Source organism: Simochromis diagramma, unplaced genomic scaffold, assembly GCF_900408965.1.
Source record: "Simochromis diagramma unplaced genomic scaffold, fSimDia1.1 OVJJ01000293.1, whole genome shotgun sequence".
Classification (NCBI taxonomy): domain Eukaryota; kingdom Metazoa; phylum Chordata; class Actinopteri; order Cichliformes; family Cichlidae; genus Simochromis; species Simochromis diagramma.
Window position 1 is genome coordinate 24,593,300 of NW_024386801.1, and position 266,517 is coordinate 24,859,816.

Sequence of the window (266,517 nt, forward strand, 5' to 3'; positions counted from 1 at the left end):
GCTGCCTCCTCATGCCATATGCTTTTCCCGGTGGGGCTGTTCTTATATTGTTCTCCTACCACAGAGAGTACATCTTAGATTTTTCAGTGGAGAATATCTGGTTTATTCTTCACTTCTATTCTTTTGGTATACCTCTTCAAGTAGCTAGCCAAGATTTTGAGTCTTTCCTTGTCACTTTCTAAGAACTCAAGTACAGACAGCTTTTTGTACTTCTTAGGCACTCCTTTCTTCATCACACCTTTCTATACTTCCAATAGTTGGCTAACTTGACTTGACTTTGGCCTATAGTCTCCTCCAATGGGGGTCCTGCTCCTTGTGGCTTTTGTTCATCTTACGGCTCAATTCTCGTCTGTGTTTCCTAGTTTTCCTCAACACCTGGCACAGACCTTGTTATACTGAGCAATGTCCAAGCCAGACATCTGACATCAGTTATATATCTCTCGCTCATAGTCTGAGGTAGGCGGGGGCAGGCCTAGGCTTGAGCCCTTACCAGATGCATCACTTATTTGGTATTCATACAAAGTACTACTATTTTGATTTGCTGCAATCAAATTTCCGCAAATTTTACATTTCAAGTAGGATCAGCCAGATGGCTCCCGGCCTCAGTCGGGTGATGGGTCTATGTGGCAGGGTGTGGACTACGATGCTGGTTAAGGGGAGGTGGACGCACCTGAGCGGCATCCGCAATCACGCCTCGCCGGCTTTAAAATCTGTATTGGGTCCAAAGATTGTATTGTTGTTGGTGTGTATGTGTGGCTGCAAGCTGCAGCCAGTGTTGAAACGGATACTGAAAAGTATAAATGTTTTTACATCTAGTTTTTAGCATCACTCTGAGACAGTATGTTTCTAATTTTAGAGATATTGCACAAATGTAAGAAACCAGTACTACATCCTACATGTATTTAATATGCACATTAAAGGACATATCCTGGTCAAAAACGGCTCAAAGATTCCTCAGTGTTGCTGGAGTTCAAGATAATACCATCCAGAGTAAGCATCTTGTTAGATACCATATTTCTGAGATTTTTAGGGCCACGTACAATATATTTATTTCTAATAGAGATCATCCAGATCTGTATATCTTTTTTTCTATATTTTATATTTATATTTTACCACTGGAGTGGGTATGATGACCCGCCCCAGACCACTCCGGGTCGGGGATGAGTTCCTGGCCCAAGTGGAGGAGTTCAAGTATCTCGGGGTTCTTGTTCACGAGTGATGGGAGAAGGGAGCTGGAGATTGACAGACGGATTGGTGCTGCGGACGCTGCACCGGTCCGTCGTGGTGAAGGAAAAGCGTAAAAGTTGAGCGTAAAAAAAGTGAAGCTCTCAATTTACCGGTCGATCTACATCCCTATCCTCACCTATGGTCGAGAGCTGTGGGTAGTGACGGAAAGAACGAGATCGCAGATACAAGCGGCGGAAATGAGCTTCCTCCGAAGGGTGGCTGGTCTCTCCCTTAGAGATAGAGTGAGAAGTTCAGCCATCCGGGAAGGACTCAGAGTAGAGCTGCTGCTCCTCCACATCGAAAGGAGCCAGTTGAGGTGGTTCGGGCATCTGACAAGGATGCCTCCTGGGTGAGGTGTTCCGGGCAGGTCCCACCGGGAGGAGGCCCCAGGGCAGAACCAGGACACGCTGGAGAGATTATATCTCTCGGCTGGCCTGGGAACGCCTTGGTGTTCCCCCGGACAAGCTAGAGGAGGTGGCTGGGGAGAGGGAAGTCTGGGCTTCTCTGCTTAGGCTGATGCCCCTGCGACCGGCCCCGGATTAAGCGGAAGAAGATTGATGGATTTTTTATTTCCTATATTGTTTCTTTTTGCTTTTTTGTGATGAGAGATAAAATGATTTCATTCTCATAACATAAAAAGAAAAGAGAAATCAAATGTATTCAGGAGTTGGAAGAAATCATCAAATCCTTAGAAAAAGCGTATGTGTCCTCCCTGGAACAGGAAATGCTGAACAAAATTTATAAAACAAAACTAGAGTTAAATGAGATTATTTAATAAAACAACTAAAGTCTTAGTACAAAGACTGCACTTGCAAAATCTTTAACATGGTAACGAACCCAGTCAATTTCTAGATAACAAGTTAAAAAAATAAAGAAAAAAGTCGTAACTGGGAACACAGTATATGACCCTGAAAGAATAAACAACACTTTCAGGGACTTCTCTTTCACATACACCATAGATAAACCACTTCAATTTGATGTCTTATATGAATGTTATTTATTTTAACTATGATAATAATAACAACTGTACTGCATTAAAACATTCACAGCAGGTGGGCTATCCAATCTTTAAATGATGACGTTACTATGTTACTACGTTACTACTCTGCATTTATACCATCATGTGGTGGCCTTGCTGGATCCGCTGTCCACCCGCCGTGTGATCCTCCAGGATCCCCCCACCCAAGGGAAATACACCGCTCTCAAGGCGCTGCTGCAGTGCTACTCCCACTCCAATGCAGAGCAGGCCGAGAAACTCCTCTTTCTCTTGGGTCTGGGTGATGGTACCGCTCTTGAGCTCATGGAGAGCATGCTGTCCTTGCTAGGAACGGATGACAGCAGAGCTGGCCTCACCAACTCCCTGCTGCTGGCCGCAAACGATTACCGCTCACTCGCAGAAGAAGTGGATCGCATTCTCCTGGCTACTAGGAGCTTCAGCATCCTGGCAACAGTTCCCGACTCACCGACGGCATCTCCTGCACCCCCACCAATTCTCCGGGGGCCTCAGACTCCTTGATGGTGGCTGGGCCAGAGGTTGGTCTGTGCCTCACCTCTGGTGCCAGTACCCACATCTCAATTTTAAATCGCATGCAGACATTGAGGGTTGTTTGGAGGGGCTCGGGTAGTCTGTGTGTGCCTGTTTGTCTATGTGTCAGGTCTGGTTTTAGGCTCCACCTCTGTCAGAACATCTCAGTTCTGTGGGGGCATATTTCCACCCACCACACTTTCTGCCAGTGGCTGGTGCCCCCACCTGCCAGTGCATTGGTGGTTCTTTGTGAGCGAGGCTGGGTGCTCGGGTGTGTAGTAGCTCACTCTCAGCAGCTGCTTGGTGGGGCCTGGCCTCTCTGGCTCTGTTGGGCCTCCGCTGGGGGTTTGGGGCCCTCGGGTCTCTGTTCTTGGGACCCTGTCTGCTCCGGTAGATCCTGCTCACTGCTGAGGCCCCCTGTGGCTTCTACACCGTGGCCACAGAGGAACCCTCATCCAGGGCTCTCCTCAGCTCTTTTCTAGGCGGGTGTCATGATTGCCCCTATGGTGGTCCTCCTGGGGCTCTCATGCTCTGGGGGGCCTCTGACTGTGTGGAGTCCAGGTCTCCTCCATGACTGCGTCATGTCTTGGGTGGCAGGGCAGTAGCAGTGTACAAAGGTGTACAAACAGGTATTTCAAATGCACACTATCTTGGTTGGCTGGTGCCTTTAAACATATATCATTAATACTGTGTGCTGCTCAGTAACATTTAATATTTATTATTTACTGCTACTTGATGTTTTTTGCTTGTTCTTTTTTCAGTGGGTGGTCAAGAAGATTTTCAGTGTTTTTTCTCTCTCTCCTATCTCTCTTCTTCTCTATTTTCTCTTAACTTTCCCAACTTCTTTTTTTCCATGCCCCAGTCTTGTCTGTTCTGATTCTAATGACTCAAATAAAAAAAAAATCTAATAAAAATCTAAAAAAAATATGACTATCATGTGGACCAGTATAGCAAAAGCCGTAATGGTCTAGAGCTTTATGTCTTAAAGACATTCCTGCAGTTTAACTACTTGGTGTGTGTTATCTGGCTTCATGGATCGATGAAGTTGGGTGTCATCTGCATAGCAGTGGAAATGTATGCTATGCCTTCTGATAATACTGCCTAAGGGTAGCATCTCATGATCCAGTGTGTTTTGGCATTCTGGTGTATTCACTCTCACTCTAAATCTCACCTGCCTGCACTCCTGATTGCCACAACGTACCTCCGCTCTGGACGAGGAAAGAAAAAGGTTGGACATTCTATTCTACTAGTTCCATCACTTAGTCACTGACATGGAGATCCACCCCTCCCTTTAGTCTTGCTTCTTCCTGTAAACCTCCTATACTCACCATAGCAATCTTACTCACCTTCAACCTAAGCTCTGTGAATAACACGTCTTCTCCTGCTGTTCAAGTGCCTCCTGTTCCTGCAAAGTTCTCTCTCCATCATGCTTTTCAATTAATTTTTTTTTTCAATTCAATTTTATTTATATAGCACCAAATCACAACAACAGTTGCTTCAAGGTGCTTTATATTGTACAGTAGATCATACAATAATAGATTCAGAGAAAACCCAACAAACATGCTTTGACCTTAGCGATTCCTGTATTAAATAAAGTTTTGTCTAAAATTGAATAGCTGTCAAGGTTACGGGTGCAGGACTCAAGTGCAGGACTCACTCTGGTTGAAAGTCAAAAAGGTGGTTTATTTACACAAGTGAAATATATACATATATAGAATGCTGGCGGGAAAATGGGGGTCCAGGGCAGCCAGGAAAAGGTCCAGGGTAGGGAAGGTCCAAACTCCTCTTCACACAGCCAGTGAATCACTATTATCCGCAATCCAACCCAGTCCAAGCTCACTCACACTCACACTCATCCACTCAGTATCCACAAGCAAGGGAAACTGGCCAGGGTCCAGGGAAGTCATTCCACAAGGAGAGAAGCTGACGTTAACAAGGAGCACTAGGAAAACACGAGGAAATCACTAGGCGAGCTGTGTTACACTGACGGAGGCTTGCACAATGATCCAGCAAAGAGTCAGACTCCACTGAGGCCTTAAGTACTGCAGGAGTACTCATCGGCGATGGATGGCAGGTGAGTAGAGCTGCACAGGTGAGTACTGAGGCGGGGACCAAAGCCAGAGTCCGCCCTGGCGATGAGGAGCGAAGGAAAAACAACAACAAACAACACTGAAGAAACCTGGGACCATGACAAAAGCTGTATATTGATTCTACTTTTGGGTCCAACATTTGCACACTAACCACTGGCCTTGACAGTATAATGTAAACATGGTCCAAGCATAAAACTTTGTGGAACTCCATAATTAACCTTAGTTTGTGAAAAGGACTTTTTAGGTTTGTCAGCATCACTCTGGGACAGAATGTTTCTAATTGTACAGATGTTGTGCAAATGAAAGAATTGGCCAATAATTACCCGAGACAAATGGATCCAATGATGGCTGTTAAATAATGGTTTAAGTACTGCTAGCCTAGTCCCAGCCAAGTCCTGTGGCATGTAGCCAATTAATAGAGATAGTTTGATCATATATAAAAGTGAAGCATTAATTAATGGTAGGATTTCTTTGAGAAGTCTTGAGGTGGGGTGTAAAAGACACTTTGATGGTTTGGAGGAAGTAATTACTGAAATTAACTCAAAAAGATCAATGAGCACACACAGTTGATTTTCATTTATTATACTTTTTCGTTTAGCAGCAGGACAAAAAATTACTTTGACAAGAAACCGTTCTTCATATAACGTAGTCTTCAGTTCAGCTATTCTCTTTAGAATATAACACACTTTAAAATAAATATCATAAAATACTATTTTATTATTATTATTTTTACAATTCTCCTGAGATTGAAATCAAGTTTAGAAACAAACTAAAGAAAGGAAGGTTTCAACTTGTTCTCAGGACTCAGGACCAGAGATGCAGAGGTAAATAAGAAATGTATTTTATTTACTTATTTATTTTTGTTGTGGGTGGTGGGGGTTCTTTCATAGGACGTTAGAGCCGTGTATCCTAGCAGATTAGGTTTTGTACACACAAATATTTAAATGCAAATCTTTAAAAAAAAAAATGTATGGAACCACTGAGAACCCAGATTTCGAAAGTTTTTGTGACTGACAGAGAAAAAGAATGCTGTAATAATGAAGTAAAATGCAACAAGGTACAATGGCTAAATTTAGTAAGTAAGGAAAAAATGAAAGCATCAGACATGATATAGAAACTGTACCCTGCTTACATTAATTCATGAAACAGAAATTTCATATTTTAGCTACATTATATCCTTTTCTGTGGGTTTTCTTCAAGACATTATCTCGTTGCATTCTGTTTTTTCTTTTCTTTTTTTTCCTTTTTTTTTTAAAAGGATCTCTTATACCGTATAGGAAACACCAGCCATGCTATCACTCCACTTCATATAATCATATAAACGTTTTAGATATAAAAATCTGGGCTTTTCTGTAGAATATGTTGTTAAAATTGGGGAATAATTTTGATATAAACCAGGTTAGCTTTCAGTTTTCAGCTTTGATTCAGTGGGATCCACATTCAGCTGACATGAACAGCAATGGAATTACAGTCATTTTTAACTACATTTTTTTCTTCATCCGTTTTATCAATATTAATAACACTGTAATCACCCATTTATTTGCTTAAATCTGTAGAGTTGGTGAAATAAAGTATTTATTAATAAGAAGTATTTTGAGAATACGGAAAATGTCTGAAATACTTCCTTACTGCACAGGAAAACTGGGTGCACACATCTACAGATGGTATAGTAGGAAGTTATCTTAAAATAACAATTTCACGACTAAAACTCCTAAGAAACTTTTGAGAAGATTCTTTCATTTGTGTCTCTATCAGAGGAATCAGCTGCTCTCTAAGGGAAGGTAGCACTTTGTGAAAGTTTACATACCTTTAAGGGTAGAATTTACAGCTTTAAAGTTGGTTAATTGGTTGATTGCAATGCCCATTTTTAAAAGATGTTCGTTGGTCTGTTTTTTCATTGCAGAATTGGACCCCAGAATGCTCTTTGATAGACCCTCTGTTTTTAAGGCATGTTCAATTGAGGAAAAAATACCTCTAGGATAGGTATTTATGAGTGACCCTTATAAGTTGCTGTGGGTGGGTAAACTAAACTCTGGAAATAATTACAAACTATGTCCCTCTATTGTTCTTGCTGTTTTGGCCTCCTAGAGCCTTTCACAAAGAGTGTTCTTAATAATTTATATTGTTTTGGTGCACCTCATCTCACAATGAAAAGAACCTGCAAGTCGATCCTAGAAGTACGTTCCTGGAAACAGGCTGGTTGAAGCATGAATATCCAGCGTGAATTTGAAACAGCAGCTTTTTGGGAGGGCTAACTATCTTGCAAAATCAAACACGGCTTCAGCCAATATTAAATATGCAGAAAATCTTAAGGAAGATTTTGTTCCTTGGAACATTCCCAGAGTTCAGGTACTAAGGCGGTGAGCAAAATGATGTTATTACTGATATAAATACCCACCAAATCTATAAAAATGTAATTAAAGTCACAAATTTAAGCAACTACAAACTCTGAAACCTGCTGGAGTACAGAGAAGAACAGTTTTGGACAATCGCCTTTTGTCATGAAATCAGTGTCACATTTGGATCACATGATTATGAGCGAGAAAACAGCATTCATGGTGACAAATGTCTGATATGCTATGAATAAAGGGAGTGAAAAATAAGCTAATAAGTTAACCTTTACAGATTTGGACACTGAAATAGTCTCTAAATTCTTTCTTTCTTAAACTATGAATTTTGATTCCTAGGTTTTATTTTTTGGTGGATTTGTTTTTAATGAAACACTAGTCAAATGTGTTTGGACGAACAATGTGAATTTATGGAATAAACATGTTTAAATACAATGCCTTTCTGTATTATTTTGTTTGCAATTGGTCTACCCCCCCCCCCCCCCCAAAATAAAAAACCCCCCAAAAACCAACAAACAAAAACAAAAACAAAAGCTACTGGTTTCATCAAAAGCTGGTGCCTGAAACAATTAGGCAACGCAATTTTTTAGGCAATGCAGGAGTAAAAAGTGCACCTGTTTGGGACTATTTCCTGTGGTGGAAATACACCAAACACATACTTGGTTCCTTGGTATTTATACTTTGAGGGAATTAGCTGATATTAAGAAAAATATAGATGTAACTAGATTTACTTTTGACTATTAAATCTTATTGAACATGAGTCTGCACTGTTTCACTGCTGTCACTTGTCTAGTAATCTCACATCCTGAGTTCTGGCTGAAAAATAATACTGATGACTAATGATGGAATAATTATCCATCATTATAACAAAACAAGTGACTAGTAATTCGAGGATATGAAAGTTAAGTTTCCCCTCAGAGTAACCTCAGACCAGCAAGCTAAGAGAGGCATGGAGCATGTCAGGACCAGGTATCAAGGGGCCACTACGGGGTTTTAAAGGGGTTAGGAGTCCCCCACACACACTTTCTTTCTTTCTTTCTTTCTTTCTTTCTTTCTTTCTTTCTTTCTTTCTTCCTTGACGTTCAAGTTCATAGTCATGGTTTGTGTTGGAGTGTTCAAGGAGAGAGTTTTCCTTTTTTGTTTTTCCTGGATCGCAAATAAAAACGCAAATAACATTTTTGTGACTGGATGTTTAAAAAGTGACTCTGTCAGGTATGCTAAGTGTAAAAGGGGTATTTAGGGAAATTTAATCATGTGTGACAAAATCCTATTTAAATTCAAAGATTTTGTGCAAAAATGTACTTCCTGTCTGTTGTTGTGGTCATAGACACAACAACAGGTCATAGAAGGGATTGTTTACTGATCAGTAGGTAAGTGGCTCAATCCTTGGCTCCTCCAGTAATTTAATCAAAGTATCCTTGACCAAGAAACTGAACTCCTCATGTTGCCCCTGATGCATCCATTGGAGTGTGACTGTATGTAAATGTTAAACAAAGTGCTGCATGAATGTGTGTGTAATTTGGTGAATGAGACTTGTAGCAGAAAGCATTTTGAGTGCTCAACCAGCTCAGGCGCACTCTCACTACTGGTAATGCGCTATTTCCTTGAGTTAAGTGAGCAAGACAGAATGAACATTTTCCGCTCTTCCATCACACGGGCACAGATTTTGTACCAGGAAGCTGTCAGGTTAAAGACAATTTAAATAGATCTGCATACACAAATTCAGCTCTTTTACATTTTACACGTACTAACAACATGCATCAGTGTGTTGTTTCACCTGGCATTACTGCCTACTTCTCTTCAGTTAACCAAAGTTCAACCCGGTACATAAATAAACAACATGATTGGCTATCATGTGTGCCAATCAAAAGAATTCTGTTGTTAAAGATTTAATGGGACACTAACAAATGTTATAATTAAAAGTTGTTGGGGTTTTGCCATGGCTATCCCTCCTCGGACTGCAAAAACAATTATAGATAATATTGATTATTTTGTGAATATGTCACAGTGATGCCATCAGAAGGAGGGATAATCTCATTTTAGACTTTTGCCTTATTATTTATTTATTTAGTCATTGATTTATTTTGCCTCTTTGTTGGGATATTTAATGAAGAATTTGCGAGCAGAAGTGAGTCCAGATGTGGATTCAGGAATAGTTGGAATGATTTTTGGATGGACAGCATTGTGCGTTGCAACATATCTTCACAAATACACATCAAATTGAAATAAGAAAAACTGAGAGAAATCATCTTGATGTAATCTAAAAATGATTAGAAACTTATGCAGATCCAGGAAATCCTCTGGATAATGTAACTCAGTTTAGGCATGTTGTGGGTGGAGGTATGCAGACGCATTGATCTTTTAAGTCACTGGGTTTTGTGAAAAAGTTGTGCTATTTAGCAATTTTACGCAAAATGAAACTGCTCTTAATCACATGACACTAGGCCAACTGTTACAGGGGAATCTGTAGCCATTATATGCCAGGATATGATTGTAATAGAAAAATACTACATAAATTAAATTTGAATGTGATCCAGTTGTTGTTGTTTTTAGCCTTCAGTTAAAGATGGCAAAGTCTTCTTGTTAAATTTGTTAAAACACCTGTAACTTTGAATAAAATCATGTCTGAAATACCTGGCTTTAGTTTTACAACTTTATCATCTGTTGTTATGATTTCTCTGGTGGGGGTGGGGGAGGGGGATTTTGGAAGACATCTATGATGATTTCTACAAATCATAAGTAACTCCTCCCCATATTACATCATTAAATCATGTAGAATTACAAGAAACAACACACAGGACATGATGTCAGTTAAAAACTTTGATCATAGTCAGAAATACATAAAGAACATAGTCATAGTCACAGTTTTAAGGATTCAGGGAGCTTCATTGCTGCTTGAGAGAGAAATCATATAATTGAGTTATATATTTTTTTAAATAATAATTTAAGGTTACAAAAGAACCCTCAAATTATTTAAGTTCTTCAGTAAATGAGCCAATTAGTTAATATTGGTAAGGAAATTATTTAAAGACATTTACTCTTAAGCATCTGTAATTTGAGAACAGAAGGAGCAAAAACCATGATAAAAATGTATTTTAGTTACTTTCCAGTCTCACTTACTGATAAACTGGTGCATTAATTTGGATGAAAAAAGTGCACAAATTCTAAACACATGCATATGGCTGATTTATGAAAAATCTTCCCCTTACCACCTACAGGGCTTCTTAAGTCTAAGGACCAAAGTGTAGCTTATTTTACATGTAGCTTGGCTGAAATGTAATTGTTGAGTATGCATTTTGGTGTGCTGGGGGTTCAGAGTCAGTGTTCAGGTTTTTACATCTGTGGGGGAGACTGTGCGCCGGCTGGGTCATGTAGCTTTCTGACGTGTTTCTTCAGGTCAAAGTTCCTGCAGAAGCCCTTGCCACAGGTTGGGCAGGTGAAGGGTTTCTTATCGTTGTGGGTGTGCATGTGGAAGGTGAGGTTGTACACCTGATGAAATGCCTTGCTGCAGATGGAGCACTTGAACTGCTTCTCGCCACTGTGTGTCAGCTTGTGGTTTTTGTAGTTTCCTGTGTTGAGGCAAAAGGGTGAAACTTAACAAGACATCAAGACATGGAATCTCCTTACAATTCCAAAGAATTTCCATGAGTATGTTTTCTCAGTGGTATCAGCATCACATAATCTGACTGTGAGGAAGTGAAATGGGAACAAAGCAGAAAAAACAAAACACAAAAAACAAGCAATTATACTTTACAGTACAAAAGTTATTAAATTGGTAATTGATGGTTAAAATGGTTTTACTTTTTAAACTAATTAACATTACATTTAGGTTAAAATGAAATAATAATTAATAATGTTCATATATTGATTCATAATTTGTTTTTAATGATCCTCTACAGAAATTGGATCAATGGTTATGGTAAAAATTGCAACTTATTACATAAACTAATTGCATAAGTAAAAATAAATTATAACATACTGATGTAAATCAGTCACTCATACACATATTTTAAGAATTTGTGCACTTTGTTCAATTATTAGTAAATATTATTATTGATGTTATTATTAGTATTTCAATTTTTATCACTGGTAGAAGGGAATAACTACTAACATTTTATCAATTATCAGGATACCTTTTATCAGTGATGAATACATTACTGTATGATATGAGTCCATAGCATGTGGGAAAAAAAGCCCAGCAAATATTTTTCCTTATAATATTTATTTTTAATTTATTTATTTATGTTGCTTATTTTGTTTTGTTTTGTTGTTCTGAGAATTAGAAATCACGCCACATATATGTGTTTTTCGTTTGTGAAAAATACAGTTTTACTCACATTAACAACTAAAATAAGGATCACATGTTCACATTTGAGAAGCAAAATCCATCCAGTATTTGGCATTATTGCTGAAACCCTACTGAATTCTGTGATATTTAAAATAACCAAAAAACAAACATACGTTTTCCTCCTGTTAATATGAACCAGAGGAGTGTTTTCAGAGCAATACATCACCACAATCACCGGCATAACCTTAATATTAAATAAAAACCTGAAATAAAGTACAAGTATTACCGCATTTCTAACAACATAAAAAAAAGGAACATGTACACTTAAAAAAATGACTTTTTGCTCTCAGTGAACACAAAGCAACACTGAAAATAATAAAATACTGAAATGTAAAAAAAATCAAAGGTTTCTTTATTTAAAGAATTAATCACTGGCTGGTATAAACTAAATGTATACAAATTAAGTAAATTTTATTTGACCATATTCCATTTAACATTTTACACAGTACCTATGTAACAGAATTTTATTTAAATGAAAATCTAATTTACATGTACTCAAATTACTTAAAGCATTTAGTCGTAAAAGTTTTCTGTGTGTTTCATGAGGCGATGTATTGGATGTATTAGAGCTGATGTATTAGTAGATGTAAAGCAGTAGCAAAACAACAGTTTGAAGGGAATACATCAGTACAGCACAGTAAAACTGTAAGCATGTAGACAAATATAATGTCACAACTAAGAATGTGCGTTTCTATAGAAGATTTTTTACCACTTCATAACAGCTCAGGATGAATCCAGGGAGCGATTCCTCTTCAATTCTAACTGTTTGTTTTAGCCGTCATAGCAGACTAACCTTTTCTAAAATTACAAGTCCGGCTGATTTCAAGAAAGTAAACTTTGGTAATTGTTATGAATACATAAATACAACACAATCATCAACTACCACTCTAATGGGCCTTGGGCAGCTGCTATGTGTCTGGCAGAGATGCCCCACATGGTTTGAAGGTTTGAAATAGCACCAAATATTTGGCCTTACAACATGTAACAGCTCTGCTACAGGCAGTTACAATGAAACATTTATGTTTCCATAACATATTTTAACAAAACAAACAAAAAAGAAACAGGAAAACAAAATAGTGCTGCTGGACAAGCATCTGTATTATTTTTGTGTCTGTTAAACTCGCATGTCTTGAATATGCTGAATTATGTTCGATTTGCATTAATATATAATAATTATATATAATAAACAGTGTGGAGTCTGTAGCGAACTGTCTTCACGGGAACTTTAAACGGATTTAGCCTCAGACCCGCTGTATTTGTCCATCGCACCCACTTCTGTTACATATCATCACCTTTTGTTTTTGTTGTTTTTTCCCTCTTTATGCCAATGAATTTATCATGTTTTCGCTCTGTGTTGCTTGACCTGTAAGTTCAGTCCAGCTGTATAGTGAGGATGTGGCTCTTCTCTCGGGATCTTTTGCTTTTTAGGATTTAACACCGCTCTAAAATGTAACGGATTCTTGGAATAAAATTTCTAATCAAGATGTTTTGGTTGATATATTAAATGTAATTCTTGAAAAAGGAGAAAAAACAAATAAGAAAATACTGATCCATTTTCTTTTTTTTTTTTTTACCGTCTCACCTTTTTGGTGAAATCCCTTCCCACAGAACTCGCACACGAATGGTTTGTATCCCGCATGGATGCGTGTGTGCGTGTTGAGGGTTGAACTCCTGTTAAAGGCTTTCCCGCACTGGTTACACTTGTGAGGCTTTTCCTGTAAAAAATTACAGGGGGGGGAAATAAGTAACTCAGTGGAAAATGTGCCATAAATAAAAAATAGCACCAAAAAATACACAATAATCTTGCAGAGATGCACAAGGACCTTATACTTTCACAGATAATGTATATAATGTGTAGAATCAAATTCATTAATATAACAGTGCATCAAGATGAATACTTTTTATGCTTAATTTATATTTTAAGCGAAACCAACATAATTAGCGCGTAATTAATTTCCTCTGTGAAAGTGACACCTCACAGGGTAAATAAAACAGAAATCGATTTTTGAGTCTAAACCTGCAATCCGAACGCCACGCTGAAGCCACGCCCACCAAACGCATATTAAATCATATCAGTCATCATGACTGAAAACAATCGAACTGGTAGTTACTTAAATAAATTAATGATCGTATGTCTGCGTACGATTCAGAGGTGAAACATATTAAAGAAAAATAAATCAATAAACAGAATAATAAAGAGTGACCGACTTTATCGCGACCTTTGGTTGACATTTAAACGGTCAATAAAACAGAGAATATAACATTTCAAAACTTACAGAGATCAGCGAAATAATAATCAAACATAACATTTAAAACCATCATTAAAAAACAAAACAAAAAACATTAAAAAAAAAACCCGAGATGAATGACTGAACTCATCCTACCTGAGTGTGGATGATTTTGTGCCGGCACAGCGTGCTGGCCTGTCGGAATCCCTTCCCGCAAACTTTGCACACGAATGGTCGAGCGCCTGTGTGTACGGGCATGTGGCGGGTCAGGTTGTAGTGCGCGTTAAAGACCTGAACAGGAGGGGGGGAAACCCGAGACAAAACAAATAAATAAACAAAAAGCAACACCTTGTCAACAAGAAAAATATAATCATTATTATTTTAATAATAATAATAAAATAATAAAATGTCAGCCGACTACATTGCTCAGTTAAAGGTTAATTATGTGGAAAAAAAGAAGAAGAATGGGTGCCTGTAATTATTAGATTAAGTCTAATTATGTGTAATCTGTTGGGGGTAATTTATTGGACTTGGAATACACGGAATGGGTTCATTGTAACACAATAACAAATCTCTAAAGATGCGCAGCATGAGCCAAAATTTAAATTCCTAAACAACCCACCAAGTAGGCATTACGGTAATTTGGTCCTTTTAAAATGAGTTTTAGAGAAATTATAAATGTTAAATTCGATAAATTCCATCTGTTATTTCAAATAACCACAGCAAACCTCCGTTTTTTCCTTTATTTATGTACTCTGCGCTTCCATTCCGGGACTCCGTTGATTAATTTTGCGAACTAAATGCCGGGTCTGCACACTCTAAAAATTCTATTCGACATATGTATGCATTTTTATTTTAATGCATACATATGTGGAATACTTTTTTGTTTGTTTGTTTTAGTCAGAGTTCTTTTTTTTAAAGTTGTTTAGATCATATAGAGTGACCGAGTGTATCGGACACTATATTATTTATCTAACCCTAAACACATCCATTAAACAAAACGTAACCTTATGTAAAAGGATCGAGTATTTGTAAGTTAAACACTAATAACTAATGAAATCCAACATTTAACTTGCACTAGATTACTTGTTTAAAATATCTTCAAAACCTCCGAATTTTTTCGTGTAAAAAAAAAAAAAAAAAAAAAAAAAAAAAAAAAGAGGGTGAGAGATAACTAACATCAATTCTGAAAATAAATCCATTTTCAGTTTCCTTCTGTGGATAAAGAGTAAATAAATTCAATAATCCGCGCTGACGCTCACCTTACCGCAGACCTCACAGGTAAAAACTTTGGGCTTGCTACCGGGACAGGAGCCGCTGAGCCTGGCGCTTGCCGCTGCAGCTGTCGCAGAGCCCTTGAAAATCTTGTCACTCAGGATCTGGTCCCTCTGCTTTATGTAGTGGATCTGGTTCGGAGATAGATCCTTGAAGGCCTGCACGCCGGAACCCGCGTACCGCTCCGCGGCCTGTTGCATGCCGGTCTTGCTCTTCTCTGCCATGAAGGCTTTATGTCGGGCAGTGAACAGGTACGAGGCCATAGGGTGCAGGTTCACCAGGCCAGCCGGAGGTGGACACGTTCCGGAATCCCCGCTGCAATTCAGGTAGCAAACAGTGCCCATCGTGGGAAAGGAGGACTGGTTTACCACCCTGGGTCTGAAGAGTTTGTACTGCCCGGTGGTTTGGCTGACAGCAGTGTCTTCTTGTTGATTTTTATAGTTTAGCCCAAACCCCAAAAATTCTGCGGGAGCCGGGAGAGAAGACGCGTCTAAGTGGCCCGGATCCAGCCCCGTGATACTGAGCCGGTGTCCCGGCTCATAGCCGAGCGGTACCAGCGGGATCATGCAATGCAGCGAGGACGGATATGCTTCGGGTTTCCCCACTGGAGCGGACTGAAACCAGTTGGGGAGCGGTATTGACTTGGGCTCGGGTGTCCTGGCCATAATCCGGTCGATGGAGAAAGCGAGAGGCTTGCTGCTGCCGCCGGAGGTGAGCATTTCTGAGCCCGCAGGTTGGCTCCCTGAAGCCGTGGGGGAGCCAAGGATCCCTGCTGGGCGGCGGAGAGGACCGTCCATCACCTCCGCATCAACCGGGTTGCGACAACAACAACTAAAGCTGCTGGAAAGAAGATGAGATCGGCGCTGCTCCTCACCGGCACGCAGAAAAGGACATCATCCGCCAGGGATCCCCCAACCCCACCCCCACCAAAACACAGGCCCTGCTTTCCTGGTTGTTGACGACAATCAGGGCGCCCGAGGCTCGTTCGATATCGGTGGGGCAAGAGCCGAGACCTTGCCGATCGTTACCGTCCAAGAAGGAGAGTGGAAAAGTAGATAATTTGCTCAATTCTCCTCTGTCGATTCTCTGCGTTTGTCGCCGCTGGAAGAGGAGGAGGAAAGTGTTCTTTACTTGGCAGGACTCCTGCTCAACTGAAAGGTACTTGGTGAATCCTAGGTCCCCTTGTGGTTTTACGTGACATCTATTTTTTTTAAATCGTGATGAGCCAGACGCGCAGCGGCTGCAGGGTCAGGAACTGTCAGTGTTTTAGATCAGATTTGGACACGTCTTTGGCTCTCAAAACCCAGCCCTTTTACGCACGGTTCAAAGAAGACAGGGACATGTCATGTAGTTGAATTCAAAACAGAAAACAGATCGAGATATTGAGCAGAAAATGGATTTGATGTCATTGATGTCAGTCTGGATGGGTTTAGAAATCAACAACTTTAACTCAAAGCGCCCTTTTTTTTCTTTTACGCACCAGATTTTTAAATCTTAAAAAGCGGTTTGGAAAAAAGCGACTACTCGAGACAAAGAGATGGACAGAAATCTGCAGTGAAAATGCTCACTCTCCCCTATCGAGTCTTATCCTTTTTTCCAGTCACACGAATACAAGCAACTCTTTTATCCACAAAGCACAGAGCCGGTGGGCTGAAGCGCAAATTCCACAGGATGAATGAATGAAACCAATGGCGCACGAACCCACAACAATAGCTCCATCCTGTCAGTGATGGAGGCAGAGAGTGAATGGGCAGGTTCGGAGTGGACTGAGCTGAATTTGCCCTTCAAGGGTTTGAACAAAAGATGAAGAGAAATAAAAGTGACCGTCGAGGGCCCAGGGAGCGACAGCAGAAATTAGAGTGAACACAGTCACATCAGAAAAGAAAAGGTTAACAAGGTATTTGTGTTGGTTGACTATTAGTATAGTACACGCATTTCTTTTTCTTCTTCAGTGTCTCTCAGTTGGCTTAATGTAATAATGTTTTGTTTTGAAGTCAAACTGTTTTAAATAATGAGGGAATTAGATGGAAGTTGAATGTTTGTGTGTTCTTGGACGATGGTTTTTAATGAGTCAGGGGTCACAGAGGCTCAACAAATCAAGTATTCGTTTACACGTAATAAAAGTGTGATAAAATAAATTATGCGCCCATTATTAAAGCAAGAGACATTGCAGTGTTAACGTGAGGCCACGTCTCTCCTCACTTATCTACTAAAGCCTTACAGCACCAGTTTTAATCTGCCCAGCCGAGTTTCGTTGCTTTTATGTCATAGAAGTATTAGACAACTTATCATTTTTAATTGAAGTTATAATAATAATAGTAGTAGTAGTAGTACTATAAGCGTATAATGTTGGGTGTGCGTCACCCCCCCCCCCCCACACTAAATATTCTAAAAATTAGAAATGTTCCCACATTGTTGTATTTTTCACACACACACACACACACACACACACACACACACACACACACACACACACACACTTATACTTACATTAATTACTAAGATCTTCATATCTGAGCGTCAGGCCACGTCTCCTGTCATATACTGAAAGATCACAGCAGCAGTTTTACTCTATTTAGCCAAGTTTTCCTTTTTGCTTCTTTTTGCTAGAAACACCGCAAGACTTATTAATTATATTATAAGTCACGTTCTGAGAGTTATTATCATTTTTATTCCTGTTTTTATTATCATTTTCATTAAGCGACACGTTAAATCACTTCAAAATATTGTGATGTCTGTCAGCTAATTACATTTACGTCTAAATAATTAGCCATAATATTAATAGCAATATTAATAACAATTATTATAAATTATTGTTGTTGTTTCATTGATTTTTTTGCCCATAAAGGCTTCTTATGCCAGAGCCTCTAATACACCACTGTCGTGTTAGCGCCGCATAGACGCTGCTTCTGTGTAAACTGACTTTTCACCACTTCATATTTTGAACTGAACTAATAAACAATACTTTTTAAAAATAATTATGAGTGTCATCATAAGGAGTAGGTTATTCTGCCAACCTACCCTGGATTTTCGCGGTGTTATTTTTCCCCCCTGTTAATTCAGTTCTTACATTTTGTTCTTGAAATATTAATTTCTCTTAACTTTATTTCATACTGCGCAACTAAATGTATTTTTTAAAATAATAACTTTAGAACTTTAGAAGTAGAACTCCAAACCTGTTTACTTGTTTTATTTTATCCTCCTCAAACAGTTACAGGAGAAAGTATTTGTCTTTACCAATTTCTGAACAGAATGCCAATAAAATGAAAGTCAAAGTCTTGTTGATTTAATGGTACTTCTTTTGATTAATCGGTGACAGATTTATTTTGAATATATTTTACGATTTTTTTTTATTTAATACATTTCAAATGAGAACATAATATAAACAAGACCATGAATTTTGCTAAGAATTATCACGATATTAGTGACCTGGAGAATATGTGTCCTATCGTCTGCTGACTCAGATTGTCTTGTTGATTTTTATGTGAGCGATAAATGTTTTGTGAGTTTTTAGTTGTTAGGCATTACTGAGGATTTTATTACAAAAAAGAAATTAATCCTTAGATTTTTATAAAAAACTTTCTGGTCTGTCTGGAAATGACTCAGATCTCCACCATGCTTGTTGTGTTAGTTACCTATTGAATAAAGATGCTACATATCCAACACTGTTTCTCAGATTTTAGATGATTTTCCCTGAAACTGAAAACAAACATTAAATTACACAAACACACACATACCTAACCATAACCTAATTGCAACCCTGACACTAAAACCACATTTTGAGTCTCAAAAACGCCTTCAAACTTGTGGGGACCGGGATTTTGGTCCCCAGGAGGGCTGTTTGTCCCCACAAGTATAGTAAATACCAATTTTTCGTCCCCACGAAGATGTTAATACCCGTCCACACACACACACACACACACACACACACACACACACACACACACACACACACACACACACACACACAAGTCTAAACACCTTCACACTCGTTTTTTTCTTTATTTTTACTACTTTCTACATTGTAGATACAAACCAAAGACATATCAAGATATATGGAATTATGTAGCAAAGAAAATATTGATAAATAACTCTAAATATGTCTGATATGTTAAATTCCGTAAAGTAGCCTCCCCCTGCTTTGTTGACAGCGCTACAAACCCTTGGCCTTCTCTCAGTAAGCTTCATGATGTAGTCAGCTGAAATGGTTTCACTTCACAGGTGTGACTTGTCAGCGTTCATTTGTGGAATTTCTTGGCTTCTCAGTTGTGTTGTGTAAAAGTCAGGATGGTCCACAGCTGACAGCCCCATTTAACAACTGTTAGAATTTAGCTGAATGGTTCTTCCCATAATATAAGTAAAGAGAAATGAAAATCCATCATTACTTTAAGAACTGAAGATCAGTCAAAATTGCTGCAACTTTGAATGTGTCCCCAAGTGCAGTTGCAAAAACCATCAAGCGCTACAACGAAACTGGCTCATACGAGGACCGCCCCAGTAAAGGAAGACCAAGAGTCATCTCTGCTGCTGAGGATAAATTCACCAGACTCAGAAATCACAAGTCAACAGCACCTCAGATTAGAGCCCGGATAAATGCCACACAGAGTTCCAGGAGCAGACTCATCTCTACATCAACTGTTCAGAGGAGAGTGCACGAATCAGGCCTTTATGGTCAAATAGCTGCTAAGAAACCACTACTAAGCAAAAGCAACAAGCAGAAGAGATTTGTTTGGGCCATTAGACCAGTGGAAATCTGTGCTTTGGTCTGATGAGTCCAAATTTGAGATCTTTGGTTCCACCCGCCATGTTTTTGCAAGAAAGGGTGCACAGATGGTCTTTACATGCATGGTCCCACTGTGAAGCATGGACTTTCTAAAAGTACCATGGGAGGAAGAGCCTTCAGCTGTCAGGCTCCTTTCCTGTGTTCAAAGTTGGTACCATAAAATTTTTATGCAAATTGGAGATAGTCACGTTAGTTTCTGTGTTATTTTGCTAGCTCTTTTCTTTTTGCGACTTGTATTTAGTTTTACTTTCTTTGTTTCATCATCTGTGATTATTTTTAGCTGTTCATGTTTCTGAGGCATTTTCACTCCCAGTGTGTGTGTGTGTGTGTGTGTGGCCACAGTTATCCATATGGATTATTTTAGCTTTCCATCATCTTATTCTACTCACGACTTGCTTTAGTCGTTTACATTCCAAGAGGTAAACTAAAGTTCAGAGGACATATGACCTTGTAATTAATCAACAGGGCAAAGCTTGTAATAGACACACTGGTTCATTGTGTGGATGTTACACTTTGCCTCTTTTAGGTGCGAAATGCACACATGCAGAAGTTGCACACCAGGAGGGGGAGATAATATATTTGAGCAAAAGTGTTGCTGACCAGGAAAGGTATGAAGTACATTCCAGGCTCCTTCTTAGGTAAGATTAAGCTAGATGGCAAGTGAATTTACATGTAAATGTGTTAGTAATGTCTCTTTAAATGCTTGTTTTCATTTTGGCTTGAAATAAAACATTGCCCACTGATGGAACTCAGCTTACTCTAACTTCTGCATGCACGTCCATTTCACCCTCACGTGAGACAAAGCATGACATCCACATGGTTGACCAGCTTGTCTTTTACATGCTTTGCTGTGATGTTGGGTTAAATTAAAAAAAATTAAAAATAAAGATGAGCTGATTTGAAAAGGCTGGTAAAAAAAATGATTTGCCTTTGAAGAATGAAAACATAACTCAATTGAAAGTGAAATACACCCTTCCCTCCTATAACAAATGTATCCAAAAGGCTTTAAACAACAGCCTAACTGGTGTTCCCCTGTCATCATCACAGTAAGTGATGCTAAACAAACCAGAATTCCACATGGATTTTGCATGCAGCCAAACACTCCAAGCTATTAATTGATTTATACTCAGTTTATCAGTCTTTAAGGCTACCATCAAGCTAGTAATAAGATGCCTTTTCAAAACAGAAGGTAACATTTGCCAGATATATACTGTCATTAGTCAGAATGTTTTGTCAGACTTCACCTTTACCAAGAACCAAAGGTTTTCAGTTTGTGTACAAGCTCTGCATTCAGTGCTGTGTGAAGATGTGTCTGGTTCCTCTTGAACGTCTCCAAAAATTTCACAAGATGAGCTATTCCATATTCCACACTCCACATTTGCAAGTCAACAGATGCATCAGGGGAGGCTGGGGCTCTCTGGCTGTCATGGAGTATTTGTTCCCTTTCACTTGTGGCTTTCATGACTCGTAGTTTGTCTGCATAGTCCAGAAATTTCACTATCACAACCCCAGGTGGCAGGAGACCATATCTCAACTTTAGCTCCACTACCAATTCTGCATGCTGATATAATCACCAAGTCCTCATGGAGCCACTTTTTGAAGAAAGTACACCAATCAGCACCTTGCCCTTCCTCCCAGAGAGAGAGCCCAACCAAATATTTGAACAGCAACTCCAGTTTTCCAAGTCATCCATTTTACATTGTAGTATATTTTATGGCAGTAGTTTAGTTTCTCAAAAACATTGATATCACTTTTCTTAGTTCTGGTCATTTTGGTCACTATACCCATTAATCACAAAGTGAACAAAATCATTGAAAATCTTGCAAATTTATTAAAATTAAAAAAACAAAACCATAACATGTACAGTGAGTATTCACAGCTCAACACTTTTTGGAGTACTTTTTACAGCATTTCTTTAGGCTCAAGTGTTTGTTAGTATGACACTACAAGCTTGGCAAACCCATTTTTTAGCAACATGTTCTCCAATTATTCTTTGCAGAACCTCTCAACCTCCATCAGTTTGAAAAGGGAGCCTTAGTGAACAGCAATTTTCAGATCTCTCCAAAGATGTTCAGCTGGATTCAAGTGTGGCTTCTGGGCCAATCAAGAACATTCACAAAGTGGTTCTGAAGCCACTCCTTTGTCATCTTGGCTGTGTGCTTAGGGTACGTTAGGTTCTTCTTTCTCCACAAAGCAATACTGGAGCTCTGTCAAATTCACCATTGGGATCCAACAGGTTCTTGGTCACCTCTCCGGTTTTCTACCCCAATCAGTCAGATTGGCCAGGTAGCCAGCTCTGGGAAGAATTCCTGGTTCTTCTTTTTCCATTTATGGATGATGGAGGCCACTGTATTCATTGGGACCTTCAATGTTCCAGAAAGTTTTTCTCTACCCCTTCCCAGAACAATTCGGTCTCAGAGGTCTACAGACTTGGACTTCATGCAACTTTATAACCTGTCAGATATGAAAATTATGCACTTTCGACTTTGCACTGCAGAGTTCCCACATGTCACACCTCACTTCTGTTTAAAACTCAAAATTGTTTCTCATTTACCCCTTTATTCTTTAATATTTTGTGTTCCATAACTAGTCATATGAATTGTTATCTGGAAAATCCTTCAGTTTTCCATTAATTTTTTTTATCCCTTATATAATCCTTCAAAATCAATAGGACAAAAAAAAAGCCACATTCCCCAAAAATGCTGTATTTGTCCAATTTAAATGACTCTTTTAAAACTACTTCAGTCTGAACAATAAATATTAAATGTTAATTACGTTTTTGCATTTTAACCCTTTAAAGACCAGTATGCTTAAATAGCTACACTACAACAAAATGATTTTGATAAAATACATTTAAGGAGTACATGATTATCCATGCATTTTTATTTTTTCTACAGTGTCAATTTTTTTTTTTTTTTTTTTACAAAAACTGACACTCAAGGACCTAGCAGAAAAATGCCACCTTCCCACAAAGATTTTCCACTTTAAATGACAGTCTTTTAACAGTACTTCAGCCTGAAATATAAATATCAAATATTAATTATAGCTTTTGGATTTGAACCCTTTAAAGAACAGAGACTCCAGGCAGAGGTGGGGCAGAGGCTGCAAATGGACAGGCTGTGGTTTTTGCATGTAAGGTTCACACATGGCGCTGCTAGCTCTTCTCTTTCTATCTGTGCAAAAGTCACACTGCCCTTACATTTGCTGACGAGAGGGGATTGCAGTGGCACGCTGCAGACTTGAATTGATTAGATTTTTTTGACCTGTAAACATTGTCCAAAATGAGCGTCCCTATGCAAGCCTGCCCTCCATGTGTGTCAACATAAGCCGCTGAGTGTTTCCCATGCAGGTTTGTCATGGCCACAGTTTGAGTGTCATCCATCAGCAATAGTGCACAGATTGTGCCATGGTGTGTAGGTTCTGGGATCAAACCTCTGGCTGCTGGGATGTAGCAGTCTTTCTGGGAGAACAAAATATGGAGATGGAAAAGTCCATCCACTCACTGTTTCAACCATCTCCTCTCCACTCTACTCTCACCTTCAGATGAGTCAGAGTTGGACTCCAGCTGATCTGTTTCTACCTCTGAAGCCTCCTTCATATCAGCCTCAGAGTCAAATCAAATCAAATCAAATCACTTTTATTGTCACATCACATGTGCAGGTACATTGGTACAGCACATGTGAGTGAAATTCTTGTGTGCGAGCTTCACAAGCAACAGAGTTGTGCAAAATACAATAATGTAAACAAGCAAAATACAAGAATGGCTACATCTGAAACTAATAAATATATGTACAATATATAATAGTATATGCATTTCTGGATGTGTATACTAAATATTTTTCTACGTGTGTGTGTGTGTGTGTGTGTGTGTGTACACATATTTTACAAATTAAATAGAGTAAACAATAAATAAAATATATAAAATAAATAAAATAAAATATACAGAGTGAGACATGTGCAAAACAGTGGCGTTACTGTACAGTATGGAGTGCATAATGTTAAAGTTCCAGTAGTGAAGCTGAGGTGTCTATGAAGTGTTCAGCAGTCTGATGGCCTGGTGGAAGAAGCTGTCTCTCAGTCTGCTGGTACGGGACCGGATGCTGCAGAACCTCCTTCCTGATGGAAGTAGTCTGAACAGTTTATGGCTGGGGTGACTGGAGTCCTTGATGATCCTCCCCGCTTTCCTCAGGCACCGCTTCCTGTAGATGTCTTGGAGGGAGGGAAGCTCACCTCCAATTATCCGTTCAGAGCACCGCACTACTCGCTGGAGAGCTTTGCAGTTGTTGGCGGTGCTGTTGCCGTACCAGGTGGTGATGCATCCAGTGAGGATGCTCTCAATGGCACAGTGATAGAAGGTCCTGAGGATGCGGGGACTCATGCCGAATCTTTTCAGTCTCCTGAGAAAGAAGAGGCGCTGCTGCGCCTTCTTCACTGTTTTGTTTGTGTGTACTGACCACGTAAGATCCTCAGCCAGGTGTACGCCAAGGAACCGGAAGCTGCTCACTCTCTCCACAGCAGTGCTGCTGATGGTGATGGGGGTGTGTACTTCTCTGCACCTCCGGAAGTCCACTATCAACTCCTTTGTCTTTGCGACGTTGAGGGTGAGATGGTTGTCTTGACACCAGTGGGTCAGGGCGCTGACCTCCTCCCTGTAAGCTGTCTCATCACCATTGGTGATAAGACCCACCACTGTAGTGTCGTCCGCAAACTTCACAATGATGTTGGAGTTGTTAGTGGCTGTGCAGTCGTAGATGTAGAGTGAGTATAGGAGAGGGCTCAGTACACACCCCTGTGGAGCACCAGTGTTCAGTGTGACGGGGGATGAGGTGATGCTGCCCAGTCTGACCACTTGGCGTCTGTCAGACAGGAAGCTAAGGATCCAGCTGCAGAGGGAGCTGCTCAGTCCTAGATCCTGCAGTTTCCTGTCCAGCTTCGAGGGAACGATGGTATTGAATGCTGAGCTGTAATCTACAAACAGCATCCTCACATACGTGTCTCTCTTCTCCAGGTGTGACAGGGCAGTGTGTAGTGTCAGGGCTATGGCATCATCAGTGGACCTGTTGTGGCGGTATGCGAACTGTAGAGGGTCCAGTGAGTCGGGTAGTGCAGAGCAGATGAAGTCCCTGACCAGCTTCTCGAAGCATTTGCTTACGATGGGGGTCAGGGCTACAGGTCGCCAGTCGTTCAATGAGGAGATGGTGGAGGATTTGGGTACAGGGACGATGGTGGCCATTTTGAAGCAGGCTGGGACTACAGACAGAGAGAGGGAAAGGTTGAAGATGTGCGTGAACACTCCAGCCAGCTGAGCCGCGCATGACTTGAGGACGCGGCCGGGAATCCCGTCCGGACCAGTAGCTTTGCGTGCGTTCACCTTCCTGAAGCACCTCCGCACATCCTCCTCAGACACAGTGTGCGCCCTGACGTCATCCGCGGTGCGCACACTGTCCGGTCTCATGGTGTTCGCTGTGTCGAATCTAGCGTAGAATACGTTTAGATCCTCACACAGAGAGGCCGTGGTCTGCGGTGTGCTGGTTTTCCCTCTAAAGTCTGTGATCGTGTTTAGTCCCTGCCACATACTCCGAGGGTTGTCAAACTGTTGCTCTACCCTGTCCCTGTACTCACGTTTGGCTGCTTTGATCGTCTTACGGAGTTGGTAATGTGCGTGTTTGTAGTCCGATGTGTTCGCGGAGGCAAAGGCGGTGCTCCGTGCCGCCAGTGCCGCGCGAACATCTCCGTTAATCCAGGGTTTTTGATTTGGGAAGGATTTAACTGTTCTGGATGGGACGACATCTTCCACGCATTTCCTGATAAATCCGCAGACTGAGTCTGTGTATTCATCAATGTCCCTAGCAGCCACGTGAAACATTTCCCAGTCCGCGTGATCAAAACAGTCCCGCAGTGCAGACTCCGATTGGTCCGTCCAACAGTGCACCGCCCTCCGGGTTGGAGCTTCCTGTTTCAGCTTCTGCCTGTAGGCGGGCAGGAGCAGGATGGAGCGGTGATCTGATTGGCCGAATGGGGCACGGGGGAGGGCTTTGTACGCATCCCGGAAAGAGGTGTAGCAGTGGTCAAGTAGCCGATCTCCACGAGTGTTAAAGTGGATGTGTTGGTGGAGTTTGGGTGAGACTTTCTTCAGGTTTCCCTTATTAAAGTCCCCGGTCGTGATAAACGCTGCCTCTGGGTGTGCGGTTTCCTCGCTGCTGATCGTGCTGTACAGTTCCCTGAGTGCTCGGTCAGTGTCGGCTTGTGGGGGAATGTAAACAGCCGTAATAATCACTGCTGTAAATTCCCTCGGTAGCCAGAATGGCCGGCACTTAATCATCAGGTACTCCAGGTCCGGTGAGCAGAAGGATTTGACTGGGTGCACGTTCGCATAATCACACCAGCTGTTGTTGATCATGAAACACACACCACCGCCTCTGCTTTTCCCAGTAAGATCCTGTGACCTGTCCGCGCGATGCACGGAGAACCCCGGTAGTTGTATTGCGGAGTCCGGTACCTTGTCCGATAGCCAGGTTTCTGTGAGGCAGATCACGCAGCAGTCCCGCATCTCTCGCTGGAATGAGATCCGTGCCCGAAGCTCGCACAGCTTGTTCTCCAGAGACTGCACATTAGCCAGTAATAAACTGGGTAACGGTGGTCTGTTAGTGCGCCGTCTCAGTCGAACCAGAACGCCAGATCTTCTCCCTCTGCGTCGGCGTTTGCGGCCTCCAGGGCCAGAGAACAAAGGCGTCTCAGGTGAGATGAATGGGGGGTCTGCAAACGGAGCGTCCGTGTTGCAAAACTTGAACTCCGGAAAGTTATATCCTCCTCAGAGGAGGATGAGGTGCCATCTTTACACTTATAGTGCATGATTATTTCCAGAGCCTCCTGTGTGCTCTGAAGTCTTGGCATCTCCAAAATGACTGATCCTGCACTACTGCTCATACTTCTAACCATGGCCGCATAAACTACTTAACATAAAGGAATGCATTTGTTGATGGCAAGATAAATGTGGGATCAAAAATTGTATTTACAATATTTTTCAGTTTTTTTTTTTATCCACAGGATAAAAGGTGGCGTAGCTTAGTTTTTGCGTAGCTTAACTATTTTAAGCCAATTTAAAGAACTGATAAAAAAATTATAAAAGAAAATAAAAATCCATATATTCTGGCAAATATTAGCTATATTCACTCAGTACAGCCGAAATAGCATGAAAATAAAAAAAGGAATTAAACAAATTGTCCCCAGGAGTCTCTAAGGTTATTCACAGTTACAGGTTTTACATGTTATCTTACATTTTACGTGTCAATTCAGTCTATTTTTATATATATATTTTGATATTTCATGCATTTAAAAATAACTGGAAAATTTAGCAAAACTTAACAGAAATATACCAGCTTTATTACTTAAGAACTTACAAAACAAACAAGATGGAAACCAGGAACAATTAATCAAATACCAAATACACAAATCATTGAGGGAAAAAAAATGTAAGGGAGGACAAAACAACGAGGACTCAACTGCACACAAGAAAATTTGGGAGGCAACAGCTGGGCAAAACAAGACAGGTGAACCGAATAACTAACGAGAAAAGGGGAAGCAAAACTTAACACAACACGCACAAGACAAGGAACTATCAAAATAAGACTAAGACGTGAACTTCACACAGTGACAGAGATAAACATGGAGACATGACTAACACTATCATACTGAAAGGATTACACCGCGTTCCAAATTATTATGCAAATGATATTTTTCTCTGATTTTCCTGAATAGTCGATTCAAATGGCAGTTGGCATAATATTCGAGTCATCAACCATTAGAGTATAAGTCAAATGTTACTGAACAAACCTCCCAATGAAAACAGTATGTTTTCAAAAATAAAAAACTTAAAATGCACTGTTCAAATTATTACGAACACAGAGTGTCAAAACATTTTATAGGTTATAGAGAATTGAAAATGGCCATTTGTCGAATTTGCAGCATTAGTAGATCAATTTTAGTGAAATCAAAAGCCATTTCAATCAAAAGCATCTTAACAGGCCAAGTTACATATTAACATAGGAACCCTTAATTGATAGCAGTTTCACAATTCTTGCATCCATGGAACTTGTGAGTTTTTGGAAAGTTTCTGCTTGAATGTCTTTGCAGGATGTCAGAATATCCTCCCAGAGCTGCTGTCTGGATGTGAACTGCCTCCCACCCTCATATTGTTTTGTTTGAGGATGCTCCAAAGGTTCTTAAGAGCATTGAAGTCAGGGAAGAATGGGAATCACACCATGAGTTCCTCTCCTTTTATGCTGATAGCAGCCAATGATACAGAGGCATTCCTTGCAGCATGAGATTTTACACTGTCTCGCATGAAGGTGATTTTGTTGCAGAAGGCACAGTTCTTCTCTTTCTACCATGGAAGAAAGTGGTCAGTCAGAAACTCCACATACTTTGCAGAGGTCCTTTTGACACCTTCAGGGACCCTAAAGGAGCCGACCAGCTCTCTCCCTGTGATTCCAGCTCAAAAAAACGACTCCACCCCCTCTTTGCTGACGATGCAGCTTTGTTGGGACATGGTGGCCGTCCACCAACCATCCACCACTGCATCCATCTGGACCATCCAGGGTTGCACGGCACTCATCACTGAACAAGACTGTTTAAAATTAGTCTTCATGTAGTTCTTGGTCCACTGCAGCTGTTTCTGCTTGTGAGCATTGGTTAGGGGTGGCCAAATATAAGGTTTATGCACAACTACAAGTCTCTGGAGGATCCTACACCTTGATGTTCGCAGGGCTCCAGCGGCACCAGCAACTTCAAATATGTGTTTGCTGCTTTGTAATGGCCTTTTAGCAGCTTAATCTGAAGTATTTGTCTGCCAGAAACCTTCCTCATTTATCTGCATGAACCTGTGTGTGCTCTGACTCAGCCACAAATCTCTTAACATTATGGTGATCATGCTTAAATTTTCGTGAAATATCTCTGGTTTTGGTTATGTGTCCAAGGCATTCAACTATTTCATGCTTTTCAGCAGCAGAGAGATCCTTTTTCCTTCCTATATTGCTTGAAAATGGTGGTCTGCTTAATAATGTGGAACATCTTTCTTTAGTGGTTTTTCCTTTAATTGGGCTCACCTGGCAAACTAATGATCACAGGTCTCTGAGATTGATTTCAGTGATCCACAGAGCCCTGAGACACAATTCCATCCATGGGTTTAATTGAAAAACAACTTATTTAATCTTTATGACACTTAAACACAATTTGCATAATAATTTGGAACTCGGTGTAGATACAGAGATGAAGAGCTATGATATAAGTTAGGTCTCAACATCCAAAAGAGAAAATCATGAGCTCACAGTAAAAACTCGAAATATCTTAAACTTCAAACCGCTGGGTAAAAGACCCAGGACTAGGACCGACACAAACATGATCAGAGGGTTAAATTAACTGGCAGATTATTGCAAACATTTGATCTGAAGAATACACTGAAATCAGTATGTAGCAGAGCTTCTGACATGAACTTTAAACATTGAAGCTTGGCTCTTGAAGGATGACTACAAATCACATTTTAAATTGCACAACATAATTTATAAGCATTTAAGCATGGAAATTATTATGTATGATATTGTTTTGTTTTTTAAACAGGAATTGGCTCATTGGTGTGGCAAGGACAATGGAAAGCTACGTTAAATATACAGTTGGAATTTGCTAAAATTCGCAGCTGCCCACATGCACAACCCAAATGCCTTCTGGAGAAAGGTTTATGGCCAGACGAAACAAATAGAGCTATTTGGCCACAATGATATGAACGATAACAGGTATACTTGGAGGAGTAACTGTGAGGCTTTCAAAACTAAATATACTGTATCAACTGTCAAGCATGCTCTGGGGCTAAAGAGTATGATGGCATTGAAGCATGCCATTATTCTGGGGCTATTCTGCTGCCAGTGGTACTGGTACAATGGCACTGGTGCACAAAGCGGATGGAACAAGAAGGACTACCTCAAAATGCTGCAAGATCACCTGGTGGTTGAAACTTGGACACAATTGACCTTCCCAATGATGAAATGACCCCATTTGATCATATTAGTCTTAAGTAGCTTGATCACTTGAGAGTTAATGTTCAATTGTCATTTCAGTGGTCCACTGAAAATAACACTACTGATGAAAACTGGGCTGTGAAATCAGTTTCTTGACCATTAATATACAAATTGCCATAACCATTGATCAACATCCACTGATCAGTTTCAGTCATTATCTAAATGTACTGTTTATAAGGTTGGGGAAAGCTGCATTCAGCTGAGACTGAAGAAGTCACTTAGATGAGTGATGAAATCTTCAACTACAAACGCTACGTCCAGATGAACAGAAACAACTTTTGGGGTTTTCTTTACCTGGATGATGCATCAAGACATCAGTAACTTAAATTTGCTGATGTGAAACCTAAGCAAAGATGAGCTACAGGTGCCTTTGTCAGCATCTACATGTAGCCACACCCCTAAAAATGCATTACTTCAGTACCAGTTGAATGTGTCCATTCACTTACCATGAAGGGAGAAATTAGCTATTAGCTTAGCAATTTTTACACGTGAGTAGAATCATTATAGGTTGTACTGTATAATGCAGCAAATGGCTGAAGGGAATAAATAACTAGCAAACATTTTGTTTTAATCTGGGGTACAGGGCATTTCCAACGTTAGGCTACAGATGTGAGCAAAGACATAATAGAAAGCGCCTCCAGTTGCTAAGCTTTACTATACAAAGTTGCACCAGAGCATGGCTGTATGTCCATAAATCAAACCGCAGAGAATCTGGGAAGCACTGATAGTCACATCTAATGCATTAGTGCGCTCTGTCTATCATTCACACACATTCATACTCTGATGACCAAAATCGGACAGCAACTTGGGGTTGAGTATCTTGCCCAAGGATACTTTGGCATGTAGGCTAGAGCAGCGGTCCCCAACCTTTTTTGCGCCACGGACCGGTTTATGCCCGACAATATTTTCACGGACCGGCCTTTAAGGTGTCGCGGACAAATACAACAAAATAAAACTAGTACCGGTACCGAAAAAAAGAAGATTTATTCATAACACACGTGAAAAGACCCAGGAAAACTGAGTTAACGATAAAAACGATAACAAAATAAAGCTGAAAACCGATAAAAACCCTGAAAACTATACATTTCACACCTGAGCCTCAACTCTCGCGGCCCGGTACCAAACGACTCACGGACCGGTACTGGTCCGAGGCCCGGGGGTTGGGGACCGCTGGGCTAGAGTAGCCAGGGATGGAACCACCATACTTCCAATTGGGTGACTGTACCTCCTTGCCTACAGTCACCCCTATAATGAAGTAAGACTACTCACCTCCTTTGCTACGACTGGTTATTGTGTTGTTAGCTCCATCATGAGGTGGACTGGAAAAAACTCATAGCATCTCATATTGCATATTTGTGTGAATGTGTGTAAACTCTATATTACATATAAACACTATATAGTACAGCTACCTGCAGTGAACTATACCTACCAGGATGGTTTATCAGTAGTGGCTAAAAAGCTCCATAGTTTCAAACTTGGCTATGTAGTGGAAACGGGGGAATCAGTAACCAATTTTTAGCTATAAGGAAATGATAAGCTCTCATTAGGTATGTTTAGCCCTCCCCTCCATATGCCAAATTTGCAAATTATTAATATAGAAAGTTTGGTACGTTATCACCTGGTGTGACTCAAAAGGATTAAAAATTTTGAGATACTTTCCCTCAAACCACCATTGAAAACTCCAGCTGACCTTGAGTCTATTTGTACATCTAATTTTTGACCCATTTGACCCCTTTTGTACCTTATTACATTTCAGAAAAAAATACTGCATCTCACTACATTTACTTTAGATTTATGTCTTTTTATTTACTGATTTCAAGAATTCTAACATATGTGCACATGTTGTGCATCACTATGTTATAGAAATAAATTGTATATAATTGTAAATCAGACAAGAACTGAAACAGTGGAGAAAATACCATGGAGATGTAAAACCAAAACTTGGAGGTTTCTGAATGCCAAGAGCGTCAACAGTTGTTGATGAGCTGTTAGCAAAACAACTACAGCAGAATAGAGCATCTCTCTGGCCAATGCAATCTAGCACTAATTGATAACTTGTCTTTGTTGAAACACCACAGCAATATTTCAGCCACAGTACAAGAAAAAAAAATCTGTTAACTATTCTTTCAGCTTTGTGTGAACTACTTAGTGAAGTGTAGTAGTGTGTCACAGACTGCAATCGAATGTCCATTACAAAGGATGATAATCAAGCAGTAACCGGTTGTGTGCAGATGTGTGTTTAGTCATCCTCTACATCACTGTCTCTCGTGCTGATGCCCCGTAGGCCATCACCTGCCTTGACAGCCACAGTAGCCTCCTCCATCGTCAGCCTGTTGTAGATGGTTTCATAGCTTTTGATGTTCAGTGTGCTGTCTTGGACTCCCTGCAACCTGAAGTCATGATAGGTCTTCTGTTGAGGTGAGAGGAAGATAAAAAGAGAAGGAATAGAAAAAAAAATACAGAAACCATCTCTGGAATGTATTAAGCAGGATAAGGTGTGTGCCATTCACTGTTCGAAAGGACAAAAACAGGAAGACTGAGGCCCAAGGACGTGCAGTCTTTTATGTGCCATACCAGGGCGACAGACGATAGCATGCAAGGAAGAATGTTTGCACCTTACATGAGGGCTATTATAATTCATTGTCTCATTGCTTTCAAGTTAAACTCTGTATATTAGCAACCAATGAAAAGACAAAGAGAGCTGGAAGCAGCAACAGCCCACAGTTGAGCATTTTTTTTCCTTCACGTCTCCCCGCCTCTTCACACTGCTACTTACAAGGACACGTCAATGTCTTTATTATTTCTTCCTTTCCCTTTTTGTCAGATCTGACTCTTTTTGCACAAATAAGCCAGATTCTAAGATGTTCCTTTAATTGAATGGAGCCAGTCTCAGGTGATTCACTCCATTTTTTTTTAAACATTAAAGAAAAGATGGCTTAAAATGTGGAAACTGAACGCAATAGGTCATTTTGAATGACAAACAATCCCTTTTGGAAAAATGGACATCTTTGTCTATCAAATGGTTAGGCTTGGTCTCTCTTACATACTTCACGTTTATTTACCTTAACAATGTTGATGAGTGTTTTCAGCTGATACATGTGCAGCTGCAGGTCCAGTCTATCAGTGAGCCAAACACATATCGCCCTCATGGAGTCAGTGTACCATTGCTGTAAGAAACAAACAAACCAAACAGGACAAAGATAATTATGAGAAGAGAAAACAATAGCTAGGGATAAGTCGAAGGCCCAAACTATCAGCTCTAAATATTTATCAGTTTGGCTGCTTCAACACCGGACAATGACAAAAGTAGATTTTAAATCAATCAATCAGGATGTTTTTGAAATGCAGAAATGCTTTGTTTCAAGGGGGCTAACATAAGCATTGATTTGAGTATTTAGAAATTACAGCCATTTTTCTACAAAGTGCTGATCAACAGAGATTCAAAAGTAATTGAAAAATTTTAAATAAATTGGATCAAAATCGTTTGTTTTCTATGAGTGCATGAAGTCCAGACCTGATGAACAACACAAGTTTTTGTATTTAACAACCAAAACACATACTATATTAGGTTGAGATCAGATGACTACCTCAGTGTTATTGCCTGACTTGATAGGGGTGACTCCATTTCACCCTATCACTAGTATCCTGCTCTGTCACACTAGTCCTCTTCATGTCATTCACTACAACCATCAATCTTCTGTGTGGTTTTCTTCTTCTCCATCTCCTGCTTGGCAGCTCCATATTTAGCATCCTTTGTTCAATATATCCATCATCCCTTTTCTGCAAATGTCCAAACCATCTCAGCCTTACCTTTCGAATTTTGCTCAACCTCAGGCCGTTCCTCTGATGTATTCATTTCTAATCCCTTCTATTCTGACCACTTCCAAGGAAAACCTTGACATTTTCAGCTCTACCACCTCCAGCTCTGTCTCCTAGCTTTTTGTTAGTGTCACCACCATTTTCAAACCACAGATCATAGCAGGTCTCACTACCATCTTGTAAGTCTCCACCTGTTCCACCCTGCCTGGAATCTCCTGTTCATCTCTTGTGTACTGCCCCTTGCTTTGGAAGGTTGACCTCAAATGTTTAAACTCACCTGCCTTCACTATATCGACTCTTTGCATGTTCACCTGTCCAACTATCTCCTTTTTATTCATACACATGTATTCTCCCTTGCTCCTACTGATTTTTATTCCTCTTCTCTCCAGAGAATACCTCCATCTCAGGCACCTCCAGGCTCTCTCTCACCTGCTTTCCACTGAATCGGAATTAGAAATGATTATTCATGCCTTTGTTTCTTCACAATTGAACTATTGTAATTCCTTGTATTTTTTGTAGGTCAATGTACAAACACGCACAGGACTTTATAAAACATGCAACATTTTACAAAGTCACTGCAAACATTGCAAACGTACATGACTTTGCAGCATTAAAATGAATAAACCATGTAAAGATCTGTGTACTGGATTTTGTAGTATGTATAAAGTGACCTTTGACTGCTAGAGCACATTCCTGGAGAAAGCTTTTTCAAGTCTGTTTTTGAAGTCAACAAGGCCAAGAAAATACTCTGAGGAGCATCTTTAAACATTTTTCTTTTCAGTTGCAGCCATACCCCTGAAAAGATACTAATAAAAATTATACTATGTTAATTTAACTACAGATACTCTGAACAAGAACAGTTTATGGTTTTCATACCTGTGTGTTCACCTTCAGATTAGTTTACGTGTTAGCCGTTTGCTTGTTGACAGATCTAAAATGCCTTGCTTTAATTCAGCTGACAACACCACAATGTAAGGTCAAAGGACATGTGCTAACAAAAGTGCAAAACTCAAAGAGGGTAAAACATTTATTTATTCAAAGGCACCAATTTACTGGTGAAGTCCTGAATACAAGGACAGAGTTCAGGGCTCTGCTTTGAACTTCAAAGAGTTGGAAAAAAATCAGGTTCCTTCTTTGTAATGTTCATTAAATGATCTTCCTTCACACCTTCCACCAACAAGCCACAGCTGCAGGAAAATCAAACACACCTTTTCTCACCTAAAGAGCAATCCTCACTTACAGAAACATTCAAAATGCTGCTGGTAAAATGCACACACTGGGTGGCTTTATTCAGTTACCAGTCTTACAAGAATACTTGCGGAAATTGCTGTGACACAGTAATGACCCGTATATTCAGATCTGCTCTGAGAGATCACTGCTGACTTAATTCTATACAATGGCAAGGACTGTAATTACCTTCCCATTTAAGAGAGAAAAACAGTCCAAAGGTTTTTCACACACTTGACAAAAGCCAAAACACATCCATGATTACGCAGCTGTCATGCAAATATTTGATTCATTCTATTGTGAAAGCAACCTGTAACCTCCTACATCCTGGCTCCCAATTATACCAAAGTAATACGTTTTTCACTCAGTCTAAGTAGCTTAGCCTCGAGGAAATGCAACAAAATACAAACTTAAAAATTAGGGTTTTACGTCCAGTCACTGTTCCTGATTTGATTATTTTTCTGCCCAGGCTGCATTAAAGCATTTTCTCTCTTTAAAAGTCTTATCTTTTCATCTGGAAAGTAATCAAACGGTGAAAAATTATATGCTTTTAAAACAAAATTAACTTCTTATCTAATCAAGAATTTTATATTGCAAAAATGAGCTTGCCAAATTGTGCTGCAGTGGAGTAGAAAAGCACTATACGAGAACCAATCGATTTACCACAAGAAGATGGGAGACCTTATCTTTAAATAGTTATTTTTAAAATAATTTATCTTTAAATAATTTTTAAAAATAACTAAGCTGATCAAATGAGAACTAAATTTTGCACTGCTGTATTCATTACTGTTGGACTAGATGATGACGGTTCTTCTTGGGGAGCAGCATTGGTGCTGGTGACACCAACAGACTGAATGAAGGAAGGCTGGCTCTGCGATTGGCTGGAAATTTAAAACTTGTGAAGTTTTTGAAATAACTAATAATCAGGAGTCGGGCTCGGCACTTTAGTTCCAGTGAAATGAACTCTTAAGGATTCAACATACCAAGAACTTTTTGACAATTTCATGTTTCCAACTTTGTGGGAACAGTTTGGATGGCCTCCATCTGTTCTAACATGACTGCGCACCAGTTCACAAAACAATGTTGTAAAGACCATGGATGAGTGAGTTTAACGTGCGAAAACTTGACTGGCCTGAACACCACTTTTGGACAATACCTTTGGGATAAATTAGAGCACAGTCAGGCCTTTTTGTGCAATATCACTTTCTGACCTTACAAGCGCTTCTGGAAGAATGGTCACGTGGGTAGCAAGCTAGGCAAAGATGCTCAGACCTCCGAACCTCCAACCCCCAGCTCCAGCTCTTCCAAGGGGGTACCCAAGGCATTACTGAGGTAACCGAGATTTCTCCAGTAGGTCGAGGGCCTGCCTAGGGTTCTCCTCCATCCCTGAGCCACTTCATCGATAACTATGTTGCCTCCTGGGGGTCCCCAGGAGGCAACATGTCATGGATGTCTCAACCACCTTAACTGGCAGCTGATGATATTTGAATTTGAATGATATTTTTGGTCTCACCATTGAGAGAGGGCCAAAAGTTAGATAAAAAGCATACACACTTTGCTACAGGCTTGTTGCTAGCTAGTTAGCGATGCTACACACCTGTGTTACACTCCTAGTCTATATGTTTGAATGATTCAGCCCTCCTTAGTTTTTGTTATCATATTTAGGACAGATGAAATCAGCTGCACGCTTACACTGAGGCCCAGAGTTACTGCAAATATCAGAATTATCTAGAAATTAAATGTTGTCATTTTTAGATTTTAACATAAGACTCACACTCATGGGAAATAATACACCATTAGCAAAACACAGAATGAAAGAATTACAGATTAAAGTTTTCAGTTGAAAATACAATTGAAGACCTTTTATCTTTAATCAGGTTTTATTTAATGCTGTCGGAGAAAATGTCGTGCCCTCTTCATGCAGCTTACTACATTCAGTTCAGTTTTACTTAGACAGCGCCTAATTACAACAATAGTTGCCTTGTAATTTGGCGAGATGAGCAGCTTTCCTAAACACCAAACTGAGTTACTTTTTTATGCTTCTTTATAGTTACATGGATGTCTGTCTTTTGTGCGACCACATTGCACAATAAGGTAATTTAGTCTTTATACTTGTTCATCATTTAATTTTGGATCAATTTAAAATTTACTCTAATATTAAATACGTATGCAGCATTAAGAGTGGGAATATAGGATGATTTCTCTGTTGTCACAAGGTGGGGTAGAGGTCTGAATCCAAGTGTGCAAGTCCTGTAATCACAAAGAGAAATGAATAATCACAAACTGTCAACTCTAAAGTTTATCCCTCAAAGCTGAAACCTTGTTTTGACGCACCTCGGAATCTTCCCTTACATTTCTTCAGTTTAATTGTTCTATTGATTTGCTGACATCAGCATAACAGTAGAACAATACAATATATTAATTATACAATATAATATTTTACCTTTGACTCGCTGGTACTTTTTAAATTGAGATCAACAAAGATGATGTCGCAGGTTTCCAGTCAGTTTCAGTCGTGCTGCTGCAGGAACACAAACATAACATAGGAGGCATGATCAGCGGTGTTCTGATCAGCTGCCTCAGCACTGGACAACATACATTAATGTTTCATATTATTTCTGTCAAAGGAAGTAAGCTGTGCAGAGTACTGCACATGTAACTTGGTGAACTCAAATTAGAACCTCAATAAGAATAATTCAGATCGCGTTTTAACCAGAGTACTTAAAACAAACTCTGTATCAAATACATAGATAAATGCAAAGAGTCAGTGCTAAAAATTTCATTAATGGAAAAATGAAACAAATTTGGACTTAACATGCCTAATGCTACCATTTGGCATTAGCACATAAATGTTAGATTTGGTTATTTCAATCGTATGGGCTCAAATTGTGGTCATAAATATTTTGTAGTTGTAAATCAAATGCGTTGTTGTGAGAGTTGTGAGTTTTGTAACCTTGTAAACCAAAATACCTGAAAATTTTATGTTTGTGCATCTATAGATGAGAATTTGTGTGTAAAAAAGATTTGTGTTTGTAAAAAATTATTTAGACAAGACACCTTTTTTTTTGTTAAGGTCTGGTTACAGATACAAAGCAAAAACTACGTGTGAAACTCTGCGCTCAAGTTCCCTGGCTGTGTGTGAGTTTGAACTCACAAGTATGAATTTTGACCCAATTTTTCTTCCTTTCAGCTGATTGGTCAATGTCATGTCAATCACAAATTTAACAATCCAATCAGAGAACACATGGGTTTGGCTGTCGGAGGGGTGCTTTACTGAGCATACATTTTTCTGATATTTTGGTTTACAACGTTACAAAACTCAGTTCACAACTACGCATTCTGATTTACAAATACAAAATATTTATGGCCACAATTTGAGCCCATGCAATCCCGTTTCTTTTATTTTGTAGACATCTGCTGTTTTTGACAAACCCGGATATCAGCAAGAACTGATATTACAGGCTGGACACTGAATGCAGTGAGAATATCTTAAATTCTCTCAGTAATTCATCTTCTGTTAAAACTGCATTAAATCCACCATTAATAACGGGTTGCTGAAGTCCACACTTAAAAAACAAATCTGGTGTCACTGTTCTTACAGATGTGGAGAGAGAAACATGCAACTGTTTGCACAAATTCAATAACTGAACACAGCTTTCCCCAACAGCCGACAACGGTCTCAGCTAATTAGCTGTAGCACATTAATTAATGATTAGTTCCCAAAAACATTTAACTTACCAGAAAAGTGCAACGGTGCCTGAGGTTCTTCTGTTGATTAGTCCAGTTTACTGCAAAACATTTTTCGCTGTCAGTTTGAAACAGCCCAGTCCTGGTTTTGGAAAATAAACTGTGGGCCTCCTCTCAGAATCACTACTGTATCTGCGCTTCCCAAACAGAGGCAAGTTTTTCCGTGACTGCTGCTGCCATCCAAGTTGTGATGAACGACTGTACCCCGATTTTACAGCATCGAGTTAATAATTAGAATCAAACTTCTGACAAATGAGACTCCATGGACACAAATTAGCATGAGGAGATGAATTTTTCATTCAGAATTCTCCCTGTAGATATTAATAGTTAACTATGGTACACACTGCTCAAGCCTTTTAATTCAGCGGATTTTTTGTTACTAATATACAATATAATATATAAAAAGGCCCGTGTTTCTGAGCTTGTGAACATCAGATTTTTTTCATAGATTTGTGGTACAAACATGTGATTTATAGAATATGATGCTGAACAAAATTGATTAATTGAATTAATTTTACTTTATGCACAATTTTCCAAAAATACAGTTTTATATGTGCTGACTGCCTTGTAAAAGTCACCGCGTGCTGCTGGTGACTGCTAACATGTTAACACACATCTGCACACCACTGATGTGTGGCTGCTTTGCCTCACAGCTAAATGCATTTGCAATAATTTGCAATTCCTGTTGGCTTATTCTCTACAGCTCAGACTATTTACGCTGTTTTTTCCTCTATTATTCTGGACTAATTAAATTTTAAAAAATGTTGCAAGCATGTGTTTTTTTTAACCTAAATTGTAGCACATCATTCTTCAGTTTAGTTTGCATCACCTCATTTATGTGCGTCTGCTTGTGTCCTTATGCCGTCTCTGACAATTCCTATGTGATTCCTTAAATTTGCTGTCATACTTTTTACACATTCTCTATCCCGCTATTATTTTCTCTTCCTCCTTTTCCTTCACAATCTTTTTTAAATGCTGCAGTTCACATAGTATCCTAATCAGCCTTGTACTCATTATTAACAAATGCTTGAGGATGTTCAAATTACTGCATGACACCCTCTGATTTTCTGCTCCTCCTCCATTCAAGGAAACGTATATTTGAGTGTCTGGGAGGCGAGTTTCTAGAGTGAGTAATCAGCTGCCTGCTGGTTTCCTTGCAAACCGCACTAACCATCATGGAAATTGAGAATGAAGAAGGTCCTTAATTGAGATGATTAGAGGATAAGAGTGAAAACAGATGGAGGGAATAAGCACAGGAAAGATGGGGGAACGAGTAGGTATGCATTAGTCTTGTAAAAATTATGTGAAGAAATGGGTGTATGCTTCTCTGGTGCCAAAAAGATTTGAACATTTGAGATATATTCACGCTTTTGCACAATAAATGTTCCTCGGTTATAAAGTTGTATACTCCTGTATATAAAATGCCAGAGATGTTTTATTTCTGGGTCTATTTTTTGTTTCAATTGTTGAGATCTGCTTTTTTCCTTAACAAATATATGTTATGTTTTCTCACATAAGAATTAAATGATCTAATATTTTGTTTTCTTTCTGAACTGAAACTAATATAAGAAATAAGGGGGAAAGAAAGAATCTCAAACATCTTATTTTGTTTTGAAAGATAAATCTGAGGTTGAATTAAACCTGTTTTGAGATAAATTTCTAACTGTATCCAGGTTTGTCCTTGGTTTGTCAGTTGTTCCCTCCTAAAGTCGAGAACAGAGAACTGTGTGTGTGTGTGTGTGTGATGCACACAGATGCTCCCTGATGAGCACTTGTACACAAAAATACAGATGTTTGCATGCACAAGCAAAAGGGGAAAAAACTGTTAAGTGTGTTTACAGTTCATGTTGATTCCCCATCTTTTCATTTTGGTGTTCTTTGCTTTCATAGCCTTTTTCTTCCTCTTCTTTAAATCCATCAGTGTTGACAAAGCTTTTGTTTAAAAGGTGTGGCAAATGTAAATAAATTTGCCTTTGACTCACAAAGCTCTATATAAACAAGGAAACCGCATACCCATATTGCTGCTGGCAGGAGGTCTGATGCTGCTGTCGAACAAAGGATTTGGTTCTTTGTTTACCCACAAAATGTATGTGCGCACATATATGTGTGTGTGTATGTGAGATACATGTTGAAGGGCTGAGTGGAGAAACCTCAAGGCCCCGCTGTCACCTCCTTCTTGGCGCATGACTGGGTGCTTCTGAGCTCTATTAGACTTACTCTCCTCGACCTCCCTTTTTCAAACACGAACGCGCACACACACACACACAAAATTCAGTCCAGTGCAGATCGAGCCTCAGTCACAACACTCTGAACTCTCGGAGGAGGCGGTGGGTGGCAGAAATCCATCGCTCAGCTTCGTGCCGCTAATGTGTATGAAGGTCTGAACCGCCATGTCTGAGTTGCTGCGTTAACTAATGATGGCGAGCTGAGGCGTGTTTGACAACTTTCTGCTAAAATATTCTTAAAAATCTAAATCCAAGTGGGGGCGGTAGGTTATGAAAACGGACAGCGTGGGATAGAGGGATGATTAGGCGGATGGATAGCTGGGTATGTGAAAGTGTTTTTGGCTCCAGCAGAGCAAGCCAAAAGCTCTTGATGTTTTCTAAGTGATAAACAGGTCAACAGAAGCAGTCAGTGTTTTCGGAACTAAGCAACCTGCTGCTGCTTCGAAAGAGGAGAATCAGTGTGTGCAAACACCTGACTGTGAGCTCTGTTTGTAGAGATTTTATAAGCATTTACTGTATATATAAGATTCCTATGAACAGATCAGATACTATTCAAAATTATTTTTGGTTTGCATGTCTTTATGTGTGCATATTAAATCCATTTTTTGTCTGTAATTAAACATTTTACATAACAACATAAAGCACAGAAAATATCAACCACAAACTGACTTGAAAGATGAGCATAAAATGTTTTGAGAACCACAGAATTAGTGGTCAAATTGGATTCACAGCAGTTACAAGTATTTCTAATGAGTACGTTCCTGTTTAGTCACAGTCAGGTTAGTGAGGCATTATTTAAAACAAACAAACAAAAACTGCTTTCCATTTTTTTCCTCTACAAAGATGCATTTACATTTAGAAAACCAGAAGTAACACATTTATTACATTGCCTCACAAGGCTCGGTACTGGGGCCTGTTTTGTTTACGTGTTTACGTGTGTGTGTGTGTGTGTACACACACACACACACACATATGCATATGCATGCTTGTATACATACATACACTTTTTCTTCCTTTTTTGGAACTAGCCAAATTTACATCTTTACATTGAGGATACATTAATGCACATGTTTTTTGCTCAAAGAATTTGAAAGTTGCAGCTCCTGCCACTGGTAAAATGAAATACGTCACATGTTAATTTTATATCACCAGGGGAAAATTTGTTATTATAATAAACGTGTCATAAATGGTACAAATAGTCAAAGAGTATTGGAGAACAAATATCAAAATATAAAAGTTTTTTTCTGAAAGCTAAGGGTTTAATTCTAAGCCTGTACGTTGCTGCAGACTTGTGTGCGTCTTTATCACACAAACTGAAATGATTAGTTTATGCTGCCTGTTACTGAGCTTGAGGAATCCAGTTTTACTTACTGTGTATCTGCAAACCACAATGACATGTACACAAAGCTGCCTCATTTTTCTGGGACCTCTGTTTGGATGCTGACAGAACTTGGAACGAATAAGATGTTTTCTCGGTGGTACTGGTGATTAAGCGAGCACTTCTGTGTGCCACAGGTGGTAGAGCAGAGTATCAACTGTTTGCAGGTTTTGAAGTTCAATTCTGAATTCTTGACCACAACACTGATTTTGAAGAAGGTTTAACCATCAGAGCACAACACAGCTCCTGAAAGCAGCTTTACGTCCACTGGTGTGAGACTGGGTGAACATGAACATCACACCCACAGGAACAACAACAGACCGAAACAAGCTGGAACCATTTCCCAGTATTCATGTTAATGAAAGAAATTAATCAGGTAAGTGGCGCCATATAGAAACACGTGGTGGCCCAAGGGGGCCCCGGGTGCAGATTAAAATTCTGTCTTTTTTGTACATTTCATACAACCAATTATGGAGTGTGTTAGGAGACTCTTCATTTACAAATAGAACTGGAAATACATCCTGCTGCCATTTTCATAAAATATTTTGCCTCTGGCTCTCCATCTCTGAGCTTTGTCAACAATAAAAAGAGAAAAAGAAGGAGAAACAGTTCTACATTTTTTAACCAGTGGAAATGTTACATCAAAAATTTCTACACTCAAGAGCATAAGGTTTTATTTCCAAAAGTACTGACTTGAAAAATGCATTATTCAGCCTTCTGCAATTTGCCATGGAAAAAAAAGTACTCCACCTATATAAAAAAATTGTCTAGCTCTACAACTGTAGGTGCATAAAGGAATTAAAAAACTGATTCTATAAACAAAGTCTGAGAGTAAATTCAAATCAGCAATTTAGTGACAGCTGAACAGAGAATAAAAGCATTTCCTGCTGATAGAAAGATGGATACTTTATTGATCCCACAAGTGAAATTGTTGAAAGAAATAAAAAATAGATTTTTTAAGATACAAATCCATCACTCTTGACCCTGTTTTTCTTTAGGAATGTACAGAAAGTTAAGAGACAGGCAAAACAGCAGAGGTAAAGCATGTGCTTAAAGAACAGAGACATGAAGCAGAAACATATGTGCAAAGAGCTGAATGGCACACAAAGCCTTTAAAACCTTAAAACATGACAAAGTGCTTGCCCAAAGGGAATGGGCTCAATTTTGGAGAATATTATTGGATATTGACCTTACAATGTAAAGTTTATAGATATTGCTTTCACTATGATTTTGTGCTATATATGCAATTTAAACAAATTTGTAAATGTCAATTTGGGAGTGGTGTTTTTTTGATCGAGAACAAATGCACTTTATTATTGCTGATTTGCTTGAAGCGTTAGCATTCTTGCTGAAACAACTGCTGGCTGTGAAATAGTGAAGAGAATGCTAGACCTAACTTACTATGTCCCCAAGACAGAAAGGCAGTGATTAACTTACATTTATAGTTTAAATGTTTTTACATAATTTTTACATCACATGCAAATAGATCTATGACTGTTGCATCATTTAGCATACTCTTTCAGAAGAGCATTTTGATTTTAAATGAAGAAAAAATAAGAGGATTTGTCTGATCCTGGTAAAAAAAAAGAAAAAGAAAGAAAAACTAACAAAAAAACCACAACAATAAAACTAATTTTTAAAAGAATTTCTTTACATGTACTTACGTGACCAATTTGCTATTTTAGGCTTTTGCACACAGAATTACAGATTAACAAAGAAAGTTATGTATAACAATAAAGTAGGAATATGAACATAATTTCTGGCAAACTGGAAACAGTACTTGCACTTACATCAAATATGGTCTCACTGTAGAGCTCATCACTGACACCATGGTGCAGAATGTCCTGGTTCTGTCGTACAAAACTAGTGTAAGTGTCAGCCAGATCCATCCTTGGTTTCTGCAGGACACAGGACAAAGGCAGGCCTGAGGGCAACTCATGGATGGTAGAGCATGAAAATACAATGTCAAACAATGTTACAAGAAGTATTTTTAGCACAAAGTTGAAACGAGACATAACTGGCATTAAATGTGAATAACTCAAAAAATAATGGTAGACTGCAATCTGCAGATACTCGGCTGGTTGTGCATGATGAGGTCTTCACACATCCTGAAATGTAGAGTGTTTAATGCAGCGAGGTGGAACACACATCCAAACACTATTGTCCGCGTGAAAACAAATAGCAATGCAAGCTAATACTCTTAGTGAATAAACCTTGATGCACTGATCTTTTGATTGTTTGGTCACTTTGGATCCACAGTGCATCCACTTCAATTGTTCCACATTTTGTCACCTTACAGTCTTTTTCTTGTAATGGATTACCGGTAAATTCATTTTTTTTCGACCACAACATTCTTCACACAATACCCATTTCCACTGATCATCTGTCAGATGTTTTTACAACTTTACTGGAATTCCACCAGTAGTAAATTCAGTTGACTGGACATGACTTGGATAGGCACTTATATATTCATATAGGACACCGGGCAATGTAAAGTCTCATCGCTAACAGTGCATGTCAGAGGACAAACCAAGCCATGGAGACCAAGTTACTGTCTGTAGACCATTTTCCAACAAGTCAACAACTCTAAACACACAGCCAAGATAATAAAGGAGTGGGTTCTGGACCACTCTGTGATTGTTCTTGAGTGGCCCCGACAGAGCACAGACTTGAACCCGACTGAACACTTTCCCTTAATTAACTTAATAAATAGCACTACTACATGCATCCCACTGTTCTCCTGGATACTCTGAAAACTAATGGCTAATACAGCTTACTGACGTTCCAGGAATAATATATTTAGATTGTCAAGTTTTCAGTAATACAAATCTGTGCTGCTGTTGACATTAGCAAAGAAGTCTTTCTCTCACATTTAAAACTTCTATACGTCTGTGCCTTTCCAAATGATCGGCTGACACAGTGGACAAACGCAGATGTTCTGGAAACTCTTGCTTGTACTCTTCATTCTGAAGTGAATAAAAAGTGTATGATTTACTAAAATAATTTTCTCTGCAACAATTACAAGCAAAGCCTAACAATTGTTTTCACTCAGGAACTGTTACCTGCTGCTTCTATGATAAAAAGGAAAAAAAATCCTGCCCTGGACATGCTGTCCGGATATATTACACCTGTAATGCCAATAGTAATTGCCTCGACATCTTTCACAGCCATGTTTTCTGAGCTGACGTGCATTAGGCCCAAGAGGAGACTTGTCATTCTGTTTTCTGTGCTGCACAAGAAAACTAGAAACTTTCTGGCTTCACTTAAAGTCAACAGGCAGGTTGGATATGGACTCAATATTTATAATTGTAATATTTCATCAAAGACAGCATAAAAGTCATCAAATCATATCACAAAGTTTCAAGAGCCTCAATATGGACAAAGTCCAGACAAGGTCACACTGTTCTCTCAAATAATTTTAAAATATGCAAAGTTGTGAGGGCCTCCAAGGTTATGCCTGACATTACAATTTAGTGATTTGTCTGCATCGGTCCATGCAAATGAAGCATACATCCCTGTTTTTAAACACACGCGCCCACACAGACACCCGAGCAGCAAAGCTAACATAATTAACTTATTCTTCAAATAGTTGCCTGACAGTAAATTAATTGGCAACTACTTAAATGACAAATTAATTGTTCAAGTGATTTTCCAAAGAGAGAAAAAAAAAATCAAGCAGTCATTAGATTATTGTAGCTTCTCAACTTTGACAGTAACTCTTAGAAGAAGATAATGTGACCTCTCTGGTAAGTTGAATGTCTTCTGGTAAAAACTGTCTCAGCAGTTGTTTCAAAGGTCTATCAGAGAATGACAGACTGGGGTCAGTCAGAGACGATTAGCTGTAATTCAGACCGACTACTGAAGAAGAAAACCTGCAGACACAAGAGGTTAAAGTGGGGTCACATGGCTGCAGGGGGACTGTTGTGTGTGATGAAAAGAAGAGAATGGAGTGTTATAATCATCCTGAAGAAGTTACCCAAGCCCACTGACTGACAACCCTGTCATAATTCTCATAAGGCACTAGAGTGACTGGGGAGGTAAGTGTAAAAGATGATACTCAGATGAGTATCGTCTCTGATGTGTACAAGCAGACACTTTGAGGTCATGCCCATGCTGATGCAAATATATTTTCAAAACTATTTTTGCAACTGTTTCTGTGGTTTTTGTTGATTTCAGTTCAGAAATGCAGTTTTGTCAGATATCACCTGCATCCCCACCTTTACCTTTGATGTGTCTTTTAGCATTGGCTCTCTGATGCACAGTCCCATTTTATGACCCTACATCGTCCCTACTGGAGAGGTGGAGGTGGCAGGAATCATAACAACATCTGGGTAGTTGACTTATTAAAATAAGTTAAATCACTTGAAGTTCTCCTTTTTAACTACATTTTGATACCAGGTTCATTCTTTAGCTCTGATTCTTTCTTGATAATATTTTTTTCTAATAAACTCATTTTTGATACTTTGAAATTCAGAGGCTTGTTTAAGAATATTTGAAATTCTTCTCTGATAGGGTTAAGTTCTTCTTCTGGCACAGTGCAGTATCATCCTAAGACTGAACAATAGCAATGATCTCCAATCTCAGTCTCAAAAACATCTTTTCTATGGTCCCAAAAATTGCTTACGACTTTCAGATTCATAACTTTTGCAAGGCACATGCTATAGTGGATGCATACTGACCAGTATTAACTTGTCACTTATGCTTCTAACTGATGCTGTAATATTTTTTTTATTTTGAATGTCTTCTGGTGATTCATAGTTTATCAGTTCTCCTGTATTAAGTTCCTTCATTTCAGGAAAAAAACATTATTTTTTTACTTACCATGTTTTATTTTCTGCTTTATTTTGATAGTTATTTGTGCCTTGAGTTCAGTTTGACTTCCCCTTGTATCATTTCCCTGATTACTTGCTCCTTTGTTGTTCCCCAGCTGCATTCACTTCCCCTAATTTGTTTTTAAGTAGCTTTAGTATTCTCCCTATCCTCTTTCAGCGCATTTGTTATCTCTTCCCTTTGATGTTTCTGGTCATTTACAGTTTTAAATGGATTGACCCATATTATCAAGATAGCAATAATAATCTAGCAATCCTATTGATGGCGTGGCTGAATATCAGAAGGTTGAGCAGGTCATCTGCATGCCAGATATAGACAAGTGCTCTATGAATGTGTGAATGTTACACAGAAAGCAGTTACACAGAAAAAGGTGCTTGTATTCATGGGTGTGATTAGATGAATGAAGCAAATTGTATAAAGCCTTTGAGTCCTCAGGTGTGGTAGAGAAACACTATATAAACACTATATAAAACCAGTCGATTTAGCAGAACCCTACAGTCAAAAAATGTTCCTAACTTCCAACCATTTGCTTCCGCTTATCCTTTTTAGGGTCGAATGTACACGGGGAGAATGTAAACTCCACACAGAAAGACCCCGGCCTGATGGTGGAATTGAACTCAGGACCTTCTTGCTGTGCGGCAACAGTGCTAACCACCGTGCTGCTGTGCTGTTCCTAACTTTACAAGTGAAATTCCACTGGAGGTAGTGAGTTGGAGATCTCATGACAAGGCCTGGATTTACTGCACGTGTGGTGGTCAGTTCATTTACTAGCACAGATGTTATGTGCAGCAAAGTTCCACAAGCAGGTTGAAATGTTAAAACCAGGAGCAACATCGCTTTGAACTTGAACATACATTCTCTTGAGGTGAACAACAATATCTGTTGATAACAACACATATTAAGGCCAATCAGTGCTGCATACATTGGCGTGAATTGGCTTGATGCCATGACAGGTCACGTTAACTTAGTCTCAGATATCAAACGGCACCTTTAGATATCTTATATCTATGAAAGTGCCATTTGGTACCCGTATGCCTTGGTGGGTCAAAACTGCTTAGACTCATAATAGACCAAAAGCATAATATTCAGGTTGGTCATAAAGTCTGGACTTGAAAGAAAAACAGTCAGGTTCCTATACATCTGTGCACATTTGCCACACAACCACAGATATATGGACAGGTTCAAAGTGTACAAAGTACAGTTCTCCTGTATGAGGTACAACATTTAAGAGTGTGTATGTGAGTCACTGGCTACATGTAAATGCCCCTGGTGTCACTTGAGACATCAATTTTCCCTTACCCTCTCCTCCCCTTAAGGCTTTTCACAGTCATTCACCTCTTTTTCTTTTGTTCTGGCGAGGCGACAAAGCACCATGACAGATCACAGATGTCGGCACAGTTCCAGCCAACAAGATTAGAGATTCTCTCGTGTTGAGCAATAGAAAGGATAGACAGAGAAAAAGGGAAAATGCACATACAAGTAGTTCGTCACTGTTGTCCCGTTCTGCTCTCTCAATCTCCTTTACTGTTTCTTTAGTTTTACCTAAACACTAGTAATCCTCTCTGCATCTAGATAATGGATGTCTGTTAACTTATCAATATTTGACAGCAACAAAAAACATTTTAAAATAAAGATATGTTCCTGTACAGGTACTGATCAGTGCAGGTATAAGTCTAAAGAGAGGAGAGGGAGGAGGTGCCTTTTGTTATCAGGGTAATGGGGCATTAAATTATTAAGTAACTTCACAATGATATCAGTTCCATTTCCTGCCTTGGGTTCATTTAATTTTTTTCCAGGTGGATGTCGTGTATGGCAAAGAAGAAAGTGCTTATGTGAATAGATGAATGAGGCTAGTTGTGTAAGCTTTTTTGAACTATATAACTGTGACCTGACAAAATGTGGAACAAGTGAAGCCCTTTTAATACTTTCCAGATGCACTGCCGCCTTAAGGGCCTGTGGTACATCAGCCATTAATCCGTTCTGATTATTTAAGATTGAAGTCTAAGGAGTTTGAAAAGAAGGTGACTGGACGTTAAGTATTTTGAAGATGTTTCACCTCTCATGCAAGAGGCTTCTACAGTTGTAAAACCAAAAGTTAGAGAGTCCCAGGTATTTAAACCCTAGTGGGGGTTGTCCCTTAGGAGGTTGTCACTGACCCGCTATTACTCATGTGCATCATCACATGAGCCAAGGTGTCAAAAAAAAAAAAAGGCCTGGGTCATTACCACGAGAAGTTTCAAGTGAAAACACTGTGTGACCTTGCCCCACCCACCATGTCAGCTATTGAGGTCACCTGATGTAAGATGTGAGTGGGGGTTTAGGTACCTGAGAAAGGATCTCAAGACTGTATTGTAGGTGGCTGACAGCTGGTGTTGTGAGCCACCACTTCTGTTCAATGATGGTTGTTCATAGTGGAACTAGATGGGCTTATTTACTCCTCTGTCTTCTCAGTCCAAAATGTGAACATTGGCATCCTTGAAAGATTGACTTACAGTGGGGCAAAAAAGTATTTAGTCAGCCACCGATTGTGCAAGTTCCCCCACTTAAAATGATGACAGAGGTCAGTAATTTGCACCAGAGGTACACTTCAACTGTGAGAGACAGAATGTGAAAAAAAAAATCCATGAATCCACATGGTAGGATTTGTAAAGAATTTATTCGTAAATCAGGGTGGAAAATAAGTATTTGGTCAATAACAAAAATACAACTCAATACTTCGTAACATAACCTTTGTTGGCAATAACAGAGGTCAAACGTTTACTATAGGTCTTTACCAGGTTTGCACACACAGTAGCTAGTATTTTGGCCCATTCCTCCATGCAGATCTTCTCGAGAGCAGTGATGTTTTGGGGCTGTCGCCGAGCAACACGGACTTTCAACTCCCGCCACAGATTTTCTATGGGGTTGAGGTCTGGAGACTGGCTAGGCCACTCCAGGACTTTCAAATGCTTCTTACGGAGCCACTCCTTTGTTGCCCGGGCGGTGTGTTTTGGATCATTGTCATGTTGGAAGACCCAGCCTCGTTTCATCTTCAAAGTTCTCACTGATGGAAGGAGGTTTTGGCTCAAAATCTCACGATACATGGCCCCATTCATTCTGTCCTTAACACGGATCAGTCGTCCTGTCCCCTTGGCAGAAAAACAGCCCCATAGCATGATGTTTCCACCCCCATGCTTCACAGTAGGTATGGTGTTCTTGGGATGCAACTCAGTATTCTTCTTCCTCCAAACACGACGAGTTGAGTTTATACCAAAAAGTTCTACTTTGGTTTCATCTGACCACATGACATTCTCCCAATCCTCTGCTGTATCATCCATGTGCTCTCTGGCAAACTTCAGACGGGCCTGGACATGCACTGGCTTCAGCAGCGGAACACGTCTGGCACTGCGGGATTTGATTCCCTGCCGTTGTAGTGTGTTACTGATGGTGACCTTTGTTACTTTGGTCCCAGCTCTCTGCAGGTCATTCACCAGGTCCCCCCGTGTGGTTCTGGGATCTTTGCTCACCGTTCTCATGATCATTTTGACCCCACGGGATGAGATCTTGCGTGGAGCCCCAGATCGAGGGAGATTATCAGTGGTCTTGTATGTCTTCCATTTTCTGATGATTGCTCCCACAGTTGATTTTTTCACACCAAGCTGCTTGCCTATTGTAGATTCACTCTTCCCAGTCTGGTGCAGGTCTACAATACTTTTCCTGGTGTCCTTCGAAAGCTCTTTGGTCTTGGCCATGGCGGAGTTTGGAGTCTGACTGTTTGAGGCTGTGGACAGGTGTCTTTTATACAGATGATGAGTTCAAACAGGTGCCATTCATACAGGTAACGAGTGGGGGACAGAAAAGCTTCTTACAGAAGACGTTACAGGTCTGTGAGAGCCAGAGATTTTCCTTGTTTGAGGTGACCAAATACTTATTTTCCACCCTAATTTACGAATAAATTCTTTACAAATCCTACCATGTGAATTCATGGATTTTTTTTTCACATTCTGTCTCTCACAGTTGAAGTGTACCTCTGGTGCAAATTACTGACCTCTGTCATCATTTTAAGTGGGGGAACTTGCACAATCGGTGGCTGAGTAAATACTTTTTTGCCCCACTGTATATAGCACAGATGTACAACTGCATCTTGTCATGTCAAGGTGGCTCTTCTATACTGTGCCATGCATTTATGGAGTTGCTGGTTTCTCCAGTTAAAAAGGTCTGGGGAAGGACGTTTTATCCTTGGGATCAACCATTTTTTAGGTGTGGCTGAAGCTCTGAGATCCTCTAACAAACCTGCAAGATGAGGAACGACTATGTTGTTATGTTTCTGCCTAGTTGTTGTCTAATCTTCTTTCTTGCGCATCTTTGCAGATTTGATGAAAGCCTGGTTGACATAACTACATGCTTCAAGAGCTTTCTCTGCACGTATGTGTTCCTTTTATTTTCCTTCTTTCCACTTCTGCATGAAGATTGAAGTTTTAATTAATAGTAGGGCTTCTTTGAGTAGTCTTGACAATGACAACAAAAACAACAAATGTAATAATTGTCATAATAAGTAAATTAGATGCTTGGCTGGTAAAGATAAAGATAAAAATATAAAGCAACTTATATGTAATTTTTACAGATCTTATTTTCCATTGCTTAGCTAACATTTCAAGCAATCATATTTACATTAAATGTCGTTAGCCGCAACATCTAACAGGCACCATCCAAAATCATACTTAAATCTCCATTGCTGAGGTAACGTTTAGTTAGTAGACGTTAGCTAACATTTTTTAGGACGCACTTCAGTTGTGAATGCACCATTCAAGTTTTAGCTTATATAGTGATGAGATATAATAAAAACAAGTTTATAAAATTCTGATGATTCAGTTTCCACCACATAGTTATTAACAGTAGTGGAAAACAAAGAGATATAAAATGACAAAAACCCTTACGCTGTGGGATTCTGGAAATCTACAATAGAAACTAAATATAATAAACTATGGTTACAGCTCATCGTTTTTAATAATCCTATAAAAAGGTGCGTTGGTATTAATGAAAAAGTTTACTAAAATTATATTTGGGAAAAGAAATCAGCCATAAATAAACTGACCCACTCACGACAATGAAGTGAAACAAAGGAAAACTAGACAGTGGAAAATGAATGCTTTGTGTATTTGTGACCAGGTGTGAAGTCCAAAAGGCTCCGCCCCCTGCCCTTTATCCCAAAAGAGGCACACATGTCAGGTTACCACTAGACAAAAGACCAGAAGGCCAAGGTAGGGGTTACATTATAATTTCACCAGAAGAAGGAGCTGAGAGGGAAGTAAGCTAGGAACCAGAGAGAATTATAGGATAGAGGGAGATACAGCAGCTTAAGATTGTTCTCCTGTTCTCTCCTTAAAACTATAAATATATAAAAATCTGGAATCAGTGACCTTTCATTGAACTTTTTTTTCTTAATTAAATAGGATTTTAAAAAAAGAATTGTACTCCTTTATGTTTTGTTTTGATCTTTTCAATAATAATAACGTACTGAAGTGTGAAACCCAAACACACTGAACTAACAATTCTCCTCTATCAGTTCAATGCATTGCTTACAAAACTGACTAATATATATATATATATATATATATATATATATATATATATATATATATATATATATATATATATATATATATATTAGGGGTGCAACAATACACAAAATTCACGGTTCGGTTCGGTTCGATACTTTGGTGTAACGGTTCGATATTTTTTCGATACAAAAAAAAATGTTCATGCCTTTTTAATTTGTCATTTATTAAATTTTCACGGCACATTCCGCACCACATCTCTGTGCGTTCATCATTTGTTTGAAGCCAGCTCACCTCCTGCAACTACTCTTCCGAGAATACGTGCTTCTTTTGTGGTTCGGACTCCTTCTGACATTTCTTTGGAGGTGGAGGAACATCACAGTAATTGCTTAAAGGAGCTTGCTTCTTCGACATCTTTAAGAGTTCTAAACAAATGTCTGTCCTCCTCCTGAAAATCTTATGTATGCAAACACCCGTTGCAACTTCATATCTTGTGCCCGTTTTTTTATTTTGACAGCGAATGTGCACCTGCGGACCACTTATGTGCAGCCCTGGTTATTTCGCTTGTCATATTGCAGCCACAGAAATTCTTTTGTCCATGAAACCATAAAGCTGCACTTTCTTTTTGTCATCCCTGACGACCCCATTACCCCACACAAAGTCCTGCAAATGTCCAGGTGCCTTCTTTTGGCGCACCGGTGTTGTGCCAAAAAGTGATTGCCTGCCAAAAAGTGATTTCCAATGTTTCCGTGTATTTTTTATGTGTAATATCTTTACGTATGTTGGTAAATAGACTTCGGTGAACAGCGTTTACAAAGGGGTTATATATAGAATTAAAAGATTATCTGTTTTTTCAAGTATCTTTATAACTCTGTGTTATTGTACTCACATTATAACCAATCCGGTCCTTTTTCCCCACTTACAATATTTTTACAGAACTATTGTAATATTTGCTGCCATTTCTGCTGTCTTACTCTTACAAAAGACATTTTAATGTTAATGAGATTTTTTTAACTGCATAAATAAAGGTTCTATAAAAGTCGCTGCCAAAAACTGATTGCGGCTTCTACCTTGTTACACGAATGTTGTTTGTGGCTCAATATGACTTTGTGTCATCCATGAGGGATGCATTTGACATATGTTTCACATATTATATGCCAACAAGTTACTTATAGCAGTTTAAATACGAGCAATCAGTTTTTGGCAAATACCGGAAATCAGTTTTTGGCAGACAATCAGTTTTTGGCACAACACCCGGCCGGTCACGACCGGCGGGGGAAAAGTCACTCGGGTCAGAACATGGGGTGCCACCATCATCCCACTTCTGACACCAATGTGGCGAGCTCAGACAAGGAGGAGACGGAGTTATCGTTTGGTTTTGCTTCCCGTGAGCTAGCCAGGGAGCACAGCCGTTTATTGACATCTGCAGAAGAACACTGCCGCTAGCTAACTGCTCAGCAACAACAACAACAGCACACAGGGCGCCCTCTGACCCCGGATGGACACGCCGTCGCAGCGAGAGTGCGTCACCCGTCACTATGGCAACATAAACAAAACAAAACTGTACAAACAGAACCCCGAACAGCCCTGACCCGCTACATAGCCCCCACCTAAGGGGTCAGTCGTCCCCGACGACCCCATTACCCCACACAAAGTCCTGCAAATGTCCAGGTGCCTTCTTTTGGCGCACCGGCCGGTCACGACCGGCGGGGGAAAAGTCACTCGGGTCAGAACATGGGGTGCCACCATCATCCCACTTCTGACACCAATGTGGCGAGCTCAGACAAGGAGGAGACGGAGGTATCGTTTGGTCTTGCTTCCCGTGAGCTAGCCAGCGAGCACAGCCGTTTATTGACATCTGCAGAAGAACACTGCCGCTAGCTAACTGCTCAGCAACAACAACAACAGCACACAGGGCGCCCTCTGACCTCGGAAGGACACGCCGTCGCAGCGAGAGTGCGTCACCCGTCACTATGGCAACATAAACAAAACATAACTGTACAAACAGAACCCCGAACAGCCCTGACCCGCTACAATATATATCCTGCTGCTTTTACACACGCACTCACATAACGCTCAGTGATTCTCTGCGCGATCAACCTCTCACATGTTTAAGCTTGCTGTGGGAGATTTCACTTGTCATGTTTGCATAGTAAGCTAACGATTGATAAGACGATGTCAGAGGAGTAAATGTGCAGTCATATTCGTTGTGTTCCCACTAGTGCTGTCAGCGTAAATCTCGTTGAAATGACGTTAACGCCACAACACGGCAAATCTCCGTTAACGAGCTACCACAGATCGCCGGTGCATGGGGCTGGACAGCCAACACGTTAACGAGCTAACTGCGCTAACACACTAGCTCCCACCCATGTAATTGAGCATTGCTGGCACATCCAACATACTGTTTTACTTTAGTCCATGACGCGCTTACCTTCAGGGTCATACATCACATGAAAACCAAAATAGTTCCAAACGCAAGATCTGAATGAGGGTGGGGGAGGTTCAATTTGTGCAGGGCCTGCGCTCAGTGAATCTGCGTTCGACTGCTCCGCCTAGGCTGCACTGTCGAGCGCAGATCCACTGAGCGCTCAACACAGACAGCATCGTCAGACGGAAAGTTGATAAAATAAATTAAAAATGTATTTTGTATTGTTCGATACATATGCGTACCGAACCGAAAGCACTGTATTGAACGGTTCAATATCGATACGAGTATCGTTGCACCCCTAATATATATATATACACACATACATACATATAAAAACTGATCAAGCACACACATCCATACGTATGCAATAATACTAAGTGCAATAATCCTTTCTGTCATCGTTGTATTTTTACTCAGTTGTATATAGTATTTGTATTTGTATTCTATTTTTATCTTATTGTATATTTATTTTATTTTATTCTACTGTATATAGTATTTTATTCTATTCTGTACAGTTGTGTACTGTATTTATTCTTATTGTATTCAAATTTTTGCCTCATAACTTTTGCACTGTCCACTTCCTTACTGTGACAAAACAAATTTCCCACGTGTGGGACTAATAAAGGTTATCTTATCTTATCTTATCTTATATACACACATACATACACACATATATATATACATATACACACATATACACATACATACATATATACATATATATATATATATATATACATATAAGGGGTGCAACGATACACAAAATTCACGGTTCGGTTCGGTTCGATACTTTGGTGTCACGGTTCGATATTTTTCCGATACAAAAAAAAAATGTTCATGCCTTTTTAATTTGTCATTTATTAAACTTATAAATATATATTTTAACTCAAAAGTACAGTTTTTAAATTTAATGTTGCTGAAACAAAAGTAATTAAAAAAATAAATATATCTCAGGGCTCTCAAAATTTCAAAATCCCTGGTAGCCCTTCGGGCAGGGACTAAATTTAAGTAGCCCGAATAAAAAAAGGGAGCAATTTTTTGATTGATGTTTTGTTTCCTTTACAATATTATACTTTAATGTACAATATTGTAACAAAACATTAATCAAAAAATTGTTGAAAAACAAATTACAACATTGTATAAAAATTACAATCATCAACTCAAATACTTGGTTCTAATTGAACAGAAATTTCTATGAACTTGTAAGAACTGTGTAGGACATGAATCAGTCTGTGTCAGATCCTGAATTTGAAATTTCCGCTGAAGTCACGGGTAACAGGCAAGTGGAACCAAGATCTAGGCCATTTGCTTTTTGAAGTTTGCAAAGACTGCTAAATTGTGCCAGTGGTAGTTCACTCTTTGCAACATAGTACGCTGTTTTAAACTGATTTTCAGGTTTATTTTTAGTATGTTATTTGCAATTGGTGTTTGTTCTGGGAAAGATATTGCAGACTGAGCAATAATGCATTTCTTGCATTTCTCATGGGTTCCAATGGGGGCCTTTCTTAAAATGACTGATCCCAGTAACAAAGGCGCTTGTCAACTCAGAAATCGAGGGAAAACCAACAACACACCCGGCAGAACATTATGTTATTTACACGGGTGCACATAAGTGGTCCGCATGTGCGCATTCGCTGTCAAAATAAAAGACGCGCACCAGATAAGAAGTTGCAACGCGCGTTCGCGTCCATATAAAAGGCACTGTTTTTGTCCGCTAGAGTGGGATTTTCACGGCACATTCTGCACCACATCTCTGTGCGTTCATCATTTGTTTGAAGTCAGCTCACCTCCTGCAACCACTTTTCCGAGAATACGCGCTTCTTTTGTGGTTCGGACTCCTTCTGACATTTCTTTGGAGGTGGAGGAAAACCAAAGTAATTGCTTAAAGGAGCTTCTTCGACATCTTTAAGAGTTCTAAACAAATGTCTGTCCTCCTCCAGAAAATCTTATGTACGCAAACACGCGTTGCAACTTCTTATCTTATGTGCGTTTTTTATTTTGACAGCGAATGCGCACCTGCGGACCACTTATGTGCAGCCCTGGTTATTTAGCTCGTCATATTGCAGCCACAGAAATTCTTTTGTCCATGAAACCATAAAGCTGCACTTTCTTTTCGCCTTATAGTCTGATTTGTCATAACTTTTCCGTTTTGTGGTAAGCTTTTCTTTGGCTGTCACTTCTTCACCCTGACCTGTCTTATTTGGCTCAGCAGAACTAAAATATATATCCTGCTGCTTTTACACACACACACACATAACGCTCAGCGATTCTCTGCGCGATCAACCTCTCACATGTTTAAGCTGCGGGAGATTTCACTTGTCATGATGTTTGCGTAGTAAGCTAACGATTGATAAGACGATGTCAGAGGAATTGGTGCGCAAATTATCATCACTCACCAATCAGTGCTGTCGCTCTCTATACACAGTTCGCGCGATTGCAAAGTGAAAGCAAAAAAACAAGCGCAAATTCAAACGCGATTTCAATATGTCACATATTGACAGTGGCTCACCGATGCCAATGACATAATTACCCAGCTACATTTCTGAAAGAATGCAAAAGCATTGACATATATTTTTCCTTCCTACGATAGCCCGATGGGCAGGGCAGAGATAGATTTTGGTAGCCCGACTGGAAAAATCGCTAGCCCCGGGACGTCGGGCTAGCGATTTTGCGAGCCCTGTATCTGATTGAGGAATCACTCATCTTTGGAAAAGAGAGTTTATTACAGAGAAATGTCTCTTTCCAAAATAAAAGCTATACTATCCGCTTCTTCTGGGCTATATTCTCAGCAGCATATTAAACATATAAGGAGAATCATGTGCTAACGGCTGTCTAAATGACTCGGGTAAAGTTTGTAGCATGCTTGTTGTTTTTGTCTGCTTCCACTTGTCTTTGCACTAGGATGCTGTCGGAGTAAATGTGCAGTCATATTCGTTGTGTTCCCACTAGTGCTGTCAGCGTTAATTTCATTGAAATGACGTTAACGCCACAACACGGCAAATCTCCATTAACGAGCTACCGCGGATCGCCCCGTGTGTGGGGCTGGACGGCCAACACGGTAACGAGCTAACTGCGCTAATGCTGGGCAGACACTGTGCGATTTTTTCAGTCGCGCGATTCAGCTCCTGCTCAAACTGCACGATTGACTCGCAGGGGTTAGAAGTTCATAGGTCACGATGCAGGGTCTCACACTATACGACCCGATGCTCTGATGCGACCTGAGTGCTCACACTGTGCGTCCATAAAATGAAGGTTATAACAGAAATTCTGTCGCTCGCTCTCCCTCACTGTCTTTCACTCACACAGACACGCACACCACCACCATCAACTTTGCTAAATTGCTAATGAAAAACATTGACCAGGCAGCTGTGATTGAGCAGCAGTGTCGATCCAACTATTTTCACGGTTGTTGTGGTCGTGATAATTTTGCGAGGCCACATCGAAAAGACTCGGATGAGCTTGCCATAGTTCTACAAATTGTGCCTCCATCGCTTGTGTCCAGATCACAGGCTCCACTGCCGTGCTGTGCCGTCTTTTTCGCTGACATTTGTGTTTGCGCGTGCGCAGTGTGACAAACTGCGGTGACACCCTCACGACGGTCGCGAGGATTTCAAACAGGTTTGAAATCCTCACGACCAAGCGATTGATGATCGGGAGCTGGTCGTGAGGTGTTAATCGCTTCTCGTTACCCCACGTATACTACACGATGCACGACGCACGATGAAGGCCAAAATCGGGCCGATCGCCAAAACGGTCGCACGACTCAAAAATCGGCTCAAAATGGGCCAAAAATTGCACAGTGTAAGCCCAGCATAACACACTAGTTCCCACCCATGTAATTGAGCATTGCGTGGCACATCCGACATACTGTTTTACTTTAGCGCTTACCTTCAGGGTCATACGTCACATGAAAACCAAAATAGTTCCAAACGCCACATCTGAATGAGGATGGGGGAGGTTCAATTTGCCATGTTGCAAGGAGAGCTAAACTTCTGTCTCGCTAGCTTGCCCTGCGCTCAGTGAGTCTGCGTTCGACTACTCCGCCTAGGCTGCACTGTCGAGCGCAGATCCACTGAGCGCTCGACACAGACAGCATCGTCAGAAGGAAAGTTGATAAAATAAATTGAAAATGTTGTATTGTTCGATACATATGCATACCGAACCGAAAGCACTGTATCGAACGGTTCAATATCGATACGAGTATCGTTGCACCCCTTATGAATAAAGACAAACTAAATATTTAGAAAAGAGTGCTTTTCAACAACAGTTTGTTCAGTCACATTCAATGTCTTTTGCATACCTGTCAAAAACCTTTAATTAGAAACTGACACAAGTTAAAAAAAAAAAAAGGAACATAATTAAATTTTTGTTTGATATGTATGAATTTCTTTACTTTTTACTGAATTGAGAAATTGTTTTTAAACTCTTAAGTGTTCTAAAATTTCAATGGATGTTAAAAAAGCTCATTAACAACTTGATAGCCAAATGCTGGTTTGTTATGTAATCTTTGTTTCTGGTATTGCAGACAGAATAAAGACCCTCCTTATCTTTCACATATGTTTGACACTGTGTGGAAAAAAAGTAACATGCAGATGCATTAGGCTCTATGCAAAGAGCAGCCACTTTGCATTTACAGGTTGCTTTATTTTCCAGCCAAAACTTGAATGATCTCAATGTGGATGGAGACACAAATATGTGATGAATGGGCTGAACAATAAAACAGCAGGCAGACAGACTCACAGGGAGTTCCACATATTTCGCAGCAGCTTTCACCTACCAGGGGAGTAGAAAGGGGGGAAAGAGGATGAAGAAAAAGAATGCTGAAGTTCAGCTGTAAAGATCTGGTTTCCAGCAAATAACAGGTTGCCTGGATAAGCAGTGAAATAACAGCACAGCACTCCGTTTCCAGGAACAAAAACATGGCTACTCACTGTGAAAGACAGGACTGAAGAGAAGAATGTCCCTTCATCATATCTTGAGAGCTTGGAGAGGACACCGTTTAAAACAGCAGCAAACTACAGACAGGTGGGAGCACAAAAACACTTCTAAGATTAGGTTTCTAGCTGCTTTCTTGAGTCTAGTGAGGAAAGTTATTATCTAATCTTGTTTCAAGATTCTTGGAATATTTTTAGAAGAACAAAAATTAGCTCCCCCTTTCTGTAAAATGAAACTCACATTTCTTTAACAAAAAAAAAAGCATGAAATTAATTAATCAAAGGAAAAAAGTGTCTAAATACCAAAATCTGGAAAAACAAAACAAACAAACAAAAGCTAGGCTGGGTTTTCAAAGAGTATGGTTTGACCCCTCTCCCTACTAAAATATTTTTGAAAAATATACGAAATAATAAAGCGTAAAAGAGTAAAGGTGAGGTTTACCTTTGACACGAGTGATGTAATAATGTCCTTTAATGCCTCGTCAATCAAAACATCAATTTTGGAGTGGTACTGTTGCTGTAGGGATGAGGGTAGGGGGGACAAAAAGTCACATTATTCATTTGTTATTTTCAGGAAACTGACCAGGCACAGACGTAATACAGACTACCCCTCTGCTCTGATATACAACAGTATTGTCTGTGCTGCAAAAGAAATAAAAACCTACAACAAATCCTCACACATGCACCCCTTCCCAGGACAGCCTAGAAAACCTTCCCATCCGTGTAACGCTGCTGTGTTAAGCAGCTAATAGGGTGCATTATGCAGCTGAATAATATGCCCATCTGTGCTGGAAACCTGACGGAATCTGAAGGATACTTTTTGTGCATCTCCCTACAATTAGAGCAGCCTTGTATTCCTCTAAAGCAGTGCTCTAGCTGAGAGGACCAAAGTCTCACACAAGATTCAATTAATCCACTATTTCATGTCTCGTTTGCCACCCCGTAAAAAAAATAAAAAATAAAAAAAATTTAAAAAAATAAATATATATACATATATATATTTTTTTTTATGGCACCCTTTTCCCTTCAAGGAAGGAGAGAGAAAGAAAAAAATGTAGGGGCTGAGCACTGAATGGTAGCAGCAGCAGGGGGGTTCATCTCTTAGTGACAATGCCCTTTCACTGGCCTTCTAAAGAACACCCAAATTAAAAATTTCAATCAACAAAGCATACAGATCGCTGACAAATTGAGGGTCCAGAGAGGTCATCGCCAATTTTTTTCCCTTCCAAAAGTCTTCAATATGGCAGCTCTCTTTCAGTGCTCTGAATCTTCCTAGCAAATCTTGAGAGCTTTTCTTTTTTTCTTCTTCTTACCTCAATTAACACTACTGCTCCTTCCTTTTTCCTACAATGCCTGCCTTAAAAAAAGCAGAGAGGAGGAGAAGAAATTGTTTGGTCTTTGCCATATGCGACACAAAACTGAAAAGAACAATTATATCTTTTAAAAACATTTATTTGCCTGTTGAGCTGTAACTACTGCTGCTACTTCAGCCTTGCGAATTGGCTGAGATCAGAATTAGGTCACATTTTTAATATGAGCCCCCCCCCCTCTACCCATCCCTCACCATTTAAATGAGCTCAGCAACAGAACAACAGCACATTGATTAGCAATTTCATGGGCTTTGTAAAAGCAAAACTGTTAATCAACCAGAGAAGTCTTTATCAAGGGTGGACTTTTCACAGACTCTGTGTTGCCTTCCAGTCAAACCCCTCACAGTTTTTTCTAAAACGGCAGGATTTGGCACAGAGGGATTTAAGAACGCCCAAACACTTTTCTGGAGATCAGTAGACTCTAAAACTTAAACAGAAAATTGTTGGTTTGGATTCAGTTCAGACTCTCATGGGGCTCATTCACAACCCCTACAAGCAACTCAAAAGGGGCCAGTTCACCTCAAAGGTATCAGATTTGGGCAATCACATAATCATTTGGTAGGTGGTTACCCTCAGGGATACACATTTTCCCCTAGTGGTATGCCAGGGCTAGCATTTAGCATACAGCTGAAGGATGGGTAGACATTCTTCTTCACACTGTTACAAGTTGGAGGTGTATTTTCTTTTAGATGAAAGAAACTAGTTCTTACATGAAGCTGTTTACAACATTCCACCAGTTTTACCGACATACTTTAAAATGGTTTGAATCAATGACTGTAGAAAATCATTGGTTTGTATGGTTAGACCAGGCTTAATTTTGCTAATAGATTAGTCTAATGCAAAATAGACTGTTTAATTTAAAACCAAACCAAAACTCCCATCTTCAGGTTGGCACTCTTTATTAGTCATGCTGAAGAATCCTGACAAATCTTCACATTCACATAACACTCAACATCAAAATATTTTCTAGGAAAAAAGGCTAACGTTAATTCAGTTTTTATAATTAGCTGTTTTAGCCGAGTTTTATAAGTTAGCTAGCGTCAACTCAAACACCAGAAATATCAAATCTCCTGAGTATGAATATCACGTAATGGTAATGGTACTCTTTCCAGGTACTGCAAAGTTGCAGAACATATTTATTCACTGTGCTTCATATGCTTAGAGTTTGCAGATAGCAACATATCTATTAACTGACCATTAACCATCAACTGGACAAAATAAATGGCTCAACTTTACAGGGTTCAAAGGAAGCGAAAATAAACTTCTGTTCATTTTTCATCATTTTATTGATGTTAATTTAGATTTCCTAACAAGGAAATGGGAAGGGCTGGGGAAAGGAAGGTTAATGAGGCGGTGGAGGCACTTACCCACTGTCCGTCAATCTGGTGTTCAAACAATGATGAGAAGGAAACATGGATATGAGGGATGGTGGAGAACATGAGACAGAAAAGAAAAAAAGGACAGTAAGCCAAGATTTTCTTATTTTTAGTTTTTAAATGCATCAATTAATGACTTGCAATATTCAACTCATTCAACACATGTCAAACAGATGATCCATATGACGACACTGAAACTGCTTGTGGCCTTTTCATAACATAATTAACATAACAGCCAGAAAAGTAGGTGTAAATGAACTCCAATCCCATCTTTTAATTCCCAAGTTGGTAATATGGCTTGAAAACTGTTTGCGTGCACTTTAAACCAAACACTCAAAATAATTAAGTAAATTAAGTTTTGTAAACTTTTTTTTTTTAAACAGTCCTAACTTTAACAGTTTAAGTTCATCTAACATTTTCTTCCATTTGAATTAGTTCATCTTATTATTTTTGACCAACTTCAACAATTTTGCATATTAAATACCTACTACTTAAATATTACATTAATTTTACTTAGTTATTTCAATTGTATGGCAGTCATGTTTGGAAGGTTTTGTTTCCTGGGGTCAATTTGCCCCCCAACATAAAATGTAGCAGTCTTTTGTAGCAGTAGCAGCTGGACTGATTCAGATTCTGATAAAAGACCATGGAGTAAAAGTAAGATGTGCTCCTCTTTTATCAGTTGCTCACAGGTTCTTACCCTTCTTACAATGTCCACAAAGTTTAACATTTTTTTCTTGTTTTATTTTCATTCTTTTTTTTACGCTTTTATTACTTTTTGAAACATTACATTTTTTTCATTTTCCAAATTTTATTTTTATCTGGCAGGTAATTTCCTGTCAAATATGGAGGTCTGCCCACTTGTCTGCTTTTGCTTTTGAAACATGAGTGGGTGTGAAGACTCAGTGAAAGCCCAGAAACAACAATCATAAGATAGCTCTGCATTCATCACTGTTGACCACATTGTTTCTGTGACAGTAAGTATTCAAATTTTCTGTAGATTTCTGTTTTTCAATCCATTTTAGCGAGATGTCAGCGAGGCAGCTCTCACTCAGTGGCACCACAGCCACTTCACCATGTATCTGACTGAGTTCACTGCAGTAGCTGAGACAGACTGCTAAGTTTTTAAACTGTAGATAGTATTAAGGAAAAAAAACAACAAATACCTCAGAATAATACTTGTTTTTTTTTCTGTTTTTGATAAAATGCTTTTCATGGTGTAGAGACATTATATGAAAGTAGAATCTTTCAGTTTAACTGGAAGGAGTTAATATAGAATTTAGAAGTAATGAAAAAGGATAGGAATAATTGTTAGGTGAGTGACATCAGCTGGAAAGAGCAAAGAGAGGTTAACCTTTGGTGATAGGACCGTGTACAGAAATCTCAGAACTTTTTTGCAGGAATTTGTTGCTGCACATCTACTCAGTTAAAGCAAAAGATGGCAGCAATCCAGAATTAGTCTTCTTTTGAAAAAACCTTGCAAATTTGTTTGTTCGAGTCTTTGAAAGTCAGAATTCTTGTTTTGTAAAATCAGTCTCTTGCAAAAATAACTAATATTACTAAAACCAAATGCGCTAACTACTTAGGTCAGTCTGATGTACAGGGAGTGCAGAATTATTAGGCAAATGAGTATTTTGTCCACATCATCCTCTTCATGCATGTTGTCTTACTCCAAGCTGTATAGGCTCAAAAGCCTACTACCAATTAAGCATATTAGGTGATGTTCATCTCTGTAATGAGAAGGGGTGTGGTCTAATGACATCAACACCCTATATCAGGTGTGCATAATTATTAGGCAACTTCCTTTCCTTTGGCAAAATGGGTCAAAAGAAGGACTTGACAGGCTCAGAAAAGTCAAAAATAGTGAGATATCTTGCAGAGGGATGCAGCAGTCTCAAAATTGCAAAGCTTCTGAAGCGTGATCATCGAGCAATCAAGCCTTTCATTCAAAATAGTCAACAGGGTCGCAAGAAGCGTGTGGAAAAACCAAGGCACAAAATAACTGCCCATGAACTGAGAAAAGTCAAGCGTGCAGCTGCCAAGATGCCACTTGCCACCAGTTTGGCCATATTTCAGAGCTGCAACATCACTGGAGTGCCCAAAAGCACAAGGTGTGCAATACTCAGAGACATGGCCAAGGTAAGAAAGGCTGAAAGACGACCACCACTGAACAAGACACACAAGCTGAAACGTCAAGACTGGGCCAAGAAATATCTCAAGACTGATTTTTCTAAGGTTTTATGGACTGATGAAATGAGAGTGAGTCTTGATGGGCCAGATGGATGGGCCCGTGGCTGGATTGGTAAAGGGCAGAGAGCTCCAGTCCGACTCAGACGCCAGCAAGGTGGAGGTGGAGTACTGGTTTGGGCTGGTATCATCAAACATGAGCTTGTGGGGCCTTTTCGGGTTGAGGATGGAGTCAAGCTCAACTCCCAGTCCTACTGCCAGTTTCTGGAAGACACCTTCTTCAAGCAGTGGTACAGGAAGAAGTCTGCATCCTTCAAGAAAAACATGATTTTCATGCAGGACAATGCTCCATCACACGCGTCCAAGTACTCCACAGCGTGGCTGGCAAGAAAGGGTATAAAAGAAGAAAAACTAATGACATGGCCACCTTGTTCACCTGATCTGAACCCCATTGAGAACCTGTGGTCCATCATCAAATGTGAGATTTACAAGGAGGGAAAACAGTACACCTCTCTGAACAGTGTCTGGGAGGCTGTGGTTGCTGCTGCACGCAATGTTGATGGTGAACAGATCAAAACACTGACAGAATCCATGGATGGCAGGCTTTTGAGTGTCCTTGCAAAGAAAGGTGGCTATATTGGTCGCTGATTCGTTTTTGTTTTGTTTTTGAATGTCAGAAATGTATATTTGTGAATGTGGAGATGTTATATTGGTTTCAGTGGTAAAAATAAATAATTGAAATGGGTATATATTTGTTTTTTGTTAAGTTGCCTAATAATTATGCACAGTAATAGTCACCTGCACACACAGATATCCCCCTAAAATAGCTAAAACTAAAAACAAACTAAAAACTACTTCCAAAAACATTCAGCTTTGATATTAATGAGTTTTTTGGGTTCATTGAGAACATGGTTGTTGTTCAATAATAAAATTATTCCTCAAAAATACAACTTGCCTAATAATTCTGCACTCCCTGTACAGTTTAGGTTCTTATTCTCACCATAGCAAAGATGCTGGCAGGTCAAAACGTGGAGTACCCCTTACAACTTGTTTGGAGGAAGAAATACTACTGTATGGAGAAGAGCCATAACTATCACCTTATCAATTAATTTTGATCTGACGAAGTGGTTTTGCTATATTGTACCTTTGATCTTTTTTCAGTGTAGGGTTTAAACAGAGCATGCCCAACATGTTCTACTGCAAAACTTGACAGCTGTGTGATTCAACTCATGACTTCATTCAGATCCATTTGTGATTTGTTCTCTAAACAATAACAACAAAAATACAGTTGTAACTAAAATAATAGAGCTTTCAAACATCCTACACAGCAAAAGTTGTTGGGTGAGGCTCAAAGACATAAAGGTATTATGACAATTTGCAGAATAGTCTTTCTCTCGTTCATTCATAATGAGCCTGATGAGCCAGATCTGAGATGGTGCAACGCTGTCATCATTGAAAGTAACTTTGTGGAGGTTTCCCAAGAACTGCTGATGAACTTCTTCAGCAATCTCGGTCCTTTAAGATAAAACTAATTTTCATTTCTATTCTATAGTTTACTTTGAAGCAATTGTTTCATCTTCAAAGTTCTGTTGTCCAACAATATTGACACATTTTATTATGACACTCAATAAAATATTTCAAGTAAGTAATTTTGAGAATTTGCAACAATCCTGAGCCACAAAACTCAACATGACCATGGTATTCAATTTCCTTCAGTCATATTTGCAACCACTCAACGACACAAGTAAAACATGTAAAACCAGTAAGCTGTAGAAAAGTTTTAAAGAATTTCTTCCTCTTAAAAACTTCAGAGAATGTTCTATTTCTTCATCAAGGTTATTTAGTTATTTAGGCAGACTTCAAAATCCTGACAAAACTGACTGAAACATCTGATGTCAAACTGACATTCGCTGTGTTTGGAAACCCAGGATTCAAGGACAATATATAATCAATTTGTCCCTCTCAAGGAACAGAAAATGGTCAGTTAACTTTTTTCACTGAGGTCTCCATTCAATAAATTAAAAGTCTAAGGCTAAATTAATAATAAAACTATTGGAGATGTAATTTTCAGTAGACAATAACATACATTTTGAGAAAATCAGAAGTCAGAATCGATGTTCTTTGTTTCACCACGTTTGGTTCTCTATTACTGTGACGGTCCGTCTGCACTCACTGGTCGACTAGCTCTTCTGTCTTTCCCACCTCTTATCTCTCTCTCTCTCTCCTCTGTCGTGTGTATTTGTGTATTCTGGTTTTGGTACAGAGGCAGGACTCTCCAGGGTATCTCGCCTTCTGTGTCCAGACACCTGGTTTAATCACGCACCTGTACGTCTTGATGCATGCTCAATCATCCAGGTCAGTAAATCTCCAAAAGTTGATTCTGTTCATCTAGACGTAGCGTTTTGTGGGAGAAACGTTTCGTCACTCATCCAAGTGAAGTCCCAGCCCACTGAAGGAACAATGGGCTGGGAGGTCAGTTCCTCATGGCCATTGATCAGTGGTCTTTGATCAGTGGTCTTTGGTCAGTGGTTGTTAATCAATGGTCATGAGAATTTGCATAATTAAGATTAAGGAACTGACATCCCAGCCCATTGTTCCTTCAGTGGGCTGGTTTCAGTCATTATGCAAATGTACTGTTTATAAGATTGGGGAAAAACCTGCAGTCAGCTGAGACTGAAGAAGTCACTTGGACGAGTGACGAAACGTTTCTCCACAAATTGCTACGTCCAGATGAACAGAATCAACTTTTGGAGAGACACGCTCCTGCTCCTGATGTCCTTTCTGTGGTCTCTGCTTAAGGGAGTGGCAGATTTTCAGTCTTACTTGGATTGTTGTCTTGCAACAGTCAGTGCAACCCAGCTCCAAGCCTCGAGTTAATGTTTCCACTAAACTGTGAAAGCGATACTTAGCTGTATATTCCCTCTGCTCAGGTTTACCTGTCATGGAGTGGTGAGAAGTCTTGGCCTGGATTTGCTCAAACTGAGGAAACTCGTTGAACTCTGCAAGTTTGAGAATGCTGTAGGGGGATTTTGTAGATGGTGAGGGTATGGTTGTCTCTCCACACATGGCAAGGGTTGTTGTCAATGACCTCTATCCACCTCCTATGGTCCTCCTTGACCTCTTCGATGCCTGTCCCTTCAAGCTGGCTCTGGCAGTGTTGTCCAGAGAATTGTTCCTCAGCCTGAAGGCTGAGTTTCAAGTTTTGATCAGAGCCTATTCTTCACTTGTCATCCAAAGTTTTCGGTTAAGAAAAACCTGGATGGTTTTGGTCACTGTCACTGAGTGAAGGTCTCCAGGTCCTGCTGTTCAAAGATGGACCAGTTCATCAGATCAAAACAATCCTGTAGCTGGAAAAGAGCATCTTCTTGCCATTTAATGACCCAGGTACTCAGAGGGGTTTGTTTCCTAGAGGGGGTGTAAGAAGTGTAAGGAGGAGAGAGAGAGGTAGTCAGATCGCCCCAGGTGGGGGAGGGGTGTCACTCTGTAGGGCTGCTTGATGTTATTGTACACATCGGCACAGTGTCGTGTTGGTGGAATTTGGGGAGTACAGATTTCAAACGTGTATTGTTAAAGTTCCCAGAAACAATATGGATGCCCTCCGAGTGCTCACTTTGCGGTTTGTTGAGGATGAGTTGGAGATGGTTGAGTGCTGAGCAAATGGTAGCACTGGGGGAGATATAAACAATGGTAATTATGGCTACCATTCGCTCACGAGGTAGATGAAAGGGCCTGCACTGAATGGACATGGCCTCTAAGTCTGGTGAGCAGTGACTGTCTATAATTCTAGTGCTACGGCACCAGTCCTGAAGGACATAAGCACAGAGCCCACTGCCCCGTCCCTTACAAGAGTCTTTGTAGATCGTAGATTTATTTGGGACTTCAGTAATGTTGCCTCGCCTCTAATAAATCTCACCTCAGACAAGGTCTCGTTCCAGTGGAAACCCACAGCTCAGGAATCTTTAGACAGCCTAAGCAATGTTTTGCTGCAGCTCTTTGACAGCCCGATCTGTCAAAACAATTCATCTCAGAGGAAGAAACCCTCTTGCCTCTGTCCTGTGTTATCAGTTCTCAGATCAGCTGAAACACTCAGTTTATTTAAATCCAGGTTGAAGACTCACCTGATCTCAGCTGAATTTGAATAAAACACCAAATCCACACTTTTAAGCTTAAATTTCAAAACTTAAATTTTAACTACTGATTTTATATACTGGTCCTTCCTTTTTACTTTTTTTCCTTTCAATTTTAAATCACGCTTTTTATTTGTTTTTGTTTTTTAATGTCTCTGTAAAGCACTTTGAATCACCTTGTTGTTGAATTGTGCTATATAAATAAACTTGCCTTGCCTAGTATGAAATAATATCTATCTTATAACCTCTGTTCTGGTGGTCATCTTTGGCAAAAGATGTTTGTGAGTATGTCCTTGTTTGATCGGTTTTTGCCCAGAATAAGCCATTGAGCTTGCCACCTGCTGGGCTGTTCAGACTCTTTCTTCCTATGCCTGGCTGCCCATTGTCCCATTATCGCTTTGGATTTCATCACTGGCCTTCCACCCTCATCGGGTAATTCACCATCATTAACTGGTTTTCTAAAGCTGCTAATTTCCTTGCTTTGCCCAAGCTTTTATCCACCCTTGAAACAGCCCAGTTACTTACAGAGCACTTCTTCAGGTTACATGGGATCCTTTCTGAGATTGTCTCCAACTGTGGCCAATAGTGCACCTCACGTGTCAGGAAAGAATTCTGTTCAGCACTCGGAACGCAGGTTAGTCTAGCTGATTTCCACCCACAGACAAATGATCAAACCATGCGTGCCAATCAGGAACTGTAGGCAGTTCTCTACTGCATCGCTTCATCCACCTGAAGTTCACAGCTTCAATGTACGGAATATGCCTATAATTCCTCAATTCCTCTACCACCAAACTTTCATCATTCAAAGCGTCAATCGGTTACCTCATCTCTGCCTTGCGGTCAAAGTTGAACTCTGTCCCCTCTGTGCAGCACCAACTTTGTCGCTGTTGCAGTTTGTGGAGGTTAACCCTCCTGAGAACAAAGGAACAAAACAATCGTCTGACTGATCAACACTACATCCCTGCGCCATCCAACCAATCATGTCAGAAGGTTTGGTTGCAGTGGCTGTAGCTCAGGAGGTAGAGCAGGCCATCTACTGACCGAAAGGTTGGTGGTTTGATCCCTGGCTCCCCCAGTCTGCATGCCAAATATCCTTGGGTAAGATACTAACCCCAAGTTGCTCTGAGTGCTTTAGTGAATGGGTAAATGTGGCATATTGTGTAAAGTGTTCTAGGAGAGGAGAAAAGTGCTTTATAATAATCAGTCCATTAACCATTTACTATGTGTCTGCAAAAAAATCCTGCTTCACACCAAGTCTAGGAAACTTTAAAGGACTTTGAAATAGACACCCTGTCACTTTCCATTTGACACTGGCACGCAAGATGAAGGTACCCTCATGTGTCTCAGCTCACACCTTTCCTGGGACATTCAAAACTTTTCTAATCATTTTAAAAGTGTTACCAATAAATGCACTGTATTTTATCCCTTTGTGTGAGTCCAACCTGTCTCCCTTGATACTATACAAATACCTGATCAAATTATGTTTCCACTCTGCATTTAATCATTAGTTATTCTTAATCTCTGACTTTGTTCCACAGGGTGTCTTTGTCTTGTCTTCCTCCCCTCATGCCTAACCGGTTGCAGCAGATGGCTGCCCCTCCCTGAGCCTGATACTGTCAGCAATTTCTTCCTATTAAAAGGCAGTTTTTCTTTTTCACACTCACCAAAGCGCTTGCTCATAGGGGGTCATCTAATTGTTGTGGTTCTCTCTGTATTGTACGGTTTTTACCTTATACTATTAATGCCCCTTGGGGCAACTGTTGTTGTGATTTGACACTATATAAATAAGACTGAACTGAACAGAAATGAACTTGGATAAAGGAACTCTAATTGCCAACAGGAGACCAAGGCTGTTCATTTTCATGTTTTCTAAATGGATTGTTGGTGTGGAACACAGACGGTATAAAAATTGGACGTACCTACTGTGACCCACTGGTTTGTTAAGTCCTGTTTTGAAGACTCAAGAAGAGTCTTTATGCTGTTGCTATCTTGGTGTTTTGTGAGTGGGGTTTGACTCTGGTTGTTCAACTACAAGCTTATTGGTTAATGGCTTGCTAATCACAACTCATTTACCAATGAGCAAATTCTAGAAAATCCTCCTTTTCTAAATTTAAAATGATTCAAATTTACAGAAACAATAATGAAATGCCCCACATTCTTGCAAATTACTTGAACATGAAAACTTGAAAATATGAAACAGAGTAGCAGTAACAGTCTGAGTAGATGTTATTTACAAAGCTGGTATACAAAGGATGCAGACAGGAATTTATTGTGTGTCTGCTGGAAAAAAAATTACAGGAGATGCTTTTCAACAGCAGAGGGCTGGTGGAAGCTGAAGAATTGAGGAAGCTTAAGGTTAAGAGAACAGTGAGTCTAGCTTTCTGTCAAGATTGCCAACAGCCAAGGGTTTTGCTCTTCATGATGCCAAGGCCCCTGCCTCACACAGACTCCACAGTTATCCATTTAATAGCCTCTGACAGTTTCAAGTGAACATGAATACACCTGAACTTCCCTTTTGCTGGGTGTTTGGTAGAAAACTTTAGTGGCTGATCTGACAATTTGACTCAACCTTTTCAGACTAAAGCCAGAAATAAAAGACTGCTAAGGTTTGTTAAAAGCTCACTCACTTTCACTCTGTAGGGAAAATTGATGGTGAGCTGTGAGGTTGAAATGGAAAAATATAAATAAAGCCATCTAAATAAGTGATTTAATCTGATATTCAAACCAGGACTAAATTTTCCACAGACATTTCTGATTACAATCAGTAAATTTCAGAGTTACTTCTGCAAGTGAGCTGGGACATGGTTAAACTGAGCATCTGAATTAACTCAATTAAATTATCCCACTTAGAACTGTTATAAAGGAAACTATCCACCAAGACCAAAACGACTTTGTAGCAGACTGTAAATATGTTTATGTCTGAGGTAAAATTGGACATTATAACACATGAGTGGATTGGTGACTCACGTTTTGTTAGCTGACTTACTTGTGGCTATTAGAGGAACTTTACTGGCACGTTTACATTAGTTTTTAACACTTGGTTTTGACCTGGCTAGGACACTGTTAGCTATCAAACATGTTTCCAGTTGGCTAGTCAGCCACCGAAACTCACCAGCTAGCCCAACAAAGTCACTAATTTAACATCACATTACACAGGATAAGATAATAAAGCCAACACGCGTTCATTCTGAAACCATGACTTGGTTTCAAAATAAAATCAGCATGACTGGAATTGCAGCCACTACCAAAGTGATTTTTCTGTCACAGCAGGAAAAAACTTTTAACAATCCCATCATTATAATATGTAAGAAAGCGTATTAAAGTGGCAGACTGTTGTTTATTTATTTATTGTTTTTAAAGAAAACCACAGGAGGACACAAAAAGAATTACATTAATAAAATGCAAAATGTTCTTTTAGAGATTTTCTCATATTAACAATATATTCTTATATTATTAAGTGTAATGACAGTAATAACCCCTTTTGTCATTGGCTAATAACTTCAAATGTAAATTTGATCCAACAGAACTACAATTATAAATAGTTTACCTCCTGTTCGCTGTCCAGCACACAGAGTTTGGAGCATTGTTTTTTGGCATCAATCAGCACGTTGAACATGGTGCAAACTGACAGTGGTAGAAGGGAGTCTGTTGACTTACACACTTTCTGCATTTTGGCATCAAATGCAGATTTTGTTCTACAGGACAAAACAGAAAAAAAATGTTTAAACTGTGTTAGTTTTTTCCATTAAGCAGTGACACATGTTTGTGGATGGTTACATTTAGGTAGTGTTTTTATAACTAAAACAATTTAGCCATTTTATGATCGACTGAAGTAAAGCACTTTTCAAAAGAAAAGCTTTTATATTATCAGGTAATAAATTATTTTGGTTATATACATTTAATGCTTTCTTCTATCTTTTTAAATAATCCGATGAACACAGAGAAGGTAGTACTTGAAATTTAGGCCTCATTCACAATTCAATTCAATACAATTCAATTAAGTTCAATTTTATTTATACAGCGCCAAATCACAACAACAGTTGCCTCAAGGTGCTTTATATTGTAAATAAAGACCCTACAATAATACAGAGAAAACCCCAACAATCATGACCCCCTATGAGCAAGCACTTGGCAACAGTGGAAAAGAAAAACTCCCTTTAAACAGGAAGAAATTAGATAGATATGATTCAAACCACATAAAAAGATCATTTATAACCTTCACTAACTTGGTTTCTGTATTCTGATGAGTTGTGAAACCTGACCGAAACTCTTCAAATAAGCCATTCCTCTGCGTTCAGTAACCATTTTACAACTAATCTTTCAAAAATTAAAAAAAAAAAAAAAAAGGCTGGTGATTGGCCTTTAATAAGACAGCTGGGTCAACTGATGGATTTTTTAGTAATGGTTTAATTATTGCCAGCTTGAAGATCTGTTGTACACAGCCCATTAAGAGATAATGGTTGATGATAAATACGATTGAGGCATTAATTAATGACAGTCAAACCACTATATACTGACAACATATGAAATATTTATTTTACATTTATGCAAGAGATGGCCCAGGGTAGAAGTGAAACCAGGATTGTGCAGTAGTCTCTCACCATATCGCTCACTTGCTTAGAGCCCAGTGAGTTACAATAAATAAGTATTGAAAAAAATAAATATCACTGCCAACAGTCGAGTTATGTGCAGGGAAAAATAAGACAAAATGACAGAAAAAACAAAATGTAAATCAAACTTCTTTTTAAGTTGCATGGTTCACATCCCTTTAAAGATCATAAATTTTACTTTCTTTTTCGAAGTTCCATCAAATTCCCATCTTTTTCCACTGAGAATAACACATCTGTTTGTGACTTCATGTTGTCTGACAACATCTTCCTAAATTAAATCTGATCTTTAATATCTGATATTATGTTTTCCATATATATTATATTACCAAAAGTATTCAGTCACCCATCTAAATCATTGAGTTCAGGTGTGCCAATCACTGCCATGGTCACAGGTGTATAAAATTAAGCACCTAGGCATTCAGACTGTCTCTACAAAAAATTGTGAAAGAATGGGTCGCTTTCAGGAGCCATTCCTGTTGATGGTCAAGTACCTCACAAATGTACTTCTGGAAGAATGGTCAAAAATTCCCGTAAACATACTGTTAAACCCTGTGGAAAGTCTTCCTAGAAGAGTTGAAGTTGTTATAACTGCAAAGGGTGGGCCAACGTCATATTAAACCTTATGAATTAGGATGTCACTCAAAATCATATGCATATGAAGGCAGATGCGTGAATATTCTGGTAATATAGCTTATGTCTAAGCAGGTCCTATCATGCATCATGTTTATCTATTTCCTATGAAGTAATAAAAGGTGTTTGTGCAGTCTGACCTTTTGACGCAGGCCTCCATCATGTCACTGGCCATCAGTTTGAGTCTTTGCTCCAGATGCTTTGCAAACTCTGGTTCTGGCCAGTGAAGGTCCATCACAAACATTTGTAGAGTGTTCAGCTTCCAGAACAAATCCTCTGAGGTGGCTGAACCATTGCTGCGTGTAAGATTGAGGGGGGTTAATAACTGAAATGGACTCCAACGACAATGAATACAAGCTCTAACAAGCTTGTAAGTTTTCCACTGGCCCAACAGGTTCTTTTATAATTCACTTTTGTTTTAACAACTCTGTAGTACTGTATTTAGAAAAAGGTGTATGAAGTGCAGGAGACTATGAACAGAGCATGAAGTGGATATCTCAGTGATCTCAGTGGACAGACTGAAAGCCAACTTAACAACGATTATTGGAATAAATTATTTTCAGCATAATGTACCAGATAAACAACTTTAATGAAATACATGTTTTACATCCGCAAACTTAATTTCAGTGATCCACATTTCCTGTTGATGGTCATTCTTAACTTGACTGTATTTTTATTTTATCATTACTTTTAAAAAAGAAATGTTATTGTACTCATAACGTACTAATAGTTATTTATATGCTGAAGAACAACACTTTATTTGTAAATGAGTCTAGCAGAGTAAACTGTGCTTTCTAGACACTTTTAGGACTCAGTGTGTGTAGAGCCTGAATTATTATTTGACAGGAAACACATACACTGGCTAAATAGCGGTAACTGATTAAATATTTCAATCTAACCAAAAACCAAAGTCCAACTTTCTTGGATGGCCTGGTGTAGTTAACTGTTTAAAAAGTTATTTTTATTTGTTAGGTAATTTCATAAGAATTACCTAAGCCTGCAGTTCTCCATTGCATCTAGTGTGTGTGTGTGTGTGTGTGTGTGTGTGTGTGTGTGTGTGTGTGTGTGTGTGTGTGTGTGTGTGTGCGCGCTTATATCTATGGACTCAAATCAGGGTCACAAAGAATCTCCAGCACCAAAGTCAATCCTCAGAGGGAATGGTAGAACTAACCACAAGTCTCAGCTGCCAGACCTCTTTTAAAAAAGCAAAGACGCACATCTGGGATCATTACATCAAAGCAAGCAGATATAGCTGCCAAAAAACCTTAAGTTCAGAAAAGGAATGACCCCTACTTACAGCTCCTGCAGCAACATCAAAACATACACAACACAGTGCTGGAACAGACAAATGTGTGGTACAGACCACTAGTGGATGAAGTCCTTATTCTTTGGGTGATTTCCATGAGTCTTAAAACGGAGACCCTTAGCTATCAAATCTGACCTTGAAACAGATAAGCATGCAGCTACCTTAATACTTACAGTGGGGCAAAAAAGTATTTAGTCAGCCACCGATTGTGCAAGTTCCCCCACTTAAAATGATGACAGAGGTCAGTAATTTGCACCAGAGGTACACTTCAACTGTGAGAGACAGAATGTGAAAAAAAAATCCATGAATTCACATGGTAGGATTTGTAAAGAATTTATTCGTAAATCAGGGTGGAAAATAAGTATTTGGTCACCTCAAACAAGGAAAATCTCTGGCTCTCACAGACCTGTAACGTCTTCTGTAAGAAGCTTTTCTGTCCCCCACTCGTTACCTGTATGAATGGCACCTGTTTGAACTCATCATCTGTATAAAAGACACCTGTCCACAGCCTCAAACAGTCAGACTCCAAACTCCGCCATGGCCAAGACCAAAGAGCTTTCGAAGGACACCAGGAAAAGTATTGTAGACCTGCACCAGACTGGGAAGAGTGAATCTACAATAGGCAAGCAGCTTGGTGTGAAAGAATCAACTGTGGGAGCAATCATCAGAAAATGGAAGACATACAAGACCACTGATAATCTCCCTCGATCTGGGGCTCCACGCAAGATCTCATCCCGTGGGGTCAAAATGATCATGAGAACGGTGAGCAAAGATCCCAGAACCACACGGGGGACCTGGTGAATGACCTGCAGAGAGCTGGGACCAAAGTAACAAAGGTCACCATCAGTAACACACTACAACGGCAGGGAATCAAATCCCGCAGTGCCAGACGTGTTCCGCTGCTGAAGCCAGTGCATGTCCAGGCCCGTCTGAAGTTTGCCAGAGAGCACATGGATGATACAGCAGAGGATTGGGAGAATGTCATGTGGTCAGATGAAACCAAAGTAGAACTTTTTGGTATAAACTCAACTCGTCGTGTTTGGAGGAAGAAGAATACTGAGTTGCATCCCAAGAACACCATACCTACTGTGAAGCATGGGGGTGGAAACATCATGCTATGGGGCTGTTTTTCTGCCAAGGGGACAGGACGACTGATCCGTGTTAAGGACAGAATGAATGGGGCCATGTATCGTGAGATTTTGAGCCAAAACCTCCTTCCATCAGTGAGAACTCTGAAGATGAAACGAGGCTGGGTCTTCCAACATGACAATGATCCAAAACACACCGCCCGGGCAACAAAGGAGTGGCTCCGTAAGAAGCATTTGAAAGTCCTGGAGTGGCCTAGCCAGTCTCCAGACCTCAACCCCATAGAAAATCTGTGGCGGGAGTTGAAAGTCCGTGTTGCTCGGTGACAGCCCCAAAACATCACTGCTCTCGAGAAGATCTGCATGGAGGAATGGGCCAAAATACCAGCTACTGTGTGTGCAAACCTGGTAAAGACCTATAGTAAACGTTTGACCTCTGTTATTGCCAACAAAGGTTATGTTACAAAGTATTGAGTTGTATTTTTGTTATTGACCAAATACTTATTTTCCACCCTGATTTACGAATAAATTCTTTACAAATCCTACCATGTGGATTCATGGATTTTTTTTTTTTCCACATTCTGTCTCTCACAGTTGAAGTGTACCTCTGGTGCAAATTACTGACCTCTGTCATCATTTTAAGTGGGGGAACTTGCACAATCGGTGGCTGACTAAATACTTTTTTGCCCCACTGTACTTAATTCTTAATACAACAGGACAAGTGGACAAAGCAAGGTCCATAAAGACACAGGTGAGTGTGTTTGATGTAGAAAAATCTGACTGGCTTGGCTTTAACCTGAAAGAACACCTTTGGGATGAATTAGAATGTCGACTGTGAGCCAGCCCAAAAATGTGCTACTGGAAGAATGCTCAAAAATTCCCATAAACACTCTCCTAAACCCTGTGGATGGCTTCCCCAGAAGAGTTTAAGCCATTATAACTGCAAAGGGTGGGCCAACATCATATTAAATCCTGTGGAATAAAACTTTTGTTAATGCAGTGGTCCCTCGCTATAATGCGGTTCACCTTTCGCGGTCTCGCTGTTTCACTTATTTTTTTTGAGCAATTTTGCATGCTTTTTTTTTTTCTTACAGCACATTGTGTTCTGCATCCTGATTGGCTGTAGACTATTGTCAATCAATCTTGTGCCGTGTCTCCTGTACAGTACAGAATGCGTTCAGCTTGTCATATTTACATAAATCTTCTATCGCTAGCAGTGTGACTCTGAAGTGCTGTACTGTATGTTTGTAAGTTTTCTCCCCAACAAACACAACAATGTCGACGAAACGTTTTGCACCGTCAAAGGCACCTTTGCACCTTCAAAGTATTATAAAATGAAACCCTTTGGTTTCATTCTATAATACTGGACTTCTTTTTCTACGAAGGTTTGAACTTTGACAGTGTTTAAACAGGAGAGAAAAGTGTGAAAATGTTCATGCCTGTCTGAGAAAAGTGTATAAAGTGTGTCTTGTGGGGTTTAATAGCTTTAAAACATCTATAATAATTGAAAAAATAAAGTTGGCTACTTCGCAGATTTCACCTATCGTGAGTCATTTTTAGAACGCAACTCCCGCGATAAACAAGGGACCACTGTATATCATATGATATCATGTATGCATATCTCATGTAACATGTATCATAAGAGCTTAGCATCTCTGGGTATTCTGCATCTGTTGTGGTTCTTTAATAGGTTCTGCTAGTTTGTGTGTTGATCTGTTCAGCTTCAACACACTGCCAGGCTGAAACAGAGACAGGCGGACACTTCCCGACATTCTCCCCTGTGCACAGGTTGCACAGCAACACATGGTAAATGCTTACTGACATGGAAGTGTTCAGTGCCCAGCTAGACTGGAGTGGGGAGGGTGGAGGATGGAGGAGCAGAGGGAACAAAGGTGACGGGGGTTAAAACGACCACCTCTCACAACCTCACTTTTCTCACTTCGCCTTTAAAAGACTGTTACCTTAACAAGTGGCACACAGGAATACATGCTTTGGGCCGAGTCCGTAGTGCAATTAAATGCTCAGTGGTTATCCCCCTCATGTCTAATTAGTGGTGCTCGTCTCTGACTGTGCTCTGCCATACTCCCTGGGGAACAGAACAATCCCACTCACCAGTCTGTGCTCATTAATGAAGTGCCAGCTTTTTAGTTTCTCTTTTTTTATAGATAGGGGAGGGCCAAGTAAAGTGAGCTAGAGGAAAATTGTGGTCTATGTTGTGGGAAAGACTGGGGGAGTAAGAATGAGGAGCCTTTTTAAGAAACACACCCTCAACCAGTATTTTGAGACCCCCCCACCACGCAATATGTCCACCAATAATGTCAGCTCTAATGCAGACTCTACAGACAGACACACAAATACTTTGCAATAATTAAAGAAAACTAGACTAGACATGCAATTTCACAGATGAAGGTGAACCTACAGTACAACTACAGTCTTAATTCCTCATTTTCTAGTGCTCATGCTGAAGCTTAAACATCATCTTATGTGTAACAACACAGTCAAACACATTCAGTCCATAATATACATAAAAGCAAGAGAAGGTAGTATCTGCAATTAAGGTGAACATTTGCCTCTTTTATTCAATTAAACCACTATTTCCAGGCCACATTTGAAGGGAAGTTTGTTTATTTTAAAAAGAATCATTGTCAATAACGGATTTTTATCTGGAGGTAAATTAGATAAAATAATGGACAAATCATTCACTTCTATTTAGGGATTATAAGTTGCACTTCATTGTTTTTCTAAGCTTAGCAGCTGCATCACTTTTCAAATCATAAATGATGGACATAATCACCATGAGTTTTTCAGATGAAATTACTTGTAGTCCCCCTCTTTTTAAGTCAGGCATGTAGTGCATATATAATGCAAGTCATGGCTTGATTTTTTTTTTTTTTTGCAGTGAATGGCCAAAGGTTATAGGGACAGCTACTTTAAAGATAGTCCTCATATTCTGTATGTTGAAAAAAAATTAAAGTATATTTCTAATAAAATGCCAACTGGAGAACAAATATAATCCAAACTGTAAAATCAGGACAATCATGTTGATTTTCTGCATATTTTGCTACATAATCACTATTAAAAACATTTTTGAGGTAAAGAGAAGCATACAGGTTTTCTCACATAATCTTTTTTCTTAATCTACATCACGTAGATTCATTCCTTGCAGGCTGCAGCAGAAAATTGAAGGTTTGTGTTGTTATTACGCTGATACTTAAAACACTGAGGCATGCACAGTGCAAAGCATAAAGACTCGACACACATGAGGGACCTTTAGCTATATCACTGTAATCTCTCTGAGGGACAGAGTTTTATCTGAAACCACAAACCTCACACTCATGCTGAGCCCAGCTCATTCAGACAAGAAAGAAAAGTACATACTTCTAAAGTTCACTCTCTGAGACGAGGAGTAAATGGCAAAGTTTTTGTGTCTCTGAGGAGAAAGAACACCTGTGTGTCTTGTCACATGGCTACTCTCTGTTGGTCATTGGACAGAATGTAGGTTTGGGACGCTGCAGTTGCTCCACTTTTCTGGTCACAGTCTACAGTCAGCCTTCTATTGCTTTAGTGTGATGATGTCAGGCTCCAACATGAGCATGCTACTATTAGCTTTCAGCTTGTTATCAAAATATTGCTAAAAACAAAAAAGAACGTTAAGAGACTTTCTAAATTTTAAAACCTTTAAAACACAGCTTTCTGACACAAACGATAAAATAAACCATCAGCTATCTTGGTGTGTTCAATTAAAATTAGACAGTGGAGCATTTAACATGGACCTTCTGTACCATCTCCATTTAGAATTTACTAGCATGTTGATTGGCTGTGTTAAACAGCAGCATTATTACATGCTAGCATTCAGCAAAGCAATAGACAAAGCAGACAGCTCACAATTCAAGTCCTGTGACAGAACGTCGACCTGTCCATGGAGTACACCCCACGGCTTTTAAGAGGAAGAGAATGGATGGATAGCAAGTTTTGGATAATTCAGAACTTATGCACACCACTAGTCCAGAGCCTCTGAGATCCCCATCCACCCATCATCAGTGTTGGGCAAGTTACTTTGAAAAAGTAATTAATTATAGTTACTAGTTACTTCTTCAAAAAAGTAACTGAGTTACAATATTCTAAAAGTAATTAATTACTTGAAAAGTAACTATCGCGTTACTTTAAAAAAAACCCAAAACGTTTAACCCTCTGGGGTCCAGGGTATAATTGGCCATTTTTAACTACTTTTGATTTTCCCTCCACATTTTACCTTTAAAAACTATTTACTTTGCCTTGTTTGGTATCATCCTTTTCAGCACAACCTCACGTGTTTGAATTTACAGTTAAGTTTTCATTTTGACATACTGTACTAACACAATTGATCTAAAATCCGACAAAAAACATAAAATCAGAGTAGAAAAAGTCATATTTTTTACTGTAACAACCACAAACATGTTTAATGAATCATATTTCATAACTTTAAATGCAAATATAAATTGTCAATTTAAAATCCTATGCACAAGTTTTGCAAACAAAGTTATTTGCAGCCATTTACCTTTTACCTTGATTTTTTAAATAACCATTTCAAACTATTTACAGAACAATCAGCTGTTCTGCATTCAATAAGATGCCACAAATTATTTGTGCCACTCCAAAAACACAATTTCTGTCCACTATAAAGGAGAACATCACAGCCTGATACCTGCAGGTCTGACAGCAGCAGCATCTCAAAACTCGCTCTCTCTCTTTTCTGCTGTCTTTATCTCTCTCTCACTTCTAAAACTTCCCCTGTTTTTGTTTTTTATTTGTTGCTCATAAGCAGAGAGTGCTCGCTGCGCTGTCCTTAGACAGTAAACATGACGAAACTATTGAGGAAAAAACGCTGCGTATATATTGTTTATCATGACTCTGGTTTTACGGCCTATCAACACAATTTATAAACTGGTATATATCACCTTGTTGCTTTGTCTTGAAGTGGTCATGTGATTGGCTTAGCACGACTACTTTATTCTTCCTCAGTCAAACAGCAGCACTCATGCGATTGTTTTGCCCCCTTAGCTCCAAGTGTTGTGCCAAAAAGTGATCGTGATTACGTCTGCGGGAGCGCGCGCAGCTGCTTAAAGCTGTAGCGTCCAGATTACTTACAGCTACTTCCGTGCAACTGATATAAAATGCGGTAAGCTGAACACAGCTTCAACCGTCTGTTTGTTGAAAAATAGTAACAGACCACGTTTTCTTGTTAGTAACTGTAACGGCGTTGTAACGATAGGAACAGTAATTAGTTAGATTACTCGTTACTGAAAAAAGTAACGGTGTTATTCCCATCACTGCCCATCATACATACGTGTTGCCATACAGCGGCCCCAACCAGGCAGTTGCAAAGAAGATTGGTATCTGCGGAAGCTTAAGGGGGAAGGCTGGCTACTTTATGCAGAAGAAAGCTTGCTAGATTGTCTGTTAATGATCTGCCAGGTCAGAGTAAGTGCAAGGTTCATCAACGGCAAAAAAAGAAAATGTCAAAAGGATATAATAGATGGAGAGAAAGAAGAAACACTGAGTGTAAAAGTAGGCGTCCTTTTCCGCAGCACAAATACAAAGGAAAATCTACCAGAATAGCAGCTACTTGTTTTGTCTGCAACATCTGATGAAATCAAAGAACAATAAAGAGGAGTCACTGCTCACTTCTATTCATGCCATTTTCTTTCACTACAGATGCTTTTTGTCAAAGAGGGCAGTGTGTCCTTGGTGTTTGTGTTCACTTCCATCCTAGCTTATTATTTAGTTTCGATGATGACACATCAACAATCATTATTGCTGATAGCAAACAAGTAAAATGACAATACTTCTTCTTTCATAGGAAAACTGAAGAAAAAATATCATATAGAGCAAAAGCAGAACTCAGATAAAGATCATCCGTCCATGTTTTCATGGATGGATGAATGGGAGAGAAAACAGAGGCTTCTGTTCAAGCTGTTTTCTTTGCCACAGTTCCACCCAGGCAAATTTACGTGTACTCACTCCTTTGCTTTTACTTTAAATGCCATTCTAAAGCTTTTAAATCTGCTATGATTAAAGTGTAAACTGTTTAACAATAATTCAAAGAAGTAATCACAGTATGGAGGAACCATCTCATGTTTATACTCTTTTTATATAATGGCTAATATAACTTAATTTCACAAACTAGGTATACAGAAAGGAATTTGTAGATCACCGGACTTGAGAATCATGAATCCACAGAGAAATAACAGCCTAGAATTTAAATATGAAGTTGATGCTAAATACACATTTAGAAGTCCATGTCTCAAAAGTAAAATCCAAATTTCTGGTTGAAAAAAAAAAAAAAAAAAACACTTTTAGTTTTAAACATTGTAAAAAAGTTGCCTATCAACTGGATCTGCACAAATACTCCGACACCACTGTTTGCAGGAGGTCAGAGGTTCAAGAGAACATTTGCAAGACTGAATGCACGTCACCTTTAAAACACTGTAAAGAACAAAACACATTTGTAGCAAAGAAGCAAAATTTCATGAACACCTGACGAGGGCATGTTAATGTATTAGTGAAATATTTAAGATATTTGTTGTTTGATATTTTCACTTTTCATGTAAAAAGCTCAGTAGGAATATAAACTTTTGCATAATAAAGAAGGAACTCAAGGAGTATTTCATGTTTATAAGCATAGTGACTGATTACATGGGTGAGCCTTACTTGACAGGCTGCCAGGTTTCCTTCTGGAAGCTGCGGTGGATTGATTGAGCAATGGCCAACTCCATTAGATCAATGTATCGTACCACCAGTGGGATGTACAGGTCTTGGAGGTGTTTGTGGAACATCCCATTGCACAAGTGAGCTGTTTGGGGGGGGGATGAGAAAAATGTTATAACTATGTGGACTTTCTGTTCACATTAACAGTCATTAGATGGATTGAGCCTGCAAAGTCTCATTTCAAACTTCAAAATAGTTTTTAGCTTTTTAGCAGGTTTCCAGTCCTCACGACTGAAAATGTGCTCTTCTGGATTAAAGTAAGGAATAAGACCAAACAGAAATGATTAAAGCTTATTCAATAGTCAAATACAAGTTTTCTGGGATAAAAACAAACAAATAAACATTTAAAAAATCCACAAAAATTTAAGCTAAGACTGAGTATTTATTTTGTTTATGGTTGAGATTATTACTTCAGATATAAGAAACGTGATGGATTTTACTTCTGATATTGTTCTCTCTCACACACAGTATGCTACTATTTTTCATTCTTGCCCTTTATTAACTTCGCTTAAATTTCAGTGTAAGCTTTAGTGACACCTAAATTACTACTTATTACGAAACCATTGTAATATGACAAATCCATTCATGCATTGCTTTTCTGGTGTTACAGCAGCCACATCCAGTCTTCATATGGAGACTGGGAGAGTTGTTGGCATTGGGATATTTTAGCCAACAGTGTGGCTCCAACTTTACATTAAGAGTTTTTGTTTTCTTATGTGACATTTCCTAATTGGACAAGCTGATACAGACATTTTACCCAAATTAATATCTATTTGATAAATTCTAAAAGTTTAAATTAAAAAGCTTCACTAAATTCAAATTTATACTCTAGAAGGTCTACACGTCTTTTATCAAATGTCATTGTGTCCACAGGTGTTCCTATTATCACTCCATTATCCCCCATTCAAACTGTAATGGTGGGTTTTGGAAAGACAGATAAATCCCTGCAGACAGTCGACAGTCCACAGTGAGGAGAGACAAAGATAAGGTGTTGGTGAGAAGCAAGCAAGCTGGTCTCCCAGGACTTCATTAGTTTTAATTCCTCTCACTCTGCTCCATCATGATGAACACTAGCCTTTTTGCCCACTAGAGAGTAAAATCCACCTCCCTCACGAAAGCTTGTCACATATGACAATCAAGTGAGCATTTAAATAATCTGCAACCGAGAGATAATACACACGCTGAAGAAAATACTTAGAAATCAGCCGACCAGTGATTATTGCAGAGGATTTGTTGTCCAAAAAAACAATGATGTGAATGATTAAAAACAACAACTGTACATATTATATTTTTGTGAAGCTTTGAGAAAGCGATTCATAAATAAACACTCTTGTCCATCAAATCGTTTTTTCCCCCCTTTTGTTTGTGAGCTGCAGCGTTTTCAGTGATTGGGACTAAAACTAATCAAACCAATCCCTTACCTCTCACTTCAAGCATAATTATCAGAAGGAAGACCTCATTTGTGCAAACAGTGAAAACTATGATTTCGCTCATACTCCATTTCATCTTTTTCTATTGCCTCGTTACACTCCAAATCAAGTTGGCTAATGTTGTGACACTTGGAATAATTATGGTACAAACAGAAGACGGTAATTAGAAAGAATGCAAGATATGAGCCACAGAAAAGAGATTTGTGGTTTCTATGCATAATGAAACACTGAGTCTTTATTCTCAACACCGCCCTTGCGCTGTCTATCTGCCTGCCTGTCTGTTACTGTATTTGAGGTATTTTGGCATCCACCATGTTAAATATTGCATCTTGCCAAATCGCTGCTGGCTTGAAGACAAAGCCCCACAGCTGAGGGAGGGTTTGAAAGGAGAAACACAATGAGCCAATTAGATTTTTCTCCAGCAGTCAAATGAAATATTTACAGTGAAATAAAGTTTATCAAGGAAGAGAATTCAATATTTACAGTGAAGTGCAGTTCATTGCGGTAGAAAATGTTAACAAAATCTCAGGAATAAAAGTGCAACATTTATGTTTGTCATAATTTGAATTCTCCAGGTTCCCCTTTTAGGGAGTTTTCTTTTTCCATTGTTGGGACTTTGACATGAAACCCACATTCACAGAACTTGGGTATTAATAAACTGCCCATTAGCTGCAACTTATTCTTTAGGAATCTTGACAAAGCAAAAAAATTAGAAAGTATTATTAAACTGGATCTGTTCCTCTCATGTCTTGCTCTACTTGTTTGCTCTTAGACGGTGCTCGAGTAGCTTTGCACCAGTCACAGTGCAAAACAACCCTTATTTAACATGCAAAACTAAGTTTGTTGTGAAGAGGGAACTAAGTGCCAATATGAAAACAGCAAATGAAGTATAACAGAGAAGCATCATGCTTTGTTGGTTGCTTTAGATAAATTTACCAATGATTACTAGGTGCTGCTGACACATTCTATCTGCCACCACCACTACCTTTGGAACTTGTTGAAATGTGGGCTGGTTCCCTTAGTGTACCAAGGCAGAACAGGTCTGGCAGCAGCACTGCTTGGTGGAAAACAGGCATTTGACATCATTTCCTGTAATGAGCTTTAGCAATCAGCTCAAAGCAGTCCTGAGCTTTAGAGAAGGCCTTAAAAAATGTGTTCAGAAAAACCAAGACCTACGGTCTGTTCGTAGAAAATTGTTGAAGAGCTGAAATAGTGGGAAGCTATTCCAGGAATCGATCGACTGGACCTGAAGAGCTGCCTCCATGTCGGCTCTGTACAGAGACAGAAACTTCTCAGCATGTTCAGCCATCAACTCTGGCCAACATGAAAAAGCCTGGAACAGATGCAGATGAAACGAAATTATATCAGAAAAACAGATAATGCAATCACAGAGTGTTCTTTTGGTTTTAATACATTGATTTCTGCTCATTTTAGATCAGTTCTTTGTGTCTCTACTCATTCCCAGTAGTATAATAGTGAACCCTGTGACTAGTATTACTAGTGTTACTAGTATCTCCCATTTTGACCTTGGGACTTCCAGGCCAAATTCGGCACAGATGTTTCTATATACTATGCCGGCCACTTGGTTATGGCGTTCCATGTATGCCCGAGCAAGTAGTCGGTCGTGGTCATCTTCCTCATGTACTCGTAGATATTCGTTGTCTCATCCTGGACTGTGATACTACAACTCAATAGTGTCGGGCCTTCTTCCGCTTAGTGCACAGTCTCAGGATACTTGGTGGTTGCAGCTTTCATAGCAGCCTCTTCCTCTACATCCCAGGACTCTGGGCTTGTAGCTTGAAAGATAGAGACCATCCGCAGGGCGAGGGGGGAATTTATTTTATTTTAAAATATGGTTTGTTTATCATGAATTTGTCCACTGGATAAGAACTTTGGTGTGGCTTTCTTTAAATGATTGTTGTTGTTGTTTTTTAAATGCAGAATATTTACAATGCAGTGAAAAGGAGTTGCACAAGAGGATAATATTGAGTGGGAGATCAGCCAGTCAATTATCATTTATATTTTATAAACCTTTTTGACTGTAGCTTTATAGAGTTGCAAAGTAAGCATGAGGTGAAAGTTGAGGAGGATATATGTGGCAAAAAGTAGAGGAAATAATGGAATGGAAATATTATTTATATGTACACTCATACAAAAAGCAAAAGCTACAATGTACATAAACATCTAGAAGAATCAATGTTTATATTCAGAAAACCTCAATGTAGTCTATACTGTAACATCCTTACAAGACTTTAAAATAATATAAAAAGAAAACTCCAACAATCAGATGTCACCCTGTGAGCAAGCACTTTGGCATCAGTGGGAAGGAAAAACAGCCATCTGCCTCGACCGGTTTGGGGTTAAAGTAGGGAGATAGGACAAAGGACATGCTGTGAAAGAGGGCCAGAGATTAATTACTTAAAGGACTGTTGGTAACGTCACATCACTTGATCATCTTTTTGATGTTAAAAATATGACAACAAAATTATTCCCCAAATATAGACAGACAAAAAGGATTCGCATTTTTGTTTTTGTCTGCCAACTTTCCAAGGCTAACCACAATTCTGGTAATAATACATAAACACACACATATTATATATATATACATATACATATATATATACATATACATACATATATACATATACACATATATACATACACATATACATACAAATACATATATATACACATATATATACATACATATACATACACACATACACATACATATACATATATATACGTATGTGTGTATGTGTATATGTGTGTATACGTGTATGTGTGTATACGTGTACATACATACAGTGGGGCAAAAAAGTATTTAGTCAGCCACCGATTGTGCAAGTTCCCCCACTTAAAATGATGACAGAGGTCAGTAATTTGCACCAGAGGTACACTTCAACTGTGAGAGACAGAATGTGAAAAAAAAATCCATGAATCCACATGGTAGGATTTGTAAAGAATTTATTCGTAAATCAGGGTGGAAAATAAGTATTTGGTCAATAACAAAAATACAACTCAATACTTTGTAACATAACCTTTGTTGGCAATAACAGAGGTCAAACGTTTACTATAGGTCTTTACCAGGTTTGCACACACAGTAGCTGGTATTTTGGCCCATTCCTCCATGCAGATCTTCTCGAGAGCAGTGATGTTTTGGGGCTGTCGCCGAGCAACACGGACTTTCAACTCCCGCCACAGATTTTCTATGGGGTTGAGGTCTGGAGACTGGCTAGGCCACTCCAGGACTTTCAAATGCTTCTTACGGAGCCACTCCTTTGTTGCCCGGGCGGTGTGTTTTGGATCATTGTCATGTTGGAAGACCCAGCCTCGTTTCATCTTCAAAGTTCTCACTGATGGAAGGAGGTTTTGGCTCAAAATCTCACGATACATGGCCCCATTCATTCTGTCCTTAACACGGATCAGTCGTCCTGTCCCCTTGGCAGAAAAACAGCCCCATAGCATGATGTTTCCACCCCCATGCTTCACAGTAGGTATGGTGTTCTTGGGATGCAACTCAGTATTCTTCTTCCTCCAAACACGACGAGTTGAGTTTATACCAAAAAGTTCTACTTTGGTTTCATCTGACCACATGACATTCTCCCAATCCTCTGCTGTATCATCCATGTGCTCTCTGGCAAAACTTCAGACGGGCCTGGACATGCACTGGCTTCAGCAGCGGAACACGTCTGGCACTGCGGGATTGATTCCCTGCCGTTGTAGTGTGTTACTGATGGTGACCTTTGTTACTTTGGTCCCAGCTCTCTGCAGGTCATTCACCAGGTCCCCCCGTGTGGTTCTGGGATCTTTGCTCACCGTTCTCATGATCATTTTGACCCCACGGGATGAGATCTTGCGTGGAGCCCCAGATCGAGGGAGATTATCAGTGGTCTTGTATGTCTTCCATTTTCTGATGATTGCTCCCACAGTTGATTTTTTCACACCAAGCTGCTTGCCTATTGTAGATTCACTCTTCCCAGTCTGGTGCAGGTCTACAATACTTTTCCTGGTGTCCTTCGAAAGCTCTTTGGTCTTGGCCATGGCGGAGTTTGGAGTCTGACTGTTTGAGGCTGTGGACAGGTGTCTTTTATACAGATGATGAGTTCAAACAGGTGCCATTCATACAGGTAACGAGTGGGGGCCAGAAAAGCTTCTTACAGAAGACGTTACAGGTCTGTGAGAGCCAGAGATTTTCCTTGTTTGAGGTGACCAAATACTTATTTTCCACCCTAATTTACGAATAAATTCTTTACAAATCCTACCATGTGAATTCATGGATTTTTTTTTCACATTCTGTCTCTCACAGTTGAAGTGTACCTCTGGTGCAAATTACTGACCTCTGTCATCATTTTAAGTGGGGGAACTTGCACAATCGGTGGCTGACTAAATACTTTTTTGCCCCACTGTACGTGTACATACTAGAGATGGCACGATACCACTTTTTTATGTCCGATACCGATACCGATATCATAAATTTGGATATCTGCCGATACCGATATGAATCCGATATAGTGTTTTTTAATCAACAAAACTGTTTTTTTAAATATCTTGCTGCATTTTGTATAAGTTCATACTCAAGTTTAAAACAACAACTACACTAAAGCTATTCTGTTATACCTGTATGCAAAAAAAAATATTTCATAGTTCAGCAATACTGATCAATCTAATAAACTTAAACCTACACCATCCTCCCTATTCTGGTATTTTAAAGAGTACTTAGCGTAAATATTAAGCAACCTAACTAATAGGGTTCCAACTCCCAGCAACAACAAAAATAAATAAATAAAAAATAGGGAACCACCCCTCACGCTCCACCTCATGATGCTTAATCGACGTAATCAACCTTAATTTGATGCAGTGTGATAAAAAATGCACAGAAATCAATTATTTTTCAAGAAATATTAAATAGATTCAACATCTTTCTTCAACAAAATTGCAGACTGCACAGATGGTACCTTCCCAAAGGAAAAAGTACTATAGCTTACTAGGGTATATTAGACTTAATAGTCACTATATACAGTAATTGACTTCTATTCATTTTACATCAAATTAAAACTTTGGGTGTCAGATAATTATTTATTAAAAGCTAGACATTTTAAATGAGAATAAGAAAGAAAAGTATGTCTTTGTGCCCCCTTTTCCCTGTTCATGCCCTATCGGCCCCCCTGGCTAAACTTTGCTAGATCCGCCCCTGCACAGTTACCAGCCGTCAGCTACGTAGAAAAGGATCCTGGTGTAGAAAGTAATATTAAATAAATTCTAACAACAGCTTATCAAGCTTAAACGTGCTGCTGTTGTTCAGCCGCTGGTTTCCTCTTTCTGGTGCAAAGTGGGCCAAAAACAAACAAGAGAGACGGACTCGCGACAGAAAAGCCGATCAGCTGATCATTAAGCAGTTTCATGATTGAAGTAGCAGAAAGAAGAGGCAGTCGCTTGTTAAGCTTAACGCAGGAATGCTTTACAAACATTCAGAGATGGACTTACACACTTGCTTTACTTCTCTCGGAGATAACTTTGTCAGAGATGAAATGCCGGGTTGCTAGCGAAGCTCCAAATGCTATCCAGACCACCGACAGGTCCCGCATGCCACAGCCGCTCTATCACGTGATGCATACTGCTCCGACGTGCTAACGTTCTGAGGTGAGTTACAGCGTGTCGCAAGTTTTGTGAGCTGCTTTCGTAATATTTAATGGATCGGATTACATTTTATATTTTTCTCCGATATCCGATCCAGTAATTTAGGTCAGTATCGGACCGATACCGATACGTAATATCGGATCGGTCCATCTCTAGTACATACATACATGTACATATATACGTATACACACACACTCACACACATACAGATATATATATATATTATTACCAGAATCAACAAGGTCCGCGTCAGGTGTTGAGGAACCAGGGCACCCTGACGAGAAGTGGGCTACTGGAACAAGAAGGCATCGGTGGGCAAGAGACGAAAACAGGGCATTGTTGGAATGCTACTACGCAAGTAACCCTGGCGGAAGGGGTTACATGAATAGGATGAGGGACCTATGGATTCTTCGATACCCAACATCCACAATGACGGTGAAACAACTAGTAGCTCAGTGTTCCAACATTCGAAAGAAGGGACTGCTCTCACAGCTAGAGATTGACGAGGTACAACATAAATGCTACGGCAAGGGGGAGCCAGGACGCCAGGTCAGGGGGGAGATATCATCACCCCCACCCGAGATTGGGTACCAAGCCCCAAGTGCGATAGAAGGATCGTTGAGTGCGAGAGGAACTGACCTGAAAGGATCATGGCCAAGCTTGAAACCTGGATCCCCCGTAGCCGGTTACCAAAATTGCGTGAAGTACCCTCAGAAGGTCTGCTAGATGATGTTAATACAGCACTACGGACGATACCTACAGCCACGATCACCGACACTAACAAGCTGATCTACAATACGGCAGCAGTGATCAGTGAGATGCTTGGCTACAAGTTGAACAGCCACAAGGGGCAGTACCCTCCATGGAGAAGGAGGCTAGAGGCTAAGATCAAGGTAGCACGGAGGGAGGTTAGCCAACTATCGGAGTTGCAGAAAGGCGCGATGAGGAAGGTGCCTAAGAAGTACAGGAAGCTGTCCATACATGAGGCCTTGGAAACTGTCAAGCAACGACTCACAGCCTTGGCCAGCCGATTGAGGAGGTACACCAGAGAGGTAGAAGGCAGGAGAATAAACCAGCTGTTCTCCACAGAACCAGCCAAGGTGTACTCTCAGTGGCAGGGGAACAATAAGAGAACAGCACCACCAAGGCTGGAGACGGAGCAATACTGGAAGAGCATATAGGAGAAGGACGCAACCCATAACGGCAATGCTCAGTGGCTAGTGGATCTGAGGGCAGACCACAGCGACCTCCCCGAACAGGGTCCAGTAACCATCACAGTAGCAGATATCCAAGAAAGGGTCTCCAGTATGAAGAGTTGGACAGCACCAGGCCCTGACATGGTCCACGCCTACTGGCTGAAGAAGCTGACTGCACTCCACGAACGCCTGGCAGCACAAATAAATCAGCTACTAGTTGACGAGAGACACCCGGAATGGCTAACCGAAGGCCGGACAGTCCTGATCCTCAAGGACCCCCAGAAGGAACCGGTCCCCTCCAAATATCGACCAATAACCTGCCTCAGCACCACGTGGAAGCTCCTGTCAGGCATCATAGCGGCTGAGATGAACAGGCACATGGGTCAATACATGAGCGAGGCACAGAAAGGGATGGGCAAGAATACCAGAGGCGCAAAACACCAGCTATTGGCAGACCAAGCAGTCAGCCGAGATTGCAGGACCAGACTGACCAACCTGTGCACTGCCTGGATTGATTACAAGAAGGCCTATGACTCAATGCCCCACACCTGGATCCTGGAATGCCTAGAACTATATAAGATCAACAGGACCCTAAGAGCCTTCATCAGGAACTCAATGGGTATGTGGTGTACAACACTAGAGGCCAACTCCAAGCCCACAGCACAAGTCACCATCAAGTGCGGGATCTACCAAGGAGGTGCTCTGTCCCCACTGCTGTTCTGCATAGGCCTGAACCCCCTCAGTGAGATCATTAACAAGACTGGCTACGGATACCGACTACGGAATGGAGCAGTTGTCAGCCACCTCCTGTACATGGATGACATCAAGCTGTATGCCAAGAGTGAACGAGACATCGATTCACTAATCCACACTACCAGGATATACAGCAATGACATCAGGATGTCATTCGGGCTGGAGAAGTGTAGTCGGATTAGGGCTGCTACAAACGATTATTTTGATAGTCGACTAGTCACCGATTATTTTTGCGATTAGTCGACTAATCAGATCATGCATCCACTGGACGTACAGCTTATTGCTCCAGCATGCATCTGCTCTTATATAACGATCATTAGCTTACAGCTTTAAGTGTTTAAGGTATGTGCTAACTAAAAATAAAGACAAGATGATAGTTTATTAAATTTTAATGAAATTTGCAGATTGTTTCGGTGAAGTTTAATAAACTCCTTGCTATCTAAAATATAACAGGACACCGGAGTATATTCTCGAGCATCTCACACTTCTGATAATCAGTTGTCTGCTTGACGTTTATTCAGCTGTGTAAAAACTATAACTTTAATCTCAGCCAAACCGATTGCAAACCGAGCTAAGATCCTGTGGGACTTCCAGATACAGACGGACAAAATGGTGGTGGCTAACCAACCGGACATAGTGGTGGTAGACAAACAGAAGAAGACGGCCGTAGTGATCGATGTAGCGGTTCCGAATAACAGCAACATCAGAAAGAAGGAACACGAGAAGCTGGAGAAATACCAAGGGCTCAGAGAAGAGCTCGAGAGGATGTGGAGGGTGAAGGTAACGGTGGTCCCCGTGGTAATCGGAGCACTAGGTGCGGTGACTCCCAAGCTAGGCGAGTGGCTCCAGCAGATCCCGGGAATAACATCGGAGATCTCTGTCCAGAAGAGCGCAGTCCTGGGAACAGCTAAGATACTGCGCAGGACCCTCAAGCTCCCAGGCCTCTGGTAGAGGACCCGAGCTTGAAAGATAAAAACCGCCCGCAGGGGCGAGTAGGGTGTATATATATATATATATATATATATATATTAGGGGTGCAACGATATTCGTATCGATATTGAACCGTTCGATACAGTGCTTTCGGTTCGGTACGCATATGTATCGAACAATACAACATTTGTAATTTATTTTATCAATTTTCCTTCTGACGATGCTGTCTGTGTTGAGCGCTCAGTGAATCTGTGTTCGACTACTCCGCCTAGGCTGCACTGTCGAGCGCAGATCCACTGAGCGCTCAACACAGACAGCATAGTCAGAAGGAAGAGCGCAGGGCAAGCTAGCGAGACAGAAGTTAAGCTCTACTTGCAACATTCAGATCTGGCGTTTGGAATTATTTTGGTTTTCATGTGACGTATGACCCTGAAGGTAAGCGAGTCATGGACTAAAGTAAAACAGTATGTTGGATGTGCCATGCAATGCTCAATTACATTGGTGTGAACTAGTGTGTTAGCGCAGTTAGCTCGTTAACGTGTTTGCCGTCTAGCCCCATGCACGGAGCGATCGGCGGTAGCTTGTTAACGGAGATTTGCCGTGTTGTGGCGTTAAGGTCATTTCAACGAGATTAACCTGAAAGCACTAGTGGGAACACAACGAATATGACTGCACATTTACGCCGACATCATCCTAGTGCAAAGACAAGTGGAAGCAGACAAAAAAAAGCAAGCATGCTACTAACTTTAGCCGAGTCAGTTAGACAGCTGTTAGCACATGATTCTCCTTATGCTGCTGAGAATATAGCCCAGAAGAAGCGGATAGTATAGCTTTTATTTTGGAAAGAACCATTTCTCTGTAATAAACTCTCTTTTCCAAAGATGAGTGATTCCTCAATCAGATACAGGGCTTGCAATATCGCTAGCCCGACGTCCCGGAGCTAGCGATTTTTTCAGTCGGGCTACCAAAATCTATCTCTTCCCTGCCCGTCGGGCTATTGTAGGAAAAATATATGTCAATGCTTTTGCATTCTTTCAGAAATGTAGCTGGGTAATTATGTCATTGGCATCGGTGAGCCACTGTCAATATGTGACATATTGAAGTCGCGTTTGAATTTGCGCTTTTTTTTTTTCTTTCACTTTGCAATGTGCGAACTGTGTATAGAGAGCGACAGCACTGATCTGTGAGTGATGATAATTTGTGCACCAATTCCTCTGACATCGTCTTATTAATCGTTAGCTTACTATGCAAACATGACAAGTGAAATCTCCCGCAGCAAGCTTAAACATGTGAGAGGTTGATCGCGCAGAGAATCGCTGAGCTTATGTGAGTGAGCGTGTAAAAGCATTTCAGTTCTGCTGAGCCAAATAAGACAGGTCAGGGTGAAGAAGTGACAGCCAAAGAAAAGCTTACCACAAAACGGAAAAGTTATGACAAATCAGACTATAAGGCAAAAAGAAAGTGCAGCTTTATGGTTTCATGGACAAAAGAATTTCTGTGGCTGCAATATGATGAGCTAAATAACCAGGGCTGCACATAAGTGGTCCGCAGGTGCGCATTCGCTGTCAAAATAAAAAACACGCACATGGGTTAGGGTTAAATTTAAAAACTGTACTTTTGAGTTAAAATATATATTTATAATTTTAATAAATGACAAATTAAAAATGCATGAACATTTTTTTGTATCGAAAAAATATCGAACCGTGACACCAAAGTATCGAACCGAACCGAACCGTGAATTTTGTGTATCGTTGCACCCCTAATATATATATATATATATATATATATATATATATATACACATACATACATACATACATACATACACACACACACATACACACACACACACACACACACACACACACACACACATATATATTTATATATATCATTCAGTCATGCTTCCCTGAATGATTTGATGCCTTTTAGTCTCTTTTTTTCATTTAATTAACAGAATTTATTCACAGGCAACTTGAATGAATACGGTGTCAAGAAATCATTCGACATTAATTGTGGAAGAATTGTCAGCCTGTGTTTTCATTTTGCAGTTTCCAGCATCAAGAAACTGAAAAGGAACATTTGAAATATCGCCTGATTCTCCCCTCAAGGTCACAAATACAAGGCATTACCATGTCAAAGGAGCTTGCAAAGAAAACCGTCTGGACTTCTTTAAGTTGCTTGAAGATGTTTTCAAGCAACTTAAAGAAGTCCAGATGCTTTTCTTTGCAAGCTCCTTTGACTACGATGACCTGGATGACTGAGAACCTTCACAGACATACGGCATTACCATGTCATTTTTTTCTGGTATCTTACATATCTGCCTCATCTTCCTCTGTTGAACAGAAAAACTGACCTCAGCGCATCAGCATATGATTTGAGGCTGGATGCACTTTTCTCTCCAACTTCATGTAGCTATCAACAGCAGAGGTCGACTTAGCGAAACAACCTTTGTTCACTGGACTACTACACAGCCTTGATTCTCTTCAGTTAGCTGAAGAAACCTGTATTAGTGAGTCGTTAAAGTTTTCATAACAGCACCTGTGGGTTTTTTGTTAAAACACTTAATCGCTTTACAAAGAACCAGCAGTCACAGTAGTGACCTTGGCTCACATCTACTTTTAACAGGCCAACTTTACTTTCCTAATTCAGTTTTAGTCATCAAACATTTTAAGAGACATTAGCCCTTTCACACATAGTGGTTACTACAGTGGACAGCTATTCAAAGGCTGTTTTCTTGTATTTGTGTCAGTGTTGATGGTATACTTGCACATAAACCACTACACTGGACAGTGATGTGTCACTCCATACCCTGCCACCCACTGGTCCTTCAATGTTACTATAGATGTATGACATGTCTCATTGTAATTATTTTTTTTATGCCTAAAGATGAATAAAAATACTTAAGAAAACAATCCTGATTGAGGTTGTCATAATTCATGCATGACAGCCCATATGGAAAAGATATATATAAATCTTATAAAGTTTGTATCGGTCTTGTGTGAAGCTTGTATGAAAAGCATACAAAAGTGAAGACAGATATAAGATCCCTTGAAAAATCATATAAATGAAACTTGTATGTTTTGGATACTTCCTAAAACAATATATGAAAGTGGCCACTTTCACGAGTAAATCATATAAGCCTTATATGATTCTCTACATGAAGTAGGCCACATCTGATGCAAGTCTTTTATTAGTTTTTTCTATTTCTTTTCCATATGGGAGGGTTAAACACATGGTAAGTGGATTAAACATAGTTTCTAATAAAATAACTCCACTTCCTGTTTTTGCTAGATACAGGATCTATTCCAGATGCTCAACTGTTTGAGTGGTTTTCTAGCCAAACAAATGCATGCAGGTGAATGTGATCAGAATGATACTAAGGGTATTTTTTGGCACCACAGGAGAAATTGTTATAGTAAGTGATAAGGTCTGTTTGGCAGACTAGGTTGCATTTGTCCCAAAGATACAAGATTTAGGTCAGGGCTTTGCACACGGTAGTTCTTCCACCCAAAACTGGGGAAAACTAGGAAAGTTTTCTTTCTACTTTTAGGCAACACATTTGTGTTGTTATTTTGGGTTTATACTGCTAAACTGATAAAGAGCTGATTCATTCTATGAGTGTGAGGCAGACAGATTTTATAACCAAAGAGTAAAATAAACCAGTAACTTAGGGATACGATCTTATATGAGCCCTGAAAAGGTTAAATGCACTGGTTCTTAAATAGCGCTTTTCTACACTACCGGAGCACTCAAAGCTCTTTATACAACATGCCTCATTCACACAAGCACTTTTTTCTAAGCTTAAGTGTCTGACATTTACACGCATTCATAGTTGGAGCTTTAAGTTGCTCATCACATTATCATCTACTAATATTTTGCTCTGTAAAAGATACAAAAGTTAACTACATGGCAGAGAAAAGTGAACTGTAAACAAAAAGTATTTGCCCGCTTCCTGATTTCTTTTTTGCATTTGTCATATTTCAGATGTTCAAACATATTTTAATATTAGGCAAAGATAACCCAAGCAAATAAAAATGCAGCTTTTAAAAAATGATATTATTTATTAAGGGGGAAAAGTTATCTAACCTACTTGGCTGTAAATGAAAACCTACTTCCAGTATGATATGCAGGAGGATAATGATTCAAAAAATAACAGCAAGTCTGCCTCAGAATGGCTCAACAAACAAACAAACAAACAACAAAAAAATACAAAAGGAAGATTTTAGAGTGACCAAAGTCCAGGTTTAAATCTGACTGAGATGCTTTGGCATGACTTTAAACAAGCCATTCATGTTTGAAAACCCACAAATGTGGGTGAATTAAAACAATTCTGCATTATTATTAAAATACAGTGACACATCTTTCTCATTTCTCTACACTCTGCCGTACAGCACAATGGCCAAATTGCTGCAGTAACTACATTTTGATTATAGTTATGTCTTACATTGTTTAAGTAACCAAAGCATTACTGTGACCTCTGCCCCGAAACCTACGGCCTCACCAAAGACAGTAATTACTTCTTATTTTATCATTTACACACTCAATTTTATAAGAAAAAACTCAGTTTTACCAGAAAAAAAAAGATGTGTAACCAGTAAAGCCAGTAAGTATTTTGTAACCACAGGCCATACTATGAAAACTTTACAGGCTGGTGTAATGATGTACAGTGGAGGGGAGGATAACTACAAACAGCAAACTTGCCTCTTCCCTTCCCATGACAGAATAAAGGAAAGGGAGAAAAAGAAAGGAGCCAAATAAACAATCATGCTAAAACAGTTTTCTGTTATAAAAAAAAAAACAAGTCAAAGTGTTGTTTAAAAACAAGACTGAATTCTACAGCTTGTAAAATCTGTTTTTATATTCATCATATTCAAAATGGACTTTTACGTGATGAAATGCTTCATTCACTGCTTTAGTTTTCTTAGATAATCCCCCCAAACATGTTGAAGAGTCAATCTTTAAACAAAAAGACTCCAGAGAGAAAAAAGCAGCATTAGTAAGAACTGATTTAAACACTAGGTTGTCACTCTGACATCTCTGTATAGAAACAGCAACAACACAAACTAGCAAGGCAGTAAGCATGCCATCCAAAGACACAGCAACTGAGTAAACAATTATTAATTTCTAAATTTAAGCTGTGACAGCTTGCGATGGTCTGAAAAAAAAAAAAAAAGGCCTCTAATTTGTAGTTAACATCACATCTGAAGCATCCACCAGTCGCCATGGCAGCGGCAGAGCATGGCTTGTTAATAATAGTGCAGAAACAGATGCCTGAGTGCCATGCTGCCACTTAGGGCTGATTAAAAACACCACATCTCAACACCTAGGATTGATCAGTTTTACACTGTGGCATAAAATTCCATGTGCATATGGGGTGTGGGCGTTGTTTTCATCGTGCCTCTACTGCAGACGTTAATGCAACGCAGCCATTTGCCATGTCATCTGCCATTTTAACATGAGCTGCCAAACAAGGAAAAGAAAAGAAAAAGGAAGTGCTGTGAAAGTGATCAAGAGACATATGAAATGATCAAGTGACATGTGGCATCTTTGCCACTACCACTGAGATGACGAAAAAACCCTCATAGTTCGAAAAGAGTTTCAGAGTTACGCTTCTGCAGTTTGAAAAGACTTGTTAGCGAGACGTATTCTCACAACACTGAGAACACACAGTTTTGAATACTTTAACATACACTACGTCAGATGCAGTCGGCTTTTAAGATTTGAAGAACTTACTCGTTTCATAACGCTTCTTCACTATATAATGGATAATTCTGGTTGCAGTTTTTTTCCGTTGATATCAGCATCAGTGTGACATCTAAGGCCCTAGAGTGGCACCAATTGATAGTTTTTAGGTCAACCATTTCTTCTTATGCCAATTATTTTATTTATTTACTCAATGATCCAGACTTTAGTTTAGATTTTTGGAATTATCCATTTCTAAATTCCTTAAGCTTAAAACTTTCCTTTTTTGCTAAAGCATATAGTTAGGGCTGGGTCAGGTGACCCTGAATCCTCCCTTAGTTATGCTGCAATAGATGTAGACTGCTGGGGGATTCCCATGATGCACTGAGTGTTTCTTCTTCAGTCACCTTTCTCACTCACTGCGTGTTTATAAACTTTTCTGCATTGAATCGTACTTGTTATTAATCTCTGACTCTCTTCCACAGCATGTCTTAGATCCTGTCGTCCCTCTCTCACCCAAACCAGTCAAAGCAGATGACCGCCTGGTTCTGCTGAAGGTTTCATCCAGGTAAAACCTTCCTTCACACTGTTGCCAAAGTGCTTGCTCATAGGGGGTCATATGATGCTGGGTTTTTCTCTGTATGTATTATTGTAGGGTCTACCTTACAATGTAGAGCCCCTTAGGTGACTGTTGTTTCAATTTGGAGCTGTATAAAAAAATTGAATTGAATTGAATTAAGAAATTTACAATACAATACAATTTTATTTAGGCTGAAGGCTGAAGGCAAGGCTAAATAAATACGTTTTTAATCGAGATTTAAAAGACTGAATTGAATCAGACGCGCGGATAGTTTGAGGAAGATTATTCCAGAGGTAGGGTGCGACAGCGGCGAATGCGCGGTCACCTCTGGTCTTAAGGCGGGATCTAGGTCGCACCAGGAGCATTTGGCCTGCTGATCTAAGCGCTCTCCTAGGGGTATAAAAGCTGAGGAGATCCTTAAGATAGCTGGGCGCGGTGTTACTTATGATTTTAAAAGTGAGCAATAAGATTTTAAAATCAATGCGATGTTTAATGGGGAGCCAGTGCAGGTCGGAGAGAACTGGAGTAATAGACTCAAACCTACCAGTTCCGGTTAAGAGACGCGCAGCAGCGTTTTGAACAAGCTGCAGTTTGTGAATAAGGGCAGAATGGAGACCAGTATAAAGGGAATTACAGTAATCTAATCTTGATGTAACAAAGGCATGGATAAGTTTCTCCAGGTCCTTACGTGGTATGTAGGGCTTGGCCTTAGAGATTAGACGCAATTGATATAAACCAGATTTAACTACAGAGGACACGTGTTTGTCCAGCTTGAAGGAACTGTCCAAGACAAAACCCAAGTTCCTCGCAGTATCAGAAAGGGAGTTAGCAAAGGTTAGCAAATATACTAGTTAGTTCAGCCCGAGGGATGGGAGTATCAAAGATTACAATTTCTGTCTTCTTATCATTTAAAATAAGGAAATTGCTCAGTAGCCAGTTTTTAACTTCACTTTTACAATCAAAGAAGTGTTGCAACGATGACGTGACATCCTCAGCCAGTTCAAAATAGATTTTAATGTCACCCGCGTAAAAATGAAAGGAAATATTGTGTTTATCAAAGATTCGGCCCAAGGGTAACAAGCATAAAGAGAACAGCAAAGGACCCAGCACAGACCCCTGGGGGACACCAGAGGTGACAGGGGCATTGGAGGAGTAGATAGGATTTAAACCAGCTAAGGGCACTGCCCGTGATGCCCACCAGATGCTTAAGCCTCATTAAAAGGACATTATGATCCACCAAATCAAAAGCAGAGGACAAATCAAGCAAAACTAAGACCACAGGGTGCCCTGAGTCAGCAATTGAGAGAAGGTCATTAAAGACTCTCAGTAATGCAGTTTCCATGCTATGGCGTGGCTTAAACCCCAACTGAAATTATTCCCCAATATTATTTGCATCCAAATAAGTTTGGAGTTGGGAGTGAACAATCTTCTCTAGGACTTTAGACAGAAATGGGAGTTTGGAAATAGGACTAAAGTTAGCGAGATCATTCTGATCGAGGAAGCTCCTTTTGAGTATAGTTTGCACTACAGCGTGTTTAAAGGCAGCCGGAACATAGCCCAATAACAATGACAGGTTCATTAGTGATAAAATATAGGGCCCGATAATGTTAAACCCTTCTTTAATAATGCGAGATGGAAGAATGTCATGAACAGCGTTTGCATTTTTCAGATGATCAATTATACCCCTGAGAGTGGGCAGTGAAAGTGGATCAAACTGATTGAGGTTAGTGGAGCATCGTAAAGCTGGGGCCTGACTCATCACAGCGGGGTGCGAGACTCTTAGAGATAAGATTCTCCCTGTAAAATGATTTAAAAATTCTTCACAAAGAGCTAAGGAAGCCAGTCTAGGCATTACAGGACAGGGATTAATCAATGAGTTAAAGGTTTTAAATAAAAAATGTGGATTGTGACTGTTATCTGTAATGACAGCCGACAGGAAACCTGCCTTAGCCAACCTAACAGATTTCTGGAATTCCAGGCGGGTCCTGCGAAGGATGTCAAAAGACACCTGGAGCTTATCTTTTTTCTTTTAAATTTGCATATTTTTGTCACTCAACACATTCTGAGGTGGGAAAAAAGGACCTTCTTTGAAATAAAAGTCAAAAGTCTAGCAGTCTTTTAAATTGCATCTGAAGTCCTAATGTATTAAAGACAGAAAAAAAGGAATAAAATACCTCAGAGTGATGTTCTTCATTCTGTTGCAAGACTTCGATGCAGAGCTCTCCCAGCCTCATCATGTCCTCCAGTCTTTTCTCTGGAGGTACCTGATGTTCCACTATGTGGGAAAATTCCACAGCAAAGAAGCAGAAGCCACTGCAGATTAGTTTTACACTCAAACATGACTACAGAACATTTCAGAGAAGCCTCTGTTGTGTGTACAGTATGTTGGGTTCTGGGTCAAACCCTACTGATCACTAACAAATCTATCATTACGTTATCCATGATCATCTATCATTTACTGTGATCCTGTGTTCTCCCTTCAAGCACCACCCTGAAGTGACATCTTTTGGTAAAAATCAAGCTATAAACTCTCACCCTTGATTTTAGCATATTCAATCAACTGACTATAGTTGATTTGAGCTGCTTGTTCCAGACACCTCTGCACCAGTTTCTTCATATCCTCTGGAGGAACAGGGGTAGTGATGTCTTTCATCAAAACCTGAAAAACACATATCTCATTTAGTTCTTCTTAGAGCTCAAGAGAAGCCCCACTGTATGGCTTGTCAAACCTTCTGTGTGTCAGATGCAGCCAATCAGAATAAAACTGGTGGTCAAACAGTAGGATAGCCTCCTACGATTGGACATAGAGCCATATAAAGTGGGGTGTTGAGCACCAGAGTAAAAATATGACGTGAAAATAAGTTGGATAAAACTTGATTTTAGTCAGGATAAAAGTCAGAATAATTTCTGGGTGCTGTCATGTTGAGCTTTATTTAAATTTCCATGTATCCATCCATTTTACATTATATATAATATATACATTAGGTGAATGTGCAGTAGTAGCATGTATGCAGCAAGCAGGTGAATTCTGCACATTAAGTGAATTAGATTCACTTAATTAATTGACTTACTTGAACAAAGATTTGTTCAAGTAAGACTAGGGTTAGCTTTCTTGCCTTTCTAGCAGCATAAGTCTTCTTCAAGTCTTATTCCCTTGAAAACTGGTCTGTACTTTGTCTGAAGACATTGATAATCACTTGAAACCAAATTGCACAGATAGGTGATTAAACTGATTCTACGACAGCTGATAAAAAAAGGCAACACGCTTTCCTTTTCTATACATGTATGTTACATGTTTCATGAAAAAACTGTGCAGGACATTTGTACAGTGGTGCAAAAAAATGTTTAAGCCCTTCCTGATCTCCTAACTTTTTTTGTATGTTTGTCACGGTTACAGTAAATGTTTCAGATGATTAAAAAAATGTAAATATTAGACAAAGACAACACAAATAAACACAAAAATGGGGGGGGGGGGGGGTTTATTATTAAGTAGAAAAGAAATACACACCTGGATTATGACACATACAAAAAATCGGGGCAAACACTTTTTCACACCACTGTGCTGTATGTTAAAATATGATTTAATCAGAGGCCAATTACCCGTTCCTGAAGGGAGAGCGTGGCCTTTAGGGCCCCATCTGGTCGTCCAAAGGGAAAGCAATACCTGCAGATGCAAAACGTAGGCAGCCACTTAGAAACAATCTCAAGGACAACTTCATAGAAAAAAAAGAGAAGAAGAAGAATAGGAAAATGCGTTCAGTGGCAGAAAACGGTCAGTTGGCAACAGATGGCTGCCTGCTCTTGTCTAATTACACTGATGAAGGAAGCGTTTCTCACCTACAGCTCCATCGGAGTACAGATGAGGCAGTTCATGCAGGTTTTTCGTTGTTAATTGACAAGTGAACAGTACTTAATAAACAAAGGCATGCAGTCACACAGGTCAGCCATTTATTAGACCAAAAAGAAATACAGGCAGATGTTTTGCTTTGCTAACAGAGAAGAAATTATGAAACTCACTAAACTAAACTAATATCACATCGGACTTTGTTTAAAGATTCAATTCATACTTTATGTCACAAGTTCATGATGTTCATTTAAAAGAAAAATCAATCTCCACTAAAGAGCAAAATGCTCAAAAGGCCTGAAATGTCTTTGCTAAATACGTATTTTATCTGCATTGGCAAGGAAGCTTCTGACAGAAAGGAGACATAAGTGGTGATAATGTTTAAATGAGTGAATATGAGATATCTGATTAAAGAGAAAATCGGCAGAATTTTCTATTTTCTATTCTATTTTAGTCAGTATGGGAAAACGAGGATTTTTAAGTGCTATAGTAAAAATTTTATAAACAAAAACCAGGACTATTTATGGTAAATCTTCAAAGTTTCTAAGCATATGTAATGATAACTGTGAAATTGTATCTTTATATATTTAATATTTTTTAACATATTTTTTAAAAGACCAATGAAAATGTTGTGCTTTTATTTTTAATAGTGTAATAGCTTTTGAGGTATTCATGTTCAAACATATCCACAGATTTCAATCTGGGATGGACCATTTTTCAAGAGACTTGAAAAGTATTTGATATTTGAAGCTAAAATTTCACTGAATCCTCTTTGGACCATAAATGTCTATTTTATTTTAAATAGCTTTTTGGCATTTGACTTTAATGAATAGAGACAATAAAGGCAGACAGGAAAGTGGAGGAAGGAGAGGGGAAGACACGCTGCAAAGGGCTGCGGGTCAGACTTGAACCCAGGCCGCTACTTTCTGGCCATGCGGCATATGGCTGCCTGCTCACCCACTGAGCCAAACCGGCGCCCCGACCACAGAGCTTTTACACAAATGGGGGAGGGATGAACAGAATGTTCTAAAACTTGGCTGACAGGGCTGAGATAGAACGACCCTTATATAAATTTAAATGACACAAGGGAAAGAAATTGATGATGTGAAAGATATTTAATTGTTGATGGCACTAGAACAGCACATTTTGCTGTTATGACATCTACTAAGGGAGTTTCAACAGCGTTTCTCTGATTAACCTTCACAATGAGAAATTTTACTGAAGTGATTAAAACATGAGGGTACAAGCATCATGTTATCATCTTTCTGACCCATTCATCCACTCCAACCTCTTCCAATGTTGAAGCACTACAGATGCATGATGTAAGTTCAAATTTCCTTTGTTTTTCTGGTTGAGACAGTAGATATGACAGTGCTAATAAAGGTGAGAGATAGTTTCCAGTCTCAGACATGAAAAGCTCTTTTTCATGTCTGATTTTATTTCATTTCATCATCCAAATATTGTCTAAGCAATCTGTTTTGCTTTCCAAAAAGTATGCACTTAATAAAAAAAAAACAATAACAACAAATAGTAACTATGCATTACTATGTACTGGACCAGACAATATAAGTAAGAGACTGCAGGGATTTTCAGGTTTCACTCAGACAGCCACACTGAAGCCTACTGAGAACTTACACTAAAATTACAGACTGATAAAAGAGACTATTGTGTCAGACTAATTTTCAGTTTGTTAACAAAAAGCTGATATTTTTCAAATAAAATAAACGGTGGTCTGCCTGAAAAATGTGAAACTGGAGGAGTAGGACTGATTATCAGTGATTCAATCTAGGTACGGGGGCAAATTTTATAGTGAAAGGAAGTTAAAAGACATTAACAACTCTGACTTAATCCAAACCAAACTGTGGAAATCCATCTCTTTTCTGGGTGACATTTGCATAATCCCTGCCTTGTCTTGGCCATTGTTTATCAGCATTAGCCTCTTGTTTAGGTGAGTTAGTAATGACTCCTGCTGATCGACCCCCTCTTCCCGGCCCCTCCTGTGTTCTCTGGAGCCAGATGGAGGGCCCTCTCAGACATGAAGGGTTTAAAGAGATGGGTTTCAGTACAGTTAATGGCACAGGTCCATTCAGATGAGTGTTGCTCAAGGTCTTGGGGCTGTCGCTTTCACACCATCCTCACAATGTGCTCAAACAGCAGCGGCATTGCTGAATGGCAGCACGCAGATTCAGGGAGGTCTCATCAGCTGCCATCAATACATGTCTTGCACCTGTTGCATGTTGCCGATGGTGCTAAAAATACCCTGACTGCTTTCATTTATGAGAATGAAGATAATGTTTTTATTTTTGTTTTACAAATTTTGGGCATTTTGTTTTTTGTTTTTGTCAATTTATTTTTAAATGTTTTTTTTTATTAAGTTTTAACACCCCCACCCTCCCACGACAGTCCATCTACATAGTTGGCAAATCCACAATCACAGATTAAGAAAACCACACATTGTAATAAGAATATAAATGATTACGATAGTAATAATAAACAATCCTACTGTGTAGTCCAATTTATGTATGTCTTTTTAAGTTAACCAGTTAGCAACAGCCATCAACTTAACAATCACAGGCATTATTATTTCAACAAGTTCCTCGGAAATAGATGACCTGAACCTAGAAATCAATTTACACTCCCAGAAGCAGTGACAATATGAACAGCACTTAATGTGCAGAGGAGAGAGAGAGCAGTTTATCTTGTGCAAAACAACAGAATGAAGAATCTAACACTGAGTTTCTCTCAGTCTGTTGCATATGAAGGTAGATTTGATCAGGACTATAGCTACCTGCCTGTCATCCCCTACATATTCTTTGCCTAAATCCTTTACCCACTTATGAGGAGAAAGAGAAGGGAGTAGAATACAGAAGGTGCTCCAAGACAAATGTCCAAAGAAGCGTTCCTTTGGAATTCTAAGTTTTGCCTACAACTGTTGGCTCATCTTCAAACAGGTCTCCAAGTACATGAATCCCCCTGTCCCACCATTAATGCTGGTATATAAAATAGGATTGAGCTTTACCACTGGACTTCTATTACGGACATCACAAGTGACCAGACTCCATGGGGAGTGTGGAGAACAACTCCACGAATTAATACATGATTCCTTTTAAAATACGCATGTAGCTAAGACCAAAAACAGCAGGCATGGCAAACCCAGTTGTACAACAGTATTTTAGACATCCATGTCTGTATGTAATTGTAAAAGTCTAAGCCTCTGTTTAGGTTTTTTGCCATCCCGCATAAAATTAGAGACGGCCTTTTCTGTATCCTGAATTTTCTTCTTCGGCAAGTACAGAGGAAGCATCTGCAGAGAGTATAAAATACGAAACAAAGTGGTAATTCATGCCATCATTCAAGGTCTATTTTAACTGCATGCAATAAACTGGAAGAAAATTGAGCTTCCACAGGTCCACATGTTTGGTGATATTTTAATTCCTAAATATGTAAATCCAGATACTGACCGACTGAAGGGAATATTGTTCATTGTCCCCCACATTTCCAGTAGTGTGGCCTGAGATTGACTAAAGTTGACCTTTTAACGAGTTATAGAGCCTAATTCGCTAAAGAGTGTTAGAGTAGCCACAACTGATAATCAAGAGGAGGACAAAAACAAAAGAATATCATCAGTCAGACATTTCTGAGGAGAGAAAAAAAGTCTATTCTAAAGTTATGGAGGGGGACAGACAAGTTGTAAAGAGATTCACATTTCTTGGAGGGAAACATAAAAGTACATACAGGCCCTCCTTAATAGTTATTGTTTTGTCAAGTGTTAAGGAAGGCAGCAATGTAAAAAACTAATTCCCATGCTTTGAGTTATATGATGCCTGCCTAGCTCCTTTGCAATTTACTATGATCCAGATCTGAAAAATGAGTTTCTTAAAATTTGCCATTTCTCTTTCTTAAACAGTGACAGGATATTTTGGCGTTTGACGACATGGTTGATGCCCTTCAGATTAAGTGATAGAATTTTAATATCACTCATATGTATTATTTTTCATGTGATTATGAAATTAGTAATCACACACACAAGAACTGGTGCATAGCACACATGCAGTGTAAAAAAGACTGTCCCTAATAACCCACCCACAACCACAAACTCCAGCATTGAACAGCCCCACAAGACCCCACAAGAACAGAAACAAATAAACACAGAATGGAATTATGACCTCTTGAGCAAGTGAAGCCAAGATCCGTCCCTCCACCATAAAGAGAGAACCATATACCGCCAGCAGGGGTATCCCACTCATGATGTTAGTTCCCCACACACTCCCACACCCTGGCCAATTGGCAGTGTCAATGAATGCAAACCACAGTAAGTCAAGAATTATTTGAGAATAAAAAAAAAAAAGCAACATAAAGAAAAAAGGGAGAGACAAAGAGAAAAACAAAAATAATAAAATTCTTAAAATACTAATGTGTTAGTATGGTCCAACACTGCTTACTCATTTTGTAATGCAGTGCATCTCCAAAGAAAAAGAAAAAAAAAATAAATCGGCATAGCCTGTTCGTATCTCCTTATCACAAACAACTGCAACTGAGTTTCACTCAGAACACTGAAATATATACGGATACTGTATTTCCTCTCTTTATAGGGTGCTCACGCGCCCCGTTAAATTGCCGTCTGGCCCCTCACCTGCGTCAAACAATCTTGGCAATGTAAATCTTGCTTCCTTGAAACGACAGGTCGCCTTTCTCCCTGCCCGCTGATTGCATTCTGCTTTTGTCGCTTACGTTGTGCAGTTTGATGATAATAGATTGTTGTCGTTTTTCATCAGGGGGCCAAGGCTGAGCCCTGTCGATCATAACAGTTCCTTGTTTAGCTTCCAGGCCCAGCATCTTCTGAAACCAGGTTTCAAACAACTAGATTGCCTGTTTTCCTTCTGTGTCTCAAGTTCATTATCAGGATCCGTGACTCTTCCCTCCAACGAGACTGTGCAGCGTATATCATTTACAGTTTCTTATTGGTACTGTTTCGAATTTATATCAGTGCAAGTCAAAAAGCCGCTGGGTCAGCTTTTTGACTTGCACTGACATACCTACAACCATGAGAGAAAATAATGACAAACCTGCATTCATATACTAATGAATAAGGAGTATCAGTGTTTCAATGTGAACTTACTACAGGAAGTGATTGTTACATGTGAAAAATTTATTTGTTCTCAAATGTGATTCATGTATCCAATGTCTGGTGAGTCATATAAAATCTTGTGAAAAAGTATTTCACCCTTACTGATTTCTTTTCTGTTTTATGTTGTATATTTGTCGAACTTACATATTTGAGATCTTCAAATTAATTTTAACATTAGACAAATATTACCCGAATAAATACAAAATGCTAATTAATCATAGTTAATTAATGATTTAATGTAAGTTAACAATGATGAACCACATTATTTTGGGAAAGCTGACTTCAATTTCACAGGCCACACCCCCCCTGAATACTGCTAGACAAGCTAAATCAAGAACTCACTTAAACAGAATCTGTCTGACTAAGTGACTCTAGCTCTTCTGGGAGACACCGTTGGGCACCTAAGCTAGCTGAGAAACATAATCTTGTCTCTATATCACAGGTTCCCCTTTCAATAATGAAACTAATATTTAAACAAGTCGACAAAGTCTAAAATAAAAGATCAACACTGACTTTTGGCAGAAGGACAGAAATCTGAATTTTCTATGTAAATGACATTGATCAGTTCATCCACACAGAAGGTTTTGATTACAATTTTAAATTCCATGACAGAAATTTCATGACCACATAAGTCTTGACACTTTCTAGTTTTAGCTGAAAAAATAAATCTTCAGAAACAAATATACTTCTATTGGTCTTCAATATGAAGGTGTTACATACCTAAAATGTGTGATCTGGTTCTCCAGCAGAGCAATGAGACGACTTCTGATTGCCTCAAACTGCACTTTTTCCTCCATGGTCACTGTGCCTATCCCATCAGGCCTGATGAGAACGAGAGAGAGAGGGGAAAAAAGAGACAGACTCATGTTTACATAATGGTGACAAATTACTGCTTGACGGTGGGAAGCAGCTGGCGTTTTTAGCATGACCAACTGATAATGAATCATGGAGTCTAGATTTCATGTAAAAAGCTACGTTCAGAGTTCGCCACAGTGGGTAGCTCTGCATGCTTGATTTGACATTTGAGTCTTGTGTCTAATGCCCTTCCTGACACAATCTTAAAGGACCTATTACTTGCTAAGCAAATATGTAAACTACTACACTATACATTATAAAACTAAACTTGAAGCTTGAAAGCTAAGCTTGTTGTTTCCCTTCTACAATGTGGTTAGCATTGTGAAAGGGTTTATTTTAATGCAAATCAATATCTTTTCTTAAATATAAATTGGTACTTTTGGTGGCTAACCCTAGCAGTAAGTGAACCACACAATACTAAAAGAAGTCTCCTTAACTCAACTCAGCATGAATCTAAAGTGCTAAAGTGCTTCACAGGTTTAAAAAAAGGAGATGAGGAAGAATAATTTTGCAAAATCTTGCCAACATTAAGACAGTAAAATGTTCAAGATAAAAAAATAAAGCTGAAAATAAATAAAGTAAGCACAATAAGTATCACCATGACTAAGTTGTCTTCCATTTAAAAAAGACAACTATCCATCTACTGTCCTGCAGCCTCAACTTCTGGATGCCAGATGGAGATGGGTGCCAGGTCACCTCAGGTATAAATGATCTCACAGCAGAGGGAAAAAAGCTTTCTCCTGGCAACGCTTCCAAACAGTCGTACTGGCTCAGTGTTTTTCTAATGATACTTTCATGAAATAAATAATGCCACGGTGTAATATTTCATGTGTTGTTGTGTTTCAAGGTTGTAGTTTACAAATAATAATAATAATAATGATAATAATAATATAAACTAATAATAAAATAATAATATATATTGAGACCTTAATTCAAAACCTTAGAATTGAAAGTGGCAGTACTGTGTAAACTGTGGGCTGTATATACTGTACATAATTCTTAGTCTTCATTCTTCATCAAGACTCTCTTAACCTCCTAAGACCCGAACTCTTCCACGGCATGCATGTTTAATTTCTCTTTGATATTTGGGCTGATTGGGGCCCGATGAATGTAAAAACAAAGAATTACCAGATTTTTTTTTTTTACCTTATTTTTGTTTTTAAGAAAATTAAGAGCCACATATGAGGATATTTGTTTAAAATTTTAATAGAACAGTAGCAATATAATGTCCTCGTAAGTGGATCTCAGGCCCTTGTAGAGCAAAATTGAGTATTTTGTTCTAAATAACCCAAAATGTGATGTCCACATATGTGGACACCAGGTCCAAGGAGGTTAAAAAGCAAAAGATTTTTATAACTAAGAACTCTACACAAGCTAAATGCCTGAAACATCAAGAACCGAATAGAAGAAAAATTCAACACCACAGAAAAGAGTCAGGGTGCTTTTTCTCTCCTTGGCTTCTTTTTTCACTCTGGCTTGTTTCACAAACAAACAACAAACTGATCAGTCAGCCAATTTTTCTACGATAACCTCAAAGTTAACCAATCAAACGCTCAGACTTGTCCTGCTCCTCACAATTCATCTGGCTGTCAGCAGGAGAGTTGACAAAAAATGTTTGGTGAATGCTTCATTAATGTTTTTAAAGCCTTCATTCTGTTCTTGCCTTGGTCTGAATAGCAGTTTGTTAAAAAAAAAAGAAAAAAAAAGGGAAAAATGCAATCAGGACCCAGAGCAAGCAGCCTTGACTTTCTGGGCTTTCTCTGTGCCTCTGAAAGAGAAAAGAACCCTCTCTAAACGGCACTTGTGGGCACCGGAGGGAAGAAGCACGGAGGTTGTCTGTTAATGAGTTGTTCTTATAAAAGCTTTCAGTGGTTTAGTCCATGACTGCTGCATGTTGAGTACCAACAACTCTGCTGAGCTCTTCAAGGCACATCATGACTCTCCAAAGTTGAAAATAATAGCATGACAAGAAAGCAACAAAGTCTCAAAGACAGAACTGCGGATACTGAATCATCAAGCATTAACCTCCTGAGAAGCATAAATGTGACAATAATAAATTTACTTTACTTTACTCAGAAAAATGTATTTCTACAGCAGAGTTGTGGAAAGGACAGCAGTGAACACAATGATGGAAGAAAACAAAAGAGAAATGAAACTAAATTATATTTTTATTCTCTGATGTTCAATAGTGCCACCTGCTCTCTTGTAGAAAAAAATATGTTTAATTTAAAAAAGGAAAGAAAATTTAATTCAGTATAACATGAATTATATAAACATAAATATTTCATATAATATAAAATAAGTAAAACTACTTAGCATTACAAATACAGACTTAAATTAATAAAGATGTCAGTAGTTACTTATAAGGGGTTCAAATTAAACACTTAAAAATATTTTTTTTAAACTAAAAAAATTACATAAATTAATTAAATAACTTTTTTCTTTTAAAGCAAAGACATGAAAAGTTAACTAAAATCCGATTCAGTGTTATTCACAGCCTGGGGAAGGTGGAAGTTGCAGAGGTGGTGGTGGATAACAACAGGACGTTGTCATGTATTGTGCGAGAACATCAGCGCCACTCTTCAGCTCCACTCAACTCAATTCAATCAGTAATGAGAAGCAGCTTTCTTTGCACAACAGCACTTGTTAGCACAACTTGTAAACCCTGTTGTTCCCCAAATCTTTCAATTCATTACAACTCCCCCACCACACTGCTCACAACCTTATTTAACAAGCACCAGTTAATCCTGAGGGAACAGAAAGCAGAGCCATTGTGAGGGGGGCGTGTGTGTTCACTCATGTAAAAATTTGCTTTCATGCTGAAGAAGCCAAGGGTCTCATTGCACAAATGAAGATGTGAAGACTGTGATGGGAGCAAGATGCATGATAGAGGGACTGCCTGAGGCTCCAAGCCCCCACAGTTATTGCCAGCTGTTCTGTAATCTGAGTTGTTCATCTTGCTCAAACAATCAATCTGCATCCCAGAGAAAGATGACAGAAAATAAAAATGGCTGTAGAGTTTTGCAGCTCTTGTCTTTTTGTAACAAGACTATATGAATAGTTTGAAGGTCAGGTGGTTTTTTTTATATTGAGTTGCTGTTTTTAACATATTAGACATCTATCTTGGTGCATAATTTGTCAGATTTGACTATAATACACAAAACCTCAGGAGCTGAGCAACAAATCTCAGCACACAGATACATTTTAAGTTCCTAAAGGTTCTCATTTAGATATTATGTTGTCTTCATACTGCCAAAAAGGCAAAACAACCTCTACTATTCTCCATCTGATGTAGCTCAGGAGGTAGCGAAGATCTGCTAACTGGAAGGTTGGTGGTTCGATGCTCGATGATATTTAGGCATACATTTCTGCATGCCTAAATATCATCGGGTAAGACTATGAACCCTGAGTTGCTCACGAATGCTCCCTTTAGAATAAATGTGTGTGAATATTAGCTAGCTCTTAGGTGGTAAGAAAAGTGCTTGTATGAATGGGTGAATGAGACATGTTGTATAAAGCACTTTGAGTGTTCACGTAGAGTAGAAAAGTGCTATGTAAGAAAGAGTCCATTTACCATTTATAAAAGCATCATATCTTTTTTATTTCACAATACTAACATCTAATTTAAAAAGGTTGAATTATGCATGTTAGTTTGCCTGGAAACCAACTTACAATTGGTGGCTTACAGGCAATATTTTACAGGCAAGTCCAATGAATAGCTTAAAATGGTACAAAAGTAAGTGGTGAACTGCCAGAGGTTAAAAAAAAGGTAAGGTTACTCAAAACTGAAAAATATTGTGTATTTCATAATTATACAAAAAAAAAAAACAGCAGCACGAAATGGGTTAACAGTTTAAATCTGTTCTGCACCAATAGAGGTTGATCAAGCCTTGAAAGCTGGTGCTACTAATTCCTACAGGTGTTCCAACTTTTCGGGATTACTTACAACCTGCTCTGTCTGCATAAAAGCAGTGCTGGAACACACTGTGGTACCATACCCATCAGTAAGCCTCAGCTGAACAGCATTGTGCTGCAGAAAGTAGTGTGTTGCTATAAAAATGGCGAGAAAAAGGCAATTAACAATGGAAGAGAGACAGACCATTATAACACTTAAAAATGTAGATCTTTCCTACAGAGAAATTGTGTCAGTGATTCCAGTTTCCCTCAGCATCAAAAAGCACTCAGAAACTACTTGCTCCCAGGCTAGAGCAATATCTACCATTGTTAATTTCTCCAGATCAGACAGGTTTCGTGAAGGGTAGGCATGGTTTTTTCAACCTGCGCAGGTTTTTAACCATATTACACACCAAGTCAACTACAACCCCTGAAATTGCCTTATTACTCGATGCTGAGAAGGCATTTGACCGGGTGGAGTGGGATTATCTGTTTTATACTCTACATAAATTTGGATTTGGCCCTAATTTCATTTCATGGATTCAGTTACTTTACTCCTCACCTTTGGCACGTGTTAGAACAAATTCGTTGTTCTCTTCTTATTTCCCACTTCTCCGTAGTACGAGACAAGGTCGTCCCTTATCCCCTCTTCTTTTTGCATTATCAATTGAACCATTGGCGATTAAACTGCGAGCTGACAGTTGCATTAAGGGCATCTTCAGAGGTGACCAGGAGCACAAAATATCCTTATATGCTGACGACCTCCTGCTGTATATGTCAGAGCCTTTATGCTCTCTTCCCCGTGCTCTTGCCATTTTTGAATGTTTTGGTAATATTTCAGGTTACAAGTTGAACCTGCATAAAAGTGAACTTCTCTGTGTCAACTCTATAGCCAGGAAGATTTCATTTTCAGATTTTCAATTTAACGTTAAATCAGGGTATGGGACCTATCTGGGGGTTAAGGTTACCCACTCATACAAAGGTCTTTATGAAAGAAACTTTGTCCCGCTGCTTAAGAATACTGAGACAGATCTTCAGAGATGGAACAATTTACCACTGTCATTAATTGGCCGCATCAATTCTATCAAAATGAACATACTACCCAAGTTCCTTTATTTATTTCAATGTATCCCATGCTACTTACCCAATAAGTTATTTATAACACTGAATAAGCATATCTCTGCATTTATTTGGAATGGCAAAAGTCCACGAATTCGTAAAGATTTCATGCAGAGGACTAGGCCAATGGGTGGATTAGCCTTGCCAAACTTTCAGTCTTATTATTGGGCAGCAAATATTCGTAATATGCTGTACTGGATGAGTAATTTTACTACAGAGACTCCAGCTTGGCTCCAAATTGAGTCATCCAATTGTGGCAAAATGTGCCTATCAGCTTTGTTGAGTTCAGCTCTCCCATTAAGGGTTACGTTTATAGGTGTATAAACGTAACCCTTTGTTGTATGACTTGCTCAGAATCTGGATGCAATATAGGAAAAGGTTGGGGTTACACTTAATGTCAATTAAAGCACCTATCTGCTCAAATCATATGTTCCCACCCTCCAGGATGGATTCTGCCTTTAAAATATGGGAAAGTAATGGCCTTAGAAATATCAAAGACCTTTTTGTAGATGGGATTTTTGCCTCATTCACGCAGCTCCTGAAGCAGTTTCATGTTCCTCGGCAACATTTTTTCCGCTATCTACAAATTCGCCACTTTGTAAAGAGTCGATTTCCTTCATTTCCGGAACTACCTGAGGAAACTTCTTTGGATAAAATTATTAATATAAACGTTCATAAGAGAGGGGCGATTAAAGAAATCTATGCTATATTATTAGATCTTCAATCTCCTTCTCTCTCCATCCTTAAAGCACAGTGGGAGAGAGACCTTGGGATGACTATAACAGATGACCTCTGGCAATCTTTTCTCCAGAGGGTACACTCTTCTTCGATATGTGCCAGGCATGGGCTCCTTCAATTCAAGGTCCTACACCGATTACATATCTCCAAGGAAAAGTTAGCCAAGTTCTATCCAGGAGCTGACCCTCTGTGTAACAGATGTAAAGCAGAAACAGGTTCGCTGCTTCATACCTTTTGGACATGCCCCAATCTTCATAACTATTGGGTGTCTATATTTAACACTCTGTCAGAGATGTATAACGTTAAATATGATCCTTCTGCTCTAACGGCTATCTTTGGGGTGATACCTCAAGACATCACTTTGCCAAAATACTATTCGAATTCTATTGCCTTTGCTTCACTTATCACAAGGCGCCTTATACTTTTAAGATGGAAGCAGGAAGCTCCTCCCACACATGAACAGTGGCTTGCAGAGCTCATGAGGTTTTTACATTTAGAAAAGATGAGATATACACTGGCAGGTTCAACCACCAAATTTCTTAAGGCATGGCAGCCATTCCTGATGTACATGGAAACATTTAAAATGACCACCTTATCATGACCGGATGCCATATCTCTATATCAGTATCATAGTTAACTGTACAATGAATGTCCCTTATACATTTTATTTTTATATTTGTTTGTTGTTGGGTTGTTGTTTTTTTTGTTTTGTAGGGGTTTCTTTGGTTTGTTTGTTTGTTTTCCTTCTCTATTTCTGTTATTTTTTGGGGTATTGTAAATACTGAACAGCAAACTACTGTATGTTCAATGTTGCTCCATCAACACAGGAGCACCTCAGGGATGTGTCCTCTCGCCACTGCTCTACTCCCTCTACACTTCAGACTGTGTGGCCACCCATGGCTCCAACACCATTGTGAAGTTTGCTGACGACACAGTGGTGTTGGGTGCCATCTCCAACAACGATGAGGCGGCCTACATGGATGAAGTGAAGAATCTGGCATCGTGGTGCCAGGACAACCACCTCCAGCTGAACGTCAGCAAGACCAAGGAGCTGGTGGTGGACTTCAGAAGGGGTCAGCACAGAGACTACAAGCCCATCATCATCAATGGAGCTCCAGTGGAGAGGGTGCAGTCCTTCAAGTATCTTGGTGTCCACATCTCCTCAGACCTGACATGGTCTGCCCACATTCAGGTCCAGACCAAAAAGGCTAGGCAGCGCCTGTATCACCTACGACAACTGAGGAAGTTCAGGGTCTCTCCAAAGATCCTCAGGATTTTCTATACAGGCGCTGTGGAGAGCATCCTCACACAGAACATGACATCGTGGTTTGGGAACAGCTGTGTGAAGGACCAAAAAGCTCTCCAGAGAGTGATCCGTACAGCAGAACGCTGCTGCAGGATTGCTCTCCCCCCGCTTCAGGACACCTACACCAGGAGATGCCGGACTAGAGCAGCGCAGATACTGAAGGACCCGTCCCATCCTGGCAACAAACTGTTCCAACTTCTGCAATCTGGTAGAAGGTTCCGCATCTTCCGGGCAAGGACAGAGAGACTCAAGAGGAGCTTCTATCCCCAAGCCATCCGTGCCCTAAACACACACACCCGCCCTCTCACATCATCTATAATTGACTGAGACAGGACTCTTCCAGACACTAAACCAAGGCACAATGTACATTTCAAATTCCTTTAATTTTAAATATGTTTATATTGTCTCCTGTAAAATAGTCCGATGTCTATTCATATTAATATACAGAATTCACCTGCTTGCTGCTACTACTGCACATTCACCCAGTGTATATACTATATGTCTGTATATATATATTTATTGTTCTTCCTCTACACCCCCCCCCCCCCCCCCCCAATTTTTGCACATGTCGAGGAGCGTGTCAGCCTACATTCACTGTGTGTTATACTTGTATAACTATGCATGTGACAAATAAAGAACCTTGAACCTTGAACCTTTTGTTATTAACATGCTGCTGTGACTGAAAATAAAATTTATAAAAAAAAATAAAAAAGTTTTTTTAAAAAAGCACTCAAAAACTGGGGCAAACTCTGACAGGAAAAGGTCTGGCAGACCCAAAGCCACCACTGAACCAGAGGACAAGTTTCTGTGTGATACGCAGCTCACAGGACAACAGCTTCAAGCACAGCTTAATAGTGGTGGCAGTGAGCAAGTCTCAGTTTCAAAGACAAGACTTTGAGCTGCAGATTTGACAGGATGAGTTGCAGCAATAAAGGCATTGCTAAGATGTCAGAATAAGACAAGAAGGCTTTCCTGGGCCATGAAACACCATCATTGGACTACTGAAGTCTGGAAGAAGGTATTACGGACTGATGAATCAAAATCTGAAATTTTTGGTTCATCACGCAGGACCTTTGTATGCCGCTAAGTAGGCGAGAGGATGGTTCCACAGTGTGTGGCATCAACTCAAACATGGAGGAGGAAGTGTGAAAGTCTGGGGCTGTTTTGCTGGATCCAGGGTCACTGACTTGTACAGAGTGGGAGACTCCCTGAACCAAAATGGCTACCACAGCTTTGCTATACCCTCTGATATGTGCCTAGTTGGTCAGGGGTTCATTCTACAGCAAGATAACAACCCAAAGCATAAGTACATGCTATGCCAGAACTATCTCAGGAAAAAAGAACGAGATAGTGAGCTTGAAAACATGAAGTGGCCAGCACAGTCTCCAGACTTAAACCCATCGAGCTGGTTTGGGGTGAACTGGACAGAACAGTGAAAGCAAAGCAACCTGCAAGTGCCACACATTTATGGGAACTTATGTAAGAGATATGGGAAGAACTTTCTGAAGAATATTTGATGTATATTGTAGAAAGAATGCCATGAGTGTGACCGGTAGTGTATACACACACACACACACACACACACACACACACACACACATATATATTTAAAGATGACCCTGAGGGGATGCATTCTTGACATTAGCATAAAGTAGGTCTAAAATTATCCCCCCCTGGTGGGACAGACCACATACTGTGTGAAAGTTGGCAGTGTAGTGTCCAAGGTGACATGGTTGAAGTCACCTGAGATAGCAACGAAGGCACTCGGGTGCTTAGTCTGTAACCGGGCTATGGCAGAGTGGGTAATGTCACATGCAGCTGTGGGGTTAGGAGAAGGAGGACCATAAACCGCCAACAAGATTACATGAGTAAATCCCAACAGTGCACCGTTCAGTGTCCGGGCAACAAATCTGCTCTTTCATCGTTATGTGAGCAGGGTTATACCACTAGTTATTAACAAGAACGGCAAGCCCTCCTTTCTGCTCACCACTGGCTGCACTGTCCCTGTCGGCCTGAACAGCTGCTCCAGACCTTCTGCAGATGCGTTGTGATCAGGCATATCCAGATGACAGACATGTTTTGTACCTCTTTCTCTGTTTAGGCCTCCGCTATCTCGCTGTCTCCCTCCTTCTCTTCTTCTGTCCTCCACCTCTGCATCCATGGTGTATTTTTCTCCAGATTTCAGCCAGTATATCCATGGTTCTGGCTGGTTAGCTGGCTGGCATCAGGGTGATCAGCTGATCTCTGGAGTAAACAAAGTGTGCAGTGTGTAGCTGCTGCGCCACAGTCCCATTCCTCAATGAAAGTAACAGTTCCACGGTAACAAGGAGAACCAAAACGCGCTCGATCCACAGTTTTGAAAAGAAAGATATTAAAACAAACTCTCTAAAATACTAAGTAAAAAACTAAGAAAAAAAGCAAGAAAAGTAAAAGTAAGGAGAAAAAAACAGGATCAACTGAAAAAACAGGCTGCATGTGAGTTGATCCATGTGTGCTTCTGATTACATAGTAAAGCATAAAATTATTTAAATCAAACTAATTTTTCAGCATCACACAGGATGTTTCTAATTTAAGAGGAAAAAATGGAAGAAAACATTTTAATTTTAGCAGCATTGTGCAGATGACAGAAAGGATTCAATCACAGTCAGTTAACGAGCACACTGAAGGGTATATCCTGGTTACAAATGACTTCAAGATTCCTCACAATGTCATTATATACAGAGGCCAAGGCAATGCCATTCAGAGTAGGTACCTGCTTAGAAACCATGTTTCTAAGACTTTTAGAAACAAGTTTTGTCTGAATTCAGAAAAAAGGAAATCAGAGGTCACCAGACCTTTAGTACTACTTCCAGCAGAGAACCTCATGGAAAAGGAAAACTATAAATCTCTGTGTGTAAAGAAAACTCCCCGCATGAGAAATCTTTAGAGGAATTACTTTAGGTAGGAAAGACCCTCAAAACTAACTCCTGTAAGTATCAGCAGTTATTCAAGTTGCTGTTCTTAATGATATCTGTGTCCTGAGCCACAGCGGTACACATAAACGGGGTAGGTTGCATCAGGAAGGCCATCTGGTGTAAAATCTTTGCCAGATCAAACATGCAGCTCATCAAGAATGAGATTTTGTTACTGGCTCGGTCAGGCACAAGTTAACAACTATTCAATTCTTTCCATTCTGGTTGCTTCCATTAAAAATCTTCAACATCTTCAGCTCTGCTATTTCCAAGTCAGCCTCTCGTCTTTTTGTTAGTGCCACCGTCTCCAAATCATAAATCATGGCATGTTTCACTATTATTTTATCAACCTTCCCTTTCACTGCTATCCTTCTGTCAAAGATCACCTCTAATATATGCCTTCAACCACTGCCTACACTCTCTTCTTCGCCTCTCTTGTGCACTGTCCATTGCTTTGGATAATTGACCCCAGATACTTAAACTTGTCCACCTTCACTACCTCTAGTTACATCTTTACTACACCTTCTCATTCACACATATGTGTTCTTCTCACTTTTAGGACTGTATAAAACAATCTGGTTAAAAAGTCCACCGGCCTTTCTCCTAAACATTTCCATACCTCCGAACCTGAACCAAGTGTCTTTCCACTCTACATCCTCTTGATTGCCGTCCTCATTTCCTCCTTACTAATCCTCTGCACTTCCTGATTCTTTAATGTCCAGCCTGACATTTTTTGAAGGGCGCATTTGAAGATCGATTAAGCCACATCGAGGCAACATAAGCTGTAAAATTCCAAATGCAGTCTAAACAAAGCTATCAAGGAATAACATTTCACGAGTTATGTTACATATGTGACAATAGTGAAACAGGCCCCATTGTTTAGGTTTTAAAGCTTTACTTTAAAACCTAAACAATATGAAAACTGACTTTAATATTTCAGAGTTTGTTGCAATTTTATGCGTAATTAATATAATAATATTTCCTATTTTTCCTTTACATGAATATCACTTTTAACGTCCTTGACTAAAGCAGTTTGCTACCAAAGTCTGTTTGGCAGTATGAAGCCAGTCAAGTGTTCCCATAACTGTCAAAACATTGCCTAATTCAAAACAACTCAGACAAAATAACTGATTTTTTTTCCAATCAATAAGGTTGAATGTGAATGCACCATGCCAGCAGATTTGTTGTTTGTGTGCACTTTCTGTAACATTTCCATGAAAACTTTACAACAAATAAAAAAGCAAGCACAAAGGCACAGAAAAATCTCTTTTAAATGGGGTCTTTAGTGGTTACTAAAATCAATTCAGTGAGTTGGAAGCTGACATATTTTCTCTGATACTCACAAAGAGCTCATCAAGAGCTTTCAAATGATACGAGAAACTGAATTTTCCCAGCAAATGTCACTCAAACCCTCTGAATGAAATTACAGCTGAAAACAAATCAGACGGGGCACAGGTTGGCAAGAAGCCAAACTCAAAATGTGCCGAGCTGAGAGAAACACAACACAAAGCGGTGTTTGGTTTGGTAGCACTCAAGGCAGAGTGTGGAGTGACAGCTTGTCGGGGCTTAGATGTATTGTTGCTGCTAAATGAAGCAAGTGCAATGGAGGCGAGGCTGCTGTCAATGCTTCTCCGGGGTTGGGGATGGTGATGGGGAGATGTATCTCTGTAGACTTAAGTTTGTGTGTTTGCTTTCAGTTTGGCTCAAGTGAAAACAATAAGTACTACATCTGCCTGCGGGATCCAACTAACCCTCTGGCTCTTTAGTGATGATGTCAGTTGACAACAGTTGTCATGAGTCGAGCTTGCTGAGCGGCATGGCAGAGCACTGGGTGTAGATGCCACTTCACCTTACATTTGTAGAAAGGAGATGAGGCCGAGTGGCATGTGATTCTGTTTGTCACCTACCTCCTCCCCCATTTACGTCTGTGTAGATGGAGAGGATTGTTGTTTAAAGGGTTGGGGGAGGTAAAAGCTGCTGTCACATCCTGTGTTGCTGCGGTGTAGATGGCTCTGAGCAGAAGAGATCTCAACTGACAGGTGACTCCCGCTGGCTCTGATAATGCTCCTTTAAACTCGATCCTGATTCAAATCCATCTCATCAAACTTACGCAAACCTTCAAACAAGTCATCTCAGAGTTCCTTTTGAAGCCGGCTAAAGTTTGACTGTTTTATCAAACACACAGCACAAGTTATTGATTTAAAGGTCAGACACAATTGATTATGTTGTATTTTACAAAATTTGTGTAGTGTAGTGACACTTTGGCTCCCATTATCATAAGGGACAGAGCCTGTAAATAAACACTTCCACGAGGAACTTAGCTACAACTGGGAGGATTAGAGATGCTGTAGCTTAGACACTTGCTTCTTTGCTTTTTTGATGCAGGAAACCGCTTTATTCCAAAGATGCAACCATTAGCCCCACAATGTTCACCAGATTTAGATGGATCCAATCTGATTCTGTCATAGCAGACAAGGTACAGCTTCCTGACACTGCATATCAGGAAGATGTTTGCACTGTTATTGTTGTAAATTGTGAAACGTGCAATATTTGCTCACATCTCTTAAGACTAAAAGGTTATTATAAAGGCATTAACATATAACTGAACACTACTATTTAATCCTGTAAGTTATAATACTGTTTTATAGTTTCTTCACAAAGGCCGCAAAGCAGGAAAATTAAACCTTACAAAATTGCTTTGTTGTTTTTCATTACTTAAAAAAATAAAACACAGTCATAGTGTCATTTAAGCCACTAAAATAGAGACATAAGCTGCAAACATGTTTTCAATTTGCCATAAAAATGAAAAAAGCCACTAAAACAATAAAATGATAAAACGGTAAGACATGAGAAAATAACTTTTAGTTTGGAATTAAATTGTGAGAAGAAATAGGTTAATGGCCGACTCTTCAGAATAAATTATCATTCATAAAGGAGAGAAAAACTAGCTGTTAACAAGAACTGTTAAAATGAAACAAGGAAAAGTATATAAAGAGTGTTCTGGAAGTAAAGCTGAAGGTGTGATGTTGACTGTTGTCAGTGCATTAGCCCCACAAGTGGGATTAGTGGCAGAAAGTATTCCTGGTGGAAAGAGTGATGATTGGACAGACTTCAGTGGACATGTAGGTGAAGCGAACACAGGTGATGATTAGGTCTTGGGTTGGTATGGTGTTAAGGTGAGGAATGTGGAGGCAGATGAATTTTGCGAAAAGAACAGAAATGGCTGTGGTAGTGAGGGAAACTGCCAAGAAGATATGTAGTGTATGCTGTGGACGGAGGATAGAAGACAAAGCAAAGCTAAAGTGGGCTAGTCGAAGAGATGAAGAAAGTAGACAAGCTGTTTATTGAGTTGAGCATAAGGTTGAACATAAAGAAAGGAGTAAAGATGGAAGTGTAGTACCAAGAGAAGAGACTGTGCTGAGAAGATGGAAGGAGTACTTTGATGGGGGAGATGAATGAAGAGAATAAGAGAGAGAGCAGGATTGATGGAGAAAAAAACGGGACGAAGAGGGTAAGTAAGGTGAAAGTAAGGGCAGCTACGAAGAGAATGAAAAGTGGAAAACCACTGAGAATATTTATGAATGCAATTAAGTAGGACTGAACTGAATGCTAGGGTGAGATGGAGGCAGCTGATCCACTGTGGTGAACCCTAAAAGGACTATGTGAAAGAACAAGAAGAAAGATTAGTGCAAAGCAAAAGAGTACGACTGCTTTAAGAAGTCGTGAAATATGTATTTATATAGTTTTTCAGAGATAAGAGTCACAAAGTGCCTTACAAAAGCTAATATAGAAAGGTATAATTAAACGGGAATACAATTTTTATATTTAGGAAATTAAAAAGGAAAAGAAGCAGAAATAAAGCCAATATAAAAGAATAAGGGATAAATACAGAAACATGAATAAAAATGACCAAAACTGAGGTGCCTTTAACAATACGTAGAGGAAAAAACAGCAGCGTCTGTGATTTTAGCAAACAATTAAGAGGAAAAAAAGGATTTTTGTTTATATTCAACTACTGAAGCTCTCTAACAACCATAAGGAATTGTGACTCTGGTTCATCAGGAGCAAAGATAAACATTGTGATATCATAAAACACACACACAAAAGTTCACAAAGGGTGTTAGAGGTGGATGTGCAGCTCCAGTTTGCTACCCACACACACAGTGCTGGCATTGGTATACTTTAATCCCTGCAGTCCCAAAACCTAACATCTTAGCAAGCACCAGACTACTTTATATGGAATTATCTATTCCATATAAATATTTGACATATCTGAAATTCCCAAATGGAAATCTTGAAGAACTGTAAGCTAAAATGTATGTTAGAGATTTGATTTTAAAGTTAACATCTTCTAGTTTCCTAAACTATGCTTATTTACCATGTGGATAAAATAAAACCTAGCCCTAACAATAGCACTAAGTGATTTGCCACCAAGCGAGTGGATGTTAAGTGATCAACATTTGTTACCATCTATGCTCTTATTTAGACCTTTTCATTCTGTAGAAATGAGACAAAGATCTCCATGCCTGTGGAGTGCAGTTACTCTAATGATTCCTAACTACCTGTTTCCGTGGACGTGGGAGGCGCAGAAGGCATAGCTGTAGTGTAGCAGCATTGGGTCGACGAGAGCATTGTTCTCCGAATAATCCATCAGCTCCTTCAGGTAGCTCAGATGGCGGTGGCAGCCTCGAACACCATACCGAGCACAGTACTCATCCAGGACAAACACCTGACCAGGACTGAACCAGCCCTAAAGATAAAATACATGCACACCAGACAGATAAGTTAAAACAAACCAACAAAGATTGGCTAATAAAGCGTCAGACCTTAGTGACGTGTACGGGTTATTTAGACTAATTTTGCCTTCTTTTTTGGAGAACTTCCACAGATTAAACATTTCTTTCAAGCCACTCATCTTATCAAACGTAACATCCGCTAGATGCATAGTTTAAAATTATATTGAAACGATTTTCAAAAACAAGACAGGGGGCCGGGGGGCAGTTGTGGTGTCTGATGAGGACTCATCTGATGCCTCTGCTACTTCAGGTTTACCTGCAGTTTTTCACAAACCTGTCCATGCCTTACTAGCAGCATAGAACAATGCATTAGTTTTAGTTTTCCTCCTTGCACCTCCCTTTATAAAACTTTTTAAATTAATCTATAGACTTTATTATCATTTCAGTGCTTTTCAATCGTAAAACAATAAATTGATGTTACATTTTTGTAAATATTCTTTGTTTATCAAACATATGAGTGTTGGGATCCTTATAGCCAAAATGCATGACTAATAAAAGGTAATTTATGTGAATGATTTTATTGTTTTAAGAAAGATAAACCTAGGACTTGAGAGAAAACACAGTTTGTTCCAAAGTTTAGACATGGCTGAACATCCTCTTCACAAATTCCTGTAACTGTGGGAGATGCAAAACAAAATGCCACAATTAGGCGCTACAAACTCAAAAATACTACAATTAAAAACCAGTCCAAAGGTTAACTCTTCTATTATTAATTCTCTGCTAGAATTTAAAAAGATAAAAAGCAGGAAAAAGGTGTGGAACAACTGGAACATCTTGAGATGTTCATTAGCTCAGTCATCTCGCACATAATCACTAAATTAGGCATGAAGCTTACAACAGTAATTAGGATTCCTAACAGAAGGAACATTAACAAATTAGCGCCTCTAGTGAGCTGACAGTCCCCCCCCCCGAAACACACACACACACACACACACACACACACACACACACACACACACACACACACAGCTCTTCACCAGGCAACAAGCAACTCAGGAGAGAAGACAACCAGGAGAGAAACAGTTTCACCTTCAACACAGGTTGCGTCTGTACTGGATTACCTGTCATTTGAAAGTCAAAAGAGTCCGTTTGTATAGCAAAATGACAGTGGGTAGATCAAATGTTTCTTTTAATAAAATAAAGTGATATTGTCTAAAATTCAAATACATGAAATTGTAAAGTGAAGGTTGTTCTTTTGTTTGATTGTGCTGCTGTGAAATAGTTTTTCTTCCAGCACAGCCACTTTAGGATACAAAATGTTACAGAAATGTCATGACTTTATACTTTGATTTCAAAGACTCTTTGAAAAACTAGGCGAGAGATCACTGGTTAAAATACACTGAATCTTTTGTGAATTAAGAATAATGGCATTCGTGCCTTGATGATTCTGTAACTCACTTAGGAAGAATACTTTTTTCAATGTTCATTTAAAAAAAAGGTTCCAGTCTGTGTAGAGTTTGCGTATTTGCATATTGTTGTGATTAAGCTGAAAGAGGCAAAGATTTATGCTGACATTCAGTGTTAAGACGTGACTGATATTGACAGAAAAATCAAGTAAAATGAGAAAAGGCAGAAATGAATGGTCTTTCCAAATAGAGCAGGGCGATATGGCCAAAAATATTTATCACGATATATATTTGAAAATTTGCGATAACGATATATATTTAATAATATAACGATATATAATTGATGCGAGACAAAATACAACTCCACAACATTACTAGCGCAAAAAGACAACCTTCCATTTATTTTCACTTAAACAAGAAGCTGGTTTTTATGTACATTAAAGCTTTATAAAAATGTAACAGTGCAAATGCAAATTCCTTGCTGAAAGTTTAACCAAAAGGCATTTCCAGTAGAAATGGGCTGACATATCCTGAGCATAACCATGTATAATATCCACTGAAGTTAAAAAGAGGTGCTTTGCAACATTAAACTGCAGTGTTCAGTACGTATTTTTCGGACCATAAGGTGCACGGGATTATAAGGCACATTAAGCGAAACAAAGCAGTCAGATAAATCAAACTTTATTAAACTCATTCTTCTTGCTTCCTCCACTTCTGTACCATTGATTCATTAATGTTGAATTCTCTGGCAGCTGCTCTATTCCCATGTTGTTGCAGTATATTAATGACTAACCTTGTATTGTGGATGGATTATCTCAGTTGTTCTCCTGACTGAAGTTTGGTCCGTTTACAGCATCCTGCCATGCGATTGCATTTGTCTCTAACCATCAGGAACCTTCACGTTAACTTTTATAAGTGGAAAAGTGTTAGTGTTCGTCCTCCAGCTTCACTGTTTATGTTATGCCAACATAGCTGTGTCGCTAGCGATCACGTAGCACATCATTATATACCAGCTAGCCCAACTTCAGTAACCCTACAAACGTCACTGCTGTTTAGTTTCCTGTCTTCATTTATGTTGGAGGTGATAGCAGAGCTGTACGTTTGAATTTTTTTAGAAATCCCTCAGTCAGAACATGCAATATCATGCTTAGGTAACTAGCGAAACTAGCGAGCTAACTTCCGCTAGCTTCCTGCTAACTTCTAACTCCGTTAAATGTAATACATTTTGTTTTCATGGATGCCTGGAAGTTAAACTTCATAGTTACACCTGGTAAAGCAGCAATGCTGATCGTTTTATTAAAGATGAAAGAATTTAGACAGTTTTTAACTCTCAGTGATGCTGCAGTGTTCGTTTGACCTGAAGCATACGGAGTTTAGGACCCAGATTACTCCCAGATTTAAGAGCATCTTAGTCCGACAAATACGACAATAACAACGGCCGCTTGCATGTTCTGCAAAAAAATGTGCTTTGTTGTGTATCTGACGGACAAACACCAAACCAGTTCCACATCACTGAAGTTGCACCATTTTTACAAACCAATTCTGGTTCATCTGTTTCACTCAACAATCGGCCATGTGCGTATGAAAACAAAGGAACTGTGCATGCGCGTTTTACTCCCATTCTATCGCGATATTTTATTTTCCTATCGTTGCCTAACATTATACCGGTATTACCGTGAACGGTATAATATGGCCCAGCCCTATTTCCAAAGACATTTTATACTGGAACTTGTTATATTCAAAGATAACACAGTCAAAAAGGTATGTATGGTACACAAACTTCAACCGTTCTAGAACGTTTGGCCACCACACGCAGCCATTTATTTGTCAAGTCTCTGGAAAAGAGTTCAAAGAATACACAGTGTGTAAGTGGGTGCTTGGTCACTAAGGTTGAAGCCACTAGGCAGTACCTTCAACAAGGCCAAACAGAGTACTTTCAGGAGGGAAGCGCTGATCCAATTTGTCTGATTCATTCATTTCAGTTCTATATTTCTCCTGTTTATGTCACCATGCAACAGCAGCAGCTAAGTAGCATGAAGGATGCTTAAGGGTCAGCAGTTTAGATATACTACACCAACAGCTTCTACATGTTTTTATCTTATACCTGGTATGGAATTAGAGTAGTGAGAATGAATATGAGGTAACCTCTCCTGCTAGGTGCTAGATGTGAGAATGGGCAACTTCTACTCCACTGCTACTCACAGTGAGCCTCATAAAAGTATTGGTTGAATTTGAAAATTCACTATGAACACCATTCAATTCATAAACCACAAAAAAAGAGGGTTTTTTTTTTTTTTACATCTTTCCAAAAGAAGATGCAAGAAATTATTTATGTTGACTTAAAAAAAAATCTGCTTGAAAGATCATTTAAGGATTTGAAATGAAAACTACTTCCAGTTTTTTTATTTAGAGTCTAAGTGACATGCTGTTTCTTGTCAGGTTTAACTGGACCTGGCAGAGCCCCCTCACCCCCAACCCACCCACCCAAACTCTCAGTTTGTTTGTCACTTCTTCAATTTCTTCATTTTTCTTTCCGTCTGTGGACTTGAGCTATTAATATCGCACCACGGAAGGAGAGAGAGAGGGTCTTGTCGGCAGGCGTTAAGCGACAAGATGTTCCTCTGTGACAAACAGATGGCACACTCCAGTCTTGGCACTAACAGCTCAATTAGCAGCTAACGAGCCGACTGCCTTGTTAGCTCCATCAGCCGTGGCTGCCTATCTCCATGTCAGAGCGCCAACGTCCGCCACCCCCTCTGAGGGATGACATGACCCATGAGGAGTCAAAGCAGTGTGGCAGCTCTGAAGTAGCGAACAGCTTGGCTTTTCATCACCTTACTACAGATGGAAAGCTGAGAGTAAAATGCTAAGGATTTTTTACCTCAGGGTCTTGCTGACTTCTTTTTGGCCAGTTAGGCCATTTTTTAATCCAAGAATTCTTCTGACCCCACCAGACAAGAGTAGTCACTTCATCATGCAGATTTACATGGCATATGTAGAATTACATGCTCTACATATTCTTCATCAAAAATATCACTGTCTTTGTCTCACTGGGAATCCAAAACAAAGGCAAGACATGGCTGGTATTTAAGCACTACTGTTTAGTTTCTTTAACCTGTAGATATGCTTGTGTATGCCTATCAACAGCAAAGTGAAGCTGAAATGACAGCAGCTCAGCCAAACAGTCCCAATAGAAGGTCTACAAGAAAAAACAAGAAGAGTTTACACACTGAATTTATTAGTTTTAGTGATTCTTCTCACAATTACTGATATGTTACTTGAGGCCTGTACCACAAAGTTGGTTCAGCATACCCATGGTATCATTAGTCAATCTGGATTCACTTACCCTAACAGTGGCAAGCGGTCACATGAAGCTAGCTATCAACTCACTAAGTTTCCCCAGGGTTTCCCTTGTACATTCACATAAAATGGGTGACGTTAGCAGAAATGACTAATCACAATTATGAATAAATGTACTGGCATTAGAGTGACTGATTTTACAAAGGAAGATGAAACTATACTATGGGGAAAAATCTGAAGAGGTTAAACAAGTAATACGACCAGCAAGGTAACTGCCAGAGACCAAGCAGCTGAGTGTGAGAGGTAAAGAGAAAAGCACTGTAGAGTAACATAGCATTAAAAGTTTGCACTTTAAGGGGTTTGGTCAGTAAGACTGGAAAACAGCTACTATATTAATCAAGTTTAGTCTACAGGGAGTGCAGAATTATTAGGCAAATGAGTATTTTGTCCACATCATCCTCTTCATGCATGTTGTCTTACTCCAAGCTGTATAGGCTCGAAAGCCTACTACCAATTAAGCATATTAGGTGATGTTCATCTCTGTAATGAGAAGGGGTGTGGTCTAATGACATCAACACCCTATATCAGGTGTGCATAATTATAAGGCAACTTCCTTTCCTTTGGCAAAATGGGTCAAAAGAAGGACTTGACAGGCTCAGAAAAGTCAAAAATAGTGAGATATCTTGCAGAGGGATGCAGCAGTCTCAAAATTGCAAAGCTTCTGAAGCGTGATCATCGAACAATCAAGCGTTTCATTCAAAATAGTCAACAGGGTCGCAAGAAGCGTGTGGAAAAACCAAGGCGCAAAATAACTGCCCATGAACTGAGAAAAGTCAAGCGTGCAGCTGCCAAGATGCCACTTGCCACCAGTTTGGCCATATTTCAGAGCTGCAACATCACTGGAGTGCCCAAAAGCACAAGGTGTGCAATACTCAGAGACATGGCCAAGGTAAGAAAGGCTGAAAGACGACCACCACTGAACAAGACACACAAGCTGAAACGTCAAGACTGGGCCAAGAAATATCTCAAGACTGGTTTTTCTGAGGTTTTATGGACTGATGAAATGAGAGTGAGTCTTGATGGGCCAGATGGATGGGCCCGTGGCTGGATTGGTAAAGGGCAGAGAGCTCCAGTCCGACTCAGACGCCAGCAAGGTGGAGGTGGAGTACTGGTTTGGGCTGGTATCATCAAAGATGAGCTTGTGGGGCCTTTTCGGGTTGAGGATGGAGTCAAGCTCAACTCCCAGTCCTACTGCCAGTTTCTGGAAGACACCTTCTTCAAGCAGTGGTACAGGAAGAAGTCTGCATCCTTCAAGAAAAACATGATTTTCATGCAGGACAATGCTCCATCACACGCGTCCAAGTACTCCACAGCGTGGCTGGCAAGAAAGGGTATAAAAGAAGAAAAACTAATGACATGGCCACCTTGTTCACCTGATCTGGACCCCATTGAGAACCTGTGGTCCATCATCAAATGTGAGATTTACAAGGAGGGAAAACAGTACACCTCTCTGAACAGTGTCTGGGAGGCTGTGGTTGCTGCTGCACGCAATGTTGATGGTGAACAGATCAAAACACTGACAGAATCCATGGATGGCAGGCTTTTGAGTGTCCTTGCAAAGAAAGGTGGCTATATTGGTCGCTGATTTGTTGTTGTTTTGTTTTTGAATGTCAGAAATGTATATTTGTGAATGTGGAGATGTTATATTGGTTTCACTGGTAAAAATAAATAATTGAAATGGGTATATATTTGTTTTTTGTTAAGTTGCCTAATAATTATGCACAGTAATAGTCACCTGCACACACAGATATCCCCCTAAAATAGCTAAAACTAAAAACAAACTAAAAACTACTTCCAAAAACATTCAGCTTTGATATTAATGAGTTTTTTGGGTTCATTGAGAACATGGTTGTTGTACAATAATAAAATTATTCCTCAAAAATACAACTTGCCTAATAATTCTGCACTCCCTGTATCTGAAGCCTGGAAAGAAAGCCAACAAAAATACAGACTAAGTTAACTGCCTTATCAATGTGACAATGCTATCATTCAGACATCTGATAGATTTTAATCAAAGATTTCATTAAATTAATGTTTAAAGGACAGTTTTAGTTGTTATTCTCTCAGCTGCACGCTCAGTGGTGTTTAATAGTTTGACAGTAAAGAATAAATATAAACAGAACACAGGTTTAGTCTATGTGGAAGTTTGATACAAGGTCAGCATGTACAGTGTAGGTATACTGCTTTAAGATCATATATTATTGCTTACAGAACACTAAAATTGTTCCTGGGTGAGAGAGGACAAAGAGCGATTCTGACAGGGAAAAAAAAATAATAGTGGAAAAATTTAAGGAATCCACGTCTCCCTGCCTGAGACAAGATCACCTGGTGCCTTAACCAACTAGCTATAGTCAGGCTCACCACAGTACACAGTCTGCAACCAGTTTCCTGGAGAGGTGTTGGACTCTGTTAAACTCAGGATTTGCCCTAGGTGAGAGGGAGCAGGCAGGGGTAGGTATACTTGTACGCTACATGCACATTGGGGTTTTCCTTGGTGGATGAGTGGGCTGTTTCCCTGCGCCTCCGGGTCAGGAAATGGGTCCCTAATGTTGTTTGTGCCTATATGCGCAAGTACCCAGACTTCATAGAGTCACTGATGGAAAACCTTGGGTGAAGTTAGACATTCCACCGCATCTCTCGAGGTTTAAAAAGTGTCCGCTTCCTCACACATAATTAATGGCAGATTTAATGCAACATTAACTCAAGGTGAATTTCTGAGAGGACTGAAAATTATAAGAGTATTTTGGGCCAATGTTCACGAACTGCCTGTAATATTGTTTCCTGTTTCTACTTGATATCTCAGTTTGTGTGGTATCAGTGACACAGCTGATATCCACAAAATAAAAGAAAAGTTTAATTTTAAATCTTAAAAAAAAGCAAAGCTACATCTTTATGTGCTGAAATCAAATGATGGCATCTGGCTGTCAGAATCTGGGCAGACTGTGTGTGTTTTTGTGTCTTCTGCTGCAGGTGATTTGGTGTGCAGACACCCTGGGGTCTGAGTACTAATTTCTGGAAATCACTTAGGGGAGCGTTTTTCCACACACAAATAAAGATTTGGTCACTTTTATAGCAAGAACAAATCCAGACCTGGGCGCAGGTCCCCCGCCCCCCACCCTAGAACAGGTCACATAATGTTGCTCCTGAAGCATTCATGTTGACAGCCAACTTTGGAGTATGTCCTGTGGTGGCTTTAGTTCAGGTGGTAGAGCAGGTCACCTACTAATCGGAAAGTTGGTGGTTTGTGATCCCCATCTTCTCTAGTCTGCATGCCAAATATCCTTGGGCAAGATATTAACCCCAACTTCCTTTTTGATGGCTGTGATTCACACACTATGAATGTTAGATAGAAAGCACTTACATAGAACGAGGACAGAAAAAAGTGCTTGTGTCAGTGGTGAATGAGGCAAGTTGTGTAAAGCGCTTTGAGTGCTCAGAGTAGTAAAGCTATATGTAAGAACCAGTCCATTTAAGATTTTTCCATTATGTGCAAGCAGTAAGTCAGGAACACAACCATCTGCCAGTTAGCTCAAGTCATCCTTGGTCCCAGATTCACCAAAGCTGTACATTTCATGCCACTACCCAAGCTACCCTCAGCATTTTAAACAGCTAAAAGGTTAACCAAGCATGTGTTCAGTTTCTATGGCAACCCTAGTGACATTTTTGATATTGTGATTTTTTTTTCAAGCAGTCAGGTTACAAAGTATTCTAAATTATTCTTAATGAGGAATTAGGCAAAAATTTACATGTGCAGTACTCCATACAGTTTACATCCTTTTAGAGAAACATTATGCAGAATTAATATTCACTTTAGTTCAGTTCAATTCAGTTCATCTCAAATCACAAAAACAATTGCCCTAACAATCATATGACCCCCTATGAGCAAGTGCTTTCGTGACAGTAGGAAGGAAAAACTTCCTTTTAACAGGAATAAATCTCCAGCAGAACCAGGCTCAGGGAGGGACGGCCATCTGCCACAATAAGTTGGGAGTTATGGGAGGAAGTCAGGACAAAGACATTATGTGTAAGAGAGCCACTGATTAATAATAACAAATGATTAAATGCAGAATAGTGTATAAACCCACTTTCTGGAAATAAAAGATTGACATAATGACTATCACCTACACATTACAAATCCTTATGATAATATTTTTGATGCTGACATTTTTAGGGGGTTTTTTATAACCAAAAGTGAACACTTAGAATTCTACGCTCAAGTCTCGAAGTTACCAGCTAATGCTAACTAGCTTTGGTAGCAAGCTATATTCATAGACTTTACAAGGTACAGTGCACAGAGACACATACCTGATTGGTAAATGGACTAGTTCTTATATGGCACTTTTCTACTTTAACTGAGCACTGAAAGTGGTTTTATACATCTTCCCTCATTCACCCATTCTCACAAGAATGGCTTTTCTTATGTAAGTGTTTTCAATCTAACATTCACACACATTCAAAATTCATTTGTTTGCAACTACAAGCAGAACTGAATCTGACTTTTTCCCCTCAGTGGAGGCCCCCTTTTCCCAGTTTCACATTTGCCAAGCTTGCCACATCCTTAATAAAAAATAATCTGACCATCTCCAGGTCTGCCTTCTGGGTCCAACTTTAACTCCACCCTGACATTATCAATTTGTTAGTCAAAGAGAATGAGCTGGAAAGAATATGCAACAGATCCGGGTTATTAAAATAAATGGAAATGTACTAACAAGTGAAAAGAATGTGTTGAGAAGTTGGAAGGAGTACTTTTAACAAGGTTATGAAATAAACAGAGAGAGAAAAGAACCAATGGAAAACAGCAAATCATGAAGTGCAGAGGATTACTAAATAGGAACTGAGGGCAGCTGTGAAGAGAATGAAACTGGAAGGCAGTTAGTCCAGATGACATACCCATGGAGAAGATAAGCAGAGACAAGCCTTCCATCAAAGACTAGTTTATCCAAAATGCTCATGCACCTGAAAGGAGAAGTCTCAAAAAAAATCCACCTGTAATAAGTTGAGCTCTGTTCTGTGAAGATTGACTTGCCTATTTTGGGAGTCACTGCCCCCAGCGCTCCCATCCTATTAATGTATGCCCTTGCACTGATGGTTACTTACATAGTAGCATTCCAAAAGTGCCTCATTTTCATCTCTTGCCCACCGATGCCATCTTGTTCTATTAGCACACTTCTCATCAGGGTGTCCTGGTTCCTCAACACTTGATGTCAACCTTGTTAATCTAGGCAACATTCGAGTTGGTATGGCTTCATATTTATGTCTCTTGCTCATGTCTGAGGTGGGCTTGGCAGCAGTGCTTAGTGACATGCTTGTCTTCAAGGTGAACAGCCACAAGTAACAGTATCCTCATGGAGGAGGAGACCATAGAAAGGTGCAATAAAGAAGTTGCCTAAGAAGTACAGCAAGCTGCTCATACTTCTAGCCTTGGAAACTGCCAAGCAAAGACTCACAGCACTGGCCAGCCACTTGAAGAGGTATACCAGAGAGATAGAAGGCAAGAGGGTAAACCAGCTCTACTCCATGTAACCATCTAAGGTATACTCCCAGTGGAAGCTCCTACCAGGCATCAAAAACAGCTAAGATGAACAGGAACATGATTCAATACATGAGCGGGGCACATAAAAGGAATTGGCATGAATACCAGAGGAGCAAAACACCAGCTACTGGTAGACAGAGCAGTCGCTCAAGACTGCAAGACCAGATTGACCAATGTGTGCACTGCCTGGATTGTCTACAAGAAGGCCTTTGACTTGATGCCCCACACCTGGATCCTGAAATGCCTGGAACTGTACAAGATCAACAGCACCCTAAGAGCCTTCATCCGGAACTTAATCGGGATGTGGTGTACAGCACTCACCCTTAAGCCAACTTGAACAGCTTGACAGCTGCAGGACCAGTTGGTTCCTGGCCGACAACGCCGCCGGCCTCATCAGGGTCCTTTGACTGTATGGGGAACGGAGGCGACCCCCACGCAATTCCGGAGGTCAGCGTGTGGTGCATGTAGGAAGAACCTGCCACGCCTTCGCCAGAACTTGTCACGCCGGTGGGACGTGCTCTGGCCGAGCCGGAGATTAGTGCACCGGATGGACCGACAACTGCCAAGCCACCTGTGAGCCCTGTCTCATGTCACGCCTACTGCACCAGACACCTGGCAAGCTGCCCATGAGCCATGGGTTGTGCCTGCTGCGCCGCCGCTGGATACGTGATCAACTCCCAGATCCCATTCATCCCTGCCACTGGTCCATTGGCCACTGGCAAGGAGTAGATTCAGCAGGACCTCCCTAGCCTCAGTCGAGCAATGAGGGTATGTGGCAGGTGTGGTTTGTGGCGCGGCGGCAGAGGAAGCAGACGCAAGGGAGCGCCATCAGCAATCACACCTCCCTGCATAAAAAGAATTAACTGGGTCCTGAGTTTGTTGTTGTTATTGTGTATGTATGGCTGGCAGCTGAAAAGCTGCAGGTATGTTGAAACAGCAACCGAGGATTAAAGTGTGTCAAAAGTGTGAACTATGGTGGTGCGGTCCGTCCTTACTGCCACAATACACAAAGGATGCTGAATATGGACATGCCAGGGAAAAGTAAAAAACTAATGAGAAGATTCATGAGTGAAGGAGGACATGCACAGGACTGGTATAACAAAAGAGGGTGCTAAGCATTGGGTGAGATTGAGGCAGATGATTGGGATGACTGATTGAGGTGATCCTTCAAAGGAGCAGTTGAAAGAATAACTGAGAAGTACACAAAGAATTATATTAACTAGAACAGTGGTTCTCAAACACGTACCACTAGAGGGAGCCCACCCAAAAACATTTTTAAGATTTCTAAAAAGTTAAGGGAAAAAAAAAAAAAAAAAAGGCCCGACAGCGTCTTTAAAAGGCCCGACAGCGTCTCTACCACCTCAGACGCTTGAGAGACTTCCAACTGCCCTTCAAGGTGCTCAGGAACTTTTACTCCTGCACCATAGAGAGCATCCTGACGGGAAACATCTTAACCTGGTTCGGGAACAGCACCATGCAGGACAGACGAGCTCTACAGAGGGTTGTGCGGTCAGCTGAGCGCACCATCCGCTCCGAGCTCCCTGACCTGCACTCAATCTACAGCAGGCGGTGCTGGATCAAGGCCAGGAAGATCGTGAAGGACCTCAGCCATCCCAACAACAGACTGTTCTCTCTGCTGAGGTCAGGAAAGCGATTCCGCTCCCTGAAGACCAACACAGAGAGACTGAGGAGGAGCTTCTTCCCGCAGGCGATACGGTCTCTCAATCACACCACCACACAGTACTGACCCACACATACAGTTCTTACACACACACTGGACATTCTGGACATTGTTTTCACTTCATCAGCACTTTAAGCATATTTGCACTGCACAAGACACTAAATAATGTGGATTGCACAACACTGGTCATTATATTCTTCATTTCCAGTTAATACTTGTACAGCTGCTGTTATTGTGTATATAATATTTATATTTCTTCATACATTCTTATATAGTTCTATACTGTGTATTGTGTATTTTGTTGTACAGTTATTTCATTTTTAACTTTAATTTTTATATTTTATTTTATTCCTTCCTAGTTAAATTTACCCTTTTTAATTTTCATATTTATTTATCTTATTCATAGCTTTTTCTTTTTTTCTTTAGGTCACGAGCAGTTGTCTAAGCATTTCACTGCATATCGTACTGTGTATGACTGTGTACGTGACAAATAAAATTTGAATTTTGAATTTGAAAACGTACAGCTCTGCTATCACTTCCGACATAAATGAAGACAGGAAACTAAAGTGATGTTGTAGGGTTACTGAAGTTGGACTAGCTGGTATATAATGATGTGCTACGTGGTGGCTAGCTACACAGCTATGGTTAGTATAATATAAACCAGGGGTCAGCAACCTTTAAGACCCAAAGAGCCATTTGGACCCAGTTTCCACGCAAAAGAAAACACTGGGAGCCGCAAATACTTTTTGACATATAAAATGAAGATAACACTGTATATATTGTTTTTTACCTTTATGCTTTGTGTGAACAACTAAGGTGTGTTGCTTATGAAATCCATGAAGTGCTACAGAGAAAATTACATTTTATTTATGTAATTAACACATTTTGAAAGCTACAGCCGGCTCTATGCGTCAGCAACCGTGTGTGAAAAGTGGTCAATAAAGAGATGCTGAAAAGCGTGTTCATGGAAACATCGTCAGGTCTGCTGTGGTACAATGGAATTTCTGCTCCTGAACCTCTGAACCCCCTGAACAGCAGGACTGTAAGCTGTCATCTGTGAGGTGTGAGCGGTCTTTGTTTTTAACATAGTTCACGGTGGAGAACAGCTGCTGACATAATGTGGATCCGAAGATCCACAATTGGCCTACCTGGGGTTGAAAGTCTCTATAAATGCACGGCGTTTTGGCGGGTACACCGGCTTCCGCGAGTGTGACGCTTATTTTGAGCAATGAAAAAATAATAAAATATAATTTTATTTTTATATTTCAATATCACAATAATCTTCCAATTTAGAACTACAAGTTAAAAAAAGAACTAACATAAATAAAATACACTTCAACTAAATACTTGTTTATTACTAATTTATTTTCCCAACCACGCGGAGCCGCACTATAAGGACTAAAGAGCCGCAGGTTGCCGACCCCTGATATAAACACATTAGCACAGTGAAGCTGGAGGATGAACGCTAACTTTGCCACTCGATAAAAGTTAACGCAAGGGTTCCCGATGGTTAAGGACAAATGCAATCGCATGTTGGGATGATGTAAATGAATCAAGCTTCAGTCAGGAGAACAACTGAGATAATCCATCACAATACAAGATTATTCATTAATATACTGCTGCATGGGCTGGGCTTTAGTTACATTGTAAGGTTTTAAAAACTGAGCTTTAAAATGAACAGTGGTAATAAAAACCAAGAGAGTCCAACAGTAATCACTGCCTCATTTTTAGGGGCTTACTGAGATTAAACAGAACAAGATACAAAGCATTAAAACATGTTAAAAACACAACAGCCTTGATAAACACAGACTAGCTTTGACCCGGAAGCGGGATTCATACGTCCTCACTTAAAGACCGGATAATCTACCTGTTCTAAATGTTTTAATGCATTACAGTTTTTATTATCATTTTCACTGTCACATCCTGTTTATGACAGTTAAAATAAATAACATTCATAAAAAAAATAAAATTGTCTCATGTAAGCTGTATATGGTGCTAAATAGGCATATACTACTGTACTTTAATGTTGGTACTTCAAGAGCCACATATTTTATGAGGTGGTATTCATTGTAAAAAGTTTGACAACCACTAGTACATCCCAAATTTAGCCTTCATTCACAGTAAGTAACAAGTTCATTAGTATGGCTCCACAGATAGTCATTTCCATCATTCGGAGACTAGAGAAGTCAGTTCAAGGAAATCTTCCAGTTTAGCTAATCTCACCAAGAATGCACATACAGTAACTACTACCATCAAACCTGCTCGAAAGAGATGGTTAAATGTTCAGTCTGAACTACATCTGAGTGTATGACTGGGCATAAACGTTGTCAACTTTTATTTTTAAAGGGTCAGGAATCATTGAAAGTTTATTGGAGCACAGCGCTAAACGAGTGAAGATTTCCCACAGTTAATAGGTACCAACTTCACCAAAAGGTTACAAAGTGTTTGCTCAAAAGGAGTTATCAGGTTCTTTCTATAACATTGTAAAGCGCTCTGAGCTATCAATTCAATTCAGTTTTTTTTTATGTTGCACCAAATCACAGCAGCAGTTGCCTCAAATTGTTTTATATTGTAAGGTAAAGACCCTACAATGATACAAAGAAAAACTCAACAATCATATGACCCCCTGTAAGCAAGCGCTTTGGTGACAGTGGGAAGTAAAAACTCCCTTTTAATAGGAAAAAACCTCTGGCAGAAATGGATTTAGGGAGGGGGCAACAATCTGCCATGACCTGCTGGGGGTGAGTGGAGGAAGACAGGACAAAGACATACTGTGGAAGAGAGCCAGAGATTATTAATAAAAATAATTAAATGCAGAGAGGTATATAAACACATAGTGAGTGAAAAAAGTGACTGAAGAAGAAACACCGAATGCATCATGGGAATCCCCAAGCAGCCTAGACCTAACACAGCATAACAAAGGGAGGATTCAGGGTCACCTGGTCCAGCCCTGACTATATGCCTTATTCAATTCAATTCAATTTTATTTATATAGCGCCAAATCACAACATAAGTTGCCTCAAGGCGCATCATAGATACAGAGAAAAACCCAACAATCATATGACCCCCTATGAGCAAGCACTTTGGCAACAGTGGGAAGGAAAAACTCCCTTTTAACAGGAAGAAACCTCCGGCAGAACCAGGCTCAGGGAGGGGCGGCCATCTGCTGCGACCGGTTGGGGTGAGAGAAGGAAGACAGGATAAAAGACATGCTGTGGAAGAGAGACAGAGGTTAATAACAGATATGATTCAATGCAGAGAGGTCTGGCTGAACCCAGCGGTGCCGGACCACGCCATCCAGCCGGCCGAGTTCTTCTCGGTTCACCGCATGGACAGGACACGGGACTCGGGGAAGTCAAGGGGAGGCGGCGTGTGTTTAATGGTGAACAACAACTGGTGCAACAGTGCGAACGTTGTTCCTCTCACACGCTCCTGCACACCAAATCTGGAACTACTGTCCATCATGTGTCGTCCTTTTTATCTACCTCGGGAATTTACATCGGTCATTGTAAGTGCCGTTTATATTCCACCACAAGCGGACACGGTCACCGCCTTATGCGAGCTGCATGAGGCACTCACACAGCACCAGACACAACACCGGGACGCTGCGCTTATTGTGACGGGGGACTTTAATAGCGCCAACCTCAAACGCGCAGCGCCAAACTTTTATCAACACATCACCTGCCCCACCAGAGGTGAAAGGACACTGGACCACTGCTACACTACGGTCAAGGACGGCTACAAGGCACAATCCCGCCCTCCTTTTGGCAAATCTGATCACGCCGCCATCTTCCTCATCCCAAAATACAAACAAAGGCTGAAACAGGAAGTTCCGGTTCAGAGGAAGGTCGCGCGCTGGACGGATCAATCGGTGGCCGCGTTACAGGACGCACTCGATGACGCAGACTGGGGCATGTTCAGAAACAGCTCCGATGATGATGTCAACGTGTTTACGGAAGCGGTTGTAGGGATTCATCGGGAAACTAGCGGATGATACCGTGGAGACAAAGACTATCACAACGTTTCCCAACCAGAAGCCGTGGGTGGATAAAACCATCCGCGACGCTCTGAGATCCCGCACCGCTGCCTACAACACGGGACTCAAGACGGGGGACATGGACCCGTACAAAGCCGCGTCATATAACGTGCGGAGGGCGGTGAAAGAGGCGAAGCAGCGCTACGGGAGGAAACTAGAGTCACAACTCCAACAGAGTGACTCTAGGAGCCTGTGGCGGGGACTAAGGACAATAACCGACTATAAAGCACCGACAACCGGTATGACGAACGCGGCCGTGACTCTGGCAGACGAGCTGAACACTTTCTATGCTCGCTTCGAGGCTGCAGCTAAGGACTCCAACGATGCTAGTGTTAGCGGCGCTAACGGCTGCAGACAGGAAGATACTGCCAGCACCGGAAACGTGCTCGTCATCTCCGAGCATGAAGTAAGGAGAGCCTTCAAAAGAGTGAACACCAGGAAAGCAGCAGGACCAGACGGCATCCCAGGTCGTATCCTAAGAGACTGCGCATACCAGCTAGCTCCTGTGTTCACTGAGATATTCAACATCTCTTTATCTCAGTCGGTGATCCCCACATGCTTCAAAGAGTCCATCATTGTTCCTGTCCCGAAGAAACCCCACCCTGCTTCTCTCAATGACTATCGCCCTGTAGCCCTCACCTCAGTGAAGTGTTTTGAACGCCTGGTCAGAGACTTCATCATTTCTTCACTACCAGACACACTGGACCCACTACAGTTCGCTTACCGTCCAAATCGTTCCACAGACGATGCCATCTCTCATCTCCTCCACACATCACTCACTCACTTGGACACTAGAAGGGGGAATTATGTTAAAATGCTCTTCATAGACTACAGCTCTGCATTTAACACCATAATTCCCTCCACACTCACCACCAAGCTGGAGCATCTGGGACTCAGCTCATCTATGTGTCAGTGGATCTCCAACTTCCTAACTGGCAGACCACAGGCAGTAAGGATGGGCGGACATGTCTCAGCCTCCACCACTCTCAGCACTGGAGCCCCCCAGGGGTGTGTTCTGAGCCCCCTGCTGTACTCTTTGTACACATATGACTGTGTGGCCACTACCAGCTCCACCACCATCATCAAGTTTGCTGACGACACCGTCGTGGTGGGCCTGATCTCTGATAACAACGAGACGGCCTACCTGAAGGAGATTAGGAATCTGGAGAACTGGTGCCAGAGGAACAACCTCCTTCTAAACGTCAGTAAGACAAAGGAGCTGATAGTGGACTTCAGCACTAAGCAGGAGAGGAACTACCAGACCCCTGTCATCAACGAGTGCCCAGTGGAGAGAGTGGACAGCTTCAAATACCTTGGAGTTCACATCACGCAGGACCTGTCATGGTCCTGTCACATCAACACCGTGGTGAAAAAGGCCCGTCAGCATCTCTACCACCTCAGACGCTTGAGAGACTTCCAGCTGCCCTCCAAGGTGCTCAGGAACTTTTACTCCTGCACCACAGAGAGCATCCTGACGGGAAACATCTTAACCTGGTTCGGGAACAGCACCATGCAGGACAGACGAGCTCTACAGAGGGTTGTGCGGTCAGCTGAGCGCACCATCCGCTCCGAGCTCCCTGACCTGCACTCAATCTACAGCAGGCGGTGCTGGACCAAGGCCAGGAAGATCGTGAGGGACCTCAGCCATCCCAACAACAGACTGTTCTCTCTGTTGAGGTCAGGAAAGCGATTCCGCTCCCTGAAGACCAACACAGAGAGACTGAGGAGGAGCTTCTTCCCGCAGGCGATACGGTCTCTCAATCACACCACCACACAGTACTGACCCACACATACAGTTCTTACACACACTGGACATTCTGGACATTGTTTTCACTTCATCAGCACTTTAAGCATATTTGCACTGCACAAGACACTAAATAATGTGGATTGCACAACACTGGTCATTATATTCTTCATTTCCAGTTAATACTTGTACAGCTGCTGTTATTGTGTATATAATATTTATATTTCTTCATACATTCTTATATAGTTCTATACTGTGTATTGTGTATTTTGTTGTACAGTTATTTCATTTTTAACTTTAATTTTTATATTTTATTTTATTCCTTCCTAGTTAAATTTACCCTTTTTAATTTTCACATTTATTTATCTTATTCATAGCTTTTTCTTTTTTCTTTAGGTCACGAGCAGTTGTCTAAGCATTTCACTGCATATCGTACTGTGTATGACTGTGTACGTGACAAATAAAATTTGAATTTTGAATTTGAAAACGTACAGCTCTGCTATCACTTCCGACATAAATGAAGACAGGAAACTAAAGTGATGTTGTAGGGTTACTGAAGTTGGACTAGCTGGTATATAATGATGTGCTACGTGGTGGCTAGCTACACAGCTATGGTTAGTATAATATAAACCAGGGGTCAGCAACCTTTAAGACCCAAAGAGCCATTTGGACCCAGTTTCCACGCAAAAGAAAACACTGGGAGCCGCAAATACTTTTTGACATATAAAATGAAGATAACACTGTATATATTGTTTTTTACCTTTATGCTTTGTGTGAACAACTAAGGTGTGTTGCTTATGAAATCCATGAAGTGCTACAGAGAAAATTACATTTTATTTATGTAATTAACACATTTTGAAAGCTACAGCCGGCTCTATGCGTCAGCAACCGTGTGTGAAAAGTGGTCAATAAAGAGATGCTGAAAAGCGTGTTCATGGAAACATCGTCAGGTCTGCCGTGGTACAATGGAATTTCTGCTCCTGAACCTCTGAACCCCCTGAACAGCAGGACTGTAAGCTGTCATCTGTGAGGTGTGAGCGGTCTTTGTTTTTAACATAGTTCACGGTGGAGAACAGCTGCTGACATAATGTGGATCCGAAGATCCACAATTGGCCTACCTGGGGTTGAAAGTCTCTATAAATGCACGGCGTTTTGGCGGGTACACCGGCTTCCGCGAGTGTGACGCTTATTTTGAGCAATGAAAAAATAATAAAATATAATTTTATTTTTATATTTCAATATCACAATAATCTTCCAATTTAGAACTACAAGTTAAAAAAAGAACTAACATAAATAAAATACACTTCAACTAAATACTTGTTTATTACTAATTTATTTTCCCAACCACGCGGAGCCGCACTATAAGGACTAAAGAGCCGCAGGTTGCCGACCCCTGATATAAACACATTAGCACAGTGAAGCTGGAGGATGAACGCTAACTTTGCCACTCGATAAAAGTTAACGCAAGGGTTCCCGATGGTTAAGGACAAATGCAATCGCATGTTGGGATGATGTAAATGAATCAAGCTTCAGTCAGGAGAACAACTGAGATAATCCATCACAATACAAGATTATTCATTAATATACTGCTGCATGGGCTGGGCTTTAGTTACATTGTAAGGTTTTAAAAACTGAGCTTTAAAATGAACAGTGGTAATAAAAACCAAGAGAGTCCAACAGTAATCACTGCCTCATTTTTAGGGGCTTACTGAGATTAAACAGAACAAGATACAAAGCATTAAAACATGTTAAAAACACAACAGCCTTGATAAACACAGACTAGCTTTGACCCGGAAGCGGGATTCATACGTCCTCACTTAAAGACCGGATAATCTACCTGTTCTAAATGTTTTAATGCATTACAGTTTTTATTATCATTTTCACTGTCACATCCTGTTTATGACAGTTAAAATAAATAACATTCATAAAAAAAATAAAATTGTCTCATGTAAGCTGTATATGGTGCTAAATAGGCATATACTACTGTACTTTAATGTTGGTACTTCAAGAGCCACATATTTTATGAGGTGGTATTCATTGTAAAAAGTTTGACAACCACTAGTACATCCCAAATTTAGCCTTCATTCACAGTAAGTAACAAGTTCATTAGTATGGCTCCACAGATAGTCATTTCCATCATTCGGAGACTAGAGAAGTCAGTTCAAGGAAATCTTCCAGTTTAGCTAATCTCACCAAGAATGCACATACAGTAACTACTACCATCAAACCTGCTCGAAAGAGATGGTTAAATGTTCAGTCTGAACTACATCTGAGTGTATGACTGGGCATAAACGTTGTCAACTTTTATTTTTAAAGGGTCAGGAATCATTGAAAGTTTATTGGAGCACAGCGCTAAACGAGTGAAGATTTCCCACAGTTAATAGGTACCAACTTCACCAAAAGGTTACAAAGTGTTTGCTCAAAAGGAGTTATCAGGTTCTTTCTATAACATTGTAAAGCGCTCTGAGCTATCAATTCAATTCAGTTTTTTTTTATGTTGCACCAAATCACAGCAGCAGTTGCCTCAAATTGTTTTATATTGTAAGGTAAAGACCCTACAATGATACAAAGAAAAACTCAACAATCATATGACCCCCTGTAAGCAAGCGCTTTGGTGACAGTGGGAAGTAAAAACTCCCTTTTAATAGGAAAAAACCTCTGGCAGAAATGGATTTAGGGAGGGGGCAACAATCTGCCATGACCTGCTGGGGGTGAGTGGAGGAAGACAGGACAAAGACATACTGTGGAAGAGAGCCAGAGATTATTAATAAAAATAATTAAATGCAGAGAGGTATATAAACACATAGTGAGTGAAAAAAGTGACTGAAGAAGAAACACCGAATGCATCATGGGAATCCCCAAGCAGCCTAGACCTAACACAGCATAACAAAGGGAGGATTCAGGGTCACCTGGTCCAGCCCTGACTATATGCCTTATTCAATTCAATTCAATTTTATTTATATAGCGCCAAATCACAACATAAGTTGCCTCAAGGCGCATCATAGATACAGAGAAAAACCCAACAATCATATGACCCCCTATGAGCAAGCACTTTGGCAACAGTGGGAAGGAAAAACTCCCTTTTAACAGGAAGAAACCTCCGGCAGAACCAGGCTCAGGGAGGGGCGGCCATCTGCTGCGACCGGTTGGGGTGAGAGAAGGAAGACAGGATAAAAGACATGCTGTGGAAGAGAGACAGAGGTTAATAACAGATATGATTCAATGCAGAGAGGTCTGGCTGAACCCAGCGGTGCCGGACCACGCCATCCAGCCGGCCGAGTTCTTCTCGGTTCACCGCATGGACAGGACACGGGACTCTGGGAAGTCAAGGGGAGGCGGCGTGTGTTTAATGGTGAACAACAACTGGTGCAACAGTGCGAACGTTGTTCCTCTCACACGCTCCTGCACACCAAATCTGGAACTACTGTCCATCATGTGTCGTCCTTTTTATCTACCTCGGGAATTTACATCGGTCATTGTAAGTGCCGTTTATATTCCACCACAAGCGGACACGGTCACCGCCTTATGCGAGCTGCATGAGGCACTCACACAGCACCAGACACAACACCGGGACGCTGCGCTTATTGTGACGGGGGACTTTAATAGCGCCAACCTCAAACGCGCAGCGCCAAACTTTTATCAACACATCACCTGCCCCACCAGAGGTGAAAGGACACTGGACCACTGCTACACTACGGTCAAGGACGGCTACAAGGCACAATCCCGCCCTCCTTTTGGCAAATCTGATCACGCCGCCATCTTCCTCATCCCAAAATACAAACAAAGGCTGAAACAGGAAGTTCCGGTTCAGAGGAAGGTCGCGCGCTGGACGGATCAATCGGTGGCAGCGGTACAGGACGCACTCGATGACGCAGACTGGGGCATGTTCAGAAACAGCTCCGATGATGATGTCAACGTGTTTACGGAAGCGGTTGTGGGATTCATCGGGAAACTAGCGGATGATACCGTGGAGACAAAGACTATCACAACGTTTCCCAACCAGAAGCCGTGGGTGGATAAAACCATCCGCGACGCTCTGAGATCCCGCACCGCTGCCTACAACACGGGACTCAAGACGGGGGACATGGACCCGTACAAAGCCGCGTCATATAACGTGCGGAGGGCGGTGAAAGAGGCGAAGCAGCGCTACGGGAGGAAACTAGAGTCACAACTCCAACAGAGTGACTCTAGGAGCCTGTGGCGGGGACTAAGGACAATAACGACTATAAAGCACCGACAACCGGTATGACGAACGCGGCCGTGACTCTGGCAGACGAGCTGAACACTTTCTATGCTCGCTTCGAGGCTGCAGCTAAGGACTCCAACGATGCTAGTGTTAGCGGCGCTAACGGCTGCAGACAGGAAGATACTGCCAGCACCGGAAACGTGCTCGTCATCTCCGAGCATGAAGTAAGGAGAGCCTTCAAAAGAGTGAACACCAGGAAAGCAGCAGGACCAGACGGCATCCCAGGTCGTATCCTAAGAGACTGCGCATACCAGCTAGCTCCTGTGTTCACTGAGATATTCAACATCTCTTTATCTCAGTCGGTGATCCCCACATGCTTCAAAGAGTCCATCATTGTTCCTGTCCCGAAGAAACCCCACCCTGCTTCTCTCAATGACTATCGCCCTGTAGCCCTCACCTCAGTGAAGTGTTTTGAACGCCTGGTCAGAGACTTCATCATTTCTTCACTACCAGACACACTGGACCCACTACAGTTCGCTTACCGTCCAAATCGTTCCACAGACGATGCCATCTCTCATCTCCTCCACACATCACTCACTCACTTGGACACTAGAAGGGGGAATTATGTTAAAATGCTCTTCATAGACTACAGCTCTGCATTTAACACCATAATTCCCTCCACACTCACCACCAAGCTGGAGCATCTGGGACTCAGCTCATCTATGTGTCAGTGGATCTCCAACTTCCTAACTGGCAGACCACAGGCAGTAAGGATGGGCGGACATGTCTCAGCCTCCACCACTCTCAGCACTGGAGCCCCCCAGGGGTGTGTTCTGAGCCCCCTGCTGTACTCTTTGTACACATATGACTGTGTGGCCACTACCAGCTCCACCACCATCATCAAGTTTGCTGACGACACCGTCGTGGTGGGCCTGATCTCTGATAACAACGAGACGGCCTACCTGAAGGAGATTAGGAATCTGGAGAACTGGTGCCAGAGGAACAACCTCCTTCTAAACGTCAGTAAGACAAAGGAGCTGATAGTGGACTTCAGCACTAAGCAGGAGAGGAACTACCAGACCCCTGTCATCAACGAGTGCCCAGTGGAGAGAGTGGACAGCTTCAAATACCTTGGAGTTCACATCACGCAGGACCTGTCATGGTCCTGTCACATCAACACCGTGGTGAAAAAGGCCCGTCAGCGTCTCTACCACCTCAGACGCTTGAGAGACTTCCAACTGCCCTCCAAGGTGCTCAGGAACTTTTACTCCTGCACCACAGAGAGCATCCTGACGGGAAACATCTTAACCTGGTTCGGGAACAGCACCATGCAGGACAGACGAGCTCTACAGAGGGTTGTGCGGTCAGCTGAGCGCACCATCCGCTCCGAGCTCCCTGACCTGCACTCAATCTACAGCAGGCGGTGCTGGATCAAGGCCAGGAAGATCGTGAGGGACCTCAGCCATCCCAACAACAGACTGTTCTCTCTGTTGAGGTCAGGAAAGCGATTCCGCTCCCTGAAGACCAACACAGAGAGACTGAGGAGGAGCTTCTTCCCGCAGGCGATACGGTCTCTCAATCACACCACCACACAGTACTGACCCACACATACAGTTCTTACACACACTGGACATTCTGGACATTGTTTTCACTTCATTACTTAAATCACGCTGCTGTTATTGTGTATATATTTATTTATATTTCTTCATACATTCTTATATAGTTCTATATTGTGTATTTTGTTGTACAGTTATTTTATTTTCAACTTTAATTTATATATTTTATCTTATTCTCCCAGTTAAATTTACCCTTCATTCTAATTTGTGTTGTACAGTTATTTCATTTTTAACCTTAATTTATATTTTATTCCTTCCTAGTTAAATTTACCCTTTTTAATTTTTCATATTTATTTCCTATCTTATTCATAGCCTTTTCCTTTTTTGTTTTCTTTAGGTCACGAGCAGTTGTCCAAGCATTTCACTACATATCGTACTGTGTATGACTGTGTACGTGACAAATAAAATTTGAATTTGAATTTGAATTTGAATTTAATACATAGTGAGTGAGAAAGGTGACTGGAAAGGAAAAACTCAATGCATCATGGGAATCCCCCGGCAGCCTATGTCTATTGCAGCATAACTAAGGGAGGATTCAGGGTCACCTGGTCCAGCCCTAACTATATGCTTTAGCAAAAAGGAAAGTTTTAAGCCTAATCTTAAAAGTAGAGATAGTGTCTGTCTCCCGAATCCAAACTGGAAGCTGGTTCCACAGAAGAGGGGCCTGAAAACTGAAGGCTCTCCCTCCCATTCTACTTTTAAATACTCTAGGAACAACAAGCAGGCCTGCAGAGCAAGAGCGAAGTGCTCTAATAGGGTGATATGGTACTACAAGGTCATTAAGATAAGATGGGGCCTGATTATTTAAGACCTTGTATGTGAGGAGCAGGATTTTGAATTCAGTTCTGGATTTAACAGGAAGCCAATGAAGGGAAGCCAGTACAGGAGAAATATGCTCTCTCTTTCTAGTCCCTGTCAGGACTCTTGCTGCAGCATTTTGGATTAGCTGAAGGCTTTTCAGTGAGTTTTTTGGACATCCTGATAATAATGAATTACAGTCGTCCAGCCTGGAAGTAATAAATGCATGAACTAGTTTTTCAGTGTCACTCTGAGACAGGATATTTCTAATTTTAGAGATGTTGCGCAAATGGAAGAACGCAGTCTTACATATTTGTTTAATATGTGCATTGAAGGACATGTCCTGGTCAAAAATGACTCCAAGGTTCCTCACAGCGTTACTGGAGGCCAAGGTAATGCCATCCAGATATTTCTAGGCTTTTCAGGGCCGAGTACAATAACCTCAGTTTTATCTGAATTAAGAAGCAGAAAGTTAGCGGCCATCCAGGTCTTTATGTCTTTAAGACATTCCTGCAGTTTAACTAATTGGTGTGTGTTATCTGGCTTCATGGACAGATAGAGCTGGGTGTCATCTGCATAGCAGTGAAAATGTATGCTATGTCTTCTAATGATGCTGCCTAAGGGAAGCATGTATAATGTAAACAGAATTGGTCCTAGCACTGAACCCTGTGGAACTCCATAATTAACCTCAGTGTGTGAAGAGGACTCTCCATTTACATGCACAAACTGGAGTCTATTAGATAGATATGATACAAACCACTGCAGTGCAGTACCTGTAATACCTACAGCATGTTCTAATCCCTCTAATAGGATATTAAAAAGGAAAGTTTTAGGCCTAATATTAAAAGTAGAGATAGTGTCCGTTTCCCAAAACCAAACTGGAAGCTGGTTCCACAGAAGAGGGGCCTGAAAGCTGAAGGCTCTGCCTCCCATTCTACTTTTAAATACTCTAGGAACAACAAGTAAGCCTGCAGTGTGAGAGCAAAGCGCTCTAATAGGGTGATATGGTACTACAAGGTCAATAAGATAAGATGGGGCCTGATTATTTAAGACCTTGTATGAAAAGAGCAGGATTTTAAATTCAATTCTGGATTTAACAGGAAGCCAATGAAGGGAAGCCAGTACAGGAGAAATATGCTCTCTATTTCTAGCCCTTGTCAGTACTCGTGCTTTGGATCAACCCAAGGCTTTTTAGGGAGTTATTAGGATATCCTTATAATAATGAATTACAGTAGTAAAAAAATGTAATTCAATATAAAAGATTACATTAATACTGTCAGGTAGTGCAACTATACTCATATTTTTGTTCAACTAATGTTTTAAATATTGTTGACATATTTAGGGTGGCTGTAGCCCCAACGACAGAGCAGGTGATTTACTCATTGCAAGGTTGGTGGTTTGATCCCTGGCTGCTCCAGTCTGCATGAATAGAATACAGTAATATCTTCCAATCGACAATATACTAAAAACAAATCAAAAAGATTTATACAATAATTAGCAACAGTAATCCTTGGTTTGGTTTTTAGTTCATTGGTTTGGTTCTTATGCTGATCTACACTTGAATAAACAACAGCTTTGTGCTACAGTATTTCACTCTAAGCAGTATTATCTGCTAATATTTGTTAATTACTAACATCCATGACAGTATATATATGTCAGCTGAAAAGTTAATTAGTGTTATAGGTAATTTAAAAAAAAAAAGTGTCACCATTATAAATGTATCCACTAGAGAGCTCTAGATGGAAAATAGACATGGTAAATCCCTCCCAACATTTTCCTACTTGGATTTTTTCCCAGGAGGGCTGGCAGTCTATCTCTCCATACAACACAATCTGGAGCCTGTTAGTTTTTCTTATGCAGATTCCTCTAATTAGTACAAATATAACTGAATAATTTGAAAGCTTCAGAATTAAAGGAGTGAGAGTCTGGACCGTGTGCATGCATAGACCTAAGTAATTACATTAGGATCTATAATGATAGAAGCATAACACAAAGTTAATTTAGCAGCAGGATGCTCAGACAGGTTCAAAGGGAGGTGAGGACACCTGCGTCTTCATCCTCCAAAAGTATGGTGATGTGATACAAAGAGTTTTTAATGTCTAATGATAAACATTTTTTTAGGTAAATTACTGCGCTTCAAATGTTGTCTAGTTCAGTGCACACTTTTACGGGCCCCTTTATATATAACCCAATAAAGGGATGGTGTGGGGGTGGGTGGTTATAGAAAAGCACAGCTGATGGTCAGATCAATCACCACATGACAACATCAATTTTTGTTTCTGTTTTATTATAAAGATTTTGCATTATATCATAAATAAATGTAGGTCATCCTAAAGCAAGCACAATACCCATGATAAAATACATATTTGTGTGTTTGTGTGACTTTTTGTACTTTTTCGTGGCTTGGTCTTCCTAAACCAGAGCTCTTTTCAAAGCTTTACTTCAAATATGGAATCCTAATTCCAACAATGCACTGGATGAGGTTTTCAGAATCCACAGTGAAAAAAATACATGATTTAAATGAGAGAGAGAGAAGCTGCAATAAATCCCTCCCAGGATGACAACTGTGTGCCCATCCCAGCAGAAGGAGGAGGGAGGCTCCAGATGGAGCCCTCACGACCAAAAGACAACAGCTCCAGAGAACCAGCGGCAACAGGCAGTCTACTCTGCAACAGCCCAGCCATCCCGTCATAAGCCAACAGCGATCCCCAGGTGCCAGAGAACTGCGCCACTAAACGAACAGCGACCCTGGGACGCAGCCAGCCTGGCCCTCGAGCCACCAGGCAACCACTGCCCTGGCAGGGTGCAGGAACACCCGCCCACTCCCCTTCCCACTCGTCAAAGTTGGAAGTGATATATTGGTGCGTATGTTGGTGTACGGTAGTGTGAAAAAGTGTTTGCCCCCTTCCTGATTTCCTATATTTTTGTATGTTTGTCACACTTTCAGATCAGCAAAAATGTAAATATTAGATAACGCTAACACAAAACACAAAATGCAGTTTCTAAATTAAGGTGTTTATGATTAAGGAGGAAAAAAATCCAAACTTATATGGCTCTGAGTGAAAAAGTGATTGCCTCCTACAGCTAATAACTGGTTCGGCCACCATTAGCAGCAACAACTGTAATGAAGGACTTATGATAACTAGCTATGAATCTCTGTGGAGGAATTTTGACTCATTCATCTTTGCAGAGTTGTTGTAATTCAGCTACATTGGAGGGTTTTCAAGCATGAACCACCTTTGTAAGGTCATGCCACAGCATCTCAATCATATTCAGGTCAGGACTTTGCCTAGGCCACTCCAACATTTTTCTTAAACCATTTGGAGGAGGACCTGCTGGTGCATTTTGGATCATTGTCCTGCTCCTGCCCTTCAGCTTGAGGTCACAAACAGCCGGCCGGACATTCTCCTTCAGGATGTTTTTGTAGACAGAAGAATTCATGGTTCCATTTACCACAGCAAGTCTTCTAGGTCCTGAGCAAAACAGCCCCAGACCAGCCTCATACTACCACCACCATATGTTACTGTCGGTATAATGTTCCTTTTTTTTAAATGCTGTGTTAGTTTTATGCCAGATGTAATTGGGGACACACATTCTAAAAAGTTAAACTTTTGTCTCGTCAGTCCACAGAGTATTTTCCCAAAGGTCTTTGGGATCATCAAGCTGCTTTCTGGAGGAACTGAGGCGAACCTTTATGTTCCTTTTGCTTAGTAATGGTTTTTGTCTTGGAACTGTGGAAGGGACGAACACTTTTTCGCACCACTGTATGTGTACAAAGTGAAATAATGAAGTATAAAGTATAACTTTGTGTAAACTAGAGTGCTATTAAAACTGATGGAATAGATGTGACATGAGCACCTGACTGTTGGTCATTGACTACAATGTAATTAAAAACCAGGGGCAGGTCATCGCACAGCACATCAAGCAAATTCATATAAATGGCCCAAACCACTGTGGTCCATGCAGACCCTATGTCTGGGAGTGGTGTGTTGTTTAAGGGAGTAGCGGGGAGGGTTGGGATACATATGACCGGGAGGTAAAGGAGTACCCTCAGAAGGAGAGAACCATGCTAACAACTGACTCAGTAAGGACCCCTATTCCATAGACCTCACTGCAAAAAAAATAGGATCCAGGGCCCGCAATGACAACACCCTGGACCACCACCACATCCCAACGCCAGTCATTAACTCAAAGGACTTATCTTATCTTAAATATTTATATGTATATTTTGCAAGAGTAGATATGGGAGCAGGTTTTAAAAGGCTATTTAAAAGCAATTTTACAGTGGAAGAAATTGTGATGCAGTCTTTTGAGGTCTGAAACTTTCAAACTAGGAAGTATTACTCAACTGCACTTTTCATCAGTATTACTCATTTCTGGCCCAATTTCAAGTGTAAATGCATTTTCATACTTTGAAATGTGTATAAGCTGAAGACATCGAGGGATGTTAATGTCACTCCTGGAGAGACAAGATGGCTAGACCAGTTTTAAAGTTTAGGGTATCTTCATTCAATGATAATTCTGTGAATTTTAACCCCTTAGCAGTCGGACGTACCGCCCACGGTACGTCCGACTCCTAACCCTTTTAGGCAAAATTTGTAGGACTGCTAAGGGGTTAAAGGATAGAAGGAAGTTGTCATAAATAATATGAAGTTATCATGTCTCTTTGCACAGGCTATCATATTCTCCAAGCACATTCACATATTTATGTGAATAAAATATTAAGCTCCAATAACTGAGAGCTTATTTTCCTCAACAAAAAAATACTGCACATAGAGCAGGCAATTTGGTACCCGGTGATCCTTGTTTGAAAATCACTTGAATGTTTGGTTAAACACTCTTTCTCCCATCTGGATCAGCCTCCTGCTCATAATGACTTTTATGATTATTTGATTAAAATTTCTACAAACACCTAGTCAGCCAGTTTACTGCACTTTTTAAACTTACAGCACCTACATACATTTATTTCCTCATTGTGTGATAAATGCAAAGCAATGGAAGGAACTCTTGGCCACCTTTTCTGGTCTTGCCCTACACTTAGGTGTTTCTGGGAAGAGATATTTAATATATATAGCTGGATTTATGACTTAAAATTAAAGCCAGAGGGTATACTTGCAGTGCTAGCCCTTAGGGTTTGGCTATGTGAGATGATTGCATTTCTGTATATTGTAGAGGTTCGTTATGGTCTTGCTAACACTCACTTTAAATTTTTTTAAATCTGGAACTCTTTTCTCAATCATATTAACAGAGAATCAACAATGTTTAACCCATTCACCTGCACTTTATGTTTATGTGAAACTACACCTCTGCCGGACCCTAACTCCTTCTTGGACTTGTTCCCCACATCTTTTAGACTCTGAACTTTCTGTTGCCCTGTCTAACTTCACACAGAAGACCATTTTGTTCGGACTCCATTATTTCTCTTGTACTTTTAATATGGACTGACTAACCAGTGTTGTTGTGGGTGGTGGTGGTGGTGTTGGTATTGTTGTTGCTGTTGTTTTCTTTTCTCTGTCCTTTGTCCTTTTATTTCGGGTGATTTGATGTAATTTCGAACTTAAAATGTTATAAATAACCTTTAAAAAGAAAAGAAAAAGAAAGTCACTTGAATTACTTTTACTAATAAAAAAGATATTAAAAGATTGATTCCTTTTTTTCTTTAATGAAAACTGCCATTGGTATATTTTGTTAATGAACAACACTTTGGGGATTTGGATCAATGCTTCCCAACCACAACTGCACACACTATAAAAAACAAAAAAACAACAACAACAAAAAAAATCACATACACATACGGACTCGCTTATTTAGGCTTCACTTCACTGCTTCCTCCTCCTCCATTGACTCAGAACAGCAGTTGTCCATGAGGGTCATGTTCCTATTTGGAAAGTATTGATTAGAGTGCTTATCCCCTTAATCAGTGTGAGAGAGCGCCCCAGGCTGAACACACGCACTGAGCTCCTACATCTCTTTCATTCTTCAAACTGTTCTGAAAAGTTTTAGTCATTTTTGTTTTCATTCATTTTTTAAATATGCAGTGCTTCAACAGTAATTTGGATAGAAAACAGCAGAACCTAAATTAAAATTATATTTACGAGTTTAAAAATTCTTATTTAGTTGGAGCACTAATCCAAAACCAGCAGACATTTAAGCACAACTTAAGGCATCACAAATTATTCACGTTTGAAAAGATGACTATTTCCACCTAGGAGGTCCCTGGACTGGGGCCAGGCTGCATCTGTTGTTAAAATGCAACCCGTCACCATTATTTGAAGGTCACCGAGCATGACAAATTAGCTGAACGGCTTGTCTAGTGCTAAAATGAAGTTCAGTGACATCAGTGCGTACCGATTCATTGTTAAAAAGCTTTTAATTCTTATTTTATCTTTTGTTAAGGAGAAGAAAAAATATATTAAGTTTATCTTTTTATCTTTTGTTCAAATAGTGTGTTATTCATTTTGGCCTCACAATTGGCGAGGTGAGTGAATTTGGGGATCATGTTGTGAGTAAAAAATCCAGGGATTAACCGGTTAAAGCATTAAACATTAAAAGTAGTTGTTGAATAATCTTTGGTCGGTTAATGAATAGACTGATTTGATTATTTAAGCACTACATGTACAGACATAAAGCTATGAATTATAACTATATTAAATATCTAACTGTATCCTAGCAATAAAAACAGACAAAAAAATGTTACTAGATGCAGAAAATGTTTATATATGTTGTAATTTTTCCACACACACATTAATCCATCCAACTATTCATTTCTTCTGCTCATCCATAAGGCAAAAGGCGCTGTACACTCTGGACAGCCTGCCACAGTATAGACATTATTAGCTCATGAAAATATTCTGATGTAATTTTAAAAACAAAACTAAAAACAAAACTTTTTGGACAGGTGTGCTTCTTTAAAATATATTTTAGAAAGTCACAGTAGCTATACATCTACATGATTTACAAAAGAAGTTGAATTTTATTTAAAAGTCATCAATTTATCCAATAGTTGAAAGTCTGGTTGTGATCAGAGTGTGTAGATATTTCTATAAAGAATGTATGGCAGTAATTAATAATTTATTGTGAACACCATGCATTTTACCATCCATTTGTTTTAGTCTAATAAGTATTTGATGTTACTTACTAGGTTTTTTTTTTTTTAGAAATGATTCCAACTGAATGCCTTTTTAAAAACATTAACAACATTTGGAGCTCTTTGCATCAGTGTGTTGTTTTACTTTTGTCTTTCTATTATTCTCACACTTCACCAGTGGGAACCTTTCTGTTTTGTAGCGTCCACTTTTTTCTGCTACCCGGGAAAATTTACTGGCAGTACCAGAAACCAAAAACAATCCTCTTATTGTTTTGGTTGCACAGTCAAGCCATCATTATAGACTGAGAACCCTGAAGGTAAAATGTACTGTATGTAGACAAACATCTACGTATTAAAGTACTTGTTGGTTATTTTTTTGGTGATTCATAAACTTTAATTAAACAACTTGTTTTAGCAGTACCATTACAAGCTCACTGCAAGTTCTTCTTTAACTGTTCTGTTTCATGAGGATTTTAAGCAGCTTACGTATTTTGGTGTAGATGATAGAAGAAAGTTTGTGTGATGAATGAGCAGTATTGTGGATAGTCAATGAAGACGAATGATGAAAAGGTTCTTGTTCACATACCAGGCAGGAGAAGGAGTCGTTCATTCGATGCTGGAGTGTGTGTTTCTGTAAAATGGTGAACAGGGCAGCGTGGTCAAACTGACATGGAGACGCTGAGATCAACTTTTCCACTGCCTGACGCTGAGATGGATCAAGACCTGAAAAGAAAACACAGAGGTGGATGAAGGAACGGCACTTAGATGTGCACAACCTTGCCAAGAGTTTAAAAAAAATTGAACTCGATAACTAGATGTGAACTGTAAAATCCATACTATGCTACTATAGTGTTTTTTTTTCAGAGCAGCGGAGTCTGGATGAGGTTAGGGAAACGTGCTCTTTGGTCTGAAACTCAACAACAATTGAAACAATTAGTGATAAAGATATGAGAGATGTTGCAATCCTGAATATAAATCTATGGGATATTTCTCTAAAGATTAGTTAGAATAATTAAAGTAGATGTCCCAACACTACCCACAAAGAGCCATTTAACAACTGACTCAGGAAACATGAGGTGATCATTAAACACTTGAAAGTAGGGTAGAAAAAAAACACAGACAGGAAAATAGCAATAAATCAGTTATTAAAACAGCAGATCGGGCTTCATGTCTACATTCAAACATTGTGCAATGTGCCATGTTTTACTGATGACAAAATGTGAGTTGCTCAACAGCTGATGGGACAAATGAGACTGACTTAAGAAACTTTGAGGAGGCAATGACAAGAGACTTTGACTTCTGACAACAGTGTATGTGTTCAGTCAAATCTTTGATCTTAATTGTATATAAGCCAGCAGGCCAGAAACTGAAATAACATCAATAGCAATGAGTTTGTGCAATCATGCTCAATCATGTGTCATCACTGGGTCAAGTCATATGATTGAGAAAAGGGAGTTTGCAAAATCACTGGGTCAAGGTTTGGTACCGTTACATCTGTATGTTTGAGTTTACAGGAGACAGAAAGACTGGGACATCTGTCCGTGTCAGTCACTTTTAGAATAATATGTAAATATTTAAAAAGCTACGGCTCAGGTGGTAAAGGGGATTGCTACAAATGACAGTGTTATTAGTTTGATTACAGGTCAAACTAATAACAGGTCAGTATGCACAAGACAAATCACTGATTCATCCTTTTATCCCATCATTGGCAGTGCTGTTGCCATAGACATACGATGGATGGACAAGACAGACAATGAGAAGCACTTTGTGGAATTACTAAGGTTAAATGAATACTGCAGTTTCCAAACACAGTCATACATGAGAAACATGTTAAACGGAAGAAAATATTAGAAAAAGGGGTTTTAAAGGGGTGATTAATAGGAAAAAATATATATATATTTATTTTTTTTTTTTACTAAAAATATGGAAAGTTTGATACAATACCATGGATCTATTCATGTCTTGTCTCAGGTCTTGGTATCAGACATGCTAAAGTCCTAATGTGTGTACAGCAAAAAAAAAAGTGACTGCATTCAAGACTGCAGAATGTAAAGATGCACAATATGGGAAAAATCAAGCAAATTGCAGTTTTTATTTCTTCTTATGAGTATTTTGGGGTGGCAGGTGTGTATGTGACTGTGTCAAAACAAAGTGCAACAAATGTGGGACAAAGTCCAGCTATAAAACTAAAAAATGTATTTTTTAAAAATGCACACAATACATATTATTTAAACTGATTATTTCATTAACTTGGGTGTGTTCCTGAGTTTTATTAATGATAACAGAGAAAAAAAAACATTACAAGATTTTCATATGAGTACATTCTGGAATAGCTAGTAATGAAGTCATTTTTATGCAGCAGCCCTGACAGTTCACTTTGGATGTGCACGGCCTGAAGCTGCAGGCGATAATGAGGCTTTGGGGTCAGTGATGAAAGAATCAACAGAAAATGAAAAAAAAAAATAAAAGAAGCCGAAGAGGCGCAGGGTGTCCCAGCCTGAGCAAACCTGGGTCATTTCCAGTCCTTTCAGGCCTTTCTGATAATGGCCCTGCCAAATGAAAAGCCTAACACTCTCCACTCTGCCTTTATTGTGGGAGTACATTTCAGGATGGGAAGCTTCTGACCGTGACACATGGCCCCACAAAAGACCACAGCTCACTGAGAATACTGGCGCTGTTTCCACGCCTGTGGCTCATGCCCAAGACAAGCTTTAGTGATCACTTTTATTATCGCTGTCATTTTGTTTTTTGTGTGGATGCAGAGAAGCCCATGAGGACTCTCAGGCATTTGTGCTTTTCATCCCCTCCTCATTTTCTTGTTGCCTTTGTCCAAAAGAGAAAAGAGAAAAACAAAAAAACAGGAGAAGTGAAATCTCCACAATCAACTTCCAATCAACGCTCCTCTGCTTTCTTTTTCCATCTTTTCTTTTCATTCTTCCACTTTTCTGTCAGCGACTGCCCTTCGGGTGTGATGGCCTGCTTTCTCTCTAATTCCGATGTAGGTCATTTTAAATTTGTTACCTCCATAACAGTGTACTGTCCTCAATGTAATTTAGAGAAAAGACAGGGAGTGAAGGAGATAGGACTCTAAAGAAAGCGAGACAAAGAGATATAGATTAGTACTGATAATAAGAGGAGGGAAAAGGAGGGGTAATATTGATTGGGAGACAGACGGCCGGAGGAGTGATGTTGATTTCTGTCAAGTCCAACTTTCAGCTATTATGTTCAGGTTGTGTGTGTGCGCGTGTGTGTGCGTCTGTGTGTGAATGAGCAGAAAATATGGATCGATCTTCATGCATTTTTCTCGGCTATCCACAGGTTTTTCTGCTCTGGAAGTTTCTCATTAGTGTGACTACATGAGCATAATTTTCTGGTTTTGCTGAACATGACACACAATTGCACAAAAAATGGTCAGTCAAAGGCACAGATTCAATTGATTATTCTTAGGACTGGTTTCTGTTGGGGACACCAAACTATGACTAGTATTAGTAGCTACATGCAACCTAAACCAAACACGCACAGCCATTGTTTATAAGTTTCATAAATGAATAAAACAGACACACAAATCCATACACCAGTTAAGTACAGGCAGAAAGTAAAAAAACAAACAAAACAAAGAAGCAACCAACATTTTTAAACTTCAGTGTCAATAAAGAATGAATACCTTCTTAAAACTAATTGAAACAAATAATAATATTCAAGCAAAACATTAGCAGCCTGAATTAACTGCATTCAAGACATTTAAAATTGCCTTAGATTTATTAAGTTCGATACATTTTTGTTTACTCTGCAGCTGATTACAAGAGGAAGGAGCTGCAAATTTGAATGGTCTTTTTCTAAATTCAGCACAAACCTCTGAGACAGAACTCTTGGGATCTAACACAATACCTTTTTTGATGAAGTCTGTAAATTACATGCAAGCAAACCAAGAATAGCCTTATAAATGTGAATATATCAGTGGGCGAGTCTACAGCACACTTTGGTTTCGACCAGTCCTCTATTTATCGTCTCCAGTTGGTCCAAAAATGCAACTGCTTGTCTGTTGACTAGTACAAAATGGAAGGAGCATATAACCCAGTGTTGGCCTCTTTACACTGGCTTCCTATTCGTTACAGGACCCAAATTAACATTTTACGTTTTGTTTTTAAACAGATAGGTAAGACGAGCCCCTTCTTACCTATCTGAGCTTCTATCAATGCATGCAAACAATGCAAACTAATGTTATTTATTCCAAGGTCGAAACCTAAATCTCGCTGTGAAAGGACCTGCTACATCTCTCTGTTGCAGGTCCCAGACTCCGGAATAGTCTACTGCCAAATATTAGATCTACACAAAACACTAGAATATTTTAAATCTCTACTACTAATTACAGCATGGAGCCCTACTCTAAAAGAACATAAACGTAAACACTGTCTGTGAAGCTGGATTTAAGAAATAAGTGTTTAAGTTGAAGCATTTATAACAGTTGAGGGCCATCTTGTGCCAGCACATCCAACCAATACATAAAATAACAGGTTACTACATGTGCATCACATCACAAAATATATCTTTTTTTTACCAAAGCACAATGAAATCCCAACACTAACATGCAACATACAAACCACTTACTGCTGAAGAGACAGAATGAAAGTGGGCAGTGTATCCTTGCCTTTTTAAAAATAAAAACTGCTGCAGCAGGGGGCAGTACAAAAGCAACCCCTTACACTGCTTTTTGGTTTTAGTTTCCTTGTTTACACTAAATGATCAATTCTGTCACTAGTTAACTAACAAACTACTCTTAGCAACAATCAACCAACCCAGTGATGTTATGTTCTCTACAGGCACGAGATGGTGCTCAACACCTTCTCGTTCTAAAAAATGTAAACACGTATGGCTTAAACCAAGTCGCAGACAGTCTTAAATCTACAACAGTTGTTTTAGATTTATTTCATGAATAATATATGTAGTGTTTAAGGTCCACTTTGATAAATTCCTTTAAAACATTAAATCATTATTTATTTACATTTTTTAAATCCGCAGATTATGTTTGTCTGTTATTCAATACTGATGATCTGAAACATTTAAGCATGAAAAATATTTTAAAATGTTAGAAATCATGGAACAAAAAGGACCAAATTCAGACTCCAGCAACAGAATTCATAATCAATAAAAAAAAAAACTTTTATTTAATCTACTTTGACAATGAGATCTATAAGATGTGATGATCATTCAGGATAAATAGTCACACTGTATGCATCAAAGTTGTTCAAGTGTTTATGACAGCATGCAAGCTTTAAATATCCTTTTTTAAATAAAAAGAAAAAAAGTTAAAATTGAGCTTTCACACATCTGTTGTTGGCTTCTCTTTACTGGCAAGAGATGGAGACGTTATGGTTGTTTTTCCTGAAATCACTATAGAATTAACCAGTAATTAAATTTACTTACCCAGTACTTAAAATATAGCATAACGAGTATTTTGAAATTATGGCTATCTTACAGGAAAGGAGACACATGGTGACGGAATTACCAAGGGACTTTAGCTTGCATAACACTCAGGTATTCTATGTATGAAAATAGCAACTTCCACTCCAGCAAGATAACAGGAGAAGGTGGTGCCAAATCTCAAACCTTTAATCATCTCAAACTGGTTCGCTTGGGATGTGGTGAAATGGGATATTTTCAAGATGGATGTGCAGATGACAAGTCTGCAGAAACTTTGTAATGCTATCATGTCAGTATGGTGAAAAACATCTGAGAGGAATGTTTCCAGCACCTTGTTGAACCTATGCTACGAAAAATTAAGGCAATTTGGAATTCAATTCAGTTCAGAACTGAAGAAGCTTCTCGGATGAGAGGTTAACATTTTCAAGCAACTTAAAGAAATCCAGACGCTTTTCTTTCCAAGATCCTTAGTCAAGTAATTCAAGTGCAAAGGTCACAGGGAGGGTGGATCTTCTGCCAGCTGTCATAGGACAAATAGTTCATTTATGATTTTAATGCTAAAGGGAAAAAGTGTATTCAAGACTGCTGAAAACATGATCTTCAATTGTCTGATTGTCTGTACAGGTGGACATCACTCAAAAAGGAGAAGGCTTTGGTGTGCTACCCTGTTATTTGGGATGACTGTGCGAAATATGCAGTCAGTCTCATGTTTTTGGACACTTGTTCAAAGGAAAAAACATTTTCCAAATTGAGAGGAAAACAGAAACTTCTGAATTCCACGGTGTTTCTGAGTGTAAGTACTGTTTTGTACAGTACTGTATCCTTAAAGCCATTTTTTCCAGAGTTATGGAATTGTTTTATGTTATTGTTTTTAATTAATGGTTAATGAAAATAACAAATTTTGTCTCCATTATTATAGGATCAGATGAGCTTGCAAAGTTTGTATGGATGAATGTATAGTTTGTAATAAGAAAGGAAGAAAAGCTCGTATTACACTATCATTTTTATATTTAACATAACAAGAGTTTCATAGTGAAGCGTCCATTATGCACCAAATTACTTAAGCAGTCTTTACTTAGTATTTATTATTAACCTTTATTTTACCAGGAAAAGTCCCATTGAGATTAAAAACCTCTTTTTCAAGGGAGTCCTGGCCAAGAGGCGACAACATGTTAAAATTACAAAGTTACATACATGTTATAAGTAACAATTACATTTTAAAAAACATTTTTCTCTGGCTCTCTCAGTATTAGTATTTAATTACACTGAACTTCAAATTACTTACAGTACAATTTGCGCCCTTCCCTGTAAAATATATGGAAGTTAGAAAGCTTAAGTTACTCCATAAGGCTCATGCCATGAGAAGTACAGCGTACTTGTGATGTAACATAAGGGGAAAAGAAATGTCTGGGAGTTACCATGAAATTAAGCTGTACTTAAAATTACATGCACTATAATATGTTACCGCCATGCTTAATTTGACCTTTCCAACTAGTCTTTTGGCCCAGCTCACTTCATTCCAGTCAATACAGGTAATAGGTTTCAACAAGAAAGCACCAATTAAAAAGAAAGAAAAAGAAAGATTATGTTTGCTAGATTATTTTCGATTGTTTGCTAAAACACCACCCATCTCAGGTGCGCAACTAATATGTAACACATGCTCATCTGTATCTTCTCTTCATGTGTATTCATCTCTGTCCAACCTCTCTATACCCATCTAGTCTGCGTTTCATTGCCATCATCACAGCAACAGTCACATCTATGTGACAACCTGCTCTGAAAAGAGGCAGTGGCCCCTGATGGCAGGTTATTGACGCAGACAAAGAGGATAAGGACAAAGTGTTTCAGTTTCAGGTGCACATGGTTGAAAGATTTGACATGACCTCCCTGTCGGAGCAGAGCAGCTCTGGTGATGACAGAACAAACAGAGACGAAGACACAGACAGACAAGTCCATCAGCCTTGATCTGGCTGATTGCAGCTTCACACTGTGTAGAGCTTAAAGAGACAAACTAAACTCTGTCAAAAAATAAAAAGGAGCACACACAAACTTTCAGAGCTCTTCTTCTGCATTTAAGAGGGATGCTGAACCCCAAGAGCGTAACATAATTGGACATTCCCCTCAGGATCATCCTTGATTTCAAACCAACCACCAGCTTCTTTCAAAAACACAGATGACAGGTGGAAACATCTCTTCAGGAGCCATTCTGTAGATCTGTCTTAACATATTAACAAAAAAAGTCGATGTCAGTGTGAGAAAAGTGGAATTCAAGAGTCCAAAAGTCACAGCCTCCGATGGTTTCCACTGATTTGGACTTTGTTTTTGGTCCATTTCATTCAATCATTGAAATCATGTTAACTCAAATTTCTTTCAGACTTGGTTGTCCTTTCAATAAAGTTCGGAGGTGAGAACATTAGCAGCTTAATTGACCCCACAAAGAGCTAACATATGTCTTGAAAAATAGGTTTTCTCATTGCTAAATATAAAAACTAAACTTTCCCATAGCCTCTAATGATTTATCCTATTTAGGTCAAACTTTTAAGTCAAACTACTGTAATGCTTGAACTACAGGCGCAATCGAAGAATCCCAGCGGTCCCCAAAAGCATCAACTTGGTGCTTTTTTGATGATATTAGGATCATTACAGTAATCCCAGGACAGGGGCCACATCCAAATCTCAGCAAATAACACAGAAAACACCCACATCTAAACAATTTAAAAAAAAATAAATAAATAAAAAAAATTATATATATATATATATATATATATATATATATATATATATATATATATATATATATATATATATATATATATATATATATATATTAAAAGGAAATGCACAATAAAAGCTCCACTAAACTTTTTAGACAATTCCTCACACAGTAAAAGATATTTTCCAAATTAAGAGAAAAGCAAAAACTTCTGAATTCCATGGTGTTTCTGAGTGTAAGTACTGTTTTGTACGGTACTGTATCCTTAAAGCCATTTTTTAAGGTTATAGAATTGTTTCTTGTTCTTGTTTTTAACTAAAGGTTAATTAAAATGAAATTAAATGAAATGAATTAAATCAAGGTTATAGGTTTGCTGTGTTGTTTTCTGTGTTATTTGCCGAGATTTGGATGTGGCGAGGATTACCGTAATGACCCTAATATCACTGAAAAGCACAGAGCCACTGCTTTCAGGAACCAGTGAAATTCTTTCAATTGAGCAAATGGTTCAGGAGATGAACCAGGACATCAACTGTGGTGTTCAAATTTTTCAGAAGGAATTCAGGAGAAATATCTGTTGTTTAAAAAGATTTAATTTGCTTTGGCAGTTGAAATTACAAGTTTTACAGCGCTGGACATTCACAGAAGAGATCCTGAAAATGAAAGTTGCAAAACATCTGTCTGGTGTCATGTCTGGCAACATGTTAGGCTTTAGAGAGTTAACATTTCTAAAACAAAGTGATTAAGACTGCATTACAAGCCTATAAAAACATTGGTATCCTTTTGTTTTTGGTCTCATCTCTTTAGCACAGAGATTTCGCACGAGTCTTTAGAGGATATTATGTACTACAGATAACAGGATTATTTGCAATTTTATGTTAAAGGGAACATTATTGTGAAATTGCTGAACCTTTGCCCCATCTTTACTTCACCAGAATAAACTGGTTGTCTGCCAATTAACCTTCCTCCAGTTGTTTTTGTTTCCTGTACTATATACTTTTCCAGCCTCTTCTTGCACCTATCCCTACTGTGTAGCTGCCCTTAAAACGAGGTACTAGTTTATACTAAAAATAGTAAAACGTCTCAATTTAGTCTCAATTTAAATATTTGTTATATTTCTATGTTCTATTGTGAATAAAATGGGTTTATGAGATCTGCAAAACCCATGTATTCTCTTTTTAATTACATATTGTACAGTGTCCCAGGTATTTAGAAGTGGAAATTGTAACTCCAGTGTCTTGCAAAGAAAAGATCATTTTAACATATCTATATCGTTTCTCATTTTTATGGTAGATTCATTTTGATAAAGAGAGAAAGAATATCATCCAAAAATCCAGAAACAAAACATTAGATGAAACTTGAGTGAAATAGGAATTTTTGAGGCCTGGACTTCCCAACCCGCTGGTCTAAAAGATATGTGGACCGTTAACTCAGAAGGATCAAGTGGAGAAAAAGAGTCTATATAAATATTAATGGTATTGAAAGTAGTAAACAAACATGGAGACATGACTGACAGACACAGAGACAGTCACCAGAATGGAAACTGGGACACAAAGGAATACAGAATGGGAAGACAACAGGACTATAACTATATACCAGCACAGGAGACAAACAACTACTAACATGCAACAGCAACAAACCCGGACAGAAACGATAACCACACAAAGCACAGAGAACACAGGGCAAACATGATAACGAAAACAAAGAATGAATCACACCTAATAACCCAGAATAGACTCAAGACACTGCGACCAAAACCTAGGAACCCTTATTTTGCTTGAGAATCAAATAGTTATTTCATTCACTGACATGCAAATCTACTTTCACTGATATTCTCCCTTCATTAAACTACCAGAAAAATCAGTTACTGTTCATTCCTTCGTAAGTGAGCAAGCTTGCAAAACCTGCAGGGGGGATTTCCCCCACTATATATACACACTGTAGCCTTTTTAATTTTACAGTCAGCACAATGGCAATTTTGCTTTTTTTAAGTACTATGTTTGCATAGGTAATATATGGATAATAGTGACAGTGAAGTGCTAACACTGTCACTTCACAGCAACATTGTTCCTGGTTCCTGTGTAAGTTTTCTCTGCCTGCTCCAGGTTTCTCTCACAGTCCAAAGATATGCATGTTATCTTATTTGGAGATTCCAAATTGCTGATGGATGTGCAGTTGTTAAAGTGCTCAGAGCCTACAGATTAAAATACCATATAAATGAACAGTTACAACGTGACATGTGGTCCAAAGTCCTTTGAGGGGTCAGTAAGACAAGAAAAGCACTATAAAACCAATTAATATATAAATACATTATATTTCTCTGGGGAAAATGATACTTAGTATCATTTGTGTGGCTTCTCCAGAAAGTCTAACTGCTGATAAGTCTGGTAACCCATTAGCTAGTGGGTTCACTTAGCAATGGAAGTATTTAGGGCTCTCACTGTAGTCAGAATATTTGGTTAGCAGATAACAGATCCACTCCAAGGCTTCATGTTCCAAGTTCTAGTCACCATTTACAAATGCAGACAACTTTAAAGAAGCCATTGAATTCTAATCAAATTCAGTGATTATGGCATAGTGACCCAACTACATAACAACTTACAGCTCACATACATAGTCATTGGAAAAGGATCATCAAAAGCTCGACAACCCCTGCTCAATAACCCTTATTGTAACATGAAGTTAATCTCGTAAATGGTAAATAAACTTGCTCTTATATAATGGTTTTCTACTGCAGCAATTCAAAGCGTCATGTCTCATTTACCCAAGTATTTGTTTTTATATCTAACATTCACGCTCTGACGAACATTTCATCCTTGGGGCAACTCCGGGTTCAGTATCTTGCTCAAGGATCCTGCTGACTGGAGCACTCAGGGATTGAACCAACAATTCCCCAATTAGTAGACAACCTGTGCTACCCCAGCCTGAGCCACAGCCACATTATTATTATTATGTGTATTATTATTATTATTATTATCATTATGTAAGTTATTGTCCCCAATAGTCAGCCAGTGACTATTTTAAATGGTTTTAAATGGCAATAGCAGAAACTGACAAAAAGTCTGATGCTCCACAACAGTGGTTTTTTTTTTTTTTTTTTTTTTTTTTTTTTTAAATCAACAGATAACAATGGCTACAGTCATCTATTATATATACAGCAACAGTCTCAACCAGTCTGAACAAGCAACAATGAAAGACTGCTGACTGAATTCACAAATATCTAAAGGTTTTACACAGAAAACCATTAAGTGTGAGAAAACTGTTGGGCATCAGCTGGTACATAAAATGACCAGTTTATCCCTGAAAACAGAAAGTGTGGATTCACGGAGCAGGACAGTAACTGTGAGTAGGCTGGTATGTGTGAGCCTCTGACATGGCTTCCATGTGTAAACAGCTTCATTATTAGAGCTGACACGCCAGTCAATAAAATCTGATGCTGCTGTCTGTTCTAAAGACAAAGAAAAGATACTGTGGCTCTGCTCTCATTGTCTCACCTCTGAGTTATTAACCTTCAAATAGAAAACAAAACCATCTCGCTCATGTTTTTAAAAAAAAAAAAAAACTGCAGCTATTTCCATGGAGTCAAGACAGAACAAGTGGGACTTTATTAATGGTAATAACCCATTTCACATGCAGTCATTAGTGAAATGTAACCCCCACATTGATTTTTATCAAAAGCACACCTGCAGGGCGACTGGAAATGAAGATGCAGGTTAACAGCTATGATCGTTATTAAAGTGAGAATGACTTCCTCTCAAGCCCATTACGCACAAACATGCTCACACACACAGCAACACTTTGCACCCAGTTAAGAGCTATTTCAGGGAAACCTTCCATTTCCTTTTGCAAACACTGTGTCAGCACCTCTCGCGATTGACGTTTCAATCTATTCCATTAAACATTAACGAGTTGTGGCGAGAATGGACCGCAGTCACACCACATTACATAAATACAGCTATAATCAGCTTCATTTCACAGTACCTGGCATGGGAGGGGTTGAAAATGTAGACATGTCTTCTATATACAGGTTTAAAAAAAAGAATGTTTGTAGGTCCAATCAAGGAAGAGTAAAACAGAAACATCCAAATGAAAAATTATACAAAAGATGAAAAATAAATAAATACAGGACAAAAAATATAAATAGAACAATGAGGGAAATACAGAAAAAGACAAGTGGTTCATTAAGTTTTTTGACCACAAGACGTTTTTAGGGACAATTACAATAACCTCAGTTTTATCTGAATTTAAAAGCACAGAATTTGAGGTCATCCAGCTCTTTATGTCTTTAAGAAATTCCTGCAGTTTAACTTATTGGTGTGTGTTATCTGGTTTCGTGGATAGATAATGTTGGGTGTCGTCTGCACAGCAGTGAAAATGTATGCTGATGTCTTCTGATGATACTGCCTAAGGAAAGCATGTATAATGTAAACAGATTTGGTCCTAGCACCGAACCCTGTGGTACTCCATCACTAACCTTAGTGTGTGAAGAGGACTCTCCATTTACATGAACAAATTGGAGTCTCTTAGATAGATATGATACAAACCACTGCAGTGCAGTAGCTGTAATACCTACACAGCGTGCTCTAATTGTTCTAATAGAATATTCTGGTCGACAGTATCGAATGCTGGACTGAGGACAAGCAGGACCGACTGACCACAGTACATGAGAACTCAGGGCTGTGTGTCGGACAGGGTCGTCTGCAGTACGGGGGCCCCACAGGGAACTGTTCTGGCTCCGTTCCTCTTCGCCATCTACACTGCAGACTTCTCCCACAACTCCACCCAGTGCTTTCTTCAGAAATTCTCTGATGACTCCACAATAGTCGGCCTGATGATCACTGATGGGGATGACAGGGAGTACCCTTAACTGACCCAAGACTTTGTGGACTGGTGCCAGCAGAACTACCTCCAAATCAACACTAGTAAAACCAAGGAGCTGGCGGTAGACTTCCGCAGGCACAAACATCCTCCAGTGCAACCACTGAACATTCAAGGTATGGACATCGAGGCTGTGGACAGCTACAGGTGCCTTGGTGTTTATGTGAACGATAAACTGGACTGGACAGAGTCTCAGGTCGTTTGGAGTGAAGGGCCCACTCCTGAAGACCTTCTATGACTCTGTGGTGGCCTCGGCCATCTTTTATGGTGTGGTCTGCTGGGGTGGCAACATCTCTGCTGGGGACAGGAAGAGACTGAACAGGCTGATCCGAAGGGCCAGCTCTGTTCTAGGATGCCCTCTGGACCCAGTGGAGGTGGTGAGTGACAGGAGAATGGTGGCTAAGCTGTCATCACTGTTGATGAGTGCAATTCTCTTTTTCTGACAACGTATTTTATTCTATTGTATATAGTATGTTATTCTTATTATATTGTCCTATTCCAGTGTTTTTCTTAGTTTTTGCTATTGTAACTTTGCACTGTCCACTTTCTGCTGTGACACAACAAATTTCCCACTAGTGGGACTAATAAAGGTTATCTTATCTTATGAATAAACTATTTCTCAGCAGATGATGAGTTAGCTGTTTCACAACTACTCTTTCAAGATTTTTTAGATAAAAGGAAGGTTAGAGATAAGACTGCTGAGTCAAGAGATGGCTTTTTTTAATGGTTTAACTACTGCCAGCTCAAAGGCCTGTGGTATTTAGCCAATTATTAGCGGTAGGTTGATCATATTAAAGATTGAAGCATTAATTAATGGTAAAACTTCTTTGAGCAGTCTTATAGGAATGGGGTCTAAAAGACACTTTGATGGTTTGGAGGAAGTAATTACTGAAGTTAATTTAGAAAGATTAATTGGTGAAAAGGACTAAATGAATATCACTGAAAGTACTGAAAGTAGCCGTAGATAATGCTACATCTATGATATCATTATCAGTGATTCTTTCCTCTAATCGTTAAAATTTTCTTTGTAAAGAAATTCATGAAGTCATTACTCGTTAATTGTTAACTATTAATAGCAAGCCAACCATTAATACCATTGTATTAATGTTTGGCTCAACAGTGCTCTGACTTTTTGTCAGCCTGGCTACAGTGCTGAAGAGAAACCTGTTGTTCTTATTTTCTTCAATCAGTGATGAATTTTAGGATATTCTAGCTTTAAGTAAGGCTTTTTTTTTTTTTTAAATTAAAGCAGCAAACTATTTCTCTAAATTATGATCTTCTAAATTAGTGAGACTCCATTACTGAGTTTGACAGTTATACCAGGGAGTTAAGTACTTCTGATTTGAGGCTCTCTTTATAGTCATGCAAGGCATATGTAGTGAAGAAGGTAAATGATTAACAAGATAATCAACCTGTGCAGGAGTAGCTGCTCTGCAATATGTTGGTAAAAGGCATTAAAGATGATAACAGTTGGTGAATTTTATCCTCCAACTTAGTACCAGTACTTTCAGAAAGACATCTGATGTGATGAAATCTATCCTTCATGGCTATGTAATCAATTATTGTAAAAGTAAGTTTTTCAAGGGTGCAAAGCGAGTCTCTAATTCAAACTGGCCTCCAGACTTGAAAATAGGCTACATTTATTACTGTGTGCTGTTAAGAAAAAAGGAGGAAGTCATTTCAAGAAAATGAGAACACGGCAAGAAAATGGATGAACAGTATGTGATGTATTAAAGAAAAAAGTGTCACCATTTAATTTTGTCTTCATACTCTCTTCCTTCCATCTTTACCATATGTTGTGTTTGTTTTTCCTCTCTCACAGTAGTGTGACCTACAATGCTGTTAAGCTGTTTCGATCCGACTCTTGCTGTGTGACTGTGTGATACAGAACCAATCAGCATGTGAACATGAAACCCTCTCCAAACAAAAAACACCATCTTGGAACCTGCTGTCTGATTGGTGTTCTGTAATGAAAAACTCTTCACACTGTGTACAGTGGAAAGAAGGGAGCAACATCGCAATAAAAACATGTTATGGTAAAAGGATGGCAGTGGATGAGGGAAAAAAAGGAAAGAATTACTTTAAATTAAAGACTGTCAGGACCAAAAATTAGAAAAACATAAAGTGATATCAAACTCTTCAGATTTGGTCTGCAGGCTTCAACAGAGTTTTATTTATTTTAACATAACCTGATGCTAAAAAGGTGCCGTTTCTCTTCCATCAAACTGTTTTCCATTAGGCTGACTACAGAGTACCAAAACAACCCCAGGATAAGGCTGTGCTAATGTAATACTATGAGCTATCAAGGAAATAATTGCATAATCCAATTGTATTATATTGTATTGTATTGTATTGTATGACTGAACCAACAAACACAATGCTGCTGTGAGGTTTCTACAGCAGTGCTGGTGCTAAAACACTGAAATGCTATATAATGGTAATCTCAGGGTACATGATGGTAACGTTGTGCATGTCAAACTGTTAATTTGTCAGTATTCTGACAAATTAGTATAATAGCATAATAAACTTGTATGAAGGTGTACTAGGGCCACATTAAGAAAAAATATTATTGATAATTTTGAGAATAAAGTTAAAATACTATTTTGAGAAAAAAGTTGTAATTGTATTTTCGACTGTAATCTGTAATCCGCACATCCAATTATGAGCAGATTACAGTTACGGTTTCAGAACAAACTGCCTCAACTGCTGTACCCTCTACAAAACGCCTCGTGTAGATGACTTAGTAAAACAAATTGATCAGCGGTCTGACACAACCTCTTTGCTGCATGAGGGTGTAACTATTGATAACCTTGCATTTGTCCTTTACCAGCCACTTCATTTTGAAAAACACAAACTCTTCCTTGTTTCTGTGTTTTTCCATCTCACCAGATGCAGCTTACTCAAACCATCCTTTCAATGCCCTTATACATACACCGCATCGTTTATGTGCTAAAAGAGAAATCATTTCCTTTATTGCTACTAAAACATTTTCTGAAGTAGGCTTTAATTAATTGACAGGGTATAGCAACCGTGGTGATCTCCACATTTTGACTTTTTTCTGGAGATGCAAATACAAATGTTTTCTCAAAATAAATTTTCAATTTTAATATGAAAATTTTGACTTTATTCTCAAAATGATCAATAATCTATTTTTTCTTAATGTGACTCTAATATAATAACAACAACAACAATAATAATAACAATCTTTGTATTTTTATTATTATTATTCATTTTGTCATTGTTTTGCTGTGTTTTATTTTATTGTTAAGTGTCCGTGGGTGTCTTGAAAGGCGCTTTTAAACAGAAGTTGTTGTCGTCATCATCATCATCATCATTATTATTATTATTATTATTATTATTATTATTATTATTATTATTATTACTACTACTACAACAACACTTATACCTTAAACTTTTCTTGAGTCGGACCTGGTACATAAAAAAAAAAAAAAAAGTACATTCCTACCAACCTGCTTCACTGTTAGGAAGTAAATTATGGGAATACGACAAAAATCATCAAGAAAATTTGGATTTATCTCTCAAGAGAAAGATTTGTAACTGACCTGCTTTTATACAAATGGTTCTGGTTACAGTTTTAATTTCACTAAAATAAACGAAAACTAAAGGTTTTCTAATGGTTTCCATTTAAGAGCAACCACAATAATAAAGACACAAAAAATTTGAAAACAACAACTTACAATCACTCAGGTTCTGCCAAGTCTCAATAGATAAATAAAGATTGCAGGCAGAAGCATTCAACAGAATATGTAACTATGCACCTGAACTCTGTGTTTTACAGTTGTGGTTCCTTTCCCAATAAACACTGTTTGATTTTAAAAGCTATTCGAACACTTTCTGTAGTTTGCTACTTTTCATTTCTTCAATGACATTCAGATAATCAAAACAGATCGAGTGAGAAGCTGAACTTACTGATGGGGGATGTCAGTTTTTGGTTTCCTCCTCTGCAGTCTGGGGTTTTGTTTTTGGGGTGGAGGATCGGTTTGTAGGACTGTCCAGTCGCTCGGTACATGGCCTGGACCCACAGCACCCGTTCCTGCTCATCATCACAAGCAAACATCACCAAATCGCCTTCCTTCAACACGTTAAAAAAAACCCGACCACCTTGCAGACCTAAAGAGGAGATAAAAGAAGTGAATGTTAAAGGGCAGAATAATGAAAAATAAGCACATCCAAATCTTACTTTGTGAAAATTTCATCATATTCATCATATTCCATGAAATCATTTCTTGATGATTTATAATTAATTTCTTTTTAAACTGTAGTAAATCTGTGCTCCCTACTCTTCTCAAAAGTGAGATATTGAAAAGTCTGTAATGTAATCTTCAAAATAGAGAACGTGGTTATGAACAAAATTTAGCAGAGAAACAGATAACACAACAAAAATTATAAAAAATGCATTTAAACGTAACATTTAAACAGCTTTTTTGACAGAGTTTTGGGGAGATTAGTATAATTCCATAAATTAGAGTTGTTTTGATTATTTTATTGGCTCCAATAACTTTATTCTTTGTACACACTCAGTTTCAAGATGATCAAAATCTATCGTGCTATTGTTTTAACATTTCTTTTTCATGTCTACCTGGCCGAGGCTCACAGCAGTCCACTGTGTAGCCCTCCAGCTGCATCAGCTCCTGAGGCTCAGCCTTCTTCTCTCTATAGCTGCACATTGCAAATGTGTACTGACTAACCTGCAGGACAGCGACACAAATTCATGAGCAATCAAAAACAGACACACATGCATGCACACACACCCACACACAGACATGAAAGTTCTCCAGGTTCATTTTCTTTGCTGTCCCACAAAATGTGCTAAAAATGTAAAATTTAGTGTTAGGGCTACGCAATGACTGTTAAATATGAATCATGTGAACTTGTTAAGATTATGACATATTCCGACTGTCACATCTGATTTCAGAAAGACGGTAAAAGCAAACTCAAGTCTTCACAAACCAGTGGGCAATGTCATTGTGTCCACTTTGGCTACACAGTGTCTTACTACCAGCCATCATTAAATATGAACAGCCTTTAAACATTTGATTCCAGGTGCAGAGAAACAGTATCTGAGGACGTTACAAGCTCGTGGGGGTTGGCTGTCACAAAAGCATGGGGTAGATTTGCAAGAATATGCCCCATGTGCCTCTAATGCTCAGAAAGTTAATGTCAGCTTAAGTTGAAAAAAAAAGTGTCAAAGTAATTGAGACAACCGGTTTCCTATGAAGGCTGAAGCTTTCATATGTGACTGCTGCATCCTACCAGAACGCTGCCTGAATCAGATCCTTCAAATGTCAACACTTTGCTGCTGCTGTATTACACCTCTGTCCATATCAGTCACAGCTTACAAATTCATCTGAGCAGCGTCTCACCAGTTTCATACCTGGACAAGAACAAAATATCTTTTTTTCCAGCGTTTCCAGACCCTCTGCCCCATAGCGTACAGGTATCTGAAGCACAAAGAAAGACAGTGAGTTACTGATTGCTTTTTTAAAAAACATTTTTTCCTGAAGTGAACTGCATGTACGATACTGTGTTTCACACACTAATTTAACAGATGACTCACTCATTTTACCCATTTATATACGTCTCATTTTAGCTAGCTAAATAAGCTGGCTAAAATGAGACTAGATTAGTTATTCTGATGGGTACTTAAAGCAGTTGGAATAGTTACAAATAAATTAATCATATGTAATAGTCCTGCCTAAAATGGATTTACATCCATTTTAAACTATTTAACCCAATTTGTCAGTTTTACTATTAAATCATGTAGAAAATATTTTTTCCAAGGTGAGAAATTTGCATAAAACTTAAGCCACTTATCTCTTAAACTGACTCACAGACTCTGCTCAAATTAAATAAAGATATTCTTGAGAATAAGAAAATACTCTGAGGCATTTTGCCTGATGAACTGTGGTTGCAGTGGATTTTTAAAAATGTATGTGGTCCTCTAAATCACAAAAACAAGCAAAATTACTTTTTTCCTCATTAAGTAGCAGAAACTCTTATTACTCTTGTTCTTTAAATGGTCTGTAGAATTCGGTTCGTCGGGTTTTGTGCTCACCAACAATGTCAGCAACATTTTGAGAAGTCCTACTTTACAGAGTGTTATGGTTTACTCTTTCTTTCTTTTTCATGCCCACACACACCACACAAGTGCTTTTAGTGCTCAGAGTAGAAAAGCGCTATATAGGAACCAGTCCATCTATCATGTACAAAATGTTACCGAGGGCTGCTACTGGCCTACAGGATGCACTTTCAAAATATTTGACATATAGCTTGTCATCTCTAATTCAAACAGCAACCCAAGTCTCACACTGAAGAGTTAAAAAGCTTTTGAAGTTTTCCAGCAGCTGATAAAGATCATGCAATATCACTGAAAGATCCAGAAGAGCCACTAAAGGGGTCCTGAGGAAAGACTGTTTTGTCAAATGTGAAATGGATTTGTGGAGCTCCACAGGAGTTTTTGTATTTTCTAAAATAAAAGAGCATACTTATTTTCTTTTCTTGTAGTTTAATAAATTTGAATGTCAAATGCATTAATTTTGATAAACGCCTAACCTTTAAAGTCAATCACTCTTTGGATTTTGGACTGCTGCCTTGGGTGTGGGCAGTGTCGTCTTACAATTCACCAATAAATGAAGGAAAAACTGGCTAGTATTACTGTTCTTGAAGCTTGTAGGTACAAATGACAAAAAACCAAGTATAGAAACGCATAACTTCAGGAGAAATTGTTTTCAACGTTTTGCTTGAGATATTCATTTGCCTCCTGCTTCAGATAAAAGGTTACTATACTGTTTTAATGCAACCCACCCCAAGAAGAACAAAACATAAAAGAACAAAAACTACATTTACATTTAAAATATTTACAAGCTTTTGTGAGCCTCTTTGTACCAAATCATTATTTTGATATTATTTTTATTGTGTCTCATATCACAATAGGACACCAAATTATTAGTAACAATTATTTTTTATCTAAAGTGAAACTAAAGTAATGAGTTTTGAGCTGAAAGAGGCCATGACAACAACAGCAGCTCAAAATGGAAGAATGACCAGCATGGCCTCTCAATCAATGGCTGCTCCTGGGCCTCCTAAAGCGTGGGATACAGGCAAGTGCAAGTGAGGAAAATCAATCCATGGCGAGACCTCTTTCTTCAGCCCTGATGCCTGCCCTTAAAGAAAAGGCCTCCAGTCAAGGCTGTGGTGTGTCTGGATGGAGAATCTGGGCCATTCTGCATGACTCCAGGTTAACATGTGGCACTGTTCGCCAGCCACTTGTGTAAATTATTTGGTTGCCGGTCCTGCTCCTTCCTGCTGTTTCAAACATCCTTCAGCTGCAAGGATCCAAAGAGATGGACTGCTGATGCCAAAAAGTTCACTGCAGACATTTAACAGTCCTCACAGCACAAAAACATCCATCTTAAACTGGTCATTTAGCCAGACATTTAGACTCTGAGGGTTTTAAAGTCTGTCGACACACTGAGCAACTACAGTGTTTCTCGTTGTATTTATATATTAGGCACCATTTGTTTGAAATAAAAGAACCGATGTTACAACAATGAAGAAAGTTTTTGTGTCTAAATCTGGTTATAACCGTAGCAGATTGGCTGCGATTTTAAAAATTGTAAGAAAAAAAGACATACTTTAAGACAAAGTAATAGAACAGATTATCCGCAGCAGCATTAAGGAGTTTGTAATAGACTTCATTTATTTCAGCACAAATAAAAAAAGAGATACTTTGCCTCCTGGAGAGATGATTTTTAGGGAGAAAGAAAGCATCAAAACATTTTTTTTCTTATTTAAATAAAAAGTGTCAGTTATTTATAGTTCGTAATTAATCAATACTGTTTCACACAATACAATTTATAGTGATGTGGAGAATACGAAGACATTTCCTTGTTAAAATAAGAAAAAAACATTTTTGGAAAATGATGCGTTCATGTTTTAAAACTAACATAGATGCCTACGGTCAACTTATATTTGTTTGTAACAAATGACGGATAAAAACAAATATCTGCCATAAAATAATGAATGTTAGATTATAAGAAAATGAGATTTTAGCAAATGAATCGGTTTCACTGGGAGAATCTGAGCAAAGCGACATTTTTCATAAAACAACTTTGTTCTCACACACACACACACACACACACACACACACACACACACACACACACTTGACTTTAAGACAAGACCGAATCATATTTATGATAAATGAGTGTAGACTGCTGGTTTTCTTCTACTGTTCACATAAAATACAAAAACACATTTGAAATAAAGAAAACGCTACGTCCAGATGAACAGAATCAACGTTTGTGGATTTAAATAAAGTATTTCCTTTTTGTTTCCCTGCCCGTTTTATTTTGACCATCAAATGTGTTTTTGCATCTGTTGGTCTCCTAATCGAGTTTAATTCACTTTGACTACTTTTTTACTGTTTTGTTTTTTTCTACAGTTTGAACCTAAGCCCACAAACACTGCCAAATGCAAAATGTCTTTTAACAGAATAATTTTTCTATTTTTATATATTTTCTTTGCTATAAGAGAAGTAATGAAATGCTTCAGTTGGACTCATTTCATTGACATGTCTGGAGTTATTTTGATAATCTTATAGGTAAAACTCAGAAATGCAGCATGTAAGACATTGACCTCAGTTGGTGGAACAGCATCAAAGCAGCAGGCACAGCAAAACCCTTAATAAATCAAATGCCAGAAAACCAACAAAGAGAAGAGCTGAACATGGACCAGAGAGGCAGAAGTAACAGAGACCGATACTGACCCCTTGTGTAAACCAAGAAGGCTACAGATGGAGTGCAGTTACCAACCAGCCAGTCAATTATTAAAACTGCCCGACTCCCACATTGTTACTGTAATGAACAGAACCGTTTGTCGGCTCCTGCGGGAGGCTCATTAGATGTGTGAGGCTCATTCATACACAAGACTCATTCACATACACATTCATACAAGTGCTTCTTCTAAACCTAAGCGCCTAAAATTTGAAGGATACATCACGAGCAACTTAGGGTTCAGTATCTCACCCAAGGATGCTTTGACTTGTAGACTGGAACTGGAAAGCAAACACAGACCTTAGAATTTTTAGACAAACCACGTTTCTGCCTGAGTCATAAACCATGAGTCAAAATGAGAGGTGTGACTCATTCCTCTCATCTTACTGAAAATACAGCAGAATTTAGTTACACGAAGTCAGATTGTCCACCGGATTGTTTATTTTTTGTTTGTTTTCCACAAAGAGTGGAAACACTGAAAACTGCTAAGACCATAGACTCTGCATCATCTTTTCCAAGGAAATTTGAATTTAAAACTGTTAGTTTAAAACCAATTCTAATTATTACTGTAAATTTTGAAGAAAAAAACCTGACTCCATACAATATATTAAAAAAAAAACGAACTCTTCAATTGAGACATGAAATGTGAAAAGAAAATAAATATTTCTTTCAGCAACACTTGCAGGCTGGAAAATTAGAATTTGCTTCCATCTTCTGGTTAAAATAAAAACTACACAGTAACAACTCAAACAGGTCTTACACAGAAATATTTTAAAAGAATAGTGATTCTAATTTTAGCTGCCATTGAGAAAACCAACCAGGCTAAAAAAGTGCTGATAAAAAAGCAAAATAAAACCTTCCTCAATGAACATATGTGAACATTTGTGACTTATGTTCAGAAAGAAAGAACAAAGCATAGCAATGTGATATTTCTTTAAAATCTATTTATCCCAATGTGGAGTGTGGCAGTATTCCTGATTAAATTCTGCAAGTGTTTTGTACAATGGCAAACCTCAGACACTGCTGCCTGAGTCCAATTACTTGACCAATTACTTGATATACTTTATTGTCCCCTTAGGGAAATTTGTTGTGGACTCAAGTGCTGCCGTCACAGAGTTAACAGACATTAAAGAAAGAAGAAATAAATAATAGATTAAAAAAACAACAACAAAAACAAAACATTAGTCCATCTTTAACCACAAACTACTCCATTTGTTTGTTTGTTACAAACACGCCACAGCACAACTCTACTATACTGCAGAAAATATATTTTGGATTTTTTATTTATTTATTTTTTTTACACTCCAAGCCGCAACTGTTTTATTTCCATAGAGAAGAAGGACGTAAGCCTACAGTGATCACCCTCGGTCTCCTAGGAAATAAACCTATGATTACAATTTCAAAATCCTCCTCAGAAAACTTGACTTCTGATGTCAAGGTCATCAGGGTTCGAGTGTCTCACTAAACATGTTGGTATGATTTTGAAAATCCTAGGTGACTCCCGTCTCAAGTTTTCGCATTCACAAGATCGAGAATTGAACTTGTCAGAGATTTTTCGTAGACAGACCTATGGTGTCAAGTCACTTCCTTCTTGAGTTATTACATTTACAAACTTGGGCTGGGCTGTGACTTCTTTGCTATCCAACTGTCAAGCACTGAAGTAAAAAAACTTTGGAAAAAAAACCCAACTGAAACCGCGCCCCCCAAAAAAGAAAAAAGAAACAAGATATAGCATGTGACTCACCCGCTGTGCTTCATGTTGGGAGGTTTGTCCATGCGGACAGCCAGTTTGATTTTCAGCTCTGTGTCCTGGCTGTTCTTGGGGACAATCATATGATGGAACTCTGTGTGCTTTGGGCCATTGGTAGTCGGGTTCAGGATTACCTGAGAGGGAGAAATGGAGAAATAGATCAGGGAAAAAAAAAAAAGAGTACAATGTCTATGGGAAAATAGCCCTCAGCTTCCTGACCTAAAACCACAGTAAAGACCTATTTAACAGTTCCTACTAAATTTATGGTCTTGAGTCTTATTTAATAAAGCATAATGTTTTTGTAAATTGTGGTTCGATTCAAAGTAATTAATAAGTTGTGTGATGCAAAGATAACTTCGGAGGCTGTGAGAGAGTGGTTATGAGAAAAAGATGAGGATGTGTGAGTGAGTGACACCAAGGAGCAACTCGTGTAAAACAATGTCTGACCTTTTGAATGTATGATTTAATAAGAGTATATTGTGATGAGCAAACCCAGAGATTTAAAGAAAAAAGTAAAAGAAAGTATTCCTATGTAAGTGAATAAAAGAACATTTGATTTTAAAGTGTGTATGTGTAAGTCAAATGGAGAGAGGATGATAAAGTGTGGCTGGACTGTGTGGTTGGATGTCACCGTGCATGACGCCAGTTGTCATCTCAGAAGATATAATGTCCAGTAAGAGAAGAGAGGCGGTAGAAAGGATGACAAGCTAAAAATGCTTTGTGCAGAGGAAATAAGAGGTTCATCCCATTGTTTTCTGTGAGATGAGCAGTTCACATTGGATCAAAGAGTACTCTGTTCATTTTTGACTATTTTTGCCAATACCTTGTTATAGTCTCTTTATTTTTTACTAAGAATGGGACAGCTTCAGAAGACAAACAATGACCACATCCTCGCCAACAATTAAGTTGTTCCCTGGTCCGTCTGGCCTTTTGTTTTGGAGTTATAAAAAAACCTTACACTATTTTTTCATGAAATCCCTTAACATATGAGACTGTATTAGTTCTTTGAGTATTTATCTAGGGCTACACTAATTGTTAAAATTTTAATCTTGATCGTTGTTTCGACTTCCCAAAATTAAATGAATATGTTCAAGCAGTATTGAAATCACATGCTTCATCAATAGAACAGGAAGGAAACGCAAATCAAGCATTCCCTAAATCGGCACCTGACCACATGCTTGCATGTACCAATCACAGCTGCTCTCATGCAGTAAGACGTTTCATTCATATAGTCTGGAAGAAATAAGAAACTTCCAACCAGCAACTGTCAGTCATTGTTTTCACTGTGCTTTGACTTCCCTGACCTTCAATTATCTCCTCCATACACACAATGAACTGTGAATTCAGCTTAATCGGGATTTAACTTGTATACAACAACAACATGTTTGGATCTTGTAGATATGTGTGAACCACAAATGCTCTACAAAATTACAAATAACATCTGAAGCTTTTAGAACTTCGAGCTGTTTCTGAGCAAAAAAAACATCTTTGATACAACATTAAGGTTGTATCAAAGTTTCAAACAACTTTCACACAATACTCATTTATAAATGTGGACAACCTGGAGAAAAATATCAATTCATTATTGAAGTTTGGAAATTAAAAAAAACAAACTCACAACAGAGAAATGAAATTGAAGAAATGTTGTATCTAAAGTCACATTTATTATCAATAACACTACGCCTAAAATGACAATGTAACTAATGCAGACTAAATTACACAGTTATTTTCATTTTGATCATTTGAATGTAGTTAATTATCTTCACATAGAGAACTTTTCTAAACAAGTAAATATTATCTACTAAACATTATACACTAAATAGACTTTAATAAACCAGAATAATAGATTTATTCACCTTGCCCAGCTCCTTGTCATCCAAAGCTAAGACCCTGGTGCTCTCTAGGAAGAGCTTCACTTTAACTGAAGGCAGAGGGTGAGTTGTGGTGAAGTCCCCCTGAGTCCCCCACCTGAAAGATATGAGAATTTTAATGATTTGTAAAATTGTAGGTTGACACTGCTGTTGACACCGGGACAGGGAGGAATTGAAGATAAACAGATTTAACTCGAGCTAACATTAGCAGCCTTTTTGCTGCCTCACCACTGTATGTTCTACTACCACACCATCTTGGTACTGCTTTGGCTGCTAACCGCACAGCAAGTCACATTATTTGGCAGATAATTGTATTAAAAATGCCTGTTAGTCAAAGCAACCACCTCCATAATAGAGAAAATTTTAAGGTTATATGAGATTTCAACTAGTTACATTTTTTTTTAATCCACCACCTTATGGAACTCATAGAAATAATTTTTTTTTTTAAAGAAGCAACTGTAAAATTAGACATAATTAGAAATTTTAACATTGAAATTCACTGGAATGTACTCATTTTTGGAGTGTTTTGGGGGACTTCTCCTTCAACTGGCTTCAAATTCAGTCCTAGAGGTTATAATTATTGTACATATTTTTCTACAAAAACAAAATTCTGCATGTTCCATCTTGTCTAGGTGGTCATTAATCTGCATAGCATGACTTTTATTGCTCCAGTCTGTCTGGGTTTCTCCCTTTTTTCATTCATTTTGGTTCTGACCTGAACTGAATAAACTTGGTTGGTCTCCTGCTGTAATTTCCCCTCAACCCTTTACTATGAAATTAAATTGAAAAGAATATTCTAACAAAATTCTGCCTGGGATAGTATCAGCCCGTTTTATTAATGGGCCAACAAACTGTGCGGCTAAAATTGACACTTAAAGATCAGAAGCTGGAATTATGAGTTTAGCCTGAAGTAGTTAGTCCCACTGTATGAGACTATACAGCAATTTGTCCCCTTCTCTTTAATAAGTAATAAGAGAGTAATAAGAGAGTAATAAGTTCAACAGGAGATGAAATAACATGGAGCAGGACTGAGTTCAGCTTATTGCTGCAGACCTCCACAACAGTCACAATTTCTCATGTGGTCCCTTGGTAAAAATAATTGCCCACCCCTGGTCTGAACAGATCAGGAAGATTAACTCACCGTGGTCTTGAGGCTTCTACTTGGTCGGTCTGTAGCTTTTCTTCTCCTTCTACCTCCATGGTACAGTACACCATACGGTCTGGGGCCACTGACTTCAGGCCCTGGACCTCCATGATTACAATCTGAGAAAATCAACAGAGGTTTGGCACCAACAAACAGAACAACAAACAAACTCAGTTTTCAACCCAGAGTAACCCATTCACATCCCCAGCTTTTACCACTGACACTTTCTCTTTGAAGAGGTAACAGAAAGAGGAAACACACCCAGCTGGAAGAGTTTTGAATGAATGAACTACAGGCCATGAAGTATGCTAGGATTACCTGGATTTCAAATCATACATTTAAAAAAGAATTTTAATCTACTCAGGTCATCTTTGTCTAAAAATTAAAATGTGTTAAATGATCTAAAATATTTTTTTTGCATGTTTGTCACAAGCATAATAAATAGTGAAGGGGGCAAATACATTTTCACAGCACTGTATTTTGTGAGCAAGTTACCAGAAGACATTTCTATAAATCCAAACACACCTCCAGAGTGAAAGACAACACGATGTCCGACTTAGACAGATCTCCCTCATCTCCAAGATCTAGAAAGGAGTTATTTACAGTGGAGCGTTTGAGCTTCTGTTTGAAGTCTGGACCTCCTTTAGACACAGGCAGACTCTCCAAATTTGCCATCAGTAGGTTGACAGATGATCGCAGCTCCTCCACATACAGAGCCTCCATATCAGCAGAGACAAACTTTGGGTATTTCCGTTCCTGAAGGAAACACAACATACATTAAAGTTCATCTTAACGTAAACATCAACATTGGATGTGTATCTTTCAGGAAATAGAAGTCATGTGACATTTTCTGGATGCAAGTAATCAGTTAGTACCTTGGCAATCTTTTCGGCCAATTGTAACCTGCCATCCAGCTCTCTACGGATCTGAGCTGCCTGCTCATCCATGCTATCGAGCTGAAAAAGAAGGGAGAAAAAAAAAAAAAAGATTGTCACTAACTGTCCAGTGAAAAGTGAAATTCTCTGACATACAACCAGTCAGCAGCTGAGGTGTGAGGATGTGAGAGTTTCAGCAGGATGTCAAGCCTGTGAAAAACATACCATATAATATACTTACCACCCACCCACACACACACGAATCATGAGGAGGCCAGTAGGAAAACAACAACAACCAAATACTTGCAGAAAGTGAGGCAAGTCCTGAGGAGTCAGTTAAATGGGAAGAACAAGGTCCAGGCAATAAACACCTACGTCCCTGCTAGTCGTCAGATACCCTGCTGGGATAATCAACTGGCTGAAAGTGGAGATCAAGCCCCTGACATCAAAACAAGGAAGCTCCTTATCATGCATGCAATGTTTGTTTGTTTTTAATATACACCTTTAAAAACTAATGTTAGTCAACATACAACATTGTCAGATCTTATGTAGGCCAAACAACAGACACGCAAGTGAAAAATCTGTCAATGATGATTTTTCACTTGTTGTTTGTCCAATAAAATATTTGGTTCTTGATTGGAAGTTGTTGACTGTCGACTGTTCACAGTTTATTTAAGATGGTGCTGCTTGGTGTTTCATTGTCTAATGAAAAGCAGGTGTGCTCGAAACGTCACTAGATGTGTGCAGAAGTGTGCAGATGGTTGTTCACAATTCAATCATGTTATTTTCCTTTAACCATCCTATTTATTGTCATTTATTTTTTTTAAATGGCTCCAATGATTGAACCAATCTATAAACCCCAATCTTAATCTTATCATCTTAAGATTTATTATATGAATGAATGAGTTTGTGCGTTTTATGGACTTTCAGGGTGCAGGAGGCTTTTTTGTTTGTTTGTTTTGTTTTCTCAATGCAACAAGTTAATCACATTGTTCAGTGCTACTTTGAATTCCTGTTATCTGTGGTTACATTCAAATCTGATTAGAGGTACTGATAGGAGAGCTCACAATCTGCTCATTAGACACTTTATTCAGCAGAGCCAAACAAATGTCATAGCTGACATAATGAAATAAAAAGCAAAACACCGTATTTTCCAGACCATAAGGCGCACTGTCGATGAACAGGTCTGTTTCCATACATAAGGCGCACCAGATTATAAGGCGCATTAAGTGAAACAAAACAGATAAATCAAACTTTACTCAACTCATTCTTCTTCCTCCACTTCCGTACCATTGACTCATTAATGCTGAATTGTCTCGCAGCTGCTCTATTCTCATGTTGTTTCAGTATATTAATGACTAACCTTAGCTTATCACATACAAATTGATGAAAGAGGCAAAAACATGTAATTCATGCACCATTTATAGCGCTATACCCAGGGGTTAAACAGGGCCCAAAAGATCTGGAACAGCATTTTTGTTCTGTTTATCCTGCAGCTTAGTGCAGGATAAACTGGTTTGCTTGTCATCAGAGATGGGCAGTAACGCGTAATCCGATTACTTTTTTTAAGTAACGAGTAAAGTAAGGGATTACTATTGCAAAAACGGTAATTAGATTACCGTTACTTTCCTGTAGGAACGCTGCGTTACTGCGTTACTAAAACCGTGATTTTTTTTGCGAGAATGTCTCATGACAGTGACGTAAGCAAGTGCGACGTTCGTGACAACAGCTGTGTGCAGATCAACAATGGATCATATATCGATTGTGGGAGAGAGTATGAGCATGCAGTGTTTAAAGCGTGGAAGTACTGACCTTACTTTGAGTTTGATTCCATAAAAAGTGACAAAAACATTAGCGTCCATTGTGCGTGGGAAGAAAACTTCTTTTTACAGCGAAAAAAACCCCTAAACTTCCAAGCAAGCGCCGAGTGCACAACGACGTAATGGGAAACTCACAGAGAAACTCGCGGATTCTTCAACTGACCGCCGCGGCACACCTGCACCAGGGTAAACCTCCGCCTACCCCAGTCCTGCTTTACAGGTGAAAATAGAGCAACAGGACCGCTGAGTCTTTGACTTTATTTATTTTCTGCTGTGTTTTACTTGCATCTATTTGAAAGAGTGAGTGTAAACACAAATACATATTTTATTTTATGTGCTGGAATGTGCAGAAAATAGGTTTAAATGTTAAACAAATTTCTTCCAGTCAGAGAATGTTGCATATAATTAAATTTTTGCTTGATGCATAAAGTTAAAAGATTAAAACTAATAAAAAAAGTTTTAAAAAGGGACTTTTCCATTTGATTACATTCTGTATGATGGATTATGCAGAAAAAGTAGAATTGGGCTGAAGATCTATCGCTTTATCACCTCTTCAGGTTGAAAATCGTGTTTTTAAAAAGTAACTAAGTAACTAAGTAATTAATTACTTTTGAAAATAAGTAATCAGTATAGTAACGGGATTACTTTTTTGGGGAAGTAATCAGTAATTAGTTACTGATTACTTTTTTCAAGTAACTTGACCAACACTGCTTGCCATACTGTGGTGAACTTACAGTAACGGACTGTGTTGGATTGCTGCACAGAGGCCGTGGTGTTTATGGTCAAAGTTAGGTTACATCAAGTGTAGCAGGGACGAGTTTGGATTTAAAGTGCTTAGATTAATTCACAGAATTCTACATTTACATAGGTGAAGTACATACTGTGGTATAAAGACAGCAGCACAGGTCAGCTGATCACACCATGAATATAAGAGTAAAAATAGTGAGTTTTGACTCTTTACCCCACAGTGAGCCAGTATAACTGATTCTAGGTTTCCCCACACCTGCTGAATTCCAGTTTAACGCCTGATTATTTTTTTCCAATATACAGACAAACACATCCCCAGCTTTAAGTGCAAATAACATATGCACAATATTTCTGGTTTTAGCAATGATGCTGGGACAGAACATACTGACGTGAGAAATTATTTAAAGTATGGACACAACAATTTGTACAACAGAATAATATTCTGATTCTCGTGGAATATGTTTAAATTCTGAATAGAAATTAGAAGAATATATGAAATGGAAAACATGGTGGTGCTGCTCCTTCAGCCAAAACAAGTAAAAGGGAGAAAAACCCTGATCTGAAAGGGACTGACAAGTGTTATAAAAAAGACACACAGAAGGGAAAAAAATGTACTGTTGAGAGAAGTTGGTTAGGGGCTTTCCACTGATTTCAGTATTTTCTATCAAGCAGGTCTAGCAAATAATTAGAACAGAAGACAGGATTTCTCTTTACATTTAAGCAATGGACGTTAGGGCTGCACGATTTTGCATAAAATGAGAATCACGATTTTTTGGCTTAGAATTGAGATCACGATTCTCTCACGATTTTCTTTTCTAGTATAATTATTTATTGCACTTATTAACTGCACATCAACTTCGTAACAGTTGAGACTGAACATAAAAACAATAAATAAACATAAAAACAACAAATGTCTCACGTTTTGTTGTTGCCGCAAAATGTTGTACTGCTTGAAATTCCGTCTCCACCGTTGCTCGACACTGCGTGTATAGAGCAGGTAGTGCAACAATAGAAAAATAGTTGCGGGACAGCACTGTGTAGCGTTTGTCTAGACCAGGGGTGTCAAACTCAAATACACAGTGGGCCAAAATTCAAAACTGGAACAAAGTCGCGGGCTAACATTAATATTTATTGAAAAAAAATCTTCCTCCAGATATAAGAATGAATCTTTTCTTATGGACTCAAATAAGTTTTGCTGGAAAACTGAATATGGAACAAGCAAAGCTTAATACTAAACAATATATATATTAGCTGTATAATACCAGTAGGCCAGCTCTAATAGTAATTTGGTTTGGCTTCGCGGGCCAAATGTAGTTAGGCTGCGGGCCAAATTTATTACTTAGGTGATAAGTGATAGCCTCCGTAATTTCTTTGTGCCTGCGGGAGTTCGACGGGTATAGGGAAGCGCTGTACAAGGTTCCCGTTATTGATGTTTGGGTGGTTGACCGGGACGGATTTTCTCCTGTCACTTTCTCGTCATCCCTGACGTGCTCTCCGTTGTTTTTTCCTTGCTAATTTTAGCATCACACGGCACAGCTTCTGTATCACGTGGTATAAGGCTCCGCCCTTGTCATTTGTTGAGCAGGAAGAGTGAGCGCTTGTTTTCATGCAGAGTACGTCCCGGATCAAAATGCGGTACAATCGTCCTCGTCTTTTTTTTTTTTTTTTTTTTTTTAAAATCGTTGTCATTTGGAAATGAGATCGCACATAAGTATGAATCGAGATCGCGATTTTCTAACGATTAATCGTGCAGCCCTAAGACGTTGAAGTATTCACTATTATGCATTCAGTTTGTGTGTCTGGCTGTAACGGTCACCCTCAAGCAGCTCACCTGGCAGGCATTGTACAACAGCTGGTGCTCAAACTTGCGGATATTGAGGATCTGCTGGAACATCTGGTAGAGCTGCTCTTTACTAAGGATGAGCTCTGAAACAGCACTTAGGTGTGCCCTCTGTGGTTGGCGCCACAGGTCCTCATCCCCTCTGTAGATAGCATCATACTTTGCAATCCAGGAACTGAGCACAGTCTCTTTGCTCAGCCCATCGATCTCAGGAAGGCTGCGGACACGGCGCTCAATGTTTTTCTTGAAAACCTCACGAAAGTCATTAGCTGAACAGCCACCGCTCTGAACCATCCGGGAAATACGCTCACTCTTTAGGAAGCCCTGCAAAGGAAAGACGGCATTACAATAATCTAAACGCGATTACACAAATGCATGAATAATTTTTTCTAGTTCAGCAGAGGAGAGCATATGTTGCAATTCAGAAATATTCATTAAATAACAGAAACAGGAACAAGCCAAAGATTTTACATGAGAGTTGAAGCCCAAGATTTCAAATGCTGGACTTAGCAGTGGGCTCTCTGTCTCCTTAGCTTGGTCATCGTGGGCTAACTGCACTGAAACCTGAACATCCACCTGTTAGCTAAAATACTGGGATTTGTACAGCACTTTATAAAGGACCATGTGGAGGAGAGCCTGTTTGAGCCAGGTGCACTGGCGTTTCAGTGGACGAGCAAAAATAAATAAATAAATAAACACTGTCCCTCTGTGTTGGACTTCTCCTGGTCAGTTGGACAAACCAACCAGGGCAAGCAGCTGACAGAGCATATGTCCACGAGATCCAATCAGCAGTTTTATGCAATTAAACAGTTTGTCTATTCTCAAGCATATCCAAACAGTTTACCACAAACATGAACAGGTTTCTTACCAAAGCACAAGGGTCAGTTCTTTGTGCTGATGTCCAGGATGTTGAAAAAAACAAAAAAAAAACAAAAAAAACCCAACTCCTTAGTATAGGTTCCTTCACTTCATATTTGGATTTCACTTTTTCTCACTTCTAGTATGGTAAATGGCCTGTATTTGTATAGCGCTTTTACTAGTCCCTAAGGACCCCAAAGCACTTTACACATCCAGTCATCCACCCATTCACACACACATTCACACACACATTCACACACTGGCAATGGCAAGCTACATTGTAGCCACAGCCACCCTGGGGCGCACTGACAGAGGCGAGGCTGCCGAACACTGGCGCCACCGGGCCCTCTGACCACCACTGATATGAATCAGTATCAGTGAGGTAAGAATTTCTCAATAAAAACAAGGAAATAAGGTTTCCAAAAAGTATAGCAGCTCTTGTCGTTTTCTCCTTCTCTGTTTTTGTCCATCACATACATCTATTTTCCCTACAGACATGCTGATGGATATCAAGATTTCTGATCATGCTATGTAAGAAACATACAAAGCCTGTTAGCAGCAACCAAACCAACCAACAGCAAACCAACAAACCTAGTGAGGTCATTCAGTATTCGCACAGGATGACACTACACATTCTCTGAAAGCTATAACTTTAAACTTTATTTCTTCAATCCAACTTCACATAGTGTTAAATCTATAACTTTTTTTTAGACCAGTCATTTGTCTTTAAAGACAAATGCATCAAAACGACACTGTCAAGACTTAAGATGACGTATCAGCAGACGGCGCCTCGCCGAGACCAAAGTTTTAATTTGCGTTAAAAGTGCAAACTTCAAACTCTATACCAGTTTTTAAATTGTGTTGACAGGCCAACAAAAACTCGAGTTATAAAAAAGAATTTCCAACATAATTTTTCGCAAGTACTGTTGTCACACTTACTGCAGGAACACGTGATAAATATTGGACTTTCTAAACACAGCGCTCACCTTGCTAGTGGAAAAATCAACCACATTAACCAATCAAAAAAACCACTATGTCAACCCGTGGTTAGTTGGTGTGTGTGTGTGTTCTACTTTGTACAGCACTTTGGTCAACCTGTGCTGTTTTTTTTTTGTTTGTTTGTTTTTGTTGTTTTTTTTAAACACGTGTTTATAAATAAATTGATTGATTAGTAACAAGCCATTCATTTTTGGAACAAGGGTGCATCTAAAAGCTGCAGGACAGTAGCTCTCGAGGAATAGAGTTGGAAACCCCTGGTCTAAAGCGTTTGAATGATTCAGCACTTTTTTTCCCCCCTATCCATTTTTAGACAGAGATGACATCAGCTGCACACTCCACAGTGGCCCAGCGTTACTGTTAATATCAAAAATTTAATGCTGTCCTTTAACATTTTAACTGTTGCAAACTGAGAGTAAAGATTTCATCCATTAGGAAGTCAAGAGACTTTTCAATGTCCTCGACTTCTCAGCTGTCCAAGTCCTCCTCATGTTACTGGTGCCTGTATTTTCAGTTGTCAACATGTCATTATCATTTTCGGTACTTTGCATACATTTGTGATTTGTATGGAAGTTTATTTTAGCATACTGCTTTAGGTCTCATTGCCCGTTATTTGATTTCTATATTAGTGTGATGACCCACTGCACCCTGCCTTCCTTTTGGCTCATGTGTGTCTTGTTAGCAGGCATTGGAGAGGCGGAGTTCCCATTTACAATCAGTGACACTGGCAACACCTGGGCCAGTGTACCAGGACTCTATAAAAAAAAAAGCCTTTAGGGCATAGTTTTAGTTGGCTCTGAGACACCAGGTTGGACTCTGGCTGCGTTAGGTTTGGTTTTTGCTTTTGACACTATTACATGCATCATCTTCCACTCATCCATTCCTTCACACACTACTGATGGTACTGATTACACACACCACTGTTTATTTTTGACAGTAGGGTTTCTTTTCTGTTTTATTTGTTTTAAAAGAATAAAGCTTGGAATACATTCCTAACCACGTCTGGGGTTTTCTTTGTCATGACCGTACGGCCCGGTTCGTGACAAGTGGGGGCTCGTCCATTTGGGTTTGATTTGATGGTTGCTGATTTGGGTTTGGTTATGTGGATCTGGTCCCAGTATGGTGGGTTTGTTGCTTGATTTGTGTGGTGCCTCAGGTTCGTGTGGCATCAAGTAGGTGTGACTTCTTAGCAGTGATTGCAGGGTTCTCTGGGGTGGTAAGTGTTTTGTGGAGTCTCCCTTTGTAGGTGCAGCAGCGTGTTCCTTTTGGACTCAGTTTGGTTTGTTTTTTTGTGTGGTGTGTGGTTCGAGCATTCGTCTCGGGGACACTTCCAGGGCTGTCAGGTGAGTACCCAGCTTGCTGGGGGCCTAACCAGGTTACTGGGTTGAGTGTTTAAAGAGCCTGCCGCTAATCTGCATGATGACTAGGGTTATGGTGTAGGTAAGTTGGGGTAGGCAGGTTAGTAAGGGGGAGATTTCCACTTTAGCAAGAGATGTTTGTCTTTCGGGGCACGATTTGACCTGGGGAACCACTGTTTTTTTGCTTGTTTGTTTGTTTTCTGCTGATTTTTTTTTTTCTCTTCCTCCTCTTTCCTTTGCTGCGCTCTTTGAGCCTTGCAGCATCATGGCAGGTATAGAGGAGTTTGTTGCTGCACCATGTGAAGATTTCCTGGATCACTGCACTAAGGACCAGCTGTTGAAAGTTGCAGATGAGTATGATCTTGATTTGAGTGGGCTTGGGGATAAACGTCGCAAAGATACTGTGAAATCTGCGGTTAAGTTGCAGTTAGTTGAAAAGGGTGTTTTGGTGGCTGGGCAACAGAAAACTGGTCAGCCAGTAACTGTGCCATTGGGAGTTTTTCCGGGAAACTTGACTTTTGAGCAGCAAAAGGAGCTGATGTCATTGCAAATTTCTTTTGAAAAGGAAAAGCAACAGTTGGAGCTGGAGAAACAGAAGATGGACATGGAAAAACACAAACTGGTGGCTGACAAGCAGGTGGACAGGGGAATCCTATTGTACTAGCTGCAAGCCTTCCTGTTCCCTTGGGTTTGGACAGGGCGTATGGTGAGTACGTGGAATGTGGCATGGTTGACGGGCTTAAGAAGTCTTTGTTGCCTTTTGTCAGGGGTGGGTTTGTTACCCTGCCTGGGGGGGGACGCAAAAGTCTCAGTCAGGATCTTGAGAGACACTGGTGCTGTCAACTCTTATGCTGTGGGGTCCATTCTCCCGTTTTCAAATGAGACGGCTACTGGGGATAAGATCCTTATACGAGGAATGGGGATAATGGTGGTTCCGGTTCATAGGTTGAACACTGAGGGCGAATTGGTACATGGTGAGGTTTTAGTGCAGGTTAGGCCTGCATTGCCGGTGGAAGGGGTGGATATCATTCTAGGTAATGATTTGGCCGGAGGTCGGGTGTGGGGAAAGGTGTCATCAGCACTAGTAGTTACGGATTCGCCTTCCAGGTTAGATTGGTTGGATAGTGCCGGCAGTCGTCACTTCTCTTACCCGGCCTGTTCTGTTACACGGGCAATAAGTAAAGGTGAGTGTACAGAAGCCGCTGTTGAGGATGAACCTGTTTTACTGACTTTGCCAGCTTCGCCTCTGGATGTGCCCCGCAGTGAGTTGATGAGTGCGCAGAGGGCTGACCCATCCTTGGAACGGCAGTTGGAGTCTGTGTTGTCAGCTCCGGAGGTGAAAAGTGTGGCTGGCTATTTTTTGCCGGATGGTGTTTTGGTGAGGAAGTGGGTGCCTCATGGGGAGGACTTTGGGGGGGATTCAGTGTTCCAGGTAGTAATTCCATCAAAGTATCGTGGTTAGATGTTGAAACTGGCTCATGATAGGTCAGGGCATTTGGGTGTGCGGAAGACATATGATAGAGTTTTGCGTCATTTTTTTTGGCCACATTTGAAGGAGGATGTATCAATTAGCATCTCAGAGATACATTATTATTGTGCTTAGGAAAGTTGCCCAGCTGCCTAGTTTTGTGACATTGTATAAACCTTTCATGTTTAATGCAGCATTTATACAGTAGGACTTGTTGTTTTTTTACATTGTTGTTTGCAGTGTGTCTCCATTGTTTATATGGCAACCTATGTAAATGAGTGTCTGAGCAGGATATGTTTGTTGATTTCTTTCAGTTTTACTCTGACAGCATTTTGAAGGAAACATCTTAATAAATGAGACAATAGGCCTGTCAGCTTGAAACAGTAGAAGCTCCCAGTAGAGCTGGGCGATAGAACGATAACGATATGTATCGCGATATAACTTTTTCTCGATAGAAAAATTAAACTATTGCGATAGACCTCGCCGCTCTTGTCCTCTTTTTAAAAAAAAAAGAAAAAAAAAGAACAGCCAATCCAAATTACGTAGCGCAGAGCCGAACCAATCACAGCCGCAGCGTCACGTCACGTGACTTGTTACGTACAGCACAAGTGCCAAGCCGCACATGTGTATTTGTTTGGGAAGCAGCCAGCCACCGTACCGCCCGGGTAATGGAGGAAATGAGTGTGCCGACTAGAAAAATCAACCGAGCGTGACCGAAGGTTACCGAAGAGAAAACAGATGATGGTTCCAATGCCGGAGAGATTGTCGAACGGAAGAGCCATAGAAGTTCCGTAGTGTGAAGGTATTTCGGCTATTTCAAGTCTGACAAAAACAGAGTAGCGTGCACTGTAAATTGTGCCGAAAGCAAGTCTGGAAATACAATAAACTGGTGCATGCGCTACGTCCACACGTACCCGGGTATTTTTGAAAACGCAGATTTTTCTATGCGTTTGCACCTTTCGTCCACACGTAAACGGCGTTTTTGGTCACTGAAAACGAAGATTTTTGAAAACTCAGTTTTTGCATTTACGTGTGGACTAGAAAAACGGAGAAAACGCAGCGTCAAAGGTGTGCGCATTTTTTGACGTCACACTGTGCGCCACGTTATTGTTTCGGTGAAATGAATTTCTATAATACTGTTACTGTTAATTCTACTCTCTGCAGTGTTTAAATGCTTACATATACACACAGTTACTGTCCCTCCACACATACGACTCGGTTCTGCTTCTATGCCCCAGCTTTGTTTACTTTTTCCCACCGAGGCTTCTAGACTTCTGATTGGCCAACATTTCTGCACGGTTAGGAATCTAGCGCCACCTGCTGCTTTGGCATGTTCATAGCAGCGTTTCCCTTCATTTCTCCCTTTATGTGTGGACGGGATTATTTTTTAAAACGAAAACGGAAAATCTCCGTTTTCAAAAATACCCGTGTACGTGTGGACGTAGCCTCAGTCTCTGACTGGAAGCGCTAATTCGTCATTCAGCTTTTGTCAGACTAAAGTAACCGTTAAAACTGTTTGAAAAGCTCAGCTATACAACAAGGAGAGATTGAGAATTTCCTTTTAGTTCTCAGTTTATTTGATATTGACAAAAGTTAGTCAATTTTGTCTGTTCTTCTGTAAAACAAACTAAGATTTATTTTTAGAATTAATATTTTGTTTCTAAGTGGAATTGACAATTTAGTAGTCTGTTTCGTTTGTTCTATTTTGAAACTTAAACGCTTTAGCGGCTGCCTTTTGTGTAGTTTGCAATATTTGCCTTTATTTATCTGAAAAAGTCTCATGTTCCTTAAGTACATCTACCCTGTTGAACTTATTATGGGAAATAAATATTTAAATCAAAACAAGCTGCTGATTATTTCACATTTTACTTGTGAGCAACGGCACATTTAAATCTTACAAATATAGTTATTTGGCTTATATCGTGATAGATATCGTTATCGCCTGAAATGAAAAAAACATATCGTGATATGAAAAAAATCTTATATCGCCCAGCTCTAGCTCCCAGCAAGAAAGCTATTGCCACTAAAGCTGGATATAATGCTGCTGCTAGTACCTTGTTTAAAAAGATTCACATTTCAAATTAAGTAGTGCATCATCAATAACAATAACTCAGTAGAAATGAAAAATAGGATTTACTTATACTTATATATGTTGCTACAGCATTCAAGGCAGTTTATAAGCATGAAAAGTTATCTTTTGTTTCATACTAGCCTCAGTCAGCTTTACAAAGAATAAAGATAGTTCTAGTTGTTTCATGTCAGCATTAATATTGACAAACTGGGTAAATTCACCACCTCTGTTGAAAACAAATAAGGAGGACACAGTCAAGTAACTATAAGAGTATATCGTCAGGTTGGTTCCACCTTTCTGTCAGACGGTTTGTGGGTCAGAAACAACATAAGAGGAATTAAGGCAATGCCTGAAGAGAGTCCCAGTCCTGCCATAGAATTGTAAAGCTAAAATCACATTTGTTTCTGTGAAAAATGTTTTACAAAACTCACTCAATAACTTTACCTCATAGTAGCTTCTCACAGCATTGCAGAAAGCTTCATCAGCCACAATTTGAGTTTCTCCATTGAGGAAAGCAAGAAAACGCTCCTTTACTGCCTGTAGCTGCTGCTTATTGACCTAAGAAAGACAAAAATGAAGCACAGAGAGAAATGATACAGAGTGGTGGCAGAGAAGGGCATAATTATTATGAAGTGAGGGTTTAATATGAGGTGGTGGCGGTATGAATGAAAAACAAAACAAATATAAGCTTAAAGTCACTGTTAAAGTGCTAGCAAAAACCTGCTTTGTGGGAGGTTTTCAAATTCTTCATTCTGTATTTTGTGGCAATTCAAACATAATTCCACGACAGATAAAAGTTGTGGTGACCGTTAAGCTACATACATGCAACACGTGTTGAATATAACACATCAAGCAAACGCAAACAGAGAATGTGGCATCTCATTTGCAAGGGCACGTTGAATACAAAAATATAAAGAACAGTGATTTATAATAAACCTCTGGTAAAAAAGAAAGATTTTAATTGCTTGGATTAACAAGGTCTGTGTCAAGTGTTGAGGAACCAGGACACACTGATGAGAAGTGGGCTACTGGAACAAGAAGGCATAAGTGGAAAAGGAATGAGAATAGGGAGCTACTGGAATGCTACACGAGTAATCCCTGCAGAAGGGGTTACATGAAAAGTATGTGGGACCTATGGATTCTTTGACATCAAATATGTAAACTAACGGTAAAATAACTCGTTTCTCAGTGTTCCAACATCAGCAAGATGGCCACAACTGATCGTGTGCTTAGAGAATAGCTCAGGCAGCAGAAACCCAAGAAAGAAGAGGAGCATAAAGAGGAGCCATCATGGAAGGACAGGCTGCTTTACAGCATATACAACTGCCAAACAGAACAAGTGATACTGAGAAATCCTACCAACGGCTGGACAAAGCTAGACTGAAAGACAGCACAGAGGGACTAATCATGGCAACATCGGAACAAGATCTAAGCACAATATCAATAGATGATGGCTGTATCCCAATTCAGGGTCTGCAGCCTTAAAGTACGCAGCCTCAACGATCCTCAAGGGCCGCGTACTCAAAGACCGCTAAGGCCGGAAGTGCGAGGCTTGTGAAATGGGACGGTCTAGCCTCCGTTGCGCTGCCCAGGTTGCCTAGCAACCATGATACTAACCACTGGAAACGTGTCATACAGCTTTGTTTGACAGAAATGAAGGAGAAAATCTTTTGTTTATTTGTTTGTTTGTTTCTACATGAGCTTTGATCATTCTCTGTAGGATTAAGCTCAGCTATTGAACGGCGTATATTTTAAAGTAAAGGCTTTAAAACCAAGTTAGTACAAACGTCACTAATGTCACATAACTTTGCCGACATGTGGCCACCAGTAATGTTTTAATGTTCTTCGTTATTAAACATTTGCACATAAATAAGTGACATAATATTCAGTACTTACTTTTCACAGTTTACTCTTTGGCCGCTCCGCTTCTGCCGTCTGCGGCAGAATTATCCACACCGACTGCCGCGCTATGAATTGTGGGATATATGGGACCACGAAGTCTACACTGCCACAGCCTTAAAATTCAGGGAAATGAAGGACGCATTTCGAGCAGCCTTTGAATTGGGACAGCCTTCGGCGCGCCGCTGTGACGTAATCGGCCTTGAAATGCGTACTTTAAGGCTGCAGACCCTGAATTGGGATACAGCCAGAGACTAGATTCTACCACACCAGGTAAGGCCCTAGTGCAGGTTGTGCAGAGATGCCACTGAAATAATCTGGGACATAACAGCAAAGTGCAAGATGCTAGCAGGCAGGGCTTACATGGAATGCCATGACCAAGATGCTGGCACAGTATACAGGACCATCTGTCCCAAGTATGGCCTGGAACTCCCAAGGTCAAAATGGGATATGTCCTCTAGGGTGGCTGATAATGACCAAGCTAAGATCCTGTGAGATTTCCAGATACAGATGGACAAGCTGGTGATGGCTAACCAAACTGACATAGTAGTGGTGGAGGAAGATAGTATAGCTACATCTATGACTATGACTAAGTGATTGCAACATCAGGAAGGATTAGAAGCTTAATAAGCCCCAAGGGCTGAGAGAGGAACTAGAGAAGATGCGGAGGGTGAAGGTAACAGTGGTTCCTGTGGAGATCGGGGTACTCGGGGCAGGCAGTGACCTCCAAACTGGGCAAGTGGCTACAGCAGGTCCCAGGAACAACATCTGAGATCTCTATCCAGAAGAGCACAGTGCTAGGAACAGCAAAGATACTGTGTAGGACCCATAAGTTCCCAGACCTCTGGTAGAGAACCAGATAAAATAGTCGGATGGCTCTGGGTTGATGAGGAATCCTAATGTTCAAACCATAAAAACATAAATCAATATATCTGATACTTATTCTGGATACTGTTACGTTGGTCTCCAATAACAATGTGAGGAATTATTTTCTGTGTAATGCAAGACGGGGGGAGACTCGTCATGGCAGATCCAGTCACTGAGAGAATAACCGAGCTATCAGTAATTCAACAAGACTATAGCTGACCAAAAGCTGACAACTGTCAGAATGCCCATTTTGCACGCTGGAGAAATTAAAACAACTAGAGGAATATATTCAGTTTTCTCCACTCACCACAAAATGAATTTGAATGCCACTCCAAACACCTCAAAACCATGTAAAGGTACGATTGTTTCATCCACAGACACTAACAACCTGTAGTGTCCTGTCTAAACAAAAAGCCTGGCCCACTAATAACAATTCATGATAATACCAAAGAAAACTCAAACAGTCCAACAACTCCCGTTAAACCCTCATTAAAGCACTCAGCAAATGGAGTTGGTCATGACCAGAGATGGGCAGTAACGCGTTACTGTAATCAGATTACTTTTTTCAAGTAACCAGTAAAGTCAGGGATTACTATTGCAAAAAAAATTAGATTCCTGTTACTTTCCCATAAGCAGGCTGCGTTACTGAGTTACTAAACCACGATTTTGTTTGTGAGTGTCTCATTACAATGACAATTATGATAATAAAATATATCTGTTAATTAAACTGTTTATACACAACACAGGACCTTCCTTGATGGCACTCCCTCAGCTTGGATGTAAATAGTTCTTGTTGTGTGTGCACGTGTGTTTTAAAAGTTCATTCATGCATTTCCTTTCCCTCTTTCAACAGAGGAGTAAAGGGCTAGAAGAACTGGGATACAGAAAAATGCCCCCACTCTTTCTTCTGCATTTCTTTTTAAACTAATCTTAGTCAATTACCTTTTTGTGTACTTGCTTTTTATGTTGTATCCATTTTTAGTATCACAAGAATAAGAAAAAATCCTGATAGAAGCCTTTTGCAGAAGTGCTGTTTCCTAATAAAGAAAAGGAAAGGTTGAAAATGAACTTTGGTGAAAGTGTGATATTAGTCACCACACGTTGCACCTTTAAGAGATAGAGATATTTTAACACTGACCTCTACAGCTGGCTATAATAACATAAACACGTTTTAATAAACTATTGCAAAAGTAAAAAAGGTAAAGTTTATCAGTTTGTCCACATTTGTCGCCTTGTCACCAAACCTCAGTCAACAGCTCTTCAATTCTGCTTTTCAGGTCTGAAGTCCTCCAGATTTCACTCTTTATTTGCTCTGATTCGTTTTCCACACTCTTGAGTCTCTGTTCTGTTCAGCTGTGGTTCCTCTGTTGCTCTGTACAACCAGCAATCTGTCAGGTTCCCCATATGTACATAATACACTCTCCTGTAGCCCAATACTCCATGCGTGACCCATTAAACCAGCAACAATTATCCATCTGTTATCTAACTGCAGCCTGCTAGTTCCCACGGTAATGGCGACAGATGGCTAATGTGGCTATTGGGTAATTGTTCATAGTTGAACAGCTAATGTTAAGGTTTACTACTTAATTACTTCCCAAAAAGTAGATTCTGTTCATCTGGACGTCACATTTTCTGTGGGAGAAACATTTCATCACTCATCTAAGGGACTTCTTCGGTCTCAGCTGACTGCAGGTTCCCCCAACCTTATAAACAGTCCTATTGAACATCATATCATGAAGGCCCTGAGTAAATGTGGTTATCACAGTTGGACATTTGTGAAAGCTGGGAAGCCACCTAAAGAATGCTCCAGAGAGAGATAAGGATAGCTGCTGCATAAGTGACAACCTTTGGTGATCCCAGCAGTATCAGAACAGCTGAGATACATTTCTGTAAGTACCTCGTCTCTGTGGCTTTCAAACCTAAAACACACTGCGCAAAAATTGGTCCACCCTAAGGATCTGGTCACCTGGCACAAGTAGAGTAATATAGTATACGCTGTTAAGTGCCAAATAAACTAAAGATAAACCACTGCTGAATCAATAACTGGTGAAACCAAAATAGCTTATTGGCTAAATGTTGGAAAGACTTTGAAGAGCAAAATTACTGCACAAGAAGGCTCCATCTCATCTGTGAGACAAGGTGGTACTTTTGTTATGTCTTGGTATTTATGGTTGCAAGAAACACACTGACATTTCTTCAGTTTTGGAAAAAACATCAGGATGAATGCAGAAGTAAAAACACTGGCAGCCACCAGTGCTACCCCTCAGCCTCCCAGTAGACACACCTATCACATCAGTTTCAAAGTCCTACTTCCTTGAGCTACTGCATTCATAAAAAAATTCAGCAAACTTGAGGTCAGCAAACTTGACCTCTGACCTTGAGGTCAAGGTGACAGATTCGAACTCGTCCAAGATTCTTAGTATATGCACCTATGGTATCAATATGAAGCTCTTATGTTGCCTCATTCTCAAGTTGTCACATTCACAAACTTAGCTCTTCATGCCACCTGCACACACAGCTGACAACACTACCCCATCAACCTTTTATGACTGAGTCAATTATTCAACTAAATGCAATCAAACACATCTGATGACTTTTAATCAACCTGTTGGAAAACTATCCTTGTCGCGTAAGACAGGAGTGGCTTCATAGTGCAGTGGTTAACACAAACTAAATGCTTACTAAATCTAGATTGTGGCAGGAGCTATCACAGCCTAAACATTAAAACTGTAAAATTAATTCAGCCGGTAATAATGTATGATCAGTAACTCCTTGTATTATGGGGGGTATAATAACACACAAACTAGATAGTTAAAAGGGAGTCATGTTCAGTGAAGCTGAGAAAACAGAGAGATATGAAATAGCTTAATTTTTATTTTATTTTCAATTTTCATGGTGATGCTCATGTCCACTTCTCTCCCTACAATAATTTGTTATTCTACTTTTTCTAACTTGTATTATTTATAAAAACAACAACAACAAAACTGCTCCCTCTGTCAGCTATAAATCAATAACATCAAATGAGGCATGTAAGAGTGTGCTGTAAATTGATTAACTACAATAAAGAGGCTGACGTGACATGCCTACAGCAAACAGAGTTTATTGAAACAGGAACTGAAGGAGTCACTGAGTGGCTGAAGGAGAAATTCTGACAGACTACTCCTTGGTTGTGACTGCAGTGTTTGTCAAAAACAATTCTCTAACTATCACGTTTGGCTGGAGCTGGAAACCATAGTCCTTCAATGAATTTGGCTTAGTTTCTGTTCCATTCTTCTCCATTTGCTACAGGTTCTCCAGCTCACAGCAGATCACCAGATAAGAACAAGGTCTACCGTCACCTGCTGCAGTGTATGATGGAGACGTTAGAGTTTGACAACGAAACACGTGTTTCTGGAGAGGAAAAGGACCTGAACAACAAAACTTTGTCAGCCTGCCAAAAGAAAAAACACAAAAGGGAAAGGCCATGTCTAGCTCGCTAATGGCAACGCAACATTCAAAATAAGGACAAGGAGATTTTCAGTCATAAACAGAGTGAATGTTGTTCTCTCAGATGAAATTGTTAAAATGTAAAGTTTATGTGAGGAAAACACTTGACTGAGTGAAAGAACTACACCCAGCTAAAATAACTTAAAGATTTAGCCTAAAAGGAAGTTGGCCAACTCCCAAAAATACATTAATAATAATTATTGAAACATTTTTGTTTAACAAATTATATTTTTGACAAATAAGAAGACACAGGCTCACTGTGCACTATAAAAAGACAGATCATTTTATCTGTCTACAAAACGTCCATTCTGAGCCTGAAAAATGACTTTCATCATATTAGCAATTTTGTTGACAGTTCTGTAAGAGTTTCTTCAAAGAACCAGCTCTGTCTCTTTCCATCTGCCTCTGAGCTTGATACTCAACTTTTTGATAACAGTTTTCATGTTAGACCTAGCAAGTCGTACTAACCTGACAGTCAAGTAGTCATTTCTGTTCTACGTCTTTGATGTATAAAAGAAATGACCAGGATTCACATTTTGTCTTGTAATTACTAAATTAACGCTTATGATGCAACTGCTCCGATTTAATACACTCTCTATCATTGTTATTTTTGCTGTGGATTGTGTGAAACTAATATAGACTATCCAAGCACCTAAACAATGGAATCCAAAATGTAGTAAAATAAACACTATATAGATATATAAATAACATAAATATCTTATTTTAATTACTGGCATATAGATGAGAGAAAATGAGAGACAGAGACTGTTGGGTGAACTCCATTCACTCCTATCAGCAGAGAGAGAGTGGCACACTGCGCTCTAAAATCATGAAATTATCTCACTAAACACCACCTCTGCTTTCATCGAGGAAATAAAACACGGATAAATTTTCAGTTCTGACTTAGTTTTCTAGTATTTTTCTACTTTCAACAGAAAATGTTATTTGCTGCGTCAAGTGACGTCATACACTGCGTTACTCACACACACCATAAAGACTATATTCATACTGTAAAAACAAAAGCTAGAAAAACACAACCATTACAGATGATGTATTTCTTAACAATTTTCATGACAGATGAATTTTTTGTTTTCCTTTTTATTCTCGCTGACGCTTCCGTTGTGAATATCCCAAAAACAACAGGAGGCTCGCATGGTTAGAGTTTGCTCAGCAGAGGATGAGGATTGGTCAAAAAACATAACACATGTTAACTTACAAAAAAGGAAAGCACATAGCATTTTCATTTAAATATATATTATTTTAATAATTCAAAATAAAAGCTAATGCTATGCCAGCTTCTAGCTTTGCTTGACAGTGTGTAGAACAAGCCTGATGACATACACCCCCAAAAACTTAAAAGTCAACCAAAAACAGCTGGAAGCCTGTGTGGTTATCACAGTAAACTTGGCTGTCTTTTCTAAGAATGTTTTACTTTATAAATTGATTTACTGTGACCAACACGAATATTAACAGATGGAGTGTTTTGCTGAAGCACACTGATCAGCACAATCACAGGATGCGGTCTTTGTGTGGGGATTTCTCCAAAACATGTTGATCACAGTTTTTGACAGTCTGGTATAGTAAGTAGCTCATTTGTAATTGTGCTGGGCTTGCCTGTGTCATTGTTTCACAGAATAGCATTATCAAGATGTAGGGATACCCAAATTGGCCAAAGGTGTCGTGGTGGAGATGAGTTCGAAGCCTCGATACAATTCTGGCACAAACATGCTTCAGTGATTCACAAAGCCTTGCTTTGCCCATCACTAGACCTTGTTGACAAACCCACAAGGTCATAAAAACAGACAACAACATGGACGTCTGTAGGACTACTCGCGCTGATGAAATTCATGCGACTCGGACCAGAGTAGCCTCTAGCTGACTCAGATGCAGAAAGTATTATTCTTGTTTGAAACAACAAAGAAGCCAACTTTATAACCACTCAGCTTGATCTTTGACATTGTTATGTAAATAAATATAATTTCTCCCATTTCCAGATTAATGTTCTGTCATTTAACTAGACTTATCTTGTATTATTAAATTATCTATAACATAATAAATGCTGATTGGAGAGGCTCTTTGTGAATTGTAAAGGACCCAAAACACTAGATTCACAACTGCTCTTGGTACAAGATCCTGATCCACTTAATGAGTTTGTCATCAGAAAATTTATTGATTTACTGAACCAGATGTTGGCTTCCTTTGTCTAAACAGTGTGGAAAGATCCTCCACACTGTTTGCTTTTCACACTGCTGCAACATGTATTTATGCCCACCATTAAGGTGCAGGAAGCCGCTACTGAACATCAGGTGTAACCACTCACGTATGGTTATCCATACATTGTGAGATGAGCCATAACCCTATCCCTAACCTTAACCAATAATCAGTAAAAAGAAAAATGTGCTTATGTTTAAATAAACATTATTTGCTTAGCTTTTGTCGTCTGTGCAATGAACTGACGACTCCTACATATGTGGTAGAATTTTTCGACAATGTGCATGCATGCGAATTAAGGCAATGTATGATACACTCAGATGTGTATGCTGAAATGTCAAAACATTGGGCTGCACTCCAGCTCTTCACAAATACATTCATGTGATTCTGATGTGGACAAACAGAAGGAAACTATTCACATAATCAGCTGAATCGTCAAGGACCGTGTTCAGGGCATCCTGCAATCCAATCTAGAGCTGTGTGTTTGGCTAAAATGATTTGAGCTGGCTACTAGCTCCTTGAATGTGTCATACTCTTAGTACAATCAACCTAGTTACACTAGTACATCCTAGTGGTAGTGTGCCAATTCATAGTTTGCAAACCGGTCGCAACCAATAGCAAAGACCAACCGAGAACACCAGCGTGCTGTGTGAGAAACATGCAGGAAAGTGTGCACCAGTGTACAGAGCCCCCACGGAGATCTAGTATAAGTCAACCAACAAGTCCCACATTCTCTAATGTTGTAAAGGCACTAACAGAGCGAGGCCCATAACATCACAGAAGCTAAAATAGATTTCTTATCCTAATTTTAATTTATTTTTAATGAAAAAAAAAAAAAAGAAATACAAAACAATAGTTTGATATAGTTGAATAGTTATTCAATACTAAAAATATCTAAATGTGTTAAATATTGATACCAACAGTGTCATCTTGGCCTCTTCGAGCTTACGGAGAACTTCATCACTCCTTCCCTCACTAACAGCTGAAGTTCATCGTCATCACACTGAACAACATTTTTGGAGAATTTTCAAGAGATGTGTAAAGCTCTCGTTTGAACAACATTAAAGTCTTAAACAGGTATCATGGACGTCAACATTGGTCATTCAACTATTAACAATTATCTGAGTGCCACATTAGTCGTCTTTTGTTATTAGCATAGTTGCCATCATGTGGTGTTTCTTCAGATTTCAATCATTCAGTCCAATAAAGGACACCAAATAAGAGTTAACAGCTGAATAAGCTGTTTGGCATTGACAGAGAAGGCAAATCTTTCCTGGAGGCAACTTACTCAGCTCTGCTGCTCAATCCACAAAAAGTCATTTTCCTTACAAATGTAGAACCATTTAAGTGGAACTAAACAGGCTTACCAACAGTGTAAGATGTATATGCATTTGTAACAATGTTACAAAAAAGAAATAGACAACCAAACAGATTTCCTTAAATTCTGTGCTGTAAAGCAGATATATTACGAATGGGTTCATAAATCTGCCTAAACAGAAAAAATATCTCTTGCAACCACAGATTTTAATGAGCTGCAACTCGTAAAACAACATTTTTGTAAAAAAAAAACCAAAAAAAAACAAACAAGTTTTTGTTTAAGCATATACTCTCTCTTGTGTCTCTCTTTTCTCTTTTTTGTGAGTTTATGACTTGCAGACTAGCAGGTTGCTTCTCCCCTGCAGATGCGTCAACTCCTGCCACAAAATGATGAGAAATGAACTGATTATCTGCTGAAAACGACTTGTGAAATATTCCAAGTTGTGTGGCACTGTATGCTTTCAGGGTATGACCGTGTAATCGTGATCTTGTTAGACTTGTAATACCGGTTAACACAACTAATCTCCCCGAGCGTAGCAATACCTGAAGCCGCTGCTCAGAGCAGATGCGGTGAGAGGAAAGGAGAACCACGACGGAGGACGGCGTTAACCCGAACGGTGAAACTGGAGGTCCGGTAAAAGTTCGTAAAACATCCTCCGTACGGTCATGTTTGCTCCCCTGATGCCAAGAGAACTTTCCCAAGCTCCGGTCTGGGAACGCTGCTACGAAAACCCTGTAACATTCTGCGAACCTTCACAGGATGTCCCGTCGTTTCTGGGGACATCCTATATTTGGTTAAAATTGACGAAGATTAAATATAAACCGAATTGACCGGTTGGTTCTAGTGATCACAAAAACGATGCAGTTTTCTCGTTTGTGTTGACTTTTTAGACTGGTAAGACCAATTGCTTCCAGTTAACACATTTCCAGTGGTAGACAGTGGTTTTTGCATAGCAGACACACAACAGGTGTGCAGCAATAACTCACCTTCTGCTGCCGACGGGACATGTCGGTGGGCTGCTTGGCGTTGAACGGGTAGGCTATGCACCGGAGGACGAACACATAAATCTGCAGTTTTATTTTCCTCTCCTCTTCCTCCTTCTGAATGGACTCACGTTTCCTCTTTTCCTGTTCTTCATCTGTAGCGCTGTTCACTTTCGTACTTTTGCCGGCGAGGCTTCCAGGTGTCGCGGAGCGCAGCTGCTGGCTGCCCGGGGGTCCCGTTTCCCGTTTCTCTGCAGAGGAAGAAGCGTCCGGTTTCCTCTGAGGCTCTAAGTCGGACTCCCCACCAGTGTCTTCGCTAGAAGACGAATCTAACATAGTGCACTGTGTCAAAATTCTGCTTCAGACTGAGAAAAAAGTCAGGAAACAATTTTTGAGCGTCTTTTTGTTTGTTTTAGTCGACGTGGCCTTGACGTCTGCGTAGGTTGCAGGCGGTGGCGCGCTCTGAACCACGACTTCAGTGGAATGTCAGGTTACTGCAGAAAGCAAAGGTAGGCGGGGTTTTCATTGTTAGGAGGTGGTCTCCGCGTGCACTTCGTTCCTTCACAGCTTTAAAGAATGCGTTGGCGCGTGCACAATGTGTTGTGCCCAAAACTAATTTCCAGTGTTTGTGTTTTTTATGTATTATATCTTTGCTTATGCTGATAGCCTTCAGTCAACAGGATTTAAGAAGGGGCTGTGTGTAAAATAAAGAAATGATCTGTTTTGCAAGTTTGCAAGTCTTTATGGCTCTGTGTTATTGTACATACTGTGTTCTACATTATAATCAATTCAGTCCTTTTAGGCTGCTTAAAATATCTCTATATAACTGTTATATTTATTGCAGCTTCTGCTTCCCTCTCGACCTGATCTATCTTGAAAAAGTGAAATGTGTATTTTTGATTATTGTTTTGAGTGTCATTTGTCAACATGGTGATATAAATTTATGATCATTGTTGCAATAGGGGTGGTTTCATCTTACTTACTTTTTCAAACTGACCAAAGGACTTCATCAACTGGTATCAGCGCCGATTCCGGGTTAACACAAAATCAAGAACTGGTGGTGGATTTTTAGAAAGACAAACATACTGGGAATGGGCATTGGCAAAACGGACTCATATAAGCACCTGACCAATAAACTGGATTGGACTAACAATTCAAAGGCCATCTAAAACAAAAGTACAGGGCAGGCTGTATCTGCTAATGAGACTCTCAGATCTTTTAGAGTAAAGACATGTATAGATACACATACATACACATCATATATATATATTGGAGGTATACCAAGAGCTAAGAGAAGGGCTCAAGAAGATGTGGAGGGTGAAGATAACAGTGGTCCCAGTTGGAGGACTAGATGAGGTGACTCCCAAGTTAGGTGAGTGGCTCCAGCAGATCCCAGGAACAACATTGGAGCTCTCTGTCCAGAAGAGGGTAGTCCTAAGAACAGCTTAGATACTGTGGTACACTGACACCTCTACAGGAAAACATGTCTATTAATCATGGTGTTAGGGGGAGCACCCTCTCTCTCTCTGCCCTCCCCTTCTATCCAGTCTTTAAGTCTGACGTTATTAGCCGTTTCTTGGTCCAAACTTCGCTCCAGGTCCCAAAATCAAACGAACTCTGCTGTATCACTAAGAGTTACAAACTGTCTAAATTCTTTCATCTTTAATAAAATGATCAGCATTGCTGCTTTACCAGGTGTAACAATTAAGTTTAACATCCAGGCATCCATGAAAACAGAATTTATGAAATTTAATGGAGTTAGAAGTTAGTAGGAAGTTAGCTCGCTAGTTTCCACCTAAACATGATATAGCATGTTCTGACTGAGAGATCACAGCTGTTAGTATAATATAAACAGTGCTAACTTTTTTCCACTCGACAGAAGTTAACGCAAGAATTCCCAATGGTTAGGGACAAATGCAATTGCATGGCAGGATGCTGTGAATGGACCAAACTTCAGTCGGAAGAACAACTGAGATAATCCATCCACAATATGAGGTTAGTCATTAATATACTGCTGCATGGGCTGAGCTGTAGCTATATTGTAAGGTTTTAAAAACTGAGCTTTAAAATGAATAGTGATTATAAAAATAAATATATATATATATGTATATTAAAAAAAAAAAAAACCACCCAGCACGCCCCTGCGGGCGGTTTATCCTTCAAGCTCGGGTCCTCTACCAGAGGCCTGGGAGCTTGAGGGTCCTGCGCAGTATCTTAGCTGTTCCCAGGACTGCGCTCTTCTGGACAGAGATCTCCGATGTTATTCCCGGGATCTGCTGGAGCCACTCGCCTAGCTTGGGAGTCACCGCACCTAGTGCTCCGATTACCACGGGGACCACCGTTACCTTCACCCTCCACATCCTCTCGAGCTCTTCTCTGAGCCCTTGGTATTTCTCCAGCTTCTCGTGTTCCTTCTTCCTGATATTGCTGTCATCTGGAACCGCTACATCGATCACTACGGCCGTCTTCTTCTGTTTGTCTACCACCACTATGTCCGGTTGGTTAGCCACCACCATTTTGTCCGTCTGTATCTGGAAGTCCCACAGGATCTTAGCTCGGTCATTCTCCACCACCCTTGGAGGCATCTCCCATTTTGACCTCGGGACTTCCAGGTTATACTCGGCACAGATGTTCCTGTACACTATGCCGGCCACTTGGTTATGGCGTTCCATGTATGCCTTGCCTGCTAGCATCTTGCACCCTGCTGTTATGTGCTGGATTGTCTCTGGGGCATCTTTACACAGCCTGCACCTGGGGTCTTGCCTGGTGTGATAGACCCCAGCCTCTATGGATCTTGTACTCAGAGCTTGTTCTTGTGCTGCCATGATTAGTGCCTCTGTGCTGTCTTTCAGTCCAGCTTTGTCCAGCCACTGGTAGGATTTCTGGATATCAGCCACCTCCTCTATCTGCCGGTGGTACATACCGTGCAGGGCCCTGTCATTCCATGATGGTTCCTCGTCTCCCTCCTCTTTCTTGGGTTTCTGCTGCCTGAGGTATTCACTGAGCACTCGGTCAGTTGGGGCCATCTTCCCAATGTATTCTTGGATGTTCGTTGTCTCATCCTGGACTGTGGTGCTGACACTCACCAGGGTGTAACCCTAACCCCTAACCCCCTTCCTTCCGCTTAGCGTACAGCCTCAGGGTGCTGGACTTGGGGTGAAACCCTCCATGCATGGTAAGGAGCTTTCTTGTCTTTATGTCAGTGGCTTCTATCTCCTCCTTTGGCCAGCCTATTACCCCAGGGTACCTGATCACGGGCAGGGCGTACGTTACTTGCTACTACGCAAGTAACCCCGGCGGAAGGGGCTACATGAATAGGATGAGGGACCTATGGATATATATATATATATATATATATATATATATATATATATATATATATATATATACATACATATATATATATAAAGAACAAGGCATTAAAACACAAAACACAACAGTTGTATTAAAAACACAACAGCCTTAATAGATGCAGATTAGTTTGGACCTGGAAGCAGGATTCATACCTCATGACTTAACGACCGGATACGGCTGACTGGAGGATAAGAGATGGTTGTCATGGTGAACTACAGGAGGCCTTATTACAGGGAGATGTCCAGAAGGCGTAAGATGACCCAAGAGATGGACCCACGCCAAATAAGGGGGATCAAGTTTAAACTGCAGTCTTTTTCCAACCTTTTAACCAATCATTAATATTTTGTTCGTCACATAGGAAAAATGTTTACTGCCTGGATGTGGTGCTGTTTTGTTCATTTGGTTTGCACAATGGAGGAAGAGCCATGGCGCCATTATTAATTAGAATCTTCAACTGCTTAATAAATTGAGGAAAATAAATACTTTGAGTTTCTTCATCTTCTCTCATAAATTGAACCTGACAGTATGCAGTGAAGAAGTAAAAATATTAGCAAGATAATCGACCTACGTGGGAGTAGCTCTTCTGCACCGTGTTGGCACAAGCATTTGAAGATAACAGTGGATGAATTATATCCTTAAACTTAGTTACGGCACTTTCAAAAAGACATCTGTTGTGATGAAATCTATTCCCCACTGCTGTGTAATCCATTATTGTAAAGGCTAAGCAAGGATAAGCATCAGGTTTTCAGATGAATTAAGAATTTGTCTACGTCTTTAGGTCACAGTTATGAGCTAAAATTAATTTTATTAGGAAATGTGTCCAATTTTAGTGCAAAGTGTTTTATCTTTGCATTTCCATACTCTTGGCAGTGGAAAATCTTCACCAGCTGATGCTGTTAGTCCCAGAGGAGCTATGGAGAAAACAGAGTGTTAAAGCTGGAGTTGTTCCACTGATGATTATGTGGAATGTTAAGTGTTTGAACCATGAAGTGGTTGAGTACGGTGAACTGATTAAGATCCAAAGAGGAACACTGAGAGCGGACTTTGATGTGCTTCATGGAGTATTACAGCTCATTTCAATCCTTTATGCTTCAGCTGAAAATTTGTGCCAAAGCTTTATCTGTAACCTACAACTTAACCTGATGTGCAGGGTCAAGTGATGGGTTTATAAGGTAAAGGTATAATTACTGTCACCTTAAAGACCACTGGTACATAGTCCATTAAAAGAGATAAATCTGAAATTATGATCAATCTAAGCATTAATTAATGGTACAGCTTCTTTTAAGAGACTGAAGCAACCAGTGATTGAACCATTCTGATTAATAGATGCTCTACCTGCTGAGACATTTATGTTTTATTTGTGATAAATAACATAATCTTGTAATCTATCTTATCTGCATCACCAGGAGTGTAAACCAGACTTGGCTTCCCTCAATTGATATACCATATTTTCTAACAGGCTGCAGGTATAAAAATGATTACATCAATGATAATCTATATTGCACTTCATGTGTCACTCGAAAAAGAATTTGTGAAAATGAGGCTGGTCTGATATAGAACAGGTTACGTGTTCAAAATTAGTTGCTATAATTATCTAGATAAGACAATCCCCATTGTGATATTAAAAACTCTCACAGAGACCAGCAGTTGTTTCTGATGGCATGTGTGCTGTGGATAAACCTCTGGTCTGTGATGGCAAACTGAGTGGAGACCAGCAGCTGATGAGCTTCGGTGATTTATCATTGTAACAGGTGAGTTTTGTCTTGGTGAATATGGTTGATGTAGAGAAGGTGGAGTGTGAAAAAGTTATCAATAACCCCTTTAGTACAGGGTGGGCCATTTATATGGATACACCGTAATAACATGGGAATGGTTGGTGATATTAAAGTCCTGTTTGTGGCACATTAGTATATGTGAGGGGGCAAACTCCTCAAGATGGGTGGTGACCATGGTGGCCATTTAGAAGTCGGCCATCTTGGATACAACTTTTGTTTTTTCAATAGGAAGAGGGCCATGTGACACATCAAACTTATTGGTAATGTCACAAGAAAAACAATGGTGTGCTTGGTTTCAACGTAACTTTATTCTTTCATGAGTTATTTACAAGTTTCTCTTTGTTCACAGCCATTGACATGTCGAAGAGGTTAACACGTGAGGAGCGGATCGAAATTGTGTTGATAGCTGGTGACCACTTATAAAATGTGTTCAATGTGCTGCCCATTGTGTAGGATTGTCAATGCAACCCTCTTCTCCCACCCTCCACACACTGATAGCAACACCGCAGGAGAAATGCCAGCACAGGCATCCAGAATCCGTAGTTTCAGGTGCTGCACATCTCGTAGGGTGCATTGAAATCTGCTGCAATGACTCAGTTACTGCATTCACCAGATATCAACACAATTTTGATTCGCTCCTCACGTGTTAACCTCTTTGACATGTCAATGGCTGTGAACAAAGAGAAGTTATGTTGAAACCAAACAACCTCAAGGCCACTGGATATTTGAAATTGCTACATGATGATGTGTTTCAATCTTTCCCTCGTTTTTCCAGCAAGATGGTGCACCACCACATTATGGGTGCCAGGTCCGAGCATTCCTAGATGAACAGTTTCCTGGAAAGTGGATTGGTCGTCGTGGGCCAGTTGAATGGCCCCCAAGGTCTCCCGATCTGACCCCCTTAGAGTTTTATCTTTGGGGTCATCTGAAGGCAATTGTCCATGGTGTGAAGATACAAGATGTGCAGCACCTGAAACTACGGATACTGGATGCCTGTGCTGGCATTTCTCCTGCGGTGTTGCTATCAGTGTGTGAAGAGTGGGAGAAGAGGGTTGCATTGACAGTCCAACACAATGGGCAGCACATTGAACACATTTTATGTGTATATGTGAGGGGGCAAACTCCTCAAGATGTTTGAGGAGTTTGCCCCCTCACATATACTAATGTGCCACAAACAGGACTTTAATATCACCAACCATTCCCATGTTATTACGGTGTATCCATATAAATGGCCCACCCGGTACATCAGCAAGAAAAACTGTGAGGATGATGAAGAAGGGACGGCAGCTCTGTCAACATGACAACAGTTTTTTTTTTTCAGTGATATGGGGCCACTGTAAACATATGATTTATATATATTAAGCTTGACATTAAACAGAATTCAAATTATTTCAAATGAACTCAAAGTATGAAGCAGTAATATTATCCCATTTAATACTGATTGGGAACATTTTTCTGTAGAACAATTATTTTCACTTTATGCACAATTTTCCAATAATGCCTCGTCCCTGTACCAAAGTTGCCATGTCCCAGTGGCCCCCAGGATTACAGGCCTGTCATCCTGTCATCATTACATCATGAAGACCCTGGAAAGACTCATCCTGGACTAGCTCCGACCCATAGTAAGACCACATCAGGATCCCCTTCAATTTGCTTACCAGCCCCATCTAGGAACTAAGGACGCCATCATCTACCTGCTCAATCGTGTCTACACCCATCTGGACCAGTTGGCGAGCACTGTTAGGGTCATGTTTTTTGACTTTTCCAGTGCATTCAACACCATCAGGCCGACCCTCCTGGGTGATAAGCTGGGTGAGTCCTTTGTCACGTGGTGCGAGCAGAATTATCTGCAGCTCAACGTGGCAAAGACCAAGGAATTGATTGTGGATTGTAGGAAGACCAGGAAAACCTTGACCCCATTTCAATATTTAGTATTTATAATCCTCCACAACGTGGACATTGTGGAGGATTATAAATACCCTGGAGTACACATAGACAATAAACTGGACTGGGTTAAAAACACTACTGCACTTTACAGGAAGGGCCAGAGTCCACTCTATTTTCTGAGGTGGCTGAGGTCCTTCAACATCTGTCGGACAATGCTCAGGATTTTCCATGAGTCTGTTGTGGTCAGTGCTGTCCTCTATGCTGTTGCATGCTGGGGAAGCAGGTTAAGGGTTGCTGATGCCAACAGACTCAATAAACTGATCCGCAAGGCCAGTAACGTTTTGGGGATGGAGCTGGATTCTCTTAAGGTGGTGTCAGAGAGGCAAATGTTGTCCAAGATAACACAAAGTTGGACAATACGTCCCACCCACTGCATAACATGCTGACTAGCCACAGGAGCACGTTCAGTGAGAGACTGAGATTACCAAAAAGCACCACTGAACGACAAAGGAAATCCTTCCTGCCTGTGGCCATCTCCCTGTACAACACAATCTAATACTCCGTAAACACTGCTATAGTTACATCTTTTTGCACACGCTCTTTCTTACTTATTAATGTTGCTGTCTATGGCAGATGTGGTTATATTTATTCATAACCACATCTGCCAACCCTGGATAATTATTATTTGGTGATTTGTATATATTGTATATATTGTGGTATTCCTTATATCTTAACATATTGTATTGCTAATAGTCTAGTCTGTTTTTGTTTTTGTTTCTATTAGTGTTACTGTACTGGAGCAACCGTAACCCACATAATTTCCCTAGGGATTAATAAAGTATTCTGATTCTGATTCTGATGTCTACTGAGGTATTTCCATAATGTTTCATTGCTTCCTTTTTTATAGGAATGTTTTCTTCGAACACTAAATAATTTCTGGAAATACATAATAGATATTCATTGATGATTCTTAGATGACGGCCTTTAGTTTTCCTACAATATGTTGCTGGCCTCTTCTGGGCAAAATGATAAACTGCAGCCATGATATTTACACAAACAGCTTTATTTCAAGCATTTTCTGTATTTATCTATATCTATGCATCTATAGAAAGCTATCATGCATGAACAATTCAAATATACACATAATTATCTAATAATTCACTGGCTTTACCAGAGCTGGCATGCTAGATTCTTGTTGTAGTACCACGTCACTGTGTATTCACTGAGGTGAAATGGTGTTTAGGCCTTTTTCTCAATGAACTGTCAGTTTGGATTGCGTGTACACAGTCCGAGCTGGTGTGTCTCATCTCTTCTGGAGGTAGTGTATGAGGACTTTCTCTGAGCTCAGAATGTGACTGGGTCTTTTGAAGTCCAGCGACTGCAGTTTCTGGATGCCTACGTACACACACATGCAAGCACACACAAAAAGGGAGGTGTTTAAACTGCCATGTCAACCAGACTTTATTATATTTATGCACATCAGTACACTCTTTTTCAAGAATACAATGAAACTTTTTACAGTACATTTGATTATAAACCAACTTGAAGTGTAAGTCGTTTAAATCATCTTTTTTATACCTCTACAGTAACAGTTTCTGAAGTGTGTAAAATGTGTTGCATAATGATAGAAATTCATTGGAATAAATGAACTTATTACTGCTTCTGAGTACAGTAAATTATTACCGTTCACATTAAGACTTCTGTTTCAATGTTCTTAGTTTCTGAGTCCAGAAATAAAAAGCCACTATCATGGGAGTTGCCATAATGAAACTATTTGTTTTCAGGTTACTCTGGATAAGTTTAGAAAGGCCCTGTAGGTTTTTGTCTCATGGTAGCCTGGCCTTCAGATTCCCTGCACCAGCAACCGTGGGTGTGATATTTCATAAAGAGTTTGAACTTTGCACACAGCCTCTGGAGGACAAATGGTGTCACTGCCTCGATGGATGCCCTTTTCAGGTTGTGCTGCTCTCTTCCAACAGGAAAGAGCTGCGTCTAGACTGAAGAAAAAAACAACCCAAACTTAAAAACCTTTATTTTCACAGGTTTACATTTACTGTATGTGTGTATAAATGGACTGGTTCTTATATAGTGCTTTTCTACTCTACCTGAGCACTCAGAGCACTTTTATACAACTTGCTTTATTCACACCCTTTCATACAAGTGTTTTTTCTGTGCTCTTTCTATCTAACATTCACATACATTCATACTCCAAGATCGGAGAACAACGTGGGGTTTGTATTTTGTCCAAAGATGTTTGGCCTGCAGACTGGACCAAACCAACAACCTGCTGATTAGCAGAAGACCTGCTACAGCCACCCAGTGTGTGCAGGTGTGTCTGTGTGCGTGCATGCACAGGTGTGAGAGTTTGTATGTTTGTGTTTTAACTTCAAGGTTGACTCTTTATGACATTTTGTTTTGTTGTTTTTTGCTATAAGACATTGTAGACCTACATTCCACCATCCATCACATTTCTATCACTAATACATTTCAGGGTTGTGGGGGACTGAAGCCTATCCCAGCTGCCATGGGGTGTAAGTGGGGTACACCTTGGACAGGTCACCTGTCTGTCACAGGGACCTACACACTGTTCTTTTTCTTCGTCTTTTTTTAATTATAAGCCCATTGTAATGAAATAGGTTTTATAAATAAAATGGACACTGATACTGGTAAATGGACTGGTTCTTACACATCACTTTTAAATTCTACCTGGGCACTGAGAGTGCTTTATACAACTTGCCTCAGTCACCCGTTCATTTAAGCACTGTTTTCTATCCTTTTTCTACACAAGTGCTTTCTATCTAGCATTCACACTTCCATGGATGCATCGGAGAGCAACTTGGGCTTAGTTTCTTGACAAGGATATTTGGCATCCAGATCAAATGACCTGAGCCACAGCCAATCCATATTGACGCTGATGCTTTGGGAAGCCTGTGTTCTGGCTGTCATGGCTGTCATCTCTTTGCCTCTAGCCTCAGCACAGGTATAGGTAGGTGGATTAGTGAACTATGTATATCTTGCCAGTCAATATGCAATTCAAGTTCTCTGAAAGTAAGATACCAATCTGGAGCTGTGGGGCTCAGGAGGAGGAGCGCATCAGACCATGGTTAAAGAATTGCCAGAGACTAGCAACGTGGAAGTGGCCACAACAATAATCGGGTAATGAATGTCAGAGTCTCTACGCATTTTTTAAACCACATCACCTCTCTGTAGTGCTGTGTGCATGAGCCTGATGTACACGACTTCCATAACTTGAGACAGAATTTCTCATTTAGATGTTACTACTACATGTGAGAACCAGAAGCTGTAAGAAGAAGAGAGCAAAATAACCAACACACCTGATTTTAAGTAATATAGAAACTGCATAATTTTCATACATCATAATGATGGATGATGTATGGAAATGCCCTGCAGGTATGCTGGTGAAAGCCATTAGAGAGAATCGTAATCCTTGGTTTATACCCATGGGCCTTGTGAGACAAAAGGTCAGCAGCAGAAGATTGTATATAGATTTCAGGACACTGAACACTGTAACGAAAGATGATTCACCTGGCCTACATGTGTGGAATGATTTCTACCATTAATGGTTGCAAGCACAAAATTTACTTGTGTGTGCAACCTGTTTTACTTATCACACATAATGACGGATGTTTAGAGAGTAATTTGGGATTCTCTTGCTCAAGGACTCTTACCAGAGTGGAGGAGCAGGGAGTCAAACCATTAACATTCTGAGTAATGTTAGGAGCAGATAGGTTTGGGTTCAAGGAGGGAGGGAGCATATATTAGCCAGGGGAAACCTACACACAGTAATGCCAACTACAGTTTATTTAACTGGAACTTGAGGCCATTAAATGCTGCAAACTGAGAAGGATAATTTGACAGGAGAATGCTTTACAGTGTACTGACAATAACTTGCTTGCCGAGTTATGGACAGCAAACCGAATACAGCAGAACTATAGAGAGTAGCTCAGCTTGCCTCTTTTGAGTCTGATAGTAGTGTAAGGAATAAATATTGTCTTTCCAGTTTTCCAGCAGGTTCCTGGTCAGTTTCAGTGTCCAGGAAAATATGATTTCACAGGAACTGGGACGAGCAACCATTGAGCTAAATACTGTAAAAGAATGTAATGGAGAGTCTAAGAGCAGTGGATGGATGCCAATGACGCCGGCATACCAATGTTTAAAAGGTATATATGATCTTGCCGGATAAGACAGTATGGAGTGTTTGTTACAAAATGTGTTAAACATGATATACTTACTAAAGCCAGCTGACACAGAGCTGCTGGTTAGAATATCTGATCATTTCAGTTCAATTCATTTTCATTTGTTCCAATTTTGAAGAGAAATCTCTTCACAACAGCCAACCAAATGATCAACACTCTCCAGGAGGTCGGCGTATCAATATCCAAGTCTACCATAAAGAGAAGACTGTATGAAGGTAAATACAGAGAGTTCACTGCAAGGTGCAAGCCACTCATAAGCCTCAAGAACAGAAAGGCTATATTCGACTAAAAAACAAACAAACAAAAAACATCTAATAAAGCCAGTTCTGGAAAAAACATTCTTTGTACACATGAAACCAAGATCAGCCTCTACCAGAATGATGGCAAGAAAAAAGTTTGGAGAAGGCGTGGAACAGCTCATGATCCAAAGAGAACTACATCATCTGTAAAACATGGCAGAGGCAGCCTGATGGTTTGGGCGTGCATGGCTGTCAGTTGCTCTAGGACACTCGTGTTTATTGATGATGTGACACAGGACAGAAGAAGCTGAATTAATTCTGAGGTGTTCAGAGACATACTGTCTGCTCAAATCCAGCTAAATACAGTCAAATTAAATGGGCGGTTTTTAATAATACAGATTGACAATGAACCAAAACCTACACCCAAAGCAACCCAGGAGTTTATTCAAGCAAACAAGTGGAATATTCTTGAATGGCCTGGTCAGCCACCATATCTTAATCCAGCTGAGCATTTCACTTGTTGAAGACTAAACTTCAGACAGAAAGGCCCACAAAGAAAGAGCAACTGAAAGCTGCTGCAGTTGAAAAGGAGGAAACCCAGCATCTGGTGATGTCCGTGATTTCAGGACTTCAGGCTGTCATTGCCAGTGGAGGACTTTCAACTAAGTATTAGAAATTAACATTTTATTGTCAGTTATTTAATTTGTCCAATTACTTTTGAGCCCCTGAAATAAAGGGATTGTGTTAAAAATCCTTTAGTTCCTCACGTTATTATGCAATCTTTTTGTTCAGCCCACTGAATTAAAGCAAAAAGTTTGCACTTCAACTGCATCTTGGTTGTTTCATTTAGAATTAATTGTGGTAATGTACAGAACCAAAATGATAAAAAAGTTGCCTGTATCCAAATATTTATGGAGCTAACAGTAATAACTGCAGTTAACTCAGAAAGACCAGTTGAAGAAAAAGAGTCAAAATAAATATCACTGGTCATGTAAATAGCAGTACATGATGTTATGTCTGTGAGTAGCTTTTTCCACATGTGACAGACATCGGGGCACATATTTTTTGACATACAAATGCACAAACACACAGACATCCATACACGCAGATGCACATGAATACTCAAAAATAGTAGCATATAGCAATAGTCAGTAATATCAGTAGGATTATTCCAGCTTTTGATGAGCACCATTGACAGTAACTACAGTCAGAGGTCCAGGGAATGAACACGTTTTTCTAAATTGATCCTATAACCCACACAATTTTCTTTCACTAGGCTATCAGAAGTCCACGACAGATTTAGTTCTACTAACGAAACATAAAAAGAGAGAAGCACTGAAGAGCAAAAGAGAGAAGCTCACTGACCACAAGCCCTCACAGACTCACTGGATGGATCACCATACCAAAAGAACACACTAATTTACAGAACTCCTCATTCAATGATCAGTTTATAGACCAAAATGGATTCTAGTCCATAATATCTTCCAGTCTTCAGTAGTCCAATGATGGTGTTTCATGGCCCAGAGAAGCCTCTTTGTCTTATTCTGATGTCTTAGTAATGGCTTTCTTGCTGCGTCTCATCCTGTCAAACCTACAGCTCGAAGGCTTCCTTTCACAGTTGAAGCTGAGACTTGCTTACTACGACCACCATTAAGCTGTGAGCTGCCTATCACGCAAGCTGTTAACTCTCAGAAACTTGTCCTCTGGTTCAGTTTTCTGCATAAAGATTACTTAAAGCATAACTTACATATATTCATTCATTCATTCATTCAACTATTATAATATGTCCACTTTATCATAACACTGAATATGGGGGAACTGTCCTCACTGTGAATGCTTACAGGCTGCAGCCTATGAACAAATAAAACTACTTCAGCTGTTCACAGTGGGTCACCACAGCGGGTAGAGCTCCATATTTGATATGGCAGAGTTACATGAACTGACAAAAATGTCCCTCCAGACACAATCCTCTCCGGATTTGAATCTCCTCTTTGGATCTTTTGCTGTTCAGCCAAATGTGTAAACCACTGCACTGTGGTGCTACTACATGAGTGAAATACATGTTGTGTATTTTGGAATGATATTTCATCTTTAGACTGCTTCTTTGAGGTTACTATTGCTGTGATTTGGCACTATATAGAAAGAACTGAATTTAACTGAATTATCCAAAAATTGATTATGACTGCAGAAGTAAGTTGTAATTCAGCTCTTCACTTTTTTTACCTGGTGCTGAGTGGCAAACTTTTGAAGTTGAAGTCTTGAAGCTGTGAAGTTTTGAAGCTCCCATTCTTGTGGGGTTTTTTTGTTTGTTTTTTGCCTTTTGCTTTTTTTAATGACTTCATCGACAGCTACATTTTTTCCTCTGTTTTTTTGACCACAACAAAGAATGGGAGGGAATCTCAGTATTTTATTTGTTTCTATAATGGCTGACATCCCATGTAAACATCCCATGGAACATGACCACATGGTAAGTAACACTCTACACTCTCTCTGTAGGATCTACAAAACTTCTTCAGTCATATTCAGTAAGGGCTGACTTAGATTGTCGTCCTGTGAAGGAACGTTTCTGTGGCTTGAAAATTAAACTGTTAGAATGCACAGAGGGAGCTTGTCTTTGCTGTTGCAATTTGAAACCAACATGTTGTTTGGATTTCTTCATCACCTGAGGCAGAGGTCCTCCAAATGACTGTGGCTGTGGTGAATGGATGTGGATAATTAATGGATTCAGGCCATCCTGCGACCAATTACTGCACACGCAGCTGAGCACTTTCATCTATTTCAACTCCATTGACAATTTCAGAAAATCTTTCATTTTCTATTTAATCTCTTTATTGTATCATATTAAACTATGACTGTCTGAGATCTGATTTTTTTTTTTTAAATTTTTTACTTATCTATACATGTATCTGTCTATTTATGGCTGCTGTAACACAGAAATTTCCCAGCACGTGAGATAAATTGGGCGTGGGGGGTGGTGGGGGGTAGAGTTGTTGATATTTTTTGGCCCATTGATAAGGCACTTCAAAGTTGGGTTACGTGAATGCAATTTTATTCCATTTTGAATGGAAACAAGTTATTCTCTGTTTATTTTTTGTACTTTTTGGTTTTCTTTTCTGTTATTCTCAAGTTGGTATGAGGAATCCATTTCTTTTTTAGTACCCATTTCACCTACCTCATCTCTTCCTTATATATCCCTTTAGAATAACTTTGCTTAAGGATACTATGTTAATAAGTCTTTCAGAAACAGAATGAGATATAATCATGCCATACTGTACCTCGGATCACTGCATACCAGCCAAGGAGGCACTGCTTCAAAACACTGTTGTTGTCCTCTGAGACAAACCTCCTGCCATCTGACAACAAAAATTGGAGAAGATACTTTGTGCTAACACTGATCTTCTTACATGTATGATTCTCAGATGTACTGTAAAATAAAAAAGTCAAAGCTAACACAACTAACAGCTGAACTCAAGAGCTGCTACAGGAGATCAAGTGTGTTACTGATATGTTTTAATAAACATATGGCTCTGGGGCGCACAAGCGAAATGAGAATTATAGGAATTGACATGTATAACCAGATTTACTTATTTTAAACAACCCTATCTCAACAAGCTTGAATCATAAGATGTTCTTTTTATTATTCCAAAATACATTGTGAAGATTTTGTGTTACAAAATTATACAAAATGTAATGCATATGCAATAACAGTAAACTGAACGCAGAAAATTGAGACATATTATTAAAAAGTTGGGATGATTGTTTTTTTAAAAAGTTTAAATTAGACCTAAAATGAGTTTGACATCCCCCGATATAGAGAGAAAAAGCGTCTGTGTTGTGGTTAAACTCACGTTTGCCCTTTAAGTACATCATGGACTGAGGGCCCCAGTGGATATTCAGCTGAAGGGGAAATACACAACAAATGTTTCCTGGTAAAATATGTGTTACAGAAAATCAGTGGAACAAGTGAGTGGCTATGAGTTTTACCTTCTGCGCATAACAGTAGTCAACAAACAGGCAGATGACTAAAGTACATGTCCAGATAACTGCCACTTTCATCATCTGGGAATAAAAAGCGAACAAAAAAATGTTTGTTGTCCAATATTTTGTATCCTGTACATCAACATGCCAACATTGTAAGAATCAGAGAATTGTGTTAAGCTTCATATCACTTTATCATGCCGAAGAGCTGAAATTGGCACATGTTGAATGTATGTTGCATATTTTATATACATGTATCTGTAAATAAAATGTTTTCAAAAATCCAAGAATAGGTCAACAAAGTTGTTGCCTTTAGTTTAATATAATTCAGTCATTCATTCATTCATTAATGACAAATCAGTAACACAGTAGATTAAAATAATTGTGTTTATTAGTCAAAAACAATGCAACTAGTAAAATAATTGAAATCCAAATATAAAATAATGTAGTAGTTAAAGGCATGAAAAAATGTCATATACACACACACACGCATATATGTGTGTGTGTGTGTGTGTGTGTGTATGACATTTTCACTAAAAAATACTAAAAAAGCTGATGAATCTACTTTAAATAGGATGCCCCCAAAGAAGCAAAAAAACCCCAAACTAATAAAAAAACAACACACACACACACACACACTTATTTCCACTTACTATATCTGCTGTAGCGATAGCATTCAATCCAGTTGCAGCATGTGTGAGTGTGGGTCAGAAAGATATTCCAGTCTGCTTATATCTCCAATGGAAAGCAGGAGTAACACGTTCGATCCAGCCCCACATGAAGCCTGGCAGGACTCCTGTTTACTAAGAGCTAAAAAACAGACTGACGTCAAGACTGTGATGTGCAGTGAGGAACATCAATCGTGGATCTGTTATATGAGGTCTATAAGTGGTGTGTTTGTGTGTGAATGTGTAACAATGTCCCAGTGAGTAACAGATATTTTATATGTTTACTGTTTTATTGCTGCTATTTTCATGAAATGTTTCCTAATATCAGAAATTATTATTCCTAAAAATTTCTGTCATTCATTATCATTTCTTGTGTCATTCGTTATCTGAGTCCATGGCCCTAATTTTCAGCTCATACATTCTAATAAACTGGAGATTTAAATGTTATACATGCATGACTTCACAACAATTAATGCATGACTTCATGACTTTCATGTGTGTGTGACACATGAAAAGAGGTAATTTTGCGATTTCGTTGACCAGGTGCTGTCCGCCGTGCTTGAGCATTTCTGCAGCATTTCTGCAGACACCATGTCCAGACCCGGTGCTTGTCCAAGTCAGTGGCTCGGTTGGGTGTACTGAAGGCGAACGTGCTATCGACTGGACACTGGTTCAAGATGTCTTTGAAGTGTTACAACCAAAAAAAAAAACATTATAGTAAATGTACATCTGAAAGGAATGGCTTTATATCAGGTGCCACCACAACTACCTAAACTTTATTTACACACAAGCTGATTATTTCTTTGGACAGTGTTGCAGCCTCAATGTGTGTAACACTTTCTTTTTCAGATCTAGTTGCTATCGGGAAAAGAAAACAGCTCAGAAGATTGGCTTAAAGTAGACATTGTAAGGCATTGTGGTGTGGATGTGGAGAAGAGAGGACCCAAACAGAGGTTGGTGAAGGATGTGCACATTTTTTTAATGTAAAGGCAGGATGAACAAAACATGAGACTGACTGGCTGAAGGGTGAGCTAGCTCAACTGGAAAACTGGCACGTGGGATTGACGATAACAAGACAATGAACTGAGGGAAACTGAGGGCTTAAATACACAGGCTAATGATGATGATGATAAGAGACTGGTGAGTACACAGCTTAACTTAATCTAACTTATAACACAGGAAGCAGAACAAGAGATAACGCACGTAGACAGGTGGTTAACACAGTAAGACAGGAAACACATGGAAAATAAACAGTGAATATGAACAAACTGAAACACTGGGTCAACAACCCATGAACCCTGACAGACATAGAGATAAAGATGACTTTATTGTTGCTATACTTCGGTATCGTACTCTCTAGTTAGCTAACTTAAACTAATGCAGTTATATTAGCAGCAACCAGCCAACCCGGTGATGTCACTCTCGCTGCTAGCACATAATAGTGCTATACTTCCTCTACAAACTTTAAGCACTTTTTTCTTAAATCCAGCTTCAAAGTGTTGAGTGTCTCAGTGCTGAATTTGACAGCTGATCACAACAATTTCTATGCTGATCCCAGGAAATTTAGTGTGGTGATCAGTCAATAATCTGATAAGGTCTAATTTGTTCAGTTTGCTGATTACCCTCGTCATGGACCCTGGGTCAGAGTTGTTGTTCTGGACTTATTTTTGAAAGTGTAAGATAATGATGTCTGGTTCCTGAATATGTTATTTTCTAGACTTTCATGAGTTTTGTGTTTTAGCTTAGGTTGACACACAAAATCACCATCGAAACACAGCACACATCCCGCCAATGATTCAATTCCTCATAAACCACTGAATCAGGAAGTTTTGGACATCACTGATCACTTGACTGTTCAGACGAACCAACCCTCGGCACAGTGTTTCTGAAGCAGTGTGTTGATTTTTTTTTGACACGTGCACCTGAGCTTCAAATGGGCCATCACTAATTTAAATTGTCTTTTCAAAGAGTTCCTGAATTATTTTATAGTTAAAAATGTAGAACAAAAATATTGTTAAAGCACAAATAGGCTTTGATTTCGTCACCATTATCCACACAGGATTATTCAGACTGGTAAGAAAATAAATCCACACTACGTACCAGATATCAAAGAATATCTTTATTATCTCAAGGCTAATTTATAAATAGAAACATTGCCCTATATTCACAACAACATAAATAACACAAGAATACACAAATTAAAAAAGATAAACATGTCTCTTATGTAACAACTCTGAAAGCTAAATCTGAAGCTTAAAATAAGAAAAGGAAACAGTGACATGAATTCACATTAACAACAAACATTTCAGAAAGTTATTCAAATTTCACTTTGACCAGTAAAAGCTTCCAGAAACCAGAGATTACAACTTGTAAATATACAGATAAAGATCATCCAAGTCTACTTTTCTGAAGTTGCAAGCAATCGTTTTTTCCCCATCTCTACAGTGTACAAGTGTTAGTTTGTCTTTTTCTCAAACATGGCTTTAGCAATCTGAGAAAGACAGCGTCCAAACTCACACAGGACCATGTGCTCAGCCTGGGCAGGGCTCTGAGTGTCTCTCTCAGCCATCTCAGCCTGAGCAAAAAGACAGTCACCTACACCCTCTAGTACAGCTGGGGTTATCACCGATACAGGCCACCTGAGCACACAAACAAACATTCACAGACATCAGTACTCTGGTATTTTTTTTAAATAAGATAAATAAATAAATAAATAAATGGGCTTGTTAATTCAAGCCATATTAAAAAAAAAAAATCCATAAATACCTCTAATTTTAAGTAGATGAGTACCACTTTCACAGAATTAGTGCGATCAACAACTTAAACAGAGTTGTTTAGGTTGTTGATCTGTTTGTTAACATAAAGTTTTCCGCTCCAGCAGTAGTGTGAGAGAACATATTTAAGTGCTTGATATCTAACATTCACACTCAAATGGATAATGAGTACCTTGTGGTTAGTATCTTGCCTAAGCTTATTTGGCATATAGCCTGGAGCAGGCGGGGATCGAACACCAACCTTCTGATTATTAGATCGGAGGACAGAAGGAGATAGATCAAAAGCTCCACTATTGAAAAGAGCCAGAGTTTAACCCTAATTAGTAATGATTAAATGCACAAATAATATATATATATATATACACACATAGAGAAAAGAGGTGAGTGGAGAAGAAACAGTGCATCATAGGAATCCCTCAGCAGCCTACACCTATTGGAGCATAACAAAGGGAGGATTCAGGGTCACCTGATCCAGTCACAACTATATGCTTAAGCAAAAAGCAAAGTTTTAAGCCTAATTTAAGCAGGACCAGGCTGAGCGGCAGACCAAAGTGCTGGAAAATCTGGTTGCTCTGCCGCTACTCCCCCTTGGCACCAGTGATGATGCTCTGCAGGATGTGGGTAGGGGACCACCCCTAAGGCCTCTTCTGGATGGTTTTCAGGCCGCAGTAGAGGCCGTTGGCCTGAGCAGGGCGTGGACGTGCAGCGATGGTGCGTGTAGTGTCAGCTGGTTAACCAGCCGGCCATTCAAAAAGCGCTTTGTGCCTGTTACCTTTAATGGAGGTTACCTTGAATTTGAATTTGAAATAAAAAATTTGAATTTGAAATTTGGAGGTCCTATTTGAGCATATTGGCATGGACCTCATTGGGCCATTTCACTGGGTCACTCAGGTACCGCTTTGTATTAGTTCTGGTGAATATGCAACATGATATCCCGAAGCAGTGCTGAACCTAAGAGCAAAGCTACACATGTTGGTGAGGTTATCACATGAGAATTTGCTCCAGGTTCAGGAACGTCACCAACACTAAGCCCAAATGTAGCAACTTATTAGCATTAAACAATATTCAAAATACATTATTCCCCCATATAAAATGACAATTTTACTTTACCTCTTTAGTGAACATCCTTGGTTCTCATGTGGCTAAGCGTCCTGTGTTATTGATTACTAGACTAATTGCTAAACTCTGATGAAAAGGCATGGTGATGCAGCATGGTACAACACCTGTGTTTGCAACAACTGACACCAACTGCTGTCTGGTCTCTGAGAAATGCATAAGGTGTCTCTGGTGTTGATGCTTTGATACACTGATACTGGCCATAGTGAAAAGAGTGTTACTTCCAATTTGTTCACACACTAACCGTAAAAGACACCTATGTATCTCTGTGTTGACACAATGACACTATTTCACACCCTGGTTTGAGATTATGTTTGCCTAATCATACCAATTCCCTATGATTTTCTTGTGTGGGCTTATCAAAAAGAAATACTTTCATGACTCACTTGTCCTTCGCATTGACAGTCTTGTCTTTGGAGCCAGTTTGTGGGCCTGCGTCATAGTTCCTACAGCCAACACACTTACAGACGGAAGTACACATGATGTTGGCCTAAACACAAATCAAACAAATATAGGTGAATTTTTTAACAGCTGATTCATGATCACTGGTATTCTTACTTATGCTTCAAAGGTAATGTAATTCTTAGCCAAATATCTGCAAAGACCCAAACTGACATTAATACAACCAGCATAATATCATTAAAATAATATAGTCAGTTATGGAGGCTGCCAAAACAGGTACATGGAATGTCAATGGTGGGGAAGAAGTCTGATAGCGGTAGTGCGAGGTTCAGAGGTAGTAGCTGGATCAAGCTCACCTCAGCACAGCTTAGGTCAGGGGTCACACCAACCTTTTAGAAAGTGAGAGCTACTTCTTGGGTACTGAATGTGAAGGGCTACCAGTTTGACACACACTTCTCAAATAACAAATTTCCTCAATTTAAATTAATTATGTGTTATCATTAATAATTAATGATATTCATCTATGTAAAGACACTAATTATGTTAATTATTTTTCACCATAATTATAAAGAATGCAAGTAGGAAACCAGGTAGGAAACAGATAAATATCAATATGCAACGCTTTATTTCTATACATCTCTGCAAGTATTTACATTTTCAAGTGATCACTTCTACAACATTTTCACTTACCACTAACAATTTTTAACAAATCATGCACTGTTACATACATGATTTTTGTATGTTACATGTAACATACAAAAATCAACTTTCAAATTTTACAGAACTTATTGGCAGCATTTTAAAGCAAATTGTGACATGTTACACTTAACAAACACATTTGTTTTTCAATAATTAAATTCAACTTTGACATGACACTGTAATGTTGCCACTGAGAACATCTAATATGGCTTTCTTTGTCTGTTAGTGGGAAACCTGGCATTGCATGCTGTTCACCAGTGTGTTTGTTCTTGATGAAGTGTGCTCGAAGGTGCTTCGAGACTGTGATTATCGATCTGAATATGAATGGTGTTTTGTTATTGGACTTCTGTAGTAATCACAGCTTTTTCCATAACCTACACAACATTCAGGCATATGCGTATTCATGAGTGCACTTGGCACCGGGACACCCTAGGTCACAGGCCATCGACTGATTTTGTAATTATATCATCACATCTGCAGATGTAGATATATCTTAGATTGTATGGTGAAGAAGTACTTAGGCGGCAGCGTAGAGTAGTGATTAGCAATGTTATCTCCACATTTAAACACGCAACTTGTTTTATGATTATGGGACCATTACAATGGTACTCTTTATGTATGTGTGTACCTCATAGCATTCACAGTAGCGCTTAAGGCAGCCAGAGCGTTTACAGTTGCAGCCTTTGTTGTGCCAACTTCTGACCGCTCCTGACTTCACACCAGCAATTTTTGGCCTGAAGGCATCTGGGTTATGACCTAAACACCACTACATAATGACAATATGGGTATCTTATGGTTAGAATAAGAAAGAAGCACAAGCTAAGAAAAATATACACATACATACATACATACACACCATCTACATACTGCAATTTCCAGGTGGAAACAACACAGTTGGTTTGAAGAAACAACACAGTTTATAAAATTGTATTTTTGGAGGTGCACACCATATCCACACTGGTTGTACTGATACTACTTTTTGTGGATGAGGCTCCCGGTCTTGGAAATATGCTTTAAGCACTTTGACGACTTTTCAAAAATGGTTAGATTGCTTGATAAGAATATCAATACGTAAGAAGAAATGTTCCATCCAAGAAAGTGTTAAACTAAGTCTCAACTTGGGTTCAGATCTACATACTGCCAATTTTAATACCAGTCAATCCATCTGGCATCTCAATGACATACATACGTACAGATTTTTCATTATTTTCTTAGATGTTAAAACTAACTCACACAAACATTAATGGGGTTTTTGACTTGACCATGTTTTCAAAAAGCACTGCCAACCTTAATTGCCTTGAGACGCTTCATTTCATGCTCTGCATTGTTGTGGCAGTTAGAACAGTCACAGTTGCTGCACATCACTCCATTGGAAAAACACTCACAGTAGCTTAAAGAGAAACACAGAAATACACATCAAACAACAATTACCTTTAAAATGTAATTTGTAAGTGTCTGTTAGTAACATTACACAGTCAACTGAAGGGAAAACTTCATCATGCAAATCCAAACATTTTAAGGTGAAGACTTGGTTTAAGGTTAGGAGAGAATGCTCAGTTATGATGTAATGACACAAATTTCAAAGCATAGTTTCACCTTAAGTTACAGTCATGTTGGAGACCCACAATTATACATCAAACATGCCCCTTGGGCCTAATCTGTGTGGCCATGTCCAGAAGTTTTACATGTGGTGCCAGCCAAAAGAAAGAATTTAAATTCTGGGTTTTCCCTCCCGTGTCCCTGCTCTTTGTTCTAGTCATTTTTTTCAGGAGCAAACATATTTTATCCTCAGGTTTTTCCACTTCTTTGTACGTTCCCTCACATCTATCCCGATAGAAATTTGCGAGTTTTTATATTGTATAATGTGCAGGTAAAAATACCTTTGCCGGCCCACAGAGAGTAGATGTGGGTGAACTACTCCCGTGTGTGTACAGTTTCCTCTGGACAAGCCCCACTATAGCCTTTCTCATAGAAAACCCAGTTTTGCGCTTTGATACACCCACTTGAAACCTGTGTTGGATAAGTATATGTAAATTAAGCCAAACTAAATTAAGAGATGCTCTGCCCACCCTACCCACAGAGCCCCATAGTTTACCCACAAATACCCACTGTGGGCTTGCACAGGCATGTAGAGTGTACAGCAAATTTTTCACCAAAGGTGATCAATTTCAGTGAATGCTGATTAGGCTTTATTTGCGTTGCCCCATGTGAATTAGTGTCAGTTCGCCTCACTGCATAGACTTTGTATGTAATCACATGATGCAAATGTCCTTTACATTTGTTGTAAAAGCACAATGAGCCTGTAATAAATTACCATCAAGCACATCTTATGGGTGACTCCCACCCAACCCCCTGAGAGTGACTTGATTTATTTTTCATATCTTTGGCAGGCCATATTTAATGAATCCATGCATAATACTTAATATTACAAATTCAATACTTAAAATAATCTCATACTATGAAAACTGTCATCAGCCCTCTTAACTCTTAAAGCCACATGAACAACATTTTAGTGTTAAATTTTAGTTATTGGTTAATCTTCTAGTGTTTAGTGACATTGTTTTGAAGTAGAAAAGCAATAGTATGATGTCTACTCACAGTTTGAGGCATTGTGATCTGGTACAATGGCAGGGCTTCCTGGACTTTGAGTCACACAACATGCCAACATTTCTATAAGGGTAAAAATTAAGAATTTATTCCCATTAAATAATATAAATATACTATTGGTAAAAATTAAAAACAACAAAAAACAAAACATAACAAGGAATTCAAGGATTTTTTTTTTTTTTTAAATGTATGACAGTGTGCACACACACATAGACGCACACACAAGCTTTATGTAAATGAAGCACAGACAAATCTAAGCTGAAGCCAGGGAGGCATATATAATTCTAGTGTGTCATTAGTCAGCTAATTAACACTAATAAGTACACCATCAGTGAAAGGTTTGGACACACCTTCTCATTTAATGCAAAAAGTTTATTCTGTCCATCAGCTGACCCAGCCTGGTTCACTGGGGAAACCTGCAGTCAGCTGAGACTGAAAAAGTCACTCGGATAAGTGACAAAAAGTTTCTCCCACTGAAAACGCTACGTCATGTTGGTTCAGTGTGCCTTCAATTTTGAATAAATCCCCACCAGTGTCACCAAAGTACACCCACACCATCACACCTCTTCCTCCATGCTTCACTGTGGGAACCATGCATGTAGAGACCTTTTCTGCATCGCACAAAGACATGGCAGGTGGAACCAAAGATCTCAAATTTGGACTCATCAGACCAAAGCACAGATTTCCACTGGTCTAATGTCCATTCCTTGTGTTTCTGGGCCCAAACAGATCTCTTCTGCTTGTTGCTTTTGCTTAGTAGTGGTTTCTTAGCAGCTATTTGACCATAAAGGGCCTGATTCGTGCAGTCTCCTCTGAAGAGTGGATGTAGAGAAGAGTCTGCTCCTGGAACTCTGTGTGGCATTTATCTGGGCTCTAATCTGAGATGCAGTTAACATGCGATTTCTGAGGTTGGTAACAGATGAATTTATCCTCAGCAGCACAGGTGACTCTTGGCCTTGTGAGTCATGTGAGCCAGTTTCGTGTACAGTTTGATGGTTTTTGTGACTGCAATTGGGGACACACAGTTTGCATAATTTTCTGGAATGACTGACCTTCAGTTCTTAAAGTAATGATGGACTGTCGTTTCTATTTACTTTGCAGATAGTTTCATGCCATAATATGAATTCAGCTGACAGTTAGGGCTGTCAGCTGTGTACCAATCTGACTTCTGCACAACACAACTGATAGTCCCAACCCCATTAAGAAGACAAGACATTCCACAAATGAACGCTGACAAGTCGTGAAAACCATTTCAGGTGACTACATCATGAAGCTCATTGGGAGAAGGCCAAGGGTTTGCAGTGCTCTCAACTAAGCAAAGGGTGGCTACTTTCAGGAATCTAACAAATAAAACATATTTAGAGTTATTTATCAATGTTTTCTTCGCTGCATAATTCCATGAGGCATGTTGTATAAATGCTGTCTGTTAGATTTTTCCTCTCTCCTAGTCTTCACACTCACTTACACAGTATTTTAATATAGCAAATTTACACTAAATTTGCTCTGCTGTTTATATTTTTCTTTTCCAGCTGTAAATAAAACAGAATGACAATGAAATGTGAACCTGGCCTATTAACTAAAGGGTAAACTGCTAATATGCTCAAGTCATTAACCCGAGTGCTCAATGAGAAAGGTAGAAGCCACAGTGTCTCATTCAGGTCTGTGCTGTTGTGTATTCTAGGGAATGAGCCTCACGGCTTCCTCTTGGCTAATTATCAGACATTCAAATCTTTTCTCTGAAATGGGTGGTACTAGCAGCCTTTCAAGTTAGATTTACAGTTTACAGATTCTACAACATATGTGCATTATTGGACCTTTAAGACAACAGCAGTTACTGTTGATTTTTGATTTTTTCCCCCCTACTTGGTCAGTATATTAAGCACAATGCTCACACTTTGGTTTCAGTTTCACAGTCCTAACCTTGTGGGAAGCTGCTTTTTGAATGTCTGATCTTGAGCCTCGTATAGTGGACCAGCTGTCTGGTGGTACAGGGGAAATAAAAAAAAAAAAAAAGACTTAATACATGACTGATGAAATATTAGCAATTCAGTTAATCAACTGATCATTCAAAATGGGAAAAACTAATTGCTAAGTAATTCCTACCTGACTGGAAGTCCCCAGTACAGTCACTTCTGATAAACACAAAAGGAAAATCACCATCTACAGAAATCCCAATTTAATCAACAACTGTAAAGTGCCATAGCTGATTTTTAAAAATTAAAATCAGCTATGGCAGTTATCGGTTACAACTGTGTCGCAAGAGACTATAGGAACATAAACTGAGCTTGCAACATCTGTAATAACTATTATGACATCTTTATGTTTAAAAATCACAATTTTCTACTTTTTCTTTTCTATGTCCAGGTTTGTTGGTGAAAATGACTTAGTCCTATCTTCTTGCTGCAAGGAAAGGAAATTCAGCAAAAAAAATAAAAAAAATAAAAAAATCCTGGTTTAAACTCTGGCAAGGGCCTTTCTGTGAGGAGCTTGCATATTTTGCCTGTAAATATGTGGGTTTCCTGTGGGTACTGATGATTATAAATTGAGAAAAATTGTTTAAAGCATATAGAATGAAGCTATAATCTAAAGTGCTTTTAGTGGCCAGTAAGACCCTGAATGAGATCAGCACTTAAGAAAATGAATGGATGGATTGTTGAAAATGATCATTTTTCTCGTGGCAGTGTACAGGTGATCGTTAAATATACTATAAAAGTGATTATACTTCCACAGAACAGACCAGAGGTCATGGAAAAAATACAGCCACAGAATGAAAAAAGTGATATACATACAAAGACAATCGCCAGACATAATAAAATACTTATAAAATAAACATCCACGTATCTAGTCTTGTCTTTGGCTGCTCAATCTGAACACAAGTGGTGCTCTGTTGTTGGACTTCTGTGCAGACCATCAAAAAGGATGGAGTGCCCACTCTGGGTCAGATATGAGTTGGGAACCCAAATGGAGGAGTTTAAGCATCTCAGGGTCGTGTTCATGAAGGAACCCCAAAGGATTTTTGATTAAATTTCTGGAGATGCATTAGTAGATGAAGACTGTAGTAAATTCTTAAAAATAAAATACAATAAAAATAAAATTGTGCGATGAGGAAGCAATCTCAAAATACCAGCTAGGCTGGAAGCTATCTAGGCTGGAACTTGTTTGAAAGCCAATATAAGATTAACATTAAAAATGCTAATAGCAGGTCACTATTTTCAGGAGGAGGTTAAAAAAGAAGTCCTGTTAAAATGAGTCAGATAAAACCATAAATCAAGGTTTAAGACTTGCTCTTTTATGTGTCAGACTTTATCTTATGGCTGGCACAAACTAAACTTGAAGCAATATCATAGCCTCTAGTACGTAAATTTACCATAACCTTTCCCTTGAGTTAGAGTGTCATTTCTTTGAGCTGATGCAGATTCCATGGTAAGAAACACAGGTCCTTGCTGGTGTGGATTAACTAGCGCCAAGTGCTCACCTCCGTTGACCATACACACCATCTATAGGGTGATAAAGTAATAAGAGCAAACAAAATTTCTTATTACTTCTATTTTAATTTAAAACTTCAGTTTACCATTATACATTAGACAAAACTTCAGAATGAATTCAGGCACAAAAAATTATTAGAAGCAACATGGCCAGAGAAAGCCATTGATATTGAGCTACTCCAAGTGACACAAAGTAGTCGAAGTTGAATTTTTCTCAGCAATAAGAGTGACTCCACACAGTATCCTCAGAGGGAAAGATACTGCTGTTTTACATGAAAGTGTAGAAAACGTAGTAAATGTAATTACAGGGCTACCTAGACATTCAGAGCCTGTAATGCTGCCAGCAACCACTCCTCAGCAAAAAGTGAAATGTGGGACATTGTGATGTGCAACAGCGAAATTGTTTCTTGTGTGGACATCCCTTAACAATGGTGCTCGAGTAAATATAGTTTGCACAGGTGGTTGTCACAGGGGTAACCAAAAGCTTTGTTTTTCTTCTGATTTCCTGAGACAAATACATTTGATATAAATGCAATTAAGCCTGGCGGGGACATCTCTCCTCGCCAGTCTGTCAGCTACCTATGGTGGTAACCATAACCCTCACGCGCCTTGTGATTCAATTGTATACTTACCTCATTTCCTTGTGTCAATAACTCTCACCAGTTCATCTTTAGCCAGCCTCAGTCTCACCCTGGATTCTCCACCACCATTCCCTCGCTTTGCTGTCACACCAATTAAATATTCATTGCTTAACCTACCTGTCCTCCTGCCGCCCGTCTCAAAGCTTCCTCAAACTCAGGTTGGAGAAACAAACTATAATTCACCAGTCTGCCGCTCACTTGGCCCCCCAAACCTGAAACTACCCCACCTGCGAGTAACTATCACTTCAAGTCTTTCTCCAGCCTTCTGATGCTCGGTTCACTTTTCTGATCACTAATCTCTCTCCTCCTGTGTTACAGAACCACTCGCCCCCGTGAATCCCTGTTCCGAGCCCTAGTGTTGTTTCACGTATTTCTCGCCAGTAAACTGTCTCCTGCGTCTCCCAAGTCCCTGTGTCTTTTCAGGCAATTGTCGCTAGTTAACTGTCACCTACCTCTGTGCAAATAAAATCTATGAAATTGTTCACTGTCTCCGTGTGGTATCTGCACTTGGGTCCATATCTCGTACCAGCCTCTGGGCCTTGTGGCACAGCTAAATCAAGTAAATATTATTCTGATGTTTTTCAGTGCCTCACATCACAATAAGATTATTTATGAAATCATAACTTTAGTCTATATATCTTTAACTAAGCGATGCAAAATATTACTTTCATAATATGAGAAGTTTCCAAGTTAAAGGCCGTCAAATACATGGGAAATGGGTCATAATTATTTTTCTATCCATCCATCCATGCATCTTCTGCTTATCTGAGGCAGGGGCAGCAGCCTAAGCAGAGAAGCCCAGATCACCCTCTCCCCAGCCACCTCCTCCAGCTTGTCCGGGACAACACCAAAGTGTTCCCAGGCCAGCCAAGAGGTATAGTCTTTCCAGCGTGTCCTGGGTCTGCTCTAGGACAACCTCCCGGTGGGACATGCCCAGAACACCTCACCCTGAAGCCACCCAAGAGGTGCCGAGGAGATGTCCTTGTCAGATGCCCGAACCACATCATCTGGCTCCATTCGATGTGGAGGAGCAGCGGCTCTACTCTAAGACTCTCCTTTCCGACACCCTGACATAGACTTTCCCAGGGGGCTGAGGAGTGTGATCCCCCTATAATTGGAACACACCCTAGGGTTCCCCTTTTTAAAGATGGGAACCACCATCCCGGTCTGCCAATCCAGAGGTACCGCCCCTGATCTCCACGCAATATTGTAGAAGCATAACAACCAAGACAATCTTACAACATCCAGAGCCATCAGGAACTCAGGGCAAACCTCATCCACCCCTAGGGGCCCTGCCACCAAGGAGTTGTTTAACCCAAAACACCACTTGGGTTCAGATCTGGGAGGCTGTTCCTCCCAATCACGCTCCTCCAGATCTCACTGTTTTTGCCCACATGACCGTTGAAGTCTCCCAGTGGGACAACTAAGTCCCCAGGTTGAGCACCCTCAAGCACACTGCCCAGGGACTCCAAGAAGGCTGGGTACTCTGAACCGTCGTTTGGTGCATAAGTGCATACGACAGTCAGGACCCATTCCTTGAACTGAAGGCGCAGGGAACAAACATTCTTGTCCAGCGGGAGAAACCCCAATATACAGGCAGCAAGCCGAGGGAATACTAGGATACCCACTCCAGCCCGCCGCCTCTCACCAAGGGCAACTTAGAACTGGGACAGAGTCCAGCCCATCTCCAGGAGCCCTGCGTTGAGGTGAGCCCGACTATATCTATCATTGTACCTCTCAACCTCACACACTAATTCAGGCTCCTTCCTCACCAGAGAGGTGATATTCCATATGCTAGTCTTGGTAGCCAGGGATTGGTTTGCCAGGGCCTCTGCTCCTGGCCACCGCCCGACACACATATCGTCCCCGACCCCTAAGGCACCTCCTGTGGGTGGTGGGCCTACAGGAGGATGGGCCTATGTCCCGTTTTTGGGCTGTGCCCAGCCAGGCTCCATGAACTAAGGCTTAGCCACCAAACTGGTTCCAGGACAGGGCACCAGTAACCCTATCCCAGACAGGGTGAACTGTTCCTTGATCATATACTAATAGGGGTCTTTTGGATCGCTCTTTGCCTGGTCCCTCATCCAGGACCAATTTGCCTCCTACCAGGGGGACAACATAGCTCCTGGGAAACCTGGGACACACAAACCTCTCCACCACGATATGGTGGTGATTCACAGAGGGCCTAATTATAATTTTTCAACATTTCTCAGTATAGAGGTAAACAAATTCATTATTTTCAGGTCAGAGATAGATATTTAAGCTTTGTGGAAAAACTGCTATCAGAACAATTTTACTGGATATCATAATCTAAATTTCTTTTCTTTCTTTTTTTGTTGAGCATGATCTGTTTTTGTCACGGTTCACGAGGCGAGCTGTATGGAATTATTAAAGGACCCAAGATGCGGCACAACTGAGGTGAGGAAGCTTTTTTGAAGGAACGTGCTCAAACAACAAAGGCGAGGGTGGCGAAAAACAGAACTGAGTAAAACCTAAACTGGGAAAACTAAGCATAGAAAGCAAACCAGAAACAGAGATGCAGGGAGCGACGACCAGAGACGACGGAGGGAGATAAGCAGACGAACCAGCCATGCACACGAGAAAACACAGGGCTTAAATACACACAGGGCAATCAGGGAATGGGAAACAGGAGGGAGACACGGCTGGGAGTGATTGGACATAACGAGACAAGGGGAAGCGAAACTAGAACACTGACGGGAGACGCAGACCTACAACATAAAACAGGAACTCACACATGCAAAGACACAGACTAAAGCTACGTCCACACGTACACGGGTATTTTTGAAAACGCAGATTTTTCTATGCGTTTGCACCTTTCGTCCACACGTAAACGGCGTTTTTGGTCACTGAAAACGAAGATTTTTTAAAAGCTCCGGCCAGGGTGGATATTTTTGAAAACTCCGTTTTTGCATTTACGTGTGGACTAGAAAAACTGAGAAAATGCAGCGTCAAAGGTGTGCGCATTTTTTGACGTCACACTGTGCGCCACGTTATTGTTTCGGTGAAATGAATTTCTATAATACTGTTACTGTTAATTCTACTCTCTGCAGTGTTTAAATGCTTACATATACACACAGTTACTGTCCCTCCACACATACGACTCGGTTCTGCTTCTATGCCCCAGCTTTGTTTACTTTTTCCCACCGAGGCTTCTAGACTTCTGATTGGCCAACATTTCTGCACGGTTAGGAATCTAGCGCCACCTGCTGCTTTGGCATGTTCATAGCAGCGTTTTCCTTCATTTCTGCCTTTACGTGTGGACGGGATTATTTTTTAAAACGAAAACGGAAAATCTCTGTTTTCAAAAATACCCGTGTACGTGTGGACGTAGCCTCAGAAACACGGACTTTACCCAGAGGAAAACCACAGACAGAAATGACTAAACATTAACTGAGGAAGAACAGAACCAAACACCAAAATATATCACAACAATAGAAAACACAAAACGCTGGGTCAAAGACCCAGGATCATGACAGTTTTTCAAGTGAAAATGAGCCACATACATCTATGCATTCATATTCTTTACACTTTAAACAGTTTATCTACCAGGTCTATGGACTGTGAGAGGAAGCTCGAGTGCTCAGAGGAAGCACCACATGACATGGACAACATGCAAACTTCAAACAGAAAGAGATGTAAAGCCTGTTTGAAACAAGAGCCTTCTTACTGTGAGGTGAGGCTCCACCTAGCACTATTGTGCACACTGTTTTACTATTAAAGCTATGATACATTATGTGATACTGATGCTTAAAACTGGGTATAGAGGGGGGAAAAAAATCATGCTCAGTATATTTGTTGCAGTTTTAACAGCACTTAAATGTGTTTCTGAGTCCTGAAAATTACATGAGGCAAATTCCTGTATTCAGAAACATTGTGCCTTAAAGTCTGCACTGTTTTTTTATTATTATATTTAATACAGGCCTTGCGGTCTACTAGAAGTTCCACAGATAATTCAACAATACAAATACATAATTATCAGTGTGTTAATTACATGCAAATTGCTTGAATATTGTTTACAAAATAATCATATTAGCATTATAAATTCTGTGTGGCTATAGAGAGCTGACATCTGGTGATGTTCTTTTAGTTTACATACAAGAAGGCAGGGATAAAGTGTTTTCCCTGTAGGAACACAGTACATGGATGCAAAATTAAACTTGACCTGCTGAAATCTAGTCTTTCTTAGTGAATAGAGAGAAATTTGCAAAACTTACAGGGTGTGTGATGTGAGACATGGCTTCAGTCAATCCCTCCTGAAACTGTTGATGATCCATGGGAACAGGCTTATGTAACTCACCCTGAAAATACACAAATATACACGACTATGCAAACGTCTTGCATTGTTTATAATTTGCTTTCAAGGAGCCAGAGTTTATTTTTTTAAATGCACAACAGAACACTGTCAGTCAAGACTGGAATCCCCAGAGCCTGGGCCTAAAAAAAAAAAAAAAACATTGAAGCAGCACGGCATCATCTTGACAGAGAATTGAACAAAAGACAGCCAACATCCAAAGAAGAATGCCCTTCGAGAAGGCTGGAGGAGAAAGCTTTCCTAACAGAGTTCAGGCTACATTATAGAAAAAAGATTCTCATACCAAATATTACATTTCAAGCTCATTAAAGCTCAAAAACTCTGGGTTGAAATGTTGAATGCGCTGAAATACATCGAATTATTTACCTGAAAGCCAAAGTGAAGAACTGTTGAAAGCTGAACTTCACACAGAAGAAGTTTCAAAGTTGAAAAGTAGCTGAACATCTTTAAAATGTACATTAGAAAAAGCTGACTAATGACAAATGAAAATGGAAAAAAATTGAAAATACAAATCTGATTAAATATTGAAAGCTCATCTTTAAATAACTCGAAGAGTTAAATTATGTATTTTACATTTCTAAACTCAAGAATCTCCAATGAAGAACCAGAACATTTGCAGAAAATCTGCTGTGTGTGTGTGTGTGTGTGTGTGTGTGTGTGTGTGTGCGCGCGCGCGCGCGCGCGTGCGTGCGGATGCGTTTGTGCACGTGTGTACCTGTGTGTGTTTGTGATTTGGATCTCAATACTGTGAATGCTTAATCAGCATTTACACAGAACATTGGAATGTCACCTTTGTGGTGGAGAAGAACCCTGAGCTAGTGCAACTTAAGAGGTACAGGCTACATACAGTGGAATATATACCCAAATATTGGTTAATAAAGTACTTCATATATTTCTTAACTCACAGTAAATCCTAGAAAATGGTTAATTGAACTAACCGGCATCATGCTGTAGAGACTGTGTTCATTGGTACACCAAGAAGCAGAAACTGAGTTGTGATGGCTGCCATCTGGTGGAGCAGGCACAGGGCTGAGGAAACAAGACACATTACTTTCCTTTCACAAAGGTCCAGACATAAAAAGCAAGGTTTAAATCTTCATACTTATCAGAGTCATTTTGAATAACACACCAGCAAAAAAACTGATTGTAGTTCAAAAGTAGTTAGTTACTTAATGTGTCTATAATGTGTAAAGCTTACCCACTGACAAGGTGGTACTGGCTCAACTGTGGCTCCAGGAAGCAGTCTGAATAAGTCAGCTGACACTGAGTCGACTGATATGGATCAATGAAAGAATCAATATGATACCTTAAGTTGAGAGGGTCCAATATTTCTGATTGGACAGTATGGTGATGAGGATTGGGAACTATCCCTGGCAAACTGATGTTTGAAGTAGGCCCAGACCAAATGGGGATCTCTATTGAGATTGGACAGACATTATTGAGTCTCTCAGAGCAGCAACCTTTTGAAGAAGAATCAGCAGTATCATCATGTTCCTCGTTGTACTGTGGCTGTAGCTCTGTCGCAGGGCTATTCATCCTGGCAGAATAGAAAGACCTGCTTTAATAAAACATCCATCAAATACATCAATAGTGAATTTTGGATTTTTAAAGCTGAAGATTCAGTTCAACTGCCAAGTTGGCTTTAATAATATATCTGAAGACAGTTAAACACTACATGTATATAGGCTCATTTACACCTTGAAGCCTTGCTTTTCAAAGGCCGACATACAAGTCACTGTCTGTGAAGCTGGATTTAAGAAATAAGCGCTTAAAGTTTTTAGAATATTTTAGAATATTTTTACTATAATTATGTATTTTATGTCAGTGCAGAACAACACCAGGTTGGGTGGTTAATTGGGGTTAAAAGACTTACATTAGTTTATGTTAGCTAACTAAGAACCAACTACAGGATGCATTTCCTGAAGAAAATGCAGTGTGAATGCTGATAGCAGAATGGTTTGAGCTGAATTTTTAATCATTGTTGAATATTTGGTGAAATAACTTTCAAATGAGCTGAAATACACTGAATCGTTCACCTAAAAGTCAAAGTGCAGAACTGTTGAAAGCTGAAGTTTACAAAGAAGAAGCTCATATTCCTTAAATCACTTGAAGAGTGATAATATGTATTTTATGTCTAAATGTCTAAACCCAAGAATCTTAAAAGAAAAAACAGAATATCTGCTGTGTGTGTAGATCAGTGACTTCTTGTCAGGCAGGAAGTCTGTAAAATAAGGCTGAAGTAATGGACAGCAGCCTCTTGCCAGAGAACAGTGTGACAAACTGTTTATGTGAGGGGTCACATTCTGCTTTTGTTGCTTCCTCAAGCTTGACTCAAGCTTGTCAGTTTGGTGAACCAAACAGATTCTCCTCACACAGTCCTAATTTATAAAGTGCTTTAGAAACCTGAACATTACAGCTAACAGGTTTGTGCTATATAAATAAATAAATAAATGAATAAATAAATAAACTATAACTAACAGGTGGATTTTCCCATGTCAGTGGAGCTAGCCAGACGATAAAGAGCCACTAACTGCTTAAGAGACACACAGAGAAGGTGGACAGCATGGCTGCAACCATTTGTCGACACTACAGGAAGCTATGGGGGCAATATTGCCTATATCATCTGCCAACACTGCACTCAATACTAACGAAGAACATAGCGCGAACAGCAAAACAGCACGATGGAAGAAAACGAAAGCAAGGATTTTATAAAAAAATGTGAAAGCATTTCACAAAAAACGTTAAATGTAAACTTCGAAAACTTGTTGTTTTGGACTGGAAAATAAAATCCTTTTTTTGTCAGAAGCCATTTTTAGTTTCGTATTTGCACATTATTTTTTGTTTAAATACTACTAGAATTTTAATTTGTATTACCTAATTTTTTTTAAACTTTTATTCTAATGGTCTTATTGAGAAATGCTAAAAAATACATTTATTGTCAAATTCATGTGTTTCCTGGGTCATTATTTTAAGGTTTTGTGAGACAGGACAACAGGGTGAGATTCACAGGTGGGCAGACTTGAACAGGTGAGGTACTGGTGCCTAAAAGAGGAGGCTGCCCACAGGAAGTAGGGATAAAATGTATTGAAATAACTGATATTTATATAGCACTTTTCACAGAATAAGAACCACAACGTCCATCACAATAATGTAAAACAGATGTACATAAAACAGCACAATCGATCATACAGCACAACTCTAGTTAAAAGCCAATCTAAATAAATTTGTCTTTAGGTGCTGTTTAAAAGAATAAAGTTTAAAGAATAAACACAATCAAGGCAACGTAAACATCGAGGCAAAGCATTCCACAACCTGGGGGCTACTGCTCTAAAAGATCTATCTCCTCTGGTCTCAAAACGTGTTTGTAGGACTACCAACAGCCTTTGATTAGATGATCTCAGGTTGCGAGAGGGAGCATGGGGTTCTAAAAGACTGGAAATGTAAGCAGGAGCATCATGATTCAGAGCTTTAAAAGTCAGTACTAAGATTTTCAAATTGTAAAATGCACTGGAAGCCAGTGAAATGAGAATAAAACTGCTGTAATGTGCTCTCTTTTTCATGTCTTTGTTAAGAGCCTTGCAGCAGCATTCTGGACTGACTGGAGACGGTCAAGATTATTTTTGCTCAAACAAAGAAATAAAATAAAATCGTCTCTTTTTGCTTTTCATCCGTAAATACTCTGCATACTCTTTCATGTGATTCAGTTTATTTTGAAAAGACTCAACAGAATCTTGAGCTTTATTGTGAAAGGTTTATATTGAAAATAAACAAGCGGACAGGGGATGGTTTTACCGTCGTTGTTGTTGCTAATGACAACGCATAAAAACAGGTGCTTGTCTGTCTGTAGTGTGGTTATATTAAATATAAGAGAAAGAGAGAACTTTAAGAAATTAATATAGCCACTACAGTGACCATCAAAACGATGAAAAAAATATTGCCGTAAACAGTTTATTTTGCGACACCACGAAACAAACTATAGCATAAAATGAAACATAGATGTTTTTATTAACAGAACAACATTTAACTTTGTTCACGATTCTCCAGCAACAGTATTTCAGGATGACTGAAATTATTGTTCATTTTTACTGTACAACATTCATTACACAGTCACATATGATAATATATTGTCAAATTCAGCACAGTTCGTAGAGTAACCACCTGTTTACTGTCACACCCCAACTCCGATGAGAGCTTCCACTATTTTGTAGCCTACTTTTTAAATTTATAATGTGTTCTGCGGTAAAATATCTGCGGTGTAAAGAGAATCTGTTTTATACATGAGAGGCCGTTGAGCTCATTCTACTTCAGCTGGTATCTCGAAATGTTAACTGCTGGTTCATTAAAAGTCAGAAGTTACGTTATTCCGATTAGCCTAGGTTAATGTATCCGTTAACCTAACGGTACTTATAATTATTCATTTTGCGATCTTTACCTGAATATAAATCAGTTACACAATGCTAACTAATTTTTAAGTTTTAATCACACAATGTAGCTTATTGGTGACTTACACAAATAACTGTGAATACTTACCTTACTACAGCGGTTTCTTGGGTCTCCTAACCTAGCCTTTCAAGACAGCCAGAACACCGGACGTTACTACGGTTACAAACGCGGTTCTACATGTATACATTACGATCAGTTACACGTGTGTTCACCGTTTGGATTCAAGTGTGAAAAAGATTATGTGGCCGTTACTGACAGACTGCTGCGCTCATAGCCTACTTCAAGGAGAAGAACTGCGGGCTTTATGAGCGATGCTGGTGTGCAACACATCTATTTACTGCCTCTTTTCTTTTATCACTCACAATTTTATTTTGCCCTCAAAGTGATTCCCGAAATTTATTCCAGTAACCGTTTCACAATAAAGGCTTTTTGAGGAACAGTGAAGGGCTTCTATTACCGCGAACGGCTACAGGGCTTTTAGTTTGAAACAGATACAGGAAGTGTTCTGCTTTTCATCGGTCGCTTAATGCACAGGTGGTCTTTAACGGAACCTAAAGTAATAATAATTAAAAAAATAAAAAAAAATCGAAACAGAAATGGGCAGTTAGGTAAAGATGATGGAATATTTAATCAATAAGTGATTTTCCAGCTTCAACGCAGTGTTGTCACTGATGGAGATTTTACACCGGAAATTTAAATCCCTGACGGAGTCTCTGGAATTCATTCTCATTCTCTAAATGAGAATGCCACCCATTTCAGTGAAGAAAATAAGAAAAATGAAAGAGACTGTCATCAATCTCCAGGCCCGTTGTATGAGAGATAACCTTGTCTTTTCAGGTATGCTGGAGAGGACTCAGAAGAAACTATTAAAAACTTCATCCAGACCCACCTGAAGCTTCCAGAGGACACCATGAAGAACATCAGCTTCGATATAGTCCATTGTCTCTGAACCAGGAGGCCTGGGGCCCGGAGGCCACGTCCAATTGTCGCCAAATTTGACCATTTCAAGCAGAAGGAGCAGGTGAAGAGTCACGGTTAGGGAGCTGAAAGGAATAGACTTCAGCATAAACGGCCAGTTCTTTAAGAGATCGTCTATTTACTTTTGTATTTCCACATCACAGTGTCAGGTCTGTGTCTTTGTGGAGGTCTCATGTTTCCTTTTTTATTTTGATAGTTCCTTGTCCTATGTTCAGTGTATTCAGTTTTGTTTCCTCCCCGTCTTGTTATGTTTGATTAGTCCCAGCTGTGTTTCCCTCCCGTTTCCCATGCCCTCGTTACCCCCATGTGTATTTGAGCCCTGGGTTTTCCTCTGTCTGTTGTCATGTTGTGCATCCTCACTGCTGTGGTTTCCCTTGTGCTCCTGTCTAATTCCTAGTTCTCAGTCCCAGGTTTGTTTTCTTGTTGTCTAGTTTGAGTTTATTGTTTCCCAGTGTTTTAATTCTTAGTTTCCATGTTTAGGGTTTTGGTTTGTTTTGGGGTTTTTTTTTTGTTTATTTAATGGAGGATTTTTCAGCAATAAACCATATTTATTATAGTATAATGTAACCAACATTCCTACCTCTGTTTATAAATTGTATTTATTATAATAGCAACCAGCATTCCTACCCCTAGACATACCTCCTACTCAGTGTGCACTACCACTGATTACATTGCACCGTATATTGCACTGATCACTTGCTCATTACATTGCACCTGCTCCTTTATATGGTACATATAACTTGTACTTATCGGTGTAGATACTTGCATTATTACATACATTCCCTGTGTAGGCACCTCTTAAATTTCAAGGTTTTTTTTCTAAAGGAATTTTAATGTAAAAATCTACATGCTGCTAACAGAGAGATGCCAAACTGTGTTTCCTTGTTCTTGTAACAGTGACAGTAAAGATCTATTCTATTCTATTCTATTCTATGCTACGCTATTCTATTTAATAAAGCTGTCGTTTTCAATTAACTTCCTGTGCTGTGAGTCCTGTGTTTGGCTCCTACATCCTGCCGCCACATAGCAAACCTTGACAGATAAATCGCTGACAATTACTGTCAATGACATACACACACGACAAGCGTGTACACGCTAGCTTATATAAGTTAATATGCACACACATAATCAGACAACACCAAGCACCACTCTTGTCTACATATTACACTTTTATGGAACCTTTTTTTTTTTTTTTTTTTTTTTTACAAACATATGACGTACGAAGTTTGTCACATGGAATGTGCATGAAGCTGGCTACAGACAGAAGAGTTTAAAGATATTTAACAAGTTTTAAAAACTACAGGCAGATGTTGTTTTATTACAAGAGACTCATAGGCCTGTCACAGCTGCAGACGAACTTAAAACACCTGAGTGAATGTGAGTGCGAATGGTTGTCTGTGTTTCTATGTGTTAGCCCTGCGACAGACTGACGTCCTGTCCTGGGTGTACCCCGCCTCTCACCCTATGACAACTGGGATAGGCCCCCTCTCCCCCCGCGACCCTGAATAAGAGAATAAGGATAAGAGAATGGATAGATGAATAAATGATTTATACTTAACAAAAAGTTATATATTGTAAGTATATATGGCCCAATGTTGATGAACCCTCATTCCTTCACGTGTTTTTTTAGTGCACTCTCTGAACACCAAGATTGCTCACTTGTTCTTGGGGGTGATTTCAGCTTTTGACTAAATGAAGACATTGACAGGTTAAGTACAGCACGAACTCAGCACAACTGGCAATCCACACATATAGATAAACCACCTTTTGCTGCAATTATAGCTGCCAGTCTTTTAGGGTATGTCTCTACCAGCTTTGCACATCTAGAGACTGAAATACTTGCCCATTCTTCTTTGCAAAACAGCTCCACAACTGCCCTGTGACGGCCTCAGAGGTTGTCTAAGAGAATATTGGGAGCAACAACACCATGAAGTCCAAAGAACACACCAGACAGGTCAGGGATAAAGTTATTGAGAAATTTAAAGCAGCCTTAGGTTACAAAAAGATTTCCCAAGCCTTGAACATCCCACAGAACACTGTTCAAGCGATCATTCAGAAATGGAAGGAGTATGGCACAACTGTAAACCTACCAAGACAAGGCCATCCACCTAAACTCACAGGCTGAACAAGGAGAGCGCTGATCAGAAATGCAGCCAAGAGGCCCATGGTGACTCTGGACGAGCTGCAGAGATCTACAGCTCAGGTGGGGGAATCTGTCCATAGGACAACTATTAGTCGTGCACTGCACAAAGTTGGTCTTTATGGAAGAGTGGCAAGAAGAAAGCCATTGTTAACAGAAAACCATAAGAAGTCCCGTTTGCAGTTTGCCACAAGCCATGTGGGGGACACAGCAAACATGTGCAAGAAGGTGCTCTGGTCAGATGAGACCAAAATGGAACTTTTTGGCCAAAATGCAAAACGCTATGTGTGGCGGAAAACTAACACTGCACATCACTCTGAACACACCATCCCCACTGTCAAATATGGTGGTGGCAGCATCATGCTCTGGGGGTGCTTCTCTTCAGCAGGGAAGATGGTCAGAGTTGATGGGACGATGGATGGAGCCAAATACAGGGCAATCTTGGAAGAAAACCTCTTGGAGTCTGCAAAAGACTTGAGACTGAGGCGGAGGTTCACCTTCCAGCAGGACAACGACCCTAAACATAAAGCCAGGGCAACAATGGAATGGTTTAAAACAAAACACATCCATGTGTTAGAATGGCCCAGTCAAAGTCCAGATCTAAATCCAATCGAGAACCTGTGGCAAGATCTGAAAACTGCTGTTCACAAACGCTGTCCATGTAATCTGACTGAGCTGGAGCTGTTTTGCAAAGAAGAATGGGCAAGGATTTCAGTCTGTAGATGTGCAAAGCTGGTAGAGACAAACCCTAAAAGACTGGCAGCTGTAATTGCAGCAAAAGGTGGTTCTACAAAGTATTGACTCAGGGGGCTGAATAATTACGCACACCCCTACTTTGCAGTTATTTATTTGTAAAAAATGTTTGGAATCATGTATGATTTTCATTCCACTTCTCACGTGTGCACCACTTTGTGTTGGTCTTTCAAGTGGAATTCCAATAAAACTGATTCATGTTTGTGGCTGTAATGTGACAAAATGTGGAAAAGTTCAAGGGGGCCGAATACTTTTGCAAGCCGCTGTATTTCATGTCTGTGTGTTCCACATCCTTTTGTCAAACTCATGTTGTCATGTTTACGTCTCATTATGTTTCCTGTTTTATTTTGACAGTCTGGTGTTCCATGTTCAGTGTGATTAGTTTTGCTTCTCTTGTGGCGTCATGTTCCTTCGTGTCAGCTGTGTTCTCCATGTGTTTCCACTTCCCTCATCACCCTTCTGTGTATTTAAGTCCTCTGTCTCCCTTTGTTCATTGTTGGGTTGTCTGTTTATCTCGCCTCATGTTTATGGATTTTCATGGCTCCACAAGTCTCGGTTTTTCCGTACTCCTGTTTAGGTTCATGTTTATGTTTATGTCATAGTTTTCATGTCTTGTTCTAGCTGTTCCCACTTTAGGTTATCATTTAGTCTTTGCCTGTGTTCGCCTTTGTTTTGTTTTGTTTTTCTCTATCAGCCTAAATAAACTGATTGCTTTTTGTTATACCTCAGTTTTTCCTCCTGTGCATTCTGTCTCTGGGTCCATACCACAACACACCGGCTTCTCAGCCGTGACTGTTTGCAATTTTTATTGAACCACTAGCAGCAACAGCAATTAGACGGGCCATAGTGATTAAGGGCATAAAATGCAAGAATGTAGAACATAAAATCAGTGTTTGTGCTGATGATGTGTTGCTTTTTCTCCAGCATTCACAAACCACTCTCTCTGAGATAATTACATTAACAAACTCTTTCTCAAGCATTTCAGATTATTTGATAAACCAGTTAAAATCTACAGTTCTTGTGATTAATTGCTCCTTTCATAATCCTTCTTCACCCCACTGCAATCTGGAAATATTAAATATTTAGCTTTAATGTTTATACTAGGTTTGCAGATTTAACTAAATTAAACTACATCCCACTTTTAAAGAAAGTAGAAGATGATCTTGATGGAAGTCTCTATCCATATCACTCATGGGAATGGTTGCTTCAAAAAAAAAATTATGGTCTTGCCAAGATTCAATTATTTATTCTCAATGATCCAGAGTAAACCATCACCAGACTGGTTTAGATCTCTGGATTCATCTATTTCTTTTTAAATTTTATTTTGGCCTTTTACTGGCTTTACTTTAGTGCGGTGAAGAGAGACAAGAAAGCAAGAGGGGAAGACCTGTGGCAAAGGGCTGCAGGTCAGATTTGAACCCAGGCCAGCCACTCTCAGTCATACAGTCTATGGTCACCTGCTCATTCCAGCGAGCTGAACCAGTACCCACCATGGAAGGACTCATCCTTGACCAGCTCTGACCTATTGTCAGGCCACATCAGAATTTCCTTCAGTTTACTTACCAGCCCCACTTCAGAGCTGAGGATGCCATTATCTACCTGCTCATTTGTGTCTATGCCCATCTGGGCCAGCCGGCGAGCACGATGACGGTCATTTCGACTTTTCCAGTGTATTCAGTATCACTAGGCTGACCTTCCTGGGTGATAAGCTGATAGCAACACAGGTGGATGCCTCTTCTGTGTCCTGTATTGTTGATTACCCAACAGGAAGATCCCAATATGTGCGTCTTCAACATTGTGTGTCTGATAAGGTGATCAACAACACAGGGGTACCACAAGAGAGCGTCCTCTCCCCCTTCCTCTTCAACACAGACTTCAGCCACTGCACAGAGACTTGCCATCTTCAGATGTGTTCTGATGACTCTGCGGTGGTTGGATGCGTTAGTGAGGGTGATGAGACAGCGAACCAGTCTGACAAAGACCAAAGAATTGATATTGGCCTTTAAGAGGACCAGGAAACCTGTGACCCTGTATTTCAACTGAGGGGGTTGATGTGGACATTGTGGAGGGCTATAAATACCTCGAGTACACATTGATAATAAACTGGACTGGATTAAAAACACCACTGCACTCTACAGTCATCTCTATTCTCTGAATCAGCTGAGGTCTTTTAACATCTGTTGGACAATGCTCAGGATTTTCTATGAGTCTTGCATGTTGGGAGAGCAGTTTGAGGGCTGCAGTCAACAGACTCAATAAACTGATCTACAAGGCCAATGTTGTGGGGGTGGAGCTGGACTCTCTTACAGTGGTTTTGGAGAGGCGGATGTTGTTCAAGATAAGGACAATGCTGGACAATACCTCCCACCTACTCCATGACGTGCTGGCCAGTCACAGGAGCATGTTCAGTTGGAGACTGAGATTACTCTAATGCACCAATGGGTAACACACAAATAAAATGTCAATCATATATACTCTATTTAATGTCTGTAATAGTCTGGATATTTATAATCGAGCTATTTGTATATATGTATTCTGATTCCTATTATGGTGTGGGGCTGTTTTTCTGATCAGTCTCCTGTCAGTCCAGAGAAGTTACTGACGGACTTCACGGCCACTCAGCTTAAGAACCCTGCAGACACTGTCAACCAAATAACTTTTCACCACATCCACTATCTTGATGCTGCTAAAAAAGGATGCCAACAAACCAATACCTATAATTGCTCATTTTGAATATTACAAGAACAAGAACTAGTGAAAAACAAAACAAGGAACTAAAAGGAACACACTAAGGTATAAATGATAAATTCCCGCCCGAAATTCTGTTCCTCATAGGAAAGAAGTCATCTACGTTGAAAAACTCTGTACTGATAAGTTTCCTGGGACAAAGAAATAACTCCTTGGCTGTAATAATGAAAAAATGGAACATGTAATTAAAAACGCTATAGGTACCATGCTACATTTTATACAATGAGAACAACACACTTACCTCAGCACCTCATTTCTTACTGTCAAGCTGCTATAAATAAATAAATAACACTAGCTTAATGTTAGTGTTACCACAATGGGAGCAAGTCAATGTGAAGAATCAACTTTGATAATGCTCTCATGACTTATGAGTTAAGTTCAAATTCAAAAGCTCACCTGTCCTTCATTTGGTAATTAATTAAAATAATTAAGCTTGTGTAGCTCTGAACAAGCTGAACATAAGTGTGAAAAATTGGCATAAACCACGCGGAGAGGAGAAGGACGTTTTTCCCTTGGACTCTGGAGACAAGGGAATCTGCCAGTGTCGTGAAAAAACAAGCAGTGCCCACCCGTGCAGGAACTGGTCGACCTGGGCATCAAACTGTGACCTCATTCACCTTACAATAGTCAACACAGAATTGTATAGACCTGAAATCTTCACTACAAGAACTATGGGGCTTGTTGTGTTCAATTTCTTCAAAGGAAGTAGAGGAGAAATATCCTCTGTTTAAAAAGATTTAATTTGCTTCAGCAGTTGGAATTACAAGTTTACAGTGCTGGACCTCTCTGTGAACACAGTCATCTGTCTTCACTGAAAAGACGACCCTGAATTTGCCCGTACAGTTTTATACCCCAACAAAATCATTATTATGATAATTATCTTCTTCTGGAACCAACGTGACGCTCCTGATGTCTCCCTTCGAGTCCCCTGCTCCGCTCACGTCTGACCTCGTATCTGCTCCTTTTCCTGGAATGACAGAGACAAATACACCTCCCTGTCCAGCCTTGATTATTTAATATTAACCTACCTCTGATTCCATTTATCTAGTTCGGGACATTCTGTTCAGACTCCCTTTGCCCAGAAAATATCCTTCTAACCGTTATCTGGTGTGACGTGTAAGCATGCAGCAAAAAAGACCCTCTGCACTTCTACGTCAATTCTCAATATTTCAGTCCAGTCAATACCACTGAACGACATTTTTGACCGTCAAAACACAGAGCGCCAACTCGTTTATGAGCACATTGCGTTGTGTATATAAAATCATAAAAAACTGCATCATTTAATCCTTTTAAATCCTAACAGGCTACACCACGCACTGTGCAACTCTTTTATTACCCACATCTTTAGCAGTTCCACCAGTTCATTCGAAACAACAGGTAACTGACAGGACTGTGAACGCAACAACCATAGCAAGGTGCATTTCAAAATGGTGCTCTTTGAGCGAGGTATTACCAGGCAGGAGGGAGAACTCATCTGCAAAACAATGTTGCAATACAGCAGCATCTACTCTCTGGGCTCGTGTGAAATGGTCATCACAACAGAGGCAGATGGGAATGGTGGAATTTAGGAACTCCAGCCCCAACTCATCTCTTTCCTTCACCAGGCTCACGAGAAAAACTGTTTCAGCCTTTCTCCATGCTTTAAGGAGAGTAGGACCATTTCATAGTCAACATCTCCCACTTGCCGCATGACCATGAAAGGTCCTTGCCACTTGGCAAGTAGAAGAATGGATAATACAAGCACTTTGTCTCTTGGTGAAAATTATCTGAGCCTTACCCCTCTGCTGTACAGGCACTGCTGAAGTTCTTGGGCCTGTAGTAAATTTTATCGTGATAACCTCCACAACGTGTGTAGCTTTGCTCTCGGGTCCAGAATGTACTGAATTTCTTTTTTAACTGGGCTTGGACCTTCCTCCCAGTTTTCTTTAATCAGGTCCAACACACCTCTGCAGCTTCCTGCTGAACAGTAACTCAAAGCTAGTCAGCTATTATCTCTTCATGGGATGCCGACTTGAATCAGTGCCAGCTCCACACTCATGGCAGAAATGGTGCACAGTAGCACTGCTTCAGACCGAGTCAAGACCAAGACAAAGTCAAGACGAGACCAAGATTGAGACCGAGACAAAAAAGTCTTTAAACTGCAGCCAGATGCTGCTTCGGGTGTCAGGCATATTTATGTGTTTTTGCACTCGCACAGCCCTCCTCAGCCCTGTCTACTGTCTCACTCACTTACTGAGAGGACAGACACACGCTCCACTTGACTGTCGCGTCTCTCACGTTCTCTGTTTTTCACATAATGATATTATCCTATATCCTCACATGTGATTGGCCACAATATGGAGGGATTGGCGCATAGTTGAGCCACTGTGTGAGAGCTGAGCAGCGAAAGGAAATTAAGTGAGGAGCCGGCTCTCGCTCAATGGGAGTCGACTCTTCTGACTCATTACAAAGCACATTATCGAACGTTACGTTGTGTGTCACGGATACTGTTGACTCCAAATCTCCCGACCACTATGTCGATCTGAGATAGCAAGACCGAGACAGCGAGACCAAGACAAGACCGAGGGATCCGAGACCAAGACAAGACCAAGACCACGTGAAAGTGGTCTCAAGACTGGTCTCGGGACCAAGACCGGTCTCGAGACATCCAACTCTAAAAGTGATATCCCGCTGCACTCTGGTGAAATGGCCCAATGAGGCCCATGGCAATGTGCTTAAACGGGACCTCGTTTAAAAGTAGTGGGAACAAAGGCACTTTTGAAATACCTGGCTGGTTCACCAGCTGACGCTCCAGGCAGGACCACACCACTGATGCAGATCCTCTGGTCAATTATTGGCTGGGCGTAACTGGGCCATTATTCACTCCTGAGTTTTGTCATATCCTGTATGCCGTGCCACAGGGTTATTTGGCACCAACAACTGTTGTGTTCTTTTATTGTGTGAGTGTCAAGACTTACTTGCCACAGGTTGTCTCTAACCATTACAAAATGAGTGTAGGTCAGAGCTACGTCATTGCGCACTATTTGACCTTCAATTTTCAAGTCAAAGGCTGAGCATAGAGAGTCGTCATGAGACTAAGAAATCTCCTGTGGCGTCAGTAATTCTCAGGAAGGCCCCAGTGTCACCACTTAACACCGTGCAGACACTACATAGGTAAAACTCTGAATTTGGATTTTTTAACATACATCAAAGAGGTGTAGGCATGTTTGTTACAAACTAATTGTAGCTAAAATGTAAGTGATAAACAGTGTAATTGACTGTTAGAAGGAAATAAATTCAAATTATTCAGTGAGTCTAGTGCCATTTATTTTATTTCACTCCATTCTCTGAAAACACATAATAGTATATTCTGGTGATAATATAGAGTTGTTTTATACAAAAGTACCAATTCTGTAGATCCACCTATAGTCAGCACACAACTACTGGCTTTAAGAGGATATAAAATTTTGTTTACACAAGAGGAGAAAGATCTGATATTGAGGGTCAGTCAGTCAGATGGTACCAGAACAAATCTACCAACCTACCAGTGTGCTAGGAGCTACAATATTGTAACATTTAGGAGCTACAATACATTTATGGCAGTTGGAGTCCAGAGAAGAGTTGAAACACAACAATTATAACAGAGAGGCAAAAGCCTTAGGGATTGGCCAGTTCATCTGATGTGACAGAAGGAGGCAGGCTGTCCAAGGCTCCCATCTCTGTAATGTTGCACAAACAGAACAGACAGAACATCAATACTGAGACATAATAGGCAGAAAGTTGTTTTTCATTTTATCATACCTCTGTTTGTTTGCACTCAGCAGACACTCTATTAGATTCACCTTGCTAACTGCCTTAATTCTTTGTGGCATAGATTCATCAATGTGCTGGAAATATTCTCCTGAGATTTTGGACATGACAAGAAAATGATGATTTTATCACATGAGGGATCTGGTGACTGTGGAGGCATTTGAGTTCAGTGAACTCGTTGTCATGTTCAAGAAATCAGTTTGAGGTGAGTTGGTGAGATGGCACGCTATCCTGTTAGAGGATCAGTACACTGTTGGTAACATAGGGATGGACATGGTCATTAACAATATGATCAGTTGGTACCATTCTGCCAAGACATACAGCCTGAACCTTCAGCACAAGGCTGGATGGATTCACATTTTCATGTTGTAGATGCAGAATTCAACAGGCCAACTTGTGCATCACTGAGTTCCTGCAATGTAACTGGCTGATTAGAAAAACTGTACTAGCAGTCAGTTGAACAGTCTCTGACATGGTAATAATACTATCAGTATACATGGCTATACAGGATCCCTGCCAGGTTTGATCTGATGATAAACTTGTATGTTTTATTGTATGATTAGATTAAACAATTTTCAATATTATCACACCTCTAGATGTCATAAAGTCAAATATGCAACATTACATTTTCACATTTAGTTTTGTGCATGGGGTAATTTGTGTGATAATTCAATAGAAAATGAAGATTCTATCACTGAAAGAATATTTCCATGTTTAACAAATGGACCGATATATAGACCTGAAAAAGTTCGCTAATCAAACTTTGGTGTGCTTTTAAGAGTTTGTCGTTGCAGTGACTTCTGTATGCAGACCTGTATTATTTTGCTCATGAACTCCCCTCGCTTTCAAATAAGTGAGAAGCATACCTTTAAGTTTGAGGTATGACAAGAAGTCAATGACAGTGTGGATAATTTCTTCATCTGCTATTCTCAGGGCGCCTGTGGAGGTACAGCAAGAATGACAGGTTGAAATGGCAGGAGCTCTGATATACACAGATCATACAGAGAAATGAAATTCTCTCAGATACTAAGGATTACGATACAAGTAGGAGTATTAGATTTAAACAAAGCATCAGTTGTGAACTCATGAACAAAGGTTAATGGGAATGAAACATGAAGGCTACTGAATTCCATACAAAGTAGATGTGTCTAAGCTTTCTTTAAAAAAATAAAACGTAAAAATGTAAAACATTTCACCTTCCAATGATCCTAGTTTGACTAGCCCTCACACTCTGTGATTATTGCTTTCAGCCTTAGTCCATCACAGTGGAAATGTTTCGCTGCTGAAAACCAGTGAAGATTTCTACAACAGTAATTTAAAGGCTTGATGAATGGAAAATCTTTATGACACTTTATGACGCGGTGAAAGGAGAGAGATCGCTTTTATTTTGGTATGCTTTAAAAGATGTCTTCTTTTTTTTTAGATTAAACGGTACAAGCACTGCTTGTCTTGTTTTTGCTGTTATTTGTTTTTGTTAGATTTCTTTATTCAGTGTTTTAGATAAATGATCATAAAACACATAAAACATTTCCAGAGTTTCCAAAATTATAAACTAGCATTTTTTTTTTGTAAAAGACACAAAATATTAAATAATACATCAATAAATAATCTGGGGTATTATTTTGTTTAGGAACTTGAGGCTTTATTGCACTGTTTCCCTTTAAAATATATGTGGCTCCTCTTCTTTTGGGCTATTTAAAGGACTTTTTCACTTAAATGACTACAAGTTCCTATTTTCTTCAAGGCATTTTAGGTCTCCCCCTCTACCATCTCCTTCCTCAGTGTTCCTTATACATTAAAGGTAGCTAATCAACATGACAGCTATACATAAAACAGTAATAAAAGCAAAACATTCAGTATATCAAATTAAATAACACTTGTAATAAAATATCTTCTTTAAGAGGAAGAAAGATTGTCCTGTTTCTTTGTGAGACATACAGACCTGTTCTGAAGTCCTCCTCCTGGCCTATGTCCCTCTTCCCAGCCAGACCCGGCTTGTCTCCTAGTCTCGTGTGTCCATGTAGTCCATCTAGTCCATCTGGATAATGAGGAGTGATCGCAGTTGATGCGCTCATACAAACATCAGATGGCCCAACTAAGCATTTAATTAATTCATTCCCATTATCAGCTCAGTTCACTAGAAATTCAGCAATTTTAACATTTTGGTAAATGTGATTTATGTGTAATTTTCATGTACTTACAATAATAATAATCCTTTTCAGCTGCTTCATTTTTTAATATACTGGCTGTGACATTTAATTTTCTGTTTGATTAAGGTGAAAATGACAATTGACAAAGTAAAAATAATATGGAGTAAATGGTTAAAGTTTTGTGTATGTAACAGAAAATACGTACAAATATCCCACTGGTTTAGAGGCATCATACAACAGACACACACACATACACAGTGCACACCGCTACCTGATTCCTGTAAGAAGTTCTAAAGGACATTGTTCACACGTCACACAGTTTCAGCATGATATTTGGTTTGTAATTGTTTGGTTCACTTTCCAAACTCGTACAGACCACCTGCAGGGCTTGGCTCATGGAATTGCAGTAAGTAGAGGTTTGATGGAAGGAATAGAAAAAGCACACTTGTTGAACGGCAGTTTTAACAGACAAGTAAATGCACTGAAACAATAGTGATGATGAAAATCAACATAAAATAACAGGCAAGCAGAGGGTTTTACTTAGCCATGTTGGTGTTGTAGACTGTCGGTGTGTCTCCACATTTACATTTTAATCTGTTTTTTATGTGCCTAAAGAGCAGGTTGAGGTAGCATGCGCAGAGTTCAGTGGCCTCCGGTTAAAATTGTAAATTAAAAATATTTGCATTTCCTTTTTTTCATTTGCTTTAATTACTAATCATACTCTTCCCAATTCCAATAATAACGGTAACTGTACTATTGTACTACATAGTATTCTTAAGCTAGACCAATAATTAAAAATGTTATTGTGATATTTTGAAATTAAAGAACAGACAACAACCTGACTGAGATTTGTAGTTTAACATGTGAAGCTCACATGAGTTGAATACATTATATTGGCTCATATTTGCATTTGAAGAATGGAAAACATGTACAGTAACAGGCCAGTTTGTCTCACTTTGCAACATTACTCACCAGCTACGTGTTGTTATAGTGAGCTCACATACTTCAGTGCTGTCATTTACTCTGAGTGGTTTTTACATGTGACAATTGTTTGACTCTAATTGGGGGCTTCGTCATTAGCTAAAGTAGTCCTTGAACTAATACCCCCTGTTCTCTTTGTGTGCTTTTAAAAGTCTAGCTAAAGTTTTACATGTGAGACCCCGGCATGAAAAAATAAGGTATTTTAATGATGTTTGCCATCCAGGGTAAAAAGGTCCTATTGGATCTACCTTGTGTTTTGATCTTTACATACAATTTTTTTTATCAGCAAATTGTTAATAAAATAAATTGGTAGCATGACTTGAAAATATTTTTGATAATATTAAAAAATGTAAAACTTCTAAATTAAGTTACTGGGCTATCAGCTCTTTGTCAGCTGTACTGCTATTTCGGATATCACAGTGAAAACTCTGTGTTAGTCAGTGCTACATCTTCTCTGCAGTGAACGTGACGATAGTCTTCTAAACGATCGTATTTTCTTCCCATTCTGTCAACACGATGCATCTGGAGTGTAATCCTCCAAAGTCTCAAAAATGCTGTATGCTAAACCTTCCTTAACTCATTCTTGAGGTCATCAATGCGTTACTTGGCTCAAAGCACAGACAGAATTGCAACATTTGTATACATAAGCAAAGAAACAAAAGCAGCTAAAAGGTGTGATGTTTAAACAGAGCAATTCCTGGTGACCCCAAGGCCCTGCAGCAGCTGTATGTTTCTATCTTACATTGAGTGACCAGCTCGTCTCTGCCTCTGGCACTGGGAGAATCCTTTATCTGAATTAGGTGATCAATACGACCTGAAACACAGGATGAGGCAGGAGCAACCTTTACCTGGGCTTCACACACACACACACACACGCGCGCACACACACACGCACACACACGCACACACACACACGCACACACACGCATGCACACAAAGGGACAACATTCTTCAGGGTTCCTGCCCTGGAATGACTCAAACTCCAGCTGGTAAGAATATATACCTTGACACACAAAACTGGATACCCAACAGTCACTCATGATAATCTTTAAATAACACTACATTAGCATTGGGCCATTTCACCACATACTAGTAATGAGGCTTTTGTAAACAACGTTACTGGAACAACCACAAAACAATATGCGCTGGTGTGTGCATGTAAGCTTCTGTGTGTGTCTGTGCGTGCATGTGTGTGTGTGTGTGTGTGTGTGTGTGTGTGTGTGTGTGTGTGTGTGTGTACACTTACGGGGCCCTAACAAGTAGCCAGCGCTGTTCATAGTCCAGCCTCGCTTTTCTTTTGCCTGCAAGATATAAAGATGGATACAATAAGCAGCTAAAGGACAAGGAGACAGTTTTAATGAGTTTTTGATGTGTAAATCTAAGAGCATTTTTCTTAAATGTAAAACATCCTTATTGTCATGGTCTGTAGGCTTGTCATATGCCTGCAGGGAGTTTGTGTATTTTACTTTCCTAGTAAATTTCTGAATTTGTTTTTTTTCCCCTTGGTTTTCTTACATGTGGATTCTTAATGTGGGTTTATTTAGGGTCTCTTGGAAATCATGGAATCATGGGTTGGTTCCTTGAATTGAATTTAACCTCACCTGCATCTCTGTGTTACATGTTGTAGCGTCTGCTATTGGGAAGTTTGAGCTCTTGGATTTGGTCATGGTCTGTATGGTTTCATTGTGAATCTATGATTTTAGCTTGTTTTGTCTTTATTCACTTGAAGATTTGAACTTTTTACTACTAATATACTCACATATACACATTTTATTTTTGTGATCGGCTGCTTAAAAATTTTGTTGTAAACTAAAATAGATTACTTTATAATGATATTTGATATCATTTTGACATTTCTATTAGTCTCTGTTGTCTTTATGTCTTTATTGGTACATTGATTCTTGGCACCTAAATTTAAGTGGGAGGTTAACATTAACGTTGTACTGAATTTTGAACTGCTTACCGCAACAACTAGCCCGATGGTCTCGGAAAGAGTTGCACAAAAGATGAGCGACATGCAAAATATCCCAAAGCCCCTCTGCATCTGAGAAAGAAAAAAACACAATATTAACATGACAACAAAACTATTTGAAAGCATGCCTTTAAAGGCTACAAAAACTGTAACTTACCTTTGATGTGACTTCCTTCAGTCTGGTTCACGTTGCAGTCAGCAGCAGAAGTTGCCTGGCGTGTGGAGCACTGGATGAAAAGCGGACTCCAGCCACCTTTTATTGTGATTTCAGCCCGACCCTCCTGCTCTCTTTTCACGTCAGCAGCCCCTCCTGCACACAGCATGGGCAGGTCACGAACAGAACGCATTATGAAATTCAATAATATCACATAATGCTATCATCAGATTTTCTTTGTTGCCCTCAGAGACTAGGCATTGAATTGCTGTATTTTTCTGTCCTAATCTGATATGCGACTGTGACTGCTTATTGCATGAGCTTCATGTACAGGCGGTCAATAAAAAAATCTACTTGCCAGTTTTTCAGGATTTGTTGTCATTTTTTTCAATTTCATGAAAAAATTCATCTTTGTTGCTCTCACTGCTTTTAGGTCTGATTTTATGAAGCACTTAATTTTGACAAATTATATTTTAACAGAGCAGTAGTGCCGATTTATTAAAAGTATAAAAATAATAACAACCTGCAACGGCGTTTACAGTCATACCATTTACAGTCCAAAGTAAAGTCACAACCCAAAGGATTTACAAAGAGTGTAGTGAGCAGAAGTGTACGAGTAGATCACTTTTAAGGATGTTTCAGCCTTAGTCTGTCACAGTTATAATTTACATTTACCTCGGAGTCATTGAAAGTCATGTCCCTTGCAAATAAGAATCTGTGTTTGCACTGTTGTTAAGTTACCCTGTAACAACAGTGTTCTGCAAAGCTCACCATATGTTGTCCATGCTCTGAAACCCGTGTAGATGTCATTTTTCTTTTATTATAATTTTATTTTGTAAAACTGTTATAAATAGTCTCCATCAAATCAATAAAGGAATATAACGTAAGGAAGAAGAAAGAAGATCAATAACACTGAAAATCTTTTTACACAATAATTCTTCATTTGGCTGCATCGGGGTTTGATTTAAGCACAGGTTCAGTTTTTCTTTATAGATCAGGGTAGCAGTTTATACGCCCTGCAGCAGATACAGGAGCCATCCTTGCCTCTCTCTTTCTTTTTAAATGACCTTGCAAATGACGAAATGTCCATATTAAAGAACAGAAACAGACAAAAAGTTTACATGAAAAAGTATTTCATGTAAACTGATAATAACTTGATATGAAATTGACTCACTAAATTCACCATGTCAGGTTAGTTCAAAACATTATTATGCTTTTAAAACTTATTTTGCAGATTTTTTTTTTAATAGTAATTTTTAATTAAATAGTTGATTAATTACCTTTTGTTTGTTTTTTGCTGTTCACTAATGCAAAGGTGAAAGTGTACTTAGAGTATAGGAGTTTTTGTAAAGGTTTGTGACTTGAAGGTTTTCTCAGCTTTTTCCTGTCTAACATCTAACTGGAAATCCTTTCCAGATGTGGATAAGAATACACTCGATTTTTAAAAAACAAACTTAAACCATTCATCTCCTATATCCCGTTGAAACTCTTTGCATCCCACTGTTCTGAATTCATATATAAATGTGTCCTGTTTGTATTGTGCAGCAACACGTTGACAAGAAACTTCTTTTGTTAAATAGGGTAATATTTCTTTTTTAAGAAAATGCCCCGTTCATTCTCCTTATTCTCCTGGCCTTGGTCAGCAGTTAGAATAATTAAATATCAAATAATTAAATAGCTCAGCTGCTGTTAAAATCTCTGTGTATTAAATAAAATTCATAATGATGTCTGCATCAATCGATATTACTCATGTCATGGACATTTATCATATTCTTAGTGTCAATTAATACAAAATACCCTACATAATCCAGTGTGATATATTTCTGCTCAGTTACAGCCAAAATATTCTTCAGTAAGCTGCTGTGCTATTTTGCTCATTGGACCTCTGTAAGGATCCACTGAAGCGCTGCAATTAGACTAATTTTTAAAGCATTCAATTTGTTTGCTTTGCAGAGATGTGCCTTGGGAAGAAAATAAACGGATGGGATTAAAATATATTTTGTTTTTTTTTTAATTAGTATCAGAGTAAGAATTCCTTCCAGCGTGGAGTCTAAGCATCATCTCCACTGGGCCCCACTTGAAAAGAAACATTGTTTCAATTTCACAGTTTTAGTCTTTAATGTGTGCTAATCATTCTGGCTTTCATTGCTGTTTAAGGAAGACTAACCTGATCTTCTATCTCATTATACTACAAATAAGAAGGTACATATTAAATAACATCAAATTCTCTTACAGTTATGTGGAAGACAATCTAGGTATCTAGGCAATTGAGACAGTAGATATGCAGGGTTGTACACTGCCAAAACATGAAAAAAAATCCAGTATTACTATTTTGTAAGCACTGATCAAGACATAGACACACAGCATCTGGAGTGTGCTTTGGTGCATTGGTAGCTGAGATGTAGATCCTTTGTGTTGCAGGGTGAGGCCTTGGTCTTGTGCCACATCCTGTGGGTGCTTGTTCTGATTAATATCTGGGACGTTTGGGGCAGGATTAATGCTTTGAACTTGGAAAAAAATTCTTGAAGTGAAACTTTTATTTGTTTGAGATGTTTCAGTGATTAATACCATCTGTATATGAATGTTTACTATACCTCTTGGCTAGCTTGGGAACACTCTGGTATTCCCCTACAAAAGCTGGGAAGAGTGCCTGAGGAGAGAGAGAAAGCAGTAGGGATCTCACACACTATTACACATCAAACTTTGGATGGGACCTTCCTGGAATTGAGACAGGTTGCACCTTTTAAGGTCAATAGTATCAGGCAAAATCATCAGTATTACCAGAATCGGGGCACCTGGTGATTATGATGGAGCAGAAACACAGTGGGACATGATCAAAGGAGAAATGGAAGGGAATCTAACATGTCAAATCAAAAGGGAAGCAACACTGAAAGAACAGAATATAGTGAGTATGTTAAAGTGAGAGGGTGAGAAAAAGGAAAAAAAACATGAAAAAGATGTTTAGGATTTACATACTGGACTGCACCATTGTTTCAGTCAGGAAATAATGTGCTCTTTATGTAGAGAACTCAAGTTCATAGATAGTCAGGTCCCTAGCATGGAAATAAAAGCATGAAGGTCTTATTGCATCTGTTTCATTTATTATTTTAGTAAGTGAATTGTCTTTTGAGGACCTTAACATGCTCAAAAACTAATGAAATTTTGCACATACGTCAGGTCTGGTGAAAATTTATGTATTTTATTGGTTTGGCACATGGACGATTCAAATTGGCTCCCGAGCCATAATGAAGCTATAATGAAGTGTTACAGATTACACATCTGTAACATGCAAATGACAGACAAAAACATGTGTATGGCCTTAAACGCAACAGGAAGTCAGACATTTTGAATTGAAAATGGCTATTTTATCATTTCCATGCTTTTGCAAACTGCTCTTAGGGATTTTCTCAACACAGTCTAACTAACACAATCCCCACAGATACAGTGGCCAGAGAAGCAGAAGGCCCTGAGTTAATGTGGTTATCCCAGCTGGATATTTGGATTGGCTGGGAAGGCACGTAAAGAAAGCTCCAGCTGAGCCAGGAGAGAAGGACAACTGCCGCCTCGGTGAAAATCCTTAGTGATCCCGTATGTGTCAGGAGTATCAGAACAGCTGATGCATTCTTTCCAGTTCCATAGCTCTCTTCAATAAATGTTGCAAACTGACTCCACAGCGCCACGTAAAATCTTTTAGAAAGCAGCCCCTGTATTATGTTTGATCCGAGTCTGAAATTTGGCAGCCTTCTGTAATATCTTAAGATGCACAAAAAAGTCTCTTGGACTCATATCCTAAATCCAACAGGTAATCAGGCATTTTGAATTTAATGTGTACATTTCGCGGCATTGTTAAAGCCTTAGGCTTTAAAAACAGGCACAATTCTGTCATAGAAATCAATGGACGAACACATAGTGGAAAACTTTTCTAAGGTCAGATTAATTGGAATTTGAAATTCTTTGGAGAAAGACTGCATGCCAAATCTTCTGGAATGAAGAGGAGTGGGACCATCTGCATGACTAGGTGGTTGATTATATATAGCTGTGGCCATGGAAGTGATTGGAAAACCTGAATTAAATAATTTGAATGGGTGAGTGAATACTTTTTGTAATAGCGTGTCTTGGCTTTATTATACACTACCAGTCAAAGGTTTCTCGTTCAATGTTTTGTCTTTATTTTTACTACTTTCTACATTGTAGATACAAACAGAAGACATCAAATATGTGAAGCAAGATATATGGAATTATGTAGCAAAGAAAACATTGATAAATAACTCTAAATATGTTTTATATGTTAGATTCCTGAAAGTAGCCACCCCCTGCTTTGTTGACAGCACTACAAACCCTTCCCTTTTCTCAGTGAGCTTCATGATGTAGTCAGCTGAAATGGTTTTCACGACACAGGTGTCTTGTCAGCGTTCATTTGTGGAATGTCTTGCCTTCTTAATGGGGTTGGGACCATCAGTTGTGTTGTGCAGAAGTCAGCTGACAGGCTTATTTGACAACTGTTAGAATTCATATTATGACAAGAACCAATCAGCAAAGTAAAGAGAAATGACAGCCCATCATTACTTGAAGAACTGAAGGTCAGTCAGTCTGGAAAATTGCTAAAACTTTGAATGTGTCCCCAAGTGCAGTCACAAAAACCATTAAGCTGTACAACAAAACTGGCTCACATGTGGACCACTCCAGGAAAAGGAAGACCAAGAGTCACCCCTGCTGCTGAGGATAAATTCATCTGAGTCGCCAGCCTCAGAAATCACAAGTTAACAGCACCTCAGGTTAGAGCCCAGATAAATGCCACACAGAGTTCCAGGAGCAGACTCATCTCTACATCCACTCTTCAGAGGAGGCCGCACGAATCAGGCCTTTAGGGTCAAATAGCTGCTAAGAAACCACTACTAAGCAAAAGCAACAAGCAGCATAGATCTGTTTGGGCCCAGAAACACAAGGAATGGACATTAGACCAGTGGAAATCTGTGCTTTGGTCTGATGAGTCCAAATTTGAGATCTTTGGTTCCACCCGCCGTGTCTTTGTGCAACACAGAAAAGGTGAACAGATATTCTCTACATGCACGGTTCCCACAGTGAAGCATGGAGGAGGAGGTGTGATGGTGCTTTGCTGGTGACAATGTTGGTGGATTTATTCAAAATTGAATGCACACTGAACCAGCGTGGCTACCGCAGAATCCTGCAGCGACATGCCATCCCAACTAGTTTGCATTTAGTTGTATCATCATTTATTTTTGAACAGAACAATGACCCCAAACACTGCTTAAGGGCTATTTGACCAAGAAGGAGAGAGATGGAGTGCTGCGCCAGATGGCCTGGCCTCCACAGTCACCTGACCTAAAACCAATCAAGATGGTTTAGGATGAGATGGACCGCAGAGTGAAGACAAAAGCGTCAGTGCTCAGCGTTTCAGGGAACTCCTTCAAGACTGTTGGAAAACCATTTCAAGTGATGACCTCATGAAGCTCATGGAGAGAATGCCAAGAGTGTGCAAAGCAGTAATCAAAGCTATGTGTTCATTCATAGTCAGAGGAGGGAAATAACGAAGTACAAATAATTCTCAGTTATCTGTATTTTACTTGAGTAGGTTTTTTTTCTGACTACTTTTTACTTTTACTCCCTACATTTTTGAACAAATATCTGCACTTTCTATCCTCACATTTACAAAACAGGCTTGTAATTTTTGGTTTAATGCCTTTAGGTCAAGTTATTATTTCACGTCACGTCACTACTGGCTGACCTTTCAATTTCAGATTAAAATAAATTAGTTACTCATTGAGAAAAATTATGTAACTTTTTAAAGAATTGTTTACCATAACATTGTAATAGTTAGTAGTTGCACTTGCAAGAATTTGGAGGAAATGAGGTATCTTGACATGTCATTTAAATAAACATGGAACATTTCAAGGTCTTGACTCTGAGTCTGACTCTAAGTCTTATATTTCAAGTTTATATTAAAGCTGGTACGATGATGGTCAACAGAGAGGAGGCCTGGATGCCACATTATTGTAGAGATGGATAGACTGAGATACAGTTGGTCTTCAAGCTAGTCCTCTGAACCAACTCTTCCTGTTCTGCTTTGTCTCAATATTGTCTTACTGTTGTCAATACAGACTACTGCTGTGACGGTCTGAATTAAGTTAGTCAGTCAGTTATGAGTAGATCTCTATACTGTAAACTATTTACCTGGCTGCATTCATATTGACCTGTCGTCAAACAGGCCTGGTGTTATATTGTGTGAGATTTTTTTCTTTTAAATATAGCTACAACGTTGTCATCCCTATTTCTTTCAATTTTGTGTCCAAGGAATTAGAAGACATGAGTCACCCATCATTTCTGGTAATTTTAAAAAAGTGGTCTTGAGCAACAGTTCTCCAGGTTTGCTGGAAGAATAACCTCCATCCACCCCCATTCATTTTCAACTCTGTCCTTATACCTGACCATTTTCAGGGATGTATTTATTTATTTATTTTGCTTGTTGAACAACTTGTGAATGAGCACATTTCTTCAGCTTCTGGTATAACTAGTGGTACCAAGATAACCAGGTCATTGTTAACTGGAGAACATTTGTAGTATAATGCAAGTCTTTGTTGTGGTACTGTTGGTTCATGTCTGTTATTGTCAGTAGTTATGACAATAGTAGTAATACCTAATGTTTCTGTTTGTGCCACCCTTTATCTTATTTCCATGTTTATTGCTTTGTCCTGCAACAGTGTCACCCGACTTCACGTTTCAAATGTTTTGCAAGAAACATTAATTCACAGATATTCTCATGGAAAATGTAGAAAAATACAAACATGACAAATGACAAGAATACAAACAAGGAAATTGCTAAGCAAGGAGAAAAATACATAAGGACAGCAGTGTGATTTGAAGGGTACTTTATAGGCATGTAGCAGACCCCATTATAACCAACCCAGGAAAAGGAAAGTGAGGAAAAGACATTTTATTTCTTCCCTAATTCCCAATTATAAAGTGATAAGAGCTCAGGGGTGGGGGGGCAACAGTGATCCAGTTTCATCTGCTTTGATATCTGTCTATGCTGTCCTCAGCATCAAAGGAGACCCAGCAGCAGTAGCAGAAGAAAAAAGAACAGACCTCTGTTTTTTGAGAATGAACAAAGATCTTGCTGTGACAAATAAGACAAGAATGTGACTAGCTATTACGGCACCATTGACAGGTCCAGGAAAAGGTAGTTGGAGAGAGGGCCACAATAGGACAGCCTCAGCATGATACAAAGACATGAACTGCAGAGCAAGTCACTCTACACTGGTTTTCATCCTGTAATTTGGAGTCTTAAAGGGAACGAGCCTTACCACATTAAAGTGTTTCAAAGTAGTTTTCCAGGCTTATTAGTGTCATGAAATAACTTCCCTTAAACCACATCTAATATTTAGTAAAGCATTAAAATATTGTTTCACTTGGCCATCTCTCTCTCTCTCTCTCTACATATATGTAGAGAGAGAGAGAGAGAGAGAAGATAAAGGAGGAGAGAGCATGAACAAGCTTCAAGACCTCTATTATCAGTCCTGCTTTTGTCTCTGCTGGTCTAAAAATAAGGCTCTGCTGGAAAGCTTTGTTACTCACCTACACATGTTATCAGCATTTAGAGAGGCTGGGACCATCCTGGGATACACAACAATACCACACTTGAAATCCAGCAGATAGCTTAAGATTTAGTTACACACAGAAACAGCAGAAACCTCAGATTGAAATTCTATTTCTGTTGGATGACGAAGTCTGTCACCAAGCAGTTTAGCTCCAAGCCCAGATCAAGGCCAAATCAGGACAGGTGCTGCATAATTTCTTCTTTCATTCATCTTGCCTGTTACACATGATAAGAATGCACCATATACACTCACACTCATCTCACCAGTCATTCAAATGGTACTGACCCAATGCATTTAGTCATGTAGACATGGTCATGGACTGCCTGTATCATGATTTGTAGTAATAATAATTGTAATTTTCTAATAATAATAATTATTATTATTCCAACAATTCCAGACCCAGGAAGCAGACACGGATAGCGAAAGTGAGTGAAAAGTGTTCACTTATTTAATTGGCTGTGTGTGTGTGTTGAGTGTGTGTGTGTGTGTCTGTGTGTGCGTGCGTGTGCGTGCGTGTGCGTGACAGAGAGAGAGAGACTCTGGTCAGGCAGGAGTGGGGAAAACAATGGAGGTAGAGTGAGTCTGTGGAGAAGGAGCGAGAGCATTAGTCTAAGGATCATTAAGCAGTTGGGCTGGAATGGATTGCCATGAATTTGTACACCCTTAATATCTGCATATCTTCTACAGAGAAAATAATGCAGTTTTACAGTTTGATAAGAGGGGCACCTGAAATTCAACCATATATATTTAATTTGTTTTATATACTGGGATATTTATAACTGAGCTATTTGTATATGTGTGTATTATTTCATTTAGTTTATTCAGTTATTGTTCTTACTGTCTTGGAGCAACTGTGACCACATAACTTCCTCGGAGATAAATAAAGTTTTCTGATTCTGATTTCATTTTCATAAACTGTATTCATTATCTTACTTCAGGTTTAGAGGGGAACAGAAATGGAAGATACTTGCAGGGGGAAGCAGACGTTGACCGGGAAGAGCTGAGGTGTGGGCAGGGAGGTGAGGGTTTGGTGAAGAGCGTCTTCCAGAGCTGTATCAGGAGTGTGAGTGGTGAACAGGAAATCCAACAGGCTGAACAGGTAGATCTTTGAAAGCTTTGCCACTAGTGATGGGATTTCCGGTTCTTTTTAGAGAACCGGCTCTTTCGGCTCCGAACCGGCTCTTCAGGTTGTTTTGTTGCTTTAATTTATTTATTATTAACAATAATATAAAATTATGCACAAAAGTAATTACTAATGTAAAAAAGAAGTGGTTTTATTTATATGTGTTTATATATAAATATATGCAGTGGCCCCTAGAGACAAAACACGTACTAACTCCAAAACACATTTCTAGCTTTAACTGAACTTCCAAAACAGAGCTACCTAGATCACTTAAATTACACAATTGAAAGCATATGTGTATTGTTTGTGTATTTATACACAAGCACTCATATATATTCAAATAATTTTTTAAAAAAAATTTCATTTACCTGTTATTACCACATACCAAATCCGGTCGTTGCTAATTGCTGGCTTGTGTAGCCACTAGGCAGTGTTGGTCA

At 39.6% G+C, this 266,517-nt stretch overlaps 5 protein-coding genes across 15 annotated transcripts; all 5 read right to left on the minus strand.

Moving 5' to 3' along the window:
• Positions 1-5,403: 5,403 nt before the first annotated feature.
• On the minus strand, positions 5,404-19,026 carry fezf1 (FEZ family zinc finger 1). The gene is made up of 4 exons (XM_040026722.1): positions 15,029-19,026; positions 13,923-14,057; positions 13,121-13,253; positions 5,404-10,759 (listed from the first exon to the last, which is right to left on the minus strand). Exons 1-4 carry the CDS (start codon positions 15,836-15,838, stop codon positions 10,524-10,526), a joined length of 1,314 nt encoding a protein of 437 aa, XP_039882656.1. The 5' UTR covers positions 15,839-19,026; the 3' UTR covers positions 5,404-10,523.
• A 12,648-nt stretch (positions 19,027-31,674) lies between these two features.
• Positions 31,675-205,555, minus strand: cadps2 (Ca++-dependent secretion activator 2). Of its 7 annotated transcripts, none has more exons than XM_040026725.1 (28): positions 205,059-205,555; positions 194,736-194,849; positions 187,532-187,864; positions 183,134-183,214; positions 182,862-183,014; positions 182,256-182,377; positions 181,100-181,211; positions 179,238-179,377; positions 174,094-174,160; positions 173,299-173,407; positions 172,629-172,829; positions 156,276-156,412; positions 124,069-124,256; positions 109,364-109,465; positions 103,272-103,335; positions 102,207-102,330; positions 101,846-101,946; positions 86,064-86,220; positions 83,401-83,542; positions 74,460-74,615; positions 72,627-72,774; positions 62,757-62,771; positions 60,462-60,536; positions 60,017-60,100; positions 59,826-59,858; positions 44,081-44,188; positions 32,957-33,061; positions 31,675-32,304 (listed from the first exon to the last, which is right to left on the minus strand). In XM_040026725.1, the coding sequence occupies exons 1-28, from the start codon at positions 205,389-205,391 to the stop codon at positions 32,134-32,136; spliced, it is 3,675 nt and encodes a 1,224-aa protein (XP_039882659.1). In that variant the 5' UTR covers positions 205,392-205,555; the 3' UTR covers positions 31,675-32,133. The 7 variants fall into 7 exon arrangements, 4 of the variants coding, with proteins under 4 accessions (XP_039882659.1, XP_039882657.1, XP_039882658.1 ...); XM_040026723.1 differs by having other exon boundaries at positions 182,784-183,014; positions 205,059-205,554; XM_040026724.1 differs by lacking the exon at positions 59,826-59,858 and having other exon boundaries at positions 182,784-183,014; positions 205,059-205,553.
• Positions 205,556-213,166: 7,611 nt separating this feature from the next.
• LOC120730367 (spexin prohormone 2-like) lies at positions 213,167-221,270 on the minus strand. The gene is made up of 5 exons (XM_040026731.1): positions 221,159-221,270; positions 220,512-220,586; positions 220,376-220,424; positions 219,803-219,880; positions 213,167-213,466 (listed from the first exon to the last, which is right to left on the minus strand). Exons 2-5 carry the CDS (start codon positions 220,584-220,586, stop codon positions 213,375-213,377), a joined length of 294 nt encoding a protein of 97 aa, XP_039882665.1. The 5' UTR covers positions 221,159-221,270; the 3' UTR covers positions 213,167-213,374.
• On the minus strand, positions 221,198-242,020 carry tesmin (testis expressed metallothionein like protein). Of its 4 annotated transcripts, none has more exons than XM_040026730.1 (12): positions 241,761-242,019; positions 238,429-238,767; positions 238,169-238,259; positions 237,133-237,216; positions 232,139-232,268; positions 230,875-230,903; positions 230,692-230,750; positions 228,763-228,834; positions 227,452-227,554; positions 226,793-226,930; positions 225,450-225,553; positions 221,198-221,315 (listed from the first exon to the last, which is right to left on the minus strand). In XM_040026730.1, the coding sequence occupies exons 2-12, from the start codon at positions 238,764-238,766 to the stop codon at positions 221,309-221,311; spliced, it is 1,155 nt and encodes a 384-aa protein (XP_039882664.1). In that variant the 5' UTR covers position 238,767; positions 241,761-242,019; the 3' UTR covers positions 221,198-221,308. The 4 variants fall into 4 exon arrangements, with proteins under 4 accessions (XP_039882664.1, XP_039882662.1, XP_039882661.1 ...); XM_040026728.1 differs by lacking the exon at positions 221,198-221,315 and adding an exon at positions 223,583-223,812 and having other exon boundaries at positions 232,145-232,268; positions 241,761-242,020; XM_040026727.1 differs by lacking the exon at positions 221,198-221,315 and adding an exon at positions 223,583-223,812.
• Positions 242,021-251,666: 9,646 nt separating this feature from the next.
• gal (galanin/GMAP prepropeptide) lies at positions 251,667-257,474 on the minus strand. Of its 2 annotated transcripts, XM_040024912.1 has the most exons (7): positions 257,342-257,474; positions 257,176-257,256; positions 256,459-256,513; positions 255,955-256,026; positions 254,024-254,119; positions 252,948-253,019; positions 251,667-251,990 (listed from the first exon to the last, which is right to left on the minus strand). In XM_040024912.1, exons 2-7 carry the CDS (start codon positions 257,254-257,256, stop codon positions 251,929-251,931), a joined length of 438 nt encoding a protein of 145 aa, XP_039880846.1. In that variant the 5' UTR covers positions 257,342-257,474; the 3' UTR covers positions 251,667-251,928. The 2 variants fall into 2 exon arrangements, with proteins under 2 accessions (XP_039880846.1, XP_039880847.1); XM_040024913.1 differs by lacking the exon at positions 255,955-256,026 and having other exon boundaries at positions 257,342-257,472.
• Between the last annotated feature and the right edge of the window lie 9,043 nt (positions 257,475-266,517).

Bases quoted from the DNA above. Each gene is read 5' to 3' on its own strand.
- cadps2 (XM_040026723.1), bottom strand. From the start codon at position 205,391: ATGTTAGATTCGTCTTCTAGCGAAGACACTGGTGGGGAGTCCGACTTA. The intron at 156,413-172,628 runs GTAAGTTCAGCT...TTTTCTTTTCAG, and splicing joins AAAACTGACATCCCCCATCA to GTCTTGATCCATCTCAGCGT. The intron at 33,062-44,080 runs GTAAGTGCAAGT...TGTTTCTTACAG, and splicing joins ACAGTGAGACCATATTTGAT to CAATGGTACACTGACTCCAT.
- LOC120730367 (XM_040026731.1), bottom strand. From the start codon at position 220,586: ATGATGAAAGTGGCAGTTATCTGGACATGTACTTTAGTCATCTGCCTG. The intron at 219,881-220,375 runs GTGAGTTTAACC...TTTTGTTGTCAG, and splicing joins GATGTACTTAAAGGGCAAAC to ATGGCAGGAGGTTTGTCTCA. The intron at 213,467-219,802 runs GTACAGTATGGC...GTGTGTACGTAG, and splicing joins CTGGTATGCAGTGATCCGAG to GCATCCAGAAACTGCAGTCG.
- fezf1 (XM_040026722.1), bottom strand. From the start codon at position 15,838: ATGGACGGTCCTCTCCGCCGCCCAGCAGGGATCCTTGGCTCCCCCACG. The intron at 13,254-13,922 runs GTAGGATGAGTT...AATTTTTTACAG, and splicing joins ACAAAATCATCCACACTCAG to GAAAAGCCTCACAAGTGTAA. The intron at 10,760-13,120 runs GTGAGACGGTAA...GCCTCAACACAG, and splicing joins GAAGGGATTTCACCAAAAAG to GAAACTACAAAAACCACAAG.
- gal (XM_040024912.1), bottom strand. From the start codon at position 257,256: ATGCAGAGGGGCTTTGGGATATTTTGCATGTCGCTCATCTTTTGTGCA. The intron at 256,514-257,175 runs GTAAGCAGTTCA...TATATCTTGCAG, and splicing joins CCATCGGGCTAGTTGTTGCG to GCAAAAGAAAAGCGAGGCTG. The intron at 253,020-254,023 runs GTCTGTATGTCT...GTACCTCCACAG, and splicing joins GGAGGAGGACTTCAGAACAG to GCGCCCTGAGAATAGCAGAT.
- tesmin (XM_040026727.1), bottom strand. From the start codon at position 238,766: ATGAATAGCCCTGCGACAGAGCTACAGCCACAGTACAACGAGGAACAT. The intron at 232,269-237,132 runs GTAAGTTTTGCA...ATCACCCTATAG, and splicing joins TGTCTCACATCACACACCCT to ATGGTGTGTATGGTCAACGG. The intron at 230,751-230,874 runs GTAGGAATTACT...CTGTACCACCAG, and splicing joins TACTGGGGACTTCCAGTCAG to ACAGCTGGTCCACTATACGA.